Below are 288,358 nucleotides of genomic sequence, written 5' to 3'. Positions count from 1 at the left end.
AAGTTGAGGCGGCTGTTGAGGTAGGTCGGGCCTTGGTTGTGTAGGGCTTTGTGTGCGTGGGTGAGGAGCCGGAAGGTGATTCTTTTGTTGATCGGGAGCCAGTGCAGGTCTCTCAGGTGTCTGGAGATGTGGCTTCGTCTGGGGACGTCGAGGATGAGTCTCGCCGAGGCGTTCTGGATCCGCTGGAGTCTCTTCTGCAGCTTGGCGGTGGTTCCGGCGTAGAGGACGTTGCCGTAGTCCAGTCGGCTGGTGACGAGGGCCTGGGTGACCGTCTTCCTGGTCTCGGTGGGGATCCACCGGAAGATCTTGCGTAGCATGCGCAGGATGTTGAAACAGGACGAGGAGACGGCGTTGACTTGTCTGGTCATGGAGAGGGAGGAGTCCAGGATGAAGCCCAGGTTGCGTGCGTGGCCTGTCGGTTTGGGTGCGTTGCCCAGGGCGGGGGGCCACCAGGAGTCGTCCCAGGCGGAGGGTGAGGAGCCCAGGATGAGGACTTCCGTCTTGTCTGTGTTCAGTTTCAGGCGGCTGGTCGTCATCCACTCGGCCACGTCTTTCATCCCTTCGTGTAGGTTGGCTCTGGCGGTGGCGGGGTCGTTGGTCAGGGAGAGGATCAGCTGGGTGTCATCGGCGTAGGAGATGATGTTCAGGTTGTGTTGGCGTGCGATGGCTGCAAGGGGGCTCATGTAGACATTGAAGAGGGTGGGGCTGAGCGAGGATCCCTGAGGGACGCCGCAGATGACTTCCGTGGCTTCTGATCTGAAAGGGGGCAGGCGGACCCTCTGTGTCCTTCCAGCGAGGAAGGAGATGATCCATTCCAGTGCTTTCTCCTCAATTCCGACGTTGCTGAGGCCCTGCACTAGGGTGCGGTGGCAGACAGTGTCGAATACCGCGGAGAGGTCCAGGAGGATGAGGGCCGCTGTTTCTCCGTTTTCCAGCAGGGTTCGGATGTCGTCGGTGGCAGCGATGAGGGCGGTCTCGGTGCTGTGGTTGGCCCGGAAGCCTGACTGAGATGGGTCGAGGGATCCAGTCGTCTCGAGGAAGACTGCCAGTTGCTTGTTGACGGTCTTCTCGATGACTTCGGCTGGAAACGGGAGGAGCGAGATGGGGCGGTAGTTCTTGAGTTCGGTGGGGTCCGCCGTTGGTTTCTTTAGTAGAGCGCTGAGTTCGGCGTGCTTCCAGCTCTCAGGGAAGGTGGAGGTGTCGAAGGAGGTGTTGATGATGTCCCGCAGGTGGGGTGTGATGACAGCGTCGGCCTTGTTGAAGACGTGGTGAGGGCAGGGGTCGGTTGGAGATCCGGAGTGGATGGAGTTCATCATGCGGATGGTGTCTTCGAGGTTGATCGGTGTCCAGGCGTTGAGGGTGGTGGTGGGGGGCGTTGGTGTGGTCGTGGGGAGCGTTGTTTGTGTGCTGAAGCTGTTGTGTATGTCAGCGATCTTGTTGTGGAAGTAGGAGGCGAGGGAGTTGCAGAGGTCTTGCGATGGGGTGATGCCTTTGGTTCCGGCGTTGGGGTTGGAGAGCTCTCTCACGATGTTGAAGAGTTCCTTGCTGTTGTGTGCGTTGTTGTCCAGCCGGTCCTTGAATGCTGTTTTCTTGGTGGCGTGGATCAGTTGATGGTGCTTTCGGGTGGCGAGCTTGAGGGTGGTCATGTTGTCCGGTGTTGGGTCTCTTCTCCAGGCTTTCTCGAGGGCACGGCAGTTCTTCTTGGAGCTCTTGAGTTCGTCGGTGAACCACGGGGCCTTCTTGCTTCCGGGTCTGCTGGGCGGGGTCCTCAGAGGGGCGAGTTCGTCCGCGCAGGTGCAGATCCATTTCATGAGGTTGTCGACGGCTTGGCTGGGGTTCGCTGAGCTGGCGGGAGGGTGCTGGCTCAGGGATGCGGCGAGTTGGTCGGCTGTGATCTTGTTCCAGCTTCTTCGTGCAGCCTGTTGCTGGTGGTGGTGGACCGTGGTTCTTCTGAAGGTGAAGTGGATGCAGCTGTGGTCCGTCCGCAAAGCATGAATGTACTGCAGAAAAAATTCTAACATTATCCGGGTTTATGTGACCGATATCTGCAAATGGTCGTTTAATGTTCCGCCTCACACTTATGCTCGCACCACTGTATGTGGCAAAACTGCCACATAATCACACAATGAAGTCCAGTGACATGTTTAGTAGCCTCGCATGAGCTACCACACTTGCAAAGGTGATGGCGTGCCAGCAGCCAGACCTTTCAAGCTCAATAACCATGAAGGACGGCCTCTTTGGCCCAACCTCTGCCCTACAAGGGCTTCTTAAAAGAGGGAATTCGGCCTGCTTACAGGAGCCCAGCGCAGGTTGGTTCCGTTTGTAATATTTATTAAATAAAAGTGAAACCCGTTATGCGCTGCTACGCTGTCGGATGGAACCTTGTGCTGAAAAGCACTCCATGAGCAAAACTCGGAGCTGGTTCATCCGCCAGGCCAAGTGTGCAGCTCTTTTGGTTATTTAAAGGACATACATGGTTGTTCGCAACCATTTCTTTACGGGTTTCCATTACAAACGAGCACAGCCCTACAGCATGCAATCAGCATGATTGCCAAAGAATAGGCAGTGATTTTAATTAGGTTGAAGACAATGGCTGCCCGCGAATGCCGTTCAGTCCCAGGAGTTTAGTGTTCGAGTCAAACATTGCACTCATTTGGCATACAAAGTAAGAGCAGAGATTTGCGCGCCTTACACGGCTGGCATCTGTGCACTGTGCATTATACCAACTTGAAAAGGTATGCTCATAATAAGACAAAAGGCCCAGAATCTCTGATTGGCTAACATTGCGGCAATGCTGCGTTAAAATCAGCAGTCCAGTATTGCGCAAATATATATATATATAAGAGTACAAAGTCCAATTTAGCTAGCGTCGCATTGTGATGATGTCATTCACTGTGCATGCCCTGAAGACTCAGTTTTAGTACAACACAAGGCATTTCATGACAGTGCAAATCCAACCCAGCAGCTGCTTCTTGAGTGACGTGTATTTGAGGTGAATCAGTGAAAGAAAACAAACGCCCTCACGATTCGCGCTAAAGACGGAGGTGGGAGGGAAGACAGGAGGGGGCCTGCGCCGGTTTCCCTTCCGGGAACGAGCAGAGACACCATAAGTTTGCAACTTAATTACAAACATATGGTGTCAAAAGCTCGCTCACGAAAGGGAATCGCCTCACATGCATGCGTTCTCATTGAAGGCAATGGACGTTTTGGGCTGGAAAGCCTAAGCAATGGCTATAGGTCTTTTCCTATGCAGCGCATGCGCGATGCTAGGCAAGACCTAATGAGTCATATCCTGAGGGGATTTGCCATTGCAACCACATAACAACAGAGTCTCGCCTTTTCTACTCTCCCGCGGGTGGGCGAGGAGAAGGTGAAATCAATCAAAACGTAATCTTGTTAACCCCTTTGCTGCTAGCATAGGCCAACGGCCGTCGCACGCACTACCTTCTTAGTGCTGCACACGTCCATTGGCCGCCGCAGCCCCGCCCACTGTGCTAAACCGCCGCACCTCGGCAGAATTGACGCCGCGGTTAAGCGGTTAATAAAAAACGTCTTGCGTTTTGGGAAGCCCTGGGAGGTACGGTTCTATTGTGGGGACGTCTTAAGAATAATATATTTACGTACACTGGGCTTCATTAACTCACGCTCTTCCCTATTCACCAGCCGCTGTCTAAAAAAAGTCTCCTTGGCCCAAAGAAGATCTTTTCTTTCTTTGAATTCGGATTACTATAGAGATCCGCCCTACTAAGAGTCCTATATACATTCCAGATGTATTTTAACCAAGGAATGTAGTAGGCATGGTCCAGAGCCCTACAATCCCTTAGGCTCTCTCTATTTAGGGCGGTACCCTTGTTCAACCGGACTTTGAGCCAATGAGAAAGGGGGCGAAATGGCAACATGTTAATTTATTGCGTCTGGATTTACCTCACGTGCTAGAGGGGTCCTTATCTGGGCTGACAATAAGGCAGGTGTAACGATAAAAAATGTACGCATTGACCCAAGCGGTGGATTTGTTGTGGCCCGTTGTTATAAGGAAGATGTAGCAGTCCTATTGGTTGTACTCTACAGTCCTAACTATGATGAGCCGCAGTTTTACCACACACTCGACACCTATCTGCACCAGGACGATGGCCTACCTCAGATTTGGAGGGGCGACTTTAATTGCCTCCTGGAACCTGCTAAGGATAGATCGAGGGACCCGACCCGCAGACCGGCAGCGGCTGCAAAAGCCATCACAGACATTGCTCAAATACGGGGGGGCGGGTATATGCACTATTCCACCGTACATGGCATACCCACTAGGATGGATTATTGGTTAATCTTTAAGAGCCTAGTGCCTAGGGTTACCCAACGTGAACCTTTCCCCCGTTCATATTCGGATCACTCGCCAGTGATATTGACCTTGGAGCTCTGACAATGCCAGACCTCTACCTTTACTTGGCGATTCCCACCGTACTCTCTCCTAGACTCCACCTTTAAAGTGGAATTGAGCCAGCTAATAAGTGAGATTTTCTCAGACAATGTAGGCTCGGTAGATACATTTGCTACGGTCTGGGAAACATTCAAAGTTTATATTGGGGGGGTGGTTATATCAAAGCACTCAGGGGTACTGAAATCCCTCCGGAGTAGGTGAACACTCCTAGAAAAGGAAATATCAGAGCTAGAAACGGAACATCAACGGTTGGGAGATAAACAAACATTAAGGTACATCCAGGTTAGACTAGAAGAGGACAATGAAATAGCAGCCCAGGAGTTTCAGCATATGGGACAGTAGTCAAGTCAAGTCATAAAATTTGTATAGCGCACTACATACCCAGAGGGTTTCAAGGCGCTTAGGAAGAGGAGGAGGATTATTTGTCAAATATCCACGTTTTAAGCTGCTTTCTAAACTCTAGGTGGTTCTGGGTGAGGCGGAGGTAAGCGGGGAGTGAGTTCCATGTTTTAGCAGCCAGGTAAGAAAAGGATCTGCCTCCCATGGTGGTCTTGTTGATGCGAGGTATAGTGGCGAGGGCTTGGTCGGAAGAGCGTAGTTGGCGGGAGGGGGTGTAGAAGGATAGTCGAGAGTTGAGGCAGTCTGGTCCGATGTCGTAAAGTGATTTGTGTGCGTGGGTGAGCAGTCGGAAAGTGATCCTCTTATTGACGGGTAGCCAGTGGAGGTCTTTAAGGTGACCAGAGATGTGTTCGTTGCGTGGGATGTCTAATATGAGCCTGGCTGAGGCGTTTTGGATTCGTTGGAGTTTCTTCTGGAGTTTAGCGGTGGTACCTGCGTAGAGGGTGTTTCCGTAGTCCAGTCGGCTCGTGACCAGGGCGTGGGTGACTGTTTTCCTTGTTTCGGAGGGGATCCAGCGAAATATTTTTCTGAGCATGCGAAGAATGTTGAAGCAGGAAGAGGATACGGCGCTGACTTGTTTGTTCATTGAGAGTGAAGAGTCCAGGATGACGCCCAGGTTTCGTGCGTGGTCTGTCGGGATGGGTGCTTTTCCGAGGGCTTCCGGCCACCAGGAGTCGTCCCAAGCAGAGGGGGATGTGCCTAGGATGAGGACTTCTGTTTTGTCTGAGTTCAGTTTCAGACGGCTGTGTTTCATCCATTCGGCGACTTCTTTCATTCCTTCGTGCAGGTTAGTTTTGGCGGCGCCGGGGTCATTGGTGAGAGAAAGGATCAGTTGAGTGTCGTCCGCGTAAGAGATGATGTTGAGGTTGTGTTGGCGTGCGATGGCCGCGAGGGGGCTCATGTATACGTTGAAGAGGGTGGGACTGAGTGAGGATCCTTGAGGTACGCCGCAGATGACTTCAGAGGCCTCGGATTTGAATGGAGGAAGGCGGACTCTCTGGGTTCTTCCGGTGAGGAACGAGGTGATCCATTCCAGTGCTTTTCCTTGGATTCCGATGTTTCTGAGGCGTTGTAGAAGGGTGCTGTGGCAGACTGTATCGAATGCTGCAGAGAGGTCGAGGAGGATGAGGGCGACAGTGTCTCCCTTGTCCAGTAGAGTTCGAATGTCATCTGTTGCTGCGATGAGGGCGGTCTCAGTACTATGTTTTGCTCGGAAGCCAGATTGTGAGGGGTCGAGGGATTTGTTGGCTTCGAGGAAGGCGGCGAGCTGGCAGTTGACGGCTTTCTCGATGACTTTGGCCGGGAATGGAAGAAGCGAGATGGGGCGGTAATTTTTGAGTTCGGTGGGGTCCGCTGTTGGTTTTTTTCAGAAGGGCGGTGAGTTCAGCGTGTTTCCAGTCTTCAGGGAAGGTAGCGGAGTTGAAGGAGCAGTTGATGACGTCTCGAAGGTGCGGTGCTATGACGGAGTCTGCTTTGTTGAAGATGTGGTGAGGACATGGGTCTGTGGGGGATCCTGAGTGGATGGAGTTCATCAGGCGGATGGTGTCCTCAGTGGAGATTGGCTTCCAGTCGTTAAGGGTGTTCATGGGGGGGGGGGTGGACAGCAGACGGCAGGGTGGGTTGGTTTCCGGGTTGGTTGTCAAAGCTGTTGTGGATGTCTGCAATCTTGTTGTGGAAAAAAGAGGCTAGGGAGTCGCAGAGGGTTTGAGAGGGGGTGATGTCGTGGAGTTGGCCGAGGGATTGGAAAATTCCTTGACGATGTTGAAAAGTTCCTTGCTGTTGTGAGCGTTGTTGTCGAGTCGATCCTTGAATGCTGCTTTCTTGGCTTTTCGGATTAGTTGGTGGTGAGTGCGGGTGGCGTTTTTGAAGGCGACCTTGGTGCTGGTGGTTGGGTCTTTTTTCCAGGTCTTTTCAAGGGAGCGGCAGAGTTTCTTGGACTTCTTGAGATCATCGTTGAACCATGAGGCCTTCTTGCTGCCAGGTTTGTTTTGACGTTTTTTCAGAGGTGCTAAGGTGTCAGCGGTGTTGGATAGCCATAGGGTGAGATTAGTGGCGGCTTCGTTAGCGTTAGAGGAGGGGGCTGGGGTGTGTTGAAGGAGCGATGCGGAGATTTGGTCCGTGGTGATTTTGTTCCAGTTCCTTTTCAAGGTAGGTTGGAGGTGGATGCTGGGTTTTGGTTTGTTGTAGGTGAAGTGAACGCATTTGTGGTCAGTCCAGATGAGGTCCGTGGTGTGGCTGAAGGAGACATGGTTGCTGGAGGTGAAGATGGGGTCGAGTGTGTGACCTGCGATGTGGGTGGGGGAAGTGGCCAGTTGTTTAAGTCCGAGGTTGGTGAGGTTGTCCACGAGGGTGGCGGTGTTGCGGTCGTTGATCTTATCGAGGTGAAAGTTGAGGTCTCCCAGAAGGATGTAGTCTTTGGAGGGGAGCGCGTGAGGAGTGATGAAGTCCGTGATGTCTTCACTGAATTTTGCGCGGGGTCCTGGTGGTCTGTAGAGGAGGGTGCCTCTAAGTGTGGTCTTGGGGTCGATGTGGATCTGGAAGTGAAGGTGTTCGGAATTGGCGAGGTTGGCGTCAGAGCTGGTTGAGATGCGGATAGATTTCTTATGGACGATAGCGATTCCTCCTCCTGTGCCGGTACGGTCCTTGCGAGTGATCTTATAGTCTTCAGGGATGGCAATGGTGATGTCTGGTGCTGAGGAGGCATTCATCCATGTTTCCGTAAGGAAGGCGATGTCCGGAGAGGTGGTGTCTAGTAGGTTCCATAGGTCGATGGCGTGTCTGTGGACTGATCGGGTGTTGAGAAGGATGCAATGTAGGTGGTTGGGGTCGGGTATCTGTGGTGAGGTTGTAGCGGAGATGTTGTCGGTGCCGATGAATTTGCAGGAGAAGCAGGAGAACGGTCCATGGGTGCGACCAGGAGCGGCTTGGACGCAGTTGGGAGCGCGACCGGGGTTAAGGGCTAGGAGGGTGGCGGCATCGTAGGTAACGCGGGGGGGCTGGGTAGCGCGAGGGGCAGGGGGTCTGGCGCTGGGCGCGGTCCAGGCGCGGACGGGCGTAGACGGGCTTACCTTTGGCGCACCTTCGGCGCGGATTGGGCGCGGTCGCTGCGCGTGGACGCTGCGCGCAGAAGCCACTGTCATAAGTGGATAGTGAAGGGGGGAGGGGCGAGGTCGGCTCAGCTGGGAGGCGGGGCGGGCTGCTTACGACAACAACAAACAAAATGGAGGAGGGGGGAGCACAACAGAGCGCTTGGGGAGAACGCGCTGAGAGCAGTAAACAATAAATCACGTTAAGGTTAAAGCGCCTACTGAAGAAAACGGCAGCCAGGCACAGAACGCTAAAGCAGTATTAAAAGTATCACGTTAAGGCTCATACACGGCAGGCGGCAGCCAGGCACAGAACGCTAAAGCAGTATTAAAAGTATCACGTTAAGGCGCACACACGGCAGGCGGCAGCCAGGCACAGTTGAGGCTGAAATTATAAAGCACAAATCTGCAAATCTGTAAGAGCGCTGTAAACGATACCAAAGAGGAGCTGGGGGCGCTGGGAGCGACCACTCCGGCCAAAGCGTAGAGTGAGTATGTGGTAGCCAGTATGTGGTAGCCAGAGCATACCGAGAAGGGGAACACCCAGGGGCAACGCTAGGGGCATTGGTGCGCCCTAGGAGAGATGTAGAGACTCTGTTAGAAGAGTTAGATGAAGATGACAAACTCCTACATGAGCCGCACCATATAGCCAAGAGATTTCGCAAATACTATGCTCAGTTTATTTTTATTAATTTGAAGAGTTGTATATAGCACTGACTAGACCCGGAGGTATCAGAGCGCTTTACATGAGGATAATGGAGTTACAAATTACATTCATTACAAGATCATAAGCCACGGTGATTCGTCAGAGGGAGGGGAAGGAAGGAAGAAAAGGAGACACCGCGAGAAGACAAGGAGGAACTGTGTCCAATGTCCGGCTGGGTAGGTGATGCCGAAGGGGTGAACCAGGGTCGATATCCTCTTTAGCTGTCAAGCAGCACCACCGGGCATCAGCCACGTTGCTCAGGTCTCAACGGTCAGACATAACAAGAGTGACAGATTATGCATAGTTACATTAGATACAGTTGGATAGTAAACATAGATGAACAAGTCCGAAGCAGTGTAAATAGGGAGGGGGAGGGGATGGGAGTAGAAACAGGGGGCTAAGAAGCAGATCAGATTCTAGCCTCGGATCAGCCACTACCTCAACCAAGCAAGTACCCAGTGGAATGCCTCAGATGCGGTCGGAAGTGCTATCGTAGCAAAATAAAACAAACAACAACAAAAAAAAACCAACTCAACATGTGTTGGTTGCCATCTTGTAAGCAGAGCACTCGGCTGTCTGCAAATAAAAGAGGACCAAAGTGAGTAGTTTCACAGTCCATCCTAGTCTCAGGCCCGTCCTCTTATGCTACTAGCTCCAATGTGCAGCTGCTCCCCAGTGCTTCTTTTGCTCCTCACTCGCAAATCCCCATCCATTTAACGCATCGGCGGGAAATGGGTCCCAAACCCAGGTGGCCATCCCAGCTACAAACGACCTCACTCCTGGGTGCACCCAGCCGTCAGCCCCAGCACGCCTCACGGGTCTCCTCAACCCTTAGGCCACTGTTTGGGGGCAGTGAGGCAAGCCCAGGGCTAAATCGCGGTACCGCCAGCACTCACTGCAGGCTCCGGTTTCCAGCCATGAATCACACCGGAGTGGCTCCTCACAAGCTGCCCGCCACAATCACTGTTCCTCCGCTCTCTCACCGCCACCGGCTGCCCTTCTCCCAAAAACCTCACCATTCGCCTCACAGTGACGGGGGAGCCTTACCAGGGCAGTTGCGCAACTCACCCCCATCAGCAGCAGCCTTTGTCTCCGCGATCATTCAAGGAAGCATGCAGTCAGCGGTCCAACCGCCATTCTGTATAAAAGGGTTGAGGCTGGTGCAGCACGGTCAAAAAACACCGGTTCTGGATGTTTTTCTGGGGAAATCCAGTCTTCGATATCCGTCGCTCTCCCCAACCAGCTGCAGGGATCAAACCGCTTATATAGGTCTTGAATAACCCCGCTTGAGGTAGCCATGAATGACTATTTGGGGCACATTAAAATGGCGTGGGAGCATCTGATGGCTCCGCTGGATCCGGAGGAGATCCGTGCAGTACTGGCGGGTATGCAACCTGGGAAAGCACCGGGAATGGATGGTCTAACTGTGGCTTTTTATAAAGCATATCAAGATGTCCTGATACCACACTTAGTAACGCTCCATGAAGAAATGGTACAGACCGGAATAATGCCCCCTTTGATGCGCAAGGCCCTCATAGTTGCAATACCTAAACCAGGCAAACCTCCCAATGCCTGCTCCTCCTGTGGGCCTTTATCGTTATTAAATGTTGACGTGAAAATATATGCTAAAGTACTTGTCAACGGGCTGGCGTTGATATGACCAGGGGTGGTGGGGCCAGTGCAGTCGTGATTTGTCCCGGGTCGGAGTCTGAATACTAATCTTAGGACGTTGCTGGATGCAGTACAGCTCCTGGATCCTGAAACAGAAGTGGCAGCAGTCTTTCTGGGCGCCGAAAAGGCGTTTGACTCAGTCGAGTGGGTATTCATGAGAGCAAACTTAAGATGGATTGGAGTGGGAGAAGTATTTCAACAATTGGTTAGGACACTGTACAACATACCAGTGGCACGTATTCGTATTTGTGCAATAACCACGTCCCAAAGTCCGATTACAAGGGGCACCCGTTAGGGCTGCACACTATCGCCCCTGCTATACGCTCTCATAGTGGAGCTGCTGGTGTGCGTGCTCCAAGAATATCATGGTCACAGAGGGCAGCGATCCCCGAGCTACAGACTAGTCATATCAGCATACGCTGACAACATTTTGCTGTATGTTCGGGAACCAGGAAATGATCTTACGCCTATGTTAAGAGAAGTGGTACGACTTTGGGGTCTTTCAGGGCTAAAGGTTAACTGGGATAAGTCCATCATTTTTCCACTTACCCCATCCACGTCGCCACCAGTATTGTAATCCCTCTTACGATAGACGACAGAGGCAGTACGGTATTTGGGAATACAGATTCATACAGATCCAGCAATAGTCATACTTGAGAACCACGGTAAAGTAATACAAATATTAGAAAAAGATGTGAACCGCTGGGTCAAACTACCACTCTCTCTCATTGGGCGCATAGCTCTTATGGAAATGGTAGTCCTCCCTAGAGTTCTGTTTCTGAGCATACCTATTCTCCTGCCTAAAGCGATGTTTGCGATATTCTGTAGTTTTCTGACAAAATTGGCATGGGCGGGAAAGCAGCTTCGCCTACTACTGGATTCATGGCCCACACGATCTGCCTAATCAGTGCCTGGAGAGAGATGGCGCACACCCCCACACACTCCCACAGAAACTTTCAAGGCTCCAACCAGCCAAATTGGAGTCTTGGATCTACTGAACACTACATCACATGCACGGTGGAGCTTGTGAGATAAACAAAACGCACATTCTTGTATTCCCACGTTAAAATAGAGCGGTGCACCTGGCTCTCGTTAGTACTGGTAACAAATATGAGAACTGCTCTGCAAACGCAAGGGGTAACAAAGATGGGAGATCTTTTTCACAAAGTAAAGGTTGGGAATCGGAGGAATATCCCTGAGAAAATCCAGAGCGGTCAATCACATCCCATCATAATCACACGCCCACAATTTCTACTCAATAACACACCTGGATGCAGCACAGTTTACAGTATACACTGCACACGTGCCATGTGTTGCATACTAAACTACTACACAACATTTGGAAACACAAACCATCTAAGTAAAGCAGAATGAAATAACGTGTCACGCATCCAGTGTATTTTCTTGGACAGGTAATGGTGAACCGCAGCACATGAAATGCAAAGTGCTAAAGAAAGAAAGTGCTCGTAGCTACTAAACAAAAAGGTTTAGGTGCTCCTCTTTAACCAAAACGTTTGTTGAGCCTCAGTTAAAATTTACACACATACACCGTTGTTCCTGTGTCTTAGTAAGCATGTAAGGTAGTGCACTAAAATCTAACTTTGCCGTTGCATTTAGGAAGCAAACTGTGTTGTTAAATAAAACATACAGAAAACTTATTTTAGGTAGAATGAAGTCCCGCATGAACCAAGAAGAGGTAGATGAAGGGTTCCTGCTGCTCAGGCGTCGGCACTGCAGTGACTCGTAATAATGATCATTTTATCTGAGCATAGTCCTGAGAGATCGACTCTCCTTCCGGGTTTATGCATATTTGTGGAAAGACCAGGATGCCATGAGCTCAGGTGCAAGCAAAGGACATCACCAATTTGACTGTTGTTGGGCTGCTAATATACTGTAATTTACAAGGTTCAACAGGCCCCTCACAGTCCTGGTCCCCGTGCCACTGCACCTGCTGCACCAATGGTAAAGGCTAGCGGACACTGAAACCAAATTCTGAAAACTCTTAAAGACCTATTCTCCCTTTAGTCCCCAGCCTTCCTTTCACCTTTTTTGACTCTCTGTCCACAGCGCGGGGACACGCCGGGAGGGCGCCACCAGGCGCTTTATAAACCCCTTTATTATTATTAATATTAAAGTGCACAGAAGAATGAAGAGTAAGCAAGCACCAGCAGGAGTGTGTGATGAATGGACCAAGAACACAAAAAATTGCCGCCCCACTTATTCCATTAGCCCTTGGTTATAGGCAACACATCAACTTGGATTAGATATGTTAGGTATTTTATTTACCTTTGTTTTCAATTCTTTTTTAGAAAAAATCAGAACATCTCATGACAGAGAAATAACACTGCACGTGTAACATATAAATACATCAACTGTAATACAACATTAACCAAATGAAAAAATCACAAAGTGAGACATACAAAACAACTGTACCAATTCTGGACTGTTCAAAAACAGGCAAGTTAAACTTTACAAGCCTCAATGACCAACAATGGACGAATTCTTAAGAACAGTATTAGACAAAATCACATTAGCAGGAGATATCACAGTGCACAAATGACAGGAGTATAAAGCTTTCAATGATCACGAATTGCATCTCCTTTCATGCCGACGCGTTTCGAACTCCAAACAGTAGTTATGGGTTCTCTTCAGGGCTTTGTCATTTTCTGTCTTGTTTGTAGCTGTGGTTATCCTATGGGAGTTTGTGCGTCTTTGAAGCTGTCATCTTTCACTATTTGTTAGTCCGTATCTGGGCCGTCCCTATGGTGCGGTGAAGTTTTTCAAACCTTGTTCGCGTTCACCGCGAGCTTCGGGAGCCGCCGGCTCCGTTCTCAAACGTTTGCCCTCGAGTTCTATATTATTTGGACGGGTCCCGTATCAAATCCCGTGTTGTCCTCTCGGGTAGCGCACTTGTTAGCCGCGACTTGCTCTCACAGACACTCCGTTCGAGAGCAAGTCGCGGCTAACAAGTGCGCTACCCGAGAGGACAACACGGGATTTGATACGGGACCCGTCCAAATAATATAGAACTCGAGGGCAAACGTTTGAGAACGGAGCCGGCGGCTCCCGAAGCTCCCGGTGAACGCGAACAAGGTTTGAAAAACTTCACCGCACCATAGGGACGGCCCAGATACGGACTAACAAATAGTGAAAGATGACAGCTTCAAAGACGCACAAACTCCCATAGGATAACCACAGCTACAAACAAGACAGAAAATGACAAAGCCCTGAAGAGAACCCATAACTACTGTTTGGAGTTCGAAACGCGTCGGCATGAAAGGAGATGCAATTCGTGATCATTGAAAGCTTTATACTCCTGTCATTTGTGCACTGTGATATCTCCTGCTAATGTGATTTTGTCTAATACTGTTCTTAAGAATTCGTCCATTGTTGGTCATTGAGGCTTGTAAAGTTTAACTTGCCTGTTTTTGAACAGTCCAGAATTGGTACAGTTGTTTTGTATGTCTCACTTTGTGATTTTTTCATTTGGTTAATGTTGTATTACAGTTGATGTATTTATATGTTACACGTGCAGTGTTATTTCTCTGTCATGAGATGTTCTGATTTTTTCTAAAAAAGAATTGAAAACAAAGGTAAATAAAATACCTAACATATCTAATCCAAGTTGATGTGTTGCCTATAACCAAGGGCTAATGGAATAAGTGGGGCGGCAATTTTTTGTGTCAAAGTAATAATAAGGTCCAGCCTTCCCCACCTCTCAGGGACCTAACTCCTTTTTCTTGCAAGAATGGACCAAGAACAGCAGGAGCATCTGCCGTCCGCTGAGAAAACACAAACATGGACTTCAAACAAAATATTATCTCCAAGCCTAAGACTGAAAGAGACATTTTCAATCCTGAGGAGCACAAATAAATGAATGCTTGCAGTGAATAATTTGTTTATAAAAAAACTATAGTGCCGGTGCTCCTGCCACTGCTGTTGCTGCACACGTGCAAAGCTGGCGCTGCACTATTAGTGAAGTGCCCTATTGGCTAGTTCTCCTGCTGGGGGAGTAAATCATTAGGGGCCACTTGTATGAAGCATCTTTCCAGTTGGAAACGTCCAAACGCAAAAATGCTTTTACAAATGTACCAAATACAAAATTGTGATTCAGTAACATGCTACCTACTCGCAATTTGCGTTTAAGATTTGCTATTTAAAAGGGGTGTGTTTACGGCATTTCTTCAAATTACTGAATCTGAATGGACTGCATGAAAGTTTTGCGATCGAATTAAGGCCAAATTTTACTGACTCCCTGAAGTAGGTGGTAACCCATTTGCAAATAGGTAGGGGTCCTTTGAAGAATAAAGAGCAGGCAGTTTTCCCACGGACCCCACTGTCTACTCCCATTATCCTTTAAGGAAAATGGGCTGCATTAAAAAAAAAAAAAAATCAACTGCTTTATTAAAAACAATCATAGACGTTGTGGTCTGCTGACCTCAGCAGGTTGCCATCTCTGTGATGGCTGTGATTCCTAATGGGTTTCAAATTGCGACCTACCTCACTAATATGCATGTGGTAGGTCTATTTGTCACTTGCTAGCAATCGTTAATGAAACTCAAAAGAGTTTCATACATTATGAATTCCGATTTCCAAATTGCGACTCATAGAGAATGGCAAATAGGAAATCGGTATCAATTCCTGATGCTAGTACATCCTGCCCTAAGTCTTGTTGTATTTCTCATTCTTCGAATGAGGAAAGCAAAAAAGGGCTGGGATGAAAAAAATAAATTTAAAAAAATCAGTCTGGACACAGTACTTACTCCTTACAAGAGGTAAATCAAGTTATACCTGGCGGCACTCATAGATAAGGGGCTGCTCAGTGGGTTAGCTGCTTTGCAGTTGGTTGCGGCAGCACTCTTCACTACCGAAGCCTGAGCGCTGCAGAGCTTACAGAGTGACCAAAAAATAAATGTGAGCCCTAAAGGAGGGTATCTTAAATGCACCAAATGCTGACTCAAACCCATTGAAATGAAAGATACAGCAGGATTTATTTAGGAAAAGATGTCTACATGCATCTGCAATAACCACAGTTCAACTACTAACTCTTAAACATATGTGGTAAAAGGTATGATGGGAAGGGAAAAGAGCCCACGTTTCTTTCTGCAGCTCCAACGGTAATCACACACCACAAAGAGCGAGCAGCACCTGGGCTGAAGATGGACGCAAGTCCGTTCCACGAGGCGAGTACTTCTGTGCGCTGCAGAGGGACTACGAGCTTCGATTTGTTGGTACTTTGGCATCTGTGAACAGGGGGCTGTGCTGAGAGCCCTAGCTGTGAGCTAAAAGTTGTTGTGTAAGTAGTAGTTTAGTGTGTGTTTTGTAAGACAGTGTGAGAGAGTTGGGCCCGGCCCTCATGTAATGCATCAGAGAGGTGGTAAATGAATCCTATATTCGGTTGGTACAATAGAATCAACTAGCAGTGAGAAATACTCAGCACATTTATAAAGAAATAACACGAGGATGCGATTGGTTACCCGTCATATCTCCTTGCATTCTTGTACGGCTGCTCACAATCATGCTTCACAGGTGATCGGAGCTGCAATTACAGAGCCCAGGTCTAGGCCAGGAAAATGACTCATCTTAATGATGCTGCCTCACTGGGGGCACATATGCCTTAGCATGCTTGCGGCAGGGTCAGAAATGACTTCTCTAAATGAATTTAGCACAGGCATATCATTATGAACGGAGTGCTTGCCTTTTGAACACTTTTAGCTGGGACTTAAACATCAGTATGCCGCACATCATGCCCTTAAATACCGAACAATGCTAATTAGTGCATGGACTTTTAAAATAAATTAATCTGCAAGGTGCGGATCATGCCCGGAGAGCAACTGCTGCCTGTAAAGCCCTGCAGCCTCTCTCTGAAACTAGTGCAGCAAATGGCATGCGAAGAAGAAAGATGAAGCACAACTTGTGACCCTCGGCAAACCGATACTTGCCGATTAAGTGGCACGCTGCAACGTTCTCCCCTCTTACACAGTGGAATGTTGCTAGGCCCAAGATATGCTCTCTGTGCTCCTTCACGACAGAGATCTTTTTTTCCACGCTGCTCGCTTTTTAAAAGCAAGAGCTGCAAATGGTGCCGCAGTGATGTGTGAAGTGTATGCGCTTCGCAACGGAGTTTGCACACTCAGGGTTATTACACTAAATGCACGCTCCCTACAAGGAACACTGGCCATTAGGCATTTATGACTATAAGCCCTCGCTAAGTTACAACATTCCAGTAAAACTTACTTTGGGGTAAGCAGGACATAAGATTGTTACAGTGAAAATGGATCCATCTTGTTTGTATTAATTGGGGTTGTAGAAACGTTCGTTTTGAGTGAAGTACCTGGCATAAACTGTGCAGTGATAGGGTTCCGTTTAGTGTGTATTATTTGGTGCAGTTGCATTTGTGCCTTTCGAGTAAAGCTCTTCCCACACACAGTGCAGCGATGAGGCCTCTCACTGGAGTGTAAACTTCGGAGCCGTAGAAGATGTGCCTTACCAGTAAAGCTCTTCTCACACACAGTGCAGGGATAAGGCAGCTCTCCTGTGGGTGCACTTTGATGCCGTACATGGCCTTTCTTTCTGAGAAAAGTGCTTGGAAGACACTTTGCAGTGATAAGGTTTCTCTCCAGTGTGTTTGGTGTTACAAGACTTGACTTTTGATTTAAGCTCCTCTTGCACACAGTGCAGTGAAAAGGCTTCTCTCATGTGTGTACGCTTTTATGCCGTACAAGGGATCCCTTATCAGCAAAGCACTTGGAACACACTGTGCAGTGATGAGGCCTCTCTCCTGTGTGTACGCTTTGATGAGGCCTCTCTCCTGTGTGTACGCTTTCATGAGGCCTCTCTCCTGTGTGTATTAGTTGGTGCGTTCGTAGATTTCCCTTTTGATTGAAGCTCTTCTCGCACACAGTGCAGTGAAAAGGCTTTTCTCCTGTGTGTATTAGTTCGTGCTTTAGTAGATTTGCCTTTTGATTGAAGCTCTTCTCACACAAGGTGCAGTGATAATGCTTTTCTCCTGTGTGTATGCGTTGATGGTCATGGAGATGATGCTTTTGAGTGAAGCTCTTTGCACATACAGAGCAGTGATAAGGCCTCTCTCCACTGTGTACTCTTTGATGCTGTACTAGGCCTCCCTTTTGAGAAAAGCGCTTTGAACACACAGTGCAATGATGAAGTCTCTCTCCTGTGTGTGTTCTTTGATGCAGTACAAGGGTCGCCTTCTGAGAAAAGCGCTTTGAACACACAGTACAATGATAAGGTGTCTCCCCTGTGTGTTTTCTTTGGTGCTGTAGTAGAGTTGACTTTTGACTGAAGCTCTTCTCACACATGGTGTAGTGATAAGGCTTTTCTCCTGTGTGTACGCTTTGATGAGGCCTCTCTCCTGTGTGTACGCTTTGATGAGGCCTCTCTCCTGTGTGTACGCTTTGATGAGGCCCCTCTCCTGTGTGTACGCTTTGATGAGGCCCCTCTCCTGTGTGTACGCTTTGATGAGGCCTCTCTCCTGTGTGTACGCTTTGATGAGGCCTCTCTCCTGTGTGTACGCTTTGATGTCGTACAAGGCCTCTCTTATGAGCAAAGTGCTTGGAACACACTGTGCAGTGATAAGGCCACTCTCCTGTGTGTACACTTTGATGCTGTACAAGGGTTGACTTACGAGAAAAGCGCTTGGAACACAGAGTGCAGTGATAAAGCTTCTCTCCTGTGTGAGTTCTTTGATGCAGTACAAGGGTCGCCTTTTGAGAAAAGGTTTTGGAACACACAGTGCAATGATAAGGTTTCTCCCCTGTGTGTTTTCTTTGGTGCTGAAGAAGATTTGCCTTTTGACTGAAGCTCTTCTCACACATGGTGCAGTGATAAGGCCTCTCTCCGGTGTGTGTTCTTTGATGCTGTAAAAAAGTTCCCTTTTGAGTGAAACACTTTTTACATGTTTCGCAGGGATATGGCCTGAGGCTGGTGTGTCCTTTTTTGTGCCTCACAAGAAGTGTCTCATTGATAAATCCTTTCTCACACACATTACAAGCAAAGCGTCTCTCCCTCATGTGCATTCTGTGCCGTTTCTTTAAGTAGATATTTTGAGTAAAATTCATCTCCCCTCCAGAACCTTTATGGCTTTCTTTCCCATTCATATTTTCTAGATGTGATTGTTGTTCTGCAAAATAGAAAAACCATTGAAAATTACATGAAGAAAATATTTCTTGAAAAAACTGCATTGATATAATATGGAGAAGTGAACAGTTACAATTCAGGGGAAAAAAATGTATGTTCTAGGAAAAAGAGTCATACGTCCCTTTGAGACACAAATGGTGGCTAGTCCTCCTACACAAATTGCGGTGACCTAGTCCTGCAGCAAGAGCATGCTGGGAAATCAAGTGATTCACAAGAACCACTGTTGGACGGTAAACAGTCAAAATATCGAATTTTTAATTTCGACTTACACTAATATCAAGTTGCTAATATCGATGGGACAGAATATCGATGTCCAGAATATCGATGGCCAGAATATCGACCCTAAGGTAAGTAATATCGAAATTACTTATATCGATAGCATATATATCGATGTAAGTAATTTCGATTTACTAATATGTGTTAGAAATTTTAGTTAAGTATTTAAATTAATTGTTATAATATGTGTTTAATATGTTTTTATAAATAATAAATATATAAAAGTAAATATCATGTTTTACTACCAGAGCGGGTTGTGGGTTTTTAGGGGAATAGGGTGGGAAGTAATTTATTTGTAATTAAATAATTATTTTTTAATGATTAATTTATTTTGCAATTAAATATTAATTGGCAATGAATTATTTTAATTCATTAATTGATTAATTAATTGATCATTTATGTATATTTTTAAGTAAATCATATGTTTTACTACTGGAGCGGGTTGTGAGTTTATAGGGGAATAGGGTGGGAAGTAATTTAATTGTAATATTAATTAATTTTGGGTAAAGGGGTATTTTTAGGGTTCAGGGTCAGTTTTCAGTTTTTGGGTAAAGGGGTATTTTTAGGGTTCAGGGTCAGTTTTCAGTTTTTGGGTAAAGGGGTATTTTTAGGGTTCAGGGTCAGTTTTCAGTTTTTGGGTAAATGGGTATTTTTTGGGTTCAGGGTCAGTTTTTAGTTTTTGGGTAAAGGGGTATTTTTAGGGTTCAGGGTCAGTTTTCGGTTTTTGGGTAAAGGGGTATTTTTAGGGTTCAGGGTCAGTTTTTGGGTAAAGGGGTATTTTTAGGGTTCAGGGTCAGTTTTCAGTTTTTGGGTAAAGGGGTATTTTTTGGGTTCAGGGTCAGTTTTCAGTTTTTGGGTAAAGTGGTATTTTTAGGGTTCAGGGTCAGTTTTAGGTTTTTGGGTAAAGGGGTATTTTTAGGGTTCAGGGTCAGTTTTCCCTACTGTTGCACCCACTGGAGTGGGAATAATAATTATTGTTAAGTAAGTATATATTATATATGATTTTTAATTATTATTTTTTAAATTAAATATGTATTATTTTTTTTACCATTATTACATATATTTAAATATGTTTAAGTAATAAATAAGTATTATTTACAGTATTTTTTATGTTATTTTAAATTTAAAAAAAAAATCGATATATTTGACAACGATATTTTTAACATCAATATTATTTTTTTGATATTTTGGTACTTACCATGTTGTACATAGGGCGTCGATATTTTTGCTATCGATATAATTACGGACGATATTTGTGTAGGTCGAAATTCTGTCTGTCGAAATTCTGTCATAGATCCCTGTTGGACATGGGGTTTCTGGTTGGCTAGGGTAGGCACCTAAGCCAGGCAGAATCGACCACTCTAGTCAAGGTAAGCCAGACACACACCTGAGATAACCTGCGCTCACCCTCTGGTAGCTTGGCGCAGAGCAGTCAGGCTAGTTTAAAGAGGCAATGTGCAGAGCATTTGTGCAACACACTAGAGCAGCAACACAGTGAGTAAACCACAAAAGGAAATCCACACAGGATTATGTAAAAATAGATTCTATATTGTACATCAAACAAGACCAAAATGACTTAAATCACACTGTTCGCGCAAATAATGCAGGTTTGACAGAGAAAAACACAAATTACTATGAAAACATAGGTCACAGCGCACCTGCGCTCCTATTACACTTCATACGGTAACTGTAGTGAACGTTGTTGACGTGATTGCATTTAGAAACCAAACGTACGGTGCAGGAGCACCTACTAAACGCCAAACAGTAATTGAGCTGGAGTGTTCCAGCAGTTCTCCTCTATGGACGGCCTGCGCCATTCTTGCGGTCATCTCCAGAGCAGAGACAATGCTGAACAAGAAATGCCGCTCAAACATGATAGTTGCATGGGTTTCCTCTGAGGTTGAGTGAGGGGGTCAAACAGTAATCTCATAGAATAGTGTTCTAAACACCTTCGAGGTCGAGCTTCCCCAATGCAGAATGCGGAGTACTCCTGAGGCGTTCTACCAGACCATTGGCCTGGGGTCAAAGGGGAGTGCTTTTTGATGCTTTATATTGAGATGATTGAGAACGTTTTTGAATTCTTGACTAATAAAAGGTGGGTCGTTGTCAGATTTTAAGATTGCAGGTACAAGTCATTACACAAAGATGCCATCTAGGTTTTGAATAACCCTGCTCATATGTAGTGGATGAAAGGTCTTCTACCAATGGGAAATGGGAGTATTGATCAACAATAACTAGAAGATGATGTCAATTATCCAGAGGGCCATACAAAAATCAATAGCAATTCTCTCCCAAGCATGATGTGGCAATTCTGACATAATCAAAGGTTGCTGACTAACTTGAGATGAAAGACAGTTGCATATGTGGCAAGTCTTCAATTATTTTTCAACCCTTTCGACAAGATTCGGAAGCCGGACTCGATCACGGAGAGCTCTCTTAGTAGCAACTATTCCTCTATCTCCTTCTTGGGCAAATTCAACTACTTGTTGTCAGAGACTTTGGTGAATAACAATCTGTGTACCTTGCAGAATGAGGCCTTCCTGCGTTACTGAAAGTTCATCTCTTACATTTCTGAACTTCATATACTCGCTGTCATTAGTGACGGTCTAGAATACTGGTTCCACAACTTTTAATCTTGACATGTCACTACCTTGGCTCGTGGCAGTGGCAATTTGCTCTAAAGACATGGCAGTTGGTGCACTCTATTTCACAATAAATTTGATGTAATCCTCCACTGTCTTAGATGGGGTACCAGGGCATAATCAGCCAGTTTCTGATCTTTCTCTGGACGATGAAGAATCGTGTAGTTATAATTCTTGTGACCTCAAACCCCAATGCTCAATTCTAGGAGGCATTTTTGCTGTGGGATTGCCAAATACCATGTACAATGCTTGGGGATCAGCCACTAATGTGAAGGGCTTTCCATACACAAATACATGGAAATTATTCACAAGCCCAAACCAGTGCCACACTTTCTTTCTCAGGGTGCGAGTAAGCACGTTCAGTTTGTGACTGGCTCTTATTGGCATGTACCACGATATGTCTCCAGGCATTTGGCTGTCCGTTGTGCTGTGCAAGGATTGTGCCTAACCCGACAGGGCTAGCATCAACTACAACCTCTGTACGGAGTTTGGGATCAAAGTCGGGCATTTCAATGGCGCTCTCAATGGCTTGCTTGATTTTTTGGATACTCTTCTCGCACTCATGTGACCAATGAAAAGACACATACTTTTTGGTTAGTTATGGTGCAATGACCATAGCAAAGTCTTGTATGTCTCTAGAACAGTAATTGACCGTTCCAAGAAATTACCGTATCATAGAAATGCCTTGTGGGGGATTTGCAGTAGACAATGCTTGTACTCTAGCTGGATCAGGTTTCATACCTCCATCACAAAAGACATGGATGAAGAATTTAAAGCTTTTGTTGTGGAATTCACATTTGTCAGCATTCAGAGTTGAGGCTGCATCATTCAGCAAACAACATACTTGCATAACAGTTTTGTAATGCTCTTTCTGTGCAGCCCCACAATACCAATATATCACTACAGTTAAATGCATTTACTACAGGCTATATGATAAGTCAAATGACGTCTTGGAAAAGTTCTGCAGCAGAGGATATACCAAAACTCAATTGCTTGTAGCAAAACAAACCAATATGCGTAGAAAAGTTGCACCGTATCTGGATTTTTCTTCAAGTTCCAATTGGTAAGATCCTTTATTTAGGTTGAGTCGAGAGAAGAACTCTGCGCCATTCAATTGACTGTGAGGTTTTTCCTCTTGCTCAGTTGCCTCGTTGGCCTGGCGCATGTCAACACTAATGCATACAGCTCCTTCGCTGTCTCTTTTAGGCACTCTTACAATGGGAGAAAGCCATGGTGTCGTACCACTGGAGCGTTCAATGATGTCATGTATAAGTAAAAAATGAAGTTCCTTTTCAACAGCTTCTTGTAAGTGAAACACAACTAGTCTATGTTTTTGATTAAAATTCTCATTTATGTGTAACCTTACTTTCATTGTTTGAGTTTTCCCGACCCATGAAATAATGAAGGAAATTGACTTACAATTTCACGATGAGCATTCATAGTGTAGTTCACTGATATCAGTCCCATATCAGCAGCACTATGGAAACTCAGCAAACAAACACTTGAAGCTGTTCCTTGAAGTACATGAATAGGCGCATTCACCACAGTTTTCTTAAGTTTCATTGTGGTTACACATTTTTTATTTGACTTTTGAAGGGCGTTGAGGCAGCCCATGAGTATACTTTAGTCTTTGAATTCGTAAGTTGTGGTACCGGAGATAATTTGCGATACATCTCCAGCGGCATAATATTTATCGACGCACAGCTGTCTTCATGTTGAAATGCCCACACTTTGGATTTATTCTCACATTCGACTAGCCCCATATGTGCATGCCTTTTTGAAGTAAACATCAATGTTGTACAATTGTCATTGTCCCTTTCATTGTAAACAGACACAGAGGAATTCTTTCTCGATGATTTAGACGATGATCAACTTCTTTTTGCGCCGATTTGCCTCAATTGGTGTGACCGGGAGTACGTCGAATGTCACTGATGTAGCGTTTGGTCAGCCATTTTGTCTTCACGCTGCAACCCACTTACTTTTACCTTCGCGTTGGAAGTCGTCACAAAATGATTCGCTTTACCACAGTCTATGCATATCTGTCCAATGGCGGGACATTTACCTTTGTGTGGAAATGACAGTCCATGTCTGTAACACGTTTTCTTTTTATGTGGAGACAGGACATTGTGTCCCTCTGCCTTGTACCTGGCTTACTTTTCGTGCTCATGACCGACACTTTATAGAAACTCCTAAAATAATCCCTAGATGGTCCTTGTGAGTGACACACTCCCCCTTTCCAAAATTGTGATGCCATCCACGTCTTCCGGCTGTGACAGTTTTAATCATCATGTGCAGTCTAAACAAGGTGGCAGTGACCTCCTTCTCAGATCAAGGCCCCTATTAGACAATGAACCCACCTTTCTGTACCTCATATAAGTTACACACATCTCTGCTGAACAAACAAGATGTCTCCTGGGGTTCATGAAATACAATACCCAACTAGTGCTATGTGAGCAATGAGGGAAAAGTTAGTTTCTGCTGATGAAATCTCCTCCCATTTAATTCCTCTACTGTACAGGAACCTTTTGATGCTGGGGAAGAAAACGGGTCACTAGCTGACCAATTAGGTTTCCTAAATTGATCTCTGTGAGCATAGAGGTGTCATAAGGCTCTCAATCTTTAAATACAATATTAAACAATATACATCTCATAACCCTTTTATCAGAATAAAATCATTAACATCTGAATTCAGAGTTTGGACCCCAAATTTGAAAAGATTCTAAAATAACGGACCTCTGCAGTCACTACCAGTCCAGAATTTAGCAGCATGTGGAATGTTTTATGCCAGCAGACGTTCTATCCAATCAAAGGCAAAATACATGAGGGAACAACTTCAGGTATATGAATTCTTATGCGCACCTAATTTCAAATAATTCAACTGCCCGTATTGTAGGGATTCACCTAGTATAATGTCCCAGGAGTGGCTTAGAAGGCAGGATATCAACTCCTAACCCAATACTTTTTAAAAAAATGTTGAAAGAACGCAGTTCTCTTTATTCATCTAAGAAGAGAATAATTTGTCTCTTACGGTCACAGCTTCTGCGGATAAGCCGGCAAACAAGTCACCACTATACCTATAGACCTACATTTTTCAGACTGCTGAATGACCCACCAACACCCTCTATGATACGGGTTAACAAAGAAGAAAGAGAGAGAGACAGGGCAGCAGAAGAAGAGACAGAAGGAGGAAAGACGGAGAGCATATATATACCCGAAAGGAGCGAGACAGCCAGGGATGCAGAAACAATAAAAAAATACAACAGCACCAGAGAGGCAAATGACCACGTCAGAGAGACGGCCAGGGAGGAGACAGAAACTTATGACATCACAAGGAGAGAGTCAGCCGGGGCATCAGTCATTAGAGGAGACACTACTCGAGTCCTGACACCAGGTGATTACACTGCCAAACAAGGAGAGACGCTCTTGAAAAGGGCACAGCGGAACAGAGCATCGGGGAAACAAGCACACGAATGGTGCATGGGTGCTCGAAAACATGGCCGGGAGTTGTGTGCGCGTGCGTACGCTAAAATAAAATAAAAAACCATGCGAGTGGTGCGCGCGCGCAACGTCAAAAGTGAAAACAGGCTGGCGAGTGGTGTGCGATGTGCGCGCACCATGACGAGAGAGGAAAGCCAGATTGCGCCTCTGCTCGTAACTGTGTGCGTAACTGCACGCTCTATGCCAGACAAAAAGCTGTGGTCTGCTTTTTAAAGCCCACACACTAAATGTCTTGTCAGTGCCGCGCATGCGCTGGCTCAGGCGACACCTGAAAAGGAGGGCATTTCGGACGATTACGTTCCATCTCCGCTCCATCGGAGTTCCCTACTCCTGGGGTCATCACATCCACTTGATCATCTGCTTACATGGAATGATCCACCACCTTTGCTCACCCAAGGAGGCCTGCCAGCTGTTGGACATTCCGGCTGAATACCCAGAGCGGTCCCCTCTGGTGAGGGGTGGGGAGACTAGAAGACCTTGGGTCGCTCCCCTGCTCGGGTCCGTCAATGGCAGAGAGCACCGGGCGGTGTTGGCATCCCTCGGTGAGGATTCCTCTAACCGAGCATAGCCCTGATTCTTGTCACATTTCCTGATCACTGTTTTTGATATGAGCCTGCTCTCCTTCCGGCCTTCTCTCTTTATCTTTCTGAATGGGTGGTGGGCCCTGGCGGGTTGGGGGTGCGAGGTGCGGTGTCAGTGCCTCTTTCACCTCTCTCTCATGGTGCTTTTTGCCCAGGACATTGATAAGGTTTACTTCGTTGTGTTGAACATTTGTTAGGTTTGCATTGGGATGTTTGGTCTCCCTCCACTCCTGGGTTCCCCCGGGGCAGGTCCCCAACAGCTACACCTCGGTGCCACTTGCTTCACGGGCTACCACACTCCCCCTCACCCCAGATTACAATTGCCTCTAGATTCACTTTATAGTCCCTTCGATGGCCCCGGATCTTCAGATCATCACACTAAATGTGAGGGTCTCAACAACCATCTCAATAGGCGCGCCATCCTCTTTTACCTGGAGCATTCCGAGGCCCACATTTGCTTCTTCCAAGCTAGCGTCCTCCGCCTTCCCTGGAAGATTGGTCCAAAACAGGCAGAAATCTGGGGCAGGTTATTAGCCTACTCATTTTCGCTGGGATAACACTGGGATAACACACCCCTACAGTGGGCTCACTGTTTGCCCCAAATGATCGTCAGGAGAGCTTTTTGCGCTGGACGGTGGCCGAGTTGACTAGGTTGACACATCGACTGTTGCTGATGGAGGGCGACCGTAACATAGCCATTGACAACGCAATGGACTGCTCGGGTCAACGTCAGGGACAGTCTGGGGCTTTCTCACAAGAACGGACACAAAAGCTGGAAGAGATGGGCCTGATAGACATCTGGAAGGCCATACACTCCACCACTCGGAATTACATATTTACTCCCACTCCCATAATACGTATGCGAGGATAGATTACTTCCTGGACCATTCTGGTTTCGTATCCCATACCTAAATTGACAAAAATTTGCCCCGTTCACTGTCTGACCATGCAGCGGTTGTTCTCATGCTTTCTCTTCCACCCACCCGCCTTCCACCCAAGACTTGGCATCTCGGGGACACGCTCTTGCATCACCCTGCTGTAGTCCAGCAGATTACCACGGCGCTCAGGGACTTCCTTGAAACGAATGATAATCCCGGACCTCAATCACCACTCTCTGGGAAACCCTGAAGGCAGTGATTGTCAGGGGGTGGGGCGGTTTATCGCGCTTACCTCAGCTGATAATAAGATAAGCAGGGACAAGCGGGCCAACTCTCACAACAGGTCCAAGAACTGAAGCATATCCCTGAATGGACTGATGCCCCCCGGATCTGGCAAAAGCTCGAGGCTGCGCACACTCAGCTATCGGGCATTGACTTAGACAGAGCAGAACACGCGGCGCTCTGAATGCGACACACCTTTCATGTCCTGGGTAATAGATATGGGAGGCTGCAAGCTAAAAGGCTATATATTGCCCAAGGGCAGTCATCCAGAGTCTCGGTGGTCAGTTCGACTGAGACGGAGCAGACTGAGGACCTGTATATAGCTGAAACATTTCCACAATACTACGCAGTCCTCTATGAGGCGCAGGCACTCATTCCCAGGATGCCCTTACCTGTTACCACCGGGAAGCCGCAACCACCAGACTAGCACTCGATCAGGCTGTGACTCTGGACTCCCATATACGAGTTGAGGAAGTGGTGTCTGCTATCTTCCAGCAAAAGCTGCTTAAATCCTCAGGGCCAGACGGGTTCTCCACGCTTTCTTATAAGACCCTTTGTGCCATCCTGACTCCCATACTCACCAGAGTCTACAATGCTGGTGGGGTTTGTTCCATACGGGGGGCTTCTATCGTCATCATACCTAAGACTGGCAAGGACAAACGCCACTTTGCCTCTTATAGGCCGATTTCCTTATTGAACGTTGACCTTAAACTGTTCACGGGGATCTTGGTCTCAAGATGGACCCCTCTTCTGCCTGGCTTGATAGATCCAGACCAAGCGGGGTTTGTCCTTAATCACAAATGTGGCGACAATATGAAGAGGCTACTCCATATTATCGATAAGGCACAACGCTTTGATATAGAATGCATGCTTTTATCTATTGACGCATAAAAGGCTTTTAATGGGGTTCATTGGCCCTACCTGAGAGAAACCCTTCGCCACTTTGGATTTCCTAATCGGTTTACTCCGTGGGTCTTGAGCAGTTGCACACAGCCCTCTGCAACATGGCGAGTGAATGGTTATACCTCTGCCCCCCTCCCAATCCATAGAGATATGAGACAGGGCTGTCTGCTGTTTCTCCTCCTCTTCGCCCTGTATATGGAGCTGATGGCAGCCGGCAGTCAGGTAAGCAATTAACGTCATCACCCATCTGCTTTAAAAATCTTTGTTGGAAACAATGGCACTCAAGTGACGCCTTAACGCGGTAAAAGTCAAAAGATTCACTACTTCGCTAGTTGATGAAAATAAAGGTAAATCCGTCCTAGTCCCTAATGAATCTCTGTCTAAACGACATGCCCAAAACTGCTCAATTAATGTTTTGAACATAACTCTTAAAAGGAGAATAGAACATTAAGAGGCCTGAATCACACCCAGTGATCTCGCACCGAGTCATGCCAATTGAAAGATACCATAGTCCTTGTGAAAATAGTTTATCTTGAGTCTATGAATCTTGTGCAACAGTCTTCAAAGCAGCCTCAGCTGATGCATTCTCTTGATTGCAACTACTGAAGAGAATTTTTTCCAGATGAACCTTTCAAGCCCGAAGGGGAAACACTTGATGACCATAAGCCATGAATACAAGCTCAAAGTGTGCCCTCAAAGGTTGGCATACCCTGATCTCGATCTCTAGTTACCATTGAAACTTTCATGAGTCACATTAACATTTTTCAAGAATTCATATTTTACGAAAACCTTGAGAAATGTGTTCATTATGAGGCTATTTTGCTTATTCAAGCCTCGTCTTTTATTTCTATTCATTTGGACGTTGTGTTCTTTATTTCTGGACCTTCATTGTTGTTCGGTTGGTTTATGTCACACATATTTCCCAGAAAGGTTCCCTTGCTGCTCATGGCAAGCTTCTAAATGTACGCTAAAGGTTCCCTTAAAGAAAACGTGTTTGTTCTTGTGAATCCCTTTCTTCATTAATGGTAGGAGTTCAGTGACAACTCACATCCAGACTATGAGCTTCCTCCCTTATAGACTCAGACTGTCATTCCTTACTCTATGTGTATGTCTTATCACAGAGACCTAGTAAGGTTATGGACAGGAGGGCTCGCTGGAGCCTTCCACTTCTTTTTGTTGTGGTGGAATCAACAACCCCAAATTATCCGTGTAACCTATTTCTGGCATGGCCATCATGCAGGACGTCTATAAAAATCTTTCCATCCTCATGAGTTCTTTGTGGCGCAGCAAACCTATGGGCTAAGGACAGGAACGGTGGTTACCTTGCTCAGTGAGTTTAGGTGCATGAATCAGTGTCCTGGAAACTACATGTTGAGATATACTTATAAACAAGCAGTGGCATAGCCAATAGGTCTCGCCTTTGGGAATTTATAAGTTTTTAGTTATGCAGCACAATATCCTTGCTGCAACAACATCAAGTGTTGCATGGCTAAACACTTATAAGGTCCCAAAGGCGAGACCTATGGGCTATGTCAATGCTTGTTTGAAGAGTGGCCTATGTGAGGTCTTGGTACAAAGTAGGTTTGGGTCCTTCAAACTGTACCCAGCTACTGTCCGTGACCTTTTTAAGAATGCGCTCTTTCAGCTGGAAATCATGGACACAGGTGAGGATGTCGGCAGGGGGTGCTGGGTGGGTCTTTTTCGACTAATGCAGTGAGTGCAGTCAAGCTCAATCTCAAAGTTGCAAGGGGCCTCTATAAACCGCCCGGAAGAGGTCACTCACAAAAGGTGTTCTTCATACCCTCTGCTCCGTTCGTGATCCCCTGATGCGAATGTTATTACTTCGGAGCGATTCTCCAAAGCTTTGGCATGCACCTGAAGGTCCAGGTGGAAGTCTCGAAGGCAGATTATCTCCTGCTGGAATTGTTCGATCTGCCCTGTCCCCAGCACATCCATATCTCGCCTCACTTCTCTGGGATCCTGAGAGAGCTCCTTCCTCATGGCTTTTAGGTCCTCACGGAGGAGGACGAAAAGCATTTCTATAAAGGAACGAGTAAGCGGGGCCTCAGCGTCACTGGCATCCGTGGACACAGACGGATCAGGGGCTGGCATGGAGCCCTCGACATGAGAGCTGGAGGCCTTGAGGAGCAAGCCCTTCGCTGAGCAGTTCTTCTTTCCCTTGCTAGCCAGCATGTGAGAGGAGTGTAGAGTGAGGCAGTGCAAAGGGTGCGCCTCGGCTCCGTTGAAAAGTCAACACCCCCGGCAGTCAGGTAAGCAAGTGTTGTGCAACCAACGGGGCCTCGCTGAAGGCAGTGGCAGCTGATAGGCCCTGGTTATGCACCTTGCAGGGGCTTACCTCCATCAATAAGTGGGGACCTCTTGTCGTCCAGATACAGGGAGGGCTCTCAGGTATACAGTAGTCCAAAGGAACAGCACGGCGTAGATGATCGGTGGTGGGGGGCCTCCAGACCCCAGCAGCTCAGGCGAGCAATGTCATGCTCATAGACTGGCCCCAGCGTCCCCAGGTCAGGAAGGGTCCACCCCAAAGGTGCACAAGGGCAAGGGATGCAAGTCTGGTGCCTCTTCCAGGTGACAAGGGGGCGAGGGGGGCAGCATGGAGCACAGCAGTGTGTCCTCCCAAGAGGCAGGTCGCTCCCTCTGATGAAATGAATGTGGGCACAAGCATGTCGGGCCGTTAGCATGTGGTGCAAGCCCCGGGGCCCGGTGTTCGACTGTGCTCCGCTCCTTAGCAGCATGGGCCCCAGCAGCCCGGCAGGTCCTCAGAGCCCAGCAGCGGTTGCAGGCTCCGGGTCCAATGCGTTGCAGCCCCAGCACGGAGAGCAGAGCCATTTGCGTGAGTGTCAGGCTAGAGGTGAAGAGATGAGGGCCCCAGGTCCGGTTGTCAATTGCGCTAACCTTCTCAGCAGCATGGCCCCTCGGACACCCAGCAGAGTCTGTAGGGGTAGCAGCCTCCGGGGACAAGCTGTCGCATAAACAAAGAGGGCGGGGAATGAAGACCGTTGTGGAAGGGCGCTCCATCCGCTATAGCAAAATCAGGATCCTTCGTCAGCAAGGGGACACCACAGCCCAGCCGGCCTACCCAGGGACGCGACACAAGCCAGAGCCCCCTCAAGCGTGTGCAGACCCTCTTCGAGGAAGTCTGGGACCACAGGCTCAGCCAGCCCCCTTTCAGCTCACCTCAGGTCGGCCCCAGCAGCAGAGTCCCTGTCGCAGGGGCAGTGGGAGCAACGCTAGTCTGCCAGCACCCTCATACCGCCTCGTAGGTAGGCAGGGGCCTCTTGGAAAACGGCCGGCAGGCAAGCACGAACCGACACAGCCTCACCCGCTTCGGCACTGAAGCCACACCCAGCCTGGGGTTCGTATGCCCCAGTCAATCTGCTGTCTCCTCAGTCCATCTGCTGTCTTGGACAATGTCTGGGTGTCTTGGTCGGCTAATCAAGTCAGGTGCCGCGTTATGAAGACCCTCTGCTCCAGCAAATCAAGGCATGGGCGGATGGGCCTTGTCGGCAAGCAGGAACAACAAGCTGGCATGTTCTACTCAGTCGTCATCTTAACCACGCCCCCCTATCTATGGTTTTAAAGTTGCTTGATTGTAATGCACTGGTTTTTATTAACTATGCAATAAACTTAAACTTGAAACAATCTACCTCACTCCACCCCAATCTACCCCACTCTGCTCCAATCTACTCAACTCTGTCCCACTATACTTCAGTCCAATCCATTCCAATTTACCCCACTGCAATATATCCAATTCTTCCCCACTTTTGCAACTCTGAACTTTTGGCAGTAGCCTCTTAATTGCTCTACTGTGTAGCCCTCCAGTCCTCTGTGTTCCCAATCTACATCTTCAATTCCAGAGATCTCAGAGGGTGCTCTTCCAGCAGGGAGTGAGCCAGGCATGGTTTCCCCCCCAAAAAATGGGAGCTCTCAATATATCCAATTCTTCCCCACTTCAACCACAATCTACCCCAATCTAATCTATCAGACCCTATCCCACTCCAATCTACCCCACTCCACTGTAATCTACCCCATTCCACTTCACCCAATCTATCCCACTCCATCCAACTACACTCCACCTTACCTACCCCACTCCACACTAATCTTCCCCACACCCCTCCACTCCACTGCATCCAAATCCACTCCACTCCACCTCACTCCAATCTACCCCACTTCACTCTACCCAAATCTACCCCACTCCAGTCCGATCTAACCCACTCCACCCCTCTCCACTCCAATCCAATCTACCCTATCTCACTCTACCCCAAACTATCCTATTCCAATCTACTCCATCCAATTTACCCCACTCCAATCTACCCCACTTCACTCTACCCAAGTCTACTCCACTCCAGTCCAATATAACCCATTCCACCCCACTATAATCTACCCTACCCCACTCCACCCCAAATTACCCTATTTAAATTTACTCCATCCAATATGCCACACGTTAGGGGAGGAGATGATTTTCTCTGCATTGAAAGCAGTCTTAGCTGCCTTCAGAGCAGATTTATAGATGTTGATAGAGGCCTTGTATTTGTTTTTTTTTCCCGAACTATAGTCTTTCCTCCATTGTCTTTCCTCTCTTTTGCAGCCCTGCTTCAGTTTAAGGAGTTCAGGGCCAAACCAATGGTCGTTACACCTGGCCCTAATTTCTTTATAATCAGCAACTTTAACGCAGCGAGTCGCTGATTAAAAAGAAAAGACATCAGAACTCGACTATTATAAGTTACTAGCAGCCCGTCCCGACGTTGTGCGGGTATGAATTGCTGCTGGCCAGTAGTATATTGTTTTGTTGGATTTTGTTTTGATAGCATTTCTTATCTGTGACAGGCCTGTGAAACGCTCCGATTCACCGTGCACTGCTGATGCACTTAAGAGTGCGCATTCAGTAGTGTGTGAACTCGAGTTTCCCTACTTTATTTTTCCTTGAAATATTATATAGCTTGAACTCGACAACATGGCATGAGCACAGTTTACATTACAGAAGAACACATTCATTTGTGGTAGGCAGGGGGAGACAAAGCAATTTGCCTGGAATCACAGGATGTTGAGCTGATGCCGAGATTCGAACATAGCTCCCCAGCTCTAAAGTTCGCAATTCTAGAACTTGTGGTGGGAGGTGTGTCTAAAATGTCGGTGCTGGCCATCAATGAGAGAGACCTGTGCATTTTTCAAATGGGTGGTGAAAAAATATGAGTATGTTGTTGAAGATGTGTGCCGCCGTGCCACCAATGTACTTACCGGGGGAGGGTAAACACCCATTATTCCGCAACTTCCTTTCCGCGTACCATCACTCCGCATACTTTCATTACGAAAGTACCATGATTCTGCAATGCCAATATAACGCATGGCATTACATTTTATATGCTTTTACCACGCATACATTTACAACAAAATTCGTTGTAAATGCATGAATGGTAAAAGTATGTTTTTTTTTAATGTTTGGATAAGGTAAGTATGGGTATAGGGGTATATGTTTTGGGGTACTGAGGTATATGTTTTGGGGTGTTTGGGTATTTTAAGGGTTCAGATATAGTTTTGGGTTATGGGGTACAGGGGTATTTTAAGGGTTCAGGGCTAGGTTTGGGTTTGGGGGTACAGGGGTATTTTTAGGGTTCAGGGCTAGGTTTGGGTTTTGGGTTACAAAGGGATTTTAGGGTTCAGGGGTAGGTTTGGGTTTTGGGGTACAGGGTTATTTTTAGGGTTCAGGGCTAGGTTTGTGTTTTGGGGTACAGGGTTATTTTTAGGGTTCAGGGCTAGGTTTGGGTTACAGGGGTATTTTTAGGGTTCAGGGGTAGGTTTGGGTTTTGGGGTACAGGGGTATTTTAGGGTTCAGGGGTAGGTTTGGGTTTTGGGGTACAGGGGTATTTTAGGGTTCAGGGGTAGGTTTGGGGTACAGGGGTATTTTAGGGTTCAGGGCTAGGTTTGGGTTTTGGGGTACAGGGGTATTTTTAGGGTTCAGGGGTAGGTTTGGGTTTTGAGGTACGGGGTATTTATAGGGTTCAGGGCTAGGTTTGGGTTTTGGGGTACAGGGGTATTTTAGGGTTCAGGGGTAGGTTTGGGTTTTGGGGTACAGGGGTATTTTAGGGTTCAGGGGTAGGTTTGGGGTTTGGGGTACAGGGGTATTTTAGGGTTCAGGGCTAGGTTTGGGTTTTGGGGTACAGGGGTATTTTTAGGGTTCAGGGGTAGGTTTGGGTTTTGAGGTACGGGGTATTTATAGGGTTCAGGGCTAGGTTTGGGTTTTGGGGTACAGGGGTATTTTTAGGGTTTAGAGATAGGTTTGTGTTTTGGGGTACAGGGTATATTTATAGGGTTAAGATGGGTTAGTGTTTAAGGGTGTTGGGGTATTTTAAGGAGTAAGGGTGGGTTATGAATATGGGGTGCAGGGGTATTTAAAGGGAGCAGGGTGGGATTAGCACACGATATGAGACATGGCATGAAGGGCGGAACGTACCACACGCCCCCAGCGTTTGTCACACCCCCAGCACACTCCCACAGCACAACGTAGACACGCCCACAAGGGACTACTTTGCTGGCACGGTTCTTTTACCTTTTAAATGTATATGGTGGGCGTCTGCATAGCCTATGTCCTTCTGCTGCAACTGCCCTTTCCAACGCTGTATTGGGTGTTGTGATTGGTGCTGTGGGTCCTGAGATTACTCGCCTCAAAGGTTTGGGCTCTCTCTTTATTATAGTAGTATAGATTACCATCGAGTTCTGAGGTCAATGCCTGCTGCAAGAGCCAGCAGCCAGGGTGAATGGCAGGTCAGTTCATGAAACATGTTAGAAATGAGGGTCTCTAGTTGGCACTGGCTGGCACCAATGTCCAAATAGGGAGTCTTCTTCCTAAATCAGGGCCTACCCCCTTTGACAACCCTGCTCGACACTGTGGTAACGTGCAACAAGCAGTTAGGCCTATCGCAGAGGCAGTGTGTGAAGTATTTATGACCATGCACAATAAGGCAGTAACAACACCACAAAAGGACACAACTCAAGTAGGTATAGAAAACTACTATCTGCATCTACGGTTTAACTCAAGACTCTCAAAGCGTTTTAACAAGCTACAATGCACGTAAACCAGTAGGGACTCGAAAAGGCAATAACGTATTCACCAGACAGGACACTGACTGAGTTCAAGGCCGGGGCCTGCGCGACGCGTTGCACACCAGATACCTGCAGTTGAAAGGGGACACAGCACGCAGCTTCTCAAAGAAGCGGAGACGGTAACAGGCGGACTCCCAGCGACCACAAGTCGTGGCTGCAGGGGTCCGCAGCGTGCACCCACAGTGATTCGGGCACAGGCGGGCTCTCAGTGGCAGCAGCGGCGGCCCGGGCTGGTGATAGCAATGACTCTCGTCTTGCAGCTCCGTGGTGGGCACATAGCGGCAGCAGCTCTCTCTTAGTTGCGGCGGCCCAAGTCAAGTCAAGTCAAGTCAATAGATTTATATAGCGCGCTACATACCCAGAGGGTCTCAAGGCGCTTGAAGAAGGGTGGGGAATTACTTGTCAAATATCCACGTTTTGAGTTGCTTTCTGAATGCTAGGTGGTTCTGAGTAAGGCGAAGGCGAGTGGGAAGTGAGTTCCAAGTTTTAGCTGCTAGGTAGGAGAAGGATCTACCTCCCATGGTGGTTTTGTTGATGCGAGGTACAGTGGCAAGGGCTTGGTTGGAGGATCGTAGCTGGCGGGAGGGGGTGTAGAAGGATAGTCGTGTGTTGAGGCATTCGGGTCCGATTTCGTAGAGTGCTTTGTGTGCGTGGGTTAGGTAATCCTTTTATTGACGGGGAGCCAGTGGAGGTTTTTCAGGTGACCAGAGATGTGTTCTTTACGCGGGATGTCTAATATGAGTCTGGCTGAGGCGTTCTGGATGCGTTGTAGTTTTTTCTGGAGTTTTGCGGTGGTGCCGGCGTAGAGGGTGTTTCCGTAGTCTAGTCGGCTCGTGACCAGAGCGTGGGTGACTGTTTTTCTAGTTTCGGTAGGGATCCAGCGAAATGTTTTTTTGAGCATGCGCAGAATGTTGAAACAAGATGAAGAAACGGCGTTGACTTGTCTGTTTCATCGAGAGTGAGGAATCCAGGATGACGCCCAGGTTCCGTGCGTGGTCCATCGGGATGGGTGCTTTTCCAAGGGCCTCTGGCCACCAAGAGTCATCCCAGGCGGAGGGGGAGGGGCCTAGGATGAGGACTTCTGTTTTGTCTGAGTTAAGTTTCAGACGGCTGTGCTTCATCCATTCGGCTACTTCTTTCATTCCTTCGTGCAGGTTGGTTTTGGCCGTGTTAGGGTCTCTGGTGAGTGATAGGATCAGTTGAGTGTCGTCGGCGTAGGAGATGATGATGAGGTTGTATTGGCGTGCGATGATCGCGAGGGGGCTCATGTATACGTTGAAGAGGGTGGGGCTGAGTGAAGATCCTTGTGGTACTCCGCAGATGACTTCAGTGGCCTCTGACTTGAATGGTGGAAGGCGGACTCTCTGGGTTCTTCCGGAGAGGAACGAGGTGATCCATTCCAGTGCTTTTCCTTGGATTCCGACGTTTCTGAGGCGTTGTAGAAGGGTGCTATGACAGACCGTGTCGAAGGCTGCGGAGAGGTCGAGGAGGATGAGGGCGACTGTGTCTCCATTGTCCAGTAGAGTTCGAATGTCGTCTGTTGCTGCGATGAGGGCGGTTTCAGTGCTGTGCTTGGCTCGGAAGCCGGATTGTGAGGAGTCGAGGGATTTGTTGGTTTCGAGGAATGCGGCGAGCTGGTTGTTGACCACTTTCTCGATGACTTTGGCCGGGAATGGAAGGAGTGAGATAGGGCGATAGTTTTTGAGTTTGGTGGGGTCAGCTGTGGGTTTCTTCAGGAGGGCGCTGAGTTCGGCATGTTTCCAGCTTTCCGGGAAGGTTGCGGAGTTGAGGGAGCAGTTGATGACGTCTCGGAGGTGTGGTGCAATAATGAAGTCTGCTTTGTTAAAGATGTGGTGAGGGCAAGGGTCTGTGGGGGATCCTGAGTGGATAGAGTTCATCAGACGGATGGGGTCCTCAGTGGAGATTGGCTTCCAGTCATTGAGGATGTTCAGGGGGTGTGGGGGTCCTGCAGGGGATTGGGTGGGTTGGTCTCCGGGTTGGTTGTCGAAGCTGTTGTGGATGTCTGCAATTTTGTTGTGGAAGAATGAGGCTAGGGAGTCGCAGAGGGCTTGAGTGGGGGTGATGTCGTTGGAGTTGGCTGAGGGGTTGGTAAATTCCTTGACGATGTTGAATAGTTCCTTGCTGCTGTGGGCGTTGTTATCTAGACGGTCCTTGAAAGCGGCTTTCTTGGCATTTCGGATTAGTTGGTGGTGTATGCGGGTGGCGTTTTTGAAGGGGTTCTTAGTGCTGGTGGTTGGGTCTTTTTTCCAGGCTTTCTCGAGGGAGCGACAAAGTTTCTTGGATTTCTTAAGATCATCGTTGAACCAGGAGGCCTTCTTGCTGCCTAGTTTGATTGGTCGTTTTTTCAGTGGTGCTAGGATGTCGGCGCTGTTGGATAACCATTGGGTGAGGTTGGTGGCTGCTTGGTCTGGGTTTGAGGAGTGGGCGGGGGGGTTTTGAAGAAGCGATGAGGAGATCTGGTCGATGGTAATTTTGTTCCAGTTTCTTTGCAGAGTGGGTTGGGGGTGGTTGTTGGATGCGGGCTTGTTGTAGGTGAAGTGAACGCAGCTGTGGTCAGTCCAAAGGAGAGCTGTGGTGTGGCTAAAGGAGACATGTTTGCTGGAGGTGAAGATAGGGTCGAGTGTGTGACCTGCGATGTGGGTGGAGGTGGTGACAAGTTGTTTAAGTCCGAGGTTTGCGAGGTTGTCCAATAGGGTGGTGGTGTTGCAGTCGTTGTTCTTTTCAAGGTGAAAGTTGAGGTCTCCCAAAAGGATGTAGTCCTCGGAGGGGAGCGCGTGTGGAGTGATGAAGTCCGTGATGTCTTCACTAAATTGTGCGCGGGGTCCTGGTGGCCTGTAAAGGAGGGTGCCTCTGAGTGTGGTCTTGGGGTCGATGTGGATCTGGAAGTGAAGGTGTTTAGAGTTGGCGAGATTGACGTCTGAGCTGGTAGAGATGCGGATGGATTTCTTATGGACGATAGCGATGCCTCCTCCTGTGTGGCCGGTACGGTCCTTGCGAATGATCTTATAGCCTTCCGGGATGGCAATGGTGATGTCTGGGGCTGAGGAGGCGTTCATCCATGTTTCTGTTAGGAAGGCGACGTCCGGAGAGATGAAGTCTAGTACATTCCAGAGGTCAATGGCGTGCCTGTGGACCGAGCGGGTGTTGAGCAGGATGCATTGTAGGTGGTTGGGGTCGGATATCTGTTGTGTGTTCGTAGATGAGGAGTTGTTCTTGGTGCCGTCGAACTTGCAGGAGAAGGGTCCATGGGTGTGTCCAGGAGCGGCTTGGACGCAGTTGGGGGGGCGGCCGGGGTTAAGGGCTAGGAGGGTGGTGGCATCGTAAGTAATGCGGGAGGGGTGGACAATGCGAGGACCAGGGGCTCTGGCGCTGGGCGCGGTCCTGGCGCGGACGGGCGTAGACGGGCTTACCTTTGGCGCACCTTCAGCGCGAATTGGGCGCGATCGCTGCGCGTGAACGCTGCGCGCGGGAGCAACTGTCATATATGGATAGTGGAGGGGGAGGGGCGAGGGCGGCTCAGCTGGGAGGCGGGGCGAGCTACAGAGGACGACAACAACAAACAAAATGGCAGCGGAGGGGTGAGCACAGCAGAGCGCTTGGGGATAACGCGCAATCAGAGTGAAAGTTACAATGGCAATTCAAAAATGCATACAAAGCAAAGCGGCAACCAAGGCAGACTGCAGGCAATAATTATGAGGCAGTTTTGAATTAAAGCGCAGCACAACGATACCAGATGTCGCCAGGGACACTGGGGAGCGACCACTCAGCCCAAAAGCGAAGAGAGAGTCACAGCGCTTCCAGGTAAGGGAGCGCTGTATGTAGTCTGTGGGAGGGCGGCTCAGCTGGGAGGCGGGGCGGGCTACAGAGGACGACAACAACAAACAAAATGGCAGCGGAGGGGTGAGCACAGCAGAGCGCTTGGGGATAACGCGCAATCAGAGTGAAAGTTACAATGGCAATTCAAAAATGCATACAAAGCAAAGCGGCAACCAAGGCAGACTGCAGGCAATAATTATGATGCAGTTTTGAATTAAAGCGCAGCACAACGATACGACAATCCTTGACAATGGTGAACAAGATGCGGGCACACAACGGCGGCAGCTCTCCCTTAGCTGCGACAGCCCACAGGACAAATCACGATGAGGCAACATTGGCAAAGGTGCGGGTGCTCAGCGGCAGCAGTTCTTTCTTAGCTGCGACAGCCCACAGGACAAACCACGATGAGGCAACATTGGCAAAGGTGCGGGCGCTCAGCGGCAGCAGCTCTCTCTTAGCTGTGGTGGCCCACAGGACAGATCACGGTAATGCAAAGGTGCGGGCACTCAGCGGCAGCAGCTCTCGCTTAGTTGCGGCAGCCCACAAGACGAATCACGATGATACAAAGTTGGCAAAGGTGCGGGCACTCAGCTGCAGCAGCTCTTTCTTAGCTACGGCGGCCCACAGCATGAAGGATGGTCTCGACCAGGCTGGCACAATGGTGGGCACTCAGTGGCTACAGTTCTCTCTTAGCAGCAGGGGGCCACACAGATTCAGCGAATGTTCTGAAGGTTCAAATTCAGACGGGCTCTGAGCGACGGCAGCTCTCTCTTAGCTGCAGTGGCCCACACAGATTCAGTGAAGGTTCCCAGTCCGCGTTCCTCACAGTAGAACTAGAGGCTCCGCATTGCTCGACGGAGGCCTCACCTGCAAGCAGAATTCCTCGAACAGGGATTCCGACAGCTGACGGGGTGAAGTCTAATGTCCCTGTGATTTCAGCAGGAGGCGCTCTCGTTTCAGGCCCTCAGGTAGTTTCTTCAGCAAGCTTGGTGAAAGTTTCAAAAGTCCTTTCCTCTGTTCACTCGGAAAGAGTTTCGTCTTGAAATCCAGAAGGAAAACACCTGGACAAGGTTCCAGCGCAGCGTTTTATACCTCAAAAGTCTTTGTTCTCTAAAGCCACAAATCACTCAATCCAGTCAGAATCAGTATGGTGGGGTCGGGGAGCACTTGGTTCATGAGGCGACATCCTGCCCTTTCAGAATGCGGGTGTCTGCTATCAGACGCCAAGTGGGGGGGTGGAGCCATCATTCACCTTGCCAGGCACGGCCTTGCTCAGATCAAAGAGTCACCCCTCCCCATACTCTGAATACCGATCTCTCTCTCCAGCCAGGTCTGACCCAGCTGGCCCAGCTGCTCCAAAACCAGACGGCCAATACACATACTAGCAAAGCCTACAGGAAAGATCAGGCAAGGAAATACAGCGTTTCCAGAAGATCCATTTTCGAACATGGGATATATAAATGGTTCTTACTAAAAAGTGTATCTCACTGTCCTGAGCATAAACATTTCAAATTTGAAGTTACTATCAGGTTCTGGTGGTTTGATAGGATTATAGAAGGTAATTGTCAACCTGCCCATTCTGGCCTATCAGAACAGATAGCTTCACAATAGTAACAGTGAAATGGAAGGCAACTTGCTATTAGAACATGCTATACAGACTTAGGCATTATGGTTATCCTAATTCGTACAGTCATCTTTGCAAGGGGAGCATTCGTGCTGTGGCACTGATTAGCAGTGGCACGGCGCCCAGTGTTATGTTATGTTATATATTGATTTGTAACGCGCTCTGTTAGTCGGGACTGTCATCTAAATCCAGCCAACATAAAAGATACCTGTGAACCAGTGGCCCCAAACCTGACCTGTCCCTCCAGTGGTCCAACAAAGGGACCCAGCCTCCAGCTGTAGGCAGCCAGAGGTTGACCCTTAGAGTACAGTGCAACTCAGTAATGGAAAGAAAGGCATACATGGTGGATAGTGATTGGAGAAAGCTGAGCCCAACATTAGTGGAGCCTCACTTCACTACTCCATCCCAGCACCAGCCTTTTACTTTGCCAAAACAAACCACAGGTAGAGATTACCTATGGTGGAGACCCTCTGATACCCTTAGGGTGAGGGATTGCTTAGTAGTCCATGAAACAGGGGGAAACCATGCTAGTGCAGGTACTTCCTTATATGGCCACTTAGGCAATATAGGCTTACCTGGACACGGATAGCCTTACCCTCTTTGTTTTTGGGGGGGGTGGGGGGGTTGTAGGAAGGTGGATATCTGACTATATGGTTACCCCAACTTTTTGCCTAGTGTTTTGCTGGTTTTCGACTTAGTTTGTCTGGGATCCTGCTATTCAGGGCCCCAGGCTATCTGCTCTCCCTATAAAATGGACTCCATGTACTTTAGGTACATACCAGATTGGTTACTGGGTCACCCTTGTGAGCCCCTGTATAGTGTACCATAGGTACCCAGGGCAGAGGTGCATCCAAGGCCTACCAGGGGCTGCAGCATGCACTATGCCACCCCTGGCTGGCCCTACAAACTGACACCACAGGATGATCACTCGGCTTGGGTAAGGTGGTGTAATCACCCCTTACTTAGATATAGTATATCTATATCTACCCTATATATAGACACATGTGCACCTATAAGTCACGCCTTATCGATCCTTGAGGCAGAGTGCTTGGTTTTACGTGAGAGGGTGCCCTAGCATGAGCTGAGCCCCTCTGCAGCTTTCAGAACCATCTCCTTATAGCTGTTCTAAGATATAGCCATACCATATACTCTTAAGTGCATTATAATCCTCGCGGTTAATGCTAACTTTGGTTTGGCTTTATCAAAACATGTCGTGTAAGGTGTCAAACACTTTGGAATACTACCAGTTCTGGTGGTGGGGGTAGTATTCCACTCTTCTAGAGGGAGAAGACATATAGTTACTGCTAACCCTGGTTAAAGTAAAACAGAGCCTCAGCATCACAAAATGGATGCTGCTGCCACAGACACGAGTCTGACCTCCTGCTGCTGGATGAAACTCCAGCAGGGGAGGCCTGGACAGTAGGTTTCCTGTCAAGGGAGGTACTAGCACCACCCCAGACAGGGTTTTGTGTATTGGGGCAGGGAGGGCTGCATCAGCAGATGCTTTTCCAGACACTGCCTGGGGCACACAAGGTGCTCCAAGCATAGCCCGGTTAAAACCAGTTGCTGGGGCACACCATCCCCGCTGTGGCGCGAAACTGGACAAAGGGAAAGGGGTGTAACTACCCCCTTCCCAGGTCCACCCATAGGAGGGACCTAACAGGTAATCCAGCCCCTTAACTCAGTATAAGTATAGGAGCTGTGTCCCCAGGACTTTAGATTATCCTGGAACGAAACTTTGATACAGAACTCTTGGACCTTCGACATTCTATTCTGACTAGAAGACTGAAGACATCTCCCTTGTGGTCAAGGAGTGACCACCCTGTGCAAACAGGCACCACCAGTAACTTGCCGGTCTGCTTTGTCGATGCTCCCGCCGGAACCCGAAGACTTAGCTACACAGAAACTGGATTTCCATACTTCTCTGACTCCGACCCACATCCACAGAAAAGCTGAGACCCGTGGCGGACACGAGAGACGTGGGACAGGACACCCTGGACATCCTGCATTTTGCTAACTGCATCGACTTCTGAGGTAACTCGAAGTTGTGCATTGGGGTACGAGTAGCCCCAGACCTGAGCATCATTTGCACCGAAGCCACGAGTGCAGCGTGGGGCCTGCTCTTGCATTTCAGCTCGACAGGTCTTCCCGGTTCCTAGTCCGTTGGCTGGTGAGCCCCCTGAAGACTTTCTTTTGAAACCAAACTGCTTTCCTGGTTGCTCCAGGCTTGCTCCAGCTTCCCTGCAAAGGAGAAGCTCCCCAGACCTTGCTGGTCTGCACCAAAGCCAATCTTCACTTCCTGCGTGGGTTGCGTTTGCCGTGGCTTGTTGGGTCGCCTTTAGCACTTCTTTGCAGATCTCCATAGAAAACATTGACGAAACCTGACACCAAAAGGCACCTATGCACCCGGCTTTCCTGGGTGAGGTAACACGAGTACTTCGGTGCTCCAGTGGGTCTTGACTCTCGAAGTGTCCTAGTCTAAAGGGGCTTTGTCGTAGTCCATCCGGAAGTGCCCTTAAATAGTAACTTTGTAACTTTTACGTTTCCCATTATAAGTCAATGGTAACTCGTGACTGGGTTTAGACACTGCACGCATCTCCTGTGGGTCTCCTACTTCCTAACCTTTGGTTGTTTAATGTAGCCCCAGCGATTCCCTAGGCCCTAGGTCTACTTACTATTTCTGTCGTGGTTCTTATACCACTATTTTAGTATATGGTTTGTGAGGCCCCTAGGGCAAAACTGTATTTGTGCAACTTATCGTATGCTAATTAAGTAACTTGTGATGTACTTTTACCTCTGAACTCATAAAGAGTGCAGAGGGGTTGTGTTTAGAATACATACATATATATTTGATATATACCTTGTGTGGTGTCCTTTCATTTGGTACTCAAGGGATTATAATTGGTAAAACAGCTTGCTTCACATGCTCTCTGAAGTCTAAGCCTATTACTGCTGGTCCATGCTACCATTTGGATAGCTTTCTATAAGGTTGACTTTACACCCACCATCAATAAGGGTCGATTCGACTGGTGCAAGGTGCCCACTAGAACTAGTGGACATCATATGCCAGGCTAAGTTCTCACACCAGGTCTAACAAAACATAATTGAAGCAGCTGCTTAAACCAATAAATGGAATTTTGATTTTCTTTATTCTGCTCTATTTTGCTAGCTTACTGTGACAAGCAGAGAGAACATGCTTATGTATTCAACTCCTTAGATAGAGGAAAGGTGGAATCGTGGAATCTTTCTGCATGTTTCTACATGTTCCGAGGTACAGCAGCTTTTTTTTAGGACTTTCTAATATCCCACAGGTTTTTGATGTGCTTAATTCTGCACTAGAGGTACGAAAGGGACGGAGCATCTGAATCAATCAAACACTCACACCCAGGCAAAAAAGTTTTGGGTTTAATCCATCACCGTTCTTTAGCCCACTCTGCCACCCCAGTTCAGACATGGCTATATGCAAATCAGTCTGACCCTGTGCCTCATGGGAACAGTCCAGCCCTAACTGACAAGCCATGTCTTCCCTGGACCGGAAACAAGCTTCCGAGGACCGGTTTCTGGCATTCCAGCCGTCTTCAGCCCGGCTTTCTTGAATCCAGTGGCAAAGTTATTATTATTATGTTTCTTATATAGCGCCAGAATCGACCCCCGAAGGGGTATCTCCGCGCTTGCCTTGGGAACCCGTCCTGGTTTTTCCCTGTGAGATAGCCCCTACAGGGCATCCCCAAGGTGAAAGCCAGGCATCCCGCCGCGGGGGGCCATTGTGGAGATTAAGCAAGCTTATTGCCCAGAGTTGCAGAGTGTGAACCCATGATTAGGTCAGGCACCGAAGCGAGAATTATCGAGTCCGTGGACATTTGAGCTCAACACCCTGCCGCGTCGGGAATCGAACCCTGGTCCCGGGACTGACCTCTGCTTCAGGGTCTGCCTGCTCTAACCAGTGAGCCACACTTCTCCACTGAGCAAGGGACTCTCCACTGAGCAAGGGACTCACGTCTGAGCATACCCTGCCATACTTATGGCGGCCAAAAGCGGTACAAAAGGGGGGGTGGTGATGAACGTCCATCACCACCCCCTTTGCACTTATTCTGCACTAAAGGCATTTTTTTTCATTCTTCATGTTTGCAAACATGTTTGCTCTTTCATACGATGGTGTGAACATGTATTATATGAGATAAAGTGCCACCTGGCACACATTATAGGATTACTGCAAGTCACCTCAGGGTCCCATAACCTTATAAAGTAACTCTACCTTCCCCTCGCTCCTCTATATAGTTATGGAACTCCTCGCTGACATGTAATATCCTTATAATATGTGACGGGAGGTAATTTATCGCTAATATATTTTCACTGAATAAGGTTAAAGTGAATGGATCTTTAAGCCCTCCCCTGCTGGTGACGGAACCACTCAGTCATCAGCCGCGGTCGCGCTGTGCTGATGACGGAGCGGTTCCGTCACGGCCCGCTCGGAACGCCTGCGCGGCTCGGATTCCGCGCCTGCGCTGAGCGTTCCATTGACTGGGCGGGCCGTGACTGAACCGCTCCGTCATGAGCACAGCGCAACCGCGGCTGGTGACGGAGCGTTCCGTCACCAGCATGCGCCCGCCGCGCGGCCCCTTCGCCCCCTTAGCACTGCGCCAGAATAGCCGCCGCAGTGAAGGGGTTAAAAAAACAACTAGAAAATTTGCTTAAAAAACAAGGGTAAAGTGCATTTAGAGTAAAAACTTAAAACTGATCAAACCACTGCAATATGCAAGCTATAGTTAGAACCACAATCCATAACTCGCACCACGGTGTGCAAACCCTAACTTAGCATTTTACATGAGATGATGCGATGACATTTTACATACTTAAAGAGTTTACTAAAGGCAGGATGCTGCTGTAGGGAGATCATCGCTACTTTAATCTTCCTTTAAACCCATTCATAGCACACTTGGGACTGAGCTAGAAGGCGGGTGGGTGAACTCACAAGTCACATAACAAATCACTTTGTGTATCTGCCTATCATGAGGTGGTGTGCACTCGTGGAGAACCCTGAAGTGACAACAACATCCCTGGTCGTCCCGGCTGTTGAGGCTGAATACAGACTAGGATTTTTATAACAGGAACTGGAGATGACTGCGTCTTACCCAATGTAACTGTGCAACAGGAAACACTTCCCTCTCTAGACTGCACATGTCTGCTATTCTCAATGAACACCACATCACTTGCATCCGACTATTAAGTTTGATTCCGGCCAGTAACTCTTCCCATGAATAGCTCCATTTCCAGTTCCTCAGCCTTGAATGGGGACGGACAAGGGAAGACGAGAGCTACTGACTTTTTTCTCTCATGGAGAGTCCCATAAACAGGCCTGTTTCTGCACAGGAAGGATGCAGTCCTGTGTGGAAACGGAGGCAGAGAACGCAGGGACACATCTGCACCCTGTGTACTCATACTCTGGAGGTCAGTATCGCTCAGTGGGTTCCACCCAAACCATATTAATCCCCTCAGAGACTTTCTAAAATCTGCACATATGCATTTTGAAGAGGTTACCTGTGTTATTATGTACTCCGAGTTTCTATGTATAGCGAAACACATACCTGGAGTGGCTTTGGGCGGCAATAAATGTGTCTGCGTTGGTCCTGTCACCATCGAGTCTGAGGGGGCGTCTTCATCTGCAGTAATTGTGTCCAGTTCTAGGCATGATGGGGGCACAGACTGACCCCGCTCTTCAGGACAGAGCAGTTCTGCCTTGCAGTTCTGATGTTGATGCTGTGATTCAGGATGCAGAGGTTCGAGTATGTAGCTCTGATCTGAGCCCTCTGCATCAGTACAGGCTGGTTCTAGCTTGTACTTCAGATTTGAATCCTGCGCCTCAGGGTGCAGTGGTTCCACCGTGTCGTTCTGATCTGGTTTCTGTGCTTCAGGGCGCTTTGACTCCAGCTCTTGATCCTGTGCCGCAGTGTGTAGTGGTTCTAGTTTGTACTTTTGATCTGACCCCGGTGCATCTGCCCAGGTCTGTTCTAGCTTGACTTTCTGCTCTGGTTCCTGTGCTTCAGGGAACGTTGAATCTAGCTCGTAGTTCACTTTTGGATCCTGCGCATAAGGAAGCTTCTGCTTCAAGCATAAGTGTTGCTGTAGGCACTGGGTGTTTTGTGACCTCAACTCATCAAAGGACAACAGCCCAGACTCTAAGTGTTCGTGTGATGACATCCCATCAGGTGACACGGGCTGTAGGCTGCTGTTCTCCTGTGGATCTTGGAAATCAAAACACATCAATTCTTCCTCCAAGGGATCATTAGGTTCCTTCCCATCTGGTAACGCGGGTTGTATACGGTGGTTTTGCTGTGGTTCGTGTCCTTCAGGAAATAGTGGGTGTGGGCAGAGGTTATGTTGCTGATCCCAGCTATTATCAGACAATGGGGATGGTTCTTGCTTCAGGGGCTCATCGGGTTCCCTCTTTTCTGGGAACGCCAATTGTATGCGGTGGTCTTGCTCTGGTCTCTGTCCATCAACAAATTCTGAGTGAAGACACCGCCTTACCTCCAGTGATCTGACTGGAGAATCTGTCTGAGGGCACCTGGATAAAGTACAATCCTGCTGTACTCCATTTCCATCAGGAAAACCAGTTTGCATGCACCGGTCTTGCTTCAACTCGTGTACATCTGGAATACCAAGCTGCATGCACTCGTCCGCCTGCAACTCGTTTACATCTGGAAACCCAGGTTGCACGCACTGGTCCTGCTGTGGGTCACATCGATGTAGAAACATTGGCTGTAGACAAAGGTTTGGCTCCTCTGGTCGCCCTTGAACATTGGTCGGAGAAGAGAGTGTACAGTCATGCTGTGGTGCATGCCCATCAGAGAACACCTGCTGAAGGCACAAGCTCGGTCCACCTGGCCTGTCCAGTTGAGGTGTCGCAGGAGACCGGCTAACAGCACATTCTCTAATGCTCGCAAGACAGACCATCTCCAAAGACACTCCAGCATTATCTAGGGAGCCTTGATCCTTTTCTATCCAGATTTTCTTAATCAGCCCAGCGACTCTAGACGGTACGTCCTCCACAGTATTCATCAAGTTATCCAGTTTGGCTTCCAACTCCTCCAACATGGATAAAAGGATAATTTGGGGCAGGTCATCCGAAAGAGATTTCAGCTCCTGGTCCCTCCGAGTATCATTTTGCGATCTTGAAGCAGAGACGTCATGAAGAGGTAAAGATGGGACTGTGGCTCTTACGGATTCTTGTGAACACTGCGCTTTCGCATTCTTTCCTGGAGCCCGTCTTCTCCCCATTCTGGTTAATTGATGTTCGAGTCTCAAGTGTCTGCAGAGGAAAAGAGAAAAGACAACACGTTATCACAGGACAACTCTGTCAAAATACTCCTTCCTGTCTCACCAACCCCAGTGTGATCAGAGGAAATTGTGAATTTCTAAAACCAGAAAAAATTTCATTAAAATTTAACAATATTCATAACATAGTTAATATATTATGAAAGGCATTAATTTGACATTTGTTTTCAACGTATGTCTGTTCCTTGGTCTGCTCAAATTGCACACTTTTATGAAAAAAAAATAGAATACTGTAACAGCCTTGCAGCAATGAAAGGTTTGTAGTACCCTAGCAGACAAGACTGCGCTATCATCCTCACTTGCACTGTACACCTCTCTCTTGCAATATTCAGTTCAGTGACTGAAGCACGCGCCAACATACCAAACCTATACAGGATCTACAAAATGCTTGTTATGTTATTGCATATGTAGAGCGTATGCTCAATCTGAGGTTTCTTGGATCTGAATCAGAAATACATAAAAGTGGAGACAATGAATCAGACCAGGGAAGAATGTAGGATGAGTAGGTTTTTTTTTTAATGAGATTTCTGAAAAAACAAAATGGTTTTCACCGGGAGAGAGATCCGAATGGAAGGAGCTTGTACCAAAGCTGCTTCCACCCAAAGCTACACGGAAGGAGACGGCTCCTTTAACTGGGCATACTCGGAGTTCGAAGCCCCGCCCCTGGATGACGCAGGACGCAGGATGAAAGACGAGAGTCGGGGTGTGATGACACCGAGGAAGAAGTTTGTGTGGTGTTTGGGGAACGAGAGAGGAGCGGAGAGGGAGCTGACCGAGAAACGGAGACCAGAGTGAGAAGAGCGGGAGGAGTTGAGGCGCCAGGAGGCCACCGTCCCCACGAGTCGGCCAGCCACACTCCCGGAGGGGTGTGGCTCAGTCAGGTATGGCAGGTGTGTCGAGCTGGGCGGGGCGGCGGGGAGACACCGTTAACAGCTAGTTCGTTTTTTTGAAGAACCAGCGCCTGTGGGCCACTAATTGTAAATACTGCGCTTCACTCCGTATGAATTCTCCCCCCCCCCTACCTATATCACACTTCCCTCACTGTCATTCACCGACGTCCATTGTGTAAAGACCCATTGTATATACACTTGAACAGCGGGGATCCCTCACTCCTTGGTTCCCCCCCTTGGGCATTGTACATAGAGGGCTGTTGCCTGACTGACCCTTATCCTTGCTCTCCTGCATGTCCTACGTGGAGAAACCCAGACAAAGCAGACAGGAGTGGGCCCCACGAGGAAAATATCTTCTAGATAAGACCCCCGGGTACAGCTGCAACAACGGACCCAGCTAGAATTTCCCCGGAACGGCTTACTTCAAAGAAAAAGAAAACCTTTATAAAAATAAAGCCATATTTACCTTGGTCCAGTCTCTGGTCCCTTCCTACTACCCCGCCACAACTGGTATCAGAAGTGGGATCTCCCCCTTCCATCCCATCACCTGAGATGGATCAACTCATTCAACACTAAATAAAGGGACAGGAGAAGCTGGAATGGGCCATTGAGCGCCAAATGTCTTCGGCCCAAGCTGACAGAGAAGTGTCCAAAATGCCATGGCTGCCCAGATAGAAGGATTACAAAAGGCAATACAAGAATCAGGGGCAACTCCTGTGGTAGAGCGACGGTCTCCCCTGCCCCACCCGTCAGGCATTGAAAAAAGAAGGGGGGGTTGGGCCCAGTGGGAAAGAGGGTAGGTCGGGCCACTGAATACTGAAGAACAAGGGAGTTTACCTAAGCCTCTGATGTTGATTCAAACAATGAATGCCTAAATAAGGATAAACAAAACTTTATTGGTTTATCCTGACATTGATTTATGTCAGTTTTCTTTTTAATTAATTATCAAATTCTTTTTATATCAAGACAGAACAAGACCGTCGTCAACTTCATGTATTGCCATACAATTTACAACACGGTGAAAAACAAATCATGAACATTTACAATGAAAAAACATAACAGTGAACATGTGATTATAAATACAAGAACAATGTGCTCATAGTTTCCAAGAATACATCAATGAACAGTTGCCAAAAACCAGTAATCCAAAACTGAATCGTCAGTGCAAATCCTGTGGGGCGAAAAAAGAGCTTTTTGAATACCACCCCAGTTCCTGATACAGTATCACTCTATTCTTATTTTAATCAGGGAATAGATGCCGTATAACATGCGAATGTCGCTGGCATTGAATGTCTTAAATGGATAAATGCCGACGCGTTTCAAGTCCCACTGTCTGATTCACAGGACTCTCATCAGGGCAGGATGAGTCAGATCCATGGGAACTGTCAGGCATGGCATTACAGAAGTACGTGGCAGGAGGTGATCCTGATGCCTTTCTCACCAATTTCGAAAGAGCCGCGAGGGCCTGTGGATGGCCCAAAGATAAATGGCCCTTTTTCTTAGCCCCTTTGTTGTCAGGAGCTGCCCAGGAGGCATACCAAGTAGCAAACCCTACCGGGGACACACCCTACAAAGACATAAAAACCATAATACTGGACCACCTCGGGCTAGACGAGGAAGCCTATAGAGTCCGGTTCAGGAAAGAGAAGGGGGTCCAGGGAGAAAACCCCAAGACCCTGTTTTTTAGGCTAAAAGCTGCAGCCGACACATGGCTACGACCAGAAAGAAGAAGCAAGGAGGAAATCATGGATAGTATATATTTGGAGCAATTCATGGAAGCACTCCCATATGGAACACAAAGGTGGCTGAGACAACATTCCGGATTAACACCAGCCCAAGCCATCGAAATGGCCGCCAATTATTCCAGGGCCCAATCCCGAACTCTTCCTTGGGACGCGGACGCTGAAAAGACATCGAAAACTTCACAGGCACCAAAGATTAAAAAAAAACCAAACTGGGGCTGGATCCCTTAGACCCAGACCCATCAAGATGGAAATTCCTCTAATGAAAGGACCACAATGTTTTGATTGTGGGGAATGGGGCCATATTGCACGCCTCTGCCCCAGGAGAAAAGCACCCAAAGTACCCATGGAGGTGGGATACGTCCCGAGAGCCGTGATGTACACCGCAGAGATGGGGCCATCATTTTATGTACAAGTCACTATCAATTGCATAAGTATAAGGGCTCTGCTCGACTCAGGGTGCTGGCAATCAGTAGTACAAAAAGCACTAGTACTTCCAGAACAGGTTCTCCCAGACAAGCTAGTACACATCAGATGTGTTCATGGTGATGTGAATCCTTATCCCTAGCACAAGTAACCCTCCATCCCATGGGAAGGCCCCCTTGTACAGTGAAGGTAGGAGTAATAGGGTCCCTACCTGAGGACCTCATCATAGGGGTTGATAATCCCGTTTTTTGTCCCTATTTCAAACAGAGGTAAGGGAGGTCACAAAAGTAAAGGAGAGCCGAGCATCGGCGCTGATTGCTTCAGAACACTGGGTATTAGATCGCAACTTTAGATTTGCACAAGCTAACGATGCCACCCTATTTAACGCCTGGGAAATGGCCCCTGTAGCCCAGACCAACCCCAATACACCGTTCTCATAGTTGATCATAGAGAACGACTTATTGTATAGGGAGGGAAAAGCTGGTGAACTCTGCCAGTTACTGGTACCAAAGGCCTTCAGGAAGCAAATCCTCTTCTATGCCCATACCCACTTAACGGCAGGACATACGGGATCGGAAAAAAACCTACTGAGTATTTAAAAAAGTTTTTACTGGCCAGGCATTTATAAGGAGGTCTCTGAGTACTATAAAACATGCGAGGTGTGTCAAAAAAGGAATCTCTGTAAACCCCCAGCAGTACCTTTACAGCCACTCCCATCATAGGGACTCCTTTTGAAAGAGTGGGTATGGAAATTATCGGGCCCCTTCCCAGGACAGCCAAGGGCAACACATGCGCGTTGGTAATAGTGGACTATACCACACACTTTCCTGAGGCCTTTGCGCTGCGTGCCCCTACAACAAAGAACATAGCTGAGAAATTCTTAGAACTGTTCTCGAGAGAGGGGTTCCCCAAGGAAATACTAACCGACCAGGGAACCCCATTCAGGTCTCGACTCATGAGAGAAACTGTTAAACCTAAAACAGATACGAACCTCGCATACCATTCCCAGACCGACGGTCTGGTGGAAAGGTATAATCGCTCCCTAAAAAGTACCTTACGAAAAATGCTGTCAGTAGAAAACAAAGATTGGGATCTACTTTTGCCTTTCGCCCTTTATGTACTTAGAACGCAGACTCAAAGTAGTACAGGGTATTCCGCTTTCGAGATGCTGTAGGGGCGACAGCCCCGATCTCTACTAGAGATAACAAAAGAAGCTTGGGAAAGGGAAGAAAAGGACGAACATAGGTTGATATTGGACTACACGCAACAGTTAAAGAGCAAGTTGGGAAAATTGAGGGACTTGGCTTATTCAAACATCGAGAAAAGCCAACAGCGGCAAAAACAATATTATGACCGTGGAAAGAAATAGAGAAGACTGTCAGTAGGTGATCGGGCTTTGCTTCTTTCACCATCATCCACCAGACAGTTCCAGAGCGAATGTATGGGACCCTACCCGCTCATAGTAACATTGGGCAATACCACCTGCCGGTTACAAATCTCCCGTGGAGAAAACAATGTTTTCACATAAATCTCCTAAAAAAAATGGGTGGGTGCAGTACCAAAAACTTCCCAGTTTGGATTACCCGTCACAACCAGTACCTCTACGTTAGGACAGTTACCCATGAATGAGGACTTATCACCTAAGATGAAAGAGGAGCTACTTACGGCCCTACAGCTCTTCGCTCCCATGTTCTCGGACAGGCCTGGGCGTACCAACCTCATCGCACATAGAATAGAGACAGAAGAAGGAAAACATGTCAAAATGAGACCATACAGAATACCCGCAGCAAGAAGGCAAGACATCAGATGAGAGGTGCAAGACATGTTAAAGCTAGGTGTGATACGCCCATCCCGAAGTAGTTGGTCGTCACCGATTGTCTCTAAATGCAATATCCTCTTGTGATGCATACCCAATACCCAGGGTGGACGAATTGATGGAGAGAATTGGAGAGGCTCGTTTTATCACTACGCTGGACCTAATGAAGGGTTACTGGCAAGTGCCCCTCAGGTAAGAGGACAAATGTAAGAGCCTTTGCCACCGACGAGGGACTCTTGGAGTTTAACGTCCGGCCATTCGGTCTCCATGGGGCCCCGGCAACCTTCCAGAGATTGATGAATGAAATACTCCGGCCTTACACAATGTTCTGTTCAGTATATCTTGATGATATAGTCATTTTTAGCACCTCATGGTCCGAACACCTAACCCATTTCCAAGCCATCTTAACAGCTCTGACAACAGCAGGCCTGCATGTTGGACTTGGCCCTTCTGGCAGGTTCACCCCTGAACTTTTTGCATTTGAACTCTGAAATAATTATAATGATTTCTGGTCTTGGCGCACTTTAGCACTGTGGCGCAGTGTAAAGTGTGTGCGCTCTGAGTGCGTGTGTGAGATTTGCCTGCCCTTCCATAGGAATGCATGGGGAATGTGTGTGTCCCTGGTAGTTCCTGATGCGTGGAGAGTGCAGATGCAAGTTTGGTATGTGCAGACTCGTGTAATTAAATGCTGCGCAATGATGTATGCGGCGTGATTGTGTCGAGTGTGGAAGTGCCACTTCTAGAAGTTGGCATGTTTGTGTAATTTGTGTCTGGCTTGTGATTGGCTGGAGCTGGCTGGTGAGCCTGGCTCCATGAATCATGATGAGTCTACCCTGGTGGTGAGTGTTGAGATTGGCATGAGTGATGTGAGGGAGGAGTACACCTGGGACCTGAATAGGGCTGGGCTTTCCCCACACAATGCTGGCTCCGCCCCCTGTGGTGCCTCTAATGACCCTAGCCTGCCTACTGAATGGAAAGGGTGGCTGAGGAAAACAAAGTGCTCCAAAACCAGCTGCGACTGGTTTTTCCCCCACCCTGCACCCTGAGACAAAGGGATTCACTGTATAAAAAGAGGCTATGACCGCTTGTAAAATGTTCTTGTTTCTGACTGGAATCTACCAGGGGCGTGCTGCTGCTGGGGCCCAGGGAAAGGCTTGCCTCCCTGGGCCCTGCCCAGCCCCTGGATATCCTGGAGGCCTGGTGGACTGTTCTCTTCCTTGATCCTTTTCCTGAGGGGGGCTGCTGCTGCTGGGCACCAGGAGGACCACCACTGGGGATTGCCTCCCTGCCTAGGAGGCCCCTGTGAGCTGGGTCTGGACCCAGCCTTGCCCCCCACCTCCTGAAGGACTTTGTTGCTGGACTTTTGGGCCACCCGCGCCTGGGAGCGCTTTATTTGGCCCCTAGCGCTTGAGAGTGCTTTATTTTGTCCCTAAGCGCTTGGTAGCGCTTTCGTGTTACCCTCGCAGGAGCCCACCCTGCAGGTTTGGCCCATATCTGTGTATTTTCTGAGGGTGCCCACCCCTCGTCTGCCCGGGGAATATTGCCTGTGTGAGGGAAGCCACTGGCATCAACCAAAGGCCGCGCTGGGATCGGGGGAGGAGCCGAAGAAGCAGGAAGCGGCGGGAGCCTACTCCGCGCTCCTGCCCTGCCCAAGATCACCGTCGCCATCCACCCCCCCCCCCCTCCCCCCGGGGCGCCCAAGAGCGAGGGAGAGCCCCGGAGAAGCGAGAGGAGGCCACGACATTAGAGAGTCCTGAGGAGCGGGAGCTCTCCAGACAGCCGCCGCGAGACCCGGTGAGTTCCTTGAAGGAGAGGGGGCGTCGGGGCACATTGCCGTTGCCCGCCCCTCTCCTCCAGTGCGAGTCCCGCAGTGTTGAGAGGCCCGTGGGGCCTCCCTTGAGTCTGAGTCCCCCGAGCGGGACTCCAACAGGCGCATTTTGTTTAAGAGCCCAGAGAGGCTCAGGCGGCATTACTTAAGGTACTGAGCCCGGAGAGACTCCAGGCGGCCTATCTGATTTACGAGCCTGAGAGGCTCCTGGTGGCCATTTGTTCTCGAGTCCCCCGAGAGGGACTCCAACGGAGAAGGGGGCATTGTTCTTCGAGTGAGAGCGGCCCCGGAAGGCAGCAGGCCGCTCCCACTTGTCCCCCAGTTATTCTCGAGCCAACGAGGCCCCTAAAGGACACACGTGTTTTGGCCAGAGCCTGCGAGGCTCCACCGTGTTGGCCACATTATCCCCCCAGTTGCCCTGCACTTAGTGGGCAGCTGCTCCGTTTAGGCCCCCTGCATTCTTGTTTGGCTGCCCTGACATTTGGGACACAGGGCGTCCTAGCCCCAGAGAGGCCAGGTGGCCTGGGGACAAGTAAGAGGTTGTGGCTTATGTAATTTCTGCAAAATATTCTGTGCTGCACCTCTGAATGTGTTTTTATGCGTCATGTGCTTTTTCCTAGACCACTGAATGTATGTTTATGCATCATGTGTTTCCCTTCCCTACACCTCTGAATGTTGTGATGCATCATGTGTAATGTGTTCTTGCCTATACCCCTAAATGTATGGTGATACTTAGGTGGTTGTTCTTTCTAGTACAGGTGTTGCTAAAGAAGTCCAGGTTACCTGCGTAATATTCTCCTAAGGTTGTTAGGGTTGCGTAGGTGGTACTTACCTGTTAGCAGTGATTACTGGTTGTGTGCTCTATTTTCTATTTTTGTGCTACAGTGATCATCATTCTATGTTCTACAAAGTGCTATTTCTAAACAAGTATTCTAGTTCAAAAAGTGCATATTCCTGACAGTGGTCCATGTGGCCCTGTCCTGTACATATCCCCTGTAAAATCTGCCCATGCCTGTTGGCACATTGTAAAGTGTGTGTTTTTATCTAATGTGCTTTGTAATACAAAGGCTATTTTTACATATACCTTGTGTGGAGTTCCTTTTGTGGGGGGCCTGGGATGTTGTTGCTGGTGGGTGCGTGTGCAAATGCTTTACACATCGCCTCTGAGATAAGCCTGACTGCTCGTGCCAAGCTACCAAGAGGGTGAGCAGGGGTTATCTTGGCGGGTGACTTCCTTGCCCTGACTTAGAATGGTGGTTTCTGCCTGGCTTTGGCGCAAGCCTTAGCCAACCAGAAATCGCCATTTCTAACACTGCATATAAAATCCAAGAAGTCAAGGGCAGCCTTCTCCAAGGTGAAATACCTTGGATTTATGTTGGGAGTCATTGCGCCTTAAGAAGAAAAGGTCAAGGCAATAGTAAAAACCCCTTTCCCATCCTCCAAAAGGGAATTAAGAGCCTTTTTGGGGTGGATTGGATAATATAGAAGATTTCTGCCTAACTTTGCTGAAACGGCTAGTCCTCTCACTGATAAAGACACACACCACGCTGAACTCTAACTCCCCACTGAGACTGCCAGACAGGAATTCAAAGACCTAAAAAAAGGCCATAACCACTAGTCCTGTACTCATATCCCCTAACTTTGACAAACCGTTCTTCTTGGCCACTGATGCCTCCAATACAGGTATAGGGGCCGTGCTCACTCAGATATGACCCGACAAATTAAAACACCCCATTCTCTACATTAGTAGGAAGTTGCACCCACGGGAAATCAAGTACCCTACTATAGAAAGAGAATGTCTGGCCATACGATGGGCTGTGGACAAGCTAAAGTATTATTTGGAAGGGCAACCCTTTGTCCTCTATACTGACCATGCTCCACTACAGTGGATGTACAAGAATAAATCACAAAATCCCAGAATACTCAGGTGGTTCTTGTTTTTACAGCCCTTCTCCTTTAGCGTTAGGCACAAGAAAGGCAAAGAAAATTGTAATGCAGATTTCCTGTCCAGATTTTGTTCTCTCCCCGAGTGGGAGAAACCAGGGGGGGGAGGTGTGTAGCAGGGGGCCAGACTCATAGACCCCCCCCCCCCCCAACAACTGAATGGTGGGTCGCTGACTCTACAAATCTCCCCTCTCTTTACTTACCCCAGAGCGAGGGGAACACGGACACAGAACTGCTCTGGAAAACACAAAGCTACACGGAAGGAGACGGCTCCTTTAACTGGGCATACTCGGAGTTCGAAGCTCCGTCCCTGGATGACGCAGGCCCAACCAGGTTGGACAACAAGGAAGAAGGATGAGACTCGGGGTGTGACGACACAGAGGAGGAAGTTCATGTGGTGTTTGGGGAACGAGAGAGGAGCGGAGAGGGAGCTAACAGAGAAACGGAGACCGGGGTGAGAAGAGTGGGAGGAGTTGAGGCGCCAGGAGGCCACCATCCCCACGAGTCGCCCAGCCACACTCCCGGAGGGGTGTGGCTCAGTCAGGTACGGCAGCATGTCTCGAGCTGGGTGGGGAGGCGGGGAGACTCCGCTAACAGCTAGTTCATTTGTTTGAAGAACCAGCGCCTGTGGGCCACTAATTGTAAATACTGCGCGTCACTCCCTTTGAATTCTCCCCCCCCCCACTACCTATATCACACTTTCCTCACTGTCATTCACCGACATCCATTGTGTAAAGACCCATTGTATATACACTTGAACAGCGGTGATCCCTCACTCCTTGGTTCCCCCCCTTGGGCATTGTACATAGAGGACTGTTGCCTGACTGCCCCTCATCAATCAATCAATCACGGCATTTGTATAGCGCGCTACTCACCCGGGAGGGTCTCAAGGCGCTGGGGGAGGGGGTAAGTTACTGCTCGAACAGCCAGGTCTTGAGCTGCTTCCTGAAGGAGAGATGGTCCTGGGTTCGCCGAAGGTGGGTGGGGAGGGAGTACCAAGTCTTGGCTGCCAGGTAGGAGAAGGATCTTCCTCCGGCGGTGGCTCTGCGGATGCGTGGCACGGTGGCGAGGGCGTGGCTGGTCGATTGTAGCTGGCGGGTGGGCGTGTAGAAGGTCATGCGGTCGTTGAGGTACTTGGGGCACAGGTCGTGAAGGGCCTTGTGTGCGTGGGTGAGGAGTCTCAACGTGATTCTCTTGCTGAAGGGGAGCCAGTGCAGGTCTCTCAGGTGTCCGGTGATGTGGCTGTGTCGGGGAATGTTCAGGATGAGTCATGCGGAGGCGTTCTGGATGTGTTGGAGTCTTTTTTGAAGTTTGGCTGTGGTTCCGGCGTAGAGGGTGTTTCCGTAGTCCAATCGGCTGGTGACGAGTGCCTGGGTGACGGTATTCCTGGTTTCAGTGGGGATCCATCTGAAGATCTTGCGGAGCATGCGCAGGGTGTTGAAGCACGATGACGAGACGGCGTTGACTTGTCTGGTCATCGACAGGGAGGAGTCCAGGATGAAGCCCAGGTTCCGTGCGTGGCCGGGGGCCACCAGGAGTCGTCCCAGGCGGAGGGTGATGACCCCAGGATGAGGACTTCCGTCTTGTCTGAGTTCAGTTTAAGGCGGCTGTTCTTCATCCAGTCGGCGACGTCTTTCATCCCTTCGTGTAGGCCGGCTCTGGCGGTGGTGGGGTCGTTGGTTAGGGAGAGGATCAGCTGGGTGTCGTCGGCGTATGAGATGATGTTGAGGTTGTGTTGGCGTGCGATAGCAGCGAGGGGGCTCATGTAGACGTTGAAGAGGGTTGGGCTGAGTGAAGATCCTTGTGGTACGCCGCAGATGACTTCGGATCTGAACGGGGGGAGGCGGACACTCTGGGTTCTTCCGGCGAGGAACGAGATGATCCACTCTAGTGCTTTCTCTCGGATTCCGATGTTGTTGAGGCGTTTCACTAGGGTGCGGTGGCAGACAGTATCGAACGCCGCAGAGAGGTCCAGGAGGATGAGGGCCACTGTTTCCCCGTTGTCGATCAGGGTTCTGATGTCGTCGGTGGCTTTGATTGGGCGGTCTCGGTGCTGTGGTTGGCCCGAAACCAGGACTGTGAGGGATCGAGGGATCCGTTCGTCTCGAGGAAGGCGGCGAGCTGTCTGTTGACGGTCTTCTCGATAACTTTGGCCGGAAAAGGAAGGAGCGAGATGGGATGGTAGTTCTTGAGGTCGGTGGGGTCTGCCGTTGGTTTCTTCAGGAGGGCGGTAAGCTCGGCGTGCTTCCAGCTCTCCGGGAAGGTAGCGGTGTGGAAGGAGGAGTTGATGATGTCCCGGAGACGGGGTGCGATGACGGAATCGGCCTTGTTGAAGACGTGGTGGGGGCAGGGGTCGGTTGGTGATCCGGAGTGGATGGAGTTCATCGTGCGGGTGGTGTCTTCGGTGCTGATCGGGGTCCAGTTGCAGAGGGTGGTGGTGGCGGGCGTTGGTTCGGCGGGAGGGTGCGTGGACTGTGCGTCAAAGCTGTTGTCTACGTCAGCGATCTTGCGGTGGAAGAACGAGGCGAGTGAGTTGCAGAGGTCTTGCGAGGGAGTGATGTCGTTGTTTCCGGCGCTGGGGTTGGAGAACTCTTTGACGATGCTGAAGAGTTCCTTGCTATCGTGGGCGTTGTTGTCCAGTCGTTCTTGGAGTGCTGACTTCTTGGTGGCGCGGATCAGCTGATGGTGTTTGCGGGTGGCGTGCTAGAGGGCGGTCCTGTTGTCTGTGGTCTGGTCGAGCCGCCAGGCTTTCTCGCGGGTGTGGCAGTTCTTCTTGGATTCCTTGAGTTCATCGGTGAACCAAGGGGTTTTCTTGCTGCCGGGTCTGCTGGGAGGGTTCTTTAGTGGTGCGAGGTCATCGGCGCAGGCGGTCAGCCACTTGGTGAGGTTGCTGGCTGCTTCGTTGGGGTCCGTTGTGCTGGTGGGAGTGTTCTGGCTGAGGGAGGTGGTGAGCTGCTCGGCGGTGATCTTGCTCCAGCTCCGGCGGGGAACCCGTTGCGGGTGGTGGTGGGTCGTAGTTCTGCTGAAGCTGAAGTGGACGCAGCTGTGGTCGGTCCAGTGGAGTCCGGTGGAGTGGCTGAAGGAGATGTGCTTGCTGGATGAGAAGACGGGGTCAAGTGTGTGGCCGGCGTAGTGGGTGGGGGTGTTCACCAGTTGCTTGAGTCCGAGGTTGGCGAGGTTGTCCAGCAGGGCGGTGGTGTTTCTGTCATTGTTGTTCTCCAGGTGGAAATTGAGGTCTCCTAGGAGGATGTAGTCGGCGGAGGGGAGGGCGTGCGGGCTGATGAAGTCGGCGATGTCTTCGCTGAATTGTGTGCATGGTCCCGGGGGTCTGTAGATGAGGGTGCCTCGGAGGGTGGTCTTGGGTTCGGTGTGTATCTGGAAGTGGAGGTGTTCGGTGGCACTGAAGGTGTCGTCGGAGTTAGTCGAGATGCGGATGGTGTTCTTGTGTACGATGGCGATGCCTCCTCCCGTCTGGTTGACGCGGTCCTTCCGGGTGATCTTGTATCCGTCCGGGATGGCTATGGCGATGTCGGGCGCTGAGGAGGCGTTCATCCAGGTTTCGGTGAGGAAGGCGACGTCTGGTGCAGTTGTGCCGAGCAGGTCCCAGAGTTCCATGGTGTGCCTGTGGATGGAGCGGGTGTTGAGGAGGATGCACTTCAGGTGGTTGCTGCTGGTGCTCGACTTGGCCGGGGTGGTGCAGGTCCGGAGGCAGGTGAATCGACAAGCTTTGCAGGTGAAGGGTCCGTGGGTGCGTCTCGGGGTGGCTCGGTAGCAGGTGGGGTTCCGGCCGGCGTTGAGTGCGTTGAGGGTTGTAAGTCCGTCGTGTAGGCTGGTGTTCTCGGGGTCCAGGGGTCCTGGCGCGGTCCAGGCGCAGACGGGTGCAGACGGGCTTGCCTTTGGCACGCCTTCGGCGCACAATCGGCGCGCCCGCTGCGCGTCAACGCTGCGCGTACGTGAGGGCAGCATAAGTAGGGAGCCGGGTGGGCGGATCAGCTGGTTTGCGGGAGCGGGGCGGCGAATGGGCTGGCGGGGGGCGGGCCGCAGGGAGGCAGCGGCAGGAAGAAGCTGGTGCGGGTGGGCGGCTCAGCGGCGGCATGGTCGCCCGATCACGAACTGAGAGCAGGAAGCGGCAGCAAGGCAAAGGCAGGAGCAGCACAGGAGCGTGGGGGCGACCAGGCCTGAACACAGGTTCTGCAGTCGCTCCTTTCTCTCCTGCATGTCCTACGTGGAGAAACCCAGACAAAGCAGACAGGAGTGGGCCCCACAAGGAAAATATCTTCTGGAGAAGACCCCCGGGTACAGCTGCAACAACGGACCCAGCTAGAATTTCCCGGGAAAGACTTACTGCAAAGAAAAAGAAAACCTTTATAAAAATAAAGCCATATTTACCTTGGTCCAGTCTCCGGTCCCTTCCTACTACCCGGCCACGGTTTGTTTATACTATCTTTAATCAACTTTTTTGTTAAGTATTTAGATTGTCTCGATAGATTCAGGGAAGTTCTCATTTCATCTGGGGGCGACAAATCATTCAGGATATAAAGAAAGTATTTTTATCATTTGCCTATTAAGAGGACTTTGCATGAGCGGTTTTGCCTTTATATTCATCAAGCTCAATTTTAAATTTGATTTTGCTCTCTTCATCATCCCTTTCCCGCCAGTGTCGACGCAATGCAGGTTTTGCCTCCTTTAACTCTGGCTTGTACCAGGGTACTGGTCTGGTGCGGTTTATAACACGCTGTTGGATTTGCGGGGGTGTGGGACACTAGCATGTCTGAGCCACAGAGTGGATTATTTTTCTTTGGAGAGAAGGTCTTCAATTGATGGTAAGTGGAGCGGGGGTGGGATTGTGAGAGTGTTGATAACACTGGCTCTGTATTAATGTGTCGCCATGTGTGTATGGTTTCATTTGCTGCTTCTGGATCATGTTAGAAAAAACTACTGGAATACAACGCTGATCAAATACTGACCGGACTGTAAGCAAGGAGGGATGATTATATTGGGTCGATTCAAATCATACGCCTAGATCAGATCTAAGGGATTTCGTTTTATGTGACCTGAGCATATAATGTGTTGGTGTAAACTCAACAACGCCATTAACTCAGCAAATTCATTATCTTTAGGGTCCGAGTTGTCGTCATCAATTCCAAAATTGAGAAAGGGAAGCAGATCTACACCTCAGTTTGAGTAACTTGTAAAAGAGAAGTGTGGGTCCACAGGAGAATAATTGCTGCTATCTCACTCCTTCCTCTGAGCTTGTTCTCTTTTGGTTATCTTCGGGTATGGCTTCTGGAGATCTGGAGTAGATTCCTCTGACAACCAGGTTTCAGTTAAGAACAGGATATCTGGTTTAGAAGATTCTAATAATTTGAGTGTTTCCACCTTATCTTTGCCTAGGGAGGGTGGGTTTAGTAAAGCCGCTTTTAACGATTCCTCAATCTGAGGATGTAGAAGAGTCTTATTGTTTGTTGGTCGGGAGTGAGGGCTGTTGAGTACCAGATTATTCGATATGTGTAGCTAGCATACTTGCCATTTGCTTCTAAAGTCGAGACAAGCATGCGGGAGATACTAAAATCTGTGTACCTGAAAGACAATAGATCTTATGCTGAAGATGACAAATATTGAGTATACTATGGGATTCCTGGTCCCAGCGGATGCAGCCAGGTGTGCCTGGCAGCAGACAGGCTTGTCTTTGGCAAAATGTTTGCAACACACACGCAAAATGTTTGCAACAAACAAGCACACCTAAAAAATGGCTCTTTAAAAAGTCCATTCAATTGTGTACTCAGATGTGACACAACTCCAACTCTCACTTGTACAGCCTCACACCTAATTTATAAATGGATTAATGTAACAAACTAGATATCTCTTAACCACATCTTCAATGCTGCACAATGACACAGGCATTGTGCTCTGCCGTGCACACACACACACACACACACACACACGTGAAACACAATTGATCTCCAGGCACAAAGACCTACACACTGCCAATAAAGTAATCAGGCGGATCAGTCGCTTACACACTCCTATAGATTCAATCCTCTTGTTGGACTTGGCCCTTCCTGCTGGGTCATCCCTAAACTTTTTGCCTTTTTCCTCCTATATTTCCTCTGACCTGTTTTTCTTGGTCTAGGACTCTGGGCACTTTACCACGGCTGACCCGTGCTAAAGTGCATATGCTCTCCCTGTTGTGAATTGTTACATTGATTGGTGTCCATGTTTGGCTTATTTGGTTTACTGTCAGTCCCTAGTCGAGTGCACCAGGGGTGCCAGGGCTTGTAAATACAAATGCCGCTAGTGGGCTTGCAGCACTGGTTGTGCCACCCACAGAAGCGGCCTAGCAAAATGTGTCTGAGGTCTGCCATTGCAGAACCTGCGTGCAGTCTGGTACTGTCATGCTGGCTGGGCAAGTGCACACACTTGCCAGCCCCTAAACCTTCCCTTAACTTCATATTAGTCACCCCTATGGTAGGCCCTAGGGCAGGGTGCATTGTAAGTGTAAGGTAGGACAAGCCCTGATGTGTGTGGCATGTCCTAATAGGGAATTACAGCCAAATTCGATTTTCACTATTGCAAGGCTACCTGTTCTTAGGCCAAGATGGGCTGCTGGAATTATTACACTCTATAATCCCTCACTCTGCTGCCAGGGGCGCCGCCCCCTCTTCCTAGGATCCGAGGCGCTGTGCCCTGCTGACCCGACCCGCACTGCAACGTCGACCTCCTGACCCGAGCCGAGCCGTCGCTCTCATCAGCCCAGGAAGACACCGCGACGCGGGACCACCAGCTGACCCTGCATTGCTGCCTCGACCCCCTCGACAAGATCTCAAAGGTACTGTTCCCCAGCCGCGGGGCGAACGTCCTGCCTTAAAAGCTTGCACCTCTCTGTGTCCCTCTGTTGTCCCCGGGAGCCCCGCAGCGTGTGAACTAGAGCCGCGGTACGGGCCACCACTCCAGCGAGGCTCGCACCGCTCTGTGACCTTCTGTGCCCCCGGGAGCCTCACAGCTGCAACCTGCACCGCGGTACGAGCCGCCCCCCTCCAGCGAGGCTCGCACCGCTCCTGGCCCCCCGAGGCCCCCCCTGACACTCCCCGTGGCCGGCGCCCCCTCCGCATCGAGTCCCACACAGCCGTGTGACTCATACTGAGAGCCAGACCCGGTCGTGCCCTTCGCCACTCACGCCAGAAGCGTGAGCTTTGGCAGGCCGGGCCCGATTTTCTTGCAAGAGGTGCACAGAGGAGCTGGGAAGCACACAAAAGCGCTAAGGAGCCCTGTACTTGGTGGAAACTGGGCAGAAGGCCCCTAAGAACACATTTTAAAGACTATTTTGAAACCCTGAACAAAGAACTGTGGCAACCTAATTACAAGTAACTGGAACCATTTTTTGTACCAAGACCGTATTTACAAGCCTGCTTTAAATATATATAAAGAAGATATTTTTGCAAGAATACAGTCTAGTGTCATTGTGTGGTGGGTTGATGATTATTGTGTGTGATGCAGCAAATGTTTAACCCTATGTACTTCAGAGTTTAGCCTAGACTGCTTGCGCCACGCTACCTAGAGGGTGAGCAGGGGTTATTTCTGGGAGTAATCCTTTGCCCTGACTTAGAGGAGAGGGACCCTGCTTGTCGCAAGTACATACCTGCGCCAACCAGAGACCCCCCAATTCTAACACCTCCCAAGAGGACCAATCACAAACAAGCACATACACACTGTCTCGCACACACAAATCACTTCCATACATTTTGTAGTGAAAGATTAGGCTTCGTCCAGACCATTTACAGCCATCACCTACTCCCAGAGACCTACACACAGGGCGGGCACAGGGTGGGCACAGATCTGCACAATCACATGTAACACCTCAAATAATCATGGCTCACTCTTCACACAAAGGTCTTGCAGTCTCTTCAACCGAGCTGTGACATCCCAGAGTCCCTGAGGCAACACTGCATGTGGAATGCTGTTGAGGGAGTTGGAAGGTGTCAGTATCCGAGGAGGAAGCAGATCTGTGGGCGGAGCATTCAGTAAGAAATAAACTCCTCCTTTCTATCACCACCATGGACACGTGATACGTCATATATTAGCGCCGCGCGGAAATATGGAAAAATATACAAGGCTTCAATATCACATTGCGAGAGTACTGAGGATCTGTTAATATTATGTTAAAAAAGCCACTGAAGTAGGTGATAACACGGAGAAACATTGTCACTTTTTCAAACACTCCACACATTGCACCTAACCTGCACTCCACAGCACAATCACAACCTGCCCTGCACTACACAGCACAAACACAACATGTGCAGCACCTTACAGCACAAACACAACCTACCCTGCACTTTACAGCACAAACACAACCTGTGCAGCACTTTACAGCACAAACACAACCTGTGCAGCACTTTACAGCACAAACACAACCTGTGCAGCACTTTACAGCACAAACACAAACTCTGGAGTGTTTAAGGATTACTCTATGTATAGGAGTTTATACTGGAATGGTTTGTTTCCAGTAGGAATCCTATGCTAGACATCACACACACCTCTGTCCTATGGTGTAAAGGTTTTGTGTGGCACTAGGTAGACTGTGTACTTGTGCCGGGGCAGTGAGCAACAGCAGAAAAGCTATATTATAACGTCGACAACTGAATGCAAAACAACTGCCTCAAACTCAACACAGAAAAAACAGAAGAACTGATCTTCGAGAACAACACCCACTCGTGGAACGACTCTTGGGTGGTTTGCTGAACTAGGACCCTCACCCACTCCTAGAGACCATGCCCGGAACCTCTACATCCTCCTGGACAAACTCACCCAAAAAAAAAAACACATCAACGCTGTATCCTCCGCCTGCTACGTCACTCTTTGCATGCTCTGAAAGATCTTCAAATGTCTCCCAATCAGCACCAGACGCACTATCACTCAAGCCCTCGTTACTAGCCGCCTGGACTACGGCAACACCCTATGCATGAATTACCACAAACACCCTGAAGAGACTGCAGACCATACAGAACTCAGCGGCCAAGCTCAGCGTCTACCTCCCGAGACATACCCACATCACCCCACACCTCAAGAAACTCCACTGGCTCCTCGTCCAAAAAAGGTGTCAATTCAGGACGCTGACCCCCAACTACAAAGCTGTGCAAAACCAAGGACTAGCTTATATCAACCACCACCTAAGGTTCCACCAACCCTTCAGACATCTGCGCTCCACCTCCCTGTCTCACACCACTCCGCATCCGCCGAAGAAACAATAGAGGACGCTCCTTCTCCTACCTCGCAGCGAAGCCCTGGAACAGCCTCCCCCTCCACCTCCGGCCTCAACCTCCATTTAAGGAGTGACTCAAGACCTGGATGTTGAACTGATTCACCCAAGCAGCATGGCTACCCGTGCCTGGATACCCTAGTGGGAAATTAGCTGTGCTTTATGAATCTGCTTTGATAAAACCCTCACAATACTTTGGAGAACAAAGGTTGGATATCAAAGATTTCAATGTATGGAACTGTGGGCAAAAGTGCTTAGAAATGTATTTAAAAAGATGAAACCAATATTTTTGTGTAAAAATACGCTGTTGTTTCCTTCTAGCACAACTGTTAATCCATTAAAGTGATAATCTCCCCCAAATTAAAAAAAAGAATCGAAGTACAAGGTCTGAACATGTATTTGTGAAAACAAGTAAGAACCGCAAATGGGCTAATTCTGGATCCTTTCCCAATATAAAGGAGTTTAAACCCACACACTGAGACCAGATTGAATCTTTGATGTACTATAACAAGGTCACAAAGTGACCCCATTGCACAGTGCACTGTAAAGTCCTACAGTTCAGCAAGGAAACATAGCATTATGGGACGTGTAGTTTGGGTTTAAGCACTGTTAGTATGGGTGCAAAAATATCATAATACAATTTGCTGTTATATAATGACCTATGGCTAAATGAAGGGAGTCATATAAAACATATATAACAATTATTAAACATCACACAACCAAGTGAGTTGGCACAAAATGACAATTGTCCTCCACTCACAATAGGGCTCTGTCTGCCACTCCCTTGGGCTCTGAGTAAGGACAGCAATTAATTTAATCAAGACCAAAATGGTGCAGATTGCCATTTAATTTCTGCCACACACAAAGCGGATGCACGTGCGCATGGTTAAAGAGTAAACTTTTCAGACACTCACCCCCAGTCGGAGATCTGGGTTGAATCCAACATCAATCTTTAGCTCACTTCGCCACCTCAGTTCAGACCCAGATATATGCAAATCAGTCTTGACCATGTGCCTCATGGGAACAGTATCAATGGGGTATTAATGGACGCACAGCGTTGTTGTTAATGGTTTTAAAGTTTGTGAGGTGCTCCGGAGTATCGCCCTCCGACGGGGAGCGTGTTAAATGCTAAAGGTAGCACTGCTCGTATAGTGAGAAGTGTCCCCCGGGCTCCTTAATAGTCCTTGTATGAAGGTTTCACCAATATAAACAATATGAGAATTGTGCTTTGGAAATGCTTGTTTTTTTATTATTATTATTCCATCTTGTTTTATTCACAAGAAAATCTTTTGTTCACATGAATCTTTCATTTTTGCAAAATGCACTCATATAAATCCCAATGCATTTCGGCATAACTCATTTTGGACCAGCATGCCTAGAAATATGGATGAAATAATACGTTTAACAGACTCTAGAGCAGAAACCTTTGCTTATACAAATGAGGAAGCTGCCAGAATGTACGCACTCATCAATGAAGAAACCACAGAGCTATCCACCAATTACACAAAAAAACAAAACTTAAGACAACTGTTATATCTTTCCAAAAAGGAAATAAACCAACGCCTGCATGCCAGCACACTGGTCAAGTACCATAGGGCACAAAGAATTGCAAGGGGTCTCAGGATACCTCTTAAAACTTCGCTATGTAAGAACGTCCAGAAGTTTAAAGACAGATGGTACGCCATCCTTAACAAATGCAGCTTGGATTTAATATTGTTAATCATTGAGGAATTATCCAACATCCTGGAAGAAGTATCCAAGGAAATATCTCAAGTAAAATCTGAATTGGAAAATAGTTACACAACTGAGGAATTAACTAAAATTATTGAAGACATCAATCAACAATTATCTAGACACACAACTGAAGTGAGCGAACGCAAAGTGAGGAAACTAAGGAGAGACACCATCGACTACAAGATGGGAGAAGTCTATACGTGGGCAGAGATCTATGCTAAACGACGTCAGAATAGACCATATTCCGCTAATACTGAAACATCATCATCAGAGGATGATACACTTAATTCACAAGGGAGAAGAGGACGATTTCCCCCTCAGAAAGCAACAACTAACATTCAAAACATCCCTGCGAGTTCTGAAATTCCATCCACTTCTACTGAGCCTTTTTTAGAGGTAGGCCAAGAACAAGAAGACCCAGGAGGGCAAAAAGAAAAAACCAAAGAACCTCCACAAACCTGAACAGTGACCAGCAAGAAGGACAAATTGAAGGGGAAACCAGTGACGTCATTAACATCTCAGATTACCATTTTGACACTACCCAAATCAGAACTTTGCAAAAAGGTACCTCATTTATCCCGACGTCCAACACTAATAGACTGGAATTGGAAGTTTCCTTCTTTAAGCTGACGAGAAAACTGCGTTTAAGACACTTTTTCCAAAATGTCATTCAAACAGCGGATGACACAGAGCCAGATCAACTAATGGGCCTACGTCCGAGAAGCACTTTTCTAGCACCCGTCTCACACAAAAGTCTAGATACCTTCGAGACCCTTATGAAGAACGATTTATCCAAACTCAATTGTCAACTCAAATCCAAGAATAAGAACTACACCCTCAAATCCATCGCATCCAATAAAGAAGTGACTTGCGTCAAAGCTGATAAGGGCGGTGCTATCGTTATCCTAAACACTTCTTACTATGAAGATCAGGCATCCCTCCACCTCTTGGATACCAACACTTACCTTAAATTACCTAATGATCCCACCACAGCATACAAGGAAAGACTTGATACAATCATAAGTATGGCACAAGAGAATGAAGTCATAACCATTAAAACCACCAGATATCTTACAACACAACATCCTAAAAGTCCAAAATATTTTTGGGTTCCTAAAATTCACAAGAATCTCCGAGCACCTCCATGCAGGCCCATAGTTTCTACATGCGGAAGCATCCACGATCCTGTGGGCAATCGTCACTTCCACACCTACTTTTCTGAGAGACACAAAAGATTTTCTCAATAAACTTAGCACAGTGGAAATAGAAGATTTCAGCAACTTAATTCTATGTACAGTAGACGTTACATCTTTATACACGTCCATTCCCCACTCAATGGGCATAGAAGCAATAGAACACAGTTTATTGAGGACTGAATTGAACCAGACCTGAAACTCTTCTTGATGGAGTTACTAGAATTCACCCTACTCCACAGTTATTTCATATGGAAAGATGAATGGTCTCAACAACTGACTGGTACTTCAATGGGCAATTCGGCAGCCCCTGCCTATGCAAATATTTTCATGCACAGATTTGAACAGGATCATATTCTTTGTAAAACCACATGGAAAGATCATCTGAAAATGTTCGTCAGATTTATTGACAACATTTTTCTAATATGGCAAGGTCCAGAAGACATTTTGCTCAAGGAACTTATCCAGCTTAATTCTATTGATCCACGGTTACAATTCACCCATGAAATACAAGTACACTCTATAACATATCTTGACGTCAAGATCACCAACACTAACACAGGGTTCGAAACAAGCTTGTTTCGCAAAAAAACTGACAGGAATAACACTGTACATTACTCGAGCTTTCACCCTCAACCACTCAAAAATCATCTACCATATAGTCAACTCATTCGAGCCAAAAGAATAACTTCTGATTTAAACAAGTTCAACGAAGAGGCAAAACATTATAACATCACGCTTTAAAGCCCGAGGATATCCGAACCAGATCCTTGAGCAGGCCAAACAACGGTGTGCAACCAAATCCAGAGACGATCTACTGAGCATTACAACAACGACCAAAACTGATCACTATGGTTTCCAAATACTCTACAGCCAGCCATAAGTTTAAACAAATCATCAAAAAACATTGGGATATTCTCAGAGTTGAACCTGACTTCAACAAAATCTTTGAGACAGAACCTATCTTTGCTTACACCCGAGCCAAAAATTTGGGGGAACTTATTAAACATCCTAAAGCCACGTCCCAAACATTCAAAGGAACTCTTCCATGTTGGAATTGCAATCACTGTAACAGTGTCATAAAAGGCACAAGTGTTAATCATCCCATGAAAGGGCATCAAATAAAGACCAGAGCCACGGCTACGTGTGACACATCCAACGTAATTTATATGTTGAAGTGCCCATGCGGCAAAATTTATGTTGGACAAACCGAGAGAAAACTCAAAATAAGACTCACGGAACACAAGTCTAACATAAGAACTAAACAAGCTAAATCAGCAGTAGCACAACGTTTTCTTGAAGCAGGTCATGGCATCAGCCAATTGTGCTATTGCGCATTGGAAACCGTCACAAAGGAACCAGGCAAAGACAATCACAATGAACTTTTGAGACGTGAAAATTATTGGATTTTCACATTGTCCAGCATGAAACCACACAGACTCAATGATCGAGTGGAATATTCTTGTTATTTGTAAACCCCGTTTGAGGACATAGGTACTTCCTGAATGCGTCCAATGGCTAGCCCTGTGCATTTTACTTTTATTAATTTCTTCCGATTTTGTGCAGTAACAAGGTTCACACACGCATTGTTTTATATATTTTTTATTATCATTCACTTCACATTATATGTCATATTGTTTTCATCATTCTCTTTATATCATATGTAGTAGTGTTTTCACGCCTGCTACTCACGATTGTTACTATGTAGTGTTACTTGGTTTCCTGATATTTTCCCTTTTTAACATGTCCATTTCTTCGTTACACATCGTGCACAGTGTCTTATATCTTTCACTGAGTCATTTTTCCCTTTCTGAGAAGCCTCCACCTCACCGCATTAACGTCAGCTCCACCTTTAGTTACCCGTAACCTAGCAACCACAACCCTTAAACCACTTCCGAGATTTAGCTAACGCCCTGACCTGGCAGATAACTGCGGTATCTTTGTGAATCCTGTCCGTGCACGCCACGGTAAGCTTCTCATTAACTCCTACTCGTTTACTTTATACCACGTAATAGCGGCATGCTGTCTTTTCTGTGTCCCAGTTAGTTTAGACCTCATTTTTCACCCGCATATTTCACCCGCGTTTACGTCACCTAACGGCTATCATTTCACATTCGTACTTTAACATAGTCACGAACCCGTTCACTGATCATCAGGCACCCGTGTTTTTAAATTGAACTTTGCACCATCTTTTCACTGATATTCTTTCACCAGCACTCCCTCACCGATTTTCCATTTTTCAATCACTTTACTGTAATGTACCAGATACCGAGTATCGTTTTCTTACACACACCCCGTTTTCCTCTTCATTGACAGATATTTATCCCCTGGAAGAAGGCCTTCACGTTATGCCGAAATGCATTGGGATTTATATGAGTGCATTTTGCAAAAATGAAAGATTCATGTGAACAAAAGATTTTCTTGTGAATAAAACAAGATGGAATAATAATAATAAAACAAACAAGCATTTCCTAAGCACAATTCTCAAATTGTTTATATTGGTGAAACCTTCATACAAGGACTATTAAGGAGCCCGGGGGGCACTTCTCACTATACGAGCAGTGCTACCTTTAGCCTCATGGGAACAGTCCAGACCGAACTGCCAAGCCTGGTCTTCCATGAACCGGAAACAAGCATCCTGGGACCACTTTCTGGGTATCACCATTGATCAGCCAGGCTAGCTTGAATCCAGTGGCAAAGTGAGCAAGGGACCCACGTCTGAGCATACCCTGCCAACTTAGGTCGAACTAATAAAACACAAAGAGATGATGGACTGAGCGCTGAAACTTTTCAGACACTCACTCCCAGTCACAGATCTGGGTTGAATCCAATATATTTCTGTCAGCTTGCAGTACTTCCCGATGTGTGCGACTCCAAGGATAACAGCAATGCTTGTTCCAAGGATTGTACAACTGTTCTAGGGTTGTGAAGTTTCCAGGTGCATCAAACTGAACTTACAGCTCCAATCACACTTGATAGGACATACAGTGAGAGCAGCCCCCCCATAAATCCTAACCTGGGAGAGCTGCTTCGAGGAGGTAGAGCTCGTACACCATGACTGGCACAGAGAGTTGTGCAGAAAGGTGAAGCCTTCGACCCTGTCATTAACTGCTTCCACAAAGACACATTTCAGGTGACTTGGCCCAGCCATCCCTTCTCACATCCTCCTGAAAGCATAAATGGATTCTGATCAAATCACCAGGTGAGAAGCATGGGAGGAACAGACACTAGTGAGACAAATGCAACAAGGGAGGGCCCAGCCGTGAGGGGAGAGGCCCAGAGAAGCATGGGAGGAACAGACACTAGAGAGATCAATGCAACAAGGGAGGAACAGATACTAGAGAGACAAATGCAACAAGGGAGGGCCCAGCCATGAGCGGAGAGGCCCAGAGAAGCATGGGAGGAACAGACACTAGAGAGATAAATGCAACAAGGGAGGGCCCAGCTGTGAGCAGAGAGGGCCAGAGAAGCATGGGAGGAACAGACACTAGAGAGACAAATGCAAGAAGGGAGGGCCCAGCTGTGAGCAGAGAGGCTGAGATCAATATTGTCTATTTTTTAATAATTTTTTGTGGTTTTCATGTGATTTTCTGTAACAAATTGAATAAATTGTGTCTATTTGTATTTGTATTGGTGGTCATATACTTTGAGGAGGCTGCTCATCATTCTTTATGGTTATCCTGATTTTAGACAGGAGTGTTTGTGGCCTAGGATTAATATCTGTATTAATACTACCAGAGAGGCAGAGACACCAGAGAGACAAATGCAACAAGGGAGGCCCAGCCGTGAGCAGAGAGGCGAAGGCGAAGAGAAGCGTGGAAGGAAGAGACACTAGAAACAAATGATACAAGGGAGGCCCAGCCGTGAGCAGAGAGACGAAGAGAAGCATGGGAGGAAGAGACACTAGAGACAAATGCAACAAGGGAGGCCCAGCCATGAGCAGAGAGGCCAAGAGAAGAATGAGAGGAAGAGACACTAGAGAGACAATTGCAACAAGGGAGGGCCCAGCTGTGAGCAGAGAGGCAAAGAGAAGAGATGGAAGAGACACTAGAGAGAGAAATGCAACAAGGGAGGGCCCAGCTATGAGCAGAGAGGCAGAGAGAAGCGATGGAAGAGACACTAGAGAGACAAATGCAACAAGGGAGGGCCCAGGTGTGAGCAGAGAGGCCAAGAGAAGTGATGGAAGAGAGCAAGAAGGAGGCAGGAGGCCTGCAGAGTCAGGGCTCCAGGTGACAATGGAGGCCAAGGCTTTGCGGCACGTCTCAGACTCACCCTCTCTCCTTCTTCTCCCCCCTCCTTCGCCCCCTCTGCTGTGGGCCCTCCCTGCCACCTCTGCCCCTTACCCTCCTCCGCCACCCCTCCCCCTCCTCTGCCCCCTCACCCCCCTCCTTCCTTCCCCCTGCTCTGCCCCCTCCTCGCTCTTTCCTCTGCCCCCCCTTCTCTGCCCCCCTCCTCTCCCCCCTCTCCCCACCCCTCCTCTTCCCCCCTCCTCTGCCCCCCTCCTCGCCCACTCCTCCTCTGCCCCCTCCTCCTCTGCCCCCTTCCTCTGCCCCCCTCCTTGCCCACCATCCTCTGCCTCCCCTCCTCTCCCCCCTCCTCTGCCTCCCTCCCCTGCCCCTCCCCTCCTCCCCCCTCCTCTGCCCCCTTGCCCTCCTCTGCCCCCTCCCCCTCCTCTGCCCCCTCCCCCCTCCTCTGTCCCCACCCCATCTCTTCCCTCTCCTCCCCCTCCTCTGTCCCCTCCCCATCTCTTCCCTCTCCTCCCCCTCCCTGCCCCCCCTGTCCTCCTCCCCCTCCCTCCCCGCCACCTCCTCCCTCCCTACCCGCCACCTCCTCCCTCCCTGCTCCTTCCTCCTCTGCCCCTCCCCTCCTCCCCTCCTATCCCCTCCTCCCCTCCTCTGCCCCCTCCCCTCCCATCCCCTCCTCCCCTCCTCTGCCCCCTCCCCTCCCCCCTCTGCCCCCTCCCCTCTCCTCTGCCCCCTCCCCTCCTCTCTGCCCCCTCTCCTCCCCTCCCCCTCTCCCCCCTCCTCTGCCCCCTCCTCTGCCCCCTCCTCTGCCCCCTCCTCCCCCCTCCTCTGCCCCCTACTCCTCCCCCGCCCCCTCCCCGTCCCCTCCCACCTCCTCTGCCCCATCTCCTCCCCTCCTCCTCTGCCCCCTCCCCTCCCCTCCCCCCTCCTCTCCCCCCTTCACCCCCTTCCCCCCTCCTCTCCCCTATCCCCCCTCCTCTCCCCTCTCCCCCCCTCCTCTCCCCCCTCCTCCCTCCTCTCCCCCCTCCTCTGCCCCCTCCTCTGCCCCCTCCTCTCCCCCCCCACTCCTCTTCCCCCTCCTCTGCCCTCTCCCCCCTCCTCTCCCCCTTCCTCTCCCCCTTCCCCCCCCCCTCTTCCCCCCTTCCCCCTCCCCCTTCCCCCCCCTCTTCCCCCCTTCCCCCCTCTTCTCCCCTCTCCCCCCTCCTCTCCCCCTTCCTCTCCCCCTCCCCTCCCCCCTCTGCCCCCTCCCCTCTCCTCTGCCCCCTCCCCTCCCCTCCCCCTCTCCCCCCTCCTCTGCCCCCTCCTCCTCCACCCTCCTCTGCCCCCTCCTCCCCCCTCCTCTGCCCCCTCCTCTGCCCCCTACTCCTCCCCCGCCCCCTCCCCGTCCCCTCCCACCTCCTCTGCCCCATCTCCTCCCCTCCTCCTCTGCCCCCTCCCCTCCCCTCCCCCCTCCTCTCCCCCTTCACCCCCTTCCCCCCTCCTCTCCCCTATCCCCCCTCCTCTCCCCTCTCCCCCCCTCCTCTCCCCCCTCCTCCCTCCTCTCCCCCCTCCTCCCTCCTCTCCCCCCTCCTCTGCCCCCTCCTCTGCCCCCTCCTCTCCCCCCCCACTCCTCTTCCCCCTCCTCTGCCCTCTCCCCCCTCCTCTCCCCCTTCCTCTCCCCCTTCCCCCCCCCCTCTTCCCCCCTTCCCCCCTCTTCTCCCCTCTCCCCCCTCCTCTCCCCCCTCCTTTGCCCTCCCCACTCCTCTGCCCCCTCCTCATCCCCCTCCTCTGCCCTCTCCCGTCGCCCCCCCTCCTCCTCTACCCCCTCTCAGACTCACCCTCTCTCCTACCTCGAAGCTCCCTTCTCCTTCACTGTAAGAGACTGATGAGCAGTTTCACTTCTGGGTCAGCACGTGCCGTTTCTCCCTGGCCTGTGAGAGTAATGACGGCAGAGTCAGTTTCACTTCCGGGTCACCGGGGTCAGAGTCAGCGCCAGCAGCTTACTGGGCTTCTCACTAGCCTTTGTAAGTAATAACGTCCGGGTCAGCGACACCACAAGCAGCGGAGGCTGCGGAGCTCTTCTCTTCCTGTGAGTGTGAATAGTCTTCGGGTCATTGGTGGCAGAGTCAGCACCAGCAGTGATTCCTGCCAGGCCCAGCCTCCACTGACTCCAAAGCAGAGGTTTTTAAATGTATCTTTGTATTAAATGTTTAAACATTTCACCCCAGACAAGAAAAAGAGCAAGAGAAACCAAAGAGCGTCAGTTCATTTATAAATGTTAATATGAGGAGTGACAGCCACAGTTGTAAGAAAGGATCCAACGTTCCATCACACTTAATAAACCTGTCAGTTTCCAAGTCAGCCTCAGTATTGAGTATCAGGTGTGGCGCAGCGGCCAGAGCAGCTGACTCCGGAGCACAGGGCTCCGGGGACAGTGTGGCGCAGCGGCCAGAGCAGCTGACTCAGGGGCACAGGGCTCAGGGGACAGGTGTGGTGCAGCGGGCAGAGCAGCTGACTCCGGCGCACAGGGCTCCGGGGACAGGTGTGGCGCTGCGACCAGAGCAGCTGACTCCGGAGCACAGGGCTTCGGGGGCAGTTGTGGCGCAGCGGCCAGAGCAGCTGACTCTGGCGCACAGGGCTCCGGGGACAGGTGTGGCGCAGCGGCCAGAGCACCTGACTCTGGCGCACAGGGCTCACTGCTCGAGCCCCAGCATTGGCCGCAGCTCAGCATCATGTGACTCTGGGCAACAGTTCACTTAATCTCCCCGACGGCCCCAGCGCCTGGATACCCTTTTGGGGGGATAAGTTACACTTTACAAATCTGCAATTTAGGGACATGCTAGAGTAAAGGAGGAGTTTGCTGAATTCAATCACTTTTAAGTGCTTATTTTTAATCTTGAGGGAAACAGCTTCTGTATTTATTGTTACTGGTGTTTCTTTTCCCTTGGCTGTTGTACTTTATAGGGGTGGGTGCTGATGGCTTCTTCCACTTATCTTCGAGGGATCAGAGAGTCTGCCTTTCTGCATAGCTGCCAAGGTTTCAGATTGCCATGTGTGACATTTGAATAATTTCATTCTAATTGTGAGTGACATTTCAACGAATATGAGTGACACTTTTTCGCGAGCAAAAATCAAGCCATGAAACATATAAATATCAGAAATTACACCTATTTGAGCAACAAGAAACTCTAAGAAGTAATTGAAGTAAAGTGCCCTAACTTAGGATGCAAAAAGCGACGGCGAACTGCTCTGCCAATCAACGCGCCTGTGCTGAGCGGTGGCCTGAGTAAAAGCATCCATGAAAACTAAAAATAAGCCAAACTTAAGCAAATGTTCGACTTACAATATGTGTAGAGAGAAGAGCCAGAGTGGAAATCAGCATATTCAGGAAAATGTCAGCAACTTAGCCGCCCATTATACCATCCCTAATACAAAGAAAGTTATCCTCTAAACAAAGTGATAGTCAGCAAACTCCTCATAAACAACACAGGTGGAAACAATCATTTTAAACATGCAGCGGAGTTAATCTAGAAACACGTGACTGCAAGCTGAGCCAACAAATAAGAGAAATACGTGACTCTGCAGTTATACTCTGCTGATTCACTATGTTTACTACGTGAAAATGAGACCAAGCACAATGCAAAGGAAAAGTGATAATCACAACAATTGTCGAAAGCCCACAATGCAGCAATTGCTGCCTAAATTAACAATAAAGTATAATCCTAAACCAGATGATGCAGAACCCTCAATCTCAATTCAACAGATAAATGATGAAAAGACTTTGGTAGTGCGTCAGACACAAATGTTTAAATGCACCCTTTTGCTGAAAACAAAAGGAAATAGAAAAATGAAACAATGCCCCATGCATAATTATTCACCATTTGCTGTTTGTTGGACCTGCGCAGGCAAGCCCAGCATAAAGGGGGAGGTAGCTTGACTCGAGTGGCTAGGCAGGTGAAGGCTATAGTGTTAAGCCAGCTTGGACCCGATAATAACCCCCTGTACACCACACAAAAAGAAGGACACCACACCACTGTTATGGAAAAATACGATTCATTTATATAAAAGTTCTCTGGGTTTGTAGCAAATTCACTTAGGGTTTCACAGTTACAGTTCTGGTAAGCATTTGTTCAATGGAATACTGGTTTCTCATAAATAAATAGATAGTTGGTCTCTAAGGAATAAATACACTGGATAAATAGCAGATAGGAATACAGTAGAATAAATATTAATTTAGCAATGACTGGAATAATGACTGGAATAAATAGAATAAATACTATCAATGACCAGAATAAATACCACAATAAATATCAGCAATGTCTAGCACAATAATGACTGGCCTAAATATCACTTTAGTTATCACCAATGACTGGTATCGCTGCCACCAATTAATCACTTCTAAATACAGTCACTTTTCCAGTGTGGAGAAAGGAGAGATTACTCTTACAGTTAGTTGGACAGCCCGACAGGCTTTCAGGCTTCTCGGGATACAGAACTACTTTTGGGACTCTTTTGTAACCGCTCGATGCACACGCGTGTATCTAGAAAGCAAGGAAATACATTTAGCAGTTCATTCACACTCGGCTGCCACCGGGAGAGGACCTATACTTGGCGCTGGGGGTCAATATTCGCCTACAGGGCTGGTTCACCCTCAGAACCCTGGCGGCACCAGTTCAGAGTCTTAAGACGACGAACGGGCTGCCGGGGAGGTCGCAAAAACTCCACAGTTCAGTCAAAGTAATGCCGCTGTTTAGCTCTCACACACCGCAGTCTTTTAGCGGAACACACGGCCCACCTCACATCAGTTGTAGCGGACGATGCAGTCAAGCACAGTACTTCTCTAGCCAGCAACGGGGCTCGCAGGGGCTCCACAGACCTCCCTCCGACTTCCTTCTTCGGGGTGGTTCCCGCCCACAGCTTCAGCTCCCGGGTCAACAAGGAGGGGCTGACTCGCTAGTCCCGCCCAATGCAGGCTGGCCTTCCCCGCCCCGGCGCACCACCTCACCTTCGGTCCACGCAGGAGGCGCTCTTCGCAGATGGGGCTCGGAGACGTCCGAGCTCCTCGCGGTAGGCGCTATTCACGAAGGGGGCACTTCAGGGGGGATCACGATCGCGGCGACGTCACTCTTCGCCTAGCGACTCGCTTCCACAGCCGCTTCAGCCACCGGAGGGGGGGGAGAGGCACTCGAACTTGGCCACAGTCTTTTGGGGAATTCAAGGCGGTCGCTGGGCAGGCGCTACAGGCGCTAGGTCACCGCCCACGCTGTTGACTGGAACGCCAGTCACATCCAACGCCAGCAACCTTAGCTGCACTATTGCCTTTGTCACCAGCCGCCTTAGGGGTCAACAGGGCAGGTGTCAATCTGGTGTCAGTCTAGAACTCCTTCCTTGTCGAGGTCAAATCAGGAATCAGGAATCAACTAAAATGGCCGCCAGGGACTGGACCTTATATAGCCAGTGCCCTGGGGTGCTAGCACGAGCCAGGAGGTTCTAGAACCTTCTCTGGGTAGGCCCATGACATGGCACTTTTGAGGTACTTTCTGGTCCTTCAGAGCCACCATCCTGGGGTTCTGGAGCAGCCATTTTGTGTTCCTGAGGAAACTAAAGGAATTCCTGTCAGGAATGCGCGCCAAGCAAAAGGGCGCCAAAACCTCAAAAGGCCAGCGTTCATGTAGGCTCCAATGGGAGTCACTCACATGAGGGAATTATGTGTCCACCATTTTAAGTTTGAACACACACACAGGTTGTCAACCTCAGTTTCCAGGCTCACAGGTTTCGCCAGGTGCCTTGTACATAGGTGCCAGAAACCTCGTGAGTAACTGAGTGTCAAGGAACATCTAGCCCCATGAGTCAATCACACAAAAAGTCCTGGTAGACAAAAATAAAAAGCGACAAATTTTTGGAGGTACAGGAGAACAAAATAAATCATAGTGGTGAGGGGACTCTCAGAAGCAGACGGGTCCAACACGCGTCCCCCCCAGCTGAAAGTGGGGAGAGCTACCCAACCCCTTGGGAGTTCTCAACACTAAGGCGGAAATACCTAGAGAGACCGTCTGCATTGGCGTGGTCAACTCCGGGTCGGTGTTCCACCCGAAAGTCCATTCCCTGTAGGGAGATAGACCACCTCAACAGTTTGGGGTTTTCCCCCTTCATTTGCATGAGCCAACGAAGGGGTCGGTGGTCTGTCTGAACCAGGAAGTGCGAGCCAAACAAGTATGGTCGCAGCTTCTTCAGTGCCCAGACCACCGCAAAGGCTTCCCGCTCAATGGTACTCCATTTCTGTTCCCGGGGAAGCAGTCTTCGTGACAGAAAGACCACGGGTTGATCCAGACCCTCTTCATTGAGTTGCGATAACACCGCCCCAATGCCAATGTCGGATGCATCTGTCTGGACAATGAACTCTCTCGTGAAATCTGGAGCCTTCAGGACTGGAGCTTTACACAATGCTTGTTTCAGAGTGTCGAAGGCTCGCTGGCAAGCCTCCGTCCAAATGACTCTCCTGGGTTGCTTCTTGGACGTGAGTTCTGTAAGGGGTGCCACGATAGTGCCATACCCTTTCACGAACCGTCTGTAGTAACCTGTGAGGCCCAGGAAGGCTCGGACCTCAGTCTGGGTCTTGGGGGGTTTCCAGGCCATGATTGCCTCAATCTTTGCCTGAAGGGGTTGCACCGCTCCCCTGCCCACCAAGTGACCTAAGTACACCACCGACCCCTGCCCAATCTGACATTTGCTGGCCTTGATCGTCAAGCCAGCCCGTTCCAGGGCCTGGAGAACAGTTTGCAAATGCTGCAAGTGATCCTCCCAACTATTACTGAAGACAGCGATGTCATCTAAGTAAGCAGTTGAGAAGGACTCCATTCCGGTGAGGATCATGTTCACCAGTCGCTGGAATGTTGCAGGAGCGTTCTTGAGCCCAAAGGGCATCATACAGAACTGGTAGTGTCCATCAGGTGTGGAGAAGGCTGACCTGTCCTTGGCTCCATCAGTCATGGGAATCTGCCAATACCCTGCGGTGAGGTCAAGGGTACTGAGATATTGGGCAGCTCCCAACCGGTCAATCAGTTCATCCGCCCTAGGGATCGGATGAGCATCGGTCTTTGTGACCGAATTGAGTCCTCGGTAGTCCACGCAGAATCGCAATTCGGGCGTGGTGCCAGGTGGCGCAGGTTTGGGAACCAAAACCACCGGGCTAGACCAAGGGCTACTTGAGGGTTCGATGACTCCTAGCTCCAGCATCTTGGCTACCTCGCTTCGGATGCTGGCCTTCACCTTGTCAGACAGCCGGTAAGACTTGGACTTCACAGGTGGGCTGTCTCCTGTGTCCACATCATGGGTACACAGGTGGGTCTTACCCGGAACAAGGGAGAACAGAGGAGCGAATGACCCCAAGACCTGGCGACATTCCTCCTGCTGCTCAGGAGTCAAAGATGGTGAGAGTTTCACTCCCTCCACTGACCCATCCTTCTCTTGAGACGCAAATAGGTCGGGGAGAGGCTCAGTGTCCTCTTCCTCCGATCCATCAGTCACCATGATTAACGTGACTTCGGGCCTCTCGTAGTGGGGTTTGAGGCGGTTGGCATGTAACACCCGATGCGGATGCCGAGGGGTTTTCACGTCCACCAAATAGGTGGCCTTGCCCATCTTTTCCAACACCTCAAAGGGGCCTGTCCACCGATCCTGGAGGGCACTCAGCTCTCCAGGCTCCATCACCCACACCTTCTGGCCAGGCTCCAACTCCACCGGGTGAGCATTGTGGTCATACCACGCTTTCATCACAGACTGGCTGGCTTCCAAGTTGTCAGAAGCCTGCTTCCACAACTTAGCCATTTGGCTTCGGAAGGCCAGCATGTAGCTCACCACATCCTGGGGGACTTTCCGGGGAGACTTTTCCCAGGAGTCTCGCACCAGGCTGAGAGGTCCACGTACAGGGTGCCCGTACAGAAGCTCGAAGGGGCTGAAACCCACTCCCTTCTGTGGCACTTCCCTGTAGGAAAAGAGCAAACAGGGTAGGAGGACGTCCCATTTCCTCCGCAGGCTTTCGGGTAGACTTCTGATCATACCCTTCAACGTCTTGTTGAATCTCTCCACGAGGCCATTGGCCTGTGGGTGATAAGGAGTGGTGAACCGGTAGGTCACTCCACACTCCTTCCACATTGCCCGCATGTATGCTGACATGAAGTTGGTCCCCCTGTCAGACACAACTTCTTTGGGGAAACCCACTCGGGTAAAGATCCCCATCAGGGCCTTCGCCACCACCGGTGCAGTGATGGTTCTCAGAGGTATGGCCTCTGGATACCTTGTGGCATGATCCACCAGTACCAGGATAAACCTGTGACCGGATGATGTCGGTGGATCAAGGGGCCCAGCAATGTCGATGCCCACCCTTTCGAAGGGGGTGCCAACGACGGGAAGTGGTTCCAGGGGAGCCTTTAGCTTCATCCCTGTTTTCCCACTGGCTTGGCATGACACACACGTCCGACAGTATGTGTCGGACGCCACCCTCATTCGAGGCCAATAAAAGTGGGGGACAAGCCGGGCAAAGGTCTTGTCCTGACCCAAGTGTCCTGCCAATGGAATCTCATGAGCCAACTCTAGCAAGAAGGCTCGGTAACACTGTGGGACTACCAGGGCCCGTGACAATCCGTGCACTGGCGCCCTGGGTTCACTGTAGAGGAGACCATCCTCCCAGTAAACACGATAGTTCCCAGACTGGTTACCTGCTGCCTGGGCTTCAGCCTGTTGCCTCAGACCCTCGAGGGTGGGACATTCCCTCTGTCCCTTGCTCAGTTCCTCCCTGGACGGTCCTCCTTCCACTCGCCACTCGGCGGGGATAGGCAGGTCCTCCAACGGAACCATGTCCTCCTCCGCGGACTCCGGGTCCACCTCCTCCGGTGACCTATCCGTCTCACGGGGCACGGACACCGAGGCAGGCTCCTCCTGTCCTCGAGATGCTCCCTCTTCGGCAGCTGGGTGGGCCATTGTTCCAGGCTCCAACCCACGCGACTTCTCCTTCTGAGCAGCCGCCGACCTGGTACTCACACAGGCCCATTCAGGTGTACCCAGCATCTCAGAATGAGTCCGGTATTCCACCTCCTTCCAAGCATTGTGCTCCATATCATTGCCCAGCAAACAATCGACTGGCACGGCGGGGCTTACGGCAACTCGAAGTGAACCTGCAACCCCTCCCCACTCAAAGGGAACCTCGGCCACAGGATAGTGGCTCGTTCGGCCGTCAGCCATCGCGGCCGGATGAAGTACGCCTGGAATCACCTGCTCTGAGGATACCAGATGACTCCTAACTATAGTCACACTGGCTCCTGTATCTCTCAGAGCCTCCCCTCTATGGCCATTGATGGTGACCCATTGCCCATACTTGGCAGTATTCGCGGGCACCTGGATCTTTGGAACCATCGCCCGATCACCCAGGGACACTAAGGTGACTCCCGCCCACTCCCTTCCCTTACTCAAGGACATCTCCTCCCCAAGCGCTACACTAGCGACTCCCGGGGCCTTTCCTCCAGTGGGAGGGGGTGGTCTCTTTGGGCATTTCACGTCTCCCTTATAATGTCCAATACCACCGCACTCAAAGCAATGGACAACCCTTGGCTGCTGACTCTGGCCAGGATTAGGGTTCTTCTGCGGGTTAGCCTTAGGGTTGGAGAAGGTGTTTTTCCCCTTAAAGCTATTTTGGGGGCCTTTGGAGAACTCCCGCTTCTTGTTATCTCCCCCCTCTTTCCTCTGGGGAGCGCCCTGTCCGGACTTCTGAGTTTCTCCTCCCGTCCCCCTCGTGGACACTCTGGTACTTACCCAGACGTCCGCCTCCTCAGCAAGCTTACGGGGGCAAGTAAGTTTGCTGTCTACCAGGTGTTGCCTCAGCTCGGGAAGACATTTCTCGAGTAGATGTTCCTTGAGTATCAAGTCATACAACCCGTGATAGTCCTCCACCTCACTACCTTGGACCCACCCTTCCAGGGCTTTCTTGGCATAATCCAGGAAGTCAACCCAATTTTGTGAGCTCAGCTTGTGGCTGCCCCTGAACCTTTGCCGGTATTTCTCGGGGGTCAACCCAAACTTCCTGATGAGCGCCACCTTCATGGCGGGGTAATTTACCTGTTCCTCCCGGTCGAGGGCCAATAAGGCATCCCTCCCTGTCGGAGGCATGTACCGGTACAATCCACCACCCCAATGCTTCTCATGGATCCCATGGGCTCTTAAGGAGACCTCATAGGCTGTCAGCCATTTAGCAATGTCGTCTCCAGCAGTGTAGCTGGCGACCACGTCCTTAGGTAAATGAGGTCTGGGCTCCCTGGCAAATTCCTGAGACTCGACACCCCCTGGAGTGTTGTTACGGGACTTGAGGTCGAGTTCCTTTAGCCTGAACTCGTGTTCCATCCTCCTCCCTTCCAGCTCCAACCTAGCCAACTCTAACCTCAGATGTCTTTCTTCCCTCCTGTCGGCCAATTCAGTTTCAGACAACCCTCTAGAGGATACACTGCTGCCCTCCCGTGAAGTTTCCTTGGGGCTAATTGACATTTCACCCACCCCCGGGGGACCTGCAGTCACTACCTCAACAACAGTATCTCTGTCAAATTCCTCCTCCTCCACCGTTCCCTCCGTGTGTGCCTCCACCCAGGCTCGCAGACTAGTACGGAGCTCCTCTCTTTTGGCCCCTCGCCTGACGAACACACCTCTTTCCTGACAGAAATCCTTGAGTTGCGCCACAGTATAGGTCTCCAACTCTGACATATTGAATTCCATCTCGTCAGCGAAAAGTGTGGACCACTACCACGAAGTAGGTTGTAAGGTAAGGACAACTGAGGGTCACTTCCACCCACCACCAGACAAGAATTTAGAAAAAACAAAACGATAATTTAGAGGGCCGCTGGGAGAAAACTCCGGGTGTGTACCTGTGGGGCACACTGAATTATTATGGGGTTCACAACAAGCACGGCTCGCAATCCCACCGCTGAACCACCAATTTTATGTTGGACCTGCGCAGGCAAGCCCAGCATAAAGGGGGAGGTAGCTTGACTCGAGTGGCTAGGCAGGTGAAGGCTATAGTGTTAAGCCAGCTTGGACCCGATAATAACCCCCTGTACACCACACAAATAGAAGGACACCACACCACTGTTATGGAAAAATACGATTCATTTATATAAAAGTTCTCTGGGTTTGTAGCAAATTCACTTAGGGTTTCACAGTTACAGTTCTGGTAAGCATTTGTTCAATGGAATACTGGTTTCTCATAAATAAATAGATAGTTGGTCTCTAAGGAATAAATACACTGGATAAATAGCAGATAGGAATACAGTAGAATAAATATTAATTTAGCAATGACTGGAATAATGACTGGAATAAATAGAATAAATACTATCAATGACCAGAATAAATACCACAATAAATATCAGCAATGTCTAGCACAATAATGACTGGCCTAAATATCACTTTAGTTATCACCAATGACTGGTATCGCTGCCACCAATTAATCACTTCTAAATACAGTCACTTTTCCAGTGTGGAGAAAGGAGAGATTACTCTTACAGTTAGTTGGACAGCCCGACAGGCTTTCAGGCTTCTCGGGATACAGAACTACTTTTGGGACTCTTTTGTAACCGCTCGATGCACACGCGTGTATCTAGAAAGCAAGGAAATACATTTAGCAGTTCATTCACACTCGGCTGCCACCGGGAGAGGACCTATACTTGGCGCTGGGGGTCAATATTCGCCTACAGGGCTGGTTCACCCTCAGAACCCTGGCGGCACCAGTTCAGAGTCTTAAGACGACGAACGGGCTGCCGGGGAGGTCGCAAAAACTCCACAGTTCAGTCAAAGTAATGCCGCTGTTTAGCTCTCACACACCGCAGTCTTTTAGCGGAACACACGGCCCACCTCACATCAGTTGTAGCGGACGATGCAGTCAAGCACAGTACTTCTCTAGCCAGCAACGGGGCTCGCAGGGGCTCCACAGACCTCCCTCCGACTTCCTTCTTCGGGGTGGTTCCCGCCCACAGCTTCAGCTCCCGGGTCAACAAGGAGGGGCTGACTCGCTAGTCCCGCCCAATGCAGGCTGGCCTTCCCCGCCCCGGCGCACCACCTCACCTTCGGTCCACGCAGGAGGCGCTCTTCGCAGATGGGGCTCGGAGACGTCCGAGCTCCTCGCGGTAGGCGCTATTCACGAAGGGGGCACTTCAGGGGGGATCACGATCGCGGCGACGTCACTCTTCGCCTAGCGACTCGCTTCCACAGCCGCTTCAGCCACCGGAGGGGGGGGAGAGGCACTCGAACTTGGCCACAGTCTTTTGGGGAATTCAAGGCGGTCGCTGGGCAGGCGCTACAGGCGCTAGGTCACCGCCCACGCTGTTGACTGGAACGCCAGTCACATCCAATGCCAGCAACCTTAGCTGCACTATTGCCTTTGTCACCAGCCGCCTTAGGGGTCAACAGGGCAGGTGTCAATCTGGTGTCAGTCTAGAACTCCTTCCTTGTCGAGGTCAAATCAGGAATCAGGAATCAACTAAAATGGCCGCCAGGGACTGGACCTTATATAGCCAGTGCCCTGGGGTGCTAGCACGAGCCAGGAGGTTCTAGAACCTTCTCTGGGTAGGCCCATGACATGGCACTTTTGAGGTACTTTCTGGTCCTTCAGAGCCACCATCCTGGGGTTCTGGAGCAGCCATTTTGTGTTCCTGAGGAAACTAAAGGAATTCCTGTCAGGAATGCGCGCCAAGCAAAAGGGCGCCAAAACCTCAAAAGGCCAGCGTTCATGTAGGCTCCAATGGGAGTCACTCACATGAGGGAATTATGTGTCCACCATTTTAAGTTTGAACACACACACAGGTTGTCAACCTCAGTTTCCAGGCTCACAGGTTTCGCCAGGTGCCTTGTACATAGGTGCCAGAAACCTCGTGAGTAACTGAGTGTCAAGGAACATCTAGCCCCATGAGTCAATCACACAAAAAGTCCTGGTAGACAAAAATAAAAAGCGACAAATTTTTGGAGGTACAGGAGAACAAAATAAATCATAGTGGTGAGGGGACTCTCAGAAGCAGACGGGTCCAACACTGTTGTATAAAGGTGACTCCTGCTTATGCACAGAATACAACTCGATTTTTCCAGGAGGCATCTGTTGTTTCGTAATATGTAACTGATAGTTAAAATGCTCAGGGTGCTACATAACCAGGCGGGACAGAATAAGAATGAATGAGAGTCAAAGGCCGAATACACTAAATTTTTCCCCAAATTCTTTTCTTACATGCTCGAAGGTACGAATTTCAGGAACGAGACCCCAGCATACCCCCTGGAGGCCAGAGACCGGCCGCCCGCCTCCTAGGAGGCCACTACCCTGCATGCAGCAATCACACACAGGGCAGCGCGCCTTGAAAACACAACGACGACAAGCCGCAAAAGACAGCCTCGCTTGGATTTGCTGTTGATGATTCATTCATTCACCAGGCTTCGCTGCGCTCCACTTCTCCATCTATTCACAGTCAGACACCGGCATGCTTTCTATAGCACAGTCAGCTCGCTGTTGCAACTCCTTGTTACAAGAAACACAGTTGATGGACAGAATGTAGAACAATGTCATACATTCACCCCAGTACAAGGATCTGGGCCTAAATCCATCGTTTTTTTGCACTCCACACCACCCTGGGTTAGACACTGGCTACATGCAAATCAGCTCTGACCCTGTGCCTCATGGGAACAGTATAGTCCGAACTACCAAGCCATGTCTTTCCCAGACCGGAATCAAGCATCCAAGGACCGGTTTCTGGCTATCAGCCTTCTTCAGCCTGGATAGCTTGACTCCAGTGGTGTGGAGAGCCTAGGACTCACGTCTGATTATACCCAGCACACTCGGGGTGAAAATTGCAAAAAACACAGTTGATGGACAGAATGTAGAACAATGTCATACATTCACCCCAGTACAAGGATCTGGGCCTAAATCCATCGTTTTTTCGCACTCCACACCACCCTGGGTTAGACACTGGCTATATGCAAATCAGCTCTGACCCTGTGCCTCATGGGAACAGTCCAGTCCGAGCTACCAAGCCATGTCTTTCCCAGACCGGAATCAAGCATCCAAGGACCGGTTTCTGGCTATCAGCCTTCTTCAGCCTGGATAGCTTGACTCCAGTGGTGTGGAGAGCCTGGGACTCACGTCTGAGTATACCCAGCACACTCGGGGTGAAAATTGCAAAAAACACAGTTGATGGACAGAATGTAGAACAATGTCATACATTCACCCCAGTACAAGGATCTGGGCCTAAATCCATCGTTTATTTGCACTCCACACCACCCTGGGTTAGACACTGGCTATATGCAAATCAGCTCTGACCCTGTGCCTCATGGGAACAGTCCAGTCCGAACTACCAAGCCATGTATTTCCCAGACCGGAATCAAGCATCCAAGGACCGGTTTCTGGCTATCAGCCTTCTTCAGACTGGATAGCTTGACTCCAGTGGTGTGGAGAGCCTGGGACTCACGTCTGAGTATACCCAGCACAATCGGAGTGAAAATTGCAAAAAACACAGTTGATGGACAGAATGTAGAACAATGTCATACATTCACCCCAGTACAAGGATCTGGGCCTAAATCCATCGTTTTTTTGCACTCCTTGTTACAGCATGCCTGGGGGTGGTCGGGACTCCCTAATTATGCGTGACTAATGCATTTAGTACGGTAATGCGGACACCAGCACTGCAATGCCCTGGCGTCACGCCTGATGCGTGATACTTGGCAGGGCTGCTAAGGGTATCCAGGCGCTGGGGCCGTTGAAGAGATGAAGTGAGCTGTTGCCCAGAGTCACATGATGCTGAGCTGCGGCCAATGCTGGGGCTCGAGCAGTGAGCCCTGTGCGCCGGAGTCAGCTGCTCTGGGCGCTGCGCCACACCTGTTTCCGGAGCCCTGTGTCCCGGAGTCAGCTGCTCTGGCCGCTGCACCACACCTGTCCCCCGAGCCCTGTGCGCCATACTCAGCTGCTCCGGCAGCTATGCCACACCTGTCCCTGGAGCCCTGTGCTCCGGAGTCAGCTGCTCTGGCCGCTGCACCACACCTGTCCCCGGAGCCCTGTGCACCGGAGTCAGCTGCTCTGGCCGCTGCGCCACACCTGTCCCCGGAGCCCTGTGCGCCAGAGTCAGCTGCTCTGGCCGCTGCACCACACCTGTCCCCGGAGCCCCGTGCTCCAGAGTCAGCAGCTCTGGCCGCTGCTCCACACCTGTCTCCGGAGCCCTGTGTTCCAGAGTTGGCTGCTCTGGCCACTGTGCCACACCTGTCCCCGGAGCCCGGTGCGCCAGAGTCCGCTGCTCTGGCCGCTGTGCCACACCTGTCCCAGGAGCCCTGTGCTCCAGAGTCAGCAGCTCTGGCCGCTGCACCACATCTGTCTCCGGAACCTTGTGCTCCAGAGTTGGCTGCTCTGGCCGCTGTGCCACAACTGTCCCCGGAGCCCGGTGCTCTGAGTCAGCTCCTCTGGATGCTGCGCCACACCTGATACTCAATACTGAGGCTGACTTTGGAAACTGATAGGTTTAAGTGGGATGGAAAGTTGGATCCCTTTCTTACAACTGCCCGTTGACAAGAGGGAGGTCATGGACGCCCATCGGCCTCCAGAGAGGCCACTCAAGGCCCCACTGTGCCACTGGCGGCGTCCCAACAACACAGACATCGCCCCAAAAAAACAGATACCAGCCCCATAGCCATTCCCCGAGTGCCCGGCTTTCCAATCCAACCCTGCCTCCAGGGCCTCCGATCCGAAGAGGTGCCGCTTGATGCCGTTTATTCTCAGTTATAGGGAGTGATCCAGCTCTACACTTTATCAGGGGTCGATACCTACTAATAATTCTTACAAAATGGCCCATGCACATTCACCTAGCTCATAAATCCCTATTGCACCGGAGGTCAAGTTTTGAAGACGTGAAAATAGTTTCATTAACAGATTCATGTTTATCATTTCTAAATACATAACAAAATGTTTATATTAGCACTCTCCTCTTGGTCGATGGAGCAATTAGTTGAGTAGTTGATGGTAATAATAATACTATCTAACTAGCTAAATAATCACAGACTCTCGGTCAAGTTTATAAAGTTTATCTCAAATGTTTGTGAATAATTAATGCTCATTGCATACAGGTTACAAATGCAATCAATTAATTCTGACAAGAGGGAGAGAAAAAAATCAGCAAATGCAGTGTCAAACTCATCATCAATTTACGATATGCATATGTAGGATTGGATAGATGAAGAGACAAAAGTTTCAGAGACAAAAATACATTTGTAAATGATTATGCAAAGTATGAAAAAGGAAATAATACAACCCCAAAGGATGCGGGAAATACCACCCCCTGGGCCAAGGAGATGGTGGGGTCACCCAAAATAGAGTCAGGGAACAAAGTTTCCAAGAATCAGAAATGGGACAGGGACAGGAACAGCTAGGCCTCTCTGCAAACCAACAGACAGCGCGCAACTACCCTCTCTCCTCTGCACCCGATCTGAGATCTGCTACGCAGCAATCTAAAACCACACTCCCAAAGGCACCCTAATTATACCCTAAAACCTACATGTCCAACCCACATTGGTTGAAACAATTCACAGGATTCAACATTCTATTGGTCAGTTTGGGAGGTGGTGTATCACACCACTGTGACTGCATCCACAATTTGTACATTCTCAATGCATAATATTTGACCAGTTTATTCAATGTAGTGTCTGTTACATTTCAACATTTTCACATATAATTCTCAGCCACGTCCCCGGAAGAAGTCTTGGGTCCCACGGGCAGTCTCATCTTTTGCAGGCGAACAATAATCTCTAAGCTGTACGACCTTGTACTTTTATTTTTTCTTTGCAGCGTTCAGCACTGTCTGTTAGGTCAGCCTTGCTCGCCTTCCAGCCCCTCATCTATCCGGACAACGAAAGAAATTGCAGGCCCGTTCAGCTCACTATAGCGAATGAAACAAATACATTCACTAATTACTTGAAAATGCACTTGTCACTGTTTACCACCCACCTTTGCACTAGCCCTTATTAATATTTTCCTAGCATAAGCTTAGAGCAAAAGCGGCATTATTTATTATTAATTTTAAAGCAAGAACCAAAATGCGAAATGCTGCCTAGTTCTATCATGAATTAGTTCATATCAGTGCACAAATGTGCAAAGCGGTTACCTCGTGTTCATGTGTTTTGCATGTAAATATTTCACTGCACGCTGTTAGTAAGAGTTATGGGGTTATCAATTTGAGCAGGTTTTCTCTTTGCAAAACCCAGCTCCATCAAGAGGAAGGCACAGGTGCAGCAGAGACCAGAAGAGGCTCACATGCAGATTGAAAAACGTCCTAGTTAACATGAAGGAAGGTTTCAATTCTATTAAGGACACGGAGGCGAGAATTACGCAGTCCTTTCTTCACTTTTATTAATTAGCAGGTCCAAAGGCAAAAAATAAAAAACACTTGCACAAAACTACACCGCCCATGAACCTTGGGGAGCAACCATGGGAACCGATAGACCAATTCTATTACAGGACCGGAGGCTTCGGATTATGCTTTCTCTTTTTTTACAGAATTTTAACAGCAGCCAATGAAAAAACGTTTCAAATACAATACACGACGGGGCATATTATCAAGCCTGTGCGCTAAAATTATCGCCGCTTTATCGGCCGAAAACGGCCGATAAAGCGGCGATAATGGGCTTGATAATATGCTCTGTGGAATTCCAATCGAAGCCCATGTTAGATGTCTTCACATCTAACATGTGCTTCGATTGGAATTCGATAGAGCATATTATCAAGCCCATTATCGCCGCTTTATCGGCCGTTTTCGGCCGATAAAGCGGCGATAATTTTAGCGCACAGGCTTGATAATATGCCCCTACATTTCCCTCATTGCTCAGTAGTACCACCAACGACCATAGAGACTGTCCCTGTATAAGACACCCTTCAATAAGTGCTCCATCTTTGTTTCCTACTTTCTTGCTTATTGGTATTATCATAGTAAATAGGCGCGTTGCCAACATTATTGCATTACTGTATGCTGTATATCTTTAGTGAAACGACTAAACGTTTCTTGCAAGAGGACCCGCGTGCGCTCCTGCATACCTGCGCGGATCCTCTGCTTGTCTGTCAAGTAGTCGGCTTGCAGCATGAGCGGGGGCAGCTCCGGTACACCTTCTGGCTCGCCGCAACTTGTCTGCTAAAATTTACCTCAGGAGGTGCACCTCCATTTAACCCGTTCCGTGCTCGTGACGGAACCACTCCGTCACGAGCCACGGGCGCTCTGTGCTAATGACGGAGTGGTTCCATCGCGCCGCGGCCGCCCCGCCCACACTGCAGCAATTCCGCGTCTGCGCGGCGGAATTAATGAGTGGGTGGGGCCGTGATGGAACCACTCCATTATGAGCACAGCGCGCCCGTGGCTCGTGACGGAGTGGTTCCGTCACAAGCATGGCGGCGCCGCTCGACCCCCCTCCATCCCCCCAGCGCCGTAGCGGAATTACCGCCACGGCCAAGGGATTAATATAGAAATGGTGTCCCTCCCTTCTCAGGCCTGCATCTACGAGAGAGCCAGTCATCGCGTAGCCCATTTGGTCTACTTTTAGGCTAGTATGGGCTACGCGACGCCCAAAATAAACGCTGTGAAGTTCAAATAGCTTCTCAAAACCGCAGAGTTGTCCAGGCAGTGCTTTTTTTTCTGTCAGGACTTACGCCCCTCCTTGGCTGAAATAAAGTGGAAGGCCCAGGCCGGGTGCAGGCCAAGTATTCCAGATATAGCAAGTTTGGGTCTCGCTTATGCCCTGCCAGGCTGGATTAATACTTGACTACATCTGGGCTGAGGAGCCTGTGAAGTTGTGCACGGTAGGGGGTTCCCCGTGTAATTCTTTGGAATTTATTTGATTAATTGCGTTCTTGGCATTTTAACTTCGCTTCCTCAATGAAAAACTCCATTATGGATGACTGGATCGCCTTTGAAGATTAATATTATTCATACTATGAGGAGGAGCAGGGTCCCTTTTTGATGACAGGTTGGTGGATGCCCTCGACGCATCAGTGCAGCAGTCCGTGAACCGAGCTATTGAGACTGCAGTCCCTCAAACAGTGAACCAGGCGTTAGCAGCGACCCTTAAACCCATCACTGCTCAGATGGAAAAATTCGTAGAACGGCACGGTTTCCAGGCCCCTATACTGCAGGCCCGTCGCATAAATAATTGGGCGGTATGGGTAAGGCCAAAGCTCCTTCATGGCCTCATGCACAGGCCTTGGCCTTCCATCCCCAGATCTCAATAACGGATTGCCTATATTCTGTGCCAGCATCAGCGCCGTCCACGCCCACTTAACCCCAAGATACAGATGCAGGTACAGACATGGATTCCTCGGCCCACATGTCCCCCCCTAAGAAGAAGAAGGCCAAGAGAGTGCATGTAATCCCCCCTGATCCCGCCTCATTCCAAACGGGGAGTCTTTTCGATTTTAATCCCCTGACATTGTCCATCCGCAGTCTCGGACTGGGGTCCAGCTCCAGAGGTCTCAGAATATTTCCACCAAAATCTCCGCAAACATTTTGATAAGGAGGTACGTAGTAGATTGCGGTCCGAGTGTCTCCGCCCGACATACCGAATAAGGTGGTTGACACGCCAGATATTGACCCCGGCATGCTGGTGTTCTTAAAGAAATTCACAAAAGACCCGCAAAAAGGGATAGATCACACCTGGCGGGTCTACCAGGACAAACAGCTTGATGTGACAGGGCCCCTGGCCAAGATTCTGGAGATGGCGTTAGTGGCCAAGGAGACCAGAGTCCCAGTGGATCCCGATATTTTGGCGAGATGGACACAGAGCAATTTGTTTTGTGGGCAATGCGAATTGAGCCATCTGAGCTGAGCGGCACAAATCGTTGTTTCCCGGATGGACACCAACCTGATGGAGTTGGCCTCCACGGAGGCGGGCCATTGGTGGAATGCCTGCTGTTTGGGGAACAATTTGTAAAGGATGCAACAAGATACATGGGTACCTTCATCTCGTTGGACAAGGCCCAGACGGACATTAAAAGGGTCTTCCAGGTTGGGATTTTTGGACAGGCGAGGCAGGGGCTGCTCGCCAGGCCACCAATACCATCAATATTTACATCAAGGGGTGGTGAGGGACAGAGTCTCTGAATTAAACAGAATACTCTCACCCAGTCAAGAGATCAGGGCTAGATCCAACACCGTTTTTTAGCTCACTGCACCATCCCAGTTTCAGAACCTGACTGTATGCAAATTAGTCTGTTCCTGTCCCAGTGCATGATGGGAACAGGGCAAACCAAACTACAAAAGCCAATTCTTACACTGGGAAGGAAACAAGCTACCGGGGACCGGTTTCTGGCATTTCAGCCTCTTCGGCCCGGCTTGCTTGAATCCTGATGGTGCAATGAGCAAGGGACTCACATCTGAGTATACCCTTCCACGCTTAGGGTGGACAAAAATATTTACATCAAGGGGTGGTGAGGGACAGAGTCTCTGAATTAAACAGAATACTCTCACCCAGTCAAGAGATCAGGGCTAGATCCAACACCGTTTTTTAGCTCACTGCACCATCCCAGTTTCAGAACCTGACTGTATGCAAATTAGTCTGTTCCTGTCCCAGTGCATGATGGGAACAGGGCAAACCAAACTACAAAAGCCAATTCTTACACTGGGAAGGAAACAAGCTACCGGGGACCGGTTTCTGGCATTTCAGCCTCTTCGGCCCGGCTTGCTTGAATCCTGATGGTGCAATGAGCAAGGGACTCACATCTGAGTATACCCTTCCACGCTTAGGGTGGACAAAAATATTTACATCAAGGGGTGGTGAGGGACAGAGTCTCTGAATTAAACAGAGTACTCTCACCCAGTCAAGAGATCAGGGTTAGATCCAACACCGTTTTTTAGCTCACTGCACCATCCCAGTTTCAGAACCTGACTGTATGCAAATTAGTCTGTTCCTGTCCCAGTGCATGATGGGAACAGGGCAAACCAAACTACAAAAGCCAATTCTTACACTGGGAAGGAAACAAGCTACCGGGGACCGGTTTCTGGCATTTCAGCCTCTTCGGCCCGGCTTGCTTGAATCCTGATGGTGCAATGAGCAAGGGACTCACATCTGAGTATACCCTTCCACGCTTAGGGTGGACAAAAATATTTACATCAAGGGGTGGTGAGGGACAGAGTCTCTGAATTAAACAGAATACTCTCACCCAGTCAAGAGATCAGGGCTAGATCCAACACCGTTTTTTAGCTCACTGCACCATCCCAGTTTCAGAACCTGACTGTATGCAAATTAGTCTGTTCCTGTCCCAGTGCATGATGGGAACAGGGCAAACCAAACTACAAAAGCCAATTCTTACACTGGGAAGGAAACAAGCTACCGGGGACCGGTTTCTGGCATTTCAGCCTCTTCGGCCCGGCTTGCTTGAATCCTGATGGTGCAATGAGCAAGGGACTCACATCTGAGTATACCCTTCCACGCTTAGGGTGGACAAAAATATTTACATCAAGGGGTGGTGAGGGACAGAGTCTCTGAATTAAACAGAGTACTCTCACCCAGTCAAGAGATCAGGGCTAGATCCAACACCGTTTTTTAGCTCACTGCACCATCCCAGTTTCAGAACCTGACTGTATGCAAATTAGTCTGTTCCTGTCCCAGTGCATGATGGGAACAGGGCAAACCAAACTACAAAAGCCAATTCTTACACTGGGAAGGAAACAAGCTACCGGGGACCGGTTTCTGGCATTTCAGCCTCTTCGGCCCGGCTTGCTTGAATCCTGATGGTGCAATGAGCAAGGGACTCACATCTGAGTATACCCTTCAATACCATCAAGGCCTTCCCAGAGGCCATTACGGTCATGGTAGAGGATACTGGAATGATTCCACTAGGGGCGGTACTCTACCCGACCAGAAGATTCTCCCATCGCCGCTATCAAAGAGGAGGCCAGCGGGGCAACATCCAGCCTTAATTACCTCAGGTAAGCGTGCTTGGTCTAGAATCCTACCCTCTGGGGAGGTCGTATCCGTTTGTTTCTACACAATGGGTCAGCGCATATACGGGATGCATGGGTCTTACAAACCGCCCGGGGTTTTCACATAGAGTTTTTCCAGACCCCAGCACAAGAGTTCATCCCACAGCAGTTGTTTTTTTCCCAGCAAGCAGAGCCTTTTTAGAGCACAAAATTGCAGACTTGCTGGAGAAACCTGCAGTGGTGTACTGCAACAGCAGTCCTGTGGGTTTCTGCAGCAATGTCTTCCTGGTGCAAAAAAGAGGAGGTGGACACAGGTTGGTTTTAAATCTAAAGGAGTTCAACCTATTTGTCCAATACAGACATTTTAAAATGGAGAGTATCCATTTATTGACAGACATTCTGAGACAAGGGGATTGGATGGTCCGTCTATTTAACTGTGCCGATCTTTCCTCCCCACCGACGCTTTTTGCAGTTCCGGTGGCAGGACAGGTGGCTGGAGTATTTGGTCCTACCTTTCAGTCTTTCTTCAGCTCCTTGATGTTTCACCAAGTTGATGAAGCCAGTGACCGCCCACCTCCGGAAACAGGGCGTGCGTCTGATAATTTACCTAGATGACAAACTCATCATGGCAGCAACTCCCTAATTAGCAGCCCAACATCGATAGACGGCAATTCAGCTTTTGGAGATTCTAGGCTTTGTGATCAACACGTCCAAATCAATCCTATGCTCGAGTCAGTCGATAGAGTTTCTGGGTTTTGTGATCAATTCTCAGACAGCCCAGCGTCAATTGTCCAAATCCAAATTGAGAGATCTGAAGAAAGAGTTGAAGGTGACATTGAACAAGCAAGTCATGTCTTTGAGAGCTATCTCGCACCTGGTAGGGCTTCTAGCCTCATCAAAACAGGCAATTTTTCCAGGCCCTCTACATTACCAGGCCCTTCAGCGGTTAAAGATACAGCATACTCAGAAGGGACTCTCATACTCCGATAAGGTTCCCCTTCTGGAGGCCAGGGAAGAGCTCAAGTGGTGGCTAGCCCATATGGATGCCTGGAATGACTGAGCCATATTCGGCTCTCGCCCTGAAGTAGTGATAGAATCAGATGCCAGCAGGTAGGGTTGGGGGGCGCTATGCAGGGAGGTAACAACAGGAGACAGATGGTCTCTCAAGGAGTTGGCACTACATATCAATTGCGTAGAGCTCTTGATGGGATCCCTTGCGATCCAAACCCTCTTTTTCAAGAAGGTATCTTGTTGCATCCTTCTCAGAATGGAAAACATATCAGCTGTGAAATACATCAAAAAACTGGAGGCAGAGATCGCCAAGGACTTTTGGAAATATTGCCTGTTTCACCAGCTTACGGTGATAGCGGAGTACTGTTATGATCTTCCTGTCATTGAGGATGCGCGTCGCTCGCCTCTGTAGAATGTCGATTGTTCCAATATTCTAATGTAGTTGGTCCTGTCAGTTGCGCGGCTACTGGCTGTAGGATGAGGAGTGCTAATGCTATGTGCTAATAGAAATAAACTTGTCAAATCAACAGTCTGGCTTTGTGTCGTGTTGTGATTACAACATGTTTATGGCGGCGAGCTTCAGTCAGTGGAGCACATAGCATACAGCAGTGAATCTACGCGTGCTGTGCGCTGATCAGATGTAATTTGTGGAAAGGTGTGAGGCACTCTGTGTGAGAGGACTACACTGCGGGGTGAGACGACGCCTGAAGTGAAACCCCAACTCGTCGCTCTCGTGTACGTCTGCCTGGAGAGAACACCTTCTATGAAGTAACGGCGTACTGGGACCATGAGTAAGTGAAGTGCTGAGAGGTGTGAAAGAGCGTCAAGTGGTGCAGGGTGAAAAGACGCCTGAAGTGAACCCCCAACGCGTCGCTCTCGTGTTTGTCTGCCTGGATACAATATTTTCTTTGAAGTGACGGCGCACTGGGATCGTGCGTAACCGAAGCGCTTAAGGGTGTGAAAGAGCGTTAAGTGACTCCAGCGTACTAATCTATCTCAATTTCTCAGCCGTGCATTGAGTGTGGAGAGTGCCGCATGTCTAACAACTACTTTCAGGAACACTGGTCCTGGACTGATTTATATATAGAAAAAGATAACATATAGACCTTGATGGGTACTATAAATTTTTCAATGTCCAGCCGGACAAAGAATTTTATTAAGCTATATATGTAAGGAGTATATGAACACATACACTGAGACAGATTTGATGACAATGGACACAATCCTGCATCCAATTTGGGAGAAGAGGAGGGTTACATAAACAACATAATGAATACAAAAACATACATATACAGAGTTTGAACAGGCAACAAAAAGGAGCAATGGTCGCTTGGTAGAATCATAGAGTGTGGCAAGCTAACCATCAAGAGTAACCACCACTTAATAAAAATGTAGGCAGAAGTGGTACTGAACAGTGTCGACGGCGTTTCGATCCCAGGCTCTTATATTAAAGGGATCATCATCAGGACTAAGAAAATACAGTGCCTGATGTTTTAAGAATAATGCCTATGAGGGAAGAATACGGGGGGGGGGGGAACAAGGTATTTTGTCATAGTATGTACTAACAATAAGAGTAAACATATATATTACTCAAAAGGGACATGCAGATACCCGGTTCAACATGCATTTTGGTGTTGTGACACACGAATTGCAAAACAATGACTTATTTAGTAAATAAAACAGACGAATTGGCTCGCATGATTGAGCAAAAACATGCATCATGTGCTTAAATGACATCAATAAACTCTCTGTGAAGATTCTCGTTGGTATAGACTATGAAAGTTCAAGCTAATGTTGTAAAGGAGTGACTGTTTTAAAACCACGGCAATGAGCGGCAAACGGACGAGTGAAAGAATGTTTGTATAGGAATAGAACAAAAGGAGGCCATTTAGCATTGGCCAGGGTGGATAAAGAAAAAGAAAAAGAAAAAGCCAGCCGGGCGTAGCGGGAGAGGCAGGAAAGCCGTGTTATAGGCAGCGATTGACAGGGGAGTGAGGCCGGTGCATAAGGCTGTGAATTGAGCGGAAAAAATGAAGGCGCGCATACCTCTATGGGCACAATTGTTCGAGGCAAGGTTTGATGGAGTGACGATTCACTACAATTGGGAAGGAAACCGTGTTGCGTATTAGTGAGCCGCAATTTAACCGGAACAATGGTGAAATGCTAAAATGAAATTGTGGTGTGGTGCAGCAAAATACCTGTCAACCAAGTGATTAGTTTCAGAATAGGTCCAAGACACAGAGCCTCTAATGTCTGTTCCGTGGTTGTGGAGGCGTTTGTCGAGCTAATGGAGTTCCATCAGGTGCTCGTTGGGGCTGGGAAAACAATGGGATGGAGAGGCGTGTAAGCATGGGGAGGCGAGTGACCCTTAAGGGAATGCGTAACAAGCTGGGAGGGGTGGTGGCTTACCTCAATGGCCGGTAGCACGGAGTTGTGTATAGTTCGAGTGCACGATGGCAGGAACTAAAGTGGTGTTTCACCCAGGTGTATTTAGGAGGTGGGCCGCTATCTTGGGTGTGAGGATGAACACTATAGAAAGACTAAAGTGAATTAACGCGAATGGTGGTTATAAAAACTAAATCGAGGCCGAGAGTTAGTGACGCTGATTGCGCAAGGGTTGGAGGCAAATAGGAAAAATAAGGATTTGTGTGAAAGAGAGATTAAGGGTCATAGAATATGGTAAAACATGGTAAAACCACAACAATTATACAGTCCTTGGAGAGTCTTATGGAGGATTGTTATAGCGACATTTCAAAACAGTTAAAACAATGGGGCACAGTAACTGCATGTAATTTCCATTAAGTTGGCTTATCAAAAGGAAATTTGATTCATACTTTAAGAGCAGGAAATGGAGTACTGAGCAGAACATGCAGAGGCTTGCATTGGACATTTTTACAATAGTGTGGCCCAGTCTACAGTTCTATTGAGCCCATTTCTAATAGAGTCAAAGGTAATTATAGATTTCAGTTCTTCTCTGTTCAAGAGTTGGCTCGTGTTTCCACCTCTGTGGGGGAGTTTCAAGACTTTCAATATTGTCCATTTTATGTCATCTTCATTATGATTTTTCAGCGTGAAGTCTTCCACCAGTGGGGCATTCAATGTCTTGCAGCGTACCCTGCTTCTGTGCTGACAGATCCGGGTCTTGATTTTTTGGGTGGTCTGTCCAATGTATATTTTCAAAAATGGGCAGTAAATCAAGTAAATTACATTTTCTGTATTGCAATTAGAGAATGAACGGAAATTTACAGTAACATTGTTAAAAGTGAAGGATTTGCCTTCCAAAGTAAATTCATACAAATTGCAATTGCCACATTTGGTATGTCCGGTGAAGGGGGCTAAGCCCCACAATGAGTCTAATGTGGACGGAGCAGAGGGAGCTGGGAGTGCGGCCCTGACCAAATGATCCTTGAGGTCACGGCTTTTTCGGAAAGCAAACAGCGGCCGCTCGATGTTTAGGCTACCAACATTTAGTGTAGGCCAGTGGTGGAGTATGGTTTTGCGCAAAATGTTTGAGACAGGTGAGAATGTGGTTACACAGGTTATCCTTCCTGTTTCTTTTTTGGTGCTGGGGCTAAGAAGAATATCGCGAGGGCAGTACCAGGCTCTTTTTGAAGCATTCCTAACAATTCGTTTTGGGTAGCTTTTTTTCGTTTTGGTGGACAAGTTGTTTGCCTCCCTAAAGTAATCTTCCTTATTAGAACAGTTGCGGCGTATTCTTAAAAATTGTGAGTATGGAAGGGAGTCTCTTAGTGCCCTGGGGTGATTGCTTGTGTAACTCAGCAGAGTATTGCGCTCGGTTTGTTTCCTATAAAGGCGGGTGATCAGTTCCCCCTGTAAGTGAAAAATAGTGAGATCCAGAAAGGCAATAGCAGAGTTGTCAGTGGTAATGGTAAAGGTCAATCCGGCACAATTATTGTTCAGCCAGTGGAGGAACTGTGACAAGCAATCAATGCTCTCCCGCCAGATGAAAAAAATATCATCTATGTATCGGCGCCAGAGGACAATCCCTGAGAAGAATGGGTTGATCTGTGTGAGAATAGAGGATATTTCTAGGGAGTCCATAAACAGGATAGCCAAGTTTGGGGCAAAAATAGCTCCCATTGATGTCCCCCGGATTTGTTGGTAATAGTCACCCTCGAATGCAAAGAAATTTCTTGTGGAAAACAGTTCTAGTAGCTGGAGAATAAAAAGTGTCGGGATGGCATGGGGGCATATGTGGGAATCCCGTATCCTTAGAATCACCAATAAGGCAGCAGTTTGGGGAATGTTTGTGTATAAGGACTCAATGTCCATGGTGCAGAGTCTGTCTATGGCAGGATTGAAGGGGTGATGTTTGACAAGATTTATCATACCCATGCGTCACGGATATAGCATGTTGTTTTGGGGACAAACTCCTTGATGAAGAAGTCAACGTATGACCCTAGAGGTTCTAAGATAGAGCCGCAAGCAGAAACTATAGGGCGTCCTGGGGGATTTTCAGGATTTTTATGCACTTTAGGGAGAGTGTATATAACAGGTGTGTGGGGAGATTTTACATTAAGGAATTCAAATTCTTTTTTACTTAAGAAACCTTCATTAAGTGCTTCAGTGGTGATTTTAGATATTAGCCCCTGCAGTTCTCTGCTGGGATTGGAGGGGAGTCTTTGGTAGTGTTCCCTATTAGATAGTTGTCGTATGATTTCCTCTTTATGTGTCTCTCTCTTGTAGCACTATCCCGCCACCCTTGTCTGCACTTTTGATGACGAGTGAGGAGTTACTTTTTAGTGACTCAATGGCCTTTTTCTCTTAAAGAGATAGATTGTAAGAGATGAAGCGTTTTGATTGGGCTAGATTGCCTAAGTCTTTCAATATTAACTTTTCAAAAGTCAAAACGTCAGTGGGGATCATTCCAGCAGTTGGTGAGAATTTAGAGGGAGGTTGGAATGGGGTGTTAAATGAATGTGTGGGGCTTGGATTGAGTTGAAAGAAAGCTTGCAGCCGAATAAGTCTGAAGAACCGGAGTAACTCAGTCTGCAGTTCCAGAAAGTTGGGGGAATGGTGGGTACAAAGGATAGGCCTTTTTTGAGCAGTGATAGTTCAGGGTCAAGGAGTTGGTGTTTTGATAAGTTGAAGATAGGGATAATCTCTGGGGATATGGTATTCACTACTCTGGTATCTACCACTGATAGAACTTGTGGCGTGTTTGTCGTTCTCCTGGCTGGTTGTACCATCGTTGTGCCCTTTTGACTCTCCCGCCCGTGGTGTATCTTGTTGGCCCCGGGCTAAAAAATGTCCAGTATTATTTCTACCTCTGTTAGAGGTACTAGGGCCCTCACTGGCGTCTGATGCGTCAGAGGAGTCAGCTGAAGTATCAGAGAAACCTACAAGGTTCTGTCGTCTATTGAATCGTCCCCACGGTCTTGAGTTTTGTGGTTAGAGTAGGCTCTGTTGTTGTAAAAGTCTTTCTGTAAGTAGGGAGTGGACCTTCCTAGCATTTCTTTTCCTGTATGAATTAATTTCTTTGGAAATTTTTTGTCACTAATACGCAACACGGTTTCCTTCCCAATTGTAGTGAATCGTCACTCCATCAAACCTTGCCTTGAACAATTGTGCCCATAGAGGTATGCGCGCCTTCATTTTTTCCACTCAATTCACGGTCTTATGCACCGGCCTCACTCCCCTGTCAATCACGGCCTATAACACGGCTTTCCTGCCTTTCCCACTATGCCCGGCTGGCTTTTTCTTTTTCTTTTTCTTTTTCTTTATCCGCCCTGGCCAATGCTAAATTGCCTCCTTTTGTTCTATTCCTATACAAACATTCTTTCACTCGCCCGTTTGCCGCTCATTGCCGTGGTTTTAAAACCACCTTATGATTTGGTAACTTTTAGATTTTCGGCTGTTCTTGTGATTGTCTGTCATAAATTATAGAGCGTGGCTATAATACAATATTTTCCGAGAGAAAATTGTAGTCATTGAGGTCTGAGTCAGTGGCTTGAATGTAGATCTATGGGAACGGGGACCCGTTCCAAGATGGCCGCCTAAATGATGAAGTTAGTATTCAATTCATTTTTTGACATTTTTTTATGACATTTTTTGACTACCTTGTCCTGTGCTGTAGTGTTCATCTCTGGCACGCTAAGAGTATCGGTCATGACCGGTGGTTTGAGTGAAGTTTTTTCACTCGTAGAGGACTTTAATTTACTTTACTAGCTTTACTAAGATGGCGCTTTATTTACACACGCATGACGCCATACGCCTTCAGCGTTTATACAGGGAAGTGGCGGCATTCATTTCTTGGGCGCGGAAGTCGAACTAAGTGACATTGCCGGTCCTTAACCTCAAGTTTTATAACGATGGTTTGGGGTCTAATGAGTGTACTTTCATAGAGCGAGTTGTGCTGGGCACTAATGTGAGGTTTTTGATTTAACAGGTAACGTGTAAAGCTCCTGTGTATGGGTGGCAGTCTGATTCCGATGTTCAGGACGATTTAGGTGTAGATACCTTGACTTCATCTGTGAGTGCGGATTCTTTAGTGATTTACGCTGTCTAAATGCTATAGATGTTTGATAATTTAATTTAAAGTGGGACAGCATGTCGCTGACAATGTGCTGTTGTTGGTTTCTTTTCTTTTCTTTTCATTAGATAATTGGATATTTGAGTTTTAAGTCTTAGGACTTCCGTCTGGAGGTCTTTGGTAAGATTCTGTTGACTTGATTGCACTGATTTTTAAGTAGTAGGCTTAAAAAGTGTCGGGATGGCATGGGGGCGTATGTGGGAATCACGTATCCTTAGAATCACCAATAAGGCAGCAGTTTGGGGGAATGTTTGTGTATAAGGACTCAATGTCCATGGTGCAGAGTGTGTCTATGGCAGGATTGAAGGGGTGATGTTTGACAAGATTTATCATACCCATGCGTCACGGATATAGCATGTTGTTTTGGGGACAAACTCCTTGATGAAGAAGTCAACGTATGACCCTAGAGGTTCTAAGATAGAGCCGCAAGCAGAAACTATAGGGCGTCCTGGGGGATTTTCAGGATTTTTATGCACTTTAGGGAGAGTGTATATAACAGGTGTGTGGGGATATTTTACATTAAGGAATTCAAATTCTTTTTTACTTAAGAAACCTTCATTAAGTTCTTCAGTGGTGATTTTAGATATTAGCCCCTGCAGTTCTCTGCTGGGATTGGAGGGGAGTCTTTGGTAGTGTTCCCTATTAGATAGTTGTCGTATGATTTCCTCTTTATGTGTCTCTCTCTTGTAGCACTATCCCGCCACCCTTGTCTGCACTTTTGATGACGAGTGAGGAGTTACTTTTTAGTGACTCAATGGCCTTTTTCTCTTAAAGAGATAGATTGTAAGAGATGAAGCGTTTTGATTGGGCTAGATTGCCTAAGTCTTTCAATATTAACTTTTCAAAAGTCAAAACGTCAGTGGGGATCATTCCAGCAGTTGGTGAGAATTTAGAGGGAGGTTGGAATGGGGTGTTAAATGAATGTGTGGGGGTTGGATTGAGTTGAAAGAAAGCTTGCAGCCGAATAAGTCTGAAGAACCGGAGTAACTCAGTCTGCAGTTCCAGAAAGTTGGGGGAATGGTGGGTACAAAGGATAGGCCTTTTTTGAGCAGTGATAGTTCAGGGTCAAGGAGTTGGTGTTTTGATAAGTTGAAGATAGGGATAATCTCTGGGGATATGGTATTCACTACTCTGGTATCTACCACTGATAGAACTTGTGGTGTGTTTGTCGTTCTCCTGGCTGGTTGTACCATCGCTGTGCCCTTTTGACTCTCCCGCCCGTGGTGTATCTTGTTAGCCCCGGGCTAAAAAATTTCCAGTATTATTTCTACCTCTGTTAGAGGTACTAGGGCCCTCACTGGCGTCTGATGCGTCAGAGGAGTCAGCTGAAGTATCAGAGAAACCTACAAGGTTCTGTCGTCTATTGAATCGTCCCCACGGTCTTGAGTTTTGTGGTTAGAGTAGGCTCTGTTGTTGTAAAAGTCTTTCTGTAAGTAGGGAGTGGACCTTCCTAGCATTTCTTTTCCTGTCTGTGTTAATTTCTTTGGAAATTTTTTGTCACTAATACGCAACACAGTTTCCTTCCCAATTGTAGTGAATCGTCACTCCATCAAACCTTGCCTTGAACAATTGTGCCCATAGAGGTATGCGCGCTTTCATTTTTTCCGCTCAATTCACGGTCTTATGCACCGGCCTCACTCCCCTGTCAGTCGCGGCCTATAACACGGCTTTCCTGCCTTTCCCACTATGCCCGGCTGGCTTTTTCTTTTTCTTTTTCTTTATCCGCCCTGGCCAATGTTAAATTGCCTCCTTTTGTTCTATTCCTATACAAACATTCTTTCACTCACCCGTTTGCCGCTCATTGCCGTGGTTTTAAAACCACCTTATGATTTGGTAACTTTTAGATTTTCGGCTGTTCTTGTGATTGTCTGTCATAAATTATAGAGCGTGGCTATAATACAATATTTTCCGAGAGAAAATTGTAGTCATTGAGGTCTGAGTCAGTGGCTTGAATGTAGATCTATGGGAACGGGGACCCGTTCCAAGATGGCCGCCTAAATGATGAAGTTAGTATTCAATTCATTTTTTGACATTTTATGACATTTTTTGACTACCTTGTCCTGTGCTGTAGTGTTCATCTCTGGCACGCAAAGATTATCGGTCATGACCGGTGGTTTGAGTGAAGTTTTTTCACTCGTAGAGGACTTTAATTTACTTTAGTAGCTTTACTAAGATGGCGCTTTATTTACACACGCATGACGCCATTACGCCTTCAGCGTATATACAGGGAAGTGGCGGCATTCATTTCTTGGACGCGGAAGTCGAACTAAGTGACATTGCCGGTCCTTAACCTCAAGTTTTATAACGATGGTTTGGGGTCTAATGAGTGTACTTTCATAGAGCGAGTTGTGCTGGGCACTAATGTGAGGTTTTTGATTTAACAGGTAACGTGTAAAGCTCCTGTCTATGGGTGGCAGTCTGATTCCGATGTTCAGGACGATTTAGGTGTAGATACTTTGACTTCATCTGTGAGTGCGGATTCTTTAGTGATTTACGCTGTCTAAATGCTATAGATGTTTGATAATTTAATTTAAAGTGGGACAGCATGTCGCTGACAATGTGCTGTTGTTGGTTTCTTTTCTTTTCTTTTCATTAGATAATTGGATATTTGAGTTTTAAGTCTTAGGACTTCCGGCTGGAGGTCTTTGATAAGATTCTGTTGACTTGATTGCACTGATTTTAAGGTAGTAGGCACACGAGTGTTGGCTTTTTCATTTGTTTGGTGACGGTTGATCTATTTCATACACTGAGGGTATAGGTCATTGCTTTGGTAGTAGGCACAGAATTGTTGGTCTCTTTTGGTGGTGGCTGATCTACTCTGCACACGTAGGATGTGGGTCAGAGGTCCATTTTTCCTTGGGTTAAGTAGACGATACTGGTTTTGCAAGGATATTATTATATTATATTTATATGTATATATATATTTACTTTTAGATTTATATGTGCAACGTATGGTCCTGATGATGGTCCTATGGATTATGTAAACTAACGGGACCGAAACGTCGACGCTCGACATCTTTTTGCTTATGGATGTATCATCATTTGAATTTCTATTGATTGCATTATGGAAAGTAATTTCTAGAACATGGTATTGGTTTTCTCCATGTTATCAGCAAAGGTTGTCATAAACTACTGTTAATTGATTTTGCAAATGTAGTAGTATTTTCTGTTGCCATATTATACATTTTGTGTGAGAAAAAGAAAAATTACTCAATAACATTATTTATAACAGAAAAATAAAGAACAGTTTAATTCTGTTTTTTCCTTGCTTGTATTAAACCATTGATCGCTTAGGCGACTAACTTATAATTTAAACATTACTGGTGTAATAATTCCTACAGGGACATTTTGTATTTTGTTATTTAATATACCCAGTCCCTTTGGGAATATTGGGTGGCTCTGTTTTGTATAACGTGGTTTTAAAACAGTCACTCCTTTACAACTTTAGCTTGAACTTGCATATACCGACGAAAATCTTTCACGGAGAGTTTATTGTTGTCATTTAAGCACATGATGCATGTTTTTGCTCAATCATGGGAGCCACATCGTCTGTTTAATTTACTAAATAAGTCATTGTTTTGCAATACATGTGTCACAACACCAAAATGCATGTCGAACCGGGTATCTGCATGTCCCTTTTGAGTGATATATATGTTTACTCCTATTGTTAGTACATACTATGACAAAATACCTTGTTCCCCCCCCCCTATTCTTCCCTCATAGGCATTATTCTTAAATAATTAATAATAATAATTCTGAAGCTTATAAAACGCATGGTTACACTTACCAGTGTGTCCCCGCGCTGAATAAACCGCTGAGGAACCCGTCCTGGCCTGTTCCTGTGAGGCGCCCAACTCCTGGGCACCCCCCTGGTGAAGCCAGGCATCCTTAGCGATTAGGGCCGGTGTGGAGACTAAGCAAGCTATTGCCCAGAGTTGCAGCGTGGGACCCCCTGATTAGAGTAGGCACCGTGCCAAGAATTATCGGGTCCGCAGACATTTGAGCTCAAGACCCTGCCGCGACGGGAATTGAACCCTGGTCCCGGGCCAGACCTCTGCATCAGGGTCTGCCGCTCTAATCAGTGAGCCACACTCCAAACACCAGGCACTGTATTTTCTTAGTCCTGATGATGATCCCTTTAATATAAGAGCCTGGGATCGAAACGCCGTCGACACTCTTCAGTACCACTTCTGCCTACATTTTTATTAAGTGGTGGTTACTGTTGATGGTTAGCTTGCCACACTCTATGATTCTACCAAGCGACCATTGCTCCTTTTTGTTGCCTGTTCAAACCCTGTATATGTATGTTTTTGTATTCATTATGTTGTTTATGTAACCCTCCTCTTCTCCCAAATTGGATGCAGGATTGTGTCCATTGTCATCAAATGTGTCTCAGTGTATGTGTTCATATACTCCTTAAATATATAGCTTAATAAAAATTTTTGTCTGGCTGGACATTGAAAAATGTATAGTACCCATCAAGGTCTATATGTTATCTTTTTCTATATATAAATCAGTCAAGGACCAGTGTTCCTGAAAACAATTGATACCCAGGGCCCTTGCCTACTCATTGGGTTCCTTTGTCTTTGTTAAAGCACGTCTAACAACAGCGCATCGATTTAATTAAGTGCACTTTCTAAGTATACCATTCACCTCACGCTACATAACTGCATAGTGTACCTTGTGAGTCTTGAGTTGAGGTCCTGAACTGCTGATTTCACTGACGGAGTTTAGAAGCATACACTCTCACCTGAAAGAAATGCGTCTGTTCTTACGATGAAGCTTGCTGATACACATCCACGGAGGAAGAGTTTGATTCCTTAAAGAGACAGGTTATCTTTGTTTGCCTGTTCTTATTTGTCAGCTTTCTTTCTAACCTTGTCATCACATGTTAGCCAATTTTTTTTTATTCATTCTTTTTGACATCCTGCTCATTCAATATGGATGTCACAGCGTTAGATGTTTCAGCAGTTTCTTCTTCTCCACATTTTCTCAATCAACCAGGTAGTCCAAGTATAGCATAGGATGAATGGATTGAAATGTTTGATAATTACTTGGAGGCATTGGATGCCCAAGATTTCAGCTCAAATAGGAAAAAAGCGATTTTACTCATCAATTTGGGTAAAGAAGGTCAATATATTTTCAAGTACCTGCCTGCTGTCACCAATTAACGTGGTCAACCCATTGAAGATGTCTTTCAAGAAGCACGTAAAAGGTTGGAGGTTAGATTTGCAAAGGAGACTAATGTCGTCATGAGGAGATACAAATTTTATACTCAACCTCAGAGAGTTGGAGAATCCATTGATGACTTTGTTACGAGACTCCGTGAACTTTCAATTAAATGTAAATTTGGTCCCATGGCTGAAGAAATTATACGGGATCAACTCATTGTGCAATGTAGAAGCAGAAAGACCCAGGAACACTTATGGGCTGCTAAAGACCCCTATCTTAAAGATACTATTGACATAGCAAAAATAGTTGAAGAATCATAGTTCTGTATGAAGGAGATGGATCGCAGAGATTCCAAACTGAACATTACTAATGAAAGTGAAACATCCATTGTAGAGGGTGGTGAAGGGGATGTGGCTGCCTCTACCAGATTTAAAAGTGTGAGGAGTATTTCTGGCAGCAGGTTGTATACCAGTAAGTTTGGTAATATGACTTGTGGCATTTGCGGGAGCGCTTATCACACGCCGGACTCTAAAAATTGCTGGGCCATTGGTAAAGAATGTAGAAAGTGTGGCCGTAAAGGTCATTTTGCCAGATTGTGCAGAGATGCCAACAAGGGAAAGGTAGCAATGTTGTCTGAGGAGACACATGTTAGTGAATGTTCGTTCAGACCAGACAGAATTCTTTGTGTGTAACCTTCCCTGGATGATATTGTAGACAATGAAGATGTTTTCCTCACCAATTCTTTCTGCTTCGCTGATAAGAGGAGACGTAGACCCAAAGCAGAGTTTGTCATTGCTAACAAGAAAATTGATCTAATGGTTGATTCAGGATCCTTATATACCATCAAACCAAAGAGAATATACCAACAGGAATGGCCCCACATGAACTTATCACCCAAAGATATAAATCCCGGTGTGTATCAAGGTGAGCAGATAGACATATTGGGTTACATTTTGATGGACATCTTCTTCAAAAACAGGTCTGTCAAAGGAAAAGTTTATGTGGCTGAATCTGGGCCCCCATATTGGGTTGGTATCACCAGTATGACCTCCATATTAGGATTGACCCTCACGCTGTTGAACAAGAAACGGTGGTGGATGACCTCTCAGTTGAAGATATTTTGGAGGGAGGTAAAGGAGTTTTCAGAGACCAACTCTGTAATTTAGAAGGTTACGTTCACAAAATAAAACTTAAACATGGTGCCATCCCTGTTCAACATAAGCTTAGGAAGGTTCCCATCATGGTGAGAGGCGAGGTCAAGAAGATGTTGGATGAAATGTTATCCAGTGGTGGATTTTTAACATAGCCAGCTGAATTTTATCTACTCTTTCAATCATTTTTTATTTTTAAAACTGTACACAATGTGATTTGTGCAACCTTTTAAAGATATGTTTTATATCTAAATAAAGGAATTATTATTATTATTATTATTATCCAGTGGTGTCATTGAGCCCATTGAGTGTTCTGCTTGGGTTTCTCCTGTCATTATTACAGAGAAGGCAGATGGAAATTTGCGTTTCTGTGTTGATTTGAGGAGTTTAAACCAGAATACTATCCCTGACACTTTTCCTCTACCCAATATCAACGAGTAATGGTATTGTTACAAGGAGCAACATTTTTTCTCCATGCTAGACCTTCGTCACGCTTATCACCAAATACGTTTGCACGACTCCTCTAAAAATTTGACTCCTTCATCACCACGGAAGGTACCTTTCAATTAACTAGGATGCCTATTGGCTTGTCCTCTTGCTAGTGTTTTTCAGAGGATGATCTCAAAAGTGTTTAAAGATCTAAACAATATTATCTACTTTCAAGATGATATCCTGGTTTTTGGTGATAGCGTGATCAGCCACAATTTAGTGTTAAAAGATGGCCTTGCCAGAATTTTGGAATCTGTTTTAATGCTACATGGAGAAAAATATTCCTTCCTTGCAACAGAGGTGGAGTACTTAGCACACTCCCTCTCTTCTGAGGGTGTCAAACCCAAGAGAGATTTTGTTGCATCCATAAAATTGGCTCCCATTCCCAGTAACAGAGATCTGCTGCATTCCTTCCTTGGATTAATTGAGTAATACTCTGAGTTTGTGAAGAACTTTGCGAGTAAAACTGAAAATTTTAAGGTACTTATGAGGAAGGGTGCCAATTTCATTTAGGGAACTGATCAACAAAATTGTTTTGATAACATCAAGCTTGAAATCTGTAATGCAGGTATTCTGGTTCCTTTCGATGTTAATGCAAAAACCATTGTCACTGTTGAAGCCAGTGACACTGGTAATGGTGCTGTATTATCTCAGAATGATGATACCTCAGAGAAAACTGTAGCGTTCACCTCCCGGACCTTGACTACTATTGAACGTCATTACTCTGAAATAAAGACAGAAACCCTAGTGGCCACATGGGGTGTCGAATATTTTAGAACGTATGTTTGGGGGCGCAGTTTTCTCCTTCGCACCGACCATAAACCATTACCTAAAATTCTGTCACCAGGTGGAACAGGGAAAGGGCCAGCTAGACTAGCTCGCCTAGCCTCCAGGTTGCAAGAATACAATTTGAATATCGAGTATATTTCTGGTTTGTGGAATGTTCAAGCTGACTGTCTGTCGCCTCTGCCTTTAGACTCAGAGGAAGTGGACAAAAGTGGTGTTTCAAAGAGTGAAAGGGAAGGAGCTATCTCCAGTGTGGATGATGTTGTCCAGTGGAGTTGTGGTGTAGTCAGTAAAGAAGAATAGGCGGAGGTCATGTCCCAAGATGAGGTCCTCAAGGGAGTTCTCAACCTCATTTCGAAGGTAGGCGTAGGGAGAGTAAATTACCCAGTAGTGTTAGACTCTTTAATGCTGTCATTGACAAGCTATCTACTGTCGCTGATCAGATTATCATGCGTAGCGATAAAATATTTCCCCCGTTTGGCATTTGCAAAAGATTATTCAACTTAGCCCATGAAGGACACTTAAGGCAGACTATTAAAATAAATGTTTGCGAAGTGTATTCTGGTGGCCGGCATGGATAGTGAGGTGGTTGATAGGGTTGAACGATGCAGTGAATGCAGAGAGTGTGAGAAGAGACTTAAGGTTGGGCCACAGTCTGTCTGATAGCATTTGCCTTGACTTCATTGGACCTATGCCAGGAGTTCACCCCAGCAAGAGATTTGGTATGGTTGTAATGGATCTTCACTCTAGAAGGCTTATTGTGTATCTGCTCTGTAAGATTACCACTAGAGTCACCATTAAATTGCTGCGCACCATTTTTAAAGAGGAAGGTTTTCCCACTGTCCTTATTACGGACAATGGCACACAATTAACTTCCATGGAAATGTTTGAGTTTCTATGTACCTGCGGTATTAAACATTCCCTCACCACATTGTACAATTCTCAATCCAACGGTATTGTGGAAAGAGCCAACCGTATGATTAAAGAAGCTATTGGTCTTGCTCGCAGCAATAATCTTGACATTGATGAGACCTTAAATGAATTAGTGTGGGCTTACCATACCACAGACAATTCCACCACTAGTGTGGTTCCCTTCATTGCCATGCAAGGTAGAAAACCTTCTTCCAAACTAGTACCTTCATGGGTTAGTGAGTTGTTGGAAGGGAAGAATGTGAGTGGCAGTGATAAGGGTACCTCTATGTATGTACCCTCGCTTGTACATTCTCAAAACAAGCCTTCTGTCAACCTACTTATTGGAGACAGGGTCAAAGTCAGATCTGGTCGTTGGATCAAAGGCCTGTGCAAGTTTTGTGGTCCTTTCAAAGTTCAGGAGGTGCATCCTTTGTATGTTATGTTGGCCAATGGAGAGAAATAGAATTTACGCAGAGTAGCCAAGTATCGCTCACGAGACAAATCTCCCAAAGCCATTGTCGACAGATATTCCTGTTCGGGTTACATGATAGCTCATGATCACCATTTGCTCAACAGTTCCCGTACCTGTGCAGAGATGAGAGTGTCAGGTCCCAGTGGTGACAATTTTGGTAATAGCCTAAGGTTCAATGTTGAGAATCCAGATTCTCATGGTCCTCAAGCTACACAAGCTACCCAAGGGTCTTGGGCTCAATGTCCGCGGACTAGATAATTCTCTCGCCTCGGCGCCTACTCTAATCATGGGTCTCACGCTGCAACTCTAGGCAATAGCTTGCTTAATCTCCACAACGGCCCCTACAACACTGGGATGCCTGGCTTCACCTTGGGGGTGAGCAGGAGGGGCATTTCACAGGGCAAGCCAGAAAGGGTTGCACAGCGTTATACAGCGCCGGGACGCCCGGTTGCTGGGGCAGCTGTTCGCTTTACAAGTATACTACATTTACATTTACATTTACAACTGTGTTAGAGACCCTTACGGATCAGGAGACTTCCTCATGGTGGGGTGATTTGCCCTCATTCTTCTTTATTCATGGTGGGGTGTTTTGCTTTCACTGTTATTTCATTGCCCCTGTTCTCTACTCTCCTCCTCTGTTTTTCCTCTATGCATTTGCTCTACCTGTGTGTAGAGGAAAGGGGGGTATAATCTTCCTGTCATTGAGGTTGCATATCGCGCCTCTGTAGAATGTCGATTGTTCCAACATTCTAATGTAGTTGACCGTGTGCTCGCGTCCTGTCAGTTGAGCGGCTGCTGGCTGAAAGATGAGGCGCGCTGATGCTATGTGCTAATAGAAATAAACTTGTCAAATCAACAGTCTGGCTTCGTGTCATGTTGTGATTACAACAAGTACCTTCTGGGTCAGGACAATACAATAGCAGACAGGAATTCCTGTCACTTGAGGGACTACAGCTATTGGCAAATCCACCCCTCGCTTTTTCACATGATCCATTCCATTTGGGGTCCCTGCGAGATTGACCTCTTTGCCTCCAGACTCAATCAGTTGGAGTCCTTTTTCAGTTGGAGACCAAACCCTCTAGCAAAGGCCACGGATGTCTTCACTTAAGACTGCTTGAAGGCGCTGAGTTACACGTTTCCCCCCTTCGTCCTCATTCCCTGGGTAGCGAACCAAGTAGTTCACCAGCAGGAGATTCCCGTAGTCACTCTAGTGTGGAAAGCACAACCCTGGTTTCCTATTCTATTGGAGCTAGCGTGTGACTTACCGCTGCTCCTGCCATGCTCTCCGACGATGCTCCGGGGCCCTTAGGGGCACTGCACCCACTAGTCACTTAGGGTCAGTTATCTCTGACGGCCTGGAGGCTTTCAGGCACCACTGGCGTTGGTAGGAATTTCAAAAGAAGCTTCAGAGTTCATTCAGCAGGCCTGGGCTCCCTCTACCAGGAAAAGATATTCCTCAGCATGGCGATCATGGTTGGGTTGGTGCTTGGAGAAACACATGGATCCCGTGGAGGCTGATCTCTCACAAGTATTACACTGTACTTGTGTTAGCCTGAAGAAGAAGGCAAGAAGAAGACATCTGAAGCTGTTGAAAGAATCAGACGTGGTATGGCTGTCTCTTCCCCTTTCCCCCGTGGGGTTTATTTGGCTTACAGGCTTTGAAGTATATGTGGCTGAGGAATCCTAGGAAGGAATTGGGAACATGGGACATTCTGCTCCTGTGCGTTGAGAAGAGCACGATCTGACACCCACACCACTACTAAAGCTTTGCTGAGTCCACTCTCCTGGCATTCATTTTCATGCCACTGCTTTTAATCAAATCCTAATGGAACTGAAACCCACAGATGATCTAGATTTGATTGTTTCTAATTATTATCAGTGGCTGGACAATGCTCTTAATCGGTTGATTCCTAATAGAGACCACATCAGCCACAGAACTACACCGTCTGAACCTTGGTTCACCATCAGCCGTAGGCTTCAAAAGCAAAAATGTTGTAGGGTTGAGAGAAAACAGAGGAGTAAATATGACCCACTGATTAAAAACCATACAAACAATCCCTCTAAACCTACAAGGCTTTGATACATGAGGAGAAAACACAATATTACTCTCAAAAAATTGACTCTGCACAAAAGTCATCTAAGGAACTCTTTGCAAAAATTAAAAAACTGATCAAGCTGCCTGAAAACAAATATAATATGATAAATCAATAGTTTGTTAATAGTCTAGACAATTTCTTTCAAGACGAAGTTAGAGAAGTGTATGACTCTTTTTTAACCAGCACTAGTTCATCTCTCAGTAGACGACAATACCTCATGATGGATCCTGAGTTCAAGGCCTCTTGGGCAATGAGCCTCCCCCAACTCTTGCCTTCTTTTCTCCCTTCACCATCGACCAAACCTCAGGATTGCTAAAAACCATTACATCTGGTGCTCCTGCCTATCCCTGCCCCCACCCCACCCCCTATGATAATGCATTCAGCCCCTGATTCTATAGCTATTTTCCTTACTGATATTTTCAATAAGATATTCAGTACTGGCTACGTCCCAATAGAATGAAAGAAAACGTGAATCTTACGATTGATCAAAGAACCTAATCTAGAATCTGCAGACTGCACCAACTATCGGCCAATCACAAGGCTACCCTTTCCAGATAAGATTGTTGAGAAAGCAGTCAAGATGGAACTCCCCTTCTTCAATTCTAAGAATAATCTCCTCGGTGAAGCTCAGTGTGGCTTTAGATGCCCTCGCAGCACAGAGTGTGCTCTCAATACAGCATCCGAGGGAATCTGACAGATCCTCGATGCTGGAGGGAAAGCAGCACTGATCTTATTAGACCTCTCAGCAGCATTCGATACGGTCAATCATCTACTTATTGACACCTTACAGCGATAGGTATCAAAGATAAGGCACTCTTACTTTTACAATCTTTTCTATCACAACATGAGCAAGTTGTGGCTCTGGATGGGTTCAGCGCTCTGCCTTTTTTCTCTTCCGTGGGGAGTCCCACAGGGATCGGCCTTGATTAATTTGTATGTGCCTCCACTGTCTACTCTAATTAGATCCTTTGGATCAACAATATTTTAGACAAAAATGTCAGTGCTACTCTCCAGCGAAATCCCTGTGATTCTCCTCCTCCTCCAATCAAGTGATCCCCAGATTTAAAATATCATCTTGAGGTGGCAGAAGTTTTGCACTACTAGGCTGTGGAACTCTCTGCTCCTCAATCTTAAAAGAAGTATGGATCTATTGGCCTTTAGAAAGACATTAAACCCTGGATTTTTAACCAGTAAATTCCCTCTGCTATCATTAATTCTTCACAAGTGTTATCTTTTTTTTGTGGCTAGTGCCTAGAGACGTTCGGGTATTAGGAGCACTTTAAAAATCCTTTTATCATTTAATTTCATTTTTCATTCATGAGATGTGTATAGTCTACAGAAACCCGACCTTTAAGCATGAGAAAATGTATTGTCTTTTGTTCTCTGGAATTCGTGGTAAAATAATGGAGTTAGAACAAAGCTGCTATAATGTATCTCTTTTGGAGTGCAGCAACACTAAATCAGAATCTGACACTTTAATGTAAACAAAGATGCTCAGCAGGGCGGTTCGGATGGGTCTTCCATGTCCTTTCAGGTTGGCCTATTTGCTCTGGAATTCATTTCACACCTATTATCCTCAAATCCAATCTTCATCTGACTATTACCAAACTAATTAACATCGGGATAATTGAAGCCATGTACTTCTCTGTCTCTAACTCTGCGGCAACTATATTGGCTGGTACCCTAGTTTACAACCCCCCAACTGCCGCTTCCCCATCACTTACTGCACTTACTCACCAGTTGGCTGATCTTTCCCTTAAACACCAACACTTTTTAGTGCTAGGTGATTTTAATCTCCACGTTGACAACTCTCTCTGCGTAAAAGCCAATAATCTGCTGGAAACTATGGAAAGTTTGAATCTTAGACAATTGGTTACTGGCCCCACTCACGTTGCTGGCCACACTCTGGATCTCATTTTCGCTAATTTCTCCACTATCACAGTCCTCCCCCCCCTTCGCCTCACCTGGTCGGACCACTATCTTATCCCCTTTGTTCTTGCTCTTGGCTTGAAACCTGCCCCCGCGGCCCCCAGGAAAGAGCTGGGAAGAAAGTGGCACAAAGTCACAAGTTCCACTTTTGACCCAGTATTCCACTTCCAGGCGGAACACCTCACCACTGACATTGATGGAAATGTCTCTTGGCTTAATACCGCCCTATTCAAAGCTATAGATGCCATTGCCCCCCAGAAAATCATTTCCTCCGCTAGATCCCGTCCATCTGCCCCCTGGTTCTCCACCTCCCTCCGTGAGGAAAAAAGTAGATGCAAGGCACTCGAACGTAAGTGGAGACTAAATTACGATCCTGAAGCCAAACTCACTTATAAATGTGCTTTGAAGAAATTCCTCAAACAAAAAAAAAACTACTATGAGAGACCATTTCTCTCTTCAAATTGCAAATGCCAAAAACTCTTCAAAAATCCTTTTCACCATTGTTAAAGACTTCATTAGCCCCCCCGCAAGGGCCACTCAGACCTCTGCTAATCAGGCCCTATGCGATGGACTCTCTGACTTTTTTCTCGAAAAAATAAACAAACTCTGTACCTTCTTCCCTAACGAGCTATCTCCCCGGCCTTCCCACATTAGGTCCCCAGCCTCCCCGTCTCTCCTATCCTTTAATCAACTTACCTTGGACACTGCTATTAGGCTACTCACCCACTGCAAATCTGGTGCCCCCTCCGACCCGGTCCCTGCTAAACTTATGGGCGAACTAGCTCCTTCACTAGCCAGCCCCTTCCTTTCTATCTGGAATGCTTCCCTTCACCAGGGCTTTTTCCCCACCACTTGGAAGGAAGCTCTGGTGATTCCTATCCTGAAAAAGTCAGATGCCGACCCTACTATTTTCGCCAACTACCGCCCCATTTCCCTTCTCCCTAAACCCGCTAAAGTCCTGGAAAAAGCCGTGCAGCTGCAACTTACGGAGTATTTGGAGAACAACTCTCTGCTGCACGACTCACAATCCGGATTTCGAGTGGGATTTAGCACAGAGACAGCTCTGCTGGAGGTTTCGGAAACGATCCGGGAGTGTGTGGACAGGGGCGAGGAGGCCATGCTGGTCCTCCTCGACCTGTCCGCTGCGTTCGATACGGTCTCCCACCCTATCCTCCTTGACCGGCTCAAGCGGATAGGTATTGGCGGCACTGCCATCCGCTGGATCGAGTCCTTCCTTTCAGGAAGAAGTCAAAGGGTCTTGCTGAGGCCGTTTAAATCCGAGGCTAAACCCTTGTCATGTGGTGTGCCACAGGGCTCTGCCCTCAGCCCTCTATTTTTCAACGTCTATCTTGCCCCACTGGCTGACGTTGTGGAGTCATGTGGAGTCAGAGTGGTCTCATATGCTGATGATACCCAGCTGATGTTTTCCTTTAGAGACCACTCGGACTCCACCTTCAGCGGCTTCCGCCAGTGCCTCGACAACATCAGTGTCTGGATGACTAACAATCATCTAAGACTTAATGCAGATAAGACAGAGGTGCTGTTTTTTAATCAGAAAAATCCCATCCCCTCCTCACGGTGGTGGCCCACGGCACTTGATCCCGCTCCCTCTCCCGTTCACTCTGCTCGTAACCTGGGTTTTCAGTTCGACGACTCTCTCTCATGCAAAACTCAGGTCAATAAAGTTACCTCTGCCTGCTTCCTGAAGTTGCGCATGATCAAAAAGATACTCCCCTATCTCCCCTTGGACTCCCGCCGAACAGTTACCCATGCTCTTATTACGTCCCACCTGGACTATGCTAACAGCCTCTATGCTGGTGCCCCTCAATACCTGATAGATCGGCTTCAGATTGTCCAGAACGCGGCTGCCAGACTGATTGGAAACATTCCCTACCGCCAGTCAGTCACCGCCTACCGTAAAGAGCTTCACTGGCTTCCTGTTGCCAGCCGCATCCAGTTTAAGATCCTCACCTTCGCTTACCGAGCGGTCAATGACCTGGGACCCAACTACCTGAAAAAACGAGTATCAATATCCCACTCTATTAGATCCGTGAGATCCAACGACCTCCGCCTTCTAATTTCTCCCCGTTTCAGACTCACTAGAATGGGCGGTAGAGGGTTCAGCGTTATCGCTGCCAAATTGTGGAACACTCTGCCAATCGATCTTAGATTCTGCCCGTCTGAATCCATCTTTCGGGCGAGACTCAAAACCTGGCTATTTTCTGGACTGTAATACTCACATTGCTGATTTCCTCCCCTTCTTCTCCCTCTGAGGCTCAGGTTCTAGCGCCGGGACACCCCCTTGGGGGTAGCTGCGCACTCTATAAACTACATAAATAAATAAATAAATAAATAAAATATTAAAAAGCTAATCAGTGGCTTGGAGACGTGTGAGATCAAAGGAAAATTAGCTTCCAGGAATTACAGACCAGGAAAAGGTAATTGTCTAAAAGTTATTTTTCCGTAATGTTTAGTAAAAAAATTAACTTCACCATTTAATGGAATACTTAGATTTTTAATTATTTTGCTAGTGAATCCTTATTTTTGAGATACAGTATTAGGATTTTTAATTTGTACCTTTTTTTTTCTACGTAGGACAGCTAGGCCTGCCACTGAAAAATAGCTTTTGGGTGCTAGTCATGTTAAGGTCATGCTAACATTATGTTTTTAAATATACTACTTTTAAATGCCATTATCCCTGCATTGTAAAAAAAAAATTGTAAATTGATACTTGTATAGCGCACTACTCACCCGCAAGGGTCTCAAGGCGCTTGTACGAATACCGCTGTGGAACCCGTCCTGGCTTTCCCTGTGAGGCGTCCACTCCTGGGCACCCCCAAGGTGGAGGCCAGGCATCCTTAGCGTTGTGGGGGCCGTTTTGGAGATTAAGCAAGCTATTGCCCAGAGTTGCAGAGTGGGACTCCATGATTGGAATAGGCACCGAGTCGAGAATGATCAGGTCCGTGGAATATTAAGCCCAAGACCCGCTGAGGCGGGGAATTGAACCCTGGTCCCGGGCTAGCCCTCTGCATCAGGGTCTGCCGCTCTAACCATTGAGCCACACTTCTCCACCCTATGTAGTGATGATTTAATAGTATTTAAAAGAGAGATACCTGTCTCGGGGTTTGACAGGTTGAATGCCATTTTTTACACAGCTACCGTCGGTCAACTCTGCTGGGCCCTAAAGCCATGAGTTGGACTTGGTCCTCTCTGTAGGGTCACTACCAAATCTGTTGCCTTCACCCCTCCTGTTTTCTCAAACCGTTTTTGTTAGGTTTTCCGACCCTGTGCTTGTGCTCTCCCATACCATGGTACAATTAGCTTACGCCGGATTGGTTTATTTAATTTACTTGTACGTTTTTTTTAAATGGTATCACGGAGACCCAGTGCGTATACATTACATGCTGGTGGTCGGCACCAGCACTCATTGCGCCACCAATTAAAAGTAGCATTTTAAAACATCCCTCAGGCCGGCCATTGCGGCCATATCGATTTGTATGTATTGTAAATAATATCGAGTTAAGTAATGTCGAGATCCGAAATATCGATATATATAATATCGAAATGTCAAAATATCGACATGTAAAAATATATGTGTTTAATATTTTTTAAATTAGAAATGTTAAATATATTTGCAATAATAGTTAATAATAATATAAAAGATTTTTATAATGTATTATATATTTTTAGGAGCGGGTGTTGGGTTTATAGGGGATAAGGGTGGGGAGTGTTTTGAAAATATATATAGAGAATTTAATAATTAGTAAAATAATTAAATAGAAATATGAAATTGAAATAAGAAAATTGAAAATAATTAAAAATTTTAGGAGCGGGGTAGTGGGTTTATAGGGGATAAGGGTGGCGAGTGTATTAAAAATATACATAGAAAATTTAATATTTTTTAAAATTTTTTAATAGAAATCAGAATTAGAAATTTAAATTTAGAAATATGAAAATGAAATTAGAAATTAGAAATTATTTAACATTTTTAGGAGCAGGATGTTGGGTTTATAGGGGATAAGGGTGGGGAGTGTTTTAAAAATATACATAGAAAAAATAATATTAAAAAAAAAATTTAAATAGAAATAAGAATTAGAAATTAACATTTAGAAATCAGAAATCAAAATTACAATTTAGAAATTATTTTACATTTTTGGGAGCGGGATGTTGGGTTTATAGGGGATAAGGGTGGGGAGTGTTTAAAAAATATATATATAAAATTACATTTTTGGAAACATAAAAAATTTAAAATAGGAATTAGAAATGAAAATTTTGAAATAGGAATTTGAAATTTGAAATTTGAAATTATATTTAATTTTTAACAGTGGGATGTTGGGTTAAATGGGATAAGGGTGTGGAGTGTTTAAAAAATATATAGAGAATTTAATATTTAGTACAATAATAAAATAGAAATATGATTTAGAATTTAAAATTTAGAAATAGGAAATTGAAATTTGAAATTAGAAATTAAATAAAATTTTTAGGAGTGGGATGTTGCCTTTATAGGGGATAAGGGTGGGGAGTTTAAAAAACTCCCCACCCTTCACATTTTATCTTTCATATAAATAAAATCACAAACAAAACACAAAAAAGATCGAGGCATTACCGTGTAAAAACTGGCTGTCCCTCGTGGCAGTGGGAGGCGGGTGAGAGACGTGTTACAGTATAAGAGAGGAGAAATATCGGGGAGGGTAGGGGGGGAACTGGGAGCATAATCATACAGTGTAGTCAACGAAAACTAAGTACAGGGAACGCATGGTCAAGGGAGAAGAAGTGGATCCGGAAGGTCGGTGAATGGGGGGGTGCAAATCTCTCCACGGTATGCGTTCCATTGACCCCAGATCCTGCCCCATTTCTTGGGTCTGCCGCGGGAAACATATACTGTTTTCTCTCCGAACATGGACCAGTCCATATTTTCTTTGCACGTTAGGAGCGTCGGCGACCTTGGTGAACCCCATAACTGGGCTATGTCCCGTTTAGCAACCATATTACCCAGTGTAACCCATTGAGTTTGAGCAACAGTACAATCATTCGGTTCCCAGACATTCAACAGACAACGTCTGGACACAGGCAATAACACTACCCCAGTCACTTCACCCATAACCGCATGCACTCGGCGCCAAAACGTCGCCACCTCCGGACATTCCCAGAGGATATGCAAAAAAGTAGCCAGCATACCACATCCGCGCCTACACAATACATCCACAGAAAAACCCATATGTATCATTCGTGGACCCGTGACATACACCCGATGCAGTATATTGAGTTGCACAAATCTAAGACGTGCCGGAATCGCAACCTCCTTAGGGGAAGATATCGCCGCCTGCCAGTCTTCATAATCCAGTTCTAACCCATCACTGGTCCAAGCATTTCGCAGTTGGAGACGGAGATCTGAACGATCGTTGATCAGTTTCTTATAAATGAGAGATATAGTGCTGTTGGGGACGTATCCATCAAGCACTCTATCCTCAAGGGGGGAGAACTCCGGGATAGAAGTATCAGCCGGGAAAACCGAGTTAATCGCATGGCTGATTTGGAGGTACTGGTAATATTCCCTATCGCTCAGTTTATATTCCCGCTGGAGTGCCTCGAAGGTCTTGACTTTGCCCTTGGCCCAGAGGTCGCCCACCCTGCTGATACCGATGAGGTCCCATCTGTCAAAACCCTTAGACGACCACAGGCCACCTAGCGCTTCCGCAGCATATAATGGGGTCGATTTCGTCAATTTATCCGTCCACCCCGTGGCGGCGGTAGCGCTTCCCCAAGCTTGGAAAAGACTATAGCACGCACGCGCGCTATGCTGCTGGATTTATCAACTTACAGCGCTGCTTATTTTTAAAATACCGCTTTTTGTATTTTGGTGATTCTTAATTTCATTATCCCCTGTTTTTAACTGTATCTTGTTCAGCCCACACACTTGCATATAAATTGGGCCCCTCACCGCTCTTTTAGCGGAATTGTTTTCTTCTTTCTCCTGCCTTCGTGTTTGGCGCTTGGTCGCCATCTTGGGGGTGGCGAGTTGCAAGGGAGACACGTGTTTGAGCGCTCTAGCGCTTGCGAGGACCACAGGTGAGCCCTATTTAAGGTGAGCTTGCCAGTAGCTCTACCTTGGAAAAGACTATAGCACGCACGCGCGCTATGCTGCTGGATTTATCAACTTACAGCGCTGCTTATTTTTAAAATACCGCTTTTTGTATTTTGGTGATTCTTAATTTCATTATCCCCTGTTTTTAACTGTATCTTGTTCAGCCCACACACTTGCATATAAATTGGGCCCCTCACCGCTCTTTTAGCGGAATTGTTTTCTTCTTTCTCCTGCCTTCGTGTTTGGCGCTTGGTCGCCATCTTGGGGGTGGCGAGTTGCAAGGGAGACACGTGTTTGAGCGCTCTAGCGCTTGCGAGGACCACAGGTGAGCCCTATTTAAGGTGAGCTTGCCAGTAGCTCTACCTTGGAAAAGACTATAGCACGCACGCGCGCTATGCTGCTGGATTTATCAACTTACAGCGCTGCTTATTTTTAAAATACCGCTTTTTGTATTTTGGTGATTCTTAATTTCATTATCCCCTGTTTTTAACTGTATCTTGTTCAGCCCACACACTTGCATATAAATTGGGCCCCTCACCGCTCTTTTAGCGGAATTGTTTTCTTCTTTCTCCTGCCTTCGTGTTTGGCGCTTGGTCGCCATCTTGGGGGTGGCGAGTTGCAAGGGAGACACTTGTTTGAGCGCTCTAGCGCTTGCGAGGACCACAGGTGAGCCCTATTTAAGGTGAGCTTGCCAGTAGCTCTACCTTGGAAAAGACTATAGCACGCACGCGCGCTATGCTGCTGGATTTATCAACTTACAGCGCTGCTTATTTTTAAAATACCGCTTTTTGTATTTTGGTGATTCTTAATTTCATTATCCCCTGTTTTTAACTGTATCTTGTTCAGCCCACACACTTGCATATAAATTGGGCCCCTCACCGCTCTTTTAGCGGAATTGTTTTCTTCTTTCTCCTGCCTTCGTGTTTGGCGCTTGGTCGCCATCTTGGGGGTGGCGAGTTGCAAGGGAGACACTTGTTTGAGCGCTCTAGCGCTTGCGAGGACCACAGGTGAGCCCTATTTAAGGTGAGCTTGCCAGTAGCTCTACCTTGGAAAAGACTATAGCACGCACGCGCGCTATGCTGCTGGATTTATCAACTTACAGCGCTGCTTATTTTTAAAATACCGCTTTTTGTATTTTGGTGATTCTTAATTTCATTATCCCCTGTTTTTAACTGTATCTTGTTCAGCCCACACACTTGCATATAAATTGGGCCCCTCACCGCTCTTTTAGCGGAATTGTTTTCTTCTTTCTCCTGCCTTCGTGTTTGGCGCTTGGTCGCCATCTTGGGGGTGGCGAGTTGCAAGGGAGACACTTGTTTGAGCGCTCTAGCGCTTGCGAGGACCACAGGTGAGCCCTATTTAATGCTCGCTCCCTGCGCGCAGCGGTGACGCGCAGCGGTAGCGCCGGACTCTCGCCGGAGTCAAGCCAGAGTCCTGCCCGTCTGCGCCCGTCAGCGTCCCGGAGGCGGGCGGAGCGGCGGGTGGGACTCTACCATCAGGGATGTGTCCCCCGTCTTGCGCTATTCCTCCAGCGATCTTCGCTCTTTCCATCCTCTTGTCTCTGGCTGTCGCATTGTTTTTCCCGGTCGATATCATGGGAAATCCCGTTGCCCGGGTTGTGGCTGGCACCCGACCCGTTTGCTTACCTCACGGCCGAGCAATGACACCTTCAGGATGGGCTTCGGTTGCATGCTATTAAACACCAGGTCAGCATGCAAACATGCGCAGGACATTTATGAGCTTCTCGACATAGAGAAGCCACTATGCCTCATGCTTACTGAGACATGGTGGACCGACTCTGCTAACCCTGACGTTGCTATGGCTATCCCGCCTGATTATAACATCTTCAGAAAGGATAGAGCCAAGGGAAGGGGAGGTGGAGTGGCGTTAGTGGTCCGGAAAGGAACCCCCTGTGTGATCCTGCCAGCTATTGACATCCGTGGCTCTGAGACCCTAGCCTTCTCTATTACTCTATCGCCCCACCAATCCTTTAAGGGACTGCTTATATATAGGCCACCTGGTGCACCCGGCACCTTCTTTGAAGATCTGGATTTGGTGTTGGTTGAGTTGGCCCTGAAAGCTGAACATTTTATCGTGGCTGGTGATCTCAACTTTCGTTTGGATGATTCATCCGATCCGGCTGCCACCAAACTCTCTGAGGCGCTAACCCCTCTGGGACTTGTCCCTTACCTTCAGGAGCCCACGCATGAGAAGGGGCACACCCTTGACCAAGTGTTCTCGTCTGTCCCTCTTGAGGGTATAGAGGTTGCTCCTGTCCTTTGGTCAGATCACTTCCTTGCCAAATTTGTCATCAAGGGCATAGGTAAGTCAGTGCCTACCCCTGCACATCAACAGGGTCGTGTCCATAGGGCACTCCATCGAGTAACCCCAGAGATGCTGGCTCAAGCAGCTGTGGCCCATCCCTGCCTCCTATCAGGCGACCTAGACAGGGACTTGCAGACCATGCAGGATTGGTTTTTGGACAGGCTAAACGATCTCGCCCCGGAAGTAACATCTCGCCCGACACCGAAACGGGTCTCCGCGCCCTGGTTTACCGCTGCACTGTCGGCTACGCGGCAGCAGTGCAAGGTAGCCGAAAGAGCTTGGCGGGCACAATATGACACTGTTGCCAAGCTGACCTATAAAACGGTGGTCAAGGCTTATCACCGGGACATTCGCCTGGAAAAAAAAGCGTATCTTGCCAGGAGAATTGATGCTGCTTCCAACTCCTGCAAGGAGATATTCTCCATCGTGAGAGAATTCACCTCACCTTGGTCGAACATCTCGGACCAAAAACCATCTGGTACCTGGGCGGCGGATCTTGCTGACTTCTTTACGAGCAAGATCCAACGCATCCAGGAGTCATTCCTGGTACCAATGTCTGTGGGCCAAACTGAATGTGATATCACCACATTGCCACAGACCGGGCCAAGGGCGACGTTGAGTGTGTTTCCTCCGATCTCTGCTCCGGACTCCCTGGCTCTAATGGGCAATTTAAAATCGGGTTCTCCCCTTGACCCATGCCCGGCTAAATTTCTAGCGAAAGTCGCGGAGGTGATCAACCCGCTGGCTAATCCGCTTTTGAATCTTTCGCTGAGGCTAGGTGTGGTCCCGCAAACCTGGAAGCAGGCGATGGTGATCCCTTTGCTTAAAAAATCTGGCCTAGACCCGAAGGCCCCAGTTAATTATAGGCCCATCTCTTTGCTGCCGGCCCTCACGAAGATTCTGGAAAAGCACGTTCAAGGCGTGCTCTCCAATTTCCTTGAATCTAATGAGATCTTGCACCCCACCCAATCGGGCTTTCGTCCCCATCTTAGCACTGAGACTGCGCTCCTGGAGGTTTCGGAAACCATTAAAGGGGTTCTGGACTCTGGGGGCAAAGTCATGCTGGTGATGCTAGACCTGTCGGCGGCTTTCGACACCGTTCCCCATGATGGTCTCCTCGCAAGACTTCGCGAGATAGGCATACGGGGGACGGTGTTCGACTGGTTTTCTTCCTTTCTTGCCGGCCGCCGGCAAACGATCTGGGCCCCGCCTGATTCCGCCGTGATGCCGCCTCTGGGAGTCGGGGTCCCTCAGGGCTCTATTTTGAGCCCGACCCTCTTTAACATCATCATGACCCCGTTGGCGGCACTGGTGGAGTCGCATGGTGCCCAGATCGTATCCTATGCGGATGACACCCAGCTCCTCTTCTCTTGTTCGAGAGGAGGCGACTTTGATGGGGAGAGTATTCGGGATTGCCTTGGGGCTGTTTTTCATTGGTTCCATCTAAACAGCCTCAAGTGCAATTCCGACAAGTCCGAAGTACTTTTCTTTGGGTGTGACACCGAGCCTGAATGGCAGACTTGGTGGCCACGGGATATGTTCCCATCCTGCTCCTCCCAGGTTGCAAAGAATCTAGGGGTGAAGTTGGATAACAGGTTAACCCTGAAATCTCAGATCCTGGGGGTGTCGGGCATGTGCTTTGGCATCCTTAGGATGCTGCGGAGGTTCCTTCCTTTGTTATCCGTGGAACATAGGACGCTGACAGTTCAGGCTCTGATTGGGTCCAGGTTGGATTATTCCAACATTCTCTACCTGGGCCTTCCAGAGTACTTGCTGCAGCGCCTTCAAGTGGTGCAGAACGCCGCGGCCAGGGCAATCTTCGGCCTTAGTAGGCGTTCCAGTGCCTCGGGCTTGCTGGTAACGCTACATTGGTTGCCCATTCGCAAGAGGATCGCCTTTAAGGCTTTGACCTTGGTCTATAAAGCTCTTCACAAGGGGGGAGCTAAGTACCTCCAAAAGAGAATGGTCTTTTATCATCCGACCAGGTCTCTGAGGTCGGAATCCCTGCACCTTGCTGTCGTCCCTCGGGTAAAGAAAGCGCGCCTTGGTGGGCGCTCTTTTGGAGTGCTGGCATCTCAGCTATGGAACTCTCTGCCGCTGGCCCTGCGGGGTGCCACTAGCTTATTGGCTTTTAGGAAAGGCCTTAAGACGTGGCTTTTTACTCAGTAGCCGTTCTTTTTGGTTTCTCTGGCTCACTACTTTTTTAGTCTTTCATTTGGTGTTATGTTATTATGCTGCAGTTTTCTTGTATTTTCCAATAAAAGCGCCGGGACACTCTTTCTGAGTAGCCGTGCGCTATAAAAATGAACCAATAACATAACATAACATAACTCGCACCGCCACTGCAGTAGGGCCTGTGAGATGCTTCCGGTCGGCTCTAGAATAGAGCGCTCGATTGTAATCCCCCCCGGGAGTTGCCATCTGTCCATCTCAAATGCGGGGTTCGGGACAGGGCTATACATAGCGTGGTTCACAGCACTCAACTGGGAAGCCCAGTAGTAGCGCTTGATGTCGAGCAACGCGATACCTCCATCGTACCATGGCAAGGTCAATTTCGCCAGTGCGATACGTGGTCGCCCACCCCATACCAACCGCCTCTGCAAGCCCTCGATCTCTCGGAAATAGCTGGCAGGTACCAAATCAAGTGTGTTTTGAATGGCATACAAGAAGCGGGGGAGAGACATCATTTTGAACAGGGCCGCCGGTCCCAAGGGGGAGAGTGGCAAGCCGCACCACGCCGCAACATCCGACCGAAGCCGGGAGAGCGGAGGCAACAAATTCCGCTCATAGCAGGCCTTGGGGTCGAGTGAAATATAGATCCCCAAGTATTTAAAGCCATCCCTAGAAACCGGTATCGGACAGTTGCGGGGAAGAAGAGGCTCATCGTCCGTGAGTGGATAAATACAGGACTTGGTCTAGTTAATGACCAGACCGGAATTCCTCCCAAAAGAGCGTAATACATCAAACAGGACGCCCAACGACTTACGAGGAGAGGTAAGATACAACAATATATCATCGGCATAGAGTGATATCCGGTCCTCGAAGTCAGGCGACCATCGGATGCCCTTAAGCGACAGTTCCCACCGCAACCATGCAGCCAGGGGCTCAAGGGCAAGCGCAAAGAGGAGCGGCGACAAGGGGCACCCCTGTCTCATTCCCCGTCCGAGGGCGAAGGGCTCCGAAGCCCTACCATTAACCACCACCTGTGCCAGCGGCTGCTCATACAAAAGCCTAATCCACCCAATGAATTTAGGGCCGAAACCAAACTTAGCAAGAGCAGCCCACAAATATGGCCACTCAACCGTGTCGAAAGCCATCGAGGCATCAAGAGAAACCAAAATGGCCGGCTCTCGGAGAGACCCCGTCCTTGCTAAAGCGCCATGGAGGCGACGTAGATTGAGCGCGGTATTTCGGTGGGGTATAAATCCAGGTTGGTCCGGGTGGCGTTTTTTTTTTTTTTAAAGAAGTGTGTTTCAGTTGTTTTAACTGATATGTATTTTACACTTCTTTTATTTTTCGGGTTTCCTGGAGCGTTTATTTAAATTTTGTACCATTTTCGGGTTTGAACACATTAGTTCAACATTTAACCATAACATCACTTTATAATTTGTTTGTTTTCAGTGAAGATATATATAACAATCTGGTCCCCACTGGGCAGTTGTAGTTCGGACCAAGTTTCCATATCGAAAGCATTTTTTGGTTTGCTTATAACTTTGTATTGCTCATAACTTTGGTGCACCTTGACAAATCTTCATAAATCTTTCCCAAAAAAGTCTCATCCAGCTCAACTCCTTCGGTTTTGGGTGGTCGTTCAACCGGGGGCTGAGAAAAGGGGGGATTCCAAAACATGTTTTCCCCATTCATTTTTTCATAGAGAAATTTAGACACAGATACAGTCCAAGCGGCTGAATGGATTACACTACATTTGGCCTTGAGCTCAATCATGGTCCAGAAAGCGTGCCTAGGCCATCCTAGGCTACAAATGTGTGTGGGTTTTTTATTTTACCACAAATTCTGGGTTCATCTGTAAATCCACAGTAATAGTTTTGTTTCTAAACATGGGCTCACAGAAAGCATGACAAGGTGAGACTTTACTTTCATTTTCAAACATTCCCCAGGTTGGAACTTTTGTTCCAACCTGGGGAATGCCTGGGACTGCAGAACATACAGAGGCCGGTTTATGACTGCATGTTATGTGGCTTAAAGGTGTTTAAAAAACACACAAGCGCAGTTCAGTTCCTTTTAAATGCTTTATTAATAATATATGGCTTACAGTGTTTTTTTTGTGTTTTGGTCAACATAGAAATGCTTTACTAGTTGCATTTAAACATAATTATGGAATATGATTCTGTAAAAATGGGACTTTTCACAAACGGTCATTAGTCTTTTCATGTGGTGATACTTAATATAGCCCACATACTTATTATAATATAAATATTATATCTATATATAGATGTGGTAACCCTGGCAAAGCCAGTAAACTTGTCTTGTATTATACTGATATGAGCCCTTGACAAAGCCAATAGGACAGCTTTATTGAAAGTGATACCCCCTGATATTGGGATGTCCTATCTGGTATAAGTGGGGGCCTTGTGATTGTGGGGGGGCATGACCCCTTAGCGGTATAATGTGATTTCAGAATGCCACTGAAGGTATTTCTATCTGCCTGATGTTCTCTCTGCATTGCACAAGGGTTGGCTGCCAGCAGGGGCTGTTTGCAGGGTTTGGCAACAATACCACATGCCCTAAAGTAACTATAACTCACGCCCTTGCCATGCTCTACTTATGACCTCACATATTACATCACTCATGACATGTTCTATGACAACACTGCACGTGTGCTGGAGAAAGGTTTGGACATTACGAGGAGCACGCATAGAAAAAGGATATACCTTGGGGGATTGTTTTATGCAGGAAGGTACTCCTGTCTGCACAAAAACAATCCTACTCGACATGCAGGCGCCCTTGCATCATTCCGCAAGGATGCAAGCGCTGGTGCTAGGATGCAAACTGTGTGCCAGGGCAAGGAGGGACCAGAAGTGGGCCATACATTAGTAGATAAGGTGCATTTCCTGTCCATATCACCAGTGCAAGGGCAGCACCACAGGCTCTTGAATGAGGGGGTGAAAGGAGGCGGGGATTGTAATAATAGAAACACTTAACACACGCCGAGCTGGGAGCATATTTAGCACGAATGCCAATTGTGTACTGAATGTTCAGCAAACATATGGTAAACACTTTTCAATATTCAATGACTGCATTACATTAACACCCGGAAGCGTTTCACATTAATATATTAGATTATATCACTGCAGTGGGTGACATTTATTAGAAGAGCCTTCCCCACGATGTCGGGCGGGGTAGGTCAACCACTCGGTTTCTACTTGAACCAGACACAAATCTTCAATGTGTCCAGAGTCCGCTGGAACTGATGAGGCACTAACTAAATAGTGATTAGGTTGCCCATTGAACCTGCGGGTACATATACTGCTGATCCACAAAGTGGTAGGTAGGTTCTCACCTTACCACTGGGTGTAGATAATTTTCACATTAAGGTCCTGAAGAATCGCCACTGAACCCCCAGACAAATAGGCGAGAAACATGTTGACGCACCAGGAGCAGAGCACCCTTATTGTGACCCATTATAGTCAGATAGTCGCCTCTACCGTTTTTCATTTTAATCAAGCAGGGACCCTGCTTGAATAAAGTTGGTTCCATAGGACCCCTGACATGTTTTAACTACCTCATTCACTACTACATCCAAACACACTAGGGCCCTCACACCCACGGCACCTAACGGCAAGGAACAAAAGATCTCAGATAAGGAGCCCCTTCGAGAGTGCCCGCGGGTATTGCAGTGCCGACCTGACTAGGGGCAGGCTCATATGTTGAAGCATGACACCTAGCTTGCTGGGTGAGTGAGGGCACTAGTTCCGAAAGGAGGAATTCCTCTCCTCCCACTACTTAACTGACAGGCCAGCCTGCCATCGTGACCATAACTAGGTATCTGACTAAGATTTTTAACGCACCAAGGAACTTCTTACCCTACTTCCTTTGACAGTCCAGGTGTTGTAGCAAGCCTCAGCCAGACCTGCTAGTGCAAGGGGTTCGCCCTTCTCTGCACAAAGTCCTCAGACCAATAGGAAGAAGTTGGCACAGAAACTGGAATAAAAAAGTAACATTTATTACACCTCATGAGGTGGTGCTACAGTTCAGACAGTACCCTTCGGTATTGCAAGAAGTAGCACCACAAGCTAAGAAAGCATGGTTTATTTATACCCGCACAGGGGCTCAAAAGAAGGCGGTACAAAACACAAGAGCACAACTTATGTACATATAAGGTAATATCGAGTGGGAGGAGCTAACAGTTTTGGGGGGCTGACAAACACATTCCTACCTGGAACTAATCACTTACAGATGTGGACCATAATAGACATGAGCAAAGTGGGGGATGCTAAATATAACTTGTTGCCGGGCGGATTCCAAGTGCCGTGAACAGGAAGATAGGACAAATGAAATGAAATGAAGAAAGTTCTTAATAAAGCGCACTGCGACCAAGCGGCTTCCTGGCGCTGAGAGTAGAATATCTAAGGAAGATGGAGAATGCTGAAAGTACTTCAGCCGGAGTACGCTATGGAGAACAGATGTGTCTTGAGGGCTTTACAGAATTGGGAGTAGGTTGGGATAGACCTAATTGACAGAGGGAGGCTGTTCCAGAAACGGGGAGCCAATACCGAGAATCTGGTGCCTCCCGTTTTAGATTTACGAAACCGCGGAACATTAAGGAGGAATTGGTTGGAAGAATGGAGGGCGCGGGTGGGAGTGTAAGGGATGATGAGTGAGTTGATGAAGGCTGGGGCAATACGAATACGGGCCATGAAAGCCAGGCATCCCATCTTAAAGAGAGATCTTTGGCAGATGGGAAGCCAGTGAAGGGATTTCAAAACAGGCGTGATGTGAGAAGATTTGGGAAGGTGATGAATAATTTGAGCAGCCTGGTTCTGAATGGCCTGCAATCGGCGCAGTTCGTAAGCCGGGATGCCCGCGTAGAGACTGTTACCGTAGTCAAGACGGGAGAGAATCATTGCTAGCATAATAAGTTTGATGGCATCGGTGGAGAAGAAGCGGGACCCTTTCCGAATAATGCGGAGGGAAAGAAAACAAGAAGAAACAACGGAGCTAATCTGGGCATGCATGGAGAGGTCCCCACTGACTTTAATGCCCAGGTACTTTGCAGAGGCCGCTGGTATGGGCGAAGGGCAAAGGTGGAGGGCCAAAAAGCAGGCGACCAGGGGGAGATGGAATGGCCAGTCAGGACCAACTCCGTCTTGTCCAGATTGAGCTTAAGTTGGTTACTATTCATCCACTCCGAGATGAAAACAAGAATGAAATGAAATTTAGGTAGGGAGTGCAAGGGAGAGGAGAGGTCAAAAACAAGCTGGAGGTCATCCGCATAGTTATATACGGAGACCCCCATGTCAAGGAGGGAAAGAATAAGGGGACGAATGTAAAGATTAAAAAGAAGAGGGGACAGGGAGGAACCTTGGGGGACCCCACAGGGGACCAAATGGGTTGGGGCAATGTGGCCAGACAGATGGACAGCCTGAGTCCGTCCATTAAGGAAGGAGGTGAGCCAAGAGAGGGCGGTACCCTGAAAGCCCGCTGCGCTGACCCGGTCGAGAAGGATGGAATGGTCAACCGTGTCAAACGCAGCGGACAGATCAAGTAACACCAAAGCTTGAGGCAGGTTGGAATCCGCCTTGCTCTTGAGCTCGTCTAGGACGGACAGGACCACTGACTCGGTAGAGTGAACTGGGCAGAAACCCGCTTGATGGGAGGCCAAGAGATGGTTATCCTCAATGAAGGAGGAGAGACAAGAGATAATGTGGCTCTCCAATATCTTACCAAGGTAGGGAAGAAGGGAAATAGGTCTGAAATTGAAAGGAAGGGAGGGGTCTGCCCCAGGCTTTTTTAAGATGGGGCGAACTATTGCGGATTTGAAAGATTGCGGTACTAGACCTGAGGAAATAGAAAAATTAAGAAGCGACAAAGCACATGGTTGGCACGAGGCAGCATGTAGCAGACAACATGGCTGCTGTAAATACAAAATGGAGTCCACTAAATGGCAAGATAAGGGCTAGAACTAAGATGTCTTCTGCTAATGCTTAATCTAATCGCTGTTAAATTACAACAGATGACCCTTTCAGCATTAGCTGAAGACATCCGCTTTTCTGGGATAGTCTAAATTTTCATCCTGTATATCTATACGCATCATGTCAGCTACTTCCTTGTCTAGCATGTGTTGTGCTTTTATTTCTACAGAATCCTTCCTGGTTGGTATGCAAGCTGTAATGCACATAGAACATAGCATTGGCCCACAATGGATAGACATACAACAGATGAAAATCACTGTAATTACAATACAGAGAATAGTCAGTAATTTCCAACCTCAGGCAGAGATTAGAGCCCAAAACCATCTAGCAAAAGACCAGGTGCCATTCTTAGTGTGAATATATGTAGCTATCTTATGCAGTTTAAAAGTTGCGTCATATACTGAGAGCGAATTATCATGAATTAAAACACAACAACTACTACCGATAATTTTACATGCACTACCTGTATCGGCTAACATCACATCTAAAACCATTCTGTTCTGGTGTGCTACAATTCAGGCAACTTGTAATTCTTTAGTGATGTTTCCAAGTGCTATAGTGGTCTGATTAGTAACAGCTTCCACAACCCTAGTTAACCGTCTCACTTTCCTGCTATTTCATGCAGCACCCACAAAAGAAAACAGACCCAAATTAAAATCAACATATTGCTGTAGACTAGTATCTGTAGGGTCTACTTCATCAGTACTTATTGTCCTTTTGTTTCGATTCAATGAAATATTCTTGAACAGTTTAAAATCTCGATGATATGATGCAGGTGCCAGAAAAACAGGAGGTAAAAAAAAGATACATAACATACACCTGACCACTCAACTGGTAGTCGATGATATCCATGACTGCCACATACTAGATATGTGTTATGCGAAGCTAAGAAAGAACTATTATTTATTCCATCTATATTTAAAACTGTAATACAATCACTTATTCCAACTGGGATTCGTCCAATACTTTGTACACATAAATCTGCTTTAGTCTTCGTAACAGTAATCACAAATTGTTCACTTGTGACAAAGTCTCTTGTGTGGGTGAAGACATATGGCGTAGAAACTGGTTAGAGGTGGCAGACCCGAGAGCAGAGGACGGCCCGGGACCAGGGTTCGAATCCCGGCGCGGCAGGTTTCTGGACCAGGGTCAGCGGACTCGATAATTCTCTCGCCTCGGTGCCCACTTTGATCAGCGATCACATTCGGCAACTCTGGGCATTAGCTTGCCTCATCTTCACTAACGGCCCCACCAGACCGCCGGGGATGCCTGGTCTCACCCTGGAGATACCCATTAAGGGACCATCTCTCAGGGAAGCCAGGAAGGGTTTCGCAGCGGTCGAAGCGCCTTGGGACCCTCCGGGTAAGTAGTGCGCTATATAAATGCCTATACATACATACATACATACAAATATTGTCCGGTCGGTATTCCTCCCATTCCCATTTAGTTCATTTTGCTTGAGGATACCCATCTTTGTCCTGATAACACTCCTTATTTAGACGGAAAAGAAGTTCACCTACTGCAGGTTTTCTAGTTGCAAACAAAAGAGTGTACCAGGCTCGACAAGAACCATTATGCGAGAAAGGAAGTGGGATAAAAGGCGTTCCTCCTTTCTTTTGATGCGCTGGAAGCATTCCACATACCCAACAGTTAGTAGTGTTCGTGGCATTATGGGTGTGATGCAACATCTGAACAAATGTGTTATTGAGATAAGATTAACAGTGTTTCTGCTCATGATACGGGAGAGTGAAATGCTGGCGTTCTTCTGGGACTGGAGTAGTAACTATAAAAAACTCATGAGCAGGAGCCATCATTTCAACAGACTAGGTGATTACTGCAAAACAGCAAAAACCCCTATAACACCTTAGATTTTCCTTTGTTTATTAATTTCAGCAACAAAATCAACTCTTTCTAAAAGCAAAACAAACAAAAACAAAATAATCGTAGGAGCTCTTCTCCCGTGGGTAGACGTTGGTGTAACTACAGTACGCAGGGCTGCTCCCCCCCCTTGTCATATCGGCACTCTGTTTCCACTACCCAGGGCGGTTGCTCAACCTGTCTTTCTCAAAACTGTAGATTCTTTCCTAGGTCTCAAGTTGTATCGTGATGCCAGGGATCATCTGGTCCGGGAAGAACTCAGCAGATTCGTCAGGTGACACAGCATAGCCTTTCTCCGTAGTCAGGATCTCTCGATGATCAGTCAGCACAGCAGGTTCCACCAAGGTCGACAATACCTTTCGATAATGGCTACTATGCACCCAGTTTTTCTTGTTGGTGACTCGAACTGCTGTTCTCGTAGCAAGGAGCACCTGTTCCGGTCCAAACAACCTCGGCTCCAGGCTGCTTGACCTCTCAAATGCCTTTATCATGACATGGTCGCCAGGTCAGAGCTCATGGCCTTCACCTGCAGATCTGTCGGGAAGTGCTTCAGGAACCTGTTGATGAATAGAAACCAAGCTGTCAGTTAACTGTGCCAAATAGTCATTCATCAAGACACAAGGTACATCATACACAGAACTCGGTTTCGGAACACCCCAAATGTTCATCGGTCTCCCAAATACAACCTCATAAGGAGTAAGACCTGTTCTGGAGTGTGGTACTGATCTAATAGACAACAATGCCAGTGGCAGTGCATCTGGCCAAGTCAAGGATGTAGAAGCTTGGATTTTCGCTATTTTCAGCTTAAGAGTAGCATTATACCTTTCCACCAATCCTGCTGATTGTGGATGAAACACTGCATGGAACTTCTGTTTAATTCCTAATCCCTTCAGAACATATTTGATAACTTCCCCAACAAAATGAGGTCTGTTATCATTCCATAGGAGTCTGCAAACACCACACCTCGGGAAGAATTCCTTCAATAACACCTTTGCAGTAGTGATAGCAGTATTGTCCTTTGTGGGGTACGCCTCAATTCATTTGTTGAAGGCACAGACCACCACTAAGACATACTTCAAGTTGTTACAATGCTCAAGTTGAATATAATCCATTTGCAAGACTTCAAAAGGTGCAGTTGGTGTAGCAAAACCTCCAGCTGGAACTCGCGTCCCTTTTCCAGTGTTATATTGTAAACAGATCAAACAAGACTGTACTACTCTCTTAGCTGTGCTAGAAATTTCTGGATGCTCCCAAACTTGCGTAAGCATTCTCGTTATTGCTGAAGCTCCAACATGTGCTAGTCCATGTGCCATCTGAACCATAGGTTGTACAAAGGCTATAGGCAGCTTCCATCTATCCATCTGCTTATTCTGCCAACAACCTTCATCATCCAACTCTCCTTCTTCAGACCATTGTTCACGTTCCTTTACAGAAGCAGATTTCTGTATCACTCGTACTTCTTGCCTAGCATAGTGCCAACGCTCAGCTTGTGACTTCACTACATACATAGAAGTAGTGCTTCTTTGTGTCGCAGTTTCACGTGCCACGTGATCTGCAAAGGCATTACCTTGTCCAATCTTATCTGTCACTTTCTTGTGCGCACTACACTTCACAATAGCTATTTTCTTCGGGTATGTCAATGCAATGAAAAGATTATGTAATAGGTCTTCGTGCATTATTTGCATCCCGTGAGATGTAAGAAAGCCTCTTTCTTTCCAGAGCAGGCCAAAGTCATGCGCCACTCCAAAAGCATAACAGCTATCTGTATAAATATTCACACATAAGTCAGTGCTAAGCTCACATGCTTGTGTCAAGGCTATCAATTCAGCTGCTTGAGTCGATTTCTGTGGTATGCGAGATGTCTCCACTATTGTTTCAAGCGTGGTGATTGCATATGCGGCTGAGGTCGTGCCATCTGGCAATTTCAAACAAGATCTGTCAACCCACAATTCCCCATCCACACATGGAAGGGGCGTATCTTGCAAATCAATGCGACCCTTTGTCTGTTCCTCAGTCAAAAATATACAATCATGTGTTTCTTGTGACTGAGGCTGAGTCGCCAGATACGGCAATAAAGTAGCTGGGTTTAAAGTTGCACATCTCTTCAATGTAATGTGAGGAGCTAACAATGCCAGTTCATATCCTGTCAGACGAGCACTATTTAAGTGCTGCGTCTTTGTTCGATTTAAAAGGGCATCAACCGCATGGGGTACCAACACTAACAGCTTATGTGACAAAACTATTCCTTCACTCTGTCGTATTGACACAGCCGTTGCCGCAACTGAGCAACGCTCGGGCAACAGGATCAAGAACTGCTGAAAAATAAGCAGTGGGACGTTGCTTATCACCATGTAACTGGACTAAATCTGACAATGCGCATCCATATTTCTCATGCACGTAAAGTATAAAAGACTTCGTGTAATCTGGTGTACCTAACACTGGTGCTGAACAAAGGGCTTGTCGTAACTGTCAAAAGGCAGTTTCACATTCATCTGTCCATGGAAGGGGTATTGGAGTGTCTTCTGTCAAAAGTGCTAACAAAGGCTTAACAATATACGAAAACCCCAAAATCCATTGCCTGCAAAAAGAAGTAAGACCAAGAAATGCATGCACTTCTTTCTGTGTAGTAGGTACTGGAGTATCTAAAATTGCTTGTATATGATCTGATGTCAATGCACATCCCTCCTTAGACAAAAGATGACCTAAATAGGTTACCTTTGGTCTACAATATTGCAATTTCTTTCGTGACACTTTATGATGATGTGAAGCAAGATAAGAAAGCAAAGACAGAGTGCACGTTTCACATTGTTCTGGGGTATCGGCTGCCAACAAGATGTCATCGACATATTGTAGGAGAGCCACACCTTCAGGCAAAACTAAGGAATCAAGTTGTCTTTTCAATGCTTGACTGTAAATACTCGGGCTCTCAGTATAGCCTTGAGGAATTCTACAAAATTTATACGATGGATTATTCAAAGTGAAACCGAACAAATATCGGCTAACAGGATGAATAGGGATCGAAAAGAAAGCGTTCTTCAAGTCTATAACAGAGAACGTGGTTGCAGTCAGGGGAACCAAAGTAAGAAGTGTCGTAATGTCAGAAACCACAGGGTACTGTGGTACAACAATCTTGTTTACCTCTCTCAGGTCTATGATAAACCTGTAAACTCTAGTGTCAGTGTCCCTTTTCAAAATTGGATGAATCGGACTGTTGCAGACATTAAATGGAACTTCCTCAAAAACCCCAACCTGAATGAGATCATGTACAATTCGTATGAGTGCTTCTTCACCCTCCTGTGAAATTCTGTATTGACGCTAATTTGTACCAGTGGGATAACCATTTGACCCACATCAGTGTCTGAGGTAGCCCACAAAGTTGTAGGAAGTGAGGCCAATGCAATATCCTCTTTAACAAGACAAGCTCTTTCAGTCACGGGATGATTATCATTCGAAATGACACGCACTCCTTCAGGAGAACATCGTATTGTGGCTCTAAAATACTTGAGCATATCGAGACCCACAATATTGTCTGGTGTGTTTGGAGAAAGCAAAAATGGACAAGGAGCACTAAATTTATCAACATGGAATGCAAGTGGTTGTGACAATGGGCTAAGGGAAGGTGTTCCATCGAAACCTATCGAAGTAATAGTTACGCCAGACAGGGGAGCCCTTGGAACCAATTGTTAAGACAAAGCGCTACAAGTAGCTCCTGTATCAACCAGAAACTGATCAGTAGAAACCAAAACATGTGCTGTATCACAGGGACCCGTCTGATCTACTGGAACTTCAACTGATTCCTTACCCCATCCTAGGCAATCCTATGCATGAACAGAATCGTAAAGGTCAGGCTGAACATAATCAGACATTTGATACTGATTTCGTCTGTCAAAGGTATTAAACCCATCCTGTGTTCGCACATTAGTATCAAATTGAGCATGATCATTCGTATTTCCCCTAGAACCTGAATAACCTGAACGATTTCTCATTTATCCCCGTCCTCGTGAATTCTGTTGGGCACGCAACACTGGGCAATCGGCCATCCAATGACCAAATTTCTTAAAATACGCACATTGAATAATAGACAGATTCGTACGAGTATAGGGGGGATTAAAAGATCCACATCCGCCTCTATAATAGCCTCTAGAGGGCGGACCATAAACTTGGGCTAACATAACCTTCGTTTTCAAATCTCTAGATTTCTTTTCTTCGTTACCTCTCGCTTCTAATTCCTGACGCTCATAATATTGAGCCATCGTTAAAACAGATGCTGGAGAAGAGGTAGTCCAATAACTTTCACTGGCTTTTAAACGGCTAGCTATCCCTGGTAACAGATTCGTAACATATTTGTCGACAAAAAGATGTCTGCCTGTATCATCCGTCAAAGACTGATCGCTAAAATCGTGAAAAGCTTCCTCAAAGCGTGTAAAGAAATCAGAAACCGATTTGTCTAATTTTTGTTTACACGATGCTAAAACAGTCCAATCTATATTTTTAGAAGGGATAACTGTTTTAAGCTTAGTTAATATGGCTGCAGGAAGATCTAACATTAACTTATGTTGCTTTTGTGCGGGCTTCCTCTCCACATCCAATTGTTCTAGATCCTTCCATTCCGCGCCAAAAGTAGCACGATCATTAATTTTACGGACGGTCCTCCACATATCCGGTGGTAATATTAATCCGAAAAATGAATCAATATCTCACAAAGTCATGATACAAGAATTTATAGCGCCTTCAACTTCCTCATAGAAAGCGCTGGGTTTTTACGTGGATCGGGTAATGCTGCTTTAAGCACCATTACATCTGCCCTATTCCAAGGAGTATACACCCAATTATAAATAAAATAACCTTTAGCATCAACAGAATTTTTATCATCATTGTCACCTGCTCTTTTAGGGGGAACATACAAGGGTGCGGCTTCCCGCATAGGCTTCATATCGACTGTCATTATCTTATCTGTTCTGAAGATAGAGGACTGCGACTCTCCGGCCTGAGATTTCTGCGCAGCTGCGTCTGCAAGCCTTTTTTTCTCCTTCAAGTGAACCACATCAGTTCGTAATTTATCCAACCGTCTAATCGTATCAGCCACCTGAGAAAAAATAAAAAGACCATCACGCATGTTCTTACAATCAGCTGCTACATCATCAGGTTCTAAAGCTGGAGAGAATTTCCGAAATAATTCAACAACTTCTGAAGCAAACGTCTCAGTGAAATACTTCTGCTCTTTCTCCAACCACCCCTGTATACCAGCTAAAAGATCGGAAGCAGAATCAGTGCTACGTAATACTTTACGTGCAGCCTGTCTGATATCGGCCACACCTTAAGTAGGCAGCATAGAACGAGTGTCCCGCGCCTTTCGTTGATCTACATCAGAATCCTCATCGCCTTCGGATGGAGTGGACGGAAAGGCATACGGAGGTGGAGGTTGATCTAATAACAAAAAATCATCTTGAGGTTTATTAAGGACAGGATAGAGAGGTTGTCGGACAGAGTATTGGCCAGATACCTGCAATCTTTCTCCTCTCTCTCTTTCAACTCTTTCACTTCTTTCTTTCTCAACTCCAACGCTTTCTCATACACATTCTTCCGCTGCTCTTTCTCAATCAATGCTTGCTCACGCTTCGCTTGTTCACGCACTTCTTTCTCCCACATACGCACACATTCAAACATATCACGTCTAGACTTCAGCTCAAACATACATTGCTCCACATACTCAATCTTTCGTATATCAAATGACCCATGCATAGGCCAACGTAATTCAGGATCCTTACGAGTGTATTTATGCCATAACGTGCTGTACATTATGGGAGAAAGACCAAATTTTACATACATATCCCTATTAGGCATACCCTCTGGGGGAGCCGGTTGCGATTCTTCGAGTCTCAGTCTGGTACCATTACAAAAGTAACACATCCTTCGAAGTGCGCTAAAAACAGGCATGAAAAAAATAATGCAAAATATGCAGTATTATACACAAAGTAGCACTTAAAGTACTTTTAGTACGTTGCGCCGTTCAAATTTGACTCATTGAAGAAAAATCTCCACATTGCCTGCCTATATGAGTTGCAACACATATATTTACCAAATACAAAATTCAAATTAGACTAGTCTTTTCCAAATACAAATATGCCACAGTAAGTGTTCCTAAAACTACCTTACCATACAAGGGCATCCAAAACCCCGTAGTATGTGCTGCAAAACGGCTCTTACCAATCATAGGGTGTCCAGATTCCAACTGCCAAGTTCTAAATTCGACCAAACGGCCACTGCACAGTGAATCGACAGAAGAGATCTCAGTCGAGGACCGGCGCCACCTGGATGGTCAGTTCGGAAAGAAGGGAAGAATCGCCTTGGATGCCAAGTCTCGGTCTCTTCTGGCAGTGATCACGTCCGCCGCAAGATTGCAAACCTCCGTCACGACCAATTCTTCGGGCATCCGAGTCGCCGATGAGCCCCACGTGTCGGGCGCCAATTTGTCGTAGCAAGCCTCAGCCAGACCCGCTAGTGCAAGGGGTTCGCCCTTCTCTGCACAAAGTCTTCTAACCAATAGGAAGAAGTTGGCACAGAAACTGGAATAGAAAAAGTAACATTTATTACACCTCATGAGGTGGTGCTACGGTTCAGACAGTACCCTTCGGTATTGCAAGAAGTAGCAACACGAGCTAAGAAAGCATAGTTTATTTATACCCGCACAGGTGCTGAAAAGAAGGCGGTACAAACACAAGAGCATGATTTATGTACATATAAGGTAATATTGAAAGGCACAATCGATCAGTGGGAGGAACTAACAGTTTTGGGGGCTGACAAACACATTCCTATCTGGAACTAATAACTAACAGATGTGGACCCTAATAGACATAGGCAAAGTGGGGGATGCTAAATATAACTTGTTGCCGGGCAGATTCCAATGCTCCGTGAACAGGAAGATAGGACAAAGCACATTGTCGGCACGAGGCAGCATGTAGCAGACAAAATGGCTGCTGTAAATACAAAATGGAGTCCACTAAATGGCAAGCTAACGGCTAGACCTAAGATGTCTTCTGCTAATGCTTAATCTAATCGCTGTTAAATTACAACAAAGGGCATGTACGTTGGACCGTCCCAAAAGCCCTTTGTCCCCCCTTTTTGAGTAATTGAAAACTAGTCCTGGCATCATAGGCACCAGGTGAGTGACCAAGATTTTAGCGAAGATCTTCGCGTCTGAGTTTCAAAGGGATAGCGGCCGGTAAGAGCTACGCTCCTTGGGCGGTTTAACCTTTTTTTAAAAGAAGACTATGTTAGTCATGTTCCATGATTCAGAAGCCACCCCCTAGCCTCTATGTGCTGTATACCCTCAACCAGTAGTGGATCAATACTGCTCTTAAAGGCTTTGTAGAACTCAACTGGTATCAGCCCTCGTCAGCCGCCTTCCCAGAGGGGAGCCTAGATAGCACTTCCACAACTTCATCCTGCGAGATTTCTAGTTCAAGTGAGGCCGAGTCTTCCTCGCTCAAAACCGGCAGGCTGCGCCCCTTGATATACTTCTGGAGGCCACCCTCATCTAGTGGTAGAGATTGCGTATAAAGCGCTTGATAGATCTTGGAAAATTGTTCGATTATAGCTTGATGGTGCGAATACAGCACCTTGTTCTCCCCTTTTGTGGCCTTTATCTGGGTTTAGCTCTGTTGTCTGCTACTGATGGGAAAGCACCTTCCCGATGTGATCACCGTATTCATTTTGTAAGGACAGGTGCTTGTTATAGCTCATAGCTACTTTCTCCCTTACCATCCTGCTCATGGACAGCCGGTCATCTTTTAAGGAGGTATACAGTAGAGCCTGGTCTTGGGTGCCTCCCTGGACTGCCTCTACTTGATGTAATTTGATAGTTGAGAGTGTTTGAAGAGCAACCCTGTCCACAGCCTCCCGATATTTAGTTTGCTGCCAGGTGTACTGCTGGGTTATCCCCCTTATAACTGCCTTCATCGTATCCCAGACCATGCAAGGAGAGGCCGTCTCCACATTGGTAGTTAGATGGTAGATAGTAAGGAAATGTTTGTTTTGCTTGTGTTACCACTTTTATTATTCACATACTGTCATATGGTTACTGCGTTTCTATATATTGTGTTAAGTTAGCATGAGTTTATTAAATGTTTAAACAACATATTTTCCTTCGGCTTCAGTTTGCACACGACACCTAATTGTTATTGTAGCTTTCAATCTAGACGAAAGATGTGATTTATTTGAGAATAATATGTTATTGCTCTGATATCAGTTGTGCTTGGTACACTTGGTACAACTGTCTGCACACTGAGAACTGCACCCTCTAAGAATAACCTAACACAAGGTTGCTGAAGGCCTGATCCTCGCACCACATTAGACATAACACAAATAATGTTGCTGCCAACTTTGGGCTCTACGCGGGTTTAAGATAGAGTTACAGGGAATGAATCAACACACTTGATGCTTCGCATGCAGAGAGCTGGTAGCTGTTGATGTGATCTGCTCCTACTGACCATTAGAGGTATGGGCCCGCCCAGCTAGAACCCAAACGAGACCTTCTTAGATATAATATAATATGCTAAATAGGGTGCGCGAAATATAGGTGATACAAACTTTATATAGATATTGCATTATAATATGCTATCACCATTCGCTTACTATGGATTAGTAACTATGCTGATAACTTTGATTTTTATAATATGTATGTTGGTATTATATAAGATACTGCGTTTGAGAACTTTGCATTGAAAAATAAACATTTCAAACTTGCACGTGTGTTCTTTGCCTCCCAGTTTCGGTTTGTAATGATTATATAACGAAAGAGTGTTCATGTGTTCCACGATACCTGAGGTACCCTAAGTTCATGTTCTGGATTGTTTAAGTCATTGGGAAGTTATTACTACCGATGAGACACTGTAGCTAGCTTGGTAAGGGGATTTCTGAAACTAAGGTGAGTTTTGGGTCACCCTAACTCACCCAGGTTTTAGATCTCTGTGCACAGTTCTGTGGGAAAACGGAAACCCTGCTACATGGCGCCCATACGTTGTTGGCCTTATATCATGACACTCGAGTAGTATGGCATTCAAACCTTAACCCCTTCATTCCCGTTTCCGGAAAACGGCAGTGTTGGAAAAACCTACCTATTTTTGAAATAGGTAATTTTCAAGCTTGAATCTATCTAAAAACGGTTTCCTTGAATTACTACCCAGTTGTGCTAAAAAGTAATCTTTGTTTTTTCACTTTCCTGTGCTGACATGGCACAAGCCGTGGACATCCCGCAGCATAGTCGCATTGCGGTGCGTGACCATTTGCGGGCTTATAATGTCCCTGTGGACGGCTTGGCTGTGGTTCTGGTGGTGAGTGCGGAACATGCTTACCCGTACGAACTGTTTTATTCGTGGGTGACATTTCCGGCGGTGGACGCTAATTCTGGAGTGTTCCATTCATACACTGCTTCAGCTATACCGGTTGCGTATGCTCCGTACAGGGCTCTGGAAGTTCCTATTGATGCTTGGCAGCATGGAGTTTGGTTTGGTGGCGCCCTACCACACGCTTTAACCGCTCCGAGGTTAGGTCCTTTGTCCATTCCGGGCACACCTTGGCCCGCTTTGGCTGGATTCACTCCTCACCCTAATCGCGCCACTTGTAACGTGGCTGATCTGCGGCGGCTTCATGAAGTCCCAGTGGTGGTGATTAGAGCGCTTGTTCATTACACTAGCCGTAATGTTCAGGACGTAGCCCCTAGGGGTGCACAGCTTCGTGCAGAACAGGCTGGTTTGAAAATCAATCCTGTCATGGTGAATTCCGTGATGGGCAAAAAGCCCCAGGACAAGGATGATTTTCCGTTCTGGCTTGCTGAGAAATTCGGCCAGCTGGAAGCTGTGTTTCCCAACACGAGTCCTGGTGATAAACACAGGATTCTTACACTAAGTTTACCGAAAGATTTGGCACCTGAACTTGTTGACTGTGAGACCTGGGGTAAGACTTTTGCAGCGGTCTATTCGAGGTGCTATGGTACCCCGTCTGTGACCAATCTGGGTGCGGTCCTTAAATGTGTTCAGGATGAACACCGACCGGAGTCGGTGGTTGACTTGGGTATGCGCCTGTGTGGCACCTTTGATGTAGTTTGCGATCTGATCCTTGCGAATGTCTAGGGGGATGCAGTGAACTTTCGGGGTTGCTAACACATTGGCGTTAGTTCCCGAGGCCGAGAGACCCCGTCGGTTGGCAAGGATTATTGTGGCTGCTTATAAAACGGTTGGCCGCAATGCGAAGGGGCTTAAGGCTTTTCCTGATAAAGAGAAAAAGCAGCCCCAGGGCCAGTCTTCTGATACTAGTGGTCAACCTAAGTCCAAGAAACAGAATTGGCCTAAAAAGCAGAATCGGGGTAAGCAACAACAACAACAAACACAGGTTTCTGCTCCTGCGTCTCCGTTGCCTGCGCAGTCGGATCGAGTTTATGATTTGCGCGATCGCGCGATGATTAAATCACCTGAAAGGTTTTAGGCTTCTGACCAACGCTCTCCTCGTTCCTTTCAGGACTCATCGGCTCCGTCAACCGGTGGTGGAGGGGGCGGCAGGGGCCGGGGTGGCCAGCAAGGACGTGGTCAGCCCCGCCCACGTAACGGTGGAGAGCAGCAGGAAGGCACTACGCCCAAGAGACCACAGTTTGCCACGAAGAAAGTCGCCGCACTGACAGCGCATCGATATGCCCCAGATAGTGAGAACGTGGCTTCGGAATCTGACGTGGGCTCCGACCTTGCTGGACAGCGCGGCAGAGATTACCATAGTGAGAGAGGCCCTCCGTGCACTGTTGAAGGTGACAGCGGCTGACACTTATGTTGTGATTGAAACTGCTGATACGCATGTTGCTTCCCCTGAACGTCTTTTTGAAATTGTCCTGTTAATCGAAGGTGACATGCAGCGAACTGTAAAAGGGGTATTTTGGGGAAATCTCTCGTCTACGTATGACATTTTGCTTTCGGAGGCTGACTGGCCCCCACCTTTTGTTCTCGCAGCTCCGCGAGGGGAGGAGGTAATCCTCCCCAGTTTCGCGCACACTGTATCGAGAGTGGAGGCGCTGCATTTTGCAGAAGAGTGGGCTCTGGCGCTTGCGCCGGCTGTGTACCGCAATCAGTGTGGCTGGGATAAATTGTCTCCAAGCCATGAGATTCCGTTACGGTCTCAGCCGCAGCCTCAACCTCAATATCCCATACGGCGTGAAGCCAAAGCTTCAGTCGCGGCTATCCTTGAACAATTAGAATATCAAGGTGTAATTGAAATGTGTGTGTCACCGATGAATAACCCCCTTTTTACTGTTAACAAGCCGGACGGCTCATATCGTTTGGTTTTGGATTATAGGCATTTGAACTCGCATTGCCGTAACTGCGCAGTACATAATACTCATGGCTCTGCGTTAGTGAATAGTCTTGAGCGTAAACGGTTCAAAACCACGCTTGACATTTCCAATGGTTTTTATGCCCATAGATTAGACGGTCTAAGTTCCCAGTGGACCAGCTTTACATGCGGCGGTGTGCAAAAAATGTTTTGGCGTCTCCCAATGGGCTATAAGAATAGTCCTGGAGTATTCTCCGCCCGCATTGTCTCTCTTTTGGAGGGCATCGACCCAGTTGCTTGTTCGTATGTGGATGACATTTATCTGACAGACGACGATCTTTGGGAGCATCTGTGTCGAGTAAATAGCATAATTTGTAACTTTGCAGACATTGGTTACAAGTTTAACTTTGCAAAGTCGCACATTGCAGAGTACACAGTGTTGTTTCTCGGCTACGAGCTAAACAACGAGGGAAAGGGTTTGGCACCTCACTTCCTGGAGAAATGCGCACAGTTGCGCTCTCCGACAACACTGAAAAAATTACAATCTTTGCTGGGTTTTTTTAATTTCGGGAGGACTTACATTCCGGAATATGCCCAGGGTATCAAGCCTTTGTATGCTTTGATACAACCATCTTTTTTCAAATCATGCTGGCTGCCTGAGCATTCAGCTATTCTGCAGTCTTTGCAGGCTGATTTGCTCGCTTTTGAATACTTACAGACTCGTGATAATAAAACCAACCTGGTGATAAGAATTATCCCTGGGGCGGTGGGTTTCACGTACCTGACTTTTAATGAAGGAAATACAGTACCTATTGCTTACAAGTCACACTTGTACACTTTGGCTGAACTGCGTTTTTCCACTGTGGAGAAAGTTTTAACGGCTGTACAGATGGCAATTCTTAAGGAACGTGCCCTGTCGCAAGGAAAACGCATGTTGGTTGTTACCCCGTGTCCTGCCTTGGAGGCGGTTACGAAAGCCAGTGTACCTAATTCCAAAGCTTTGCACCCTAGGTGGATTCAGTGGGCTGCATCCTTGACATCCCAGGATGTCACGTTTATTTTTGACGCCACTTTACGGTCACAGGAGTACTTACAGTATGAGTTTGTTCATCCTGCTACTTTAGCAATGCAGCCGTTGGAGGATTTCCATTGCATCATTTACACTGATGGTTCGGCGCAGGTTGCACATGGCTCTAAACATGCCTACGTTTCCGCGTGCGCCATTGTGGTCGGTGCCATGGTGAACGATGAGTTCAAGTCCAGTGTCGTGCACACGCAGACACTTGGGGACTGCACCGCACAATTAGCAGAGCTTTGTGCGCTGATGCTTGCATTGGAGTACGCAGATCCTAGTGTGACGACTTTGATCGTAAGTGACTCTTACTACTGTGTCCAGTCTTACAATGAAAACTTGTTCTTTTGGATTTAGAATGAGTTTCGTGATTCCAAAGGTAGCACAATAAAACATAAAATGATCTGGGTCCGTGTGGCGGAACTTAAAGAGAAGTTGCCACTCATGTTTGTGATTCATACTCTCGGCCATCAGCGCGTGGGGGTCCACGCTGTTGGTAACTCGCTTGCTGATGAAGCAGCGAAGTCAGCGGTATCGAAATACTTAGTTGCAGCAGTCACGAGATCCAAAAGCAAAATAGATGATGACATCTTGGCAGCTGTTGCTGCAACAGAGAAGGGAGGTAAATATCCTGCGGGGTTCCCTTCTAAATACACATACCACTTAAGTCCCGATAAGGTTCCTTATGTGAAAATTCCTGATGTTGGCGAGCGTCTAGTTCCCAACTCGGATCGTAGGGCTACTTTGATTACAGCGGCTCATGAAGGTGTGGCGTCTGCGCATGCGGGCGTCTCAGCCACTGTAACTCAGCTACAACAGAGGTTCTGGTGACGGGGACTGTACAAACAGACGCGCGATTATGTCCTTCAATGTGACATTTGCCAGCAGATTAAACCTTTAACTGCTGCGCATCCGCCTCAGACACAGTTGTACATCTCTAATAAACCACTTGGATGCATTTATTTGGATCACTGCGGTCCATTTTCTTCTGATACTGCATACAAGTACATCTTGGTAGCAGTTGATTCATGCACACGCTTTGTGTGGGTATGGCCACATCGGAGCGCTGATTCACGAACTGCCATCAAGGATTTGCGAGTCTTTATAGGGATTTTTGCCTGTGGTACCTTCCATTCACGTCAGGGTCCGGCTTTCGCCTCTAAGGCGTATAAGGATGCTATGGTTTCGTTCGTTGGGGGTCCAAGTCAAGTTTTCAAGTCCGTACAGACCCGAGGGTAACAGTGTAGTGGAACGAATGAACCGTGACTTAAAGCAATCTTTGACAGCCCGAGTTATAGGCACTGGCAGAAACTGGTTAGCCCACCTCAATGGCGTGCAGCGTGCGCTTAATAATCTCCCTAGAAGGTTTCTGGGTGGGCGGACCCCGTACGAAATGCTCTTTGGTATCAAGATGTACGTCCCTGACCTCGATGGGCTAGACTGCAAGGCCCAGGCCACGGCCACGGCCTTTGACGTAGATGAACATTGCAATGTTTTACAGGATCTACAAAAGACCAGAGACAGTCTAGCAAAGGAACATTTGCCCTCCACATCGGATGATGGGTTGCAGATCCCGGTAGTTGGCTGGCTACCCCAAGTTGGAGAACTGGTTCGAGAGAAGATCGATAACAAGAAAGAGTTTGGTCCCTCATATCGTGCACCGGTTCGAGTTCTTGGAGTGAAGGGCACAAGAACAGTCATTTTACCACCACTTCCAGGTCGTAAGGAAAACAGATTTATTTCTATTGACAATGTCAAGACACACAGGGTGGCCGATTCTTCATAGCATGACACCGGCTGTATCCTGTCCTTCCATGGTGAGGCACTCTGTGCTAGCAATAACTTCTGGTGCAGAACAGGAGGTGTCCCTCGAGATGCCTGCCATATCCAGTCCTTTATTAAATACTATTCCTGTTACTAACATTGATGAGCTGAACTACACCTATCCTGCTGATTTATCGATGCCTGATTTACAGACTCGTTTGGCCGACCAGTCCAGATTCTCTTTTGACTCTGTTTCGGAACTTTCAAAGAAACCCTCAACTATTGCGAAATATGCCACGTTGTTTAAAAACATTTTTTAATTCCCCCTTGGACATACGTTTGGTTGATCCTATTTTCATTTTACCTTTTTATGTCAATTGGTTTTGTGTTTTATTTTTTCCGCCTGATCGATGGTCACTACGTTGAAGAAAGAACAGGAATTTGGTACCTAAATGGAACATTGGCCCCTCTTTCCTCTTCACATTCAGCACACAGACTGAAATGAAACTTGAATACAGTCAACATTACTGCTTGGCCTGTCCTTGATGGGATTGTGTGGGATGCGGTTAGATTTCAAATACATGGGCCCACTGAAGTGATTAATGTTCCGAATGTGCTTAGCGTAAACATGGGAGATGTGATTAAACAAAATATACGTTCTGATGATTGGGATATTCAGGCCGTAGAAGCATTATTCTCTGATTTAAAGTACTATGCGGCTTTTGATGCTGAAGACTTATATTTAGATTCTATTAATTATGGTGATTTGTTTTGCTTCCAACATTATGGTAATCATTTTCTCCATAAGACGAATTCCAGGAGGGTTGCTATGAATTACACGCAGTGGGAGCACTGCCCAGCTCCTTTAATTGGAAGCTCCAATACATTTCTGAAAAAATATAGTTATTTTACAGATTTCAATCAATCAAATCCTGAGTCATTTTATTTCAGGATGACGGAAAAGTCCATGTCCAAAGTTAGACTTACCGATACAAAATTGCTGTATTCGAAGTCCTTTCTAGACAAATTGGCTGTAGATGGCTACGAGTTCTGGAAGGGAATAATTGACCTTAAATCGGTTTGGGGTACCAAAGATTGGCAGGTACAAGGCACTGAGGCTTTGCACCGTGCATGTCTCATCCCGAATCACATGTTGTTTCTAAATTCTACTATTTCCCAAACAACATGCTTTGGATTGGCTACTTCTAAAAAATTAAATACACCAATTATCCCCGAATTGGAAGAATATTCAGGTTGGGTTATTTTTCAGAATTATCTACACGAGAGATACAGTCTCTACTATACAATTCGTCCTTTAATATATCCAGTTTGGATCCAAAGGGTTGGCTAGTGTGGCAAAAGAGTTCTGATTCTTGCCAACGTCGATTTCTGGGGTTGGCTGAAGGGTTCACACAAGTACGACCAGATCCCCATTTTGAAACTGATTATACTGTCACCACTTACTCTGTGGGGAAACTGTGTCAAAATTGGTTACAACATTCCACTTTAGCTGCAGTTAAACTGCATCTGTCTCAATTAACTGAAAATGTGGATTTGAACGATTTTGTTAAAGGCCCAGCTAAAGGTAGATCTAAACGATGGATTTATGCGGTATACAATGAAATTTGGAAAGTTTCTCAAATTGTGGCTGCTAAGCGCCTAAGGGCAATTGATCAAGCAAATTTAGAAAAAGTGCTTGCGGTTGTCGATAACAGCATTAACACACTTTCCTCCCGAATTTACACGTTGAACAATATTGTTTCTTCTGTTGTTGACATTGTACATGATGAAGTGTCCGTTTTGTATCATGGTCAAAATCAATTGCGTTCTGTAATGCAGTTTGCTTGGACACGACAGACTCTGAAGGCTGGTCGAGTGCCTTGGAGTTATATGAACGTCACATCACTATTTGCCCCTTTTAATTTGACTGACAAACAGCGCATGCTTTCCATGCGAGATGCATCATTTTCTATGTTACACATTGAAAAGTTAGAATCTTTGCCCTTTTCTGTGGCTGAGGCAGCCGCTGCTACATGGCTTATCCATGGGATTATTACTTTGCCATTTGCTCTGTATAAATTTACAAATTGTATGCGATATATTGCTATTGGGAGATATGAACCTCTAGGCAGTGCTTTCCTACATGAGACCTGGTCCTTACCATACACATACAGATGTCTGAAAGAAGGAAAGGAAGTGAATCTGAATGGTGAACAATGCACGCAGTCGCCTGACCGTTCACTGATATGCAGGCACATCCAGTTGCATGGTTCTTGTAATCAGGACAGGCCAAATTTAGCCTGTGTTTTGAAAGGCACACCGGTTCCTGCAATAGTTCCCACATTCACTTTATTGTCAAACGGTAGTTATTTACTTTTGAATAACGAGATGTGTTGTGGGTTAATGGTCGGTATCGCCTATGTGGTTACTGTATCAGAACGTGTGGTGTGTTGCAAGAATGTGTTATGTCCACCCACGCATGGGAATTCAGATGTTTCCATTTGGCCACGAATACCAACCTTGAGAGCGGAGTTCAATGGTTTGAGCCGAATAAGAGCACTATTGTCTCAAAAAGAAGTGGCCCTGAGCTCTGCCCGTGAAACTTATGTCCTTCACATAGCTAACACACGCACAGAGGTGCAGGCACTTTTAAAAACTGATTTGCCGTTTCATTTCTGCGAGCTGGTTCATCAAATCTTTAATGCCTCCTCCACAACTGGACTGGCACATTTTTTTAAATTGGTTAGCAGTGGTCTCGTGACTACGTTTGAAAAAGTTTATGGTATTATCCCTGCGTTTTTTCATTCTATATTCGCAAGCTTGTTTGGCGGATTCCCTGTTTTGCTGGCTTTGGCTGCAGGCGTTTTGTTGATATTTTGCTTTATAAAACATGGATGCCCATCCTGCGCAGGGACAGACTGATTTGCATATAGCCAGGTTCTGAGCTGGGATGGGGCAGTGAGATAAATAACGGTGATGGATCAAGCCCTGATCTTTGGACTGGGTAAGAGTGGTCTGCTCAATTCAGACACTCTGTTCATCACCACCCCCTTTTGTAAATCGATTTTGGCCACTATAGGTGTGGCAGGGTATACTCAGACATGAGTCCCTTTCTCACTGCTCCATCAGGATTCAAGCAAGCCGGGCCGAAGAGGCTGAAATGCCAGAAACCGGTCCCCGGTAGCTTGTCTTCTTTCTGGTAAAGAATTGGCTTGGTAGTTTAGTCTGCCCTGTTCCCATGATGCACTGGGCCAGGGACAGACTGATTTGCATATAGCCAGGTTCTGAGCTGGGATGGGGCAGTGAGATAAATAACGGTGATGGATCAAGCCCTGATCTTTGGACTGGGTAAGAGTGGTCTGCTCAATTCAGACACTCTGTTCATCACCACCCCCTTTTGTAAATCGATTTTGGCCACTATAGGTGTGGCAGGGTATACTCAGACATGAGTCCCTTTCTCACTGCTCCATCAGGATTCAAGCAAGCCGGGCCGAAGAGGCTGAAATGCCAGAAACCGGTCCCCGGTAGCTTGTCTCCTTTCTGGTAAAGAATTGGCTTGGTAGTTTAGTCTGCCCTGTTCCCATGATGCACTGGGCCAGGGACAGACTGATTTGCATATAGCCAGGTTCTGAGCTGGGATGGGGCAGTGAGATAAATAACGGTGATGGATCAAGCCCTGATCTTTGGACTGGGTAAGAGTGGTCTGCTCAATTCAGACACTCTGTTCATCACCACCCCCTTTTGTAAATCGATTTTGGCCACTATAGGTGTGGCAGGGTATACTCAGACATGAGTCCCTTTCTCACTGCTCCATCAGGATTCAAGCAAGCCGGGCCGAAGAGGCTGAAATGCCAGAAACCGGTCCCCGGTAGCTTGTCTCCTTTCTGGTAAAGAATTGGCTTGGTAGTTTAGTCTGCCCTGTTACCATGATGCACTGGGCCAGGGACAGACTGATTTGCATATAGCCAGGTTCTGAGCTGGGATGGGGCAGTGAGATAAATAACGGTGATGGATCAAGCCCTGATCTTTGGACTGGGTAAGAGTGGTCTGCTCAATTCAGACACTCTGTTCATCACCACCCCCTTTTGTAAATCGATTTTGGCCACTATAGGTGTGGCAGGGTATACTCAGACATGAGTCCCTTTCTCACTGCTCCATCAGGATTCAAGCAAGCCGGGCCGAAGAGGCTGAAATGCCAGAAACCGGTCCCCGGTAGCTTGTCTCCTTTCTGGTAAAGAATTGGCTTGGTAGTTTAGTCTGCCCTGTTCCCATGATGCACTGGGCCAGGGACAGACTGATTTGCATATAGCCAGGTTCTGAGCTGGGATGGGGCAGTGAGATAAATAACGGTGATGGATCAAGCCCTGATCTTTGGACTGGGTAAGAGTGGTCTGCTCAATTCAGACACTCTGTTCATCACCACCCCCTTTTGTAAATCGATTTTGGCCACTATAGGTGTGGCAGGGTATACTCAGACATGAGTCCCTTTCTCACTGCTCCATCAGGATTCAAGCAAGCCGGGCCGAAGAGGCTGAAATGCCAGAAACCGGTCCCCGGTAGCTTGTCTCCTTTCTGGTAAAGAATTGGCTTGGTAGTTTAGTCTGCCCTGTTCCCATGATGCACTGGGCCAGGGACAGACTGATTTGCATATAGCCAGGTTCTGAGCTGGGATGGGGCAGTGAGATAAATAACGGTGATGGATCAAGCCCTGATCTTTGGACTGGGTAAGAGTAGTCTGCTCAATTCAGACACTCTGTTCATCACCACCCCCTTTTGTAAATCGATTTTGGCCACTATAGGTGTGGCAGGGTATACTCAGACATGAGTCCCTTTCTCACTGCTCCATCAGGATTCAAGCAAGCCGGGCCGAAGAGGCTGAAATGCCAGAAACCGGTCCCCGGTAGCTTGTCTCCTTTCTGGTAAAGAATTGGCTTGGTAGTTTAGTCTGCCCTGTTCCCATGATGCACTGGGCCAGGGACAGACTGATTTGCATATAGCCAGGTTCTGAGCTGGGATGGGGCAGTGAGATAAATAACGGTGATGGATCAAGCCCTGATCTTTGGACTGGGTAAGAGTGGTCTGCTCAATTCAGACACTCTGTTCATCACCACCCCCTTTTGTAAATCGATTTTGGCCACTATAGGTGTGGCAGGGTATACTCAGACATGAGTCCCTTTCTCACTGCTCCATCAGGATTCAAGCAAGCCGGGCCGAAGAGGCTGAAATGCCAGAAACCGGTCCCCGGTAGCTTGTCTCCTTTCTGGTAAAGAATTGGCTTGGTAGTTTAGTCTGCCCTGTTCCCATGATGCACTGGGCCAGGGACAGACTGATTTGCATATAGCCAGGTTCTGAGCTGGGATGGGGCAGTGAGATAAATAACGGTGATGGATCAAGCCCTGATCTTTGGACTGGGTAAGAGTGGTCTGCTCAATTCAGACACTCTGTTCATCACCACCCCCTTTTGTAAATCGATTTTGGCCACTATAGGTGTGGCAGGGTATACTCAGACATGAGTCCCTTTCTCACTGCTCCATCAGGATTCAAGCAAGCCGGGCCGAAGAGGCTGAAATGCCAGAAACCGGTCCCCGGTAGCTTGTCTCCTTTCTGGTAAAGAATTGGCTTGGTAGTTTAGTCTGCCCTGTTCCCATGATGCACTGGGCCAGGGACAGACTGATTTGCATATAGCCAGGTTCTGAGCTGGGATGGGGCAGTGAGATAAATAACGGTGATGGATCAAGCCCTGATCTTTGGACTGGGTAAGAGTGGTCTGCTCAATTCAGACACTCTGTTCATCACCACCCCCTTTTGTAAATCGATTTTGGCCACTATAGGTGTGGCAGGGTATACTCAGACATGAGTCCCTTTCTCACTGCTCCATCAGGATTCAAGCAAGCCGGGCCGAAGAGGCTGAAATGCCAGAAACCGGTCCCCGGTAGCTTGTCTCCTTTCTGGTAAAGAATTGGCTTGGTAGTTTAGTCTGCCCTGTTCCCATGATGCACTGGGCCAGGGACAGACTGATTTGCATATAGCCAGGTTCTGAGCTGGGATGGGGCAGTGAGATAAATAACGGTGATGGATCAAGCCCTGATCTTTGGACTGGGTAAGAGTGGTCTGCTCAATTCAGACACTCTGTTCATCACCACCCCCTTTTGTAAATCGATTTTGGCCACTATAGGTGTGGCAGGGTATACTCAGACATGAGTCCCTTTCTCACTGCTCCATCAGGATTCAAGCAAGCCGGGCCGAAGAGGCTGAAATGCCAGAAACCGGTCCCCGGTAGCTTGTCTCCTTTCTGGTAAAGAATTGGCTTGGTAGTTTAGTCTGCCCTGTTCCCATGATGCACTGGGCCAGGGACAGACTGATTTGCATATAGCCAGGTTCTGAGCTGGGATGGGGCAGTGAGATAAATAACGGTGATGGATCAAGCCCTGATCTTTGGACTGGGTAAGAGTGGTCTGCTCAATTCAGACACTCTGTTCATCACCACCCCCTTTTGTAAATCGATTTTGGCCACTATAGGTGTGGCAGGGTATACTCAGACATGAGTCCCTTTCTCACTGCTCCATCAGGATTCAAGCAAGCCGGGCCGAAGAGGCTGAAATGCCAGAAACCGGTCCCCGGTAGCTTGTCTCCTTTCTGGTAAAGAATTGGCTTGGTAGTTTAGTCTGCCCTGTTCCCATGATGCACTGGGCCAGGGACAGACTGATTTGCATATAGCCAGGTTCTGAGCTGGGATGGGGCAGTGAGATAAATAACGGTGATGGATCAAGCCCTGATCTTTGGACTGGGTAAGAATGGTCTGCTCAATTCAGACACTCTGTTCATCACCACCCCCTTTTGTAAATCGATTTTGGCCACTATAGGTGTGGCAGGGTATACTCAGACATGAGTCCCTTTCTCACTGCTCCATCAGGATTCAAGCAAGCCGGGCCGAAGAGGCTGAAATGCCAGAAACCGGTCCCCGGTAGCTTGTCTCCTTTCTGGTAAAGAATTGGCTTGGTAGTTTAGTCTGCCCTGTTCCCATGATGCACTGGGCCAGGGACAGACTGATTTGCATATAGCCAGGTTCTGAGCTGGGATGGGGCAGTGAGATAAATAACGGTGATGGATCAAGCCCTGATCTCTGGACTGGGTAAGAGTGGTCTGCTCAATTCAGACACTCTGTTCATCACCACCCCCTTTTGTAAATCGATTTTGGCCACTATAGGTGTGGCAGGGTATACTCAGACATGAGTCCCTTTCTCACTGCTCCATCAGGATTCAAGCAAGCCGGGCCGAAGAGGCTGAAATGCCAGAAACCGGTCCCCGGTAGCTTGTCTCCTTTCTGGTAAAGAATTGGCTTGGTAGTTTAGTCTGCCCTGTTCCCATGATGCACTGGGCCAGGGACAGACTGATTTGCATATAGCCAGGCTCTGAGCTGGGATGGGGCAGTGAGATAAATAACGGTGATGGATCAAGCCCTGATCTTTGGACTGGGTAAGAGTGGTCTGCTCAATTCAGACACTCTGTTCATCACCACCCCCTTTTGTAAATCGATTTTGGCCACTATAGGTGTGGCAGGGTATACTCAGACATGAGTCCCTTTCTCACTGCTCCATCAGGATTTAAGCAAGCCGGGCCGAAGAGGCTGAAATGCCAGAAACCGGTCCCCGGTAGCTTGTCTCCTTTCTGGTAAAGAATTGGCTTGGTAGTTTAGTCTGCCCTGTTCCCATGATGCACTGGGCCAGGGACAGACTGATTTGCATATAGCCAGGTTCTGAGCTGGGATGGGGCAGTGAGATAAATAACGGTGATGGATCAAGCCCTGATCTTTGGACTGGGTAAGAGTGGTCTGCTCAATTCAGACACTCTGTTCATCACCACCCCCTTTTGTAAATCCATCCTGCGCAAGGAGCCGCTCAGCCCCTTCTAACACTGTTTCGCAACCGGATGCTTAATTGCTATGGAACCTTGCCGCTTTCGACTTTAAGCACGGCATTTGGATTATCATTTCGGTTTTCCTATTTCACATGTGTCCAGCCTGTGTTTCATTGCCTGAGCTGTGATTTCGACTGGGCCATTGATTTGTGTCTCTGCTTGACGACTTCTCCTGACGTCGATTTTGATCAGCTGATGAGCCCCGTAGTTGCTCACGAGTTGGTTTGTTCTGGCGAAAGGGTTATGGCCCTGGCAGCGATGCATGGACTAATGGGTCAGTGGGACATATCCGCAGCGGCGCATGACTTTCTGGCACATAGCGTTCTCGAGAACCCACTGAGTTGTCCTCTGATGTTGCTAGAGGATTCAGTGCTGGAGGAGCACGTATGTTCTTTCCCATTGCTTAATTGGATGGCTGAACTGTTTTCAGATGATGACAGTGATTTCATGTTGGAAGCTGTGGCTACCTATTTTGCATATTCTATCCACCCATGAGTGGCTTTGGAGACTTTCGCTATTATGGCACGTGACTTTTTAGTAATTCTGAATGGTGCCTGTTCTGTTACGAACATTCAACTTTTTGTACTGGGCCTATGATTTTATAAATGGCCTCAAGTTCAAGTTTTTTTTATATTTTTGTGTGGCCACTATAGGCATTTATACATATTTTGTATTATTAATTCTTATATACATTTACATACATTTAGCTTGGCTCAATATTGCTGAACTCTGCTTTCATGTTTTGCCTTTCTTGTAGTATTGGCTGATTTTTTTTCTACTTTTTTAACCGTCCTCGGATCATTGGGGGGGGGGGTGTCATATGGTTACTGCGTTTCTATATATTGTGTTAAGTTAGCATGAGTTTATTAAATGTTTAAACGACATATTTTCCTTCGGCTTCAGTTTGCACACGACACCTAATTGTTATTGTAGCTTTCAACCTAGACAAAAGATGTGATTTATTTGAGAATAATATGTTATTGCTCTGATATCAGTTGTGCTTGGTACACTTGGTACAACTGTCTGCACACTGAGAACTGCACCCTCTAAGAATAACCTAACACAAGGTTGCTGAAGGCCTGATCCTCGCACCACATTAGACATAACACAAATAATGTTGCTGCCAACATTGGGCTCTACGCGGGTTTAAGATAGAGTTACAGGGAATGAATCAACACACTTGATGCTTCGCATGCAGAGAGCTGGTAGCTGTTTATGTGATCTGCTCCTACTGACCATTAGAGGTATGGGCCCGCCCTGCTAGAACCCAAATGAGACCTTCTTAGATATAATATAATATGATAATAGGGGGGCGCGAAATATAGGTGATACAAACTTTATATAGATTTTGCATTATAATATGCTATCACCATTCGCTTACTATGGATTAGTGACTATGCTTATAACTCTGATCTGGCGAGATTTAATGACTTGGAGTAGCAAGGTTAAGCCCCGCCCCTCTTCTCCATTAACTGGCCTCCGAAACGGTGGCCAGCCATTGGAGAAGAGGTCCCAGTGACGACATTCTTTCGATCTAAGTCCAGTCCTTTTCGGATTGGGGGGCGTGTTTTGGACTTTCTTTCTACCCTCTTCTCTATTGGCTGGAACAGTCAAAAACACGCCCCCCAGTCTGAAAAGGACGGGGCTTACAGACAGTGTGAGCCCTTGGTGGGAGGACATTTGCACACCCTCGCCCAGCCCTGCACAGAGGGGCCTGCCTGGCTCTGCCTGCGCCATCCTCCCTGCCATCCCTACCCATCCCCTGGCTGAGCCCAGTCAGGGGGAGGGGGCGGGGACGCTCCCTCTTATCCCTGTTGTGGCTTTTGCATCTCATTTCTTTGCTCCTGGGGAATAGCAATGCGCACCAGGGCCTCTAGTCTTGACTGTGAAAGGTGGGAGAAAGGAGACTACGCATGCGTGTGCCGTGGGTCGGAAACAGGCATCCAAGAGTGTCACGTCATGGGCTGCACAGAACACCTTAATGTGTTAGCATTGTTTCATCCGAGAGAACTGAAGGGACATCTCTGTGTCCATCCACGTCTTTCTAAAGTTCTAATGCAACTTTGTATCGCTTCTGTGGTAAGAAAGACTTATTTACTGCAACGGTGTGCCAGCTCTGTGTAACAAGACGTGACTCATGGTGAACAGAGATCCACAGCTACAAGTGAAACACTAACCACACACAGCTCACACGCATGAACGGTGCACTGCACACCACTGGCGACAGTCCAAGTTTCGTCATACATGTGTAAACACTGAAGTCCTGAAGTTGTTGGTCGGTCAGGTGTGGTCTTCGGACAGTCCGCCGTCTGAAGAATCGATGTGAAGCATCAGGCATCCATTTCAATATCCCGCCGCCAGCACCGTGCACTTCATGACGGCTGGGCTGCTCTCTCGCCTCTAGGCGCACCGGCCGTCCCTTTCCACGAGCTTCACCTCCTAAAGCCCGGCGAGGGTAGGTAGAGAGACCCACAGTGGCTCACACAAGTCCTAGAAAAAGAAGTGGGGGGACTGACAATATGCAAATGACCTCGTGACTTGACTGTGAGGCCCAGCTTCTTGGCAGGGGGGACGGCGTACACCCAGTGAAAAGAGTGGGGGGACGCCGACTCGAGCCCTGCAAACAAACACCCTGTGCATGCCAGCCTGGGAGCAGACGAAGCCCGGGGCGGCGGCTGGTGCTGGGACCCGGGCGGCTCCCAGGGCGGTGTGTGTGTCCGAGACACCTCTGCCAGGTTCCCCGGGCAGCGCACTGCTCATGCCCACCGCCGGTTTCCATCAGCGGGGTCGGGAGCAGCAAACAAGCAGCGAAAAGCCTTTGTATGCTCTTAAAGGAGGCGCGGACCATTCCCCGGAGCCCGAGGCAGGGCAGAAAGTGACAGCTGGGGCCGTATGAACCCACACAGCACGGCAGGCACTTGAGGGCGCAGTGCCAGCCCGAGCACCCCCGGGCGGCTGCTGGAAAAGTTCTCCTGGTGGAGGCTGTGAGTTCGCCGGATGAGGAAGTTGGGCTCCTGCTCCAGGACACGCTCGCCCCTCGCCTCCGGCCGGTGCCCCTGTTCTATGAGCCTCTAGCCACTCCGGGGGCACCTGTCCAGTCCCCGGGAAAGCCTCCCGCTGCCATGGCCAAGGTGATCCAGAAGAAGAGCCACTGGACGGGCAGGGTGAACCGCTGCGCAGTGAGCCAGGCGCTGCTGCTGCTTGGGGGCAGCGGAGTACGGGGAGTTCTGCTACCTGGTGGTGGGGGATGAGCTGGCCGACCAGAGCTGGTCTGGGAGAGCAAGGAGCCTGTGTCGCTCAAAACCGTCAGACAAGGCGAGGGGCTGCTGTGTGTGTGTGTGGCTCTGTGTGTGTTTGGCTGTGTGTGTGTGTGTGTGTGTGGGGGGGGGGCTTTGTGTGTGTGTGGGGGGGCTCTGTGTGTGTGTGCAGCTCTGTGTGTGTGTGCGGCTCTGTGTGTGTGTGGCTCTGTGTGTGTGTGTGTGTGTGGCTCTGTGTGTGTGTGTGGCTCTGTGTGTGTGTGTGTGGCTCCGTGTGTGTGTGGCTCTGTGTGTGTGTATGTGTGTGTGTGTGGCTCTGTGTGTGTGGCTCCGTGTGTGTGTGGCTCTGTGTGTGTGTGTGGCTTTGTGTGTGTGTTGGGCTCTGTGTGTGTGGGGCTCTGTATGTGTGTGTGCGTGTGGCTCTGTGTGTGTGTGTGTGTGTGGCTCTCTGTGTGTGGCTCTGTGTGTGTGACTCTGTGTGGGTGTGTGGCTTTGTGTGTGTGTTGGGCTCTGTGTGTGTGTGTGGAATTTGCGAAAGATTAAGCTATTGACATTGTAAATGACAATGCCATTTATTTTTCTGTTTTCAAAACCAACACATAAAAAAATTAATTGTCATTTACAATGCCAATAGCTTTAACTTCTGCAAAGGCGAGACCGTTGCATTGTAAATGCTTGTTATCGCAACCAGCGGGATGCATCCTCTGTGAAAACAATGTCTGAGATTCAGACTGTTGTGGATACTCACATCGCAGAGGACAATACCAAAACATGTACTTTGGACCTTTCAGTTGTCATTTTTTGAATTCTCTTTCTTCTTTTTTACAAAAGCGCCCAGCTGGGTCCTACATGAGTAAAATTCCCTTAGTAGCTCTCACTTTGCCTGGGGCACACTCCATGGTATGGGACACCTTGCCCATTTATTCACCAGGCCCATCTTATATCCTTCTTTTACCTCCTTTATCAAAATCACTTGAGTCTTTCTCCCTCTAAGCTAAGTATCTATCTTATTGTTTCATTACAGATGTCCCTAATCTATCCTTATGGGTGGAGAACCCGTGACTCATGTTATAAAGAACCATTTTACGGCATCTTTGAAATTCAAAAGTGGCCCTTGTAGGATATTGGTCTTTTGCGCCTGGTCATTATTGTATATTTAAGAAACCTTTTGTATATTGTATTGATTCACATTCTATTTTTGGTTCTTTTTTCACATGGGACACCGAGCACTATATAATTCCCAATGTAGTCATCAATTGTATAAATTAAGAATTGACCTCCTCATTATTTTGTGTGTAACAATTTCTCTTTTCCCACATCCTCTTCTCTGGTTAGAATTTTCCCTCTGAAGATATGTATCACTTATGCATACATTGCCCACAAGAACCATTGTTTTTGTAATACATTATATGCCCTGGTGGGAGTAGGGTTACCCTTGTTTTCTATAATGACGCATGATTAGTTGAAACACTGTTATTTTAGGGAAAATGTGATGTTTTCTTTTCTGATAAAACTGAGAGAAAATTACATTTTAGGCTTTGCGGCCAGTGAAAGGAAAGTTAGGAGATTTCGCACTGCATTGCTTTTTGCTGAACTTTTACCTGAGATGATTTTTATTCTTTAGTAATATGGTTTGTGACAGTCTAATTATTTCTCCTTTGGGTTTTCTAGCAGATGGATTGTTAAAAACACTAGTTTTGCTGTGTGATCTGTAAAAATATTTTTCAAGACAAAACATTTTGTGAATGGAATTCTTTAAAATGTATTGTGATTAATATCTCTGTTAAGGGATAATGGTTTTGAATGGTTATTTCAAAAACTGTATTTATGGCGAAAAATTATTTTTAGCACAGAAAAAAATTAGAGATGTTTTAGTCTTATTGTTTGTGGCCTGTTTAAAGAAAAATGTTAGCTTTGGTTGTGTTTAGTTTAAAAAAAATACTATTTACCTGACAAGAGTTCTGTCCTTGCATGTACTAGTTGTGTTGCTTGGTTAATTTTTAAACATCTCTAAGACTTTCCAACTTATTAGAGAGATTATATGGCCTGTGAAATCAAAAGAAAATGTAATTAAATCATACTGTAACATTAGTCATTTCTCCCCAGTCACTGTCCAGCACCTGCCCTGAGGTAAGCACCCGGAGGAATTGGAATGCCCCGGTTACTTACCGGTAATCTTCATTACTCCGAGTATAGTCTTCCTCGCCACATGAGTTACAAAGTGAGCTTTAGCTCCACAACAGAACCCTCCAAAGCAAAAAGAAACCACCTCCCACCCCCTCCCAACATGGCCGACCAGTCCCACCTGACCTCTATAAGAGGCGGGCCGGCCCCACCAATCAGCCTGATCTACCAAGCAAACAATGAAGCCGATAGCCAGACAGGGAGGGGGGGAGGGAACTCATGTGGCGAGGAAGACTATACTCGGAGTAATGAAGATTACCGGTAAGTAACCGGGGCATTACCTCCTCGTTAGTCTTCCTCGCCCCCTGAGTCACAAAGTGAGCCAATACCCAAGCCAACAAGGCTTCATTGACCACCCTAACAACAACACCACACGGTGATGCAGAGAAACCAACCCAAGGTTGAAGTATAACAACTGACAAGAAACCAGGGATCACAGGAAACCTGAAAACAAGACCTCCAGGAAAAGGAGGCCAACCAGGAGTCGCAGCTCCTGCACTCAGAATGGCCCCAGCGAAGTCCCCCCGGGACTGCTAGAGACCCACGTACCAGGCGGGGGACGACCACGCCCAAGTCAGATAAAACTCCACAGAGGAGACACCCACTAAGGGGGCCCCGGGAACAGAGCCACACCTCGCGGACCGACCCTGGGCCCCCGCCGGATCCACCGAACCCAGCGAAGCGTAGGGAAGGATGCCAGCCTGTGTAAGCCCGCGAACCAAGGAGGAACGAGGGCTAGCGGCCCGAACGAACCGGGCCAAAAGGCATAACACAGGCCATCCCACCGGGAAAGGAAAGACGTGCGGCTAAGAGAAGCCAAAACAGCACCCCGAACAACCAGCACGGACAAGGGAGGAACCACGTCGGCCGGGAAAAGCGGTAAGATACCACCTGAGTCCGAGGCCCCAGGGAAGGGACCCCGGGAAGGACACGGGGGACATGCCGGAGGAACAACCCCGTCCGGCAAAACCCGCAAGAAGGGCGGGGAGCGGAGGAACGACCCCCGCACGCCCATCCGCCCAGCAGACACCATCGCCACCAGGGAAACCACCTGAAAGGCGAGGAACCGCAAAGCCACCGAGGGCCGGGGCCCAAAAGGGCGGACCCCGAAGAGTTCGTAGAACGAGAGAGAAAACTCCTGTGGAACGCCTCACGAATTTGTGAGTCACCCTCGCGCAGGGGCCCTGCAAATCTCCTCAGTAACGTTCCAATATCAGTATATGTGCAGCCGAAGCGAGCACCCAATGGGGAGACCGGCAGAGCGCCCGTGGGCGAAGGAGAAATAACATCGGAGCCAAGCGAGCCACCAAGGAAACCAGGCCGTCGAACACCGGACTGTGGAAGGCCCGCAAGGCCGCCCACCGGGCCCACAGGAAAGAAGGGGCCACGTTCCAGGAACACCCCCAGACCGGAAACCCAAGACCCGCAAGGGGACCACGGAGGCGGGGACAGCACCAAGCCGACCGCGCCAACGCGAGAAGGGCGCCCAGCGCCGGGCACAGGCAGAGCACGTGGAAGACCTGCGGGAACCCCGTAGCAAGCCACAACCCCGAGCATCCGCACAAGAACCGGGCCTGCCGAAGGAGGCAGGCCAGCCGACAAGAGCCGGCACAACACCGATGCCGAGAGCGGGGGATCCAACCATGGTAAGGGAGGATCCGGGACCGGCCAGGAGGCTCGAACCGCCAGCTCGCCATAGGAGAGGGTACCCGGGGCGGCGGACCCCGCCGGGAACCAACAACAGGAACGCACCACGACTTGCGTGGCAACCACGCGCGGGTGCCAGGCACCACACCACTGCAACGTTCCCAAACAAGGCCATGTGCAGCTGAGCCGAGCGCCCATGAGCACCCCGGCCCTGCCCAAGCGCATCCCGCCGAGGACCCGCGATCTCAGAGGGCACGGGGGAGACGCGTACAGCAGACCGAAAGGCCACGCGAAAGACGGGCAATAAGGACCCGGAAGGAGGAGTAGAATCCGGTCTGGAGGGCCGAGCCCCTCTCCGTGAACAGAGACCTCGGAGGCAGACCGAGCCGAGGCCCCAGGCGCCGAAACACCACCGGGGCAGGGCGAGACCAGGCAACGAAGGCCAGAACCGACTCCGTCGGACCCCGGGGGAAGACAGCCCGAAGGGCCAGGACCGGTGACACCCCCACCAGGGCGCCCAACCTGACCACGACCCGGGGACTTAAGCACCGGCAAACGGAACGCCACACGAAAACGTGCAGGGGCCAAGCCAGTCAACTCCTCCAATTTCAGTAAATGTGCTGCTGAAGTGAGCACCGCAAAAAGGCGGCCGGCCAGGAAGACATTCAGCAACCCCTGAAGCACGAGGTGCTGAGCGGCCGCAGGAGAACCCAACGACCTCCAACGACCCGGCGCCAAAGGACGCCCCCCGCCCTGAAAGAACCAGAGGGAAGTACCGGGACCCGGCACAGACCCCCCGAAGGAGGACAAGCCCGAGACGAGGACCGAAGGGACCCCCATACACAGGCCAGGAAGCCGACGGATGAGAGACACCGCCAGATGTGAAGCCACACCCATGGGGGGGGACAAAAACGAGGCCGTGAGGGAGCACACGGCCAGACAGGGAACCCCAAGACCCACACCCGGCGACTAAGATCCACCAGGCGGGCCAGGAGCACAGCTCCCCCCCGTTCGGGCCAGAAGGCAAGCCCAACGGAAGCACCTGCAACCGAGAGCGGGGACCCCCACGCGCAGGCCGGCCCCATAGGCCAATCCATGGTCCCAGAAAAACCAACAGGCGAGACAAGGTAAGGAGCGGGGACCCCAACCCGTCGAGACGGTGGGCACAAAACGGACATCCAGTGATTGCAAAGCGCTCAGCTACCCGAAGGCCTTCCTGCACTGGGTGCCTTCGGGAAGATCAAGCAAGCCATAGCCCAGAGTCAAATGGTGCAGGGCTAACCTGCCTCCGGTGCCGGGGATTGAATCACTTCCCCCGCGGCAAATCCGCAAGACCGGGCAGCAAGCCCGAAGAGCCCAAGAACCGGGACAGCCACGTCCCAGGACGGTATGCAACGGAGGCAACCGCCCCCCCCATCCCCCCCAGGGGACCCCCTGGAGAGATAGAGCCGGAATCAGTCTCCAGGGGTGAGACAGGGAGCGGCAGAACCAGCACGAGACCGGGTACCGCCGAAGGACCCCACCCCTGCAAGGTCGGGACGTCCTCACCTGAACTGCGCAGGGGCCAAGCCGGACATCACATTAGCGCAACACGATGCCCCCCCGCAAGGGCACAAGGCGTAAGCACGAAGGTCGCTGTCACATAACATAACATATGTACTTGTAAGACGTTTATAGAAAATAGTGCGAAATATCAAAGCTAACCATTCCAGCAGCCTTAATCCACCGAGTCACTAGCCCCGGTAGTCCCAACCCGGCTAACTCCCCTAGGCTCAAGGAGGAGTCCAGGCAACCAAAGCCCTGTGGGGCCGCCGCGGAGAGAAAAAAACCAGCAATGCCCAGAGGCAAAAACTGATCCCTGGGAATACGAGTCCAAGACCCGCCGAGGCGGGGAAACGAACCCAGGGCCTGGGCCAGACCTCTGTACCAGGGTCTGATACGCTAACCCAAGGGCCACCTCACTCCACAGGTGCAGAATGGGACTTAATTAAAAGCATGAACTTGCTCTGCTGATTTAACAAGCTATTGCCCAGAGTTGCAGAGTGTGAACCCACGATTCGAGTAGGCACCGAGGCGAGAATTATCGAGTCCGTGGACATTTTGAGCTCAAGGCCCTGCCACGTTAACGATTTTAAAACAGCAAGCAGCAGTATAATGCCCGGTCGCGAACCAGGGACCCCTCGCGTGTAAGGCAAACACAATCACCACTACACAAAATATACAATCTCCACCTGGGAAACCACTACCGCATAGGTAGGATACGACCCCTGGCCTGTGAGGGCCGCCCGTGTGAGCGACAGCTCCTTTCAATGACAAGGGCCACCGGACCCGCCGAGCAGGGGACAGACGCGCCGCCTATAGACCCAGCACGCCGCCTTCACCGCTGTCCAGTCGCACCTGGTGGCAACCAAAACCCCGCCCCCTAGAGGCGGGAGGCGTCCGGGGCCAATCACAGCGCGGCAAACCGCCGCGGCCCGTAGGGCAGCCACACTCCACGAAGGGAGGCAGAGGCGAGACACGGCAGCGACCCGCGACCCAGGCCTGCAGGATGGGAGCACCCGGCCCGGACAGCAGAGCCCCCGAGGACCCGCCGAAAAAACGAAGGTAGGACCGAGTCTGCCCCTTGTGTACCAGCGGGACTCCCAGACCAGAGGCCGGACAAGCGGCCTCACTACATGCGTCCCTAGCCTCTGCGAAGGTCATTCACGCGCCTGTCGCCGTAGACCACTCGGCCAGCCTGTCGGCCGCTGCAGAAGCGCCGCCGGCCGCACACTACCAAGATCAGTTCACCTGCGCACAGGCACGTCTCAACCCCCTCGTGCGCTAACAGCTGCACCGGGAGAAGCAGAAATTCAGCGTAGGCAGTGCAACAGCGCCATCTGGTGACCCGAGTCCGCGCCCCTCTCCACCCTTACAGTGGGAATGGCGGCCATCAGCAACAGAAAGAGAACACACTTATTAGAAGTGATCTGTGTCTTGGGGCAGTCAGATGTAAGCACTCACCTCTCGCGGCCATTAGCCGAGCGCATTTCCAGGCGGCCCAAAGCCAGGACCGAGGCCCTTAACGACTTGGCGCAAACACCTGACAATGCAACAAACGGACACACGAGTCACACACCGGACTCGAACCTGGGTCCCCGGCTACAGCGGACATCCCAGGCGTAGAGTCACCGCTGCTGAACCCCACCAACACGGTAGTGACCAGGCAGAAACAGCACATGAATAGCCAGGAATATAAGAACACCTCTCAGAGGGGTGTTTCAACCACCCGCATGAAACAACATACAGGTGAATGCGCAGGGCCCCAGTGCCCACCTAATGGCTAGGGCCCCACAGTAACGACCGGGGGAGCCACGGGAATGTACAGCCACCCCACACCCCCGGCCGCCCCCCCCCCCCTGTAGACCCTTGGCACGCTACAGCAGCACCTAACCGGCCCCACAGGACCGGGGGAAGGAAGAGGGGGGGGGAATTTTTAGGCATAAGGCACCAGAGACCGCTAGAGCAGGTCCACAACCCTAAAACCCCAGGGCCAGCTCACGCCGGCCCATCTTACCTGAACAGCTCTCTGGAGAGAATCGTGCAGAACAAAAAAAACAGGCTGATTGGTGGGGCCGGCCCGCCTCTTATAGAGGTCAGGTGGGACTGGTCGGCCATGTTGGGAGGGGGTGGGAGGTGGTTTCTTTTTGCTTTGGAGGGTTCTGTTGTGGAGCTAAAGCTCACTTTGTAACTCAGGGGGCGAGTAAGACTAACGAGGAGGTAATAGTACATTTCCCCACCAAGTCTCTGTCCAGGACCTGCCGTGAGGTAAGCACCCGGCAAAGTTAGGGTAGTAATTTTGCCACCAGAAGGAGTTAAAATAGTAATGTTGCCTTGCAGTCACTGTCCAGCACCTGCCCTGAGGTAGGTATTGCACCCCAAATCATGTCTATCAAAGTAATAAATAAAACATTTTATTTAAAAGGTCTAGTTTAATTCTGAATTTGATTTCAGAAAAAAATGCTTTCGATAGTGGCTTACATTGGTCGGAGTCTAGTCAATATCCTCAAAATAAAGTCTACAGAAAGTCTGCAAATAACCTGTGAATAAAACAAAAATGTCATTAATGTATGGTATTGGGATTTATGTGGTTAATTGTAAGTAAGCAGATAGATGGCCCTGTGTGAACAGCAAACTGTGACTGGGCTCCTCCTCTATATCAAGCGTCTGGTCACGAGCAAAGTCAGCGAACCACTGAAGACAAATGGTGGACGGCTGAATTTATACGTTTAAAATAACGTATGTTTTGGAATGTGTTTTTAATGTGGTTTTGAATCTGACCAAATTTATATTATTTTCGTTTGGTGATTTATTTTTTAACCTTTCTCACATATAACAGATTTTGATTGTAGACTAGCTTTACATATAGGGATAAAAGAAATGAAGGACTACAGTACAAATGAAAACAATGTAAACACACTGATTTAGGCGTTAGTTGTATTGTGACATTATTTTATCAATGTTTTAATGCAGAATATTGTTTGTAAAATATTACTGGGCTGCCTCTTTTTACATACCTTACTTAAATAAAATGCCTTTTATTCTTTTTATAATAAAACTGTATATTTTCATATATTTTGAAAATGAGATGCAAAGGTATGCATGGCAATGGTATGCGTGGTAAAGGAACTTATAACGTACCCCTATGTAGGAGGGCGCGGCCTGGCCGGCTGCAAGATGGCTGCACTCTAAGTGGGCTCTGCCGGCCAAGCTAACAATCCGGCATCATCCGCAAGCAGACAGCATTATCTCTGTCATTCACCTGTCTATACCGAAGCGGCGGCACCCTGGGAGTCGTTTGGTGCCATTTTGACTCCCGTACGGCCTGTGTGGACCTAGATCCGCTGCCCGCCTGCCTCAGGGGGCCCGCTTCTCGCGGTGGGCCTGGTCTACCTTACGCTGCCTGCTTTTCTGATTGCTGCCTGGGAGCGCCGAGGGCCTCTCCATATCCTGCTCTGGTGAGTGTGGCTGCTGCTGGGGCTGCTCGTGGTGGGGTTGGGGGTCCGTGTGCTGTACGGTCCGGCCCGGGCCTGCAGCAACACTAACTCTGCCTTGATTCCCAGCCGGGCACTATCCTGCAGCTGCTGGAGCCCGGGCCTGGTGCCTTGTGCGGCAGAGCACCCGCGCCTCCTCGTCGCGGCTTCTTCTGCTTGGCAACTGCTACCGGTTGACTACAGGTGATCCTTTGTGGCACGGTCAGCGGGGTACTGCGCTCCGGCCGCCTGCCTTCGTGGCCCGTCGCGCCCTGCTCAGGCCACTCCTCTGCGCTTGGGATCAGCCGCCTACCCACCTCTCTGCAGTATTAGCCCTGGGACTCAGCGGCAAGTTCTGGGCGGACTGTGCTGACGGCGCCTATCCCTCTGACCGGCATGTCTCCTCGCTGGCTGCTTTACTGAGGGTGAGGTGATCGGGCGTGATGCCCTGGACCTGCACTTTCCGCCAGCTGCATATGGTGGGGCCCTGCATCCACCGCATCGCCCCCGCTTTAGGAGCTTGGTGCCACCAGTGCATCCTGGACTCGCCCTGCTCAGGGCTGCTGTGGCTCTTATAAGTTGCACTACACGCCTTTCCCTCCACATCACACAGTGCCACTCTGGTCCTGAAGCCTACCTGACGCCAGCGTTCTGTAGCGCAGTGTACTCTCTGGACATCCTCACCACACGCTGGGAAATTCGCCCCTGGGGAGCCACACTGCAGCTGTTCTATGATCCCTAGGTGTCGGTGCCTCCTGCCCTTTGGCACCCTTCTGTGCCCACTGTGGGTTGCAACTGACTGCTGCTGCTGATTGGCGCTGTGTTCTCTACCAGTTCTGCTACCCTGACTGCCCCATCTGAGAGGTGGTGCTCGACCCGCTGTCCCCTGCGCTGCTGCCCCTCCTGACCGCCGTCGAGCTTCTCTTCTGCCGGCGACCATTCGCCATGGGAAGGACTGACTCGAAACAGCCCAAACTCGCCTTTGACCAGCGTGAATCGACTCGCCAGGACTGCACAGGTCCGGATGGGGGCGACTCTGAGGCCAACATGGAAGCTCCTCCGGCACGTGACGACGACCTAAAGGTGATTATGCAGGACGTTAAATCAGCGGTCAATGGTTTCGTGGCTCAACTCGACCAACTCTCTGCACGTCTGGACTCGGTTAAAGCCCGGGTGGACTTTCATGACAATCGCCTACTCCATGCGGAGTCCCGGATCTCGGACATTGAGGACGCTGCCACGCAGGATCGTCCTCGTCAGAAGATGCTCCAGATGGATAAAATACTGGACGTTATTCGAAGTAAGAATGAGGATTTGGAAGCACGTTCCCGCCGGGGCAACCTCCGTATCACGGGCGTGCCAGAATCTACCAATATCTCCCGCATGGAGGATTTTGTGGAACAACTGGTTCGGGAATTATTTGGGGTAATTCTTTCTTCAGTCTTTATTGTGGAATGCGCCCATCGCTCTCTTGGTCCCTGCCCTGGTCCGGGGCTCCCTCCTCGCCCCATCATTGCAAAAATATTGAATTTTAGAGATCGAGACGCGATCCTTCGTGCAGCATGCGACAGGGGGAAAATCAACCACCACGGAAATTCGCTCTCATTTTTCTCGGACTATACTCTAGCAGTTCAGGCCGCTCTACGTGAATTCCTCCCAGGAAAACGGATCCTCCAAAAACATGATGTTGCTTACTGTTTGACCTACCCGGCAAAGCTGAGAGTCCAGCAGGGTACCAAACCATTTGTGTTCAGTGACCCGTGAGATGCACTCGCACTTGCCAAGAAACTTGATAAATCCTCACCCCAGTCACCCTTCGGCTCCCAGCTCGCTGCTTCCAAAAATCTCAGTGACAATGACTGATTGGTTCTGACTTATTGGTGAACTCTTTGCTGTATTCTGTATGCCTTCCCAATAGCTTGGCCACCCTGCTTTATTGCGGGGTGTACGCTGAGCCCTGCCATGTCCTCAGGGGATAAGTTATTTTCTTATTGTTGTTTTCCTTATTCCCAGTTGTGGGTCCCTTGGGTGGGTCGGGGAGGTATTTCAGCCTGATTGGGGGGTTGGAGTGGGGGTGTGGGTGGCGGGTTTCCTGGGAATGTTTTTGTTTGGTTTGCAAAGGCGGGTGGTTCTGATGGGCAGGGGGGTTCGTGCACCACAATTGCCTGCACTCTGTCAGCTCTTACTTTGGCCGATTTTGGATTCCAGATCACTGAGGGTTTGGTGGAGCGGGTGGGGCCGGGGGTGGGGGTTTCTGCGGGTTTGCCCAGCATTTTTTGGGTGTTGGGTGTTATTATTGGTGGGCTTAGATCTCAGGAGGGAATCTCTATCGTAGAATCTTGCACGCTTATATGAGTCCCTGACTAACCTGTGAGGATAGCCTCTGCATAACTAAACATTCTACCCTTGACAACACGGTCCGACATATTGTGAATTCTAACTGGCACATTTTAAACTCGAACCCAACCCACTGCAAACTAGATAAACCCATGTTCGCCCACCGTAGGAACAAAAATCTTAAGGACTTGATTGTACATTCTCGCTTCACCTCTAAGAAAGACTGTTCCGAATTTGTCCAAAGATCTCTTACAAACAATTTTCCAGTCAGAGGCACAGTTAAATGCTCATCCTGTAAGTCCTGCAATAATATCATCACGGGAGAATCCTTTGAACACAATGGCTGCCTTGTTAACGCCAAAGATATGTGGAATTGCAAAACAGCAAACTGCATATACTTCATCATGTGTCCTTGCCAGCTAGGGTATGTGGGTGAAACCTCAAGACCCATACAGACCAGACTCACTGAACATCGGTCTGCCATCCGCACAAATAAAATACTAGCACCCCTTGTTAAACACTTTGCAGAGAAACAACATGGACCTGAAGATTTTAAATGGCGCATTCTGGAAAAGATCAGACTCCCTGACAGCAAAGGTGGAGACAAAGTCAGACGAAAAAGAGAAGTCTTTTGGATTTTTGCTATGGGTACTTTTAAAAAAGGATTAAATGCTGAAATCCCGTGGGAGAATGCTATAATCTAATACTGACATTTGTCAATAGACAATTGACCGTCTTGATTACTAGCAGCTTTAAAGCTTATATTACTGTCACTAGCAGCTTTAAAACTTATATTACTGTCACTAGTGTATAGGCTCTTTTTTAGTGATTATTCCTCTGAAGTTTACAACATTCCCCCAGTCAATGATACGTCTCTACTTATACTGGTATAATTCCAACTGACCTTATACACCGTATTATCAGGTTATCTCGGTGACACGTTTCTTCGATATCTATCAATTATATATCTTTACATATCAAACAACTATAAACTTAATGGCATACCTATATGCCGTTTCATGGACTAAGGATTATCTCTAATTAGTTTTTCCTGGTTCATATGGTTAACTTTTATAATTATGTTCATCATTTATATTTTTCTTCATATGCCATAGATCCTTTCGCTATAAAACATATATTAATCTATAATGGATAGAAACTTGTCTCTAGTTAATAGTTTACTGTGGACACCTCGTGTCGACATGGTATCTGACTAGACTATACATTAGGGAACAGTTACTTTAGGCCGTTTTTTGTCTTATAAATCAGTAATCATCTGTATACATGCTGACAGCTACACCGAGCGCCATCTTGTAGAGAACGATGGCTAAGAGATCACCATAGAATCCATATTAACCATCTTTTCTCGACACCTGAATATTGCCATGTTTACATATTGTTGGGCAATTAATTAGCTACCTTTAGGCTTCTATATAAAAAGTAAACCGCAATGATGATCCGCTTTTCAGTTTCTGAACTCACTAATGTAGCGGCGATTTGTAGCGCCATCTTAGAACAGTCTGCGTTAGCAATATCTGATGGCCCATAGACCGTCATCTTTGTTTACCATTTTCTCGCACGGTTCGCGCCAATATCGGGACCTTTAAATGCGAGCCCTTTTCATACTGAACTCATCTTATCAGTGGAAGATCGATGTGACGGTTTATGCTGTTTGGAGCAGCACCATCTTGCTGTCCGCTCGTTCCGTATCTCGAATAAGGTAAGGACTAACGTGGATATCTTTAGGACTCTTGTATTCTGCCAGTAATATCCCCTTATCCCGTTCCCTTTGTTAGTAAGCTGCATTAGCAAAGTAATACCACCCTGACAGATTACTCTTATCCTTCCAGCTATACTTTTACCTATCTTCACATCGCCATATCCACTCTATCGCAATCAGGAATCCTCTACGATATTATCTATACTAACACAAAAGGTATGTTATTGCCTCTATCCACATGTAACATATACTACTAGATAATAGCCACCCGGCTCAGCTTATACTGTTATATTGTTACCACCGTATATCCGCTATTCGCCCGTTTTCCATACCAATTATGGTTGTTTTATTTTACTGCAACTCTTTCCTTTTCTTAACAGTCGTATTGGCCACATTATCATCAAATCGTCGAATTTTATCAGCCACGTTTTAAGAATCCCGATTGAAATATCCTTTTGTGAAAGCGAAAGGTATGTGTTCGCTCTTTCCCACATGTAGTGATAATCACTAAGTAACAACTACCGTATTTAAATCTCATACCATTGCACATCCGTTATTTAGTTATAAATACCGATTACGGTTTTTGTCTTTAACTCCTCAGCTATAAACCAGCTGCTTCACTTGACAATATCAGCTTTCATGGCAAGAAACTTGCCTTTTCATCATTAGAATTTTAGAGGTAACCTAAACATTCTTTGTCATCGTGTATATATTGCTCCATTCTCAATTCATTGATATGTACATGTTATTAAGAGAGATAGACCTACACCCTATTATCGAGTCTCTCATGCTTGGTATCAATATGGCACTAATATTGTTGAAATAATTAATCATTCAACAGTTGAACCTCAACTCTGTCCAGGCTGCGGTTGTCACTGAATAAGTTAGGCACTTTCTCTCGCGTTATAGCAATCAGCTAAGATATAATAAATATGCGAAGTATAACACCAGGAACAGTGAAATATCTCATACTTTCTTCCTGTGTTTTCAATGGCACCATGTGTTCAAAGTGATTTCATTTTTTATTTTGTTATATGATCCCCCCTTCCTAACTCCAGCTATTCATATTATCTTTGATCAGGTATCAGCCTTTATCAAGTGGCTCTGACTTTATGTATATAAGAAGATATCTACGACTGCTAGAATAATACATCAATGTAAGTGTATACTGTTGATATGGGTACTAATGCTATCCCTGTTAAATAGGAACCCACTGTGTCAAGAAAAGGTTTATATACATCTAGTGATAAACTTCAAGACATCTAATCTGAAAGCATAAAACAACTAAAGTCCCTGATAACTAAGTACTGCACAATGAGTTTACATATATCTGTCAACCATACGACATGAGATGACCAAATTAGTAACATTTAGATCTAGTGTGTTGTGAAGGTTGACGAAGATGCTATGCATAAATGTACCTGTTGTGTATAATTAATGTGTAATTGTTATTTTAGTAATTGTTCAATAAATATGTTAGTCGGATGAAAAAACATAGCTTTATGTGACATATATGTTTTTTTCTTTCCTTGTATATGCTTCTCTAGATTATCAGCAGAGACTCCTGAAGAAGGCAGTTTTCTGCCGAAACGCGCGTCGAGTTGTCTCACAATTGTATTCCTATGTCATTGAAGTATATGAATGTATTGTTCTTTACCATGTATATGATTTTTAGGAACTGTATTGCATTATGATGTGTGTTGTCTGTTTTTAATGAATTGCATTTTTACTTGATCATATAGTTTGCGTCTCTATATGATTTTTATTTAACCCTTATTAAATATATATTTGTATACAAGTTTATTTTTTCGTTTTTCCTTCGCACCTCCTGATTTATGTTAATTGGTCACTCACACTTGCTGATGTCCTAGGTTTTTACCCACATAGGCTTTCCCTGATATCACCACAAACATTGCTTGCGGCACACGCACATGTATGTAGTCTGTCGTACCCAGGCACGACGGAATCATGTGACTGTGCACCACAAACATTGCTTGTGGCACACGCACATGTATGTAGTGTGTCGTACCCAGGCCCAACGGAATCATGTGACTGTGCACCACAAACATTGCTTGTGGCACAAGCACATGTATGTAGTCTGTCGTACCCAGGCCCGACAGAATCATGTGACTGTGCACCACAAACATTGCTTGTGGCACACGCACATGTATGTAGTCTGTCGTACCCAGGCCCGACGGAATCATGTGACTATGCACCACAAACATTGCTTGTGGCACACGCACATGTATGTAGTCTGTCGTACCCAGGCCCGACGGAATCATGTGACTGTGCACCACAAACATTGCTTGTGGCACATGTATGTAGTCTGTCGTACCCAGGCCCGACGGAATCATGTGACTGTGCACCACAAATATTAATTGTGGCACACGCACATGTATGTAGTCTGTCGTACCCAGGCCCGCTGGAATCATGGGACTGTGCACCACAAACATTGCTTGTGGCACACGCACATGTATGTAGTCTGTCGTACCCAGGCCCGCTGGATTCATGTGACTGTGCACCACAAACATTGCTTGCGGCACATGCACATGTATGTAGTCTGTCGTACCCAGGCCCGCTGGAAACATGTGACTGCGCAGCCACAAACATTTATTTATTTTTATTTTTATTCATTTTAAAAGTTTTATATAGCGCTGGCTAGACCCGGAGGTATCAGAGCGCTTTACATGAGCATCGGATCATAGTTACAGGTTACATCGTTACAAAGGTTACACAGTTCTTAGAGCATGGCAACATAGTTACTTGTAAGGTCGAGATAAACAATAAGCACAAATACGTAAGGGGAAAAGAAGGCAAGGTGAAAGATTCAGGGGAGGGGGGTTGGAGTAGGGGAAGTAGACAGATAATGAAGGCGGGAAAGAGGAGGGGAGGGTGAGAGACACAGCATAGGGAGAGGAGGGGAAGGGTGACGGGGACACAAACCGGTAGATGAGTCAAGGCAACGTCCAAAGTCCAGTAAGCTGTGATCCCAGGGGAAGTGGTATCACTTCCCTATCTCTATTGCGAGAGGCACCCTTTACGCAGTGGACTCTCTCAGAGGGGTCTCTGAGACTCCAAGGGCTACATACTGGATCCTTCCCCAAAAAGGGGAGAGGGAGTGCTTTGGCAAGGGGTGCCAAACCATACCTCAAGTGTGAGTGGCTCCCTTGGCACAGTGGACTCACTCAGCGGGTTCGCTGAGACTTCAGAGTATAAATATTGGATCTTTCCCCAACAAGGGGAGACGGAGTGCTTAGTCAAAGGGCACAAAGGACAGGGGGTAGGCAGAGTAGCAGGCAAGGGGAGAGAATTCGGGGGAGAGGGGATAGGAGCTAGGGATGAGACAATAAGGAGAGATGAAAAGAAGTCTGTCTAAAGACCGACTGGGTAGGTGACGACCAAGGAGGGAATCCAGGCCCATCTCCCCTATAGCTAAACTAAGTTGCTCCATCGGGCGTCAGACAAAATAGTTCAGTCTCAATACATTGAGAGAGGAAGGAAGGAGAGACAAAAATAGAGGGCGGATGCGGTAGGAGACTGCAGGAGAGACGAAAGGAAGTGCAACAATGTGGTTCGACAATATATAGGAAAAGATCAAACAAGTAAACATATCAAACAGTCAATACCTTAGGGGGGGAGAGAGAGGAGGGAAAAAGTAGTGAGGGGAGGGGAGGAGGGAAAGTGAGGTTGGCAAGAACCAAAGGTATCAGAGCACTATACCTGAGGATCAACAATGTACCAGACAAGATCAACGATTACACAATACATAAAAAATTATAGGCAATACATTAGGAGAGGAGAGAAAGGAGAGGGAAAAGCATTGGAGGGGGCGAGGGAGGTGGGAAAGGGAGGAAAAAGAGAAAAGATAACAAGGAGAGACAAGAGGAAGTCTGTCTAAAGAAAGACTGGGTAGGTGATGACCAAGGAGGGAATCCACGGTCCATCTCCCCTATAGCTAAGCCATGTAGCTCAGACAAAATAGTTCAGTCTCAATACTTAGAGAGAGGAGGGAAGGAAAGACATAGGTAGAGGGAGGATGCGGGAAGAGACGACAAGAGAGACGCAAGGAAGTCTGTTTAAAGACCGACTGGGTAGGTGACGTCCAAGGAGGGAAATCCCGATCTGTCTCCCCTATAGCTAAACCAGGTAGCACCATCGGGCATCAGACAAAATAGTTCAGTCTCAATACTTAGAGAGAGGAGGGAAGGAAAGACATAGGTAGAGGGAGGATATGGGAAGAGACGACAAGAGAGACGCAAGTAAGTCTGTCTAAAGACCGACTGGGTAGGTGACGTCCAAAGAGGGAAATCCCGATCTGTCTCCCCTATAGCTAAACCAGGTAGCACCATCGGGCATCAGACAAAATAGTTCAGTCTCAATACTTAGAGAGAGGAGGGAAGGAAAGACATAGGTAGAGGGAGGATATGGGAAGAGACGACAAGAGAGACGCAAGTAAGTCTGTCTAAAGACCGACTGGGTAGGTGACGTCCAAGGAGGGAAATCCCGATCTGTCTCCCCTATAGCTAAACCAGGTAGCACCATCGGGCATCAGACAAAATAGTTCAGTCTCAATACTTAGAGAGAGGAGGGAAGGAAAGACATAGGTAGAGGGAGGATATGGGAAGAGACGACAAGAGAGACGCAAGTAAGTCTGTCTAAAGACCGACTGGGTAGGTGACGTCCAAGGAGGGAAATCCCGATCTGTCTCCCCTATAGCTAAACCAGGTAGCACCATCGGGCATCAGACAAAATAGTTCAGTCTCAATACTTAGAGAGAGGAGGGAAGGAAAGACATAGGTAGAGGGAGGATATGGGAAGAGACGACAAGAGAGACGCAAGTAAGTCTGTCTAAAGACCGACTGGGTAGGTGACGTCCAAGGAGGGAAATCCCCGATCTGTCTCCCCTATAGCTAAACCAGGTAGCTCCATCGGGCATCAGACAAAATAGCTAGGTCTCAAATTGACTAGCGGAAATAGACAGATAGACAGGGTGGGGGCTAAGAGCCAGGACAAGAGAGGGCAAAGGTCAGTAGCAGGGAAGTGGAGAAGAGTTGAGCGGGGAGGGGTAGGGTTAAGGGGGAGGAGGGAGTATACATGATAGGTCAGGAGATAGCATTAATCCTAAAACCAGCGAGAGTATGCAGTGAATATCCTGTTGATTATAGCACCCATAATGTATATATATAGATATGCAGCTGATGGGAGAAAAACTACAGTTTAAATCAATTTCAAGAACCCTGAGTTACTGCAAAATAAAGTCAATGAATAACAGCAGATCGGCAGAAGGATGGGACACACCAGATTAGCAGATGGGCGTAGGTCCCAGATGGATGCCCCTGAGTCAGTAGCCGTTACAAGATGGCTGCCAGTTGAGAGTGGGAACAACCTAGTTTCGAAATTGCCTGTGAGAAAGTGGCTGAAGTAGATTTTCAGAGTCAAAGTCAGGGGAAGTGGTCTAGCCCGAGATTTGCTGTGCAATGAGCAATTTAACACAAACAAAAACAAAATCACGTGATGTCTGTCCGTGAATTCCCATTGCCAGAGCCAGATCTAAACAATCAGCAAGCAATGCGGGGAGACGATCGGGTAATCTGAGCAGACTGGGCCGGTATCGGGGCCCCAAAGAGGAGCCACGGGCATAAATTATGTGAGCAACGATGGGCTTTCCGGTGGATGCAGGTGGATGCAGCTGAGAGAGCGCGCCAGGCCGTGTGGAGAGGGCAGCCAGGCTGTTGAGCGCTACAAGGCTGAGGCCGTCGAGACCAAATAAAGCACCCAATCAGAATGCAGAATGTCGGGGTGTCCCCGCAGCTTGCCGAAGGCGTGCACCAGGGACCAAACCTCCGTCCGAGGCCCGCTGATGAAAAAGGCGAGTCAGGCGAAGGAGGTCCTCGCAGGAAATAGCGCACTGCATCGCGCCGCCAACTTTCAAGCTCGATGGATCCAATAGGAGCAGCCCAAACCGCGCCAGTCCCTATCCATCCCCATCAGCTTGCAGGGGGATCTGGTCGCGGGAGGCGCCACAGCGTTTTCAGCGTGCAAGCCGCCACCGCCAGGCGTTTGGGCGATCGGCACTCACCGGTTGCGACTGCAACAGAGGATGTTGTGTTCGGTCTTTCTTTTTGACAAATGCTTAGACACATTTGTTGTGATATGCATTCTTGGTATCATGGCTTTCTTCCCTGTGTGGACTTTGATCGCGCATTAGCGGTGCTTTTCTAATAAATGTTTTGTTGCATTTAGTACATTCATATCATTTCTCTCCACGTGAACTTTCTGATGTTGTGTTAGTGTGCTTCTCTAACAAATGCCTTGTCACAGTAAGTGCACTGATGTGATTTCTCCCCCGTGGACTTTCTAATGGTACAATGGCTGTGCTGTGCCCTTTGAATAAATGCCTTGTCACTGTCTGTACATTCATGTGGTTACTTCACTCTTCACACTTTGTCACATTCTGTACATTCATACAGATTTTCTCAATGGGGACTTTGATGCTGTTTTAACTTTTCGTTGCTAATAAATGCCTTGCCTCATTCAGTGCAGTCTTCAGTGTGGACTTTTGCTGTTGTGTTAGCATTTCTTATACATGTATTGTCATGTTCAATACATGTATATAGTTTCTCTTGCATGAACATTTAGAGATCATATAAAATGTGGTTTTGTAATAAATCCCTCGTCACAATCCGTACATTAATAAGCGTTCTCCCTATTGTGGATTTGTTGACTCTGCATTAGCTATTCTTCCTGCGGAAGACTTTATCACATTCTGTATGTACATAGCGTTTATGACCAGTGTGGATTTTCTGATGTCACTTCAGTTCAAAATCTGTTACGAATGCGTTGTGACATTCAATACATTGATATGGTTTCCCTCCTGCATGAACTTTCTGATGTTGTATTCAATTTTGCTCTGCAATAAATCCTTTGTGGTATTCAGGGCATTCATAGGGTTTCTCCCCAGTGTGGACTTTTTGATGTCGAATTAGATGTGACTTTCTAATAAATGCCTTGTCACATTCAGTGCAGTTGAATGGTCTCTCTCCTGTGTGTATTTTTTTTGTTTTTTTATAAACCTGCTGCTATTTTATTTGTTCACAGAAGGAGACACGTTTAAAGCTGCTATGTGTACATGCAATTGTTAATAATACACATAATCAATCACCCACACATTACTCTAAGCTCGAAGATACTGAACTGCTATGTATTTTAGGGGTAGTGCTGTTCTACTCTGCACTGGCTTCAAGATGAATTTGTTTCCTCGTGTATTATTAAGTAGAAGTAGAGTATTTAATAACTATATAGTACATATGCAGTATTTAATAATTGCTTACTACATGTACAATATATATATTTTTTTTAATTAAATAAAGGCATCAAACAAAAAGACACAATACAGACGAATCACATTATGATCTGCAGTACATTTGTAAAAATAACGGGGAGGTCGGGGGGGAGCAAACACAAAATACAAATTTGCCAAAGGTTCTATGGGGATGAGGGGATCTCAAATAGTGAATTTCTGGGTGGTACGCAGATCTCTCCTCTATATACATTCCATTGATTCCAAATTAAAGCCCATTTGCGGGGACGCCCTCTTGCCATGTACACAGTTTTTTCTCTGAACATACTCCAATCTAAGTCGTTTTTCCAATTTTAGAGGGTGGGGGGTATCTAAGCGCCCCATTGCTGAGCAATATTTCTTTTCGCTATCATATAGCCCAGCGTGGTCCATTGTGTCTGTGCATTGTTCAAATCAGTAGGCTCCCATATATTGAGAAGGCATCTCCGCGCCTCCGGTAACAAAGAGACCCCCGTGACCTCCCGGATAATATTATGAAGCTTACCCCAATACTCAGTCATGTGCCGACACTCCAGAGGATATGAAAGAAAGTACCCTCTAATCCACATTTACGTCTGCACAATCCATCCTCCTACAACCCCATCTGTACTAGTTTTGGGCCAGTGACATACACCCTGTTTAATATCTTTAATTGTACTAATCTCAATCGTGCAGGAATAGCAACAGTTTTAGGGGAGGATACCGCTGATTGCCAATCTTCATCGTCTAATTCTATCCCATCTCTAGTCCACTGAGCCCTCAATTCTGTAAGTAGATCCGCTCTATTATTAATTAATTTCTTGTAGATCAGGGAGATAGTTTTATCGGGGAGATGACTAAGATTCTGTCCTCAAGAGGCGATGCCTCCGGTAGCTCCTCCTCCAACGGTAGAGTGGCCATTAAGGAATGTCGAACTTGCATATAGCGGAAATATTCGGCACCTGAAAGCTCAAATTCTGCCCGCATTTCCCTGAACGATTTACTCTTCCCCTTGCCCCATATATCCTTTATAGTAGAAATCCCTATCAGTTCCCATTTATCAAATCCCTTTGTGTTCCGGCGCTTACCTAATCATTCCGAGACAAAAAGTGGAGTTGCGAGTGTCAGTTTATTCTTCCACTCTAGAGAGCTTGTGGCATCATCCCAGATTTTCAAGGCAAGTTTCGATGGTCCCGTGAGAGCCAGCTTTGCTTGCTTAGAATTCAGTGCCCTATTATAATTACCTCCTGGGAGAAGCCATTTGTCCATAGCATTCCCTGGATCAGCTAAACGCCCATATGTTCCATGATTAATAGCAGCCAGTTGGGATGCCCAGTAATAATGTTTGATGTCTGGGAGGGCGATCCCTCCGTCATACCATGGGAGCGTTGGCTTAGTCAAAGCGATACCAGGCCTCCCCTCCCATAAAAGACTACGTAGTAGCCCCTCTACCTCGCGAAAATAACTAGCAGGAACTACATCTAAAGTGTTCTGAAGGGCATAGGGAAAGCGAGACAACAACATCATTTTAAAAAGGGCCGCTCGGCCCAACAAAGAGATCGGAAGCTTTCGCCAATGGATGGAATCACTCCTGAGCCTTTGCAAAGGGGGAAGTAGATTTTCTACATATCTGGCTGTTGGATCCAGAGAAATAAAAATTCCAGGATATTTGAAACCACTCGTATTAATTTGAATGGGACAGTTTTTCGGGGGAATCGGGGCTTCCCCATGTAGGACATACAAAAGAGATTTACCCCAGTTAATGGAGAGTCCGGAATTCCTGCCGAAAGAGGCAAGAACATTGCATACCACCATGAGGGATGTCCGAGGGGAGGTCAGATAAAGCAGAATGTCGTCCGCATATAAGGAGATACGGCTTTACCACTCAGGGGACCACCGAATTGAAGGCTCCCAGCGGATCCAAGCCGCCACGGGCTCTAACGCCAGGGAGAAAAGGAGTGGGGAGAGGGGGCAGCCTTGCTGCGTGCCTCGCCCTAGACAGAATGTTGCCGAAACACGTCCGGTAACTACTACCTGGGCGAGTGGTTCAGCATATAATACCACACCCAGCCTATAAAATCGGGCCCGAATCCAAACTTAGCCAAGACCGCCCATAGATAGGACCATTCAATGGTATCAAAGGCCATGGTCACATCCAGGGAGGCGACCACGGCTGGTTCCTGCAGAGTATGGGCCCTGGCAATCACACCATGCAACCGTCTTAAATTAAGGCAGTATTTCTATGGGGGATAAACCCCGATTGGTCCGGGTGGATCAACCCGTTTATCACCTTCACCAGTCTATTAGAGAGGACCTAGGCAAAAATTCTGGGCTCAGCATTTAGTAAAGAGATAGGCCTTTACGAGGCACATCTATTCTTCGGTTTACCATCCTTATGAATTACTACTACAGACGCCACTCTCTGGTCCCAAGGCAGGATCCCCTTCTCCCGTGCCTCATCAAACATACCCTTAAAATAACAGACCAATCTATCTGGCCTAAGATTATAGAATTCAATTGGGAGTCCGTTTGGCCCCATCGCCTTACCTGAGTGCAACGATCGAATATCCTAAGCTCTTTCATTAGTAGTCAGAGGACTAACCATAAAGTCACTATACTCCTTTGACAAACAGGGGAGCTTTATATCCCAAAGCAGTAGATGGGAGTCCTCCTCCGGCCAGTCAGAAACCGAGGCATAAACAGTTTGGAAATAACTCGCAAAGCTATCCACAATAATCTGGGGTTCTGTAAGCGACTCTCCTTCATCTGTGACAAGTTCTGGGACCACACGCTCAGCCCCCTCTCGTTTATCCAGCCAAGGGATTAACTTCCCTGCCTTATCTCCGAGGTCATAGAGCCATCCTTTCTGTTCCCTGCCGAGAGTTTTGGACCCATCTGTGACTAGAGACTTATAATCATGTTGTTTTAGGTTTAAGAGATGTAAATTAGTCTGCATCACCCCTTGGTCCAGTTCCTCCTCCATTCTTCTAATCTCAAATTCCGCCTCAACGATCTCTTTATTCCTTTCCTTTTTCGTCCCTCCTATTAAGAGTAACGCTTGACCCCTAATCCCCATTTAAAATGCTTCCCAAAGAGAAATACCAGAGGACACAGACCCTACGTTATCTTTAAAATAACCTTCCAGTGCCTTTATAAGGGCCTTACGGATCTTTGGATTCCGCAAATACCATTGGTTAATAGGAGCTATCCTAGCAGCTGAGTGCGGTGCAACACAAAAACGAAGCCAAAGTGGGGAGTGGTCAGAGATGCCCCTAGCAAAATGCACAGCTTCAACAATATAGGATGCCTGAGCCGCTGGAACCAGACAATATTCCAACCGCGAGAGGCTACCATGTACACCAGAGTGGAAAGTGTATAGCTTCTTGTCGGGATGAAACAGTCTCCATGCATCCACCAAACCCATTGCATCCATAAAATCAGTCAACCACCTTTGGGCACGCCCTGTATCCCGGGGGCGGGGGGGGGGGCATCTATCCAAAATCCCAGAAACAACAGCATTGAAATCACCGCCCACAATCAAGATTTCCACCGGTAGCTTGAGTAACAGTTGCCCTAAATCAAAGAATGAGGTAGATTGCAAACCCGGGGGGGACATATACCGATAAGAGGGTAAGAACACGCCCCTCCCATCTGCCCGAGATCCCAACATATCTCCCTCTGTCGTCCACCCACGTGGAGTCTATCACTAAGGGAACTGTCTTTCGAATCAGGATACCCACCCCCTAGACCCAGAAGTAAACCCAGCGTGAGCAACCAATTTGTACCCCATTCTATGCATAGCCATACATGGGTTCCCAACTATATGTGTTTCCTGAAGCAAGACCACATCCGATGCATGGCGTCTAAGATACTGAAGAACCACACTACGCTTGATTTTGTCCCACAATCTATTCACATTCCAACTTATAATCTTAAGCTCACTACCCCCAATCATCATAAGAGAAAACAAAGTGATCAACTGGTGTCTGTTGCAAGTAAATCAAGTCAAAATATTGATGCCATCGATAATACAAAACTTAAAGAAACATAACCCCTTACAAAAAACTCGTCAACTTTCCTCCCTCCACCCCAACCCTGCACCCCTGCAAATCGCTTATGCGCATCCCCAACTAACAGTGTGCCTGTCGCCCCCTTGCACCCCGATACTAATCTACAACTAACTAGAGGTAGAAAATAGAGGGAGGGCCTACATTCGGCCATCCCCTTGCCCTGTTCCCGCACTTCGTCGCTGCCGCCTCAATCTATGTCTTTATATCGCAGCACCCGTGCCATTTTCTCAGGTACTTCTAGAATGCGGACGTTATTGCGCCTCACCCTTCCTTCATAATCGTCCAGTTTACGATTCGTGAGTGCTCTTGAGGCCTTGAGATCGTGCACTTCCCGCTGCAACTGGCTCACGTCATCAATTAGGCTTTTAGACTTGAGTTCCAGTGATTTTATCTTTCATTGGTCTTTGCGAGGTCAGTCCGGATTAGCCCCATCTCGATCGTGACCGTATCTAGTTTAGCATCAAGGGTTTCCATCTTCTGGCCCAATGATGTCTTCTTTATTTCCCCCGGGGAGCCCTTGGAGACAGTGTATCGGTCCAGTCTATTGGATTGAATAGTCCTGGATCTTCTGGAGGAGCACTGTTGGGACTTGTCCGATTCTGGTCGCGCCGCCATTTTGTCCCAAAGTATCACCAACTCCGATCGGGATAAGCAATTTTCCGAAAGATCTGCTGGCAGCGTCCCAAGGCTCAAGGGTAGATGATACACAACACACTGAGTTCTTACTCACAATCTGCCCAGGAGGAACCAGCGTCAGTTGGGCCCTCAAAACACTTTTCCACTGGCCCGCAGCTCCTTGCACAAACAGCGGACCCAAGACAATAGGGGTTATAACGGATGAATACCGGTATCCGAGGCAACAATAGCTCCTGAAGAGCTCTTCAAGTCAGCCCAGAAGTATCAGACCCCCGGGGGCCATACACTCCTCGTTCAATTCTATGTCCAGGTGGGGCGATCTAGGCAGTTACACCGCTTCTTGCATGTCGTGGCTCATTGTTTTCGATTAGGCCGCATCTATCGAGGTCGGGAAGAGGGTCCAGTCGCTCATGGTCCACCTCACACACCGTGATCCCCAGAGAGGGGCAACAGGATACCTCAGTAGTTTAAAATCAGCAATTTACACCTCCGATTGGGCAGACTCATTCGGCATCATCCGTTGTTGTTGCATTAGGTGCTGGCTGCTCTGTTCACGTGAGGTCCCGGCTCTCCATCGGGCTAGGCCCCAAACTTCCGGACTGTGCCATTTCGGTTACGAGCCACGGAGGCGAATCAGAGGAGAAGGCAGGTGCGCCGCTTGCACTCCCGAAGCAGGAGGTGATTACTGCTTTCAGGATATATTTCAGGATATTGTGTCTGGGAGCGGAGGTCGGCGGAGCCGAGTCTCTATGCGACCATCTTGGTCGCCGGCTTGGCTCCTCCTCCTCCTGTGTGCACTTTTTGATGTTCCCTTAGGGCTCCCTTTGTTATAAATGCTATGTCACATTCTGTACATTGATATGGTCTCTCTCCAGTGTGGACTTTTTGATGTCACTTCAGATCTGCAATTGTCCTAAATGCTTTGTCACATTCTGTACATTCATAGGGTTTCTCCTCGATGTGGATTTTCTGATGTTGCATTAAACGTGATTTTCTACTAAATGCTTTGTCACATTCAGTGCAGTTAAATGGTCTCTCTCCAGTGTGGACCTTCTGATGTTGCTTCAGCTCTCCATTTGTTATAAATCCCCTGTCGCATTCTGTACATTTATAAGGTTTCTCTCCAGTGTGGATTTTCTGATGTCGTTTTAGCACTCCATTTGTTATAAATGCCTTTTCACATTCTGTACATTCATACTGTTTCTCCCCAGTGTGGAATTGTTGATGGTGCTTTAGATTCCGCTTCCTTCGGAATGCTTTGTTACATTCAGTACATTCATACGGTTTCTCCCCAGTGTGGATTTTCTGATGTTGCAATAGGTATCCATTGGTAATAAATGCCTTGTCACATTCAGTGCATTCATACGGTCTCTCCCCAGTGTGGATTTTCTGGTGTTGTTTTAGCACTCCATTTGTTGTAAATGCTTTGTCACATTCAGTACACCCATATGGTTTCTCCCCAGTGTGGATTTTCTTATGCCGATTCAACTCTCCATTTGTTTTAAATGCCTTGTCACATTCTGTACATTCATAAGGTCTCTCTCCAGTGTGGATTTTCTTATGCCGATTCAACTCTCCATTTGTTTTAAATGCCTTGTCACATTCTGTACATTCATAAGGTCTCTCTCCAGTGTGGATTTTCTGATGCCGATTCATCTCTTGATTTGTTATAAATAATTTGTCACATTCCGTACATTCATACAATCTTTCCCCAGTGTGGATTTTTTGATGTTGTTTCAGCTCTCTATTTGTTTTAAATGCTTTGTCACATTCTGTACATTCATTTGGTTTCTCATCAGTGTGGACCTTTTGATGTCGCTTCAGCTCTCCATTTGTTTTAAATGCTTTGTCACATTCTGTACATTCATAAGGTCTCTCACCAGTATGGAGTTTCTGATGTCGTTTTAGCTCTCCATTTGTTATAAATCCCCTGTCGCATTCTGTACATTTATACGGTTTCTCTCCAGTGTGGATCTTTTGATGTCGCTTCAGGTCTCCATTTGTTATATATGCCTTTTCACATTCTGTACATTCATACTGTTTCTCCCCAGAGTGGAATTGTTGATGATGCTTTAGATTCCGCTTCCTTCGGAATGCTTTTTTACATTCAGTACATTCATACGGTTTCTCCCCAGTGTGGATTTTCTGATGTTTCAATAGGTCTCCATTGGTAATAAATGCCTTGTCACATTCAGTGCATTCATACGGTCTCTCCCCAGTGTGGATTCTCTGGTGTTGTTTTAGCACTTGATTTGTTGTAAATGCTTTGTCACATTCAGTACACCCATATGGTTTCTCCCCAGTGTGGATGTTCTGATGTCGTTTTAGGTCTCCTTGTGTTAAAAATACTTTGTCACATTCTGTACATTCATAAGTTCTCTCTCCAGTGTGGATTTTCCTATGCCAATTCAAGTCTCCATTTGTTTTAAATGCCTTGTCACATTCTGTACATTCATAAGGTCTCTCTCCAGTGTGGATTTTCTGGTGTTGTTTTAGCACTCTATTTGTTGTAAATGCTTTGTCACATTCAGTACACCCATATGGTTTCTCCCCAGTGTGGATTCTCTGATGTTGTTTTAGGTCTCCTTGTGTTATAAATACTTTGTCACATTCTGTACATTCATAAGTTCTCTCTCCAGTGTGGATTTTCTTATGCCAATTCAACTCTCCATTTGTTTTAAATGCCTGGTCACATTCTGTACATTCATAAGGTCTCTCTCCAGTGTGGATTTTCTTATGCCGATTCAACTCTCCATTTGTTTTAAATGCCTTGTCACATTCTGTACATTCATAAGGTCTCTCTCCAGTGTGGATTTTCTTATGCCGATTCAACTCTCCATTTGTTTTAAATGCCTGGTCACATTCTGTACATTCATAAGGTCTCTCTCCAGTGTGGATTTTCTGATGCCGATTCATCTCTTGATATGTTATAAATACTTTGTCACATTCCGTACATTCATACAATCTTTCCCCAGTGTGGATTTTTTTGATGTTGTTTCAGCTCTCTATTTGTTATAAATGCTTTGTCACATTCTGTACGTTCATATGGTTTCTCACCAGTGTGGACCTTTTGATGTCGCTTCAGCTCTGCATTTGTTATAAATGCCTTGTCACATCCTGTACATTGATATGGTTTCTCCCCAGTGTGAATGCTTTGACGCCGCTTTAGATTCTTCTTCCTTCAGAACACTTTATTGCATTCTGTACATTTATTTGATTTCTCCCCTAGGAGGACACTTTCTTGTTGCATTAGGTATCGTTTGGTATTAAATGCCATATCACATTCTGTTCATTCATACAGTTTCTCCTCAGTGTGGATTTGTTGATGCTGCTTTCTTCGTAATCAGGCTTGCTGCGGTACGTCAGTGTGTTATATCTTCTATGGATATCATCTAATGCCTAAGAGCCAAGTACAGACCTCATTGGGCACTTTGGGTTTCCTGCTGTACAAAGACTCTGGCGAGGCATCAGCCTTCAAGGGACGAGATTTTGAGGTATAGTGTTTTTACATCACTTCTTACATGAGTGATGTTTAACGCATTTCCCTTTTTCATTTATTACGGCATTTATTTCACCTGTTAGATTAAGAAAAAGAAACATTGAATGAGCTGCAAAGCAGAGTCCATCACAAAATATCTTTGGCATTTAATTAGACATTTAATTGTCCATATAGACAAGTGCGCTTAAGAAATTCTAGATCAAACTTTCAATGTAAAGATGCAACAGGCAGAGTAAGGGCATACGATCCTTCCGTAGCCCCCTTCTATCGAGGACTGTGAACTCAAGGAGCAAGAAGACACCAGAGAAGGTTCAATGTTCAGTGAGTGAGACCCTCTCCCATCAACACACTACAATGTTAATTCCATAGCGACAAGATGCCTCCCTTCCTGTCCAGAGAATGCTTCCAATTATCACAGGGCCTAACAATAATATAATAAGCTGATCTTATACAGCGCCTGGTTACACTAACCAGTGTGTCCCCGCGCTAACAAATTGGCCGCTCAGCTTCCTATACCATCATGTCCTCCTACACCGGAACCCCACTATAACAAATAATACAAGATGGAGCCTTTTCCAGCAAATGGACCATGCAACAACGAGCATCACAATAACAGTGGGAAACATAAACAACTACTGCAAGGGAGTATTTTATACTTTCCGAAAGCCTGGGATAGGACCCAGACAGGTAATCTGAGCATCTTCCACACAGTGTAACTCCAGAGATCCGAGGCGCTGACCAAATCTACACTAGAAGGTTTAGAACCATTTTAAACACACACTGGCAAAGTCAATACGTCTCACCTTTTAGGTGTATAGGCTTTCCCAATGCTGCAAAACATCGGAAAAAAAGAAAAACAAAAAGTACAGTGATGTTGCTCATATTGCATCCTTCAGCAGGCATGCAGATGTTTCTACAGAAATGTGCACACCTACAGAATGACACTTGCACCCTTATTCATTTTTGATGTGGTGTAAACCAAGACCTTTTATTTTACAAAAATTACATATATAACATACTTACTTTTGGGGCTTTCAGCTCTCCATACATTGGTCGGTTGCTGTGCCATTCACATTTTGCTTCCGCCCACTACATAATACAGCATGGGGCAGTGGTTCTGCCTACTTCAGCTACTGGCTAACTTCATTTTGAGTGGCAGCATTTTACTCTTTCACAAGGAGGTAGTTTCCTTTAGCGCCAGTGTTTTTGTTTTTACTTAATAATTGTGTTAGTGTTGCCTGTGTGTTTAGACTCATGTGATAGAATGACACTTTCTACCTTCTCATCACAGCACAGGACACGTTCCAGATTTATCAGGCCCATCCTCCTGCTAACGATGTTGTAAATTCCTTTTGGAGCCGCCTTTGTTTATCAGATTGCTGCTATATCAGAGTATACCAGTTGGTGTCCATTTGAATCTGTCATTCATAAAGTAATTCTCTTTGTAGAATGTACGCAATGAAATGCACGTATAACTGCACTGCTGTATGTATTTTAACAGAGGAGCAATCCAAGAAAAGACAGCTCCTTGAGTAAAGCTCTATGTTTATGCTGTGTGTTTTGTAAATCCTTCAGAGTTTTGTTCCTGTGTAGGAGAGCAATGGTTCTTGGGGGAATTAAAATGGGAAAGACCCTTGCGTTCCCCCTTGGAGGGTCTGCACAAAACTTACAATGCTGAACCCAACTGGATGAACTCTGAAAGGAAAGTTTTGTGCAGCTCGTTTAAGGAATTACACCCGCACCTGGCACTCTACACTGGCATCTAATAGGAAGATTATGTGATTCAGAGCATTTCAAACTGAGCCTTCATGAGATGGACCAACCATCACAATCTTAACTCAACCTGTGCACTCAGAGGAGACCCCTCATTTCAAACTGAGCCTTCGTGAGATGGACCAACCATCACAATCTAAACTCAACCTGTGCACTCAGAGGAGACCCCTCATTTCAAACTGAGCCTTCGTGAGATGGACCAACCATCACAATCTAAACTCAACCTGTGCACTCAGAGGAGACCGCTCATTTCAAACTGAGCCTTCGTGAGATGGACCAACCATCACAATCTAAACTCAACCTGTGCACTCAGAGGAGACCCCTCATTTCAAACTGAGCCTTCGTGAGATGGACCAACCATCACAATCTAAACTCAACCTGTGCACTCAGAGGAGACCCCTCATTTCAAACTGAGCCTTCGTGAGATGGACCAACCATCACAATCTAAACTCAACCTGTGCACTCAGAGGAGACCCCTCATTTCAAACTGAGCCTTCGTGAGATGGACCAACCATCACAATCTAAACTCAACCTGTGCACTCAGAGGAGACCCCTCATTTCAAACTGGGCCTTCGTTTGATGGACTAACCATAACAATCTAAACTCAACCTGTGCACTCAGAGGAGACCCCTCATTTCAAACTGAGCCTTCGGTGGGATGGACCAACCATCGTAATCTAAACTCAACCTGTGCACTCAGAGGAGACCCCTCATTTCAAACTGAGCCTTCGTGAGATAGACCAACCTTCACAATCTAAACTCAACCTGTGCACTCAGAGGAGACCCCTCATTTCAAACTGAGCCTTCGTGAGATGGACCAACCTTCACAATCTAAACTCAACCTGTGCACTCAGAGGAGACCCCTCATTTCAAACTGAGCCTTCGTGAGATGGACCAACCATAACAATCTAAACTCAACCTGTGCACTCAGAGGAGACCCCTCATTTCAAACTGAGCCTTCGGTGGGATGGACCAACCTTCACAATCTAAACTCAACCTGTGCACTCAGAGGAGACCGCTCATTTCAAACTGAGCCTTCGTGAGATGGACCAACCTTCACAATCTAAACTCAACCTGTGCACTCAGAGGAGACCCCTCATTTCAAACTGAGCCTTCGTGATATGGACCAACCATAACAATCTAAACTCAACCTGTGCTCTCAGAGGAGACCGCTCATTTCAAACTGAGCCTTCGGTGGGATGGACCAACCTTCACCATCTAAACTCAACCTGTGCACTCAGAGGAGACCCCCTCATTTCAAACTGAGCCTTCCATGGGATGGACCAACCATCACATTCTAAACTCTACCTGTGCACTCAGAGGAGACCCCTCATTTCAAACTGAGCCTTCGTGAGATGGACCAACCATAACAATCTAAACTCAACCTGTGCACTCAGAGGAGACCGCTCATTTCAAACTGAGCCTTCGTGAGATGGACCAACCTTCACCATCTAAACTCAACCTGTGCACTCAGAGGAGACCCCTCATTTCAAACTGAGCCTTCCATGGGATGGACCAACCATCACATTCTAAACTCTACCTGTGCACTCAGAGGAGACCCCTCATTTCAAAGTGAGCCTTCGTGAGATGGACCAACCATAACAATCTAAACTCAACCTGTGCACTCAGAGGAGACCCCTCATTTCAAACTGAGCCTTCGTGAGATGGACCAACCTTCACAATCTAAACTCAACCTGTGCACTCAGAGGAGACCCCTCATTTCAAACTGAGCCTTCGTGAGATGGACCAACCATAACAATCTAAACTCAACCTGTGCACTCAGAGGAGACCGCTCATTTCAAACTGAGGCTTCGTGAGATGGACCAACCTTCACAATCTAAACTCAACCTGTGCACTCAGAGGAGACCCCTCATTTCAAACTGAGCCTTCGTGAGATGGACCAACCATCACAATCTAAACTCAACCTGTGCACTCAGAGGAGACCCCTCATTTCAAACTGAGCCTTCCATGGGATGGACCAACCATCACATTCTAAACTCAACCTGTGCACTCAGAGGAGACCCCTCATTTCAAACTGAGCCTTCCATGGGATGGACCAACCATAACAATCTAAACTCAACCTGTGCACTCAGAGGAGAACCCTCATTTCAAACTGGGCCTTCGTTTGATGGACTAACCATCACAATCTAAACTCAACCTGTGCACTCAGAGGAGACCCCACATTTCAAACTGAGCCTTCGGTGGGATGGACCAACCATCACAATCTAAACTCAACCTGTCATCTCAGAGGAGACCCCTCATTTCAAACTGAGCCTTCCATGGGATAGACCAACCATCACAATCTAAACTCAACCTGTGCACTCAGAGGAGACCCCTCATTTCAAACTGACCCTTCGGTGGGATGGACCAATCATCACAATCTAAACTCAACCTGTGCACTCGAAGGAGAACCCTCATTTCAAACTGAGCCTTCGGTGGGATGGACCAACCTTCACCATCTAAACTCAACCTGTGCACTCAGAGGAGACCCCTCATTTCAAACTGAGCCTTCGTGAGATGGACCAATTTTCTTACAATCTGAGCTCAACCTGTGCACTCAGAGGAGACCCCTCATTTCAAACTGACCCTTCGGTGGGATGGACCAACCATCACAATCTAAACTCAACCTGTGCACTCAGAGGAGACCCCTCATTTCAAACTGAGCCTTCCATGGGATGGACCAACCATCACATTCTAAACTCTACCTGTGCACTCAGAGGAGACCCCTCATTTCAAACTGACCCTTCAGTGGGATGGACCAACCATCACAATCTAAACTCAACCTGTGCACTCGAAGGAGAACCCTCATTTCAAACTGAGCCTTCGGTGGGATGGACCAATCATCACAATCTAAACTCAACCTGTGCACTCAGAGGAGACCCTTCATTTCAAACTGAGCCTTCGTGAGATGGACCAACCATCACATTCTAAACTCAACCTGTGCACTCAGAGGAGACCGCTCATTTCAAACTGAGCCTTCGTGAGATGAGTCAACCATCACAATCTAAACTCAACCTGTGCACTCAGAGGAGACCCCTCATTTCAAACTGAGCCTTCGGTGGGATGGACCAACCATCACAATCTAAACTCAACCTGTGCACTCAGAGGAGACCCCACATTTCAAACTGAGATTTCATTTGATGGACCAACCATCACAATCTAAACTCAACCTGTGCACTCAGAGGAGACCCCACATTTCAAACTGAGCCTTCATTTGATGGACCAACCATCACAATCTAAACTCAACCTGTGCACTCAGAGGAGACCCCTCATTTCAAACTGAGCTTTCGTGAGATGGGCCAACCATCGCAATCTAAACTCAACCTGTGCACTCAGAGGAGACCCTTCATTTCCAACTGAGCCTTCATGAGATGGACCGACCATAACAATCTAAGCTCAACCTGTGCACTCAGAGGAGACCCCTTATTTCAAACTGAGCCTTCGGGAGATGGACCAACCATCACAATCTAAACTCAACCTGTACACTCAGAGAAGACCCTTCATTTCAAACTGAGCCTTCGTTTGATGGACGAACCTTCTCACAATCTAAACTCAACCTGTGCACTCAGAGGAGACCCATCATTCCAAACTGAGCCTTCGTGAGATGGACCAACCTTCACAATCTAAACTCAACCTGTGCACTCAGAGGAGACCCCTCATATCAAACTGAGCCTTCGGTGGGATGGACCAACAATCGCAATCCAAACTCAACCTGTGCACTCAGAGGAGACCCCTCATTTCAAACTGAGCCATTGTGTGATGGACCAACCATCACAATCTAAACTCAACCTGTGCACTCAGAGGAGACCGCTCTTTTCAAACTGAGCCTTCGTGAGATGGACCAACCTTCACAATCTAAACTCAACCTGTGCACTCAGAGGAGACCCCTCATTTCAAACTGAGCCTTCGGTGGGATGGACCAACCATCACAATCTAAACTCAACCTGTGGACTCAGAGGAGACCCCTCATTTCAAACTGAGCCTTCGGTGGGATGGACCAACAATCGCAATCTAAACTCAACCTGTGCACTCAGAGGAGACCCCTCATTTCAAACTGAGCCATTGTGTGATGGACCAACCATCACAATCTAAACTCAACCTGTGCACTCAGAGGAGACCCCTCATTTCAAACTGAGCTTTCGTGAGATGGACCAACCATCACAATCTAAACTCAACCTGTGCACTCAGAGGAGACCCCTCATTTCAAACTGAGCCTTCGTGAGATGGACCAACCTTCTCAATCTAAACTCAACCTGTGCACTCAGAGGAGACCCCTCATTTCAAACTGAGCCTTCGTTTGATGGACCAACCATCACAATCTAAACTCAACCTGTGCACTCAGAGGAGACCCCTCATTTCAAACTGAGCATTCGTGAGATGGACCAACCATCACAATCTAAACTCAACCTGTGCACTCAGAGGAGACCCCTCATTTCAAACTGAGCCTTCATTTGATGGACTAACCATCACAATCTAAACTCAACCTGTGCACTCAGAGGAGACCCCTCATTTCAAACTGAGCCATTGTGTGATGGACCAACCATCGTAATCTAAACTCAACCTGTGCACTCAGAGGAGACCCCTCATTTCAAACTGAGCCATTGTGTGATGGACCAACCATCGTAATCTAAACTCAACCTGTGCACTCAGAGGAGACCGCTCATTTCAAACTGAGCCTTCGTGAGATGGACCAACCATAACAATCTAAACTCAACCTGTGCACTCAGAGAAGACCCTTCATTTCAAACTGAGCCTTCGTGAGATGGACCAACTTTCTCACAATCTGAGCTCAACCTGTACACTCAGAGAAGACCCTTCATTTCAAACTGAGCCTTCGTGAGATGGACCAACCATCACAATCTAAACTCAACCTGTGCACTCAGAGGAGACCCCTCATTTCAAACTGAGCCTTCGGTGGGATGGACCAACCATCACAATCTAAACTCAACCTGTGCACTCAGAGGAGACCCCTCATTTCAAACTGAGCCTTCGTGAGATGGACCAACCATCACAATCTAAACTCAACCTGTGCACTCAGAGGAGACCCCTCATTTCAAACTGAGCCTTCGTGAGATGGACCAACCTTCACAATCTAAACTCAACCTGTGCACTCAGAGGAGACCCCTCATTTCAAACTGAGCCTTCGTGAGATGGACCAACCATAACAATCTAAACTCAACCTGTGCACTCAGAGGAGGACCCTCATTTCAAGAACGGCTCTGCACCTGGTACGGACTCTGCATGGAAGGGAGGTCTTTCTCCGTACAGACACACAACCCGTGGAGCAAACTTCCAAAGAGAATACGGAGCATCAATACGGACCAAGAATTCAGAAAAGCAATAAAAAGCTGACTGTTCCCAAAACCATGGCAAGAAACCACAAGTCTCTTTCAGGGGTGCATCTTCATGATGGATGTGTGGGGTGTCCTGGCCAGAGATAACACCATCCTGTGGTTAATAGTGGAGTTTGTGAGTGTTCAATGGGTATATCAATGTCTTTGTAAGGTTTCAGTAGCATCACACCACACAACAGGCCTCAGGGAAAACAAGTGTGTCATTTTATGTTTAAGTTTGGCTTTGCATGGGTATTATATTTGTATTATAACTGTGTGCCAGCAGATCAGAATGATCCAAAATGTAGTTTAAATTATCATTAACCTTTTACAATGAGGCTTCTACCTTAAAGAGTACATGGTGCAGAGAACACTACTCCAGCATTACTGGGACAGTTCATTTCCAATCTGTACAGTCCCGCATCTCAACTTGTGGTACTGAAAATTCTGGACCCTGCTATTGTGTGGTACCGAAGCTCTGCACTAGTGTCATAAATATCATCATATCATGACGAATTTGGTATCGGCAGACCGGTAATGATTGGGATATTATACCTATGCATTTGCGTCATGATTGAACGACGCAATCACCTTGAAATCGTAGTTTTTGTCTTGAAACCTTGGGTTCCATGTTGTGAGCAGCATCCACATTTTGTTTCTTGCCCTTACATAGTCAAATAACTAAAGCCAAATTCGACCTCAAAGGACACGTACTCCTTAGCTTGAGTTCTTCCTGACTCCTATTTGACCTGAACAAGCTGACTCTGCCTACGTGACACTGGCCTCGTCAAGCCAGTTCCTGCCTCTGGTCAATCTATATTAAAGATCTGAAGCAACAGACATTGCTATGGTTTATGACCCATTCATGCCTCCCTATCTTACTTTCCTATCTGTTTCTGTTCCTGCCTCGTGGTCTTTTATGATGGGGAGGTGACCAGTTTTATGGTGGGTTGCCCGGCCTGCACAGGAAAGAACATTTATCTTTGACATGTGTTCATGATGGAATATGGGCTGGACAAGCAGAATGTGGTTTGACATCAAATAATGTATTGTTGTAGCAACATGGGAGTGATCTGCAGTAATATACTTCAAAGCAAGAATGTGCCCAGGGCATAATAGAGTGTATAAAAGGCCTGCCTGAGATATCCCAGGTAGGCTGCCTCTTTCAGTTGTCAAGTACAGTTGGACGACGTAGCCTCACAAAAAATTGTAATAAAGATGTCTTTTTCATATTTCAGATTCTCTGTTGATTTCTTTGCTGTATTTGAATGGACTACTTATTGGTAAGACCCCTGGGTAGAAGTGATGAAGAATTTGAGCATTGACTGTGGTTGGTGTTGAAAGGTGTATGAATCTGGGACATATTCACAATGGGTTTAGCCTCTATGAAGAGAAAATAGACATCCGGGATAAACCCGAGATGGGCGGGTGTATGTGCTATCTTTGGCACATTGGGTCTGGGCGCTATCTCTCACAGAGCGACAACAGGTATAACCAGAGGACAGCAAGTTACATCCCGAGCAGATGAGAGTGCTATGCAGAGCAAAGTGGATCTAGGTACTATCTATAGTAGAGAGAGAACAGGATTATTAAGGGAACAGTAAGGTAGGACCCAGAGCAGGTGTAGATGCTATTCAGAGCAGCAGGTCTAGGCGCTAATCTATAGCACAGCAAGTGTAGGCACTATGCACAGAACAGTGTGTCTAGGCACTATCTATAGCAGAGTGGATATAAGACTATTAAGGGCACAATAAAGTATGACCCTGAACAGAACACATGTAGATGCCATCTAGGGCAGCAGGTCTAGGCGCTACCAATAGTGGAGCCAGAGCAGGGGCTATGAAGAACACAGTGGGTTTAGGCGCTACCTACAGCAGAGCAGGTGCTACGAAGAACACAGTGGGTCTAAGCACTAAGTAGAACAGGAACATTAAGGCCAGAATAAGGTATGACCCTGAAAAGAACAAATGTAAGTGCCATATAGAGCAGCAGGTCTAGGCGTTACCAATAGTGGAGCCAGATCAGGGGCTATGAAGAACGCAGTGGTTCTAGGCGCTACCTACAGCAGACTGAGTCTGTGAAGATTTCAGAACAGACAGAGTGACAATGATATTAATGAGGCAGTGTGTGGACTGTACGGCTGTGATTAAAAGAAGAGCTGTGGCGGTGTCTAGGCGCTATCAATATTATATCCACTGGGTACCTTTGATGTCTTCAGGAATTCAATTAATCAAGACATTGATTAACAAGAATGTAAATTCATCTCAGCATTATTAGTAATGGATGAGTTAAGTGGGCCTGATCAATAAATTGATTGGTGTTACACTGACCGGCGATGTATCAACAATTCTGAATCACTAACTTAAATTACTCCATTTTGTTAGACCTGGCACATTGGCGTGAGTCTCCCTGCCACTTTTTGCTGATGTGCCTCAGATGTTTTGATGGTGTTTGCTGCTCAGGGCACTGCGCCACGGCCAATCCGTGCCGCAGTGCAAGTGCTCCCAATGTAAACTGTACCTACAATTGATCTCCCCGACTGGCTCATTGGATTTACTATCAGTCCCCAGTAAAGTGCACCAGGAGTGCCAGGGCTTGTAAATGCCAATACTGCTAGTGGGCCTGCAGCGCTGGTTGCGCCACCCACAGTAGCAGCCTTTTAAAATGTGTCTAGGGTCTGCCATTGGAGAACCTGCGTGCAGCCTGGTACTGTCATGCTGGCTGGGCAAGTGCACACACTTGCCAGCTCCTAAACCTTCCCTTTACTTCATGTGAGTCACCCCTATGGTAGACACAAGGGCAGGGTGCATTGTAAGCATAAGGTAGGACAAGCCCTGATGTGTGTGGCATGTCCTAATAGTGAAATACAGTCATTTTCGTTTTTCACTATTATAAGGCTACCTGTTCTCATAGGCCAAGATGGGCTGCTGGAATTATTACACCCTATAATCCCAGCAGGCTCAGGGAACATGGTAGAAGGTCGAATTTAGTATGCCTGAACTCCGAATAATAAAATACTTCTTTTAGTAAAGTTTATTTCAATATCCTGTGTTTGCAAATGCTACATTTAGAAAGTTAGCATTTGCTTGCCTAACCATTTCAGCCCACCTCTGCCAGGATGTGTATCTGCTGTCTGGGTTGTGTGAGTACAAAAAACAGAAGGGGGAGGTAGAGTAAATAAAGAAGGATTCTTACTCCACAGACTTACATAAACAAAAAGAATCCAACTAAGGTCAGAGGGGAGTGTTCAGCACAGTGGTGTGGGAGCACTTACTGTTTTGTAAAATACCCCTCACACACCAAAAGGCCCCTTGGTGTCATGCTTCATCATCGGGGTCTTCGCACCCCTCTATCTGAATGCGGCGTGCTACGACCTACGACTACGCGGGAGCACTTTTTAGTTTGACTATATGCGGTGCATGTTTGTGGGGATATTATTATGTGAGTTGTGGGACGTGGTGGAAGGTTAAAAAGTACCTGGCTCGTGAGTATAACGAAAAAAAAAAATTATTTCTAACTCCGGCTGGTACTGTTAAAAAGAAGTGCAGTGCAAGGTCAGATCTGTCGTGTTAATGGACAGGACCTCAGGTGTGCGTCAACATGTTTCGGAGACAGGGCTCCTTCTTCAGGACAGGGGCACAACTTCCCCACCTTACTCACGTTTCATTAATATTACCAAAATGTATTAATGTTGACAAAAAGTGAAAAATAGTAAAAATGATGTGTAGTACTTAAGGCTATGGTGTGCCTACAGCGGTCTGTTACAAGTTCAATGCAATTTGCATGACCTGAGAGGAGAAAAATAAATTAATGGTTACCCATGTACCGGGTAGTTCAGACAGGTGCAGTCCCCTGGAACCAAACCATGTGCTTTAATAAGCCCTGTAAAGAAAAAACACTGACAAGAACACATAACATAGAAACATATATTACTAGGAATATACTAGAAGTTTTTGGTCATACTTGTAAGACTTGCTTGCTTGCTTCATGAGCAAAGGGAACGTCTAGGGGGTGTATGCTAATATGCAATCTGAAGTGAGAAGTAATGCAGGTACAAAATATTCATTCTCAATTACTTAGTTGGTCTTAGAATTGCTTGTTTTTTCTTTTATACTCACGAACTCGGGATGAGTTATTCTCCGTCTTACCCCACACGCTGCTCCGCTGAAGTGAGGAGAGCCCAGGGCGATCGCTATTTATACCCTGTATGTTGTTAATTGTTTGCCTCGTTAGTTTAGAAAGCGGAAATAGTAAGATGACCAAAAAAGGGTTTTCCGCCGCTTATTAGGTCAAGCCGATGGTAAATTGAATGAATATAGGCCCTTGTATGGGACGTCCGGTGGCGCTCGGTGAGTATCACAGCTCTACATGGGCTGCTCATGACCGAGTACCTAAGGAACAAGATGGCACCACCAGGCTTAATCGTCAAAAACTAACCATTCATATTCCAAACTGACATGCAGTTTAAAAAGGAATGGTCGCTCATCTCCTGGCACTGTACGAGAGACTGGCTCGTCCTAATAGTGAAGACAGCTGCCAGGAACACTCATGAACTAAAGATAGAGATCCAAAAAATAGAGGTACAATTGAGCACTTACATAACCCCTGCTGACCTAAAAATCAGGTTAGATGAACTTAACCAACAGATGACGGAGTTTGAATTTACGTTAAAACAAAGCAAGTTCAACAAACTCCGTAAGGATAAGGATAAATTTACACCAGAGGGGGCATACCCTTATACCAGGCCCGACTATGTCTCTAAAAATCAAAACAGTGACATCGACAGCGATGGCTTTGACAACGGTTCATCGGGCTCCAATTCCAGTGGCAACCAACGATATCGACCCGCAAGGGGCGGTTGGAGACAGAAGAGGCAGCAGTTCCCGAGACAGCGAGGTTGGAGAGGATACCAACCCCCACCTCAGTTCCAATAGTATATGGGACCCCCACCATTCACTCCGTTCCAGTTCGGCCCTCCAGCCGCTGGTCATGGTTACCCACAATGGAACCCGGAATTTGATGGTGGTTTCTATAGTCCACAACCTTTTTTAGGTACCCGCCCAGGACAACGAAGGAGGAACCGGAAGGGCAACAACGTTGCATGGGAAGATCAGGATCAGGGCAACTCCCGAATGACCAAGAACATGATGGGCTCCCTCCCCAACCAACCCTCAACCAGCGAGAGAGGGACCTAGTAGTGAACTTGACCCCAAGGCCCTTAACTGAGATACAGAAAACAGTGTTGAACAAAGGCTCGGGTTTTGTGCCAACACAAAAACCCGACATTTTCAGACTAAACATGGAGATACAAGACTTCGTCAGGAAACTGAAATTACAAGCCTTTTTTATAGACAAACCATCCACTACACCAACTGACACAGGCCTCCGACCTAAGTCCACTTTCACTCCACCAGATTCAATGCTCGTTATCGAACTACTAACGTTTGAAACAGCTATCATGACTGAAGTCAACAACTTAAATCCGTCTAACACCAATACCTTTTACAATACCAGTAAACTGGAACAACAAGCCATCAAAGCATTGGCTGAAGAAAAAGACGTGATAATAAAACCAGCAGATAAAGGTGGTGCAATTGTCCTGCAAACCGCAGAGGCGTATGACAATGAGTGCATGAGACTGCTAGCAGACAGACGTAACTACACCATCCTGCAGCAGGACCCCACCGAGAACCTCCGTATAAGAATAGGAGGCATGATTGAAGAGGGTTTAACGCATGACTGGCTGAGTAAGAAGTAAGGCGAATTCCTGGCACAGACTGCGCCGCGTATTCCCTACTTCTACTGTATCCCTAAAATCCATAAGAACATCACGAACCCACCAGGGAGACCCATATTATCGGGCATTGGCTCAATACTAGAGCCTCTGTCAAAATTTGCAGAAGCATTTTTACGTCCCCTGGTACAGTCAACGGACACCTACCTAAAAGATACCAAATCTGTCTTGCAACTCCTACAAGACTTGACTTTTGACGCCAGTACCCAACTTCTAATAAGCCTGGACGTTGAAAGCCTTTATACTAGTTTGCCACATGATGAGACGCTCCTGATCATCGAGGAGGTCCTCTTCACAACACCCTGGCAGTACCAAACACCCAGAGGGCTGGTCCTAGAATGTATATCCCTGGCACTACAGAAAAACATTTTTCAATACAAATCAACAAATTATCAACAAAGCCATGGTACCAGCATGGGCAGTACTTTTGCTCCCAGTCTGGCTGGGTTATATGTACATCATTTAGAAACAACTAAGATTCTCCACACCCATAACCCTTACAGACAAAACATTAAGTCGTGGAAGAGGTACATAGATGACATTGTGGTCATTTGGGAAGGTGACCAACAGTCTGTAAACGACTTTCTCATTTGGCTAAATAATCAGAATGCTTTCTTGAAATTCACAAGTTCAGTCTCTAACCAAACACTGTTTTTTCTGGACTTAAACATCTATGCGGAAGGTGGGATGCTAAAAACGACGATCCACTTCAAACCGACAGCAAGGAATTGCCTGCTACGGTTTGATAGTTTTCATCCGAGACACCTCAGAGAGAACTTACCATACGGCCAGTTTTTATGCCTAAGGCGTAACTGCACTGAGGTTTCGGAATTCAGAACACAGGCTTGTGATCTGAAAGAGAAACTAAAATTACGACAGTATCCTGTAAAAATCATCGATAAAGCTATGAAGCGAGCCAGGAATAACCACAGAGAGGCTCTACTGGAGGATAGACAGAAGGCTCCTACAGAAGTCACACAACCTATCTGCGTGACGACTTATAATACCATGTCTAACGAAGTCTCCAAGATTATCAACAAACACTGTGGCATCCTCACATGTGGTAATCTCAAACTTCAAAAACCTATGTTTGTATATCGTAGAGGACGGAACCTTAAGGACATATTAGTGCATACACGACCCAAGCCTGCCCTCGAATCCAGACAGTCCACCACAGGAGTACAAGGCCATTTCCCATGCAGCATTGCAGCAGTTGCCATCTTACAGAAAAGAGCACCACATTAACTTTCAGGAATGGCACCACATGGGAGCACTGTAGAATGACAAACTGCAATACCAAGAACGTGGTTTATCTCATCACATGTCCCTGTGGCTTAGAATATGTCGGGATGACTACCAGGGTCATAAAGTCACGCATGAACGAGCATAAAAGCAATGTACGTTGCAAAAAGAGCACAACAAAAATGGCGACGCATTGCCTCAATGCTCAACACTGCGTGAACGACCTAAGGTGGACAGTGATTGAACAATTGCCATCTGATGTAGGTCTTTTTAAGAAAGAACAAAGATGGGTGTTTCGTCTAGGCACCCACATCTCAGGTTTGAACGATGAAGTACCTTGGGGACAACTGTCCCACTAAACTCTGTTACATCTATCATCCACCTGACCTTTTGGTGAAATGTAGTTTTGTTTCCATATCTTTATAATGAATGTGCATCGTAATACAACCTTACCCCTTGACCTGGGGCCCCACAACATCGATCATTATGATATACGGCACAAAAACATTCACAACCATTTAAAAATTGTACTTGATCTATAGCACAACAATAGTTATCGGCAATTGCCAGAATAACCTTCTCGGGTCATGAAAATACCAGTCTCCGGACCTACTCTGCCCATAACGCATGTGCGGGTGATTACCGGCACACCTCGCGCATGCGCAATAGGATAACACGCGCATTGGGCATGCGCGAAGGCAGTACAGCGCTCAGGATCACACGGAGCTGCGATACTCACCGAGCGCCACCAGACGTCCCATACAAGGGCCTATAATCATTCAATTTACCATCGGCTCGACCTAATAAGCGTCGGAAAACCCTTTTTTGGTCATCTTACTATTTCCGCTTTCTAAACTAACGAGGCAAACAATTAACAACATACAGGGTATAAATAGCGATCGCCCTGCGCTCTCCTCACTTCAGCGGAGCAGCGTGTGGGGTAAGACGGAGGATAACTCATCCCGAGTTCGTGAGTATAAAAGAAAAAACAAGCATTTCTAAGACCAAATAAGTAAGTGAGAATGAATATTTATACCTGCATTACTTCTCACTTCATATTGCATATTAGCATACACCCCCCAGACATTCCCTTTGCTCATGAAGCAAGCAAGCAAGTCTTACAAGTATGACCAAAAACTTCTAGTATATTCCTAGTAATATATGTTTCTATGTTGTGTGTTCTTGTCAGTGTTTTTTCTTTACAGGGCTTATTAAAGCACATGGTTTGGTTCCAGGTGACTGCACCTGTCTGAACTACCCGGTACATGGGTAACCATTAATTTCTTTTTCTCCTCTCAGGTCATGCAAATGGCATTGAACTTGTAACAGACCGCTGTAGGCACACCATAGCCTTAAGTACCACACTACCCCCTTGGCAGCTCGTGCCTAGCCGCCCACGCCTCGAGCCGCACCGCTCCTCCTAGAGCGACGTGCCCCGCTCCGCCTGGGCCGCCCGCATCTTGCCCCTGGCAGCTCGTGCCTGGCCGCCCCCGCCTCGAGCCGCACCGCTCCTCACAGAGCTGTGTCCCGCTCCACCTGGGCCACCCGCATCCTGCCTCCTTGTTCCCCCGAGCCACACTGCCCCAGGTCGCCCCCGCCTCTGAAACTCTGAAGTCTTGTGCGAGGCATTGCCAGCCCGTACGCCTGTAGCGTACCGGCCGCACCACTCCGGAGCCTCGAGATCGTCACCCGCCTTGATCCCCCTCTGATTCGGACGGAAGGTACGGTGCGTAGGAGGAAGCGTCCGCACCGCACCTGATTCCGCCGCCGGTACTGGACGAGTACCCGCCGCGAGGTGCCTGTGTGGGACGCCTACGATTTTACCTCACATTCAAGAAGTACTCTTGCCTTTTCCAGCGCGCACCTCAACAGTACATCACGTACGATGGGCGCCTTTCTACACAGTGTGCTGAGATTCCATCACGCACATCAACAGTACGCCTGTGCCTGAAGCGCCCAGAACCCCTTCCCAAGGACTATTGGGCTATCACCGGATCCAGGGTCTGCACCGTTTTATTTCCCTGTTTGCACACATGAACCAGCGGGTCAAAACACCAGTATCTGTGGAGCACACGGGACCCAGCAACAAGCCTTGGTAAAACCCACAAAGAACCTCTTATTACTAACTAAGCACTGTGGTCATATTCTAATAGCGTTATCTGTCTTGTGATAATAACTGTAGCATATCTTATATTTTTTACATAAGTACCAGTATTTTTGATACAACTTACAGCCTGGTGTCCATTTGTGGGGGGGTCATTATTCTTACTGTGCCTGACCATAAATGCTTAACTGACTTTGCACTCTGAGGATTAGCCTTGACTGCTCACGCCACGCAACCTAAAGGTGGAGCAGGGGTTATTCTTAAGGGGGTAGTTCCCTTGCCATGACTAGAGGAGAGGGTCCCTGCTTCTCACAAGTGCATACCTGCGCCAACCAGAGACACCCATATCTAACATAATTTGCATTTATGATTTAGAAACAGTAAGGTATTGATTACCACATAGTGAGAGCAGACTGATAACGCAGCCACAGATTTTTTTTTAATTTCAATTTTTTATTTTGTTTGCTTATTATTTTTTAATTTTGCTGAGAGATCTCCACTCCTTGAAATCATGCCTGGTTCACGCCGTAGTGGAAGGGCAGCCTCTGTAATTTCTGGACTAGATGACGTAGACTGGGAAGGACTTGATAGTTACTCAGTGGAGCAGTTGTGAGGCTTCTGCAATCAGTTTAGAGTTTCAAAATCAGGATGTAACAAGAAGCCCCACTACCTAAAGGCGCTGAAGGACTGGAAGGAATCCAGGGCACCAGAGAATAGGGTGAAAGTAGAGCTACCAGAAGGCCCTGTTGAATTTGGGAGAGTCCTATCACCATAGGAGCTGGTAGACAGGGCAGCAACAAGGGCCCACGAAGTGGAGATGGCAAAATTAAATGGGCAAATGGAAATGGAGAAACAAAAATTGGCAATGGAGGAAAAAAGAATCCAAATGGAGCACGATATGAGATTGAAGGAGTTGGAACTGAATGCAAAAAGTTTGGAGACAACTCCCTCTGGTGGCAGCACAATGCCGGTACAGGTAGAGTCAAGGGTGTACATGCCTAAGGATGTGGTAAAAGAATACCTTAAGGGGGATGACATAGGGCAGTGGTTCAGAGCCTATGAGGTAGCCATGTCCTCCCACCGGGTCCCCGAGAGAGATTGGGGAGTGGGGTTGTGGGGGAAGTTCCTTAGCGAGGGGCGGGACACACTGCTAAACTTATCCTCTGAGGTATACAATTCCTATCCCCATATGAAAGATGTCTTGATGACCAAGTTTGGATTAACTCCTGAAATGTATAGAAAGAGGTTCAGGGGTTGTACTAAGATTCCTGGGGGTACGTATGTAGAGTACGTAACTTTCTTTTGCAGAGCCCTGGATGGTTGGTTGAAGGGTAGCAAAGTAACTGATTTTCAGGGTCTCCTTGACCTAATGGCTTGGGTGCCCTTGTCCAGTAATTGTTTTCCTGAGCTACGCCAACACCTAATTGATAGCAAGCTGTCCAACCCTAGGAAGCTTGCTGAGGAGGCGGACCGCTGGCTCAGCACCATGCTCCACAAGGGTCCAATGGGAGACTCAGCCAAGAATGGGCAGGGTCCCCAGCAGAGGAGTGGGGGGGACAGGGGAAAACCGAGGGAGTTCCAAAAAGGGCCCCAAAGTAACACCCAAGGGAACCAAGGGAAAGGTTCTCAGCCTCCCCACCACAGAAGCAGACCGGTGCCCCGACTAGGTAATCCGGTTCACAGAGGGCCCCCAACGTGTTATAAATGTGGCAAACCAGGTCATGTGGCCAGTGACCCCAGGTGTCGCCCCTTTGTCAAACCCACACTCACTGGTGCTCCCCCTGACAGATGGCTAGTGTAACCCTGGGAGAGGAAGAAGTCCAGGGTGGAGGGGACCCCGTTCACATGACCCTGGTCTCTCTAGAAGACAGTGAGATGGTCCCTGAGAGCTACCTGCCCTCTAGCACTAAGAAATATGGGCAGGTGGTGACCATCAATGGTAAGAAAGCAGAGGCTCTTAGAGACACAGGAGCCAGTGTGACTGCCGTCCGGCAGCACCTGGTGTCGCAGGAGCAAGTTGTATCCAATGCCTATTGCTGTGTTGTCATTGCTGACAACACAGAGAGCTGTTGTCCAATGGTTCAGGTTCCCTTTGAGTGGGGGGGGGGGGGTCTCTGGTACTCCGCAGGTTGCTGTGAGAAATGCCATGCCTGTTGACTGTTTGCTAGGGAATGACTTGGAGAGCTCCTCTTGGGAAAAGGTGGAGAAGGCAACTCACCTGAGGATGGTGGGTTTACCTGACTGGGCGTGCGTGACCACCCGGTCAATGGCAGCCAGTAGGGGTGTTCAAGAGCTCCTGGAGCATGAGGGAGAGGCCCAGGAACCGGCCTTAGAGAGAAGGCACAGGGGGCACGGGAAACCGGCACCTGAAGTTCCCACAGCCCAGGAAGAAGCAGACCTTGAGGGGGATGCCCTGGAACCTACAGGGGAACAGATAGCTGAACTGGGGGGCCTGCCTGAGCTGACCCATTGGCAGCAGGAGGGAGGCCCCTCCAGGGAGGAATTCTGCAGGGAGCAGAAAGAATACCCTTCTCTTGTGGGTGTGCAGCAGCAGGCTGCAGACCAGGCCAATGGTGTTCAGTCTGGAACACATTTTGTCTACTGGGAGAATGACCTCCTATATTCTGAGCCTAAGGTTGCTGAGCCTGGGTCAGCCCGGGCGCTGGTGGTACCCCAGAAGTTCAGAGCCTTCCTATTGGGGCTGGCTCATGATGTACCTTTAGCAGGACATTTGTGGATGGACAAGACCTATGACAGGCTTGTCACCCACTTTTACTGGCCCCAAATGCACAGGATCTCAGATGCTCACTGTAGATCCTGTCAGACTTGCCAGGCAAGTGGAAAGAGTGGAGAGAGGCACAAGGCCCCTCTGCAGCCCTTCCCCGTGGTCAGTACCCCATTCCAGCGAGTGGGCATTGACATTGTGGGGCCTCTGGACCCCAAGACAGCCATGAGCAACAGGTTCATCCTGGTCTTGGGAGACCATGCCACCCGGTACCCTGAAGCCATCCCTCTGAGGACAGTGATGGCCCCCGTGGTGGGACGAGCCCTGATGAAAATTTTCTCCCGAGTGGGATTACCTCTGGATATGGTGAGTGACAGGGGCTCCAATTTCATATCCAAGTATATGAAATCCATTTGGCAAGAGTGTGGTGTAACCTACAAGTTCACCACACCTTACCACCCCCAAGGAAATGGGTGGGTTGAGAGATTGAACCGCACTCTGAAAGTCATGATTATGGGTCTGGAAGGGCACAAGAGACGTAAGTGGGATGTCCTCTTGCCATGCCTTCTGTTTGCATACCGTGAGGTGCCACAGAAGTCTCTAGGGTTCAGCCCCTTTGAGCTCCTGTATGGTCACCCAGTGAGAGGACCTCTGAGTTTGGTAAAGGAAGGCTGGGAGCAATCTCCCAGGAAACCTCCCCAGAATGTATACAGTTATATGCTGGCCTTCAGAAACCAGACAAGGCGATTCAGGCAACTTGCTGAGGCAAATCTGAAAGCCAGCCAGGAAGAGATGAAGCGGTGGTACGACCAGAATGCCACTCTGGTAGAGCTTCAGCCTGGACAAAAGGTGTGGGTCTTGTTCCAAGGGGAGCCTTGTACACTTCAGGATAAGTGGACAGGTCCATTTGAGGTTGTGGAGCGCAAGAGTCCTGTCACCTACTTGGTGGACTTGCGGTCTCCCAGGAACCCGTTGACGGTCCTACATGTTAACCGCCTTAAGCCCCACTTGGAGAGGTCCGAAGTGGGCATGCTGCTGGCCACAGATGATGGGATGGAGGAAGAGACTGAGCCTCTTCCTGATCTACTGGTGGCCTCTGAGAAAGATGGGTCAGTGGATGGAGTTAACCTCTCGCCCACACTGACCCCTGAACAACAGGAAAACTGTCGCCACTTACTGGGGCAGTTCCCGGATCTGCTGTCCCTGGTTCCTGGTGTCACAGATTGGTGCGTCTATGATGTGGACACAGGAGACAGCTTGCCTATAAAGCACAAGGCTTACAGAGTAACTGACAGGGTCAGAGCCTGCATCAAGGAGGTGGTCTCCAAAATGCTTGCTCTTGGGGTAGTTGAGTCCTCCAGCAGTCCTTGGGCCAGCCCAGTGGTCTTGGTCCCAAAGGCTGCCGCGCAGGGAGCCACACCTGAAATCCGGTTCTGTGTGGACTACAGAGGACTCAATTAAGTCACCAAGACTCACCCCATCCCCAGAGCTGATGAGCTCCTTGATCGGCTAGGGGCTGCCCGGTTCCTCAGCACGTTTGATTTAACGTCTGGGTACTGGCAGATCGCCTTGACCGATGGGGCCAAAGAGAGGTCAGCATTCTCCACACCAGATGGGCATTTCCAGCTCCGGGATATGCCATTTGGGATGAAGAATGCCCCTTCCACCTTCCAGAGATTGGTCAACCAGGTGTTGGCTGGACTGGCTGAGTTCAGCGCCGCCTACCTGGATGACATTGCAGTGTTCAGAAGCACCTGGGGAGAACACTTGCAACACCTCTGGGAAGTGTTGATGGGACTGCGCAAGGCAGGCCTCGCGATCAAGGCAAGCAAGTGTCAGATCGGGCAGGGTTCAGTGGTGTACTTGGGACACCAAGTGGGGTGTGGCGAGGTGGCACCCCTGCAACCCAAGATTGAAACCATCCTTGTTTGGGAACCCCCAATACCCAAACTGCAGTGAGAGCCTTCCTGGGGCTCACAGGGCGCACCACTCCCAAGCCTCGAGAACGTCACCCGCCTTGATCCCCCTCTGATTCGGACGGAAGGTACGGTGCGTAGGAGGAAGCGTCTGCACCGCACCTGATTCTGCCACCGCCGGTACTGGCCGAGTACCCGCCGCGAGGTGCCTGTGTGGGACGCCTACGCTTTTACCTCACGTTCAAAAAGTACGCTTGCCTTTTCCAGCGCGCACCTCAACAGTACGCCGCGTACGCTGGGCGCCTTTCTGTGCAGTGGGCTGAGATTCCAGCGCGCACATCAACAGTACGCCACATACGCTGGGCGCCTTTCTACACAGTGCGCTGAGATTCCAATGCCCACATCAACAGTAAGCCACGTACGCTGGGCGCCTTTCTACACAGTGTGCTGAGATTCCAATGCGCACATCAACAGTACACCATGTACGCTGGGCGCCTTTCTACACAGCGCGCTGAGATTCCAGCGCGCACATCAACAGTACGCCACGTACGCTGGGCGCCTTCCTGCACAGTGCGCTGAGATTCCAGCGCGCACATCAACAGTACGCCTGTGCCTGACTATTGGGCCATCACCGGATCCAGGGTCCACACCGTTTTATTTCCCTGGTTGCACACATGAACCAGCGGGTCAAAACACCAGTATCTGCGGAGCACACGGGACCCAGGAACAAGCCTTGGTAAAACCCACAAAGAACCTCTTATTACTAACTAAGCACTGTGGTCATATTCTAGTAGCGTATCTGTCTTGTGATAATAACTGTTGCATATCTTATATTTTTAAGTAAAGTACCAGTATTTTTGATACAACTTACAGCCTGGTGTCCATTTGTGGGGGGGTCATTATTCTTACTGTGCCTGACCATAAATGCTTAACTGACTTTGCGCCCTGTTGATTAGCCTTGACTGCTCGCGCCACACAACCTAAAGGGTGAGCAGGGGTTATTCTTAAGGGTGTAGTTCCCTTCCCCTGACTAGAGGAGAGGGTCCCTGATTCTCACAAGTGCATACCTGTGCCAACCAGAGACCCCCAAATCTAACATACTTGCAAACTACAGACCTTATTCTTGCATTCCTGGGAAGATATCAGATTCAGGAGCTATGTTGTGCTTTTATTTATGCCAATAGGAGTGAGGTGCCTTGTAATATAATTTTCTAAGATGCCACCCATTGCGGTATTATGCTACTGAGAATTTGACACAGTTAAGTGTGAGAAGTGAACTCTTTCTAGCTTTGGCTTTGAAGAAGGGTCTAGTTTAACCATGTAGTGCCCCAGACCCATTTTGTCCACATCTGAAGCATGAGCGTCTCAATTCTCCCGCCAACCCATAGACAGGATTGTGCTAACATTGTCCACGTTGCCTTGAAAGTCTACAAAGGCAAGAGGCCTCAGGCCCTCCTGTAACCTCAGATGTATCTCTCCTATGAAGGCCAATAACCTCCGATCACTGTCTTTCTGATGAACAAGGCTCCGAGCGCCTGTCCTTTGCATGCACATCTTTCTGAACATCAAGAAAGTGTAGCAATAACGGGATGCATACACCATCTAGAAGAACAAGATGGGCTAAGAGTAGGACTGGGGCCAACTGGGACTTTCCGCAGCTTCTCACCTGATGTTTTGCTAGCTTTGGAAACTAAGATAGCGACAAGGCTTAAAATAAACATTGGCCTTATAAGTAGCTTTTTCCTTAAAGCTTCCGAGATGTGACGCAAAACGTTTTTGATAAAGTGTTCAACTTTTGTTATGTTCTGCGGTCACACGCTTGCTAAAGTTAGACTTTGTGGTCAACGGTACGGCATTAAAGGTTTATAAAAGGGCTACCTACTGGCCCATTCATGGACCACCTCTCACAGTGTATTTTTTTCACAACTGAGGTGCTCCGTTAACTTATTTATTAAGCAATTTTTGTTAAAGGTTATAATGCTTCATTGGACTTTAATATTCAATCTCTCTCTCTCTCTCTCTTTATTTGAATTGCCGCGATTTTAAACGTATTAGATTGCAAGTTTTTGCTTTTGTTCTTTGACATTTATTGTTTAATTGTTTGAATAAACAGTGTCAATCCTGACTCAATTCCTGCATTTTCAGACGTGTGTGTTGTTATTTTAGACAGCACATTTCCGTGCCAGATAATGCGGTAAAAACCACCCTCGACCAGCTTCACAGCAGAGAGCTTTTTCTTAAATGCTGTGTATAATACCTGTGTCCTATATTGTTCTAAAGACAGAGTGTCCCCAGGTCTGTTAGAGGGGAGTCACAGCAGAGTACAAGGGGCCCTCAGAGGTGCACATGACTTCTGTCAAGCGCCTTTCTCGTGTCTACATCTCTTGCTCCCACACCTCTCTCATGTCCCCATCTATTTCACCCACGCCTCTGGTGTCCCCATCTCTTGGACCCACACCTGTTTTGCGTCCCCATCTCTTGCACCCACACCTTTCTCACATCCCCATCTCTTGCATTCCACACCTCTCTCATGCCCCCATCTCTTACATCCACACCTCTCTCATGCCCCCATTTTTTACACCCACACCTCTTGTGTCTCCATCTCTTGCACCCACACCTCTCTCGTGTCCCAATCTGTTATACTCACACCTCTCTTGTGTTCCCATCTCTTGCTTCCACACCACTCTCTTGTCCCCATTTCTTGCACCCACAACTCTCTCATGTCACTATCTCTTGCATCCACACCTCTCTTGTCCCCATCTCTTGCACCCACACCTCTTATGTGTCCCCATCTCTTGCACCCACACCTCTCTCATGCCCCATTCACTTGCACCCACACCTCTCTCGTGTCCCCATCTCTTGCACTCACACCTCTCCCATGTCCCCCTCTCTTGCATCCACACCTCTCTCGTGTCCCCCTCTCTTGCACCCACACCTCTCTCGTGTCCCCATCTCTTGCACCCACACCTCTCTAGTATCCCCATCTCATGCACCCACACCTCTCTTGTGTCCCCATCTCATGCACCCACACCTCTCTTGTGTCCCCATCTCTTGCACCCACACCTCTCTTGTGTCCCCATCTCTTGCACCCACACCTCTCTCGTGTCCCCATCTCTTGCACCCACACCTCTATCGTGTCCCCATCTCATGTACCCACACCTCTCTTGTGTCCCCATCTCTTACAGCCACACCTCTCTCATGCCCCAATCGCTTGCACTCACACCTGACTCGTGTCCCCATCTCTTGCACTCACAACACTGTCATGTCACAATCTCTTACACCCACATGTCTCTTGTGTCTCCATCTCTTGCACCCACACCTCTCTCGTGCCTCCATCTCAAACACCCACACCCCTCTCATGTTCCCAAATCTTACACCCATGCCTCTTGTGTCCCCATCTCTTACACCCACACCTCTCTTGTGTCCTCATCTCTTGTACCCACACCTCTCTCATGCCCCCATCTCTGAAACCCACACCTCTCTCGTGTCCCCGTCTCTTACACCAACAACTCTCTTGTGTCCCCATCTCTTACACCCACACCTCTCTTGTGTCCCCATCTCTAGCACTCACACCTCCTTTTCGGGAGGTTTGATTTACCGCCCCCCAGGTAATGCCTCCAGATTCCTAGATACGCTTAGCGACTCTTTGGGACACCATCTCCTTAGATACCCACACTTTACTCTCACGGGGGATTTTAACCTACACCTCGAGTCCAAAATGGACCCACAAGCCAATAACTTTCTACAGACCCTAGAAATTTTCAACCTGCAACAAAGAGTTACCCAACCCACTCACCTTCTGGGACATATACTCGATGGGGTATGTACGAACTTCCCCCTTCTAACAACCCTACCCCCTGTCCCACAAATATGGACTGATCATAGTCTGATCCCATTCTATATTACAACCTCCCGCCCGCAGATCTCCAGTAATCCCAGCTCACACTCGGATAACTTTGTTAACTGGAAAAAGATAGAGGAAAACTTCGAACTCAAACCCATTACCCTTACACAGATCCCTAACCTTACCGGTGACACCGAACATGACTCTCTTCCATAGATGGATACAGCAAGAGATCAGAGCACGAGAACCTCCCAAATGACCTCGAAAAACAGATAAGAAACTTAAGACTAATGCCCCATGGTTCACCCCAGAACTAGCAAAAGCCCATCTATCTTGCAGAAAAGCCGAACGCAAATGGAGTAGAACGTACGACACGACAGACAGACTTTCATATATCCAATTGAGGAAAATATATCATTCCAACATTAAAACAGCTAAAAAAGTCTTCTATACTAACACCATCATGGAGTCTAATCAGAAACAGAAAACTTTGTTTTCAATAGTAAAGACCTTCACTCAGCCCAGAGCGTTACAACCTGAAATCCCCCCAACACAAGAGCTCTGTGACCAAATAGCTGACTTTTTTGAGGATAAAATCGACGCAATCCAAAAAAACTTCCCTCCACCTCAAAGGGCCCAAAGCTCTTGCATATCTGCGCAGAAAGTAATCCCAGCCGGAAGCCTTAAAAACTTCACTCCGGTCAATTTAGATCAAACCAGAGAAGCTATTCTGGCATGCAAATCAGGATCACCCTCTGATCCTTGCCCCCCCAGAATTCTCCATCAACTCATTGATGTGGTAAACCCTCAGTACGGGGATCGTGCCACACGAATGGAAACAGGGAACAGTTAAGCCCCTGATGAAAAAACCTAACAAATCCCCATCTGACCTTACTAATCTTCGTCCAATATCTCTGCTCCCTGCCCTAGGAAAAATTACCGAACAAATGGTTTATAGAGAACTTAAAAGGCATCTTGAAGCACATGACGTACTCCATCCCCAACAATCAGGTTTTCGCCCCCACCACTCTACGGAAACGGCACTGATTGAGTTAACAGACTCCATAAAGCTACTCCAGGATCAGAGGAAGAACGCTGTGCTCATTCTTCTAGACCTCACAGTGGCGTTTGATACCATCTCGCATTCCATCTTGCTTAGCCGACTGAAAGATATCGGTATCTCAGAGGTGGTTCTCGCATGGATAACTTCTTTTCTAACCGACAGGTCTCAAACGATCACCCTAGGTCCCTTCCTCTCCAAAGAGAAGAGGGTCCCATCAGGAGTCCCCCAGGGATCCATTTTGAGCCCTCTACTTTTCAATATTTACCTAATCCCTCTCATCTCTCTGAGTCATTCGGCATACTTGTAACATCGTATGCCGATGACACGCAACTCATCGTACCCCTAGAGGAACACTCTACTAAGGCAGAGCAAAACCTCAAAAACTGCCTAAAGGCTGTATTTCAGTGGATGGATATAAACCATTTCAAATGCAATTCCAGCAAGACAGAAATCCTCCCAATGGGAAAAAAAGCTAACTTCTGTCCAAGCCTATGGTGGCCTGAAGACTCAGCTGCTCCCCCTCAGACCGTAGCAACAGCAAGGAATCTTGGAGTTCTGTTTGACACTGATCTGTCATTCGACCAACATGTTAGGACTGTGGCTGGCCGCTGCTTCGGCATTATAAAGTCTCTGAAAAAATTCTTTCACTTCTTACCAATAGACTCAAGAAAAACCGTAGCAGTGGCTTTAATTCTCGCACGCCTAGACTACTGCAACGGTCTCCTGGCCGGCGCTAAAAAATCCACACTTAAAAAACTCCAAAGTGTGCTACACGCCGCAGCCAGATTAGTTTTAAAACTACCCAGGAAATCTTCCATATCGCAAGCTTTAAAAACTTTACACTGGCTTCCACTACACAAGAGAATATTCTTCAAGATTCTTATTGTTGCTTTCCGGGCATTCAATAACACAGGCCCGAAGTATCTTGTCAGGCGTTTTCCCCACTACAACCCTAGCAGAACCTTGCGCTCCGCCAATGACAATCAAATCCTTCAAGCAAAGTTTAATCTCAAAACCAAAGGTGGCAAAACCCTAAGCTATCTGGCCACTAAAGCCTGGAACTCCATGCCTAAATACCTTAGGTCCCAAACACAGGAAAAACAGTTCAGGAAATTACTAAAAACCTGGATTTTTAATCTCCCTGATGACTACACCAGGGCAGCCATCTAACTACTAGCTTGTATGAAGTAATGTGATCTCTTACCAAGAAATCAGCGCCAAGATGCTCCTTCCGGAGCAAATGTTGCGCTTTACAAATACCCACACAAATCACAAATCACCTCTCTTGTGTCCCCATCTCTTGCACTCACAACTCTCTCATGGCACCATCTCTTGCACCCACACCTCTCTCATGTTTCCATCTCTTGCCCCCACACCTCTCTCTTGTCCCCATCTCTTGCACCCACACCTCTCTCCTGTACCCCTCTCTTACACCCACAACTCTCTTGTGTCCCCATTTCTTACACCCACACCTCTCTTGTGTACTCATCTCTTGCACTCACACCTCTCTTGTGTCCCCATCTCTTGCACGCACAACTCTCTCATGGCACCATCTCTTGCACCCACACCTCTTTCATGTCTCCATTTCTTGCTCCCACACCTCTCTCGTTTCCCCATCTCTTACGCCCACACCTTTCATGTCCCCATCTCTTGCACCCACACCTCTCTTGTGTCCCCATCTCTTACACCCACACCTTTCGGGTCCCCATCTCTTGCACCCACACCTCTTTAGTGTCCCCATCTCTTGCACCCACACCTCTGTTGTGTCCCCATCTCTTGCACCCACACCTTTCATGTCCCCGTCTCTTGCTCTCACACCTCTCTCGTGTACCCATCGCATGCTCCCACACGTGTCTGGTGTCCCCATCTCTTGCTCCCACACCTCTCTGGTGTCCCCATCTCTTGGATCCACGCCTCTCTTGCGTCACCATCTCTTGCTCCCACACCTCTCTTGTGTCCCCATCTCTTACAACCACACCTCTCTCGCGTTCCTATCTCTTGTATCCACACCTCTCTCGTGTCCCCATCTCTTGCTCCCACACCTCTCTCGTGTCCCCATAGTCCTCCTGAGGCTTGAGCCGGGAGAGACCAACGGTTTGACATTTTGCTGAATCTTGCCCTTTTAAATACTATTGATTTTAAAATTACTTTGCACATAACTTTTTAATAGCGTTGGCACTTGCACTTTAGCATGGCTTTCACTCCCGGGTTCCGCTGTTAGAACACGGGACCGCCATTTTGGGAGTAGTTTTGTTAGTGGGCTAGTCTTTGCAGCCCGGGGAGATAAAAGGGAGGTTGACACGAGCAGGCTTTCTTTGTCCTCCTGAAGCTTGTTAGAAGGGGCGATCCCAGAGGAGGCCAGAATATGTACCTGACCACCCTGTGACCCACCTCTCCTAGGAACACAGCCGAGCACTGGCGGGAGACGCTTAGGGAGAGGATCTCGGATCTAGGATTGCACGGGCTGCGCTAGCACCACTCGACAAAGGAACACCACACCGTAGGATTTAAGAGAAAGTATTCTTTATCTCTTCAAGCAAATGGATCTTTTTTGATCCGCAGATTCTTATGTACAGGAGAGCAAGGGCTCAAAGAGTCTCGGTAGGGGTTAGGGTAGCGGGACAGTCTTAAGGTTTCAAAGGCAACTGCGGGTGCGTATCCGGCGCACAGCTCTCAATCCTCGAGCTCGGGGATACGGGATGATCTTGGGTCCAGCCGTACCAGGATAGTCTCTGAGCCGTGGTCGAATCAGCAGGGCTCGAGCAAGGAGGAGGTAGTTCTTATGGTCGTAGGGAGCCGCGATCGAATCAGCAGGGCTCAGGAGTTCTCAAGGTTGCAGGGGAGCCGCGACAGCGTCAGCAGGGCTCAGGTGGTCTCGGGCAGAAGTCCTTCTCTGCCAGGTGGGAGCCGCGACAGCATCAGCAGGGCTCAGGTGGTCTCAGGCAGAAGTCCTTCTCTGCCAGGTGGGAGCCGCGACAGCGTCAGCAGGGCTCAGGTGGTTCTCGAGTAGAAGTCCTTCTCTGCTCTGTAGGAGCCGCGACGAGGTCAGCAGGGCTCAAGTAGTCCAGGATACAACTGGTTTGATCGTCCCAGAGCAACCCTTGATATAGGACTGCTCCCCTTTGATGTCCGGAGTCCTCGCAGGCGGAGGTCTTAGCACCTGGGGGCTGGTTGTTGGGGGGGTCAGCCTCGGCGGCTCCTTTAATCCTTTCAAGTTGGGTCTGGGGGGATCCCAGACACTCAGCAGGCCTGGAGCCAGCCCTCAGGGAGGCCGGATGGGTGATCGAAACTCATCTCTCGAGGGGAGGTGGGAGGTGTGATCGAGCTACTCCTCCCTCTCTCGCTCACAGGGAGCGTTCTACCCCCTGGCCGGGTATGGCGCCGAAGGCCGAGGTCGGGCTGGGGCCGGGGCGGCCATCTTAGGTGCAGGGACATGGGCCTCGGACTCGGGTACCAGGAAAATGGAGGGAGAGGACTGGGAAGCCCAATGTTGGGGATGTGGGACATGGGGGGAATGGTCGGGTGAATCAGGGTCATGGGGAGCTGCACGGGTCAGGAGGGGTTACTACGGGTCAGGGAGGACCACGCCACGAGGCCGGGTCCAACAAAGCTTGAGCTGGGAGAGAACAACGGTTTGACATTTTGCGGAATCTTGCCGTTTTAAATACTATTGATTTTAAAATAACTTTGCATATACCTTTTTAATAGCGCTGGCAGTTGCACTTTAGCATATCTTTCACTCCCGGTGTCCACTGTTACAACGCGGGACCGCCATTTTGGGAGTAGCAGGCTAGTCTTTACGGCTCGGGGAGATAAAAGGGAGGCTGGCGTGAATGTGCAGCGGACACGCGCATCAGGCGCGCCGAAGGCGCTCCTACGGCAAGCCCGTCTGTGCCCGTCCGCGCCTGGCCCACATCTAGCACCATAACCCCTGTGCATTTTTCTACAGCACTGTGAAGTTATAAGACAGTGAAGGTAGGGATCATTCAGGAAAAATCAACACTTATGGCTAATTCGAAAATGTTTAAAGCGGTGCTAATCAATGCATGCTCACTAATAATACATAAACATAATACAGAATTAGCAGAATTGATAGAAAGTCATAACTTAGATTTAGCTTTTATAACCGAGACCTGGGTAGATGTAGCATCGGATCCAGAGCTGACATCAGCACTTCCTGCAGGTTACTCTATGACTAGAGCTGATAGAGAACACAAGCGGGGGGGGCTTGCCATCATCTCCAGAGAAGGATTGAGAGTGGTTGGGTGTGCGAAAGGTAGCTCACCGGACCGTGAAACACTATTTTTCCAGATAACACTCAATAACTATATGCTAAAAGGACTTCTTATATATCGCCCACCGAAAGCATGAACTTCGCTGATGGATAATATTAGACCCTTTTTGGAGTCCAGTATAAACTGCTCAGACTTTACAGTATTAGGAGATTTGAATTTTCATCTAGAAAAGGACGATGATAACAATACTGCTGCGCTCATTGGTGCAATGGCAAGTTTCTCTTTGGGGCAGATAGTTAGGCAAGAGACGCATATTACAGGGCATACCCTGGATGGAATTTTTACTTCCAATCCTAGGGTAGAAGTGTCGGAAGTTATACTGGTCTTACGGTCAGATCACAAAGCCATAATATTTACCGTACAGGATAACTGGTAATCAACAATACCAACCGATACCCAGGCCACAGTCATCTATCAAGATTGGGAAAAAATTAACATCATAAATCTACAGGCTGTATTAGGGGCATCAAAGCCAAATCTAGAGCCAGACTCGAACGCTATGGTTAATAGAGTAAACTCTTGGGTTAAAGCAGCTGTAGATACAGTAGTTTCCAAAAAGAGCTCTCTATCCAAAAGGAAAAGACCCTCCGAACCTTGGTTCTCAGAAAAACTCAGAGAACAGAAAAAGGCATGTAAAAGGTCTGAAAGAAAGTGGAGAGCTAACTATGATGAAGTGAGGAAAGTAGAATATGCACATACCTTGTCAGATTATAAGAAAATGATTATTGAGGAAAAAAGCAAATACTTTACACATACAATTCTGGAAGCCAAGAACTCCAGTAGAGAGTTGTTCGATACAGTGAAAAAACTTGATAACCTTCCTGGAAATTCACAGAAGGTGACCTGACCTCTGGTCACTCCCCAGGCCGCACGGCTCCTCCTGGTTGCCTGTGACTGCCCCACTGCTGCTGCTGCCAAGGGTTCACCGCTGGTGTGCCCCTGATACCTGTCGGTACTGTATTGTTGCTCTGTTTTCCCCATATCTCTCTGTTATTTTGTATTGCTTTATTTAAGTGTCCCTCTGATTGCCGTCCCCTCTGCGCCCTTGCCCTCTGTCCCCGCATCCCGCCGCTGCTCCCCTTTGGCCCCGCCCCCTTTTGCCTTCTGTGCCCCCTGCCCTCGCCCATTGGCTGCCCCGCTCCCGCCTCCCAGCTGATCCTCCCTCCCACTTTGCTTCTTATGGAGGGCGCCGTGCGGAAGCGCAGCGGTCGCGCGCAGCGGGCACGTCAAAGGCAAGCCCACCTGCGCCTCTCCGCGCCTGAACCACACCCAGCACCAGAACCCCTGGACCCCACAACCCCTGCAACGCCAGACTGCTCTACGACTCCAGCACCCTCCACGCACTCAACACCGAACGAGATCACTCCTGCCACCGAGCCACCCCAAAGCACACCCAAGGGCCCTTCACCTGCCGGAACTGCAGATTCACCAGCATCCAGCTCTCCAAACCACCAGCCAGAGAATCCAACCACCTCCGCTGCATCCTCCTCAACACCCGCTCCACTCGCAAGCACGCCATCGAACTCTGGGACCTCCTAGACCCTACCGCACCCGACGTCGCCTTCCTGACAGAGACCTGGCTGAACGCCACCTCAGCACCAGACATCGCCATAGCCATCCCACATGGCTACAAGATCTCCCGCAGAGCCCCCACCAACGGAGTGGGAGGGGGAATCGCCATCATCCACAAGGACACCATCAGAGTCTCGACCAACACCGGCGACACCCTCACCACCGCCGAGCACATGCACTTCCAGATCCACACCGACCCCAACATCACCCTCAGAGGAACACTCATCTACAGACCTGCCGGACCACGATCACAGTTCAGCGACACCATCGCCGACCTCATCAGCACCCACGCCCTCGCCTCCACGGACTCCTCGGGGACCTGAAATTCCACCTTGAGAACAACAATGACGCCAACTGCACCGCCCTGATCGACAACCTCTCCAACCTCGGCCTCAAACAACTCGTGACGACACCCACCCACGCCGCCGGACACACGCTAGACCCCATCTTCTCCACCAGTCCCCACGTCTCCTTCAACCACACCACCGAGCCCCACTGGACCGACCACAGATGCCTCCACTTCCCCTTCAGGAAACCCACCACACACCACCGCACTCAACAGCTGCCACGCTGCTGCTGGGGCAAGATCACCAAGGACCAACTGACTACCACCCTTGACCTGATACCACACGCCGACCCCACCGACCCAGACACCGCCGCGACCAACCTCAAACAGTGGATCAACGACTGCACCGACACCCTCTCCCCTCTCAAGCCCTCCACAACCAACCACACCAACAAGAAAGCCGCTTGGTTCACTGAAGACCTCTGGATCTCCAGGCACACCTGTCAGAAGCTGGAGAAGAAATGGCTCCACAACCGAACACCTGACAACCACACAGCCCACAAGAGCGCCACCTGCAGACACCACCAACTCATCAGGAATGCCAAGAGGACCGCCTTCAAGGACCGCTTAGACAACAACGCGCACAACACCAAAGAGCTCTTCTGCATCGTGAAAGAACTCTCCAACCCCAGGTCCAACGACATCCCACCATCACAAGACCTGTGAGACTCCCTGGCCGCCTTCTTTCACTGCAAGATCGCCGACATCCACAACAGCTTCAACTCCGACACCCCCGCACCCACCACCGAGTCCACCACCCTCGCGACCACCACTCACACCACCCGCCAGGCGCCTGGTTCAATGTTAGCGACGAAGACACCATCAAAATCATGAACTCCATCCACTCCGGATCCCCATCTGACCCCTGCCCTCACCACGTCGTCAACAAGGCCAGCACAACCATCGCACCCCACCTCCGAAAAACAATCAACAGCTCCTTCGAGACAGCAAATTTCCCAGAAATCTGGAAGCACGTCAAGATCAACGCCCTTCTGAAGAAGCCTGAGGCAGACCCCAAGGACCTCAAGAGCCTCCGGCCCATCTCCCTGCTCCCGTTCCTGGCAAAAGTGACAGAGATGGTTGTCAACAAACAGCTGACCCGCTACCTCGAAGACTACAACATCCTGGACACCTCCCAATCCGGTTATCGCAGCAACCACAGCACCGAGACCGCCCTCATTGCCACCACTGACGACATCAGGATCCTGATGGACAAAGGAGAAACAGCCGCCCTCATCCTCCTGGACCTATCAGCAGCCTTCAACACAGTCTGCCACCGCACCCTATTAGCACGCCTCCATGACGCCGGAATTCAAGAGAAGGCCCTGGCCTGGACCACATCCTTCCTCTCCAGCAGAACCCAGAGCGTCCGCCTCCCACCCTTCCGCTTGAAATCCACCGAGATCATCTGCGGCGTCCCACAGGTATCCTCCCTCATCCCGACGCTGTTCAACATCTACATGGCACCGCTCGCCCACGTCGCTCGACAACATAACCTCAACATCATCTCCTACGCCGACGACACCCAGCTGATCATATCCCTCACCGAAGACCCCCACACCGCCAAAGCCAACCTCCACAAAGGAATGAAGGCTGTACCCGACTGGATGAAGGACAGCAGACTGAAGCTGAACTCAGACAAGACGGAGGTCCTCATCCCCGGACCCACCCCATCAGCCTGGGACGACTCTTGGTGGCCCACATCGCTAGGCACAGCCCCGGAAACCACAGACCACGCACGCAACCTGGGGGTCATCCTCGACTCCAACCTCTCCATTACCAGGCAAGTCAACGCCGTCTCCGCGTCCTGCTTCAACACCCTCCGCAGGCTCCGCAGGATCTTCAAATGGATCCCTCCCAACACAAGAAAAACTGTCACCCAGGCCCTCGTCCCCAGCAGACTCGACTACGGGAACGCCCTCTACTCAGGAACAACAACCAAGCTTCTGAGACGACTTCAACGAATCCAGAACGTCTTGGCACGACAGATCCTCGAAGTCCCCCGACGCAGCCACATCACACCCCACCTGAGAGGCCTACACTGGCTCCCCGTCAACAAGAGGATCACCTTCAAACTCCTCATCCACGCACACAAAGCCCTACACAACACCGGACCTACATACCTCAAGAACTGTCTCAGCTTCCACACCCCCACCCGAAATCTCCGCTCAGCCAACCTAGCCCTCGCCACAGTTCCTCGTATCCGGAAAACCACCGCCGGCGGCAGATCCTTCTCCCACCTCGCCGCAAAGACCTGGAATGCTCTTCCCACCAGCCTACGACAGACTCAGGACCTGCTGGCCTTCAGAAGACTCCTCAAGACCTGGCTCTTCGACCAGTAGCGGCACCACCCTCCCCCCCAGCGCCTTGAGACCCTCACGGGTATGTAACGTGCTTTATAAATGTATTGATTGATTGATTGATTGAACAACCCGGAGTTTTATTTATTTATTTATTTATTTATTTTATTAGTACAAATTGTCCTAGAGTATTGACTCTAGGACAATTTTTACTAATAAAGTGAAGACAGTATACAAAACATTTAGAGATAGTAATAATTTGTCCTCTGATAGAACAAAGCCAGGCGTTCATACACCAGCATCCAACATTTGTTTTTTCTTCCTCCCACCCACGGAGGAACAACAGATTATCCAAGTGGTAATGACTATAAGTCTGGAGCCCCATCCGACCTTTGCAGTCCTAAAGTTTTTCATATGTTCACAGAAACGATTAGCGAGCAACTTACAACAGTATTTTCGGAAATAATACTGTCAGGTCTGTTTCCAGAGGCTTGGAAAACAGCCTCAGTTCGGCCTCTACTATAAAAAAAAAAAAACTCGACCCCACTGAACCGGGTAGCTACCGGCCGATTTCCAGGATCCCCTTCTACTCCAATGTGTTGGAGAAACTACTTAACAGGCAGATTACAACCTTTATTTCTGATGGGGATCTCTTAGACTACTTGCAATATGGGTTTAGAGAAGGCCATGGAACAGCGACAGCTCTGGTGATGGCAGTAGGGGAACTCAGAAGAACATTGGAGGAAGCAAGGAAAGCCGCTTTGATTTTGTTAGATCTATCAGCGGCCTTCGATACGGTCAGCCATGGAATCCTAATTGCTAGACTAGAGGAGTTGGGATTCCAAGATACTGCCCTTACTCTACTGTCATCATATCTAACTAACAGAACGTTTGTTGTAGAAATGGATGGACTAGCTTCTAAATCTTTCAAACTGCCATGTGGGGTGTCCCAGGGTTCATCACTGAGCCCCACACTTTTTTATATTTATTTGGCCCCTCTAGCAGCAATGATCAGGCAATGTGTTTTCTCGGTTGTCTCTAAGGATGGGCGAAATTTGCGCATTCGCGGTCCACGAATTCCTGCGAAATCGCAAAAAAATCAGCGAATTCGCAGATTTTCCCGCGAAATCGCAGATTTTTTTGCGATTTGCACTGGGGTACTTTCTACTGGCTAATCCAGTAAGTGCTCCCTCATTGGGTAAATGTATAGTGCTTTTACTACACTGCAGCTGCGTAAAGGGCCAGAAGATGTGTCTCCAGTGACCATGTGCGCCTGTAACAAACATGCAGTTTGTTACAGGCGCACGCCGCTCGCAGCCGTGTGTGTGGGAGCTGTGACCTGTGCTATTATCGCTCCTGGGACCATTTGGTGCTTTGGTATTGAATTTCGCCGACTTGGGCTGAACTTTTGAACCCTAGGAAGGAGCCTCGAGGGCGCGGGACTGCGAGGACCAGAAATCTGTGCGTGCTGCCATCCGCCGCACCTGGGTCTTCTTCCCTCCCCCACCTCTCTGCAAGTACTTTACAGCTCGCGGACCCTGCTTCGTGGGTGCCGCTCGCAGCCATGTGTGTGGGAGCTGTGACCTGTGCTATTATTGCTCCTGGGACCATTTGGTGCTTTAGTATTGAATTTGGCCGACTTGGGCTGAACTTTTGAACCCTAGGAAGGAGCCTTGAGGGTGCGGGACTGCGAGGACCAGGAATCTTTGCGGGCTGCCATCCGCTGCTCCTGGGTCTTCTTCCCGCCCCCACCTCTCTGCAAGTACTTTACGGCTCGCGGCCCCCGCTTTGCAGGGGCCACTCGCAGCCGTGTGTGTGGGAGCTGTGACCTGTGCTGTTATCGCTCCTGGGACCATTTGGTGCTTTGGTATTCAATCTCGCCAACTTGAGCTGAACTTTTGAACCCTAGGAAGGAGCCTCGAGGGCGCGGGACTGCGAGGACCAGAAATCTTTGCGGGCTGCCATCCCACGCACCTTGGTCCTCTTCCCGCCCCTACCTCTCTGCAAGTTCTTTACGGCTCGCGGCCCCCGCTTCGCGGGAGCCGCTCGCTGCCGTGTGTGTGGGAGCTGTGACCTGTGCTATTATCGTTCATGGGACCATTTGGTGCTTTGGAATCGAATTTTGCCGACTTGGGCTGAACTTTTGAACCCTAGGAAGGAGCCTCGAGGGCACCGGACTGCGAGGACCAGAAATCTTTGTGGGCTGCCATCCGCCGCACCTGGGTCCTCTTCCCGCCCCCACCTCTCTGCAAGTACTTTATGGCTCGCGGCCCCTGCTTTGCGGGAGCCGCTCGCAGCCGAGTGTGTGGGAGCTGTGACCTGTGCTATTATCGCTCCTGGGACCATTTGGTGCTTTGGTATTGAATTTCGCCGACTTGGGCTGAACTTTTGAACCCTAGGAGGGAGCCTCAAGGGCGAGGTACTGCGAGGACCAGAAATCTTTGCGGGCTGCCATCCGCCACACCTGGGATCTCTTCCCACCCCCACCTCTTCCTATTTAGCAGGGTCCACACCTGCAATACTCGGGACGCACGCAGGTGAAGCCCGTTCTAGACCGGGGGAGACCGGACCGGGCCACCCCTCTTGGTTTTCCAGCTCACATCTTGGTGAGGTAAGACTGGCCTAGGCCTTAGAAATTTTTTAACTGTTTGCCTGTACAGAGCAAGATCGCAGGTCGGGAACTGAGGAGCAAAACTACAACCCCGGGTGGCTTCGGTGTAGGCACTTTGGATAACTTTATTGGAAGAGCCAGCTCTCTCCTATCCAATGAAATTACCCTAATGGAGCGGCGGATCTCACAAGAACTTGTTAATGTCAAAAGATCCTCACTGGGACACATAATGAATGTAAGAAAACCGGAGAGGCGTGAGGTTACCACCACTGACTGTTCAGAGAGGACAGACACTGCATCATTAAAGGGGCCTCAATATTCAGGGGAGGGTGTAGTACCTCCTTCCAATGATTCTGTTTTATTAACCATACCTGAGAGTAATGTCTTGTCTAACGTGCATGTGGACCTTGTAAATGATAGTTTAGAAAAATGGAATGGTAGGCATACCCAAAAGGAAACGTGCGGCTCACAAATCCGGGGGGAGAAAAGCCAAATTAGCAAAGCAATCGAGCTGCTCGGAACCCCGCAGCACAGCTAGCGTGGGGCCCCCTGCAGCTCCTGCCCCCCTAGTGATGAGCTCGCCTACCACAATTCTGGGTGATCTAAACACTAGCATTCCAACATCGACAGATGGTGATCTGATGATCGCTAACTTGGGCGTACTTTTCAAGGCCCTCCTTAACCCCCTGGAAGCTAGAATTGCACAGTTGGAATCAAGGCTCTCAAGCATAGAAAGGGCCACTGTGTTGACCGGTGATGGCCTGGACAAGGTTAAACATTGCTGGAGGAGGGAGGGAGAGGGAAGGGTCGGGGGGGATGAGGGTAGATAACTCTCACCCTATAGTTGCTGAGGAACCGCCAGCACAGTGTACTCCCACCACGACTGTCCCGCCCGACGATCGGTGGTGAATCCGATTGAAGCTATTAATCATGATCAACCCCAGCGAAAGAATCCCTATGAAGATAATGCTATGTCAAGTAAGTTGACACTAAATTTACCCCCGGAGGCAAGCCCTTTTGTAGTTGTAGTTGTTTTAACTGGCGTTCCGGAGCTGGAGGCATCGGCCAGAGAATCCTTTGCATCACTTAACAAGCACTGGCGTTGCCAATAGGTCTCGCAGTAGGAAAGTTGGAGCTATTAAAATTGCAAATGACAATGCCTTTTATTTTTGTTTTCATTTTAAAAACATAAAGGGCTTTGTCATTTACAAAACCAATAGCTCCAACTTTCCTACTGCGAGACCTATTGTGCACTGCACAGTGTGTGTGAAAGCGGCACTGCGTGGGTGTGAGTGGCTTTGAGTGAGTGTCGTTGCGTGGGTGAGTGGCGTTGCATGTGTGAGTGGCGTTGCATGTGTGAGTGGCGTTGCGTGTGTGAGTGGTGTTGCGTGTGTGATTTGCGTTGCGTGTGTGATTGGCATTGCATGGGTGAGTGTGGCGTTGCATGTGTGAGAGTGGGCTTGCGTGGGTGTGAGTGGCGTTGTGTGTCTGAAAGTGGTGCTGTGTGGGTAAAAGTGGCACTGCGTGGGTGTGAGTGGCATTGCGTGTGTGAGTGGTGTTGCGTGTGTGAGTGGCGTTGCGTGTGTGAGAGTGGGCTTGCGTGGGTGTGAGTGGCGTTGTGTGTCTGAAAGTGGCACTGCGTGGGTGTGAGTGGCGTTGCGTGTGTGAGTGGCGTTACGTGTGTGAGTGGCGTTGCGTGAGTGGTGTTGCGTGCGTAATTGGCGTTGCGTGCGTGAGTGGCGTTGCGTGCGTGAGTGGCGTTGCGTGTGTGAGTGGCGTTGCATGTGTGAGTGGCGTTGCATGTGTGAGTGGCGTTGCATGTGTGAGTGGCGTTGCATGGTTGAGTGGCGTTGCATGGTTGAGTGGCGTTGCATGGTTGAGTGGCGTTGCATGGTTGAGTGGCATTGCATGGTTGAGTGGCGTTGCGTGGTTGAGTGGCATTGCGTGGTTGAGTGGCGTTGCATGTGTGAGTGGCGTTGCATGTGTGAGTGGCGTTGCATGTGTGAGTGGCGTTGCATGTGTGAGTGGCGTTGCATGTGTGAGTGGCGTTGCATGTGTGAGTGGCTAAATGTAGCACAGGGAGACCTCCAGCGGTAAGACAATCAAAAACAACTTAGAAAACATTTCACAGTATGAAAAGATCAAACTCATGAACGAGCGTGATACACCTCAGCTAAACATCATGATAAATAACAACACACATTAGAAGTGAAACTGCAAGTACAGAAGGACCAGCTTTGCTTGTTTAAAACTCAGAGGCAAAAGAAGAGGACATATGTACTTATGACATATGCTCTCCCACTTCAGGCAGATGAGTGTAATGTGTAAAGCGTCTTGTGGAGCAACCATGTCACATGAGCAGATCGTGGAGTCTGAGAATGGCAGCCAAAGCAAATACAAACAAGCAGCAATTGGCCAGGCCTGCCTGCGAGGCTCAAAGTGTTAGAAGGCAGGTCTTGGGCAGAGGCAGAGTACTGACTTAGGAATGACTGTGAGGCGCATTGGTGTGAAGCACATCAAAGGGCTTCTCCTGCCCTAAGCCGTTTCGGGAAACTGAAAGTACGGCCGGCCTGTGGCCGGCCATGAATAATCAGGGGAGGAGAAGCCCTTTGATGTGCTGGGCTCTGAAAAGATCCATGCCTTCAGAGCAGGATAAGTTGCGGCCAGGCCTCATCGGAGAGCTGTTTGGCAGCAAAGGGCCATCTCCCAGCACTCGTGCTGACGTTGCATACTTGGCGAGGCACAGATTTGCTGGCTCTGTTTTGGGTGGGGAAGGACCCAACCCGGCTGATGACGCATCAAGCTGCAAGAGCCAGAAGATTCCAGCACACAAGAATGAAGTTGGCAAAAATCAATTATCAAAGGAAAAGAGTCTTTCAGTCTTTAAAGCGGTAAATCACACAAATGCGTGGAATAAGCCCAATTACGCACTCCGTAAAAAAAATGAAATAAAATAAAATAACACTCCCTTTTCTGAATGCAGCTCCGCTCAGAAAGACAGCTAGTTCCGCCCTTCACGGGAAACATATTGTTTTCAGGCTTAAAGAGCAATCCAGGAAAAGCACGTGAATTAAAGGTTTACAAGCTCCATGCTCGGTAAACAGTACTTACATCAGGAAGCACACCCTGATGCAGATGAAGTGAGGGGCTCCGGCAAAAAGTAACGGAAGGGCCGAAACACAGCACCATTTGCACTACTAAGTTACAGAGTGAAAAGACTTGGCAGACTGCTGCATCCTTTCAAACTGTCTTTGAAGCCTACGTGTACCTAAGCAGTCAACGCTAGTTCTGTAATAGGAAGAACACCATGGCAGGCACACTCATTGCAATCTACGCCGACTTTTTAGAAATATTCAATGACCAGAGAGAAGAACAATAATTACAGACCTATTTACAGGGGAAGCCTGGAATGAGTGCTGCAGGGATAAGAGGAGCAGAAGTGACTGGATGTCTTTAAGCTGCCACGACAAAGATGAGAAAGAAAGGAATAAAACAAGGCTGTGATTGCGTGGAGAGAGAGGGGAGGTGCTGGTGTGGGAGGGGGAGGCTTTGATTGCGTGGAGAGAGAGGGGAGGTGCTGGTGTGGGAGGGGGAGGCTGTGATTGCGTGGAGAGAGAGGGGAGGTGCTGGTGTGGGAGGGGGGAGGTGCTGGTGTGGGAGGGGGAGGCTGTGATTGCGTGGAGAGAGAGGGGAGGTGCTGGTGTGGGAGGGGGGAGGTGCTGGTGTGGGAGGGGTAGGCTGTGATTGCGTGGAGAGAGAGGGGAGGTGCTGGTGTGGGAGGGGTGTGTTGCTGGTGTGGGAGGAGTGCTGCTAGGGGAGGAGAAGCCTGATGCCGGATGGGGGCGGGAGAGGCTGGGCTTGCATGCGATGCGCGTGCATGTTCACGTGAACTTCATGAAAACCGCGGGGCTGAAAGCCATTTGGTTTGAAGAGAAAATAGCCGACTTGAATTCTCCCCATTTCCCATTCCTGCGGAATGGTAAAGGCGAGACCTAAAAATAAGGTAGTCAGCAGACCTCTCCTCCCCCCCCCCCCCCCCCCCCCCAAACCTCAAGTGAGATTCTGATGGTGCGAAGGTTACCTTGGGTAGGCAACATCTCCAAAAAGATCAGAGGGTATTGTGTTGGGGTTAATTTTAGAGACCCTAGAACAGTCTCCCATATATGCTCCTGGCCACACCAAGACATTGATACTGTTATCCAGCCCCAACCCCTGTCCTTTTTCTATCCACCAGGTCTCTTGAGCTCAAACTGGGAAGTGGAGGTAGGCTGGACGAGAGTGGGAGCCGATGGAGGGAGAAGAGGGCACAGGTATAGGTTTGGTAATACCCACCACCTAGGTCCCTTTCTGACTCACAATCGCTTTAGCTGCTTGGATATGGTGGACTAACTTCCCTCGAAGGTGGTAGAGGAGGGCTGCCTTGAATCTAGGGATTCTAACAATACTTGCACGCAGCCCAGAGTGATCTTCGTATCTGACTATGATGCTGGGTCCCAAGGTACTAATCAAGGCATTAAGCCGGTGGTGAGCAATAATACAAGCTGCCCGGTCTACCCTCTTGCTGACACCACTGACCAGACTAGCCAGGCCGAAAGTGTTCATACCACCACCATGGTGTTGGAGCTACATGAATCAGTGGAAGCCAATAAAATGGGATTGAGTGGGGCCTTGGGGGGATCGGCTAACCATATCAACCAGGGTTCCCTAAGGTTACTGTCATGGAATCTGGCAGGGCTTTGCAACAAGATGGATTGTCCAGAGTGGGGCTCATTTATAGATGGGAACGATGTTTGTCTCTTCCAGGAAACATGGGCCAGGGAGGATAAAACACGCATTGGTTATGCTTCCTACTTTGTCTCGGCAAGATGGGGGGGGGGGGCGGCCATCGGGGGGCCTTACAGTATGGGTGGGTTCCCACCTGGGCTGTACGGCTAAGCCCGTCAATACAGCATCCGACGATGTCCAGTGTGTGCTTTTTGAATGGCCCAATGGCCATAGGCTTGCAGTGGTCAACGTGTATTCGAGACCAGTGAGTATCACTGGAGAGTCCAAAACGGTTGAGGAACTGTCTCTATTCCTAAGTTCTATTCCTAGTGGCACCCAGTTCGTTATCAGGGGTGACTTTAACTGTCACTTCGAGCCTCTGTCAGGCTTGACAGATGGTGCCGTTACGGAAGAGGACGACCACTGGGCAATACCGCCATCTGCGGCTCCACCTCCCAGGTCATGGACACCATTAGCAGTCCAGATAATGGCACTAACGCTCAAGCACTCAGTCAGACATTGTAATGGACGGGTGAACTCGGATGTCCCCCCAAAATGTACATACAACAAATTGGGTCAGGAGTCCCGCCTGGATTATGTATTTGTTGAAACTCGCTCCTGGGCTACAGTGAGGGAATTCACTGTGATTGCGAGGAACGATAGTGATCACAATGCGCTAAGTTTAGAAATCTCCATGCCTGGCATCACCACAGAAAATGAGGGGGACGACCCCGATTATCCCGATCCGAGACTGATCCTGACTAATGACAGGCGAAGAGTTAAGTCGGCTAAATTAGTGACCCAGCCAGAGCACATTTTGGAGCTTTATGCCCAAATTCTTCCTGTATTCGATGAGGTTAGTGCCTTAATCGTGAGTGCTCACTCCCCCGACACGCCCTACAGGCTCGGGCCCTGCATGAACAGCTAATAAACAAACTGGTAGAGGTTTTTTATCCACGTATGACTAAGCGCCTGACCAAGGGCAAGAGAGTTACATGGTTCAATTCCGCCTGCAGAAAGGCAAAGGCAGAATTAGTTTCTGTCTTAAAGCAGAACACGGACAAGCCAGCAATACAGGCTACTGGAACCCCTCTGAGGCGGAAAGCCGGAGGTTTTGTAATCCATTTCACTTTTCTTCTTTTAAAACTGTCACCTTTATGATGTGTTTTTAAAATAAGTCGAAATTAGCTCACCTGTGTGAAAGCGCTGTTGTCACGCGCTAAGACAAACCCTCCAGAACCAGGAAAACGCCCTCACCGCCAGCCAGCGCGGCAAAGGCGTAGCCACGCCCACTGCGAGGCCACGCCCACCGACCTAGTACTTAAACGCTCGAAAGCGCAACGATCACCACCTACTGGAACCCCTCTGAGGCGGAAAGCCGGAGGTTTTGTAATCCATTTCACTTTTCTTCTTTTAAAACTGTCACCTTTATGATGTGTTTTTAAAATAAGTCGAAATTAGCTCACCTGTGTGAAAGCGCTGTTGTCACGCGCTAAGACAAACCCTCCAGAACCAGGAAAACGCCCTCACCGCCAGCCAGCGCGGCAAAGGCGTAGCCACGCCCACTGCGAGGCCACGCCCACCGACCTAGTACTTAAACGCTCGAAAGCGCAACGATCACCACCTACTGGAACCCCTCTGAGGCGGAAAGCCGGAGGTTTTGTAATCCATTTCACTTTTCTTCTTTTAAAACTGTCACCTTTATGATGTGTTTTTAAAATAAGTCGAAATTAGCTCACCTGTGTGAAAGCGCTGTTGTCACGCGCTAAGACAAACCCTCCAGAACCAGGAAAACGCCCTCACCGCCAGCCAGCGCGGCAAAGGCGTAGCCACGCCCACTGCGAGGCCACGCCCACCGACCTAGTACTTAAACGCTCGAAAGCGCAACGATCACCACCTACTGGAACCCCTCTGAGGCGGAAAGCCGGAGGTTTTGTAATCCATTTCACTTTTCTTCTTTTAAAACTGTCACCTTTATGATGTGTTTTTAAAATAAGTCGAAATTAGCTCACCTGTGTGAAAGCGCTGTTGTCACGCGCTAAGACAAACCCTCCAGAACCAGGAAAACGCCCTCACCGCCAGCCAGCGCGGCAAAGGCGTAGCCACGCCCACTGCGAGGCCACGCCCACCGACCTAGTACTTAAACGCTCGAAAGCGCAACGATCACCACTTACTGGAACCCCTCTGAGGCGGAAAGCCGGAGGTTTTGTAATCCATTTCACTTTTCTTCTTTTAAAACTGTCACCTTTATGATGTGTTTTTAAAATAAGTCGAAATTAGCTCACCTGTGTGAAAGCGCTGTTGTCACGCGCTAAGACAAACCCTCCAGAACCAGGAAAACGCCCTCACCGCCAGCCAGCGCGGCAAAGGCGTAGCCACGCCCACTGCGAGGCCACGCCCACCGACCTAGTACTTAAACGCTCGAAAGCGCAACGATCACCACCTACTGGAACCCCTCTGAGGCGGAAAGCCGGAGGTTTTGTAATCCATTTCACTTTTCTTCTTTTAAAACTGTCACCTTTATGATGTGTTTTTAAAATAAGTCGAAATTAGCTCACCTGTGTGAAAGCGCTGTTGTCACGCGCTAAGACAAACCCTCCAGAACCAGGAAAACGCCCTCACCGCCAGCCAGCGCGGCAAAGGCGTAGCAACGCCCACTGCGAGGCCACGCCCACCGACCTAGTACTTAAACGCTCGAAAGCGCAACGATCACCACCTACTGGAACCCCTCTGAGGCGGAAAGCCGGAGGTTTTGTAATCCATTTCACTTTTCTTCTTTTAAAACTGTCACCTTTATGATGTGTTTTTAAAATAAGTCGAAATTAGCTCACCTGTGTGAAAGCGCTGTTGTCACGCGCTAAGACAAACCCTCCAGAACCAGGAAAACGCCCTCACCGCCAGCCAGCGCGGCAAAAGCGTAGCCACGCCCACTGCGAGGCCACGCCCACCGACCTAGTACTTAAACGCTCGAAAGCGCAACGATCACCACCTACTGGAACCCCTCTGAGGCGGAAAGCCGGAGGTTTTGTAATCCATTTCACTTTTCTTCTTTTAAAACTGTCACCTTTATGATGTGTTTTTAAAATAAGTCGAAATTAGCTCACCTGTGTGAAAGCGCTGTTGTCACGCGCTAAGACAAACCCTCCAGAACCAGGAAAACGCCCTCACCGCCAGCCAGCGCGGCAAAGGCGTAGCCACGCCCACTGCGAGGCCACGCCCACCGACCTAGTACTTAAACGCTCGAAAGCGCAACGATCACCACCTACTGGAACCCCTCTGAGGCGGAAAGCCGGAGGTTTTGTAATCCATTTCACTTTTCTTCTTTTAAAACTGTCACCTTTATGATGTGTTTTTAAAATAAGTCGAAATTAGCTCACCTGTGTGAAAGCGCTGTTGTCACGCGCTAAGACAAACCCTCCAGAACCAGGAAAACGCCCTCACCGCCAGCCAGCGCGGCAAAGGCGTAGCCACGCCCACTGCGAGGCCACGCCCCCAACAACCTCTACAAATGTGTCGACCCCCCCAGCGCAGCGGATGAGCGCAGCGGGAGCGCCTAAGGCAAGCCCGTCTGCGCCCGTCCGCGGCAGACCGGGGCCTGGGGCCACAACCCCTGGTCATTTATACACATATTCCACCCTCTCCTTGCTGTCACTTAGGCCCACTGACAGCGCCGGACCCGCCCCACCCGCTTTTGTTCTAAAGCGCGCTGCCACTAACGGCATATTGAAACCCGAATTCTCTCTCGGCAAGGCCCCTAAACCCAGGTCCTACGCACCTCATCCCATTCCTAATGAATCTGAGGCCACTTTCAAATGCCTATACCTAAACACGAGATCCATGGTTAAACACCATCTGGACATCTTTCTCCTGCTCCAGGAGGAACAACCTGATTTTTTGTTTCTCTCTGAGACTTGGCTTACTGAGGGCTCCCTACCTGACATCTTAGCGGCAGTTCCCTCAAACTACTATATTCTACATGTCGACAGACCTGCCGGCAAAAGAGGCGGGGGAGTTGCTGCGATAGTTCGCAGCACCCATAAAGTCTCCTCTTTACCATCCTTTGACATATCTGGAACAGATAATCTGATCTTTAAAATGGATACCAATACGGGATCATTACTTCTTATCCTTATATACCGCCCCCCCCAAAACATGCCCTCTTTTTCGGCCTCCCTAGCTGAACAACTTGCTCCTCTGATAATCTCCCACAATAAAATTGTACTGTTAGGAGATTTCAACCTTTGGCTGGACTGCGCTGAGTCCGACTCTCAGGCAGCCACGCTGAAAGAAACCCTTCTCGACATGAATCTTTCTCAACATATCCACCTCCCCACCCATGACAAAGGGCATAGCCTAGACCAAATCTGGTCCCAAAACATCTCTTTGGCTATTCAGTCTATCACGCCTTGTGTTTGGTCGGACCATTACCTGATCAATTTTACTATGACTACCGGGAGAAGTAGCAACCCCCTGCCCAAGCCAGGAGGAAAAACCAGAAGGTGGAAGAATGTCGATGTCCCTGCCTTTATTGGTTCATTAACTTCTTCCCTTCCCCCGTTTGATCGGGACATTGAAAATATGGAAGAAGCATTCTCAGGGTGGCTACTTCAGGCAGCGGATACTCACGCCCCCTGTACCTACTTCCCTCGCTCTCGCCCCAATGACGCCCACAGGTGGTTTACACCTCTCCTGAAAACTCTCAAACTTGAAGTCCGCCAATTGGAACGCAAGTGGCGTACAGCCTATTTAGAACAAGACAGGGCTAACTATTGCAAGGCTCGCAAAAATTATCAAAAGCTCATCCTAAAACACAAAACTGATTATTTCTCGGAAAAAATTCTTAAGGCTCATAATCAATCCAAGGAACTGTTTAATATTGTGGAAAATCTTAGCACCAGTGACAGAACCTCCCCAAGGCTCCTCGTTGTCCCCCCTGCTTTTTAATTTATATCTACGCCCCCTTCTGTACTCCCTCAGGCACGCTAAGGTCACCATTTTCAACTACGCCGATGATTTGCAGCTCATCTTTCCTCTGAACACCAAGGACTCTGTGGTAGAATTCCAAAACACCATGTCCCACATTTTTAGTTGGATGAGCTGCAATCACCTTAAACTTAATCCAGGCAAGACCGAACTGGTCTTGCCTGGACAGAGCACCCTCAGCTGGAACCCCAGCTTCTGGCCCTCCTGTATGGGTGCCCCCCCGTCTAAATCATCCTCGGTAAAGAGCCTTGGCATTTTTATCAGCGAGGATCTCTCCTTGAAAAAACAAGTTGGAGCTGTCGTCTCCTCCAGTTTCTTTCAGCTGAAGAAAATAAAAAAAATCGCTCGCTTCTTTTCCCAAGCTGCCCTCACTCAAATCGTCATCTCCCTGGTTATGTCCAGATTGGACTTTTCCAACAGTCTGTACCTCGGGCTCCAAACTGGAGAGCTAAAACGCCTCCAGCTGGTCCAAAACCAGGCAGCCAGACTTCTCTTGAACATCCCTAGAAGGCAATCGGTCAGATCAGGCTTGAAACAGCTGCATTGGCTCGCGGTGGAGCAACGCGTGGCCTTTAAAGCTGGGTGTATCCTCTTCAAGTCTCTACACGACATTGGCCCCATTTTCATCAGAGATCTTTTTAAAAAATACACCCCTTCCCGCAACCTCCGGTCTGCTCATAAAGCCCTTCTGACTATTCCCTCATACAAGAAGAAGCGTCTCGGAGGCAGCTGCTTTGACCATCTTGCAGCTGCCTTCTGGAATTCTCTCCCCCTTCATCTGAAACTAAGTGACAACATCCTCAGCTTCAGACATTCTCTGAAGACCTGGCTCTTCTCCCAGGCATATCACTAAGCTGCCTTTTCTCCATCAACCGACGGCTACGCCTGTTCCTTCCTACAGCGCCATGAAGCCTCCGGGCGTACGAGCGCTCAACAAATATCATATAACATTAACATTATAACATTAACATTAACAGGCTAGGAGAGCTGATTACAAGAGAATACTTAAGTCTGCGAGAGAGGAATGGGAGCAATATAACTGTACAAGTCTAACAAACGCCCTTGCGGCCAGGGATTCTCGTAAATTCTGGTCAATTATTAACACGGGCTCAGAGGAGCCAGCAGCCGCTGTTGAGGCAAATATAACTGCAAGTGCTCGGGAGGGTCATTTTCGGACCCTATATGCAGCAGGCGATACTGACCCGGAGGAGGACCTAGGGATGGCCTTGATAGATTCCACTGGGCAATCGGATGTTGCCGATCTCACGCTGAGGGAGGACACTGATGCAATACTTAAGCTGGCAGCTGGAAAGGCCCCAGGGCTGGACAAGCTCCCAGGTGACCTCTTCAAGCATGAACCCACTATATGGGCTCCATATTTACTAACTATCTACAATGCAGTCCTTAGAGGTATGCCAGTTCCTGGGACTTGGCTGAATGCAGGGATTGTCCCCATCTACAAAAAGGGGTCCCCTCTGCCCCCAGCCAATTACAGGCCGATCAGTTTGAACGATGTACCACAAAAAATCTTTGGCAGGCTAATGTTAGACCACCTCCAGGACTGGATTGAGGAAAATTCTATATTGGGTCCCTACCAGGCAGGGTTTAGAAAAAATATATCCACGATGGACCCGATCTTCCGCCTGACTTTGTTATTTTGGAAGACTGTCAGGATAGGAGGGGGTTGTTTATACACGGTCTTCGTGGACTTACGCGCTGCCTTCGACTTGGTTCCAAGAGGCAAGCTCTGGGTGGTACTCGCTGAGATGGGCATCCCACCCCAACTTTTGAATATTTTAATACGGCTCCACCAGGAGAACTTTGCCCGGGTCAGGTGTGGGAGGAACGGTCTGCTGCCCTCAAAATTCCCCGTTGGCAGGGGGGTAAGACAGGGGTGCGTTTTAGCACTGACCCTGTTCTTCCTCTACGTCAACGGGGTAATCTCTCACTTAGAGGGGATTCCAGACGCTGATGCCCCCAAGCTAGCCGACAGGAGGGTGCCTGCGATAATGTTCGCTGACGACACCCTGCTGCTGTCAAAATCCCCGATGGGGATCCAACGGGCATTGGATGGTTTTGTGACATTTTGCGAGGCACGGGGGCTGGAAATCAATGCTTTGAAAACTTAATTTATGATTTTTAACTCCCCAGCAACCACACGCTCAAACCCCACAATTGGTATGACGAGCTTGGAAAGGGTCCAGATTTTTTGATTATTTGGGCGTCACTATAAACGAACATATGAAATGGGCCCCTCATCAAATTAAATCGCACCTCAAACAGGCACAGCTCATAGGCGGTATTATTAAGCTTTCCAACACCTCTACAATTAAATCCATTGGTCCACCTATCAAGGTGTATAAAACACAGGCAAGAGGTGCAATTACCTATGGCGGCGAACTCTGGGGGCATGTCTGTAGGCCGGAGATCATCACTACTGAAAACAAATTCCTCAGACAGGTACTAACTTTGCCCCCTAGCACTCCCTTGCTACCACTTAGATTTTATATGGGCCTTAGGCCAATAAATGACGTCCTCGGTCTTAAGCCATTAACATTCTGGCGGAGGCTGTGGAGCACGCCGGAACTTCTTAATTATAGGCAGGAACTCCCAAATGCGGTAAAAATCCCTTGGCTCGATTATATAAAAAATGAATTTACCAAGCTAGGGATTCCACAAATTTGGTATGAGCCTGAAAGCGCCTGTATTAGGGTCTCAAGAAAAAATTTATCAAAACTCTATTATGATATTCTCTTTTCTCTCAGATCTGGCTTCTTTGCCCTGATCTGTTTGTTATCTTTCTCCTTCTCTTTCTTTCTTCTCTTTTTCTTCTTTTCACAGGCCATTCATGTTTTCCCCTTGTTCACTTATGTTCCGTTCTCTTTTTTGTATACCTTTTCTCCTTTCTTATTGTTACCTCCCGTACTCTTCATTACTCCTCTTCTCTTTTCCTTATGCTTGAAATGCTCATTCGTCTACTGTTTCTCTATTTTTACCCGACTTTCTTTGCCTTTGTTCATAGTCTGTATTTGATTCTCATCTCTAACATGTTTGTCTCCAATGTCTTTCCTCGTAGTTGTTCACCCGCAGTTTATTGGACCCAGATGTTACCCTCCTCCCTTGCCTTCCATCATGTGTAATTTTGTAACGTGGAATGTCCGTGGTCTTGGCAACCCTGTTAAACGTCAAAAGGTACTGTCCCATTTATCCAAGTTAAATGCTCAGATTGCTTTTCTCCAAGAGACTCATTGTACAGATGTTGAATCGTTGAAACTTAAGAGGGCTTGGGTGGGTCAAGTTGTATTTTCTCCTGCTGTTGATAAAAAAGGTGGTGTTGCTATACTATTTCGTAAAGGTTTGGATGTTCAAATTCTCTCTACTCAATCGGATGATGAAGGTCGCTGGGTTATGTCAAAAGTGATTATACAAAACAAAACTATGGTGCTCCTAAATATTTATGGACCTGTCCGACCAGATCCTAAATTTTGGACTGACGTCAAAATCCTCATCTCCTCCATTGACTGCCCTAACATTATCATAGCTGGTGACCTTAACCAATGGTTAGATCCCTTTTCAGATAGACTATCTGTTATGGCAGAGGTTTTGGCTTTATTTAGCAGTGATATAGACCTTAGTCTTGCTCACATCTAGTATAGGTATTCTTAGCCTGTGTTGGCCCTTTTAAGCCCTTTTTTCCAGACCTAGAAGAGGATAGCTGCTTAATATGATAATAGATCCTTTATTCTTGACTTTAACCTGTCTATTGCCTATTGGCTTTGACATATTAGACACATTGGTATGGTTTATGTAGGTATTCTGGCAGAGTTAAGGGGCATTTCATCCCTTTCAGGCCTACAGGCCTAGAGCTAGAGGGACTCCATCTTGATGAAGCTGAGAGGCTTTTCAGGGTAAAGGCAAAGTTTATAGTTATAACTGTTGTTCGCCCTAAGCGGACCGGAGAGAACCGGCCAGAGCTGAATCTAATCAGGAATTGTTCCCGGGCTCAGGTCTCTAGACGAAACAAGCAGACTGGTCACTGTGGGAGCGTCTAGCGCAAGGAGCCTGGTGCATGGGATTGGTGGGAGGAAGCTGCTGGCTGGAACTTTCCATGAGGAAACAGCATTCTATATCAGTGAAGTGCAGAGGCGGAGTCAGGGAGTCGAGTAGAGTGAGAGTCGAGTGGAGGTGGCGGTGCCAGTCAGTCGTGTTAAGGTGGAGGAGTGGAAAGCAGTGGAGTGGAGTTGGCAGAGAGAGAGGGTTCAAGCTGGAGAGAGAGCTGAGTTGAATAGTGAGCTGGAACTGAAGGAAGCAGTCAGAAGCAGTTACTTATCAGGAGGAGGTGTGAATAGCTGGAGTCTGAAGTAATGCCTTTTAGAAGAGACGGAGGAGAGATCGTGGACTAACCTATGGGAGCAGATGGAGTTAATTGGACATTGGCGCAGAGACAGAGTGAATAAGCTAGTGGAATGAACGGTGATCAGAGCGTCAGGAACCATTAGATTGAAGCTGGAAGGTGGAGACAGTTCGTGGGGGAGAGGAGTCCAGTGCAAAGTGATCAGCGCAGAGGTGTACCCAAGAGTGCAGGAGAGAGAGAGAGTCTGAGATGAGCCAAGGCACAGACGAGAGAGGAACCCAGATGACAGCTATAACAAGACTACACACTAATCAGGTGAATTCTAACCATAACCTTGCCCTTATTCCCTAAGCTATTGTATGTTTAAATCTTTTCTCTTTCAGCGGAGTGTTCCTGTTATGTTTAATCTTTTCTCTTTCAGCGGTGTGTTCTACCTATAGTCTTTGTCAGTTACAGATCTGTGTAAAGGTTTATATTGTACTAATAAAATAACCCCCAGTTTGTAGAAAACTGGCATGTGTCTCATACTTTTGTTCAATCTAGGTAAATAAAACTTCTAGGTGTTTACTAGGTACATGAATGGATGAGTAATCCCAATCAGGTAAGTGGTGATCACATAAATAGGGAGTGAGTGGACCTATGATGCCAAGAATAAGAGATACATTATATTAATTGGCTAACTCCTAATATTGTAGTAGCAGACCCTTAGTGAAGAGACTTCCCAATATATATATATATATATAGGTGTTCATAGGAATGTGGTCGTCGTTGATATGCGGCGTTAGTGAGAGCGTTGGGTGGGAGACCAGCGTAGATACCCACAAGATTGTGGCTTGAATAAGTGAGAGCGTCAGGTGGGAGACTGGCGTGGAGGTTTGCAGGATTGCGAACCGTTTGGAAAAGGGAGCATTGGGTTCTGCAGGCCCATGTGTAGACGCACCGGATTGTGTGTCATATCTGCCCTAGGGTAGACCGGTCTGGGTCTGAGGGGCCGCGAGACCAACTGATGTGAATATAAGTGTGGTGTAGGGTATGGATATCCCTAGTAATCAGTGAGTATTCTTAGTATCCCTATAGATTTAGTGGTGTTTATAATAATATGAGCTTGTATATTGCGAGTTCCCCATCCTCAGGTAGGTACCCAGGTGCCTGGATAGTTGGTCCTGAGGAGGGATGTGATTACGTTCTGGCTGGGTTGGAGGGGCCCCTAGGGGCTGATCCCATCTAATCAGAAAATCCGGTCATTACACTATCTTCCTCCAAATTCCAGCCTGATAAGACACATAAATCCTTTCAATCAGCCATTGCCTCACGTCCCCTTTTCGATGTGTGGAAAACATGCAATCCGAACTCACTCGAATATACATTTTACTCCAATGTTCACCACACCCGGTCCAGAATTGACTATATTCTAGTCAGCAAATCCCTTCTCCCTGCAATTCAGAAATCCGAAATTGGTTCTATTTTTTTGTCGGACCATGCACCTGTTTATGCCACTTTTGACCTGACCCAAACCTCCTCCTCTTTTAATCGGTGGAAATGTAACACTTTCCTTCTCTCCGATTCTGTTTTTATGTCTAAAGTTAAAGATTTCATCTCTGAATACTTTTCCCTCAATTTACCTCATGACACGTCAGTTTCGAATAATTGGGATGCCTTTAAAGCTGCTTTACGAGGTTTCACAATTTCATATGTATCTAAAAAAAAGAAACTCAACCGTGCTAAATATACTGCCCAACTCTCCAATATCAAGACCCTAGAACACTCTTATTTTTCTTCCAAGAATCCTGACGCTCTCCTCCAACTTATCAAAGCCAAATCTGACCTCAATCAAATTGCCACAGTTGAAGCTTGTAACACCCTTTTGAAGATTAAATCTAAATTTCATGGGGGTCAGAATAAAGCTGGAAAAATGCTAGCAAATTATCTCAAAATTAAATCTGAACGAAAATCAATTGGCCCTATTCTCAACGAAGTAACCAACACACTGGTTACTTCTGATGAGGATATTGCACAAGTATTCCATAACTACTATAAACTCCTGTATACTGATGATACGCACCCTGATGATGATGACCTCTCCCGTTTTTTCAAAGACCTACCTCCTCCCCATCTCTCCCTACTGAATTCCTTCAACTAGAAACTGAAATTACTCCTCAGGAAATTCTCAAGGCAATTACCTCCCTAAAGAAATCGAAAGCCCCTGGCCCAGATGGTCTCCCAATTGAATTTTACTCCACCATGCACTCTATTTTTGTCCCTCATCTCTTACAACTTTTCAACTCCTTTATTACTAATGCCAAAGCCTCCGGATCCTTTTTGGATGCTCTAATAATCATAATCCCAAAACCTGACAAAGACCATTCCCTTTGCAAAAACTTTCGTCCCATCTCCCTGATTAATTACGACTGTAAAATTTTTGCCAAAATTTTAGCTGCCCGCCTCGAATCCCTTATCCCTCTGCTAATCAACACTGATCAAGTTGGTTTTGTAAAAGGTAGACTTGCTGCTGACAATGCCCGTGTTTTTGCAAATATTATTTCACACAGTAAACGATTTAAAGCCCCCCTAGCTGCCCTATCCCTGGACGCTGAGAAAGCGTTCGACCGTATTAATTGGAATTTCATGTTTAAATCATTACATTGGTTTGGGTTTGGTCCCTCCTTCATTTCTTTAGTTAAACTACTTTATTCTGCTCCTCGTGCAAGTGTTTTTGTTAATAATCAATTCTCAAAATTTTTCCCCTTATCCAGAGGAACGAGACAAGGCTGCCCTCTTTCCCCTTTACTTTTTATTCTTTGCCTTGAACCCTTCCTCAGTAAAATCCGCTCTAACCCCCTAATTAATGGGTTCAAATTGTCGTCGATTGAGACAAAAATTTCGGCCTATGCCGATGACGTCCTGGTTTACATGGCTAATCCTGTCTCTTCCCTGCCTCCATTTTTAGAAGAAGTCCGCTTATACTCCTCTGTTTCTGGCTATAAGCTTAATCTCTCCAAAACGGAGGTCCTACCCCTAAATTCATCCTGTTACCAATATATGTTTGCATCAACTGATTTTGCCTGGTGTCCCTTCAAGATCAAATACTTGGGTATTTGGTTCTCCTCTGCCTTAGGTGAAACACTCAAACTGACCTTTACATCTCTTACTCAAAAAATTCAATCACTCCTTCAATTATGGTCTCCCCTTTTCCTTTCATGGTGGGGTCGATTAGACACTATTAAAATGATGATTACCCCACATATTTTGTACACTGTTTCCATGCTTCCTGTGAAAATCCCTAAATTATATTTCAACCGGCTGAACTCCATCTGCTCCAAATTTCTGTGGAATAATAAAAGACCTCGTATTGCCTTACATAAACTTATACGCCCAAAATCTGAAGGTGGGGTTCGCTTTCCTGACTTTCAATCTTACCACTCTGCCTTTTTACTAAAACAAGCTTTCTCATTGGCTTTCAATTTCAATGATACCCCTCTGCCCAGATGGATTGCAGTCGAACGGTCCTTGTTAAAAGATTTTACTTTCCAACAATCTCTTTTTATGTCAAACTGTTCATTCATGACTACTCACCCTGTACCGAAATACTCTCATACTCTGCTGCACACTGTATTCTCGAAAGATTCGTCCCCCTTACAATGTTTTCTTTCCTCTAGTGTATGGTATAACAAATATCTTAAGTACAAGGGTAAATCTTTTTATTTCAAGTATTGGAAAGAAAAGGATATTATATTTGTTTACCAATTTTTCTCTGATTCCTCCATTATTCCATTTTCTGTAATGCAAACCATGTTTGATTTACCTGTACATTTTCGCAAAGAATATGACATTATTGCTCCTGCCCTTTTATCTCATTTATCTACCCTTCCTACTTTTGATCTCCTTCCTTCCCTTACTCCTTCCACTCCTCTATATCCTTTGTTCACTCAACAAATCCCCAAAGCTGCTCTGATTTATAAAATGTTATTAGATAATGTTGGTCTTAGACCTAAAACCATTACTGAAACTGTTTGGGAAACTGATTTATCTTTCTCGTTATCTGTTGATGTTTGGGATCGCTTATGGTGTAAATTGTTTAAGACTTCGATTTCAGCTCGAATTACTCAGTCACTTTTTTTTCTATACCATAGAGCTCTTATTACCCCTATAAGCATAGCAAAATTCTCCCCTTCATCCTCCCCCCTTTGTTGGTCCTGTTCCTCTCACCCTGGCACACTCAAACACCTCTTGTTTGATTGCCCCTCTGTTCTTACTTTTTGGAGCTCAGTTTGGGATTATTGCATGCGTATTTTTCATTTTTCTGAACCATTCTCATCGCTGCACATTTTTTTAGGTTCCCTATCTGATGTTTTAGACTTACATTCATATAATGCTAAATTATTTGATCTTTTTATTGCAACTGCTTTCAAAGTAATTTTGTCTTGTTGGAAGGATAATACTAAATTGTCTGTGCATACATGGTGGAATTTCATATGTGATGAGCACAGAATTGCAATTGCTTCTTCTTCTTCTGTCACTTTAAAAATTAAATCTGATCTTACCTGGCTGCCTTTCTCTACCTTCCTATCCTCTTCTCCCCCTCCCTAACCCTCCCTTCCTCTTTCTATCTCCCCCTCTTTTTTCTTTTCTTCTCTTTCTCTCTTTCTTCCATTTTCTTCCTTCTCATATTTTATCTGAACCATTTTTCCTCTCCATCTATCTCTCATTGTTCTCACATATTGGTTCTGATTTTTGTCATGCTGTTATATTATGCTGTACTTTTTTTTCTTAAACAAAATAAAACTTTACTAAACTGAAAAAAAAAACTCTATTATGATAAAAAATTAACATCCACCATACGCAATGTACAAACCGGCACCTTAACTGATTGTTTTTTAATAGCAAAAAGATTGTTATTATTTTGAACGTGTCCTGGATGATATTTTTCCTGTTTTAACTAGGAAGCTGTATCTACAGTGGAGGTATGGCACTCTACCAATTAGAGCTTTTACTTGTAAATGGTCTCCATCCTCCCCGAAAAACTGTCCCAGCTGCAATTGTGACCTGGAAAGTGACCTGCATATTATGTTTTTCTGCCCGGCCTATAGAAGAATAAGGAGGTATTGGCTTGTGCCATTGTGCAGAAATATGGGGGTCACACACTGCATGCAAACCTATCGGATTTTAAAAACTGATTTATCTAGCATGGTTGTTTTTGGTGTAGCAAAATTCCTTGCAGCAATATGGAACAAGCATAGAGCTGTAGTAAACAACGCTTACATTTTAACCTATGCACATGCACTTTCAAATCTAATCTCTTTTAATTGTTAAATCAGTTGTTTAGTGATTGTTGTAATATACATTTTATTGATTATTGTGCTTACCATGACATTTTTTTATCATCCCGGTACCTTGTAATTTGTTGATTTTATTATTGTATGTACATCTTTAAGGGCAAAAATTGCCGAAATAAAGATTAATGAATGAATGATTAGCCAGTAAATCAAATCAAATCAAATCCACTTTATTCGATTATTTAAAATCATAAACGTATGCTATACAATCACATGTTAAAATCAAGATTGCAGGAAGATTAACCCCTTCCATGCGCCGTCCGACGTCACGGTGGGAGTGTGCGGAGGACGGCCGGGGGCCGTCCGGCCCACGCCATAAATCACCCGCACCGTGGCGGAATTTTCGCCGAGGTCAAGGGGTTAAAAAGATTATTTACATAAATGTACAATTCATATATACTTAACACCCAGTGTTGTCAAGTTGATAATTAATCAATGTATCTTACAAATTATACACAGTAATCTATGGGACAACAAATTTACAGACAGGATTTTGACTTCATGTATATACTCAATTAATTGTATAAAAATTGTTTTAGTTCATAACGTTACATTAACCTAAGAGTTTTGCCCTAATGATCTCATCTTTTTGTTACGAACGGAGGCTACCAGGAAATTTGCTACCCCAAACATGACAAGGGGGGATTCCATTAGTTGTAGGTAAAGTAAAGCAGGTTTTACTTGCACGAAACCCCTATTTCTTAACAGTGGAGTAATAAACTTTTTCCTTCCTTCCGTATAGTATGGGCAAAAAAACACAAAGTGCATCGTGTCCTGGTATGAATGATCATCACATTTACAGGGGGCAGCTTCCTCTGGTTTGCTCCACTCCATGTAATTTCCCAGTAACACGTGCGATTGATTAAATCGGAATTTAGTGGGCAGCCATCGTGGAAGGGTTTAGTAACAATTGTCAAATACGGTTGAATAGACAATGTCAATATCAACAAATAATGAGCCCTCACAGTTGGTTTACAGAGTTCTGTTGCTTCACGATCCAATTCCCTAGATTTTAAAAAGTTTATTTTAACCCAATTGATATCGGCCTTGATTAAACTTTCTGGATTGGAGTAGATCTCTGGAGGTCCCAGATAATTAGATATAGATTTAATATAGCACCCCATTACTACCACTTAGATTAGACCTGGGAATTAAACCCATAACAGAGGAGTTAGGACTCAAACCCCTAAAATTCTGGAGGCGTTTGTGGTCCAGCCCAGATCTTGCAACTTATAGAGAGGAACTTCAGGAATTCCTGGAACTACGGAATATAAAGAGAATTCCTTGGCTGACCTACGTCAAGGGAAGGCTCGAGGAAATGGGTTTCTCGGAACTGTGGACAGATCCTTTTAATTCATGTACCAAGATCTCAAAAAAGGTGCTCGCGAGTGCCTACTATGCCATGATGCTCACCAGAGCCTCCAACGACACTCGTGAGGGGTCCCTGACAAATTTATTCCTGAAAATGAAAGACACCTATTCCCTCGAAAAAACTTTGGACGATATTCCCCCTGCATTAACAAGGAAACTGTTTTTACAATGGCGCTATGGATGCCTTCCTCTAGCTTCGTTCACAGCGTCCTGGACAGCGTGCTCCACCGTATCATCTTGCCCAATGTGTGCTCACCCGAAGGAGGATGACATGCACGCGGTCTTCTTCTGCAAGGGCTACGAACGGAGCAGAAAATATTGGCTAGTTCCGATGCTCAGGAACTTGGGATTCAGATCCTACCAAACCGCTTATAGAGTTTTAAAATCTGACCTCTCCCCTCCTGTAGTTTTTGCACTTTCAAAATTCTTAACTGCACTGTGGTTTACCCGAAGCCGAATGATGAAAAGACTGGTATAATGGACTTCACCAGCGGTTTTTCCCACTGTCTTATCCAACATTTAAACCAATTTTATCAAATTTGGATCACACCATGTTTAATAAGTTTTTAAATTGTATGTACTTGTTCTGTATCTTTTATGATCTGTGATCGAAATAAAGATTTTTGAAATGAAATATAGGACAGCCATTGTATTTCAGCCACTTTATCGAGAGCCATACAGTCCTTAATGATCTTATGATTCAAAGTTAGATTGGGATTCAACCATGTTCTTATCCATTGCAGGATGGGAGCCATGTTCAATAGATCTGAGATGTATCCCAACCCAAGCTCCAAATGTACTGTATAACTAGCGGTTGATTGGGGAAGACCCAAGAGGGCTCGCAGGAATTTATTTTCTTCTCTCTGGATGAGAGTTATGTCCTTAAAGCCCCATATTGCGGCCCCATACCTAGCAATGGCCACACTTTTTGCTTTATAGATGAACAGAATTGCTTCCCCCGGGTTGCCACCTAATCTATTCAGTATTTGGGGTGCCCATGAGCCTACATCGTCAAACACAACCCCTAGATAGGTGAAGACTTTAACCTTAGTTATTATAGAGTCATTACAGGAGACTGTTTTAAAGTACTTTCTTCTGCGCCCTAGTGACCTAACATGAGATTTTTCAGTGTTGACAACCAGGTCTAACTTTTTCATAAACTCCCCAAAGGAGTCAAGGAGTCATTGTAAGGCATTAGGTGTTCTAGCCAGTAACACTGTATCATCCGCGTGTAGGAGTACAGGAATGGGCGTTCCTCCCATACGTGGAATATCAGATGTTACAGTTACCAGGGCATCTTCCAGGGAGTTTATGTAAAGTGTGAACAACATTGGGGCCAATATGCATCCCTGACGCACTCCTCTGCCAGATTTAAACTCAGCAGTGCATTTTCCCTCTTGCGTCATTCTAATCGATGCCGAAAGATCTCTGTGTAGTTCAGCTAGAAAATTCACCAAAGCCTGATCTAGTCCCAGCTCCAGGAGCTTCTTCCACAGCTGTGACCTATTGACTAGGTCAAAAGCTGTGGATAGGTCCATAAATGCCAAAAAGATTGAACCTTTGGACGCTACCGTGTATTTGTTGATTATAAGATGTAGGTTTAGGCACTGGTCTTCTGTGCCTCTTCCCCCTCTAAAGCCATATTGGGCATCACTTAAGATGGCTTTGTCTGTGGCCCAAGCAGTTATCCTGGCCAGGATTACTTTCCCCAGTATTTTGATTGATGAATCAATCAAAGAGAGTTTGGGCGATTGCATCTTGGGTCCCCCTTTGGCCCTTTTTAAAAACTGGTATTATAATGGAACGGGACCAGGTGTTAGGGAGAGTGGCCGGAATAGAACTTGCTGCTAGATTGAAAACATTAGTAAGTATTATTGACCAGAGGTCAGGGTTGGCCTTATACATATCAGGAGGTACCCCATCGGGGCCCGGAGCTTTCTGTCCCGATGTTTCAGCTATTGCTTTCTGTACTTCCTTTATGGTAATACTCGGTAAGGGCCCCACTAACTCTCTAGAATGTGTCACATAGGTATCAAGTTCCAAATTACTTCCATAGATGTTCTCAAAGTGATTTAACCATTCCCTTTCTGTGATGTTAACTTCTAATGGTGCATTTTCTACCCCATTAAATAAAGGAGAATTAACGATGGTCCAGAATTTAGAGCTATTCCTTAGGGTAGCTTTATCATATAGCGAGTCCCATGCCTCTTTCTTTATTTGATTTTTACGTGTTTGTAAAGTAGTTTTATATTTTTTTCTTAAGGAGGAGACCTCAGACTTGTCTCTGGGCTTGTTTTTGAGATCCTGCAAGAGCTCACAATGAATTTTAGTGCAATTATGGTCAAACCATCTATGCACCGGGTTTATTTTCTGTTTTCGCTTCGTTGTAAGTTCAATTGAGACCTGTTGACAAATTACCTCGAAAGATGGTATAACTTCTCCCCCAAATCTAAGTGGGTCACTACAGATGTTAAATTCATTCCCAACCTTAGATCTAATTGTATTTAAAAACTCTTCTGGTATTATTTTATTCCATTTTAATCTCCTCCCCTGATCCTTAGTTACAACCTCAGTTACCACTTTAGAGGTCTCTATTTTGTTAAAACAAAGTGAAATATTATCCAGTTCCAACACCACTGGGTTATGGTCACTGAAAATGGATTGGATAGCATTATAAAATATAACTGAACATAACAAGCCAGGAGATAAGAACATATAGTCTATGATAGTTTCACTTTACCTTGCGCTATATGTAGGTATCCGATCCTTTATATCAGCGAACTCACGTTTGAACAGGTCTACATCTGTGAGTAGATCCTCCAGGGCAATCCCCTTTGCATTATGTTCGAAGTGCTGGTAAGCTGAAAAGGCCGGGTAATCTAAATCCTTATACTGGCATTTTAAATCGCATAAATGAATATTAAAATCTCCCTTTAGGATAACATGAAAAAAAGTGGTTTGAACTTCTTTATATGAAGATAAACACTTTGATAGTGATTGGAGATGCTCATTTGGATACTCTCCCTGTATTGCATTATAGAAGTTAATATATACAACTTTGTTATTGTTCGGCATTAAAACTTCTAGAGCTAAAAAGTTAGGGGAGGTAGTATTAAGCTTCTTCACTATAGCTTTTATATTAACCGATATTAAAAACATCAGTCCTCCTTTGTCCCTTCCTTATTTAGATGTGCGGGCGGCTACAAAGTATGAAGTAAAACCATTCACCCAAAAATTGCACTCCCTATCCCACGTTTCTTGGAGTGCCACTATATCATACTGCCTCAGGAATTCAATCCATGCCTTATCATCCCTCTTAGAACGTAGGCCTGCAATATTCCAGCTCATGAGTTTTACAGAAAGCTCCCTTCTTTCCTGGTTTACTAAGGTACATTTAGGCCGGTTTGGTGAGCATTCTTGTATCAGTCAGTCAATATCACCTAAGTGAGATAAGGGTGTAAATCTGTTTGACAATGCAATTCCCCCATTAATCACAGTAGTATTAAGATTATGAGCTTTTGGTAGTAATCCAGATTTTTGGGTGGCCCCGCTATTTAGGTGTACCCGCGGTCTTACTGGGTTTCTTACTGTAGTTATACGACCGTTCTCCCATGAACTCCTTCTATGTGGCTCTGGCCGTGGATAAAAGAACCCTAGTGATAGTGCTCGTATCTCTCCCTCCTGTGTGAACGTATCCGTTGCATCCCAGAATAACCGAGATGCCTAGTGGGGTCTATTAAAGTTCACAATGAGGCAATCTCCCTTGAGGTTTTTTTGTGTTACCTACCCATCCCACATGTCTCCCCATGTTTATACAAGCAGATAGATTTTTGCCCCCGTGCAATTTTCGTCACACCAGACCCTGATATTTCTTAACAGGGTTTCCTGGGACTCATGCTCTCCAGGTTTTAAGGGGGGTACATTTACTAGTATAGCTACATACGGTGTAGCCTCTGGTGGTAGATGGATAGTGTGTTTATGTTCCAAACCCCTGTTCTTACTATGCTCCCTCTCTGCTGTTGAGATCTCTTGATGTGAGGGGGAGCTATTGGGAACGATAGCCATCCTCTGGGCCACAGAGCCCTTGACATGGCCTATGGGAGTTATCCCGCTATGTAACATCAATGAGGAGGGTGGATTCAGATGAGTTGATGGTGTACTTTCATCTGATATCCCCTTTGGCTGAGTTTGCTGACCTCGGGGTTTATTGGCCAGGTTAACATTAGATAGTGGGGGAGAATGATCTTTTAAAGCCAGGAATGTGTTTATACGTTCACACTTTTTCCAGATTTCTGCTACACAATCTTTTAACGTTTCAATAATATCACTAGAGATCTGAGTCAGTATCGTTTCCAGTTTTTCTGTAAGTATGCCCTCAACCATGTCTCTCATGGAGGTTTCAAAATGTCTAGATGCAGGATGTCCTTGTTTCTGATGGGGTGGGGTAGGCATTTTACGTTTTTTGGTCTGCCTCTTTACATGTTTTGTTGCTGATTTAGTAGCCTCCCCAGAAGGGCTATTAACAGTAGGATTATTAGCATCCAATTCATCCTCGGGACTTGAGGTGGTTGGAAGGGGTAAGATGTCATTCATTCTGTTAATATGAATCACGGGCTCCAGTGGAATAGTCTGCCTTTTAACTAAAGGTGAGCCTGATGTCTCTGTGGTAGAAATTTCAAGTCCCAACTCTCGTTCAGTGGTTGCAATTTCCTTATTTAATTTGCCCACAGCAGACGTAAGATAGGACAAAATGTTTGTAGAGGTAGTGGCGTTGCGTGGGACTTTGGATTTAACACCGCCTCCATTTACAGAAGTTTGTAATTTGCGCTTACCCATGTTAGGCGATGTTTCTCAGGTCGGTGGCCCGTCCCGTCCCTGGTCGTCCCCGGACGGCCACAGACGGCCTCCCCTCTGCCCGAGCTCAGCCCGCCCGCTTCCCGTGAGGCGGAAGCAGCAGCCCTATCTTAAGTGCCTCCGGGCGCGGGATCCTGACGCGGCAATTCGCGTCCCCGTGAGCAGCAGGGGACGCCGGGCAATGTAGTCTCCCCTCGCTCCCCTCTCTCCGCGGCCGCGATTTCAGGAGTGGCGACGAGGGGAAGCAGAGCTGCCCAGTGAAGTGTCCGTGGGTTAGGGCAAGCAAGCAGGCTGAGAACCAATGTGTCAGCAGGTCCTCCAACGATCTGACGCCAGTAGAAAGTACTCCAGTTGAGTAGAGGTATCGCACAAAACGGTGGCGTCTTCTTGGAAAAACATGCAAGGCAGGATTAATTCTGGCACAATGCTCCTGTCACGAAAATTAAACCTCAACAGGAATCACTTAAAGATATAAATAAAGCAGGTGCCTGAGTTGAAGCTCAAATTCAGTAACATTTTAATCAGTCCTAAACAATTGTGAGCAAGGTCGAGGCCTGGCAAGTGTGCTTTATCATAAAGGACACTTGCCAGGCCTCGACCTTGCTCACTAATTAGGGCTGATTAAAACGTTACGGAATTTGAGCTTCAACTCGGACCCCTGCTTTTTTTATATCTTTAAGTGCTTCCTGTTGAGGTTTAATTTTCGTGACAGGCGCCTCGTTGCCTACTTGTAACTATTCTCTGACCCTGCTTCGAGGGTCAGAGCAGGGTCAGAGAATAGTTGCAACAAGTAGGCAACGAGGCGCCAGGAAGCACTTACAGGGTTACAGCAGCAGGTGCCCAAGTTGAAGTTAATTTCTTTGTAACCCTTTTGTAAATGGTTACAAAGAAAATAGCTTCAACTTGTGCACCTGCTGCTGTAACCCTGTAAGCGCTTCTATGAAAATTTGTCCCGCTCGCGGATTTGCGGATTTTCTGCGATTTCGCGAGATTTGCGGATCGCGAAATTGCAGAAAATCCACAAATTGCGCGAACGGAACACATTTTTGGCCCACACTTAGTTGTCTCCTACGCCGATGACACGCAGGTGGTAGTATCAGTGTCAAACAATATTGAGGAGACAGCCAATCGCTTTAACATCTGTATGTCACAGATTAATATTTGGATGCAGAAAAATTGCCTCAAATTAAATGGTGAGAAAACAGAGGTTTTGATGTTAGGGGCAAAGACCTCCTTCTGGTCCCCAAGATGGTGGCCGGCTGATCTGGGTGGCTGCCCAACTCCTGTCACAAAGGTTAGAAACCTAAGGGGAAAGACTGACATTTGAATGTCAAATTAATAAGCGTGTCTCCACTTTTTGGGTTGCTTTAAAAATGATTAGGAAGATCCATCTTTTCATCCCTTTGGACATACTAAAAACAGTGGTCACAGCCCTGGCCCTATCATGAATGGACTACGCCAATGCATTATATGTAGGACTTCAGTCACAGCTCCTACTCAGACTTCAACGAATGCAGAATGCAGCGGCAAGACTGATTCTGGATATTCCCAAATATGAATTAGTCTCCCACCGACTGAAAGACCTTCACTGGCTTCCAGTGGGAAAGAGAATTATAATTAAGTCGCAATGCCTGGCATCTTAGGCATTACAAGGAAAAGGGCCACTGTACCTGAGAACACATCTTAGGAAATACATGCAAGTCAGAAATGTAAGGTCAGCATAGGCACAACGACTGTCAATTCCCAGGTATAAGTAAGCTCGCTTGGGGGCGGGGGTGGCAGGAGTTTCCTGTTAGGAAAAGCGAAGACCTGGAATTCCTTACCTATGTCGATGAAAAACAGCAAGTCGCTAATGTCATTTAGAGGGCTGCTGAAAACGTGGTTATTTACGAACTGAAAGGTCAGAAGTATTGCAAATCTGCAAAACTCAGCATACCCGTCATTCATTGCTCCAAGACGCCCTCAGGCATGCGTGTCCTCTATATTTCTGTAAATCAAATCAAATCAAATCAAATCTCTTCCATCCACACCTCTCTCGTGTCCCCATCTCTTGCATCCACATCTTTCGTGTCCCCATCTCTTGCTCCCACACCACTCTTGTGTCCACATCCCTTACACCCACACCTCTCTCATGTCCCCATCTATTTCACCCACACCTCTCTCGTGTCCCCATCACTTGCACCCACATCTCTCTTGTGTCCCCATCTCTTGTTTCCACACCTCTCTCATGCCCCCATCTCTTGCACCCCCACCTCTCATGTCCCCTTCTCTTGCACCCGCACCTCTCTCGTATCCCCATCACTTACACCAACACCTCTCAGGTCCTCAGCTCTTACACCCACACATTTCGTGTCCCCATCTCTTGCACCCATACCTTTTGTGTCCCAATCTCTTGAACCTACACCTCTGTAGTGTCCCCATCTCTTGCACCCACCCCTCTCTTGTGTCCCCATCTCTTGCACCCACACCTCTCTCGTGTCCCCATCACTTGCACCCACATCTCTCTTGTGTCCCCATCTCTTGCTTCCACACCTCTCTCATGCCCCCATCTCTTGCACCCACACCTCTCTCGTGTCCCCATCTCTTACACCCACACCTCTCTCATACCCCTATCTCTTGCACCCGCACCTCTCTCGTGTTCCCATCACTTACACCAACTCCTCTCAGGTCCTCAGCTCTTACACCCACACATTTTGTGTCCCCATCTCTTGCACCCATACCTTTTGTGTCCCAATCTCTTGAACCTACACCTCTGTAGTGTCCCCATCTCTTGCACCCACCCCTCTCTTGTGTCCCCATCTCTTGCACCCACACCTCTCTCGTGTCCCCATCACTTGCACCCACATCTCTCTTGTGTCCCCATCTCTTGCTTCCACACCTCTCTCATGCCCCCATATCTTGCACCCACACCTCTCTCGTGTCCCCATCTCTTACACCCACACCTCTCTCATACCCCTATCTCTTGCACCCGCACCTCTCTCGTGTTCCCATCACTTACACCAACTCCTCTCAGGTCCTCAGCTCTAACACCCACACATTTTGTGTCCCCATCTCTTGCACCCATACCTTTTGTGTCCCAATCTCTTGAACCTACACCTCTGTAGTGTCCCCATCTCTTGCACCCACACCTCTCTCATGCCCTATCTCTTGCACCCGCACCTCTTTTGTGCCCCTATCTCAAGCACCAACAACTCTCCTATGTCCCCATCTCTAGTACCCACAGCTCTCTTGTGTCCCCATCTCTTGCACCCATACCTATTGTGTCCCAATCTCTTGAACCTACACCTCTGTAGTGTCCCCATCTCTTGCACCCACACCTCTCTCATGCCCTATCTCTTGCACCCGCACCTCTTTTGTGCCCCTATCTCAAGCACCAACAACTCTCCTATGTCCCCATCTCTAGTACCCACACCTCTCTTGTGTCCCCATCTCTTGCACCAACACCTCCCTTGTGTCCCCATCTCTTGCACCCACACCTCTCTAGTATCCCCATCTCAGACTTCTACACCTTTCGTGTCCCCATCTCCTGCTCCCACACCTCTCTATTGTCCCCATCTCTTACTTCTACACCTTTCGTGTCCCCATCTCTTGCTCCCACACCTCTCCAGTGTCCCCATCTCCTGCAACCACACCTCTCTCATGTCCCCATCTGTTGCACCCACACCTCTCTGGCATTCTCATCTCTTACACCCACACTTTTCATGTCCCCACCTCTTGCACCCACACCTCTCTCGTGTCCCCATCTCTTGCACCCACACCTCTCTAGTGTCACCATCTCTTGCACCCACACCTCTCTCGCATCCCCATCCATTGCTCCCACACCTCTCTTGTGTCCCCATCTCTTACACTCACACCTTTCATGTCCCCATCTCTTGCACCCACACCTTTCTCGTGTCCCCATCTCTTACTCCCACACCTTTTATGTCCCCATCTCTTGCACCCACCCCTCTCTTGTGTCCCCATCTCTTGCACCAACCTCTCTCTCGTGTCCCCCTCTCTTGCACCCACTCCTCTCAGTTTCCCATCTCTTGCACCCACACCTCTCTCGCGTCCGCATCTCTTGCACCCACACCTCTCTCGTGTCCCCATCTCTTGCACCCATACCTCTCTAGTGCCCCCATCTTACACCCAAACCCCTCTCATGCCCCATCTCTTACACACATACCCCTCTCATGTCCCTGTCTATTTAACCCACACCTCTCTCGTGTCCCCATCTCTTACAACCAAACCCCTCTGGTGTCCCCATCTCTTGTACCCATACCTCTCTCAGGGCCCCCATCTCTTGCACCCACACCTCTCGTGTCCCCATCTCTTGTACCCACACCTCTCTCATGCCCCCATCTCTTGCACCAACACCTCTCATGACCTCATCTCTTACACCCACACATTTTGTGTCCCCATCTCTTGTACCCGCACCTTTCGTGTACCAACTCTTTCACCCACATCTCCCTCGTGTCCCCATCCCTTGCACCCACACCTCTCATGTCCTCATCTCTTATACCTACACCTTTTGTGTCCCCATTTCTTACACCCACACCTCTCCTGTGTCCCCATCTCCTTCACCCAATCCTCTCTCGCAACCCCATCTCTTGCTCCAACACTTCTCTTGTCTCCCCATCTCTAACACCCAGACCTCTTGTGTCCCCATCTCTTACACCCACACCTTTCATGTCCCCATCTCTTGCATCCACACCTCTCTCTCTCATGTCCCTATCTCTTACACCCACACCTTTCATGTCCCCATCTCTTGCACCCACACCTCTCTCATGTACCCATCTCTTGCACCCACACCTCTCTCCTGTCTCCATCTCTTGCACCCACATCTCTCTTGTGTCCCTATCTCTTATACCAACACCTCTCAGGTCCCCATCTCTTGCGCCCACACCTCTCTCGTGTCCCCATCTCTTGCAACCACACCTCTCTCGTGTCCCCATCTCTTGCACCCACACCTCTCTCATGTCCCCATCTCTTGCACCCACACCTCTCTAGTGTCCCATCTCTTGCACACACACCTCTCTCGTGTCCCCATCTCTTATACCAACTCCTCTCATGTCCCAATCTCTTGTACCCACACCTCTCTCATGTCCCCATCTCTTGCACCTACACCTCTCTCGTGTCCCCATCTCTTGCACCCACACCTCTCTTGTGTCCCTATTTCTTATACCAGCACCTCTCAGGTCCCCATCAATTGCGCCCACACCTCTCTCGTGTCCCCATCTCTTGCCCCCACATCTCTCTCGTGTCCCCATCTCCTGCACCCACACCTCTCTCGTGTCCCCATCTCTTGCACCAACTCCTCTCATGTCCCCATCTCTTGCACCCACACCTCTCTTGTGTCCCTATCTCTTATACCAGCACCTCTCAGGTCACCATCAATTGCGCCCACACCTCTCTCGTGTCCCCATCTCTTGCCCCCACATCTCTCTGGTGTCCCCATCACCTGCACCCACACCTCTCTCATGTCCCCATCTCTTGCACCCACACCTCTCTTGTGTCCTCACCTCTTGTACCCACACCTCTCTTGTGTCCCCATCTCTTACAACAACTCCTCTCATGTCTACATCTCTTGCACCCACACCTCTCATGTCTACATATCTTGCACCCACACCTCTCTCGTGTCCCCATCTCTTGCACCCACACCTCTCATGTCCCCATCTCTTGTACCCACACCTCTCTCTTGTCCCCATCTCTTGCACCCACACCTCTCTTGTGTCTCCATCTCTTGCACCCCCTCCTCTCATGTCCCCATCTCTTGTACCCACACCTCTCTCGTGTCCCCATCTCTTGCCCCCACACCTCTCTAGTGTCCCATCTCTTGTACCCACACCTCTCTTGTGTCCCCATCTCTTACACCAACTCCTCTCATGTCCCCATCTCTTGTACCCACACCTCTCTCGTGTCCCCATCTCTTGCACCCACACCTCTTTTGTGTCCCATCTCTTGCACCCACACCTCTCTAGTGTCCCATCTCTTGCACCCACACCTCTCTTGTGTCCCCATCTCTTGCACTCACACCTCTCATGTCCCCATCTCTTGTACCCACACCTCTCTCGTATCCCCATTTCTTGCACCCACACTTCTCTTGTGTCACCATCTCTTGCACCCACAACTCTCTCATGCCCCCATCTCTTGCACGCACACCTCTCATGTCCCCTCTCGTGCATCCGCACCCCTCTGGTGTCCCCATCTCTTTCACCCACACCTCTCTCGTTTCCCCATCTCTTGTACCCACACCTCTCTCGTGTCCCCATCTCTTACACCCACACCTCTCATGTCTACATCTCTTGCACCCACAGCTCTCATGTCTACATCTCTTTCACCCACACCTCTCTCGTGTCCCCATCTCTTGCACCCGCACCTCTCTCGTGTCCCCATCTCTTGCACCCACACCTCTCTTGTGTTCCCCATCTCTTACACCAACTCCTCTCATGTCCCCATCTCTTGTACCCACACCTCTCTCGTGTCCATATCTCTTGCACCCACACCTCTCTTGTATCACCATCTCTTGCACCCACACCTCTCTCATGCCCCCATCTCTTGCACTCACACCTCTCATGTCCCCTCTCGTGCATCCGCACCCCTCTGGTGTCTCCATCTCTTGTACCCACACCTCTCCCGTGTCCCCATCTCTTACACCCACGCCTCTCTCGTTTCCCCATCTCTTGTACCCACACCTCTCTCGTGTCCCCATCTCTTACACCCACACCTCTCATGTCTACATCTCTTGCACCCACACCTCTCATGTCTACATCTCTTGCACCCACACCTCTCTCGTGTCCCCATCTCTTGCCCCCTACCTCTCTAGTGTCATCTCTTGCACCCACACCTCTCTTGTGTCCCCATCTCTTACACCAACTCCTCTCATGTCCCCATCTCTTGTACCCACACCTCTCTCGTGTCCCCATCTCTTGCACCCACACCTCTCTCGTGTCCCCATCTCTTGCACCCACACCTCTCTAGTGTCCCATCTCTTGCACCCACACCTCTCTTGTGTCCCCCATCTCTTACACCAACTCCTCTCATGTCCCCATCTCTTGTACCCACACCTCACTCGTGTCCCCATCTCTTGCACCCACACCTCTCTTGTGTCCTTCTCCTACCTGGCCGTCAAGACCTGGAACTCCCTCCCGACCGACCTGCGCTTGACCCAAGACCACCTCTCCTTCAGGAAGAAGCTCAAGACCTGGCTGTTCGAGCAGTAACGGCACCCCCCCCCCCCCCAAGCGCCTTGAGACCCTACGGGTAAGTAGTGCGCTCTATAAATGTCTTTGATTGATTGATTGATTGACCATCTCTTGCACCCACACCTCTTTCATGCCCCCATCTCTTGCACTCACACCTCTCATGTCCCCTCTCTTGCATCCACACCCCTCTGGTGTCTCCATCTCTTGTACCCAAACCTCTCTCGCGTCCCCATCTCCTACACCCACACCTCTCTCGTTTCCCCATCTCTTGTACCCACACCTCTCTCGTGTCCCCATCTCGTGTACCCACACCTCTCTCGTGTCTCCATCTCTTGCATCCACACCTCTCTCGTGTCCCCATCTCTTGCACCCACGCCTCTCATGTCCCCATCTTTTGCACCCACACCTCTCTCGTGTCCCCATCTCTTGGACCCACACCTCTCTTGTGTGCCCATCTCTTACACCCACACCTTTCATGTCCCCATCTCTTGCACCCACACCTCTCTCGTGTCCCCATCTCTTGCACCCACACCTCTCTTGTGCCCCCATCTCTTGCACCCACACCTCTCTCGGGTCCCCATCTCTTGCACCCACTCCTCTCATGTCTACATCTCTTGCACCTACACCTCTCATGTCCCCATCTCTTGTACCCACACCTCACTCGTGTCCCCATCTCTTGCACCCACACCTCTCTTGTGTCCTTCTCCTACCTGGCCGTCAAGACCTGGAACTCCCTCCCGACCGACCTGCGCTTGACCCAAGACCACCTCTCCTTCAGGAAGAAGCTCAAGACCTGGCTGTTCGAGCAGTAACGGCACCCCCCCCCCCCCAAGCGCCTTGAGACCCTACGGGTAAGTAGTGCGCTCTATAAATGTCTTTGATTGATTGATTGATTGACCATCTCTTGCACCCACACCTCTTTCATGCCCCCATCTCTTGCACTCACACCTCTCATGTCCCCTCTCTTGCATCCACACCCCTCTGGTGTCTCCATCTCTTGTACCCAAACCTCTCTCGCGTCCCCATCTCCTACACCCACACCTCTCTCGTTTCCCCATCTCTTGTACCCACACCTCTCTCGTGTCCCCATCTCGTGTACCCACACCTCTCTCGTGTCTCCATCTCTTGCATCCACACCTCTCTCGTGTCCCCATCTCTTGCACCCACGCCTCTCATGTCCCCATCTTTTGCACCCACACCTCTCTCGTGTCCCCATCTCTTGGACCCACACCTCTCTTGTGTGCCCATCTCTTACACCCACACCTTTCATGTCCCCATCTCTTGCACCCACACCTCTCTCGTGTCCCCATCTCTTGCACCCACACCTCTCTTGTGCCCCCATCTCTTGCACCCACACCTCTCTCGGGTCCCCATCTCTTGCACCCACTCCTCTCATGTCTACATCTCTTGCACCTACACCTCTCATGTCCCCATCTCTTGTACCCACACCTCTCATGTCCCCATCTCTTACACCCACACCTCTCTTGTATCCCCATCTCTTGCACCCACACTTCTCTCATGTCTCCGTCTAACACCCACACCTCTCTCGTGTCCCCATCTCTTGCACCCACACCTCTCTTGTGTCCCCATCTCTTGCACCCACACCTCTCTCGTGTGCCCATCTCTTGCACCCACACCTCTCTTGTGTCCCCATCTCTTGCACCAACACCTCTCAGGTCCTCATCTCTTGTACCCACACCTCTCTTGTGTCCCCATCTCTTACACCCACACCTGTACCCACACCTCTCATGTCCCCATCTCTTGTACCCACACCTCTCTCGTGTCCCCATCTCTTGCACCCACACCTCTCATGTCCCCATCTCTTGCACCCACACCTCTCTCGGGTCCCCATCCCTTGCACCCACACCTCTCTTGTGTCCCTATCTCTTATACCAACACCTCTCAGGTCCCCATCTATTGCACCGACACCTCTCTCGTGTCCCCATCTCTTGCACCCACACCTCTCTCGTGTCCCCATCTCTTGCTGCACCCACACCTCTCTCGTGTCCCCATCTCTTGCACCCACACCTCTCTCGTGTCCCCATCTCTTGCTGCACCCACACCTCTCTCGTGTCCCCATCTCTTGCACCCACACCTCTCTCATGTCCCCATCTCTTGCACCCACACCTCTCTTGTGTCCCTATCTCTTATACCAACACCTCTCAGGTCCCCATCTCTTGCACCCACACCTCTCTTGTGTCCCCATCTCTTGCTGCACCCACACCTCTCTCGTGTCCCCATCTCTTGCACCCACACCTCTCTCGTGTCCCCATCTCTTGCACCTACACCTCTCTCGTGTCCCCATCTCTTGCACCCATACCTCTCTCGTGTCCCCATCTCTTGCACCCACACCTCTCTCGTGTCCCCATCTCTTGCTGCACCCACACCTCTCTCGTGTCCCCATCTCTTGCTGCACCCACACCTCTCTCGTGTCCCCATCTCTTGCTGCACTCACACCTCTCTCGTGTCCCCATCTCTTGCACCCACACCTCTCTCGTGTCCCCACCTCTTGCACCCACACCTCTCTCGTGTCCCCATCTCTTGCACCCACACCTCTCTAGTGTCCCATCTCTTGCACCCACACCTCTCTTGTGTCCCCCATCTCTTACACCAACTCCTCTCATGTCCCCATCTCTTGTACCCACACCTCACTCGTGTCCCCATCTCTTGCACCCACACCTCTCTTGTGTCCTTCTCCTACCTGGCCGCCAAGACCTGGAACTCCCTCCCTCCCGACCTGCACTTGACCCAAGACAGCCTCTCCTTCAGGAAGAAGCTCAAGACCTGGCTGTTCGAGCAGTAACGGCACCCCCCCCAAGCGCCTTGAGACCCTACGGGTAAGTAGTGCGCTCTATAAATGTCTTTGATTGATTGATTGATTGACCATCTCTTGCACCCACACCTCTCTCATGCCCCCATCTCTTGCACTCACACCTCTCATGTCCCCTCTCTTGCATTCACACCCCTCTGGTGTCTCCATCTCCTGTACCCAAACCTCTCTCGCGTCCCCATCTCCTACACCCACACCTCTCTCGTTTCCCCATCTCTTGTACCCACACCTCTCTCGTGTCCCCATCTCTTGTACCCACACCTCTCTCGTATCTCCATCTCTTGCATCCACATCTCTCTCGTGTCCCCATCTCTTGCACCCACGCCTCTCATGTCCCCATCTTTTGCACCCACACCTCTCTCGTGTCCCTATCTCTTGGACCCACACCTCTCTTGTGTGCCCATCTCTTACACCCACACCTTTCATGTCCCCATCTCTTGCACCCACACCTCTCTCGTGTCCCCATCTCTTGCACCCACACCTCTCTTGTGCCCCCATCTCTTGCACCCACACCTCTCTCGGGTCCCCATCTCTTGCACCCACTCCTCTCATGTCTACATCTCTTGCACCTACACCTCTCATGTCCCCATCTCTTGTACCCACACCTCTCATGTCCCCATCTCTTACACCCACACCTCTCTTGTATCCCCATCTCTTACACCCACACTTCTCTCATGTCTCCATCTAACACCCACACCTCTCTCGTGTCCCCATCTCTTGCACCCACACCTCTCTTGTGTCCCCATCTCTTGCACCCACACCTCTCTCGTGTGCCCATCTCTTGCACCCACACCTCTCTCGTGTGCCCATCTCTTGCACCAACACCTCTCAGGTCCTCATCTCTTGTACCCACACCTCTCTTGTGTCCCCATCTCTTACACCCACACCTGTACCCACACCTCTCATGTCCCCATCTCTTGTACCCACACCTCTCTCGTGTCCCCATCTCTTGCACCCACACCTCTCATGTCCCCATCTCTTGCACCCACACCTCTCTCGGGTCCCCATCCCTTGCACCCACACCTCTCTTGTGTCCCTATCTCTTATACCAACACCTCTCAGGTCCCCATCTCTTGCACCGACACCTCTCTCGTGTCCCCATCTCTTGCACCCACACCTCTCTCGTGTCCCCATCTCTTGCTGCACCCACACCTCTCTCGTGTCCCCATCTTCTGCACCCACACCTCTCTCGTGTCCCCATCTCTTGCTGCACCCACACCTCTCTCGTGTCCCCATCTCTTGCACCCACACCTCTCTCATGTCCCCATCTCTTGCACCCACACCTCTCTTGTGTCCCTATCTCTTATACCAACACCTCTCAGGTCCCCATCTCTTGCACCAACACCTCTCTCGTGTCCCCATCTCTTGCATTCACACGTCTCTCGTGTCCCCATCTCTTGCACCCACACCTCTCTCGTGTCCCCATCTCTTGCTGCACCCACACCTCTCATGTCCCCATCTCTTGCACCCACACCTCTCTTGTGTCCCCATCTCTTACTGCACCCACACCTCTCCCGTGTCCCCATCTCTTGCACCCACACCTCTCCCGTGTCCCCATCTCTTGCACCCACACCTCTCTCGTGTCCCCATCTCTTGCACCCACACCTCTCTTATTTCCCCATCTCTTGCTGCACCCACACCTCTCTTGTGTCCCCATCTCTTGCACCCACACCTCTCTCCTGTCCCCATCTCTTGCACCCACCCCTCTGGTGTCTTCATCTCTTGCACCCACCCCTCTGGTGTCTCCATCTCTTGCACCTACACCTCTCTCGTGTCCCCATCTCTTGCACCCATACCTCTCTCGTGTCCCCATCTCTTGCACCCACACCTCTCTCGTGTCCCCATCTCTTGCTGCACCCACACCTCTCTCGTGTCCCCATCTCTTGCACCCACACCTCTCTCGTGTCCCCATCTCTTGCTGCACCCACACCTCTCTCGTGTCCCCATCTCTTGCTGCACCCACACCTCTCTCGTGTCCCCATCTCTTGCACCCACACCTCTCTCGTGTCCCCATCTCTTGCACCCACACCTCTCTCGTGTCCCCATCTCTTGCTGCACCCACACCTCTCTCGTGTCCCCATCTCTTGCACCCACACCTCTCTCGTGTCCCCATCTCTTGCGCCCACACCTCTCTTGTGTCCCCATCTTGTAGTACTGAAAATTCGAATTTGTGTAACCATCCTGGACTCGAGAATAAAACTTCATTGTAATACGACGAATTTAGTATCAAAAGACCGAGAATGGCGAGTACATTATGCACAAGCATTTTCGTCGCATTCGAAGGATGCTTTCACCTGGAGATCGTCAATCGTACCCTGAACCCTTGGCTTCCATTTTGTATATGGCAGCCATTTTGTATGTTGCCCTTTACATAGGCTTGATCCAATATCAAAAGGACACGCACTCCTTGATTGACTTTTCCGTGACCTGGGCAGGTTGAAACCATTGCCCCAGGCCAAGCTCGCTTGGTCAGTTCCTCTCCCAGTGGCCGGTCAAGATAGCATCTAGGCGCACCCGGCCATAAAACCCTTTTCATCACACACACGCACCCTACCGAATCCTGCCCACACCTGGCCCCACTCTTTTTCTCTTACTTGTTTTATGATGGGGACGTGCTCGTTTTATTGGGGGAACACCGATATCTGATTGAAATGCCGGACCTTGCCGAGAAATTTATTATGTATTGGACAAACAAAATGTGAGCTTGTCATCATAACTCTGTTACTTATTTGTGGTCGAAATATGTGAATAGTATCCTGAAAATCTAGGAATGTTTGCCTGAAGCTTATTATTTTGCATAAAAAGAGAAGCCTGACTTCGAGAATTGAAGCAGTCTCCTGAGAACATACTTCCCGTGTGTTGTACTTCTAGGACACTTGTTACCTTGGTTGCAGCCAATAAATCGATCTTTGACTTCACCTAGAAGACTCTGAGTTTCTGTGGTCTGAATCAGGAAGAACTCGAGGTCTTTGGGTGTACCCTGGCACCGCTGGGTTACCGGATCAGTACCGGTTCTGAAAAACCCAGTACCTCAATCTCTTGCACCCACACCTCTCTCGTGTCCCCATCTCTTGCACCCACACCTCTCTCATGTCCCCATCTCTTGCACCCACACCTCACTCTTGTCCCCATCTCTTGCACCCACACCTCTCCCTTGTCCCCATCTCTTGCACCCACACCTCTCTCGTGTCCCCATCTCTTGCACCCACACCTCTCTCTTGTCCCCATCTCTTGCACCCACACCTCACTCTTGTCCCCATCTCTTGCACCCACACCTCTGGTGTCTTCATCTCTTGCACCCACACCTCTCTCGTGTCCCCATCTCTTGCTGCACCCACACCTTTCTTGTGTCCCCATCTCTTGCACCCACACCTCTCTCGTGTCCCCATCTCTTGCACCCACACCTCTCTCTTGTCCCCACTGACCTCACTCCTGTGCAGGCGCTTCAGCTCGCCCAAAGCACGGGTTTCTGTGCAGGGGCTTAACAAAGGCCCCAGCAGGCCCCGCGACGCGGGGGGGGGGGGGGGGGGGGGGGGGGCAGGCTTTACAATACTGAAGAGGGCCCCTTCAGTCCCTACTGATGTGAATGTGGGGGGCCTTTCAGCACATCTTGCAGGGGGGCTCTCACGTTTTGTTACTCACCTGCCGCAGATCACACGGCAAGCTCACCTGCCGCAGATCACACGGCGCGCTCACCTGCAGCAGATCACACAGCGCACTCACCTGCAGCAGATCACAGGCCGCGCTCACCTGCAGCAGATCACACGGCGCGCTCACCTGCAGCAGATCACACGGCGCGCTCACCTGCAGCAGATCACACGGCGCGCTCACCTGCAGCAGATCACACGGCGCGCTCACCTGCAGCAGATCACAGGCCGCGCTCACCTGCCGCAGATCACACGGCAAGCTCACCTGCCGCAGATCACACGGCGCGCTCACCTGCAGCAGATCACAGGCCGCGCTCACCTGCAGCAGATCACACGGCGCGCTCACCTGCAGCAGATCACAGGCCGCGCTCACCTGCAGCAGATCACACGGCGCGCTCACCTGCAGCAGATCACACGGCGCGCTCACCTGCAGCAGATCACAGGCCGCGCTCACCTGCAGCAGATCACACGGCGCGCTCACCTGCAGCAGATCACACGGCGCGCTCACCTGCAGCAGATCACACGGTGCGGTTACTCCACACAGCAGTCCGAGGTGAACATAACTCGCCTGCCTGTGTCTGCCGTCCAAGGGTTGTGTGCTTCCCTCCCCCCCCCCATTACCAGTGACGTCGGAAGTGATTCATTGCGTGGGGGTGGACACCCTGCAAGCACCGCCACCGGGAGCGATGTGAGAGTTTGCAGGACTGATGGTTACCAATTAATGTAACCTCCCCCCCCCTGCTAGACAGGGTGGGTGGCATTATCGTGTAGACATGAGCTCAGGCATATATTGCAGTATTTTACCTCTAATTGTACTTTGTTTTCTCTTGTAACCTTCACAGATGTCACTTTTTCCTCCTGTAATGCACCGTTTGCTCCTCTTGTATTTTGTTTGCTCACAATGGTCACCTTTACCTCATGTAACTTTACATCTGCTTCTGTCACCTGCTGACGTGTCCTGTCCTCACGGGTCACTTCTGGTCCTGCTGTGAAGCCTCCGACGCCCTCGGGCAAAGTCCGCGCCAGAGAAAACGCATCAAATAAAATAAAAAAAGTAACTTCCTCCCCCAGCCCCCCCCTCTCCTGCTTCCTCTTGTCCTCTCCGCCCCCTCCCTCTGCCCCCCCCCCCTCCTATTTGTGGTCTGTGGTGCGGCCTCCTGTATGGGCCTGTGAAGAGCCTTCCTGCTCTGAACACACCCCACGCCTCGTGCCCCCCGTCCTGGCTGCACCCCTCTCGGACTGAAGCACAGCTCCCCCCCCTGGAGCTCTTCCCTGGTCCTGCCCCTTCCCATCCACAGACCCCCCCGCACCTCCCAAAATTCCTGCTCTAGGGTCTGTTCACCTCGGTGCCCCCCCCCCCCCCCCCATGGGGGCGTTATAGTTCTGTCCCCCAGGGGCGCCTCTCCTCATATGCAGGGCTTCGCAGCGCTCTGTGGTGGGAGGGACCATCTAGAGGGGCTTGGGGAGGGGGGGAGGGGTGGGGGGGGGGGGGGGTGCAACAACCCCCTCTGTGGCCTTTTATTTATTTATGCGTTTTTATATAGCGCGGACTTTACCCGAAGTTGTCAGAGCGCTTCACAATAGGAACAGAACTGATACAAGAGAACATTACAAGTGAACAAAAAACAAAAGCAAACGTTACATTAAATGAAGCAAAAATGACAATCGTCCTGACTATCTCTGTCTGGGGGGGGGGGTTCCCTTAGAACGGCCCCTGGCTCTGTCGTTGCTGCTTTCGAACACAGACGGAATATGAAACTACAAGTCCCAGAATGCAACAGTGAATGTAAACGGTGCATTACAATCTAACAATGATATACGGCAGCACAAGGCTGACTCAAGAGGGGGTGATGAGTGTGGGGCTCTCATGGACGTCAGAGTCTGGGGGCAGAGGGGAGTGTATGGCCCCCAAACCAAGAGCACACTGCATAATGCACAGCACGCACGTGATGTGACGTCTACATGTGCGTGCGCAGCATCCTGTCGTGCAGTGAGACACTGAGCACTGAGTGCAGCACTGAACCGCACCCGTGCTGCTGTCCTATGTGCTGCACACGAGGACAGAAGGAGGGGGACAGGAGACGAAAGGACAGGAGAAGAGGGCGCAGGGAGGGCACAGGAGCTTGACGTGCAGTGAGACACTGAGCACTGAGTGCAGCACTGAACCGCACCCGTGCTGCTGTCCTATGTGCTGCACACGAGGACAGAAGGAGGGGGACAGGAGACGAAAGGACAGGAGAAGAGGGCACAGGGAGGGCACAGGAGCTTGACGTGCAGTGAGACACTGTACAGTGAGTGCAGCACTGAACCGCACCTGTGCTGCTGTCCTATGTGCTGCACACGAGGACAGAAGGAGAGGGTCAGGGGAGGAGGGCACAGGGAGGCACAGGAAGAGGGAACTGGAACGAGGGCACAGGTGGAGGGCACAGAGAGGGCACAGAGTGGGCACAGGAGCCTGACGTGCAGTCAATCAATCAATCATAGGCATTTATAGAGCGCTCTACTTACCCGGAGGGTCTCAAGGCGCTGGGGGGGGGGGGGGGAGGGGGGGGAGGGGTGCTGCTGCTACCCGAACAGCCAGGTCTTGAGCTTCTTCCTGAAGGCGAGGTGATCTTGGGTCAGGCGCAGGTCGGGAGGGAGGGAGTTCCAGGTCTTGGCGGCCAGGTAGGAGAAGGACCTTCCTACTGTTGTCGCTCTTCGGATGCGGGGGACGGCGGCGCGGGCGTGACTGGCTGATCGGAGGTGTCGTTTGGGAGCGTAGAAGTTGATGCGGTTGTTGAGGTAGCTCGGGCCTTGGTCGTGGAGAGCTTTGTGTGCGTAGGTAAGGAGACGGAAGGTGATTCTCTTGTTGACCGGGAGCCAGTGCAGGTCTCTTAGGTGTCCGGAAATGTGGCTGTGTCGTGGAATGTCGAGGATGAGTCTGGCTGAGGCGTTCTGGATCCGTTGGAGTCTCTTCTGGAGCTTGGCGGTGGTTCCGGCGTAGAGGGCGTTGCCCTAGTCCAGTCGGCTGGTGACGAGTGCCTGGGTGACAGTCTTCCTGGTCTCGATGGGGATCCACCGGAAGATCTTCCGTAGCATGCGCAGGATGTTGAAGCACGACGAGGAGACGGCGTTGACTTGTCTGGTCATGGAGAGGGAGGAGTCCAGGATGAAGCCCTGGTTGCGTGCGTGGTCTGTCGGTTTGGGTGCGGTGCCCACGGCGGGGGGCCACCAGGAGTCGTCCCAGGCGGAGGGCGAGGATTCCAGGATGAGGACTTCCGTCTTGTCCGAGTTCAGCTTCAGGCGGCTGGTCGACATCCACTCGGCTACCTCTTTCATTCCTTCGTGAAGGTTGGCTCTGGCGGCGGCGGGGTTGTTGGTCAGGGAGAGGATCAGCTGGGTATCGTCGGCGTAGGAGATGATGTTGAGGTTGTGTTGGCGTGCGATGGCCGCGAGGGGGCTCATGTAGACGTTGAAGAGGGTTGGGCTCAGCGAGGATCCTTGAGGGATGCCGCAGATGACTTCGGTGGCCTCTGACTTGTACGGTGGTAGACGGACTCTCTGTGTTCTTCCGTCGAGGAAGGAGATGATCCATTCCAGCGCCTTCTCCTGGATTCCGACGTTGCTGAGGCGCTGCACTAGGGTGCGGTGGCAGACGGTGTCGAAGGCCGCGGAGAGGTCTAGTAGGATGAGGGCCGCTGTTTCTCCGTTGTCCATCAGGGTTCGGATGTCATCGGTGGCAGCGATGAGGGCGGTCTCGGTGCTGTAGTTGGCTCGGAAGCCAGACTGTGAGGGGTCGAGGGATCCGTTCGTCTCGAGGAAGGAGGCCAGCTGCTTGTTGACGGTCTTCTCGATGACTTTGGCTGGGAACGGGAGCAGCGAGATGGGGCGGTAATTCTTGAGTTCGGTGGGGTCCGCTGTTGGTTTCTTGAGTAGAGCGCTGAGTTCGGCATGCTTCCAGCTCTCAGGGAAGGTGGCGGTGGTGAAGGAGGTGTTGATGATGTCCCGCAGGTGGGGTGCGATGACGGCGTCGGCCTTGTTGAAGACGTGGTGAGGGCAGGGGTCGGTCGGAGATCCGGAGTGGATGGAGTTCATGATGCGGACGGTTTCTTCGGTGCAGATCGGAGTCCAGGCGCGGAGGGCGGTGAGTGCAGCACTGAACCGCACCCGTGCTGCTTCCCTCTGGGCTGCACACGAGGACAGCAGGAGGGGAGCAGGAGACGAGGACAGGAGACGAGGACACAGGTGGAGGGCACAGGAGCCTGAGGTGCAGTGATACACTGTGCAGTGAGTGTGCAGCACTGGCCCACACCCGTGCTGCTGGCCTGCTACCCTATGTGCTGTAGCATGGACAGAAGGAGAGGAAAGGGCAGGAGATGAGAACACAGCAAGAGGGAACTGAGACGCGGACACAGGAGCCTGGTGCGCAGTGAGACACTGAGCACTGAGTGCAACACTGAACCGCACCCGTGCTGCTGCTCTATGCGCTGCACAGAGTCCCTCTGACGCGGTTCCGTTTTGCCCCACCACTCCTTGGCCTCATCTTCGGAACGGGCGAAGGGTTTTCTTTCCCCAAATGCTGCGCTTCGGTGTCAAATCCCACAGAGCTGCAGCCGGACCCGGGTCAGGGTCAGAGCAAGGAAGGCGAGGGCGTGACCTCACCGGGCAGCAGGGAAGGCGAGGGTGTGACGTCACTGGGCAGCAGAGAAGGCTAGGGCGTGACTTCATTGGGAAGCAGAGAAGGTGAGGGTGTGACATCAGTAGGAAGCAGAGAAGAACAAGGTGTGACGTCACTGGGCAGCAGAGAAGGCGAGAGTGTGACATCACTGGCAGCAGAGAAAGCGGGAGTGTGACGTCACTGGGCAGCAGAGAGGGCGAGGGTGTGATATCACTGGAAAGCAGAGATGGCAAGGGTGTGACATCACTGGGCAGCAGAGAAGGCGAGGGTGTGACATCAGTAGGAAGCAGAGAAGAAAAAGGTGTGACCTCACTGGACAGCAGAGAAGGCGGGAGTGTGACGTCACTGGGCAGCAGAGAGGGCGAGGGTGTGACATCACTGGAAAGCAGAGATGGCAAGGGTGTGACATCACTGGAAAGCAGGGAGGGCAAGGGTGTGACGTCACTGGAAAGCAGGGAGGGCAAGGGTGTGACGTCACTGGAAAGCAGAGAGGGCAAGGGTGTGACTTCCCTGGAAAGCAGAGATGGCAAGGGTGTGACGTCACTGGAAAGCAGAGATGGCAAGGGTGTGACGTCACTGGAAAGCAGGGAAAGCGAGGTTGTGACGTCACTGGGAAGTAGAAGAGGGTGAGATTAATGTGATAGCAAAGAAAGCACTGCTACATCCAAGACCCAGGAGGAAGAGAGGGGGTGAGATTAATGTGAGGGCGAAGTAAGCACTGCTACATCCAAGCCCCCAGGAGGAAGAGAGGGGGGTGACATTAATGTGATAGTGAAGTAAGCACTGCTACATCCAAGCCCCAGGAGGAAGAGAGGGGGTGAGATTAATGTGATAGTGAAGTAAGCACTGCTACATCCAAGCCCCAGGAGGAAGAGAGGGGGTGAGATTAATGTGATACGGAAGTAAGCACTGCTACATCCAAGCCCCAGGAGGAAGGGAGGGGGTGAGATTAATGTGATAGTGAAGTAAGCACTGCTACATCCAAGCCCCAGGAGGAAGAGAGGGGTGTGTGATTAATGTGATAGCGAAGTAAGCACTGCTACATCCAAGCCCCCATGAGGAAGAGAGGGGGGTGAGATTAATGTGATAGCGAAGTAAGCACTGGTACATCCAAACCCTCAGGAGGTAGAGAGGCGGGTGAGATTAATGTGGCGGCGAAGTAAGCACTGGTACATCCAAATGCTCAGGAGGAAGAGAGGGGTGTAAGATTAATGTGGCGGCGAAGTAAGCACTGCTACATCCAAACCCCCATCTCAAGAGGGGAGGGATCCTTTGTGAGACTCAGAACACCTTCCAAAGGCCTCACTCAGCTCAAAAACATCTCCTGGGCAAGAAATGTGGGCTAACGGCCAGAGCTGCTGACTTTGCAACCGGAAACAAGTCCAATCCTGGCCTTGGTTCAGCATCCTGTGCTTCTGGGGAAGTCATGTGATCCTCTTGTTTGTATCGAACAAACACACCCCTGACCTTGGCGCACTTACAGAGGCTCCACTGCCCTTTGGCTGTGTTTGTGCTATCGATGTAAAAGGGAAAAAAACACACAAAAAAGAAGCATTTATTCTGTAGCTCGCTGCCCCCGCTTGTGCTTCGGAGAAATAAGATCAGAGCTGCTTATGGTGGCGCTGAGTTCAATCCCCAGCCCTGCCAGCCTCTAGGCCTCCATTAGAGTCTGGCAGCAGGAGTGCCCAGTACACGACCCCCCCTGTATGCCCCCTCCCCGCCCTGGAGTGGAGGCGGCGCCACCTTTCCACAGCTGAAGCCACTCTCGCTCCCGCGGTGGACTCCTCGGACCGACGACCCATCTGCAGCTTACCTCAGGCCTCAGGCCGCCCATCTGCAGCTTACCTCAGGCAGCCCATCTGCAGCTTACCTCAGGCCTCAGGCCGCCCATCTGCAGCTTATCTCAGGCCACCCATTGGCAGATTACCTCAGGTCACCCATCTGCAGCTTACCTCAGGCCGCCCATCTGCAGCTTACCTCAGGCCGCCCATCTGCAGCTTACCTCAGGCCGCCCATCTGCAGCTTACCTCAGGCTGCCCATCTGCTGCTTACCTCAGGCTGACCATCTGCAGCTTACCTCAGGCCGCCCATCTACAGCTTACCTCATGTCACCCTTCTGCAGCATACATCAGGCCTCAGGCCACCCATCTGCAGGTTACCTCAGGCCACCAATCTGCAGCTTACCTCAGGCCTCAGGCCACCCATCTGCAGCTTACCTCAGGCCACCCATCTCCAGCTTACCTCAGGCCACCCATCTGCAGCTAACCTCAGGCCTCGGCGGCCCATCTGCAGCTTACCTCAGACCTCAGGCCGCCCATCTGCAGCTTACCTCAGGCTGCCCATCTGCAGCTTACCTCAGGCCGCCCATCTGCAGCTAACCTCAGGCCTTGGCGGCCCATCTGCAGCTTACCTCAGGCGGCCCATCTGCAGCTTATCTCAGGCCACCCATCTGCAGCTTACCTCAGGCCGCCCAGCTGCAGCTTACCTCAGGCCGCCCATCTGCAGCTAACCTCATGCCTCGGCGGCCCATCTGCAGCTTACCTCAGGCCTCAGCGGCCCATCTGCAGCATGCCTCAGACCGCCCATCTGCAGTTTACCTCAGGCCGCCCATCTGCAGCTTACCTCAGGCCACCCTTCTGCAGCTTACCTCAGGCCTCAGGCCCTCCATCTGAAGCTTACCACAGGTCACCCACCTACAGCTTCCCTCAGGCCGTCCATCTGCAGCTTACCACAGGCTGCCCATCTGCAGCTTACCTCAGGCTGCCCATCTGCAGCTTACCTCAAGCCGCACATCTGCAGCTTGCCTCAGGCGGCCCATCTGAAGTTTACCTCAGGCCTCCCATATGCAGCTTATCTCAGGCCGCCCATCTACAGCTTACCTCAGGCCACCTATCGGCAGCTTACCTCAGGCCGCCCATCTGCAGTTTACCTCAGGCCACCAATCTGCAGCTTACCTCATGTCACCCTTCTGCAGCTTACCTCAGGCCTCAGGCCACCATTCTGCAGCTTACCTCAGGCAGCCTATCTTCAGCTTACCTCAGGCCACCCATTTGCAGCTTACCTCAGGCTTCGGCGGCCCATCTGAAGCTTACCTCAGGCCTCCAATCTGCAGCTTAATCAGGCCACCAATCTGCAGCTTACCTCAGGCCGCCCATCTGCAGCTTACCTCAGGCCTCGGGCGGCTCATCTGAAGTATACCTCAGGCTTCCCATCTGCAGCTTATCTCAGGCCGCCCATCTGCAGCTTACCTCAGGCCACCTATCGGCAGCTTACCTCATGTCACCCTTGTGCAGCTTACCTCAGGCCTCAGGCCACCCTTCTGCAGTTTACCTCAGGCAGGCCATCTTCAGCTTACCTCAGGCCGCCCCTCTGCAGCTTACCTCAGGCCCCGGCGGCCCATCTGCAGCTTACCTCAGGCCGCCCATCTGCAGCTTACCTCAGGCGTCCCATATGCAGCTTACCTCAGGCTGCTCATCTGCAGTTTACCTCAGGCCTCAGGCCACCCATCTGCAGCTTAGCTCAGGCCACCCATCTGCAGTTTACCTCAGGAATTCCATCTGCAACTTACCTCAGGCCGCCCATCTGCAGCTTACCTCAGGCCCTTCATCTGCTGCTTACCTCAAGCCACCCATTTGCAGCTTACCTCAGGCCACCCATCTGCAGCTTACCTCAGGCCGCCCATCTGCAGCTTACCTCAGGCCGCCCATCCGTAGCTTACCTCAGGCCGCCCATCTGCAGCTTACCTCAGGCCGCCCATCTGCAGCTTACCTCAGGCCGCCCATCTGTAGCTTACCTCAGGCCGCCCATCTGCAGCTTACCTCAGGCTGCCCATCTGCTGCTTACCTCAGGCTGACCATCTGCAGCTTACCTCAGGCCGCCCATCTACAGCTTACCTCATGTCACCCTTCTGCAGCATACATCAGGCCTCAGGCCACCCATCTGCAGCTTACCTCAGGCCACCCATCTGCAGCTTACCTCAGGCCTCAGGCCACCCATCTGCAGCTTACCTCAGGCCACCCATCTCCAGCTTACCTCAGGCCACCCATCTGCAGCTAACCTCAGGCCTCGGCGGCCCATCTGCAGCTTACCTCAAACCTCAGGCTGCCCATCTGCAGCTTACCTCAGGCTGCCCATCTGCAGCTTACCTCAGGCCGCCCATCTGCAGCTAACCTCAGGCCTTGGCAGCCCATCTGCAGCTTACCTCAGGCGGCACATCTGCAGCTTACCTCAGGCCACCCACCTGCAGCTTACCTCAGGCCGCCCAGCTGCAGCTTACCTCAGGCCGCCCATCTGCAGCTAACCTCAGGCCTCGGCGGCCCATCTGCAGCTTACCTCAGGCCTCGGCGGCCCATCTGCAGCATGCCTCAGGCTGCCCATCTGCAGCTTACCTCAGTCTGCCCATCTGCAGCTTACCTCAGGCCGCCCATCTGCAGCTTAACTCAGGCCTCGGTGGCCCATCTGCAGCATACCTTAGGCGGCCCATCTGCAGCTTACCACAGGCCACCCATCTGCAGCTTACCTCAGGCCGCCCAACTGCAGCTTACCTCAGGCTGCCCATCTGCAGCTATCCTCAGGCCTCGGCGGCCCATCTGCAGCTTACCTCAGGCCTCGGCGGCCCATCTGCAGCATGCCTCAGGCCGCCCATCTGCAGCTTACCTCAGGCCGCCCATCTGCATCTTACATCAGGCCGCCCATCTGCAGCTTACCTCAGGCTGCCCATCTGCAGCTTACCTGATGCTGCTCATCTGCAGCTTACCTCAGGCCGCCCATCTGCAACTTACCTCAGGCCTCAGGCGGCCCATCTGCAGCTTACCTCAGGCCTCAGGCCGCCCATCTGCAGCTTACCTCAGGCCACCCATCTTCAGCTTACCTCAGGCCACCCATCTGCTGCTTACCTCAGGCCACCCATCTGCTGCTTACCTCAGGCCGCCCATCTGCAGCTTACCTCAGGCCGCCCATCTGCAGTTTACCTGATGCTGCTCATCTGCAGCTTACCTCAGGCTGCCCATCTGCAGCTTACCTCAGACCGCCCATCTGCAGTTTACCTCAGGCCGCCCATCTGCAGCTTACCTCAGGCCACCCTTCTGCAGCTTACCTCAGGCCTCAGGCCCTCCATCTGAAGCTTACCACAGGTCACCCACCTACAGCTTCCCTCAGGCCGTCCATCTGCAGCTTACCACAGGCTGCCCATCTGCAGCTTACCTCAGGCTGCCCATCTGCAGCTTACCTCAAGCCGCACATCTGCAGCTTGCCTCAGGCGGCCCATCTGAAGCTTACCTCAGGCCCCCCATCTGCAGCTTATCTCAGGCCGCCCATCTGCAGCTTACCTCAGGCCACCTATCGGCAGCTTACCTCAGGCCGCCCATCTGCAGTTTACCTCAGGCCACCCATCTGCAGCTTACCTCATGTCACCCTTCTGCAGCTTACCTCAGGCCTCAGGCCACCATTCTGCAGCTTATCTCAGGCAGCCTATCTTCAGCTTACCTCAGGCCACCCATGTGCAGCTTACCTCAGGCTTCGGCGGCCCATCTGAAGCTTACCTCAGGCCTCCCATCTGCAGCTTATTTCAGGCCACCCATCTGCAGCTTACCTCAGGCCGCACATCTGCAGCTTACCTCAGGCCTCGGGCAGCTCATCTGAAGCTTACCTCAGGATTCCCATCTGCAGCTTATCTCAGGCCGCCCATCTGCAGCTTACCTCAGGCCACCTATCTGCAGCTTACCTCATGTCACCCTTGTGCAGCTTACCTCAGGCCTCAGGCCACCCTTCTGCAGCTTACCTCAGGCAGGCCACCTTCAGCTTACCTCAGGCCGCCCCTCTGCAGCTTACTTCAGGCCTCGGCGGCCCATCTGCAGCTTACCTCAGGCCGACCATCTGCAGCTTACCTCAGGCATCCCATATGCAGCTTACCTCAGGCTGCTCATCTGCAGTTTACCTCAGGCCACCCATCTGCAGCTTAGCTCAGGCCACCCATCTGCAGTTTACCTCAGGAATTCCATCTGCAGCTAACCTCAGGCTGCCCATCTGCAGCTTACCTCAGGCCACCCATCTGCAGCTTACCTCAGGTCTCAGGCCCTCCATCTGCAGCTTACCACAGGCGTCCCACCTGCAGCTTACCTCAGGCCATCCATCTGCTGCTTACCTCAAGCCTCGGGCGGCCCGTCTGTAGCTTACCTCAGACCATCCATCTGCCGCTTACCTCAGGCAGCCCATCTACAGCTTACCTCAGACTGCCCATCTGCAGCTTACCTCAGGCCGCACATCTGCAGCTTACCTCAGGCGGCCCATCTGAAGCTTACCTCAGGCTGCCCATCTGCAGTTTACCTCAGGCCACCCATCTGCCGCTTACCTCAGCCCACCCATCTGCAGCTTACAGCAGGCCACCCATCTGCAGCTTACCTCAGGCCACCCATTTGCAGCTTACCTCAGCCCACCCATCTGCAGCTTACCACAGGCCACCCATCTGCAGGTTACCTCAGGCTGCCCATCTGCAGCTTACCTCAGGCTGCCCACCTGCAGCTTACATCTGGCCACCCATCTGCAGCTTACCTCAGGCAACCCATCTGCAGCTTACCCCAGGCTGCCCATCTGCAGCTAACCTCAGGCCACCCATCTTCAGGCTGCCCATCTGCAGCTTAACGCAGGCCACCCATCTGCAGCTTACCTCAGGCAGCCCATCTGCAGCTTACCTCAGCCCACCTATCTGCAGCTTACCACAGGCCACCCATCTGCAGGTTACCTCAGGCTGCCCATCTGCAGCTTACCTCAGGCTGCCCACCTGCAGCTTACCTCAGGCAGCCCATCTGCAGCTTACCTCAGGCCGCCCATCTGCAGCTTATCTCAGGGGGCCCATCTGCAGCTTACCTCAGGCCACCCATCTGTAGCTTACCTCAGGCCACCCATCTGCAGCGTACCTCAGGCCACCCATCCACAGCTTACCTCAGGCCCTCCATCTGCAGCTTACCCCAGGCCGCCCATCTGCTGCTTACCTCAGGCCACCCATCTGCTGCTTACCTCAGGCCCCCCATCTGCAGTTTACCTCAGGCCGCCCATCTGTAGCTTACCTCAGGCCACCCATCTGCAGCATGCCTCAGGCCGCCCATCTACAGCATGCCTCAGGCAGAGGAGCCTAACATGCAGTGAGACACTGAACAGCGAATGCGCAGCACTGAACCTCACCTGTGCTGCTCCCCTATGTGCTGCAAAGAGCCCCACTGACGCGCTTCCATTTTGCCCCATCACTCCTTTGCCTCACGGCCGAAGTGTTCTTCCCCAAATGCTGATCTTCTATGTCGAATCCCAGAGCTGCAGCCTATCTCACTGGGTCAGGGTCAGTCAGGGCCAGGGTCAGTCAGGGTCAGTCAGGGTCAGGAGCAGGGTCAGGGTTAGTCAGGGTCAGGGTCAGTCAGAGTCAGTCAGGGTCAGGAGCAGGGTCAGGGCCAGGGTCAGTCAGGGTCAGTCAGGGTCAGTCAGGTCAGGAGCAGGGTCAGGGTCAGTCAGGGTCAGTCGGGGTCAGTCAGGGTCAGGAGCAGGGTCAGGGTCAGGGCCAGGGTCAGTCAGGGTCTGGGTCAGGGTCAGTCAGGGTTAGGGTCAGTAAGGGTCAGGGTCAGTCAGGGTCTGGGTCTGGGTCAGGGGCAGGGTCAGCCAGGGCCAGGATCAGTCAGGGTCTGGGGCATGGTCTGGGTCAGGGTCAGGGTCAGTCAGGGTCAGGGTCAGTCAGGGTCTAGGTCTGGGTCAGGGGCAGGGTCAGAGTCAGGGTCACTCAGGGCCAGGGTCAGTCAGGGTCTGGGGCAGGGCCAGGGTCAGTCAGGGGCAGGGTCAGTCAGTGTCAGGGTCAGAGCCAGGGGCAGTCAGGGTCAGAGTAGGGTCAGGGTCAGGGTCTGGGTCAGGTTCTGGGTCTGGGTCAGGGTTTGGGTCTGGGTCAGGGTCTGGGGCAGGTTCTGGGTCTGGGTCTGTGTCAATCACAGTCAGGGTCAGGGCCAGGGTCAGTCATGGTCAGGGCCAGGGTCATTCGGTTCAGTCAGGGACAGGGGCAGAGTCGGGGGCAGGGCCAGGGGCAGGGTCAGTAAGGGCCAGGGCCAGTCAAGGTCAGGGTCTGAGTCTGGGTCTGGGTCAGGGTCAGGTCAGGGTATGGGTCAGGGGCAGGGGCAGGGGCAGGGTCATGGTCAGTCAGGGGCAGGGTCAGAGGCAGGGTCAGGGTCAGTCAGGGACAGGGTCAGGGTCTGGGTCAGGGTCAGGGTCTGTGTCAGTCAGGGTCAGTGTCAGGGTCTGTTTCAGTCAGGGTCAGGGTCTGTGTCAGTCAGGGTCAGGGTCAGGGTCTGTTTCAGTCAGGGTCAGGGTCTGTGTCAGTCACGGTCAGGGTCAGGGTCTGTTTCAGTCAGGGTCAGGGTCTGTCAGGGTCAGTCAGGGTCAGGGTCTGTTTCAGTCAGGGTCTGTGTCAGTCACGGTCAGGGTCAGGGTCTGTTTCAGTCAGGGTCAGGGTCAGGGTCTGTCAGGGTCAGTCAGGGTCAGGGCCAGGGTCAGTCATGGTCAATCAGGGTCAGGGTCAGTCAGGTTCAGTCAGGGGCAGAGTCAGGGGCAGGGCCCGTCTGGGTCATGGTCTGGGTCTGAGTCTGGGTCAGGGTCAGGTCAGGGTCAGGGTCAGGGTCTGGGTCAGGGACAGGGTCAGGGTCAGGGGCAGGGTCAGTCAGGGTCAGGGTCAGGGTCTGGGTCTGGGTCAGGGTCTGGGTCAGGTCAGGGGCAGGGGCAGGGGCGGGGCCAGGGTCAGGGTCAGTCAGGGTCAGGGTCTGGGCCTGGGTCTGGGTCTGGGTCAGGTTCAGTCAGGGTCAGGGTATGGGTCTGGGTCAGGTTCAGTCAGGGTCAGGGTCTGGGCCTGGGTCTGGGTCTGGGACAGGGTCAGTCAGGGTCAGGGTCTGGGTCTGGGTCAGGGTCTGGGTCAGGGGCAGGGTCATGGTCAGTCACGGGCAGGGCCAGGGTCAGGATCTGTGTCAGTCAGGGTCAGGGTCAGGGTCAGGGCCAGGGTCAGTCATGGTCAGTCAGGGTCAGGGTCAGGGCCAGGGTCAGTCAGGTGCAGTCAGGGTCAGGGTCAGAGTCAGGGGCAGGGCCAGTCAGGGTCAAGGTCTGGGTCTGAGTCTGGGTCTGGGTCAGGTCAGGGTATGGGTCAGGGTCTGGGTCTGGGTCAGAGTAAAGGTGCACACAGAGCCTGCTGTATGTGTCTAGGTCACACAGTTTATATAGGTGCCTTTTCGCTGATTGGATCGCTCCTGTGAGTGGGCAGGTGCAGGCGAGCTGAGATGTAACCATGGCCCGCTGGTGGGCCAAACACTTGTGTTTGATGCACAGGCCTGGGAGTCATTAAACACTGTTATCCAGCATTACAGGCGGTCAACTGGGTACAAACCAACTCAGTGAGCAGAAACTGGAAAACAAAGCGGAGGCGAACAGGAAGTGCGGTGGGAAGCAGAGAAGGCAAGGGAGTGACGTCACTGGGAAGCAGAGAAGGCGAGGGTGTCACTGGGAAGCAGAGTAGGCGAGGGTGTGACGTCACTGGCAAGCAGAGAAGGCGAGGGTGTGACGTCACTGGGCAGCAGAGAAGGCGAGGGTGTGACGTCACTGGGCAGCAGAGAAGGCGAGGGTGTGACGTTACTGGGAAGCAGAGAAGGCGAGGGTGTGACGTCACTGGAAGCAGAGAAGGCGAGGGTGTGACATCACTGGAAGCAGAGAAGGCGAGGGTGTGACTTCACAGGGCAGCAGAGAAGGCCAGGGTGTGACATCACTGGGAAGCAGAGAAGGCAAGGGAGTGATGTCACAGAGCAGCAGAGAAGGCGAGGGCGTGACATCACTGGGCAGGAGAGAAGGCGAGGGTGTGATGTCACTGGCCAGCAGAGAAGGCCATGGTGTGATGTCACTGAGCAGCCGAGAAGGCGAGGGTGTGATGTCATTGAGCAGCAGAGAAGACTAGGAAGTAACGTCTCTGGGAAGCAGAGAAGGCAAGGGTGTGACATCACTGGGAAGCAGGAATGACAAGGGTGTGACATCACTGGGAAGCAGAGGAGGCAAGGGTGTGACGGCACTGGGAAGCAGAGAAGGCGAGGGCGTGATGTCACTGGGCAGCAGGAATGGCGAGGGTGTGACAGCCACTGAGCAGGAGAGAAAGGCGAGGGTGTGACGTCATTGGGAAACAGAGAAGGTGAGGGTGTGACATCACTGGGCAGCAGAGAAGGCGAGGGTGTGAAGTCACTGGGAACCAGAGAATGCAAAGTTGTGACGTCACTAGGAAGCAGAGAAGACGAGGATGTGACGTCACTGGGAGCCAGAGAACGCCAGGGTGTGACATGACTGGAAGCAGAGAGGCAAAGGTGTGACATCACTGGGAAGCAGAAAAGGCAAGTGTGTGATGTCACTGGGCAGCAGGAATGGCGAGGGTGTGATGTCACTGGGCAGCAGAGGAGGCGAGGGTGTGACATCACTGGCCAGCAGAGAAGGCGAGGGCGTGACATCACTGGGCAGGAGAGAAGGCGAGAGTGTGACGTCACTGGGAAGCAGAGAAGGCGAGGGAGTGACGTCACTGAGCAGCAGAGAAGGCGAGGGTGTGACGTCACTGGGAAGCAGAGAAGGCGAGGGTGTGACTTCACTGGGCAGCAGAGAAGGCAAGTGTAGGAGAGTAGGGTCTGCTATCCTATGGTCACCCCATTTTGCTGCTTTTTGCTTCACTGGTTTTCGACTTACTGAGGCTGTGGGCCTGCTAATCAGACCCCCAGCCTGCTGTTCTCTCTCTAAATTCATAATACATGTGCTATAGGTACATACCACAATTGGAAATGGACTCCTTGTCAGCCCCTGTACCATGCACTATAGGTGCTCAGGGCATAGGTGCCACCAAGGCCTACCAGGGGCTGAAGCATAGCTTTTGCCACCCCTGGCTGGTTCTTAAATTGACACAACTGGCTGATCACTCAGCTGGGGCAAGTGGGTGTAATCACCCCTTGCTTAGATATAGTATACCTATATCTAAACCTATATCTGGACACATATAAACCTGTGAGTCACTCCTATGGAAGGCCTTATCAATCCTGGAGGCAGAGTGCGTGGTTTGATGTGAGATGGAGCTCTGGCACGAGCAGAGCCTGTCTGCAGCTGTCGGGAACAACTCCCTAAGCTGATCCGGGATAATGCCATACCATATACTAGTAGGTGCATTATAATCCTCGCGGTTATATGTCATCTTTGGTTTGGCTTTATCAAAACATGTTGTGTAAGGTGTCATACGAATTGGAATACTACCCCCTCGCCAGTTCTGGTGACGGGGGTAGCATTCCACCCCTCTAGAGGGAGAAGACATGTTACTTTACTGAAACGCGGTTAATTTAAAATGAGCCTCAGATCCACAAAATGGATGCCTCTGCCACAGACACAGGTCTGGCCTCCTGCTGCTGACCGAAACTCAGCAAATGGTGGCCTGGACAAAGGGTTTCCTGTCGCAGGGCGGTGATAAACCACCCCAGACAGGAGATAGTGGATTGTAGCAGGGAGGTTTCAAAGAAACCAGACACTGCCTGGGGAGCACAAGGCTGCCCCTTGCATAATCCGGCCAAACCGGTTCTGGGGCCCACCAGCCCCAGTCCCAGCGCGGCCTGGATCAAAGGAAAGGGGTGTCTCCACCCCCTTCCTGGGTCCCACCCATAGGAGGGGACCTAGCAGGTAATCACGCCCCCCAGATTCGAATAAGAGTGGGAGCAGTGCCAATGCACTTCAGATTATCCTGATGAAACATAAGAAACAAAACTCTGGACCCTTCGACATTCTACTTAACGTAGACGACTGAAGAATCCCCCTTGTGGTCAAGGAGTGACCACCCTGTGCAAACAGGCACCATCCAGCACCTCGACCCTTGCTTTGTTGCAGTTCCCGCCGGAACTCGAGCGACAGAGATTGACGAGATCAAGCTTACCTGCCTTCCTCCAGCCCGATCCACAGTCCCTGCAGAGCTGAGACCCGTGGAGGCGACCGGAAGCGTGGGGCCCGCCATCTTGAAAAGGCCACGAGACGCTGACTGTGCAGCCCACGAGTGACCCTTGAAGCTGTACACCGGGGTTTGAGAAGCCCCAACCCTGAGCTACTCTTGCGCCAAAGATCACCCCTCCACACTCGACGAGTGCTGCGTGGGGCCCTTCTGCTCGTGTTGGCTCAACGCGTTGGCCCGGTCACTTGCCAGCTGGCTTGTGGCCCCTGTGCCGACAAAAACCTTAATTCGGCCTGCTTTTCTGGTTGCTCCAGATCTGCACCAGCTCCTGTGAAAAGGATCTCCCACTCTGACCTTCCTGGCCTGAGTGAGAAGCAATCTTCCGGTTCTGCGTGGATTGCTCTTGCCAAGTGTTGTTTGCTCCAATCTTGAAGCCGACTGCCCCGACAGTGAGAGCCTACGTGGGACAGATCGTGACCTGCTCCTGGACGTCGCAGATGCCCCAGAGCCCACGTGACAGCATTATCCTGATCCAGGGAAACTGTTCCAGGCAATAACCTTAAAAGATGTATTTAAGGATTGCCCTAATAGATCGCTTGTTGTGATAAACGTCTATATTCCCCCAAACTGTTGTTTTAATGAAGGTTTAAAAACACTTTTCTCCTTTCTAACTAAAACTATGGATACTACCCCGTCTCCTCATGTATTAATGTTTGGGGATTTGAATTGCAACATATCCAATTGTGGGCTTGATTTGTTTAGAAACAAACTTAGGGAAGAGACTCTGAATATACCCCAGGCCCTGTTCCCTCCTAAAATTAAGTCAAACAAAAGAGGTAAACTGGTCCTAGAAGGCCTACATAAAGTTGATTGTTTAATAGTAAATGGGAGGCTCCCCTCTGACACCCCGGCAGCTTATACGCATAAATCAAATAAGGGAAAATCTATTATTGACTATATAATTGTAGATTATGCTTTCTTTTCCCTGTTGAAAGATATGAAAGTCATTGAGTCCAATCTTAGTGACCATAATGTGTTGATGCTTACAGTTTCCCTTAGTCCTCCAATGGTGGATTCCTGGAGTATGGATACGGATCCGGTGAATTTTTATTTTTTATTTATTTATTTTTTTTTTAAAACCTTTATTGTGCATCAAATCAGAACAAATACTGGCCTACAACCTGCCGGCCGGCCACGAAAACAGTGAAGCACCAATGCAGCGTTACGGCGACACAGTAATATCTCTCATTGAAGCAAGCAGTAAAAAGGTTACACTGTAGTTACCGTATTACCATGTCCCAGAATCAGTGAAGGTTAATTTTAAAAGTTTTCATCGCAACCATTAAAAGCAGGTCATACTTCTCCGTACTTATACAATTAAGAGAAAAGAAACTAGGTCCGTGTAGGTGGGACTCACAATAGACACCCTTACCAATCAGCACAGCTCGCAACATGCAGGTTCCAACCAGAGGATGGCCACAAATTATGCACACCCCTAAAGAGGACGCGACATCTCAACTAATACCACGCTATCACCCATCCCCCAATATGCCTAACACGGGCCAAGAGAAAAAGAAGAAAGCATATAATAGCAAAAAAAGGCACCATAGAAAGAAACACGAACTAAAATTTACCCCCCCACCCCACACACATGCAGAGGCTACGGCCTACCCCCCCCCCCCTAGCAGAGTGTTTGTCTCCCCATAACCCGAAATATAGCGAGAGAAGAGAAAAGTGAGAAGGAAAAAAAGAAAGGGAAAAGAGAAGAAAGAAGAAAGAGTACAGTTCACCTAGAGAAAGAGTTCCGTTAGGAAAGAAAAAGGAAGGAGTATAAATCACATAAGACCGGGGGAGGGCCGTAAGAACATGTCCAAAACCGCCAAAGTACGTTATTCCGGCCACCCTTACCCCGACCCCACCACCAATACAGTACCAACATATGAAATCCACCGGCAGTCCATCAGTGTCCCAGCAGTACAAGGAAGACAGTTCCGAAGGGAAAGGGGACACCCTCAACCTTGCCCCTTACGATAAGATGCAGCGACGCAGTCCAACTGGATCGAAAACGACGTCAGGATAGGAGAATGGTCACAAACGTTCATCCAGTCCGTTGCCGAGAAAACGTTAATGATACAGGAAGCGTCGCAAGGTGATGGATCACCCCGTACAGCCAGTCCCAACATTCGCCACCGCTCCAAGAAGGGGAAGTGCAATCCGCTAGCCGCCATTGAGGGATCTTCAAAAAATGGCGCCCGATGCCGTCTCTCCAGCCGTAAAACAGTCCCAGACATTCCGGTTCTACCCAGGGGTGTTCCCGCCAGTTCACTTGCAGGATTGGAGTCCCGCGCCGTCTCCACTTCAGCGGCGACCGGGGCAGAGGGGCCACGAGGATGCATCACCGGGTGTGGCGTAGCGGCCAGATGCTGCGGACTTTCACGAACAGATAGGGGGGCCGCGGACAGTATCGCGTCCATCCGACCCCCCAATTCCCCAGCGACGGTACGCAGGTCAGCCCTCAAGGCAGACAGGGCGCTCAGGATATCACATAGCCGCAATGGCTCCGAGGGGAGAGAGGGCGCAGCATTGTCCTCCAGTTGGAGCAGATGTGCACAGTGTCGCTTCGCCGGTCGATAGCCTTCCTTGCCAGCATTCCCAAATAACTCCAGCTGGTTCATAATGAAGCGAGCCCGGACGGGGGGCGCAGGGGCAATAGTCTCTATCACCCCCGCAGCAATGCTTTCCCAGACCCAGTCCCGGGTGTTCACCTTCGGAGGACGAAGGCAGGCGATAAGATGGCGCCCGTCCCTGCCCTGCAGTGAGACAAAGTAGCGGCGGAGCCGATTCAGGTCCGAGGGAGTGCTACAGTGTTGCTTCTGGAGCTTCGGCGCGCAGGTCAGAGGGAGCGGCAGGCAGGGCTCCAGGATCGAGAAGCTGCTTCGGTGACACGGCAACCAGCCCCGTCCAGCAGTCCCAGGCGATCGTCGTTGCACACGGGGCCGGGCTCACACTGAGAACAAAGACCCCGAGCCAGCCTCGCCGAGTCCGGAGGAGGTGAGGGCGTCGCGGCGCTTCCACTGCCGGGAGCAGGCTTCAAAGCACAGCGGCAGGATCAGGCTCCCCTCCCGGTTCCGCCAGCGCCATGTAATCCGAGGAGTGCGTGCAGGATGTCGCGGAAACCGGGAAAGCAGTTTGGAGGTGAGCGGAGCCGAGGAGTCAGGCGGCCATCATGATTGCTGGCCAGGCTCCTCCGGATCTGGTGAATTTTGATAGATCTGCCCAGTCTGCCATAGATAGTAAAGAACAATACAGTGAAGCTTGTGTGATTGTAAAATGATGTATGCGGGATGGCAAGTTACATCCTAGCAGTACCGTTTTACTGTGTCCAGTCTTACAATGAATATCTTCACTATTGGGTACAGAATTGGTTTATAGACTCAAAAGGTTGCACAATAAAGCATTAAATTCTCTGGGGACAAGTGGCAGAGTTGAAAACAGACTTGCTGAGATCTCACAAGATACACAAGCTGAGTCATCAACGTGATGGGACTCACTTTGAAGGGAATTCATTGGCTGATGAAGCCACAAAGGGGCAGTACAAACTGCTGACTTAGCTGCAATCACTCGTTCTAGCAGGAGAATAGACGAACAGATAATGGCAGCTGTTATTGCTTCACTCAAAAACACCAAAGCCTTGCGGAAAGGTTTTCCACTACTGTACTCCAAATCAGATCAAGGTGTAGGAATAGGATACTAAATCTTGCCCTGATCAATTGTCGCTCCTTAGGGAAACACAGGATGGAAGTCCACGACTACCTGACGGACAGCCAGGTGGATGCACTTTTCCTCACTGAGACATGGCTTAATGCCGCGTCAGCACCGGATGTGCTGGCGGCCCTTCCACCGGGCTATGATATTCAGAGAATAGACAGAAAGAAGGGGAGAGGGGGAGGAATTGCTATAATACATAAGCACGGCCTGGCCTGCACCCTAGAGGAGGCGAACATTGTGGACAGCGAGACTGGGTTTTTCGCTATCTCAGCCTCACATGATTACAGCCTCAAGGGACTCCTGGCTTACCGATCCCCCCGGGCCGGGAGCCAGGTTTGCAACGCAGCTGATGGAGAATATCACTCAATCAGCGTTAATATACAAGAGGTTTCTTTTGTTAGGTGACATGAACTTTCACTTTGACGATCCCCTGAATACAGAAGCCCAAGAGGTAAGACAGGAACTGGAAGGCATGCAGCTGTTATTAAAGTCTGAAATGCCCACCCACTGCCATGGCCATCTTCTAGACCCCATCTTTGCTAACTGGGATGCGCTAATGGTAGCATCTCCAACCCCTGTGATATGGCCATATCACTCTTTAGTCTCTCTCAGGGTTACGGTCCCTGAAAATGGAGTACAGACTGGAACCAACACTTCCAATACCTCTAATAAACGTAGGAAATGGGCTAAGTTCTCCTCAGAGACATTTAATAAAGAGATAATGATGGGAGGCCCCCTCGAGGGCAGGGAAATTGAATCTGCTTGCGAAGCAATGGATTTGCGTATGCAAAAGACACTAGACCACACGGCGCCTTGGACGCGGAACCTGCCGGCAAGGAAATCAAAGTCCGCCCCATGGTTTAATAAGGACCTGCGGGAGAAAAATGCAGAATGCAAACGCTTGGAGAGGAAATGGCGGAAATACTTCTCTGAGATAGAGAGAGGTGAATACAAGAATACGAAAAACCTGCAAAAGCTACTACTGCACTAGAATTAGCGATGCTGAAAACTCTATGAAGGAAATGTTCCTAGTGTACAGGGAATTGTCCGATCTTGCCCAAACAGCTACCCCTATGACTGGTTCTGTTACTTCGTGCAACAAGGTAGCAGAATTTTTTGCTGGTAAAGTAGAAAAAATCTATTCAGCTTTGCCGGAGGCAGCCAGGGGCGGGGAGGGGAGGGGAGGGGAGGGTGGAAACCCCCACAACCACGCTGGACAAGAACTGTATCACGAAATTTCAGGTGCCCTCGCGGGAAATCCTATGCCATATCGCAAGCTCTCTACATTTCTGCAACAGAGTAGCCCTCCTAACAGGCCTGATTCTGTGATCTCTCTTGAACCCGAAAACTCAGAGGAAATCCATATTCCACCCGCTCAGCAAACTAGTACCTGGGACTCTCTCAACAGCCCTACACTCATTAACATCATCAATAACATCAAATCAGGCTCTTTCACTGGATCCACTTCCCCCCCAAATGTTAAAAATTCTGGACACCCCCTCTCTTAATCTTATTCTGGATCTACTTAATTCCTCCCTCAGAGAAGCCAAGGTTCCTTCCACTTGGAAACACGCCATGATCAAGCCACTATTTAAAAAGGCTAATGCAGACCCCAATAACCCATCCAATTTCCGCCCCATTTCTCTCCTCCCTGTCTTCTCAAAAATACTAGAAAAACACGTTATCACACAACTCACCCGGCATGTTGAATCCAATAAGATCCTCCATCCATCTCAGTCTGGCTTCAGATCCGGCTTCTCAACAGAATCCACCCTGTTGGGGGTCTCAGAAACTATTCGTTGCCGAGCGGATGAGGGGGAGACCGTGGCACTCATTTTACTCGACTCCCACCCCATTCTCATCAATGCCCTTAGATCATCTGGCATCACCGGCCCAGCCCTCAACTGGCTCATCAGTTTTCTTTCAGACCGTACTTTCCAAGTTTTCGTCCACTCCTCTGTTTCTCAAACCTATAAATCGGCGCATGGTGTTCCCCAGGGCTCTATCCTAAGCCCATTACTTTTCAATCTGTATGTCAGCTCTCTGGCTTACATTGTGGAACAAGCGGGGCTAACCATCTACTCATTCGCCGATGATACACACATCATTTACTCTCTCTCAACCGGTTCCCATTCCACGCCTTCTTCCCTCTGTGTCGGCCTTAGTAACATCGCCAAGTGGATGCACGAAAACAAACTTAAGCTGAACGGGGGGAAAACAGAGCTTCTCTTATTTGGTAAGAACACTACTCTGTGGGTCCCCCAACATTGGCCCACACAAATGGGTAAGCTCCCCGTTCCATCTAAAACAGCTCGTAATCTGGGCATCACTTTTGATGATCAGCTCTCCATGAAACATCATGTGGTAAAAATCTCCTCCACCTGCATTACCATCATCAAGTGGCTTCGTAAGATCATCTGGATGCTCCCTCAGGAGACCCAGAAAACCGTAGTCCAGGCCTTAATCACTTCTAGACTGGACTACGGCAATATTCTTCTCCTGGGGGCGTGCAAAGAGGTAACCCACAAATTACAGACAGTCCAAAACATGGCGGCTCGGCTGCTCTGTAAACTACCTAACATATCCCACACTTCCAACTCACTTCGTATATTGCACTGGTTACGCATCGAAAGCCGCACGAAATTTAAGGCCCTATGCTACATGCACAGGATAAACACAGGCCAGGCCCCATCTTACCTTAGTACTTTAGTGCATTGATACAGTCCTACCCGCACCCTTCGATCTTCTAATCAGCACAGGTTTCAAGTTCCTAGAGTTAGGAGAGCCAGGATGGGTGGTCGCTCCTTCTCCGTCCTGGTCCCCGTCCTCTGGAAATCTCTTCCATCATCTCTCCGCACGCAACCCTGTTATCTTAAATTTCGTAGAGAAGTCAAGACTTGGTTATTCAACAATAACGCCGCTTCAGCTTTCAATCTGCTTTCCCCCTCATTTCTGGTCCTTAGCGCCGGGAAACCTCCGGGTAGCTGTGCGCTTTATAAGCTTAAATATAATAATAATAATAATAAGTAAGGCTCTCCTAGCGACCCTGCCACCCCAAAAATACTTCATGGCAGCATAGACACTTTGGAGCCTTACATAAGGCACCTACTCGCGCTATCCTTTGAATCTGGGCAGGTACCTATGACATGGAAGAAAGCAGTGGTCCTTCCTCTGAGGAAGAAACCCAACATCAGTAGGGATAAGCTAGAGAACCTAAGACCGATCTCGCTACTCCCATACTACGCTAAGATCGCGGAGAAAGCCGTTAATAAACAACTCTCTGCTCACATTGAGTCCAACGGACTCCTCTACCCCTCACAATCGGGCTTCCGTGCTCTTCACTCTACGGAGTCAGCTCTGTTATCCTCCACAGAAATTCTACGTAGACATGCGGACGAGGGACAGACAGCGGCACTGATTCTTCTTGACCTCAGCGCCGCTTTCGACACTGTAGCTCATCACACTCTGCTACAGTGTCTGAAAAAGGGAGGAGTGGTGGGTAAAGCTTGGGAATGGCTGGAATCATTCCTTACCGACTGTAGCTTCCAGGTCGCTCAGGGACCTTTCCGGTCTAAAGAAATAAAATTGAAACAGGGAGTGCCACAAGGCTCCAGTCTTAGCCCCACCCTATTTAATCTATATGTGGAGCCCGTGGGAAGCATCACAGACAATTTTGGGGTTGAGATAGTGTCATACGCGGATGACACACAACTAATCGTGACCCTGACACAGCCAAAGGAGCAATGTGCAGCAAATTTCTCGCTATGCATGCAGGAGCTCGCCAAATGGATGGCCAACAACTGCCTCCAATTAAACGGAAACAAGACGGAGGTGCTGATTGTGGGCAAGTCACCATCAGTTTGGACCTCGGCCTGGTGGCCGGATGAGCTGGGAGCTCTACCCAAACCCAGCAATCCAGTCAAGAACTTAGGAATCTGGGTAGACAACAAAATATCCTTTGATCACCAGACAAAACAAGTGGTGGGCACTTGCTTTGGTATGCTACGGGTCTTAAGGAAAACACTGGACCTTCTGCCTGTGCCGACAAGACAATCCGTGGTCCATGCTTTAATAACGTCCAGGCTGGACTAAGGAAATGTCCTATACTTAGGTGCCAGTGAAAAATGCTTGCAACGATTACAGCGCATACAAAATGCGGCGGCCCGTCTGATCCTACAACTACCTAGAAAAGCGTCAGCAAAAAAAGCATTGAGAACCCTACACTGGCTGCAGGTCAGAGAACGGGTGACGTTTAAGGCCCTCTGTGTAGGGCATCGCATCCTCCATGGAAAAGGCCCTAAGTACCTGCATAGTCTCCTCAAACGTTACGAGCCCACTCGCCAGTTGAGATCTGGTGGCCGGGGCAGGTTCAGGTCCCCAAGTTCAAAAGAGTGCGAATGGGTGGACGGTCCTTTAGAGTCCAGACCATCATCCAGTGGAACAAACTGCCAATGAGATTGAGATTGGAGACGTCAGAGCCCGCATTCCGAAGAGAGCTCAAAACAATTCTCTTACCCAAAGCCTAAGACTCAT

At 48.6% G+C, this 288,358-nt stretch overlaps 3 protein-coding genes and 1 non-coding gene across 6 annotated transcripts; all 4 read right to left on the bottom strand.

Moving 5' to 3' along the window:
- Positions 1-15,266: 15,266 nt before the first annotated feature.
- Positions 15,267-74,363, bottom strand: LOC147736824 (uncharacterized). The gene is made up of 4 exons (XM_086953507.1): positions 74,323-74,363; positions 71,278-71,428; positions 45,683-47,406; positions 15,267-18,437 (listed from the first exon to the last, which is right to left on the bottom strand). Exons 2-4 carry the CDS (start codon positions 71,364-71,366, stop codon positions 16,990-16,992), a joined length of 3,261 nt encoding a protein of 1,086 aa, XP_086809633.1. The 5' UTR covers positions 71,367-71,428; positions 74,323-74,363; the 3' UTR covers positions 15,267-16,989.
- A 55,229-nt stretch (positions 74,364-129,592) lies between these two features.
- Positions 129,593-183,416, bottom strand: LOC147736822 (uncharacterized). Its single transcript, XM_086953513.1, has 3 exons — positions 183,332-183,416; positions 131,097-140,021; positions 129,593-130,779 (listed from the first exon to the last, which is right to left on the bottom strand). Exon 2 carries the CDS (start codon positions 135,804-135,806, stop codon positions 134,493-134,495), a length of 1,314 nt encoding a protein of 437 aa, XP_086809639.1. The 5' UTR covers positions 135,807-140,021; positions 183,332-183,416; the 3' UTR covers positions 129,593-130,779; positions 131,097-134,492.
- LOC147736823 (U6 spliceosomal RNA) lies at positions 162,097-162,203 on the bottom strand. The gene has a single exon (XR_015307966.1). It is a non-coding gene; the product is annotated as a U6 spliceosomal RNA (small nuclear RNA).
- LOC147736821 (uncharacterized) lies at positions 179,016-264,458 on the bottom strand. 3 transcript variants are annotated; one of them, XM_086953510.1, is made up of 2 exons: positions 264,354-264,458; positions 179,016-187,277 (listed from the first exon to the last, which is right to left on the bottom strand). In XM_086953510.1, exon 2 carries the CDS (start codon positions 186,616-186,618, stop codon positions 184,594-184,596), a length of 2,025 nt encoding a protein of 674 aa, XP_086809636.1. In that variant the 5' UTR covers positions 186,619-187,277; positions 264,354-264,458; the 3' UTR covers positions 179,016-184,593. The 3 variants fall into 3 exon arrangements, with proteins under 3 accessions (XP_086809636.1, XP_086809634.1, XP_086809637.1); XM_086953508.1 differs by lacking the exon at positions 264,354-264,458 and adding an exon at positions 263,947-264,078; XM_086953511.1 differs by lacking the exon at positions 264,354-264,458 and adding an exon at positions 263,920-264,036.
- Between the last annotated feature and the right edge of the window lie 23,900 nt (positions 264,459-288,358).

This window comes from Lissotriton vulgaris, chromosome 1_2 (genome assembly GCF_964263255.1).
Source record: "Lissotriton vulgaris chromosome 1_2, aLisVul1.2, whole genome shotgun sequence".
Classification (NCBI taxonomy): domain Eukaryota; kingdom Metazoa; phylum Chordata; class Amphibia; order Caudata; family Salamandridae; genus Lissotriton; species Lissotriton vulgaris.
This window is presented reverse-complemented; position numbering and strand designations above follow the sequence as displayed.

Coding starts and splice junctions, on each gene's coding strand:
- LOC147736824 (XM_086953507.1), bottom strand. CDS start 71,366: ATGACAGGGTCGAAGGCTTCACCTTTCTGCACAACTCTCTGTGCCAGT. Junction 47,407..71,277: donor CCTCGAAGCAGCTCTCCCAG/GTTAGGATTTAT, acceptor TTTCCTCTGCAG/ACACTTGAGACTCGAACATC. Junction 18,438..45,682: donor GCCGCCCAAAGCCACTCCAG/GTATGTGTTTCG, acceptor TCTATTTTGCAG/AACAACAATCACATCTAGAA.
- LOC147736822 (XM_086953513.1), bottom strand. CDS start 135,806: ATGGTGATAAGCAACGTCCCACTGCTTATTTTTCAGCAGTTCTTGATC.
- LOC147736821 (XM_086953510.1), bottom strand. CDS start 186,618: ATGAATCGGCATCAGAAAATCCACACTGGAGAGAGACCTTATGAATGT.